The sequence below is a fragment of the Myotis yumanensis genome, unplaced genomic scaffold (assembly GCF_028538775.1).
Source record: "Myotis yumanensis isolate MYYU_CA2020_CCGP unplaced genomic scaffold, mMyoYum1.0.hap1 SCAF_2, whole genome shotgun sequence".
NCBI lineage: Eukaryota > Metazoa > Chordata > Mammalia > Chiroptera > Vespertilionidae > Myotis > Myotis yumanensis.
Genome location: NW_027223753.1, coordinates 89,157,869 through 89,409,461, shown reverse-complemented (window position 1 = coordinate 89,409,461; position 251,593 = coordinate 89,157,869). Strand labels below are relative to the sequence as shown.

The 251,593-nt window shown below is 42.7% G+C and overlaps 3 protein-coding genes, 1 long non-coding RNA gene, 1 other non-coding gene and 2 pseudogenes across 7 annotated transcripts; 5 read left to right on the top strand and 2 right to left on the bottom strand.

The window, feature by feature from the left end:
• Positions 1 to 16,324: 16,324 nt before the first annotated feature.
• Positions 16,325 to 95,270, bottom strand: CAGE1 (cancer antigen 1). The gene is made up of 12 exons (XM_070403444.1): positions 95,070 to 95,270; positions 93,849 to 93,936; positions 91,992 to 92,509; positions 84,175 to 85,233; positions 81,643 to 81,780; positions 77,511 to 77,621; positions 64,613 to 64,717; positions 34,529 to 34,633; positions 28,719 to 28,789; positions 23,514 to 23,582; positions 19,947 to 19,986; positions 16,325 to 16,433 (listed from the first exon to the last, which is right to left on the bottom strand). Exons 1-12 carry the CDS (start codon positions 95,175 to 95,177, stop codon positions 16,392 to 16,394), a joined length of 2,454 nt encoding a protein of 817 aa, XP_070259545.1. The 5' UTR covers positions 95,178 to 95,270; the 3' UTR covers positions 16,325 to 16,391.
• A 2,283-nt stretch (positions 95,271 to 97,553) lies between these two features.
• On the top strand, positions 97,554 to 140,629 carry RIOK1 (RIO kinase 1). 3 transcript variants are annotated; one of them, XM_070405773.1, is made up of 17 exons: positions 97,554 to 97,841; positions 104,135 to 104,339; positions 120,006 to 120,096; positions 121,242 to 121,311; positions 122,367 to 122,409; positions 126,050 to 126,142; positions 126,906 to 127,018; positions 127,121 to 127,201; positions 128,094 to 128,180; positions 128,491 to 128,628; positions 128,874 to 128,977; positions 129,182 to 129,288; positions 132,415 to 132,480; positions 135,172 to 135,291; positions 136,238 to 136,291; positions 138,200 to 138,352; positions 139,832 to 140,629. In XM_070405773.1, the coding sequence occupies exons 1-17, from the start codon at positions 97,771 to 97,773 to the stop codon at positions 139,940 to 139,942; spliced, it is 1,707 nt and encodes a 568-aa protein (XP_070261874.1). In that variant the 5' UTR covers positions 97,554 to 97,770; the 3' UTR covers positions 139,943 to 140,629. The 3 variants fall into 3 exon arrangements, with proteins under 3 accessions (XP_070261874.1, XP_070261875.1, XP_070261876.1); XM_070405774.1 differs by lacking the exon at positions 97,554 to 97,841 and adding an exon at positions 103,873 to 103,987; XM_070405775.1 differs by lacking the exons at positions 97,554 to 97,841; positions 104,135 to 104,339 and adding an exon at positions 113,762 to 113,782.
• On the bottom strand, positions 133,018 to 134,136 carry LOC139004405 (L-threonine 3-dehydrogenase, mitochondrial-like). Its single transcript, XM_070407327.1, has one exon. The coding sequence runs from the start codon at positions 134,134 to 134,136 to the stop codon at positions 133,018 to 133,020; it is 1,119 nt and encodes a 372-aa protein (XP_070263428.1).
• On the top strand, positions 135,739 to 135,845 carry LOC139004498 (U6 spliceosomal RNA). Its single transcript, XR_011470380.1, has one exon. It is a non-coding gene; the product is annotated as a U6 spliceosomal RNA (small nuclear RNA).
• Positions 140,630 to 195,653: 55,024 nt separating the features above from the next.
• Positions 195,654 to 206,240, top strand: LOC139001952 (uncharacterized). Its single transcript, XR_011470116.1, has 3 exons — positions 195,654 to 195,744; positions 201,543 to 201,734; positions 206,007 to 206,240. It is a non-coding gene; the product is annotated as an uncharacterized lncRNA (long non-coding RNA).
• Positions 206,241 to 244,713: 38,473 nt separating this feature from the next.
• Positions 244,714 to 246,651, top strand: LOC139001951 (WW domain-binding protein 11 pseudogene; annotated as a pseudogene).
• A 1,726-nt stretch (positions 246,652 to 248,377) lies between these two features.
• On the top strand, positions 248,378 to 250,931 carry LOC139002479 (pre-mRNA-splicing factor SYF1 pseudogene; annotated as a pseudogene).
• Positions 250,932 to 251,593: the final 662 nt, after the last annotated feature.

The window sequence follows — 251,593 nt, the reverse complement described above, 5'->3', positions numbered from 1 at the left end:
CGGAAGGAAGTCAGTCCTGCAGGGGTTGTCTTGGCAGCGGCTGCGCCCTCCCCCAAGCTGTTTCCTGTAAGGGCAGGGTTTGAGGCAGGAACCAGCCCTGGGAGCGTGGAGGCATATCTTTATAAAGTCTGCTGCCCCAGCATAGCCAAGGGTGAACCTGAGTGGGGGCAGCTGAAAGGCTTAGAAAAGACAGACAAGAGAATGAAAGCCGGGTCTCAGTGGGATGCTGCTTCTCTGAGAGACAGCAACCACGCCCACAGTCACGCCTTTATTTTATAGCAGATGCTACGAGGCAAAGTAAGGGCATGACCAAGATGTTTACAACATTCTCCTGGGTTTCAATCCTACTCAACTACATGCACCTGAACTCTATCAAGCCTACATCACTCAGGCACGTGGGGCCACGTGTTCGGACCATAGGTTAAAGCTGTTGGCTATAATTGTGCTGGGAGGGCCCTGCCCTCCAAGCTGGGACTTGCATGTGGCAATGAGAGGACTGTGCCCTCTAATCAGGCCAAGGCTTGAACCTGTCCGAAACACTGTAGTGGCTCCCCACAATAAAGTTTTAATTCTGTTTTTTTGTTACTAATGTTGTGGCCACACCCCATAACAAAGAAACAATTTCCAGAGGATGGGGCCCAGGAATCAGGATTTTAAAAAGATTCCCAGATGATTCTAATGTGCAGCCAAGGTTGATAACTACTGCTATAGATAATATTAAACATATACCTCCACATGCAATTCTTTGTCCAAAAAATGAGCATGTTCAAAAATTAAGAGAAGAAAATTTGGATATACTCGATGGAGATTTTCACACATATTTGAGTGATGATTCCATTGATTCCACAGATGATGCTGAAAAGGAAAATTTTCCCATCGAATTTCTTAATAGTATTACTCCTTCGGGAATGCCATGTCATAAATTAAAATTGAAAGTGGGTGCAATCATCATGCTATTGAGAAATCTCAATAGTAAATGGGGTCTTTGTAATGGTACCAGATTTATTATCAAAAGATTACAACCTATTATTATCGAAGCTGAAGTATTAACAGGACCTGCAGAGGGAGAGGCTGTTGAATCCAAGAATTAATTTGTCCCCATCTGACACTGGCCTCCCATTTAAATTGATTCAACGACGGTTTCCCGTGATGCCAGCATTTGTGATGACTATTGATAAATCACAAGGACAAACTCTAGACAAAGTAGGCATATTCCTACCTGAACCCATTTTTGCACATGGTCAGTTATATGTTGCTTTCTCTCAAGTTTGAAGAGCATGTGATGTTACAGTTAAAGTTCTAAGTACTTGATCACAAAGGAAATTAGTCAAGCACTCTGAAAGTGTTTTCACTCTTAATGTGGTGTACAGGGAGATATTAGAATAAGTTTAATCACTTTATCAGTCATTGTTTGCATCACTGTTGTTTTTATATCATGTTTTTGTTGTTTTCATATCATGTTTTTGTCATTTTTATATCATGCCTCTGTGTTGCTATATCCTTTTGTTACTGTTTATTTATTAATAAATTTATATATTATTTTCATATACATTTTACTAATTTCCTTTCGTCTCTCACACTTCTATTATAGAGAAAGGGCAAATAGCAATATTAAAATATCTCTGCTAATTAATTCCCTTTTTAAAAAAATATATTTTATTGATTTTTTACAGAGAGGAAGGGAGAGGGATAGAGAGTTAGAAACATCGATGAGAGAGAACTATCTATCAGCTGCCTTCTGCACACTCCCCACTGGGGATGTGCCCGCAACCAAGGTACATGCCCTTGACCGGAATCGAACCTGGGACCCTTGAGTCTGCATGCTGATGCTCTATCCACTGAGCCAAACTGGTTAGAGCAATTAATTTTCTTTTAATGTGCACAAATTTGTGCACTGGGCTACTAGGATATAATAAAAGCCTAGGTGGCATCATGCCTTCACGTGACGCCCTTGTGCGACATCATCACAAGATGGCCACCACAAGATGGCCACCACAAGATGGCTGGCAGGGGAGAACTGTTGTGGGCTATCAGGCCATCAGGGGAGGGCAGTTGGGGACAAACAGGCCAGCAGGGGAGGGCAGTTGTGGGCAAACAGGTCAGCAGGGGAGGGCAGTGTGGGGTGATCGGGCCAGCAGGGGAGGGCACTTGGGAGCGACCAGGCCTGCAGGGGAGGGCAGTTGGGGGAGATCAGGCTAGCAGGGGAACAGTTAGGGGGCAATCAGGCTGGCAGGCAGGCAGGCGAGTGGTTAGGAGCCAGCAGTCCTGGATCGTGAGAGGGATGTTTGACTGCCAGTTTAAGCCAGAACTGACAGTAGTACATTCCCCGAGGGGTTCCAGATTGGAGAGGGTGCAGGCTGGATCGAGGGACACCTGCCCCTCTGCACAAATTTTGTGCACCGGGCCTCTAGTAGAGATATAAGGAACATGAGCTGTCTGAATGTAGTGTGAAAAGCAAAAATAGGTTTTGGAATAGTTTAAATACAGTTTCTCCCCCCACACACACTTAAAAAAACATAAAAAATATACAGTGGTACATCTTTTTTTCCCTCTCTGCCCATAACCTCACCCACAGTGATAGTTCTTACATTGTTAGGTGGCATTCCAGAGTTATAAATCACCTCGGACAGTGCCTGGAATAGAGAAAGCATTTGGCAAATGTCTGATGGGAGCAGCAACGGCTGCACACTACCCTTCCATTTCCTTTTCATCTGGTTTGGACTTTGGGTTGCCGCCAATGAGTTGGTATTTCATGCAATTAAACAATCTGAATACCAGGTACTGTTGGACTAGACCAGTGTGACATGTTATATAGATGATGAAACAAATTAGCTAACCCTTATTGTGTGCTTGCTATTGACAATTACTGCCCCTTAGAACTGTGCTTTCATGTATCATCTAATTTAATCTCTAAAATCCCTGTGAGGAGATATTGTTTACTGAGCTGAGCAGAAAAACCAAGACACAGAAGATTAGTAATTTAACCAAGGCTTAAAGGCTAGTCCATGGCAGACAGCATGTCTGATTCCCGCCTCCACGCATGCCCCACTGGCCTGGAACATCTTCTCTTCTACTCCTGCATTGGCTGTGCTCAAGGGTCAAGGCCTATGTTTGTCTGCTAACATCACAACCTGACAGGTCTGGGCAAAGCCAACTCTGCGCCACTCCACTCTGCCAGGCCACCACCGATGCTGCTGCCACCCAGGCACCCAGCAGAAGTGGAGGAACTTGCTAAGGAGGCACCCTCCCACCTTGCTGCTGCCTTCACTACTGTGCACAGCTACCAAAACTGTCACTCTGTGCCAACGCCCCAGGACTGCTGGCCTCACTCCAATGTGGCTGGCCCTTGCTGAGTGTACTCTACTGGCACAGAAAGAATCTTTCTCAACTTTGAGGCACTTTCTGTTTCAGACCTGTTCTGCGTTCCCGAGTCTGACAGGTTTTTTGACAAACACATCCTTCTGTTTAACTTGCTGCTCTTTCCCAGCACCAGAAAGAAACCAGTGTGGACTTAAAAAAAAAAAAAAAAAAAAGATGCAGATATTCTTAAGTCACTTCTCTCTGTCACTGGACCAAGCGTCTCTCACAGACTTTTTTCCTCCGAGGACTCATTTCCGGTGAAGATTCTCATTCTTCATGTTAGAGAGACTCCTAGCAGTTCTGTCCCTACAGTTCTTATGACATGCTCAGATATAAAACCTGAGGATAACCCATTTAAGGCTTACACTGGGACTTTCATTCCAATTATGTTATGAGATTGCCACTAATGGATTTTATTGGGGACTTGAATTTTACACAACCAGCTACTAAAGGTACAGCAGGGACAAATAAAAGTGTTCCGACTCTGGCTGTGACTGATGTGATGAGTCTAGGGAAAATAAAAACATACAAACAGAAAACAGAGACCTGTGTAATTGTCCAGTTGGCATAAAAAGTAGTAGTCTACGGATCAGGGAAATAAAATCCTCACCCCGATCTTAGTGCTCACGAATTCTGTATATTTGTGATCTACGTTCCCGCTGCAATCATCAGCTTTCCTGTGGTGCCCACCCAAGAGCTCTCTCTCCTTCAGTTGGTTCAAATCTTTAATTTATGGACTTAAGAGTTCCATCTACTGCCCTGGCCAGTGTGGCTTAGTTGGTTGGGCACCGTCCTGTGCACCAAAAGGTTGCTGGTTTGATTCCCTGTCAGGGCTCAAGACCCAGCCATGGGCTTGATCCACAGTAGTGGGCATGAATGAGGCAGTTGATTGATGTCTTGCTCTTGCATCGATGTTTCTCTCTCCCTTTCCCTTCCTCTCTCTAAAAATCAATACAAATTTTTTTTTTAAAAAAAAGAATTCCATCTACTAATTTATTTAGGTCCTCCCAAATATCCCCCTATGTTCTCTCTCTCTCTGTCACCTCTGCACCTATCATCTTGAAGGTAATTGTTTTCCAGGAATACACCACATTTGGGGTCATTCTCATGCATACAGCTCAGGCAAATCTGCAGTTGATTCTCCACCTTTGTTACTTTGCTCACTTAGAATTTGTTAAAGCAGAACTTTCTTTTCCTTTGATTACTTAAGATTTTCCTCATCATAATTATTAAATGTGCTTAATAGCACTGGTTTTTGTTCTGTTTTATTCCCTCAGATAACGGGGTAGCTAAAGAACTTCCTCATGTCCTTTAACCTTTGCTCAACTGTCACTTGTCAGTGAGGCTTACTCTCACCTCCCAATTTTAAAGTATAGTCCTCCTCCCGCCCCCTCCCTGTGCCCCCTGCGCTCTCTCCCTCCTCCCTCCATTCCCTTCATTCTAGTCTCCTTTTGTTTTCATAGTATTTGTTATCTTCTAACACAACATATAGTTTATTATGTCTCTTGTCAACATCTTGAGGTCAGGCATCTTTGTGCCTTTGAGTCAATGTCATAGAACAGTGCCTGACACCCAGGGGTAACTCAGAAAATATTTATTTAATTTGTTGTGTTGTAACAAGTGACATTTTTCCTCCACAGATTTGCAACCTAATTTCAATTGTGGACCAGATAAGAAAGGGAAATTGTCAAGTAAAAAAGTTGCACTTATTATATGAAAGCAAAGATTTATATGTTCTTTCACCTAGCAAGGGCTTAAAAAAAAAAAAAAAAAAGAACTAGGTTTGGCGTACTATACTATACCCCTGACAGAAAAATTTCTTTTGTGATCCTCATGAAAAGGGGGCAGGATGGGAAAAAGAAACAAAAAATAAGGAAGGCTTTCAAAGGAATTCTGGCTTTTCAACCCAACTATTCCCATCTGATCCTCTTTCTTCATAATTCATAGACCTCCCTCCAATTCTCCCCAATGCATCTTTCATTGAAAAGAACAGACAAAATTATAAGCACCTGATCACTCCCCATAAACTCTACCAGTTACCTCCATCTGTGGCCTGTCTTCCTTGCTGTTATAATAAAAAATGTTTATAGGCCTATCGAAGGCCATCTGTCATTTGTGGTTTGAATCCCATTTCCTGCTCAAAACATGTGATTTGGAAAGTAGTCCTCTATTCTCTACCTCTTAATAAATTTCTACTTCTCCAATTCACTGCTCCCATCAACATACAAATAAACTATAATATTGTCCATCTTAAAAAGCGAAATTCTCCTGTGGCCTCTGTTCCCGTTCAGCAACAGCCTCATTTCTCTGCTCTTGGACACAGTGCAGCTTCACTTCTCTGCCTATTCCAATTGGGCTTTTATTTTCACCCCTGAACTAAAACATCCCCATCTTGCTAACTCCAAAGTCATCATCTGAGCCTTCCCTCTCCAACCCTTCCCTTAACACTTGTTTCTCTAGGCACAATGACAGCCATACCTTCCTAGTTTCCTTTCACCCCCCTGGCCCCTCCTTGTCTCTTCCTGGCCCCGAAATATGGGCCTGTTAGAATACATATAGTAGTAAGGCTGGAAACTAACTAGTATACCTCTATGAGAGGGCCTGGAGGTCACTCTGTTACCAAAGTGATAAGGAATGCACCCGTGAGGGGGACTCCAGGCTCGCTGAGACCAGTGGTCAGCTATCCTCCATAGACTAGGGCCGAGGGTAAGAAATGCTGTTATGGAACAGGCTGAGAGCAATGGGGATGAGAGAAGGCCAGTGGTGCAACTTAACCATCAGAGACAAGGTGGGCACAATTGTCACCATGAGCTGCAAAGTCAGAATAGGGAAGAAGTGATGGGGATGGGCAGGAGGACTAACCTGTAGAAAGCTATGGGTGACGGGCTCTCAACTTATTGCTTATTTATATAACTAAGTAAATCAAGAAAGATCAGGAGGCTGAGGGCAGTCACTCCAATAAAAAGTCATGATCTGTTTCTCAGCTGGGCCTGAACCAGTTCTTGATCCAAGAACCCAGTAACTGAAGAGAAGCCAGCCTCTGTGATAAGGTGCCCTGGAACACCGCAGCAGATCTCATTCAGTAAACACCCCAGGAGCCACTGGACACTGACTCACAGTGATTATGCATCGAGGAAGGGAATACCCAGAGTTTTAGAAGATTGTTGGACAGAAGGTCTGAACTGACATTATATCCATGACCCCACATACCAACATGGCCCCTTCTAGAGTAGAGCATGTGGGAGCCAGGTCCATTAGCCAGGTCCTGAAGGTGGGCCCTTCAGGTTCTCAGACCTACCCACATCTGGTCCCTGAAAGTACAGATGGAATGCTGTTTGAAAGGACCCTCACACTCGTTCCTAGTAAGAGCTATTAAGAGTATGAATGGCCAAGTAAAAGCTTCTGAAATTGACACTACCACTCCTCTTCCCCAGCTGAAATAGTAAATTAAAAACACAACTACACCCCAGGGCAATGGTAGAGCCGTGTGTCACTCTCAAGGGGTGGTGGACTCTGTCAAGCTCTGGTTTAACTTGCCAGCTGGCCTCTATAAGAACGAGATGGCTCATGGCAGAGGACAGGGTGATTCCAAAGCTTTACCAAGTGGTCGCCTCAGTGCCTCCTCCTCAAATGCAGCAGCAGATCCCAGTTTGCCCTACAAACCACCCCCTGCATGTTCCCTGGAACAAGACTGACCAGAATCCTGGAGATATTTGGGGTGGAAGCAGTGATTGATTGTAAACAGGTTAGAGGAAATGTTGAGGGTGGAAGTGATGAAAATACTCTAGAACATGATATATCTAAAAAGAGGTAATATGCAAATTAGGCAGGGACACCATAACAGTCACGATCAGACAGGAGGAGGTAGTGCGTGCAGGTGAGGCCTGGAGCGGAGATGAACACAGAGGCAGGGGGGCTGGCCTGAACCGCAGCGCCATAGCTCGGGCAGCCCCCCCCCCCCCCCACCTTCCTGCCCCAAGCCAGAGCAGACACAGACAGGGACAGGGGGGCCGGCCTGAGCCACTGCGCTGCAGCCCAGAGAGGAGAGGGCAGGCAGAGAGTAAAACGTTGACAGCAAGTCCTTTCAGTATAATCGGGGCATTAGAGGCCCACAGAATGATCATTTCCTTTTCTATGAAACACATAACTCTGACACACTTTTTACAATTAAATAAGTTCCATATATTTTGACATTTTACAGCCCTGGAAAGTTACATATAATGATCAGCAAAGTGAGAAGATGAAGAGAATTTTTAGGCTTTTAAAGATGTAACTAATTTCTGTCTAGAAGACAAACCATTTGAAAAATGATGGTTTTATTGTCCTATAGGACATTAGCCAGATTATATCTAATTTAACGGTTTTACTTCAGGCTTTCATTTTTGGCAATCTCCTTTGAACAGCATTATCATCCTGCCAGTCCCTTCACTGAGTTAAACAGAACTTTTGCATCTGCTATTATGTACTTGAATAAGAATTATATATTTAACACATGCAAAAGTTTGTTTTGACACAATAAAACAGAAGATCATTTGATTCTTCCCTGGAACACAGAAAAGCACAAACTTGAATCATTGGTGTGGTTTAGGCTAATTTTCCAAGTATTGTTAATAAAATTCATGTAGGGATTTTCACAGAGCCAAGAATTCTCTCTTTCAGGTCTACATATTCAGCATCTCCAAGAAGGAAGCCTGTTATTCTGTGTTTTGTTTTTTTAATACTCACCAGAGGATATTTTTTTCACTGCCTTTTAGAGAGAGTGGACAGGAGGGAGAGGGAGAGGGAGAGGGAGAGGGAGAGGGAGAGGGAGAGGGAGAGGGCCCTCTCGCGGCCGAAGGCAGGCCCTCGCCAGCAGTCCCACCTCTGCACCTGAGCTGCAGAGGAAACACCTTTTCTGACTGCTCATTGGCTAAGCTCCCAGTACGCCACTCACAATGTTCTTGGTAACTTGCCTAATAAAAATCCAAGAAGGTGATCTAGGGTTTTTCCACCTCACTCCTGGAGGATAAAATGAAGGTCCACTGCTGGAGGGGCTAAGAAATGTCATATCCTGCCCTAGCTGGTTTGGCTCAGTGAATAGAGCCTCAGCCTGCCGACCACAGGGTCTGGGTTCAATTCTGGTCAAGGGCATGTACCTAGGTTGCAGGCTCCTCCCTGGCTGGGGCCCAGGTCAGGGCTCATGCAGGAGACAACCAATCGAAATGTCCCTCTGACATTGATGTTTCTCTCTGTCTTTCCCTCTCTCTTCCACACTCTCTAAAAATTAATGGAAAAATATCCTCAGGTGAGGGTAAAAAAGAAAGAAAGAAATGTCATATCTTATGAAAGGGACATCTTGAAAATTCCTAAAGAAAGTTGTCATTTTTTCGTAGTGAACAGACTGGAGTCCGTGTTAATGAAAACACCTTGGCAGCTGCAGTGGCCAGCAGTGGCAGCAGCAGGGGAGTGATGGGGGCGGCGCCTTCCCCTGATCAGCCAGGTTGCCTCCTGCAAAGAGAGGCCTACTGACGGCTTAGGCCCGTGTGGACTGGGCCTAAGCCGTCAGTAGGACATCCCCTGAGGGCTCCCAGACTGTGAGGGGGGCAGGGGGGGCTGAGGGACACCCCCCAGGGCATGAATTTTATGCACTGGGCCTCTAGTATGACTATAAATTTGCTGAAATCATTGACTTGTACACTTATAATAGGTGAATTTTATGGTATATAAGTCATCCTTTGATAAAGGGATGAGTATATAAAAAGATCTATCAATTATAGTAATTCCTCATGTGTTTAATGTACTGTAGTTTTTAAACCTATTTGTATGAGAATAGAAAATATACATATTGGTCTCTGCCCCAGTTCCTGGCGCAGAGCTCCTGAAATCCTTGGAAATTGCTAAGTGGTGAGAGCACTAGGAGCAACGCTTGTTCTACTGAGGTGACTCTGGGTGGGCTCCTGGATGGGGGCAGCTCATCAGAAAGATCGAACCATGATTAGAAACTTGGACTTTTCAGCCCCACACTCCATTCTCCAGAAAGGGGAGAGGAACTGGAAATGGAGTTAATAATCAACCAGGCCTATGTGATAAAGCCTCCATAAAACCTCAATGGTATGGGATCCGGAGAGCTGCTAGATTGATAAACACATCCAAGTACTGGGACGGTGCTGCACCCCAACACCATGGAGACAGAAGCTCCTGTGCCCAGGACCCTCCCAGACCTCACCCTGTGTATCTCCTCATTTGGTTGCTCCTCTGTTTTCTTTTTTTTTATTTTTTTTTTATTTTTCGCTTAAAGTATTACAAAGGGTATTACATAAGTGTCCTTTTTTCCCCCCCGCCCTTGACAAGCCTCCTCTGTTTTCTTTACTAAACTGGTGAACATAAGTGTTTCCCTGAGTCCTGGGAACCACTGTAGCAAAATGATCAAACCTGAAGAGGGGGTTGTTGGGAACCTCTGATTTATAGTCCATCAGTCAGAAGCACAGTGACAGCCTAGGCTTGGGATCGGTGCTTGAAGTGTGGCGAGGACAGTCTTGTGGCACTGAGCTTGATCTGTGGGATCTGACACTCCTTCGGGTTGATAGTGTTAGAAGTCAGTTACATTGTAGGACAGCCAGCTGATGTGACAGAATTGCTTGGTGGGGGAAGACACCCCCCACCCCCGCAATGAAAGTGATGTCAAGTGTTGTGAACCTGGTAAGAGAGTGACATTGAAGGAGAAACTGCAGGGAAATAAGAGAGTTTTGCCTAAACACCATTCTTCTAGCACCAAAGCTCTCTGATTAGGGATGTTCAAATTCTCTAGTCCAAACTGAAGCACAGGAAAGCATCAGTGGAGTAATTTCACCATTTCAATGATGAGATCTTGAAGATTCTCTTTTCAGAACATCTTTTGACCTTGGCCTCGTTTACTATAAGAATCCTCAACTGTATTTTCAGCATGTCATGCTAAAGTAAAAAAAAAAAAAAAATGTTTTTCATGCAAGCTTGGCCTTGCTAAATACAGGAAGATCTTCATCCAGTTTCACAACTTACCCCTGAAAGAGATACAATCATGAATTCATATTAATTCCCAGAGTGCTTTGTATATTTCAGACTGGATCTGCTAGATTTGACTATATATGCCACTGACTCACACTGAGTTGTGTCTTTATAGGCAAATGTTATAATCTATTAAAGAGAGGCATAAAAATATTTACATTGACAGTAACACAGTCCTATAATTGCTCTTAAAATAGTATTTCTATGAACTCAGCTAGTATGAAGGAGCCAGGCCTTGAACTTAAATCTCATGATGCCATGTTGAGTGCTATTTGCTGTAATATACTATCTCCCAAGTGCTATACTTTAGGGAAGAGTGTGCTAAGAACCATTAGAAAGTCAGAGATATAATAGAGGAGATAGGTGTTACTTTCAGATAAAAATGAAGGTGACATTTAAATTAGGCCTTAAAGGATACAAATGTTTTAAATTGAGGAACTGGGTGGTGGAACTGGAGAAGGGAGGAAGTTTAGTTAAGTTAGGACAGAGAAGGGCATGCTCAGAAAAGGAAACAGTATGGGCCAAGGCATACAAGTAGCCTGGGGCCAGAGCATGTATGGCAGGACTACAAAATGAGAACTTGAAACCCTATCCATAAAATATAATTAATATAATATATATTCTGTGAACTGTTATACAGCTTTTAAAATGAGAGTGGCCTATTGAGACTGCCACTGTGAAAACATGTTTGTCAGAAATGCTGTGAGTTGAGCTAGCCACTTGATGAAGATAATATGTGAAAGTGCTTTGTAAACTGAAAAGAGCAATCTTTCAGAAGGTATAATGGGGAGTGAAGAGAGAGGACCCATAACAGCTTTAGAGGAGAAGAGGGTTCAGTAAGAATTTAGGCTGGGTAAGAATTCAGTTAAGAGTCATAAACTGAAGGTGTAAGAGAGTAAAAATTATTGATGGACCAGGTCCTCCAGAATATGCTTTGGGTCAGAATTGAGGGAACAAGGGACGAAAGGGAAGGAAAGAAAGTGAATAAAAATACAGAACTTGTGAGGCGGGGAGGACATTGTAACTCCTTGTAGTATCCTGTGGAGAAAACCAAAGCTTTGCTCTGTGAAGGCAGAAGTTGAGGCTACTTCAAACCTTTGCCTCTCCCCTCAAGCCTCCTACAGCTGGAAGAGAGTGAGCTCCCTCCACTTACATCCCAGCTCCCAGCTGCCCAACGTGCCTGTCCTGATCTTTCTTCAGCCTCAGGGGACGATGTGTCCCCGCTCCTATGCTGAGCCTAGTCCCTCTTTCCTCCTCTGAGAACTTGATTCATCAATTTTGCCTAATTTCTCCTTTATCTTCAATCCCTTCCCAGACCATTGGATCCTTCTCAACATATGTTTAAGTACTTACGAAATATCTCCACAACGTTTCACAGCAGCCTTACATGCCACCTACCTTTCTTTGTAGCATATCTTCCTCTGTCCTTCTTGTATTCTCTCCTTCAGTTAAGATGCCCACCACCCAGCTAGAGCCCTGCTAGGCTTCCCAGACTCCTCTCTCTCCACTCCCAGAGCTACCCAATTCCCAAATCATTTTCATTTTACCTTTGAAATCACTATCATTTTCATTTTACCTTTGAAATCACTTTGTATCCATACCTTTCTCATTATTTCCACTGACACTATTTTAGCTCCTGGACTCAGTTTTTCTTGCCTGGAGCACTACAGCAGCATCTTAACTGGTACTTCTGATTCTAGCATCACCCACCATCAACCTACCCTTCATATCATTATTAGGGTGATCTTTCAAAAATGTATGTCTGATCATATCACTCCTGTGCTTAAAATCCTTCAGAGAAAAAGAAGAAAAAAATAAATAAGTAAAAATAAAAATAAATAAAATAAAATAAAATCTTTCAGAGCTTCTCATAATGATGAAGTCGAAATTTCTTAGTATGTATATAACATGATCATCTTATCTCCTGTCCTAGAAAGAACATGGGTGTTAGATAGTACTTGTGGTCCAGGGATTGTAACAGGGTGTCTCAGGCCTCTGTGCTCTGAGTGTGCTCTTTCTTTCCTCTTCTATCTAAGGAATATCCAGGCAGCTATATTGATCTGGCTCAAGTGACACTCTTTCTGTAAAATCTTCCCTGAGGTTTTCTCACACAGTCCAGGTCCATTTCATCTATGCTTTTAGAGCACCTGCGGTGGTTACACCGACACCATTCTAGAACAGAGTTGATTTATCTATCTTTCCCGACAGATTATGTAGTCCTTGGTGATCTTTGCTTGATTTTTCTTTGTACCCTTGGCATCTAACACAGAGGCTGTCACATAGTTTATTGACAGTCACTAAATGTTTACTGAATTTGACTCTGCATCCTTGAACCATGCACCAAAGGAGGCACATTCATGTTGAGACAACCTGTAGGTAAAAGATCATAAATGTGTAATAGACACATGGCAAATGTAGTACTTAGGCACACAGTCCTGTATGTAGATAACCTGTGTTAATCTTTTCATTCCAACTGCTTCATCACATTGGTGTGCAGGTTCCAGGTGCTGCATTAGCCATCTTTATCTTTTTTTAAAAGAAATTACACAGTTTTATAATTTTCTCCATTGCTACTTCATTTACTAAAAATAATTTCACAATACAGTAAACCCTCGATTTAACAGACTTTGGGTTTAACAGACAAAATTTCCACATGTCATATATGAAAATTAATACCCTATTAATCTGAAAATTTTTTTTTAGATTTTCTTTTTTTTTATTCTTTTTAAAAAAATATTATAATAAGTATTACAAAGGGTATTACATATGTGTCCTTCCCCCATCCCCCGCCCTTGACAATCCCCTGCCCTCCCTTACCCCCCAGTGTCTTATGTCCATTAGTTATGCTTATATGCATGCATACAAGTCCTTCGGTTGATCTCTTACTCCCCTCCCTTCTGCCCCCCAACCCTCTCTGGCCTTCCCACTGCAGTTTGACAATCAGTTTGAGGCAGCTGTGCCTCTGTATCTATTATTGTTCAAAAGTTTGTAATGGTCTTTATTATCCATGAATGAGTGAGATCATGTGGTATTTTTCCTTCATTGAATGGCTTATTTCACTTAGCATAATGCTCTCCACTTCCATCCATGCTGTTGCAAATGGTAAGAGTTCCTTCTTTTTTACAGCAGCATAGTATTCCATCGTGTAGATGTACCACAGTTTTCTAATCCATTCATATACTGATGGGCACTTAGGCTGTTTCCAGATCTTAGCTATGGTGAATTGTGCTGCTATGAACATATGGGTGCACATATCCTTTCTGATTGGTGTTTCTGGTTTCTTGGGATATATTCCTAGAAGTGGGATCACAGGGTCAAATGGGAGTTCCATTTCCAGCTTTTTGAGGAACCTCCATACTGTCTTCCATAGTGGCTGCACCAGTCTGCATTCCCACCAGCAGTGCACGAGCGTTCCTTTTTCTCCACATCCTCTCCAGCACTTGTCGTTTGTTGATTTGTTGATGATAGCCATTCTGACAGGTGTGAGATGGTACCTCATTGTTGTTTTGATTTGCATCTCTCGGATGATTAGTGACTTTGAGCATGTTTTCATATGTCTCTTGGCTTTCTGAATGTCCTCTTTTGAAAGGTGTCTATTTAGATCCTTTGCCCATTTTTTGATTGGATTGTTTATCTTCTTTTTGTTAAGTTGTATGAGTTCCCTATAAATTTTGGAGATTAGGCCCTTATCAGATATGACGTTGGTAAATATGTTTTCCCATGCAGTGGGTTTGCTTGTTGTTTTGTTGATGGTTTCTTTTGCTGTGCAGAAGCTTTTTATTTTGATGTAGTCCCATTTGTTCATTTTCTCTTTAGTTTCAACTGCCCTAGGAGCTGTATCAGTGAAGAAATTGCTTTGGCATATGTCTGAGATTTTGTTGCCTTTGGATTCTTCTAGAATTTTTATGGTTTCCTGTCTTACATTTAAGTCCTTTATCCATTTTGAGTTTATTCTTGTGTATGGTGTAAGTTGGTGGTCTAGTTTCATTTTCTTGCATATATCTGTCCAATTTTCCCAACACCATTTATTGAAGAGACTATCTTGGCTCCATTGTATGTTCTTGCTTCCTTTGTCAAATATTAATTGAGCATATTGGGTTGGGCTAATTTCTGGACCCTCTATTCTATTCCACTGATCTATATGTCTGTTCTTGTGCCAGTACCAGGCAGTTTTGAGAACAGTGGCTTTGTAATACAGCTTGATATCTGGCATTGAGATCCCACCTACTTTGTTCTTTCTCAGGATCGCCGCAGCTATTCGGGGTCTTTTTTTATTCCAGATGAATTTTTGGAGAGTTCGTTCTAGATCTTTGAAGTAGGCCATTGGTATTTTAATGGGAAGTGCGTTGAATTTATAGATTGCTTTGGGTAGTATGGACATTTTGATGATGTTGATTCTACCAATCCAAGAACATGGTATGTTCTTCCATCTCTTTATGTCTTCCTCTATCTCTTTTTTCAACATCCTGTAGTTTTCTGAGTAGAGGTCTTTTACCTCTTTAGTTAAGTTTATTCCTAGGTATATTAATTTTTTTGGTGCGATGGTAAATGGGATTGTTTTTATAATCTCTCTTTCTGCAAGTTCACTATTGGTGTATAGAAATGCCTCAGATTTCTTGGGGCACATGCAGAACAAGAATAAAGAGGCGTCTGATAAACCATCTTAGAGAGACTATGCCTTTGAAATATCAAGATTCTACCAAGGGGTCTGCCAGCCGGTCTGTGTTGGCCGTTCCAGATCTAGCCGTCTTCATCTTAACATTTGTCCTTCTATAATATTTTAATTTTCCCTAGAGGCTACCATAAAACATGATGATGATGATGATGATGATATCATTGTGAAACTTGAGTCACTTCCAAAGCTGTCCATGTTTGATTTTCTGAAACTAAACAGTCATGCTTGTGAACTCTCTGTGCATTTCTGATGTTTTGTCTTAAATTTGATGGCAACTTTTTGAATTTGAAAAATTAACAAATTTTATATTTCAAAATTCATATAAGACCTGTCCTAAAGAATCCCCCCCCCCCCCCAAATAACAATAATAACAACTTTTCTTTATTCAGCACCTCCTACAGGGCCAGATATATATTTTCCTCTTGTGCTTACCTGGTTAATTGAAGTGCAAAACTAATTTCAGTGAGATAAAATAATTTCTTCCCTTTTCACTCAAGTTGATTTTTACAGAGAGAGGAAGGAAGAGGGAGAGAGAGAAACATCAATGTGAGAGCAGAACATCGATTGGCTGCCTCTGCACGCACCTTACTAGGCATGGAGCTCGAAACCTAGGCATGTGCCCTGACCAGGAATCAAATCAGCAATCTTTTGATGCATGGGATGACGTCCAACCAACTGAGCCACACCAGCCAGGGCTCAAGATATATTTTTGATTCAACAGTTATACTTCCATCCTAGCTCTGGGATTTACCTAAAGAACAAAGTATATTCTATGTTCACTTATCTTTCTGATACATATCACAAAATCTGCTATCTTTGGTTCCTTTGTTTAAATTCAAAACTAATTCCTCAAAACAATGTTAAGGAGGAAATCATAGCATTAGGTCTCAAAAGATAAGTCCTCTCTTTTCATCTATGGTTTAATTCCAAAGAATTTCAAATAAGTGTCCTTTTAACTTTAATTGGCAGTAGGAAGAGCCTGGTGCCTGGAAAGAAAAAGGATGTCCTTCAGGAGGGAAAAAGTTGAAATAAGATACATGACTACTTTTATGTGTCACTGAAGACCTGATAACATTGGAGTGATATTCTGTGAAAATGAAAATAGATATTTGGAAAATCAGCCATTGTATTAATATGTTTTTATTAAAGTAGAATATATTTGATTGTTTACAGGACGAAATTAGAAAATAATCACATTTTTTGGAAGGTAAAATTTCACCATTTATACAATTTTAATGTATCATTTGTATGGATTGATCGGGGTACTATGCTTAGTAGTGACTGCTCCTGGAGTGGTTGACAAAAATGATTAATGTTTACTCTTCAGTCCTGTTTAATCTAAATCATTTCCAGTTCCTTCTGAAATATCTGACATCTAAAAATGAAAGGGAAAAAATGTTAAGTTTTCAGGAAAGATAGGAATTCAGTGACAGAACAAAAAGAGATTCTTGATTACATATGGAATTCTTATTCCATAAATAGCTCGTTCCTGATTACATATGAAAAGTGGTACAAGGAAAGACTATGGGATAGATGGACGTAACAAATAATACCAATACTATATTTTAATCATATTTTGTTTGTTTCAACCTTTCTCCATTTAAGGGACATGATAAGGAACAAAGCTGGTTGCGTTTCATCTTCCTTGGTTTGGTTGCCAGCTGGCAGAATGAAGGAAAAGGAATAGAAGTAAGAATCTAAATACTCCATGAAGTGACTCACCAGCACAATATAACCAAGAGTTGGTAGTATTAAGGTGTCTTTGTAACTATTGCAATAGTTGGGTCTCAATGGGGCACAAAGAGTGAAGACCTTTGTCCTCTCCCTCACAGAGCTATGTCACAAATAGGCCATGGTATTTATGAATACACTAGATCCTGGTGCAGGGATTCGTGCACATTTGAAAGTAAATTAATTAGAAGGTGGCCAGCGGGGGAGGACTGGCACAGCCTGGAGCCAACCTCTCATGGTCTTTCTCCAGCCAGCCACACCTGGGGTGGCACTGGGGCTCCAAGGGCATTTGTGGAGTGAGCTGGGTCCCTCTGGCAAGTGGAGTCCCTCATCCTGGCCTGCGGGGATCAGGCTGAAACCGGCAGTCCGACAACCCCCGAGGGGTCCTGGAATGTGAGAGGGCACTCTGCAAAGTTGCAGTCGCTAGGCAGCTCCTGCATTGAGCATCTGCCCCCTGGTGATCATTGCACATTATAGCTACCAGCCAGGCAGCTGGTTGGTGGGTAGCTTAGCCTTTTATATATGTAGATGTCCACTGCCTGGGGCAGGACAGGGGCAGCAGCAGCTGCTGTATTTTCTATTAGTAATTACTCCAGAAAGGGTACTTTTTTTTTTTTTTTAAATATATTTTATTGATTTTTTACAGAGAGGAAGGGAGAGAGATAGAGAGTTAGAAACATCGATGAGAGAGAAACATCGATCAGCTGCCTCCTGCACATCTCCTACTGGGGATGTGCCCGCAACCCAGGTACATGCCCTTGACCGGAATCGAACCTGGGACCCCTCAGTCCGCAGGCCGACGCTCTATCCACTGAGCCAAACCGGTTTTGGCCAGAAAGGGTACTTTTGGTCCTAGGTCTACAAGCAAGTCTAATATTCACTCCCATTTAGTACCTATTATGGCATTGGTGCTTGGGGATACCAAAATAAATATGAGACAATCCCTGCACTAAAAGAGTTCTAGTCAATTCAAAGAACATGCAAGAAGAGAACTAGTGAAATGTTATAAGTGCTATTGCATCAAAGGGTACGGTGTGGAAACATGGGAGGAAGTATCAGGTTGACAGGGCAGAGGATGGAGCTTGAGCTGGTAGTGGGAAATGAAGTAAGGAGGAGGAAAGGAGTCATTGGGAAGATTCCAGGTAGGGGGAACTGCATGGGCAATCACAAGAAAGCATAAAAATAACATAGCACATTTAGAAAATTTCAAATGATTATATAGGGTTGGTGTGTATGGTGACAAGGAGCAGTGACTGAGCAAATTGGATAGCAGGGGTGGGCAAACTTTTTGACTCGAGGGCCACAATGGGTTCGTAAACTGGACCGGAGGGCCGGAACAAAAGCATGGATGGAGTGTTTGTGTGAACTAATATAAATTCAAAGTAAACATCATTACATAAAAGGGTACGGTCTTTTTTTTTTTTTTTTTAGTTTTATTCATTTCAAATGGGCCAGATCTGGCCTGAGGGCCGTAGTTTGCCCACGGCTGGGTTAGACCATAGAGGACCTTATGTGCCAAGCTAAAGAGACTGGATTTGATCCTGAATGCAACTACTGGAGAGCTACTGGAGAGCTTATGTAGGGGAAAAGCATAATCATTTTATTTACTCTGTGGAAGACAGGAGGAGAGCAAAACTGGAGGCAGAAACACAATTAGAAGATGACTGTGGGAGGGCAGAAAAGAAATGATGAGGGCTTGACATGAAGCAGTAGCTGTGGGATGAAGTTAAGAGGACCAATACAAAGAAAGGTCCACAGAGAGGGGCTTCTAATTATAGGACAAACTATGATTAGAGGCCAAAGAGGCCCTCATCTGAGGATAGAGTGGAAAGCTAAGGTGAACATTACTGAAAGGTAACTTCAGGAACTGATGCTTAATCTTGTGTGATTATCAAATTACATGGAAATATAACATCTTATCTAATAAAATAGAAACATGCAAATTGACCGTACCTCTGCTACACTCACAAGCCACACCCACATGCCAATCAGAGTGACTATATGCAAATTAACCCAACCAAGATGGCGGCCCAGCAGCCATGGAGCTGGAGCAAGCAGGAGGCTTGGTTGCTCCGGCGATGGAGGAAGCCAAGCTTTCTGCCTGCCCTGGCCAGCTGTTGCCTCTGCTTAAAGCAACAAAGTTTCAATTATAGAAGATAAATAAATCCCAGATACCTGGTTCCAGCCAGCCTCCACTGGGAACTGGGGTGGCTGGGGGCTGTGGCCAGCCTGCAAACAGCCATCAGCCCCTCACCCAGGATGGCCACACCCATGGGGTGAGGGTCCCTGCTGGGGGGCTTGACCAGCCTGCAAACAGCCATCAGTCACTCATCCAGGCTGGCCACACCCTCATGGGGTGAGGGTCCTCACTGGGGGCTTGGCCAGCCTGCAGACAGCCATCAGCCCCTCACCCAGGATGGCCAGGCACCCCAGCAGGAACCCTCACCCTGAAGGGGGTGTGGCCAGCCTGCAAACAGCCATCAGCCCCTCACCCAGGCTGGCCAGGCACTCCAGTGGGGACCCCCACTCTGAAGGGGTTGTGGCCAGTCTGAAAACAGCCCTCAGCTCCTCACCAGGCTGGCCAGGCACCCCAGCGGGATCCCCACCCTGATCTGGGACACCCTTCAGGGAAAACCAGCCGGCCCCCATCCAAGCACCAGGCCTCTATCCTATATAATAAAAGAGTAATATGCAAATTGACCTTAACAGCAGAACGACTGGGAATGACTGGTTACTATGACACACACTGACCACCAGGTGGCAGATGCTCAATGCAGGAGCTGTCCCCTGGTGGTCAGTGCTCTCCCACAGGGGGAGCTCTGCTCAGCCACAAGCCAGGCTGACAGCTGTCAGTACAGTGATGGTGTTGGGAGCCTCTCCTGCCTCCTCAGCAGCGCTAAGGATGTCCGACTGAAGCTTAGGCCTGCTCCCTGCTGGCAAGTGGACATCCCCCGAGGGCTCCCGGGCTGCCAGAGGGATGTCTGCCTGCCATCTTAGGCCCAATCCCCTGGGGAGCAGGCCTAAGCCAGCAGGTGGTCATCCCCTGAGGGGTCCCAGACTGCGAGAGGGCACAGGCCGGTTGAGGGACCCCCCCGAGTGCACACATTTTTGTGCACCAGGCCTCTAGTTCTTTATAATGATCATCAATATGACCTACCTCAGGCATGGATTTTAGATGATTTTCTAATCTTCTTGGTCTGTAGGAAATAGAAAGAGAATAATGAGAGAGAGAGAGAGAGAGAAATGGTGTGGAGAACTAAAAATAATGAACCAAGTATGCTGTTATTTAACATATTTTTTCCCTCACTCAAGGAGAAACTGTCATTTAGGATAGAATTATAAGACCCTAAAAGATTAAGTTAAAGATTTTTCAGTATGTAATATATGGATCATTCTCAATGTAATTAAGTAAATATGTTGAGTCACAATCTCATTACATTTTAACACTCCCATAGATTTGCTTAGGATAAAATTTTGGCTATGATTTGAAAACCTAAGAAATTTCCTTGAAAGTGATTAAGAACTAGAAGCAAAAATAAGAGGTATGAGACTATTAAAGTGCCCATTTTTTCCCCCTGTTTCCCACTGTTTCCTCTACTGAAGACAATTGGCAAAAGCAGCATCATAATTTTGAGATGACGCAGTAGTGCAAAACATGTTCCCGTGCTGAGTTCAGTGAGGCCAATTGGCCAGTGAAAGGCTTCATGAACAGTGGTGGCTGAAGGCTGGTGTAAGTCTTAAGTTTTCTAAGAAAGAGCCTTGAGAGCTCTTCCCTCACCTCCTTGCTTCAAGGCCAAGCTAAGTCTATACATATGGGCCTCAAATTTGTTGTAAAAATAGGCCACATGTTATTTATACAGTAAGCAAATACATGAACTAGTGAAAAGTGTAAAAATTTATATGCAAATTTTCTTATTTTAAAATAATTCTGGAAAAACATATTTCACAATTTCTCTCAGCAACTCAGAAGAGATATATGCAGCTTAAATTAGCAATTACTGAACAGCTGTAATATACCAGGCATCAGATATTATCTTTCATATTAAGAAAAAATAAATTGTTGTTAATCTATCAGTTGGCAAATATAATACAAATCTCCTAAGGAGTTTTAATTTTTTAAAAAAATATATTTTTTTGATTTTTTACAGAGAGGAAGGGAGAGGGATAGAGCGTTAGAAACATCCATGAGAGAGAAACATCCATCAGCTGCCTCCTGCACACCCCCTAATGGGGATGTGCCCACAACCAAGGTACATCGCCTTGACCGGAACTGAACCTGGGACTCTTCAGTCCACAGGCCAACGCTCTATCCACTGAGCCAAACTGGTCAGGGCAGGAGTTTTGACTTTTAAAACATAGTTGTATTTGCAAACGGTAAGCTGAGCAAACATGACATATAATCAAAATGCACATTTAATGTCTGCCTCCTCCTCCTGCTTTAGACTTTTGCCACTCAGGGAAGGAGCTTTTCCTTTGCCATTGGCTGACTACACAGCAGGCCCAAAGAGTTTTTACTCACTTTAAGGCAGTGGTTCTCAACCTTCCTTATGCCGCGGCCCTTAAAATACAGTTCCTCATGTTGTGGTGACCCTCAATTTCATTGTTACAAATTGAACATAATTAAAGCATAGTGATTAATCACAAAAACAATATGTAATTATATATGTGTTTTCCAATGGCCTTAGGTGACCCCTGTGAAAGGGTCGTTCGACCCCCAAAGGGGTTGCGACCCACAGGTTTAGAACCGCTGCTTTAAGGTAACAGTCAATCCTCACTGTGAGGCAAAAACACAGTCTCAATTCAGTAGGCATATTATCCAGTCTTAAATAGTAATCAATCCTTTAACCTTCTTTCAAAAGTAGGACTTCTCCACCTCTCTCAGCTACGGCTTCAGTTGGTGGACCCCATCTACCCTTGGAGGCCAATTTCTGCTCTCTTTGCTCACAACTTCCTCCATTTTCAGCAGAAGAGATGGGATGTAGGCTGTAGGACATTCTTACTTGGCTGAGTGATTACACAATCTCTGGGCTTGGCAAATGGCTAAAGCTGATTCTCTCTCTTCAAAGCTTGCCTTTGCTAAGGATCTCTGTCTTACAGTTAGGGGCAGAAATAGAATAGTGGGGACTAGCTATAGTTCTAAGAAATATTAAACATACTCTGTTAACTGTGACTGTTCTATTCTGATTAGAGAAAGCACATCTGACCTGGCTGAGAATTGTATGCTCCAGGACATGGGAGTTAACCTGGGAATGTGATCCATTCACTTTTTCCTAGAGCTGCCGATCATCATGGAAAGATTAACAACCTTGTTGCTGAAACAGTCTGGTCCTGAAGGTGCCTGCTCTTTGTGACCCTCAACCCACATTGCCTGTAACCTGTAACCATTGTACCTTGCCTACTTCCCCATGCCTGTAATTCCTCCTTTCCCATGTAATCTTTGTTCTTCTACCCAATATAAGCAGCTGGTTTATGGGGGTAAGGGGAAGAGCAGATTTTCGTGGATGACCTGCTGCTCTCCCATACTGCTGGCATTTTTGGAATAAACGCTCATACATGATTCAACCCTGTCTCTGCTTAATTGGCTCAAGTAGTGACAATTAAGTAGCCCTGACCCATTCGTTATCTGGTTTCACTGAAAGTCCCTTGACCCAGGCTTATGCATCTCTCATCTGGTGGTCAGTTGATATTTCTTCATCACCCAAAGAATTGTGTGTTCCCTTTCAGCTTCTTGCTGCTGATACCCCTCCAGACAGCCTTGAGCAGAGCCCACAACAACTCAACTCTCACTTGCATGGTTCTTAAGAAACTATTGCATACATCCTTTGGGCTCATCACAATCTCAGGGAGACTAGGCCACCCCCAACACAGCCCCTCTGTCCTTGCACTGCCACAGCTGCTTTATTTAGCTTTCTCAGGCATGAGTGAGTCACTGATCCTGGTTCCCAACTCTTAGGAAAAGCATTTCTTTCCAAGCTCTTTAGGTGATCTCCTGAAACCCCTTCACAAGCCTTTAGGGAAAAGAGGTACAATTACTTAGAGGTAGTGGGAGCTCACAATCTGACAGAGTCAAAGGAATCTCTTCTCTCATCTTCTTCACCCTCCACACTTTTTGTATATGTTGGATCTGGCCAAGGAATATGAATCATGAAACAAATTCTCTGAAATTTCCTACAGAATCCTTGCACATGGGGAAAACTCATTCTCATTTTGGGAACTAGTAAATGTTTTATTAGTACCTCAGGAATTAGGCCAGGAAGAGTCTGATTTTAAAATCCTACTATGATCTTAACCCCATTAGGTTTGCAAATATACCTTGTAGCATCAAATACTGGAAGATTATAAGAGTTAACATTAGTGTAAGAAAATCTGGTCATGAAATCCGTTCTGCTATACATTTATAGCAGGGTAAGCTGTTTTATTAGATAAAATATTAACTCATAATCTTTATAGTACCTTCCTTAGAAGTGATCTGAAATTCCATGAGGGCAGGGAACCTGGCTTTCTAATTCAGATCCTACAAAAAACATTTATCAGGCAACTGTTTTATGCCAGGCAAAAAAAACTAACCCCCCAAATAAGCACTTTCATAGACTATATTTTTAATCTTTTTTAAAAAGATTTTTTAAAAGCTTTAAAAATTTTATTACTTATTATTATACATATATATTTTATTATACATACATCTTAAAGTGAAAGACATTATTTATAAAAAGAAAAAAATTACCTTGGTTTTCTGGCTATATTTTTGGGCCTTGTAATTAGACCTTCCAAATGTTTATTTCTCTCTTCTAAACTGGAAAAAGAAACAATTAAAATTTGACTAAAATTGATTTTTCTAAACTAATATTTTGTAGATTCATTGGAGGGTTTGAGTATATAAATTCAAATGTGATCTAGCTGTCTCCACATCCATCCATCTCACTATATGGGTAATTGGGATTCTTTCCTAGCAACTCACATTATTTAATCAGTTTTTCTCTTTATAGGTACCAGTGGTGATGAAGGAGAGCAGACAGCAGTAAACCTATAAAGTGACATTCAGATATTCTTCTCTTTACAGGGTGGGTCAAGAATCAATTATTCTGTATGAGTAAACCCAACATGATCCTCGCGGCAACATGTTAACAAAACCCCTGAGCTGTGAACTGCTTTGACATGGGGAAATGTGTAAGAGTGTTACAGGAAGAATCACAGCATTCAAGTGGCCTACAAGACATTTACTTGTGTTCTGTTTTTATGGCTTTTACCAAAGGAGGTAAGTAGTGGGTTCCCTTGTGCCCCTAGGAGGGAAAATTCAATTAAGATAGTCTCTCCCAAACTCACATTCCCATCCAGGGAGGGTGTATTAGTTCCCTATGACTGCTGTAAGAACAGACTTGGTGGCTTCAAACAACACACATATGTTCTCCCACCATCTGGAGGTCAGAAATCGGAAGTCAGTTTTACTGGGCTGAAATCAAGGTGTCTGCATGGAAATGTCCCTCCGGAGGCTCTAGAGTTGGATTCTTTGCCTTGCTTTTTCCATTTCTGGAGGCTGTCCTCATTTCTGATCTCATGGCCCTTCATTGCATCTCCTTTTCTCCCCTTGCTTCCATGGCCACATTGCTTTTTTCTATCATCAAATTTATTTCTGCCTCCCTCTTGTAAGAACAATTGTGATTGCATTTAGAGCCTGAGTGGACAATCCAGGATAATCTCTCCATATCAAGATCCTTAACTTAGCCCTAGCCAGTTTGACTCATGGGATAGAGCATGCGGATTGAAGGGTCCTGGGTTTGATTCTGGTCAAAGGCATATGCCCGGGTTGTGGGCTCAATTCCCAGTAGGGGGTATGCAGGAGGCAGCCTATCAATAATTCTCTCTCATCATTGATGTTTCTATCTCTCTCTCCCTCTCCCTTCCTCTCTAAAATCAATTTTTTTAAAAAGTCAACCTTAAAAAAATCTTGAATTTAATCAATTTGCAAAGTCTCTTTTGTCATGTAATGGAACAGTAGCAGGTGCCAGATATTAGGATTTGGATATCTTTTGGGGCTATTATTCAGCCTGCCATAGAGGGTAAACAGACCCTGGGGAACAGAAAATTCTATTGCAAGGGTTATAACCTCAAATGCTTATGAGAAAGTCAGGCAAGTATGTGACTAAAGCCAGATAAATGTGGATTAGGACAAATCAGGGATCAGATCTTGCCAAAGGTTGCCATATGGGAATGTTGCAGCAATGATGTCAGGTCTTATTTTTAAATATATTTTTATTTAGCTGTTTCTAAAATCCAAGGCAGATTGTGAAGATGGTGGTGTAGGTAAACGCTGGCACTTGCTGCCTCCCACAACCACATCAAAATTATAACTAAAATACAGAACAACCATCATTCAGAACCACCTGAAATCTGGTTGAATAGAAGTCCTACAACTAGAGCAGAAAGTGCATTGAGACTGGTAGAAGGAGCAGAGGTACAGAATGGGCTGGTCTAACACCCTTGTTTGGCATTTCTTTAGCTGGGAGGGATATCTCTAAGGCCTCCCATAAGAAGCAGGGGTTCCCAGTCCACACCAGACCTCCAGCCCAGGGTTCAGAACTGGGAAGAGAAGTCTCCAAAACTTCGGGTTGTAAACACCAGCAGGGATTTTGGCTGAGTGAGTGACATGGGAGGCTGCTGGAGTCTCAGGTATTCTTTTTAAAGGCCCACATGTGAACTTACATGGTCCTACTTTCTCAGAGTTCCAGTGCCGTGCAGTGGCTTTGGGGGAATTCAGGGACATATGGGGAGGAACTAGACTGTCTGGCATCAGGGAAGGAACTCAGGGGCAGCTTTCTCCTAGACAGGGGTGCTTGCAAGGGTCATTGTTCCTATGCTGGGACCTCCCCTGTCACAGGGCTGACTGGCAGCCATATCTGACTTTCCATCAGCATGGTCCACACTGTTCACTCGGCCCTGAGACCCCACTTCATCCAATTTGCAGCCTCACTCAAGCTGTTTTCAGCCTCTTTTCCATATGAATGGCCTGTCCTGGCTCAGACTGCAGACTTTGCTAAAATCTCTTAAACAAGTAGCAGCTGGAGGCAACATACCCCAAACCTATCAAAAAAAGGCCCAAGACCCAGCACTAGCACCAGTATGCCTTTCTTCACAGATGGGCCTCACCTGGGTACTTCCTAGCCCAATACAAATAGCAATCATCTGCAGATCTAGCTGTAGCTCCTGTTCAGTGGCCCCAGGCAGTGGCTGACTTTGCACCTCCTGGGAGGTCCCAGAGTTAGTAAACCTGGTGGACAACTTCAGACCATACCAGATTATAACTCTACACATCCACAAGTGACACACTCAAGGGGCAGACTCAGTGAACACCAAAGCCCTGCTCCATAGGAGTGTCTCCTGCACAGCAGCTCTTCCATTGTAAACACAACTGCTCTGCACAGTCAATTGGCCTGGAGATCAATTCCTCCCAGTGACACCAACAGCAATCAAGGCTCAACAAGACTGTGCACAAAGCCTACACAGGGACGCACCGAAAGTGCCCAGCTCAGGTGACTGGGGAGGCTGAGCCACTAGGCCCTACAGGATACCTATTACACAATGCCACTCTACCAATTCCAGGAGCCATGAAAGCTCTATCTAACACATAGAAACAAACATAGGGAAGCAGTCAAAATGCAGAGACAAAGAAACATGTTACAAATGAAAGAAATGGAAGTAAGCAAGCTACTGGATACAGAGTTCAAATATATGCTTATAAGGTTACTTGGGATATTAATGAGAGCTTCAAGAGGCTTCATGAGAGCTTCAAGGGACTTAGTAAGACTTTCAAGGATCTGAGTGAGAATGTCAAAGACATAATAAAAGAGCAGTCAGAAATTAAGCATACACTAAGTGAAATAAAGATTTACAGGGATTCATCAGTAGAGTAGAGGCTTCTGAGACTCAAGCAATGATTTGGAATATGAGGAAGCAAAAAATACCCAGTCAGAAGAGCAAAAAGAAAAAATAATCCAAAAATATGAAGATAGTGTAAGGAACCTCTGGGACAACTTCAAGCACACCAACATTCATATTATGGGGGTACCAGAAAAAGAAGAAAGAGAGCAAGATAATTAAAAACCTATTTGAAGAAATAATGAGAGAAAACTTCCCTAACTTGGTGAAAGAAATAGACTTACAAGTCCAGGAAGCACAGAGAATCACAAACAAGAGGGACCCAAAGAGCCCCACAATGAAAATGCCAAGTGTTAACGACAAAGAGAGAATCTTAAAAGGAGCAAGAGGAAAGCAGTTAGTTATAAGGAAGCACCCATATGACTGTCAGCTGATTTCTCAACAGAAACTTTGCAGGCCAGAGGGAGTGGCAAGAAATATTCAAAGTGATGAATAACAAGGACCTACAACCAAGATTACTCTACCTATAAAATCTATCATTTATAATTGAAGGTCAGATAAAGAGCTTCACAGACAAGAAAAAGCTAACGGAGTTCATCACCACCAAACCAGTACTATATGAAATGTTGAAAAGCATTCTAGAAGAAGAAGAAGAAGAAGAAGAAGAAGAAGAAGAAGAAGAAGAAAATGGCAATCAATACATACCTATCAACAATTGAATCTAAAAATAAAAATAAATGAACAAAATAAACTGATGAATAAAATAGAATCAGAGTCATGGAAACATAGAACAGACTGATGAATCTCAGAGGGAAGCGGGGGGGAGGGGGCGGGAAGAGATTAACCAAAGATTTTATATATATATAAATATATATAAATATATATATATATATTTATATATAGGTAATATATATATGGGTAATTTATATATGGGTAATATATATATATATTACCCATAGGTAATATATATATATATATATATATATATATATATATGGACACAGACAATAGGGTGGTGAAGAGTGGGGAGGGGGGGCACAGGGGCAAGTTAGAAGGGGTCAATGGGCAGAAAAAGGGGACATATATATTACTTTCAACAATAAGGATTTAATTTTTTTTTTAAAAAAAACACATCAATGTGAGAGAGACACATCGACTGGTTGCCTCCTGCATGTGCCTGGACTGGGGCTAGGAATCGAACCTACAACCCTTCAGTTCGTGGGTGACACTCTAACCATTGAGCAAAACCAGCCAGGGCACGGGGATGCTTAAGCTCTAGAGATAACCAGCACAGTATAGATGAAATCAAAGGAAGGATTGAGGAAAAACATATGAGAAATGAGGGTAATAAGTAAGTGGAAAAACTTTGCAGAATTTAAAAACAACAATTCAGGCCTGGCCAGCATGGCTCAGTGGTTGAGCGTCGACCTATGAATCAGGAGGTCCAGGTTTGATTCCCAGTCAGGGCACATGCCTGGGTTGCAGGCTTGATCCCCAGTGTGGGGCATGCAGGAGGCAGCCAATCAATGATTCTCTCTCATCATTGATGTTTCTACCTCTCTCTCCTTCTCCCTTCCTCTCTGAAATCAATAAAAATATATTATAAAAAACATACACCACCAATTCAGGGTGTTTTAAGCTAAATCTCCTTATAATGAGAAAGTTTATTTGGTATGTGGTATATGTATGTATGTCTCATTTGGTGTACATTCAAAAATTTTTTGTGAATAAATCCTAAGATTTCATGGTTATTTTATTTGAATGCCATCACAATATCCTCCAAAAATTTTGGATGTTTCTCACTAATTTCTTCACCCACCCCTCTTCACTCCCTTCCCCCAAATCAAAGTGAACTCTGGAAGGAAGATGAAAATCTGGTGATTCAAGTAGTCCACACATTCAAAGATTAAATTATTTAAAAGTGATCTTAATTTATAAAATTATACATTTTTCTTCTCTCTAAGAGTCTAAGGAAAAATAAATTTAGCAAGCCAGAGAGCAAAATAAAATATCAGTAAATGTTTACAAAATTAAAAGTTAAGCTTTTTCAACTTACTGTGCAATCTGGAAGTGGGATATCTTGAGCCGTTGGTCAGCACATTCAATGATTTCTTCATATGATGTAACCTTGAAAAAATAAGCTAAACAAATTATTCTTTGATAAATTCTAGAATTTTTATTTAATTTTTAAAAAAATCTCTACAAGTTGAAGTTCAATTATATGACTCCCGGCAATGAACGTTTTACAATAAGCAAAACATCTTCCTTATATTTTGAAAACAGAAATAGAAATGGAATTATAATATGTCTATTCATCATGCAGAAAGTGAAGTGTCAAAAAATGGACAACTGTAATGAGTCAACTATGATCTAGCTATCTTCCAGACAACTGGTGTATTATCAATCAAGGGATATAGTCCATTTGGTTAAAATTAACACAGTTTTTAAAAGAGATTTTATTTACAGTATATTAAGATATAACTCACATAGCACACAATTGACCCACTCAATGGCTTTTCATGTATTCACAGATGTATACATTCATCACCGCAATCAATTAGAAAACATCCTCATTACCCCACAAAGAAAACCACATATCCCTTAGCTGCCACTCTCCACTCTCTCCATATCCCTAGCCCTGAGCAACCACTGATCTACTTTCTGTCATAGATTTTCCTATTTTGGATTTTTCATATAAATGGAATGAGATAATATGTGACTGGCTTCTTTCACTTTGCATGGTGTTTCAAAAGATCATCTATGTTGTAGGTCATATCAGTATTTCATTTCCTTTTATTGACAAACTAGTAGCCCAGTGCACGAAATTTGTGCACATTGAAAGGGAATTAGAGGAACGTAATTTGGACTCACTATCTAATATCAATAATATGTGAGCGTGAGGCAATCTGCGTTTCCGAAATTCAATGATATGAATTTTAGCTATTACTTTACCAAATAAATGGAATTTGCAGATATCATTTAAAAGAGCATTCAGCTTAATATTAAAAACGCTGGCTACCAAGTCAGGTCTGTTTTCAACATTTTGCCAGTGTTGTAAATTGTTTGCAATAACTGCCCATTTGGGGTTGCATGCCATGATTATGAATAAATCGGGCTTGCCATACTTTGTTACAATTGCCATAGCATCCTGATATCGCTGCTGTATATATTTGGGACTACCCTCGGAAGATGATGGAAGTATTATCATTTTACCATTGATAAAACGGCACATTGTCATTTTCGGATCTAGATTTGAGATAATCCATCAAATCACTATATTTTTCAATGCTCAACTTAGATTGGTTTGCTTTGATGAAATTTATCTGATTGGCCTCCATTTTTTAATATGAATCCACGATAAACTGTTGAGTTAATTTTCCTGCATTTAAAATAGGATTGAACATGTCCCACATAGAGAGATGAAATCTATAATACTGCATTTGTGTGACTCTTGTCCTTACATTTTGTCTAGTATTATTGTTGATTACAGTGTTGTCTCTGAGTCTTAATGCAATATCTGTTCCCCAGCCTTTTTCACCATGTGGAAAAAGAATAGGATATGTCATTGCATCTAATGTAGGAAACAGGATATTGATTTGTTTCATTTTAGTGGCATTTGGATTATTGGGATCTGGTTTACAATGAATGAGCAAGTCCCTTTCAAAAGGAGGTTCTCCATCTTTGTTTCTGAATATGACAGCAATCTTGATTACACGGGGAGAATTATATCTACTGGGATCACTGTTACGGTTGTATTTAATTGCCATTGTTACTTCTGTGGGAGCAATACCTTTTGCTGCTGCTTCAGATTGGGCTTCCTTTTCTACCTCATGTAGCATCTTGTACGATTTTGTTAATTCATTTATGTCATGCATAAGGTTGTTGATGTTGATCATGAGTCTTTCTGAGCAGCCCTGGTTTTCTGGCATTGCTAATCTTTTACTTGTAGCTTCGGCTGTATCCAAAATTTAGAGTTGAGCAAACTTCCGAGAAACACCATCTGAAGGATGTAAAGTTCCAGTACAGTGATAAACTTGTCCGTGTATTCTAAAACAGTACGGTCCATATCCTGATGGCGATGCAATATTTGCACCCATAGAAGCAAAAGCAAAAGAACTATTTATGGAACAAATATTTTCCATGAAATTTTTACTGTCAGAATCTTCATTTGTCATTAATCTTTTTAAATATGCTGGGTAATCTGGAAAATGTATATCATTTGGACAGACTTTCCCTTTGCTACAACATCGAGTAAATTTTCCATCGGATGGTTTTTCATCAGAGAAATCTAGTGATAGGCAAAATTCAAATCGAACAGTCATTCCACCACAACTATATTTGAGAATTGCATCCTCGTGTACTCCATTTTCGCTGAGAAGGCAGTTCCTACTGGTATTGGTAGTACTTGTTGATGACTGTTCTCTAGACATATTCTGTCATCGCCACCGCCTTCTTTCAACTTCAAAGGCACATTGGTCTTTAGACATTTTCTGTCGATAACACCGGTGTTTTTCTGCATCAGAGTGACGTTTTTCTAATAGCTGGTGTTCAGATACATCCTGTCGCAGGTGTCACCTTCTTTCAAGATCACACGCATGCTGCTCTGCAGACATTTTCTGTTGATAACACCGGCATCTTTTGGCTGCAGAGCTATGTTGTATCAACAGTTGTTCTTTAGACATAGTCCCACCTCTTTACTGTCACGGTCTGAGATGCAGGTGAATGAGAGTCCTGGCTATCAGGCTGCTGAGAGCTGTCTGACCAAAGGCTGATTCTGGCTGATTCTGTGGGGGTGGGACTTCCTCCTCCCTGCTATCAGGTTTCCACATCTGTGATGAGGAAGCTGGGGTGTCAGAGGGAGCCACACCCTCCAAGCTGCCCTGTCTCTCGTTCTGCTCTATGTCCAGCGGTCTCCTGCTCTGCCAAGTCTTCCAAACCTCCCGCTCTCTGCTGGCAAGGTCCCAGGAGCCCGCAGGCATGGCTAGGCACGGGCAGCCTCGCCTCCCGGACCAGCATAGGTCCTGAGAGCCTGCGGGTGTGGCTATGGCCTCACCTTCCAGGGCCAGCAAAGGTCCTGTGAGCTCGCAGCCATGAGTGCCATCACCTCCTGGGGTGCCTGACACTTACGTATGCAAATTAACCACCATCTTTGTTTGGTTAATTAACCATCATCAAGATGGTGGTTAATTTGCATAGTCACTCTGATCTGCTTGTGGGCGTGGCTTGTGGAGGGACGGCTAATTTTCATGTTTCTCTTTTATTATATAGGACTAGAGGCCCAGTGCACAAAAATTTGTGAACTTGGGGAGGGTCTCTCAGCCCGGCCTGTGTGATCTCGCAGTCTGGGACCCCTCGGGGGATGACCACCTGCTGGCTTAGGCCTGCTCCCCAGGAGATTGGGCCTAAGTTGGCAGTCAGACATCCCTCTGGCAGCCCAGGAGCCCTCAGGGGATTTCCACTTGCCAGGCGAAGCAGGCCTAAGCTGCAGTCGGACATCCTTAGCGCTGCTGAGGAGGCAGGAGAGACTCCCAACACCACTGCTGTGCTGGCAGCCATCAGCCTGGCTTGTGGCTGAGCAGAGCTCCCCCTGTGGGAGTGCACTGACCACCAGGGAGCAGCTCCTGCATTGAGCATCTGCCACCTGGTGGTCAGTGTGTGTCATAGTGACCAGTCATTCCCAGTCGTTCTGCTGTTGGGTCAATTTGCATATTACCCTTTCATTATATAGGAGTGCCTGGCCAGCCTGGGTGAGGGGCTGATGGCTGTTTGCAGGCTGGCCACAGCCCCTTCAGGGTGGGGGCCCTGCTGGGGTGCCTGACCAGTCTGGGTGAGGATCTGAGGGCCATTTTCAGGCTGGCTAAGCCCCTCAGTGGGGACCCTCACCCCATGAAGGTGTGGCCAGTCTGGGAGAGTGGCTGATGGCTGTTTGCAGGCTGGCCACAGCCCCTTCAGGGTGGGGGTCCCCGCTAGGGTGCCTGGCCAGCCTGGGTGAGGCACTGATGGCTGTTTGCAGGCTGGCCACAGCCCCTTCAGGGTGGGAGTCCCCGCTGGGGTGCCTGGCCAGCCTGGGTGAGGGGCTGATGGCTGTTTGCAGGCTGGTCACAGCCCCCAGCCACCTAAGCTCTTGGAAGAGACTGGCTGGAAGCAGGTATCTGGGATTTATTTGTCTTCTATAATTGAAACTTTGTTGCCATGAGCAGAGGCTACAGCTGGCTCATGGCAGGCAGGAAGCTTGGCTTCCTCCATCATCCGGGCAACCAAGCCTCCTGCTTACTCCAGCTCCGTGGCTGCCATCTTGGTTAGGTTAATTTGCATATAGTCACTCTGATTGGCTGGTGGGCATGGCTTAGGGCGTTGCAGAGGTACGGTCAATTAGCATCTTTGTCTTTTATTAGTGTAGATAATATTGCACCATATGGATATGCCACATTTTATTCATTCATCAGTTGATGGAAATTTGAATTATTTCCACTTTTGGCTATTATGAATAACTAGAGGTCCAGTGCATGAAATTTGTGCACTCTGGGGAGGGGGGAGCTGTTACCCAGCCTGGCCCGTGCCCTCTCACAGTGTGGGAGCCTTGTGATTAATCACCCCAAAAAGGTAGGCCCTTTTTGATTGCCCCAAATAGATAGGCTGGAACCAGGGGTCCCGATTCATGCTGCACGGACCCACAGGACCCCCAGGCCTGGCCACATGGCTCACCATTGGGCCCGCCACATGTCGAGGCCTAGGGGCCGTGCACACAGTGTCAAGTCCCCGCCCACTCGAATGGGCCTCATTGCACATGCAGCCGTGCCCGCCCACGTGTGCCCACTGCACACGCAGCCTCCTTATGATGGCGTGAGGGCCTCACGGCGTAAGGGTGTTATGACCACCAAGGCTATTATTATTACAGATGCTGCTATAAACATTTGTGTACAGTTTTTGTATGGACATATGTTTTCATTTATCTTGGGCATATACCTAAGAATAGAGTTGCTGGATCATATTGTACAATTTTTAAAATATAGAATTGTGTAAAGGAAAAGTCACTTTTTTTTACATTCAATATTATTTTATATTAGTTTCAGGTGGAAGGCACAGTAGTTAGATAATATATTTTACAAAGTATTCCTCTGATATTTCCAGTGCCCTCCTGGCACCATACATAATTATTACAATATTCCCTATGCTAACCTTTACATTCCCATGACTATTTTGTAACTGCCAATCTGTACTTCTCAATTCCTTCATATTTTCTACCCAGTTTCCCAACACCCATCCCCCTCTGGCAACTATTATTATGTTCTTTGTACCTATAAGTCTGTTGCTGTTTTATGTTTTCATTTATATTGTTCTTTAGTTTCCACATATAAGTAAAATCATATGGTATCTGTCTTTCTCTGGCTTACTTATTTCACTTATAATAATACCCTCTAGATTTATCCATGCTGTTGCAAATGGTAAAATGTTATTCTTTTTTATTGCTGAGTAATATTCCATTTTACATTTGTACCACAGCTTTTTTTTTATCCACTTTTCTATTGATGAGCACTTTTTTATCCACTCTTCTATTGATGAGCACATTACTTCCATATGTTAATGCAGTTTCTAAAAGTCAAACTAGAACACTGATTTGGGAAGATTTAAAATTTGCCCTCAAAATGAAATAGCAAAGAACTGAAGTTGCTGACAGCAGAAGGATACACACAATGTTCTTTTGCTAAGTTTCAGCTAAAAGGCTAATGGGGATGTTTTATAACGTCATTACAAAGTAAAAGGAAATAAATATAATTGTGTTGTATCCCTCAGACCCTTTCTAGCTCCAACATTCTATTATTTTAATATTTGGCATAGTTTTTAAAGGACTAAGAAAATTTGTACCTTATTTATTAAGTTGCCTAAATGTCTTTGATACTTGTCATTTTCTTCAATGAGTCTGGTGCAGTGGTCTTCTTTAAACTCTAGAAGATTTCCCAATTTTGCAATCTGTGGAGAAACATAAGTAAAAATATTAACCTGGAAACAACCATAAAAGCATGAATGCTAAAAACAAATGGGAACTGTGAGCTATACTTTACTCAAATATTCTCTCAAACTGAGTTGTACCATAGGTGAATCAAGACTTGGCTATAAACCAACACAGACAACAGTATGGTGGTTACTGGAAGGAGAGGAGGGTGCTGGGGAGGTAGGAAAGGATAAAGGGAGTCAAATATATGGTAACAGAAGGAGACTTGATTTTGGGTGGTGAACACACAATGCAATATACAGATGATGTATTATAGAATTGTACACTTGAAACCTATATAATTGTATTAACCAGTGTCACCCTAATTTAATAAAGTTAAAAAAAGAGATGCTATGAACCAGATTCTAGTTAGAATGCATTTAAAATAGACAAGCAGAAATGTTTCAGCTTTTCTCCAATTTAACACTACTTAACAGCTTTGCAAATAAGTAAACACCTGTTGGTGAATACTTATTAGCCCCAAATCTTTACTACCTTCTTTCCAGATGTAACTACTAGAAAGTAAAGCACTGATGATGTGCTTGATGATGCCTTTTCAGGTTTGATAAATATTCTCACTTGCTTAAAAAAAGTGACTGCTGATTTTTAAAAAAAGGTTGAGCTCAAATGTATGTCATATTCTGACCTATGATTCACTTTTTATTTGCAGAAAAACTGTTAAAAATTAAAAACTGTATTCTAAAACTGACATCTAAGATTAATTATAGGAAAGGGTGTTCACAAATTCCCTTAGCAGTTACCTTAATTTTCAAAGCTATTACAGAAGAAAAATGAGAGAAATGCTTTTATTAAGTAACAACATTAAGAATGGCCATAAAAAAAAAGAGAATGGCCATCAATCTTCTAATGTTTTAAATATGCTTACATGTCTGTAGTGAAATACTTAAGGAAGCAAAGGCAAAGCAAATATGCTACAGAAGTAGCAATTAACTTGTTTTTCTTTCTTTCTTATGTAAATGAAGCAACTGGATGATTTCAAATCAGTGGTGCTACTCATCTGACTGCTTGCCTTATTTCAGATGAGTACAGATGTCATTACCTCAGTTTAACAGATAAAACCAAGGTGAAGAGAATTTAAAAGATTTTTGAAAGGATATATCTAGAAGTGGAAAATATTTATCACCAATTAGCATAAGGCCTTTTCTATTCTGTGTCTTTGCATTGCATCTCCTCACTCCTAGAGGGTGGCGTTCCACTCTGAGCTTCACACAACTCATGATGCTTTACTGAAGCAACATAGAATTCCTCCTTGTCTGTTTTCTATTATAGACTTCCTGGCATATTTTTAATTTCTTTAATGGTTTTTCCAGATCAAAAGTAATAACCTTTATAAGACCTCAGATTAAAGAAAGAAGAGCAAAATTTCTTAAAGGATATTTATTTTTGAGATAAAGGGATAGCTCTGTAAAACAGTTTTTAGATGATAATGAAAGGGAATCTAAAATTTTGTTTCTGCTGGAGTGTAAAGTTCAACTGCTTTAAGAATATAACGGACATACAATAAACTTCACATTTTAAAGAGTACAATTTGATAAGTTGTTTAATATATATAATTGATTACAGAGAGGAAGGGAGAGGAAAAAAGATAGAAACATCAATGATGAGAGAGAATCATTGATCGGCTGCCTCCTGCATACCTCACATAGGATCGAACACACAATCCGGGCATGTGCCCTGACTGGGAATCGACTGTGACCCCCTCATTCACAGGTTGTGCTGGCCAGGCTAATTTGATAAGTTTTTACATATATATCTAACTATGAAACCATCACCACAATCAAGATAGTGAACTTATCCATCATTGCCCCTCCCACCAAAGTTTCCTCTTGCTTCTTGGTAATCCCTCCTTCCTGCCAGCCTGACACCCACACTCTATGCTAGCCCAGGCAAATGCTGATCTGCTGTCTGTCACCATTGATTAGATTGTATTTTCTAGAGTTTTATATAGTGGGACCAAACAGTATTTACTCTTGTCTGGGTCTTTCACTCAGCATAATTATTTTGAGATTCATCTAGATTGCTTGTGTATAAGTAGTTCATACTTTTTGAAAAAGATTAATGAGGACCAGCTGGCATGGCTCAGTGGTTGAGCATCGACCTATGAACCAGGAGGTCACAGTTTGATTCCTGGTCAGGGCACATGCCCAGGTTGCTGGCTCAATCCCTAGTGGGGGGCATGCAGGAGGCAGCTGATCGATGATTCTCTTGTCATTGATGTTTCTATCTCTCTCTCCCTTCCTCTCTGAAATTAATAAAAAAAATATTTAAAAAAAGTAATGAATATGTCATTGTATGTCTATCCATTCATCCGTTGTAGACATTTGCATTCCCTTCAGTTTTTGGCTATTACAAATAACACTGCTAGGAACTTGCATGTACAACTCTCTGTAAACATATGTTTTCATTTCTCTTGGGTAAATACCTAGGAGTAGAATGATGGCAGATGTATGTTTAACATTTTAAGAAACTGCCAAAATATTCTCCAAAGTGTTTGTACTAGTTTATACTCCCTCTAGCAGTGTATGAGAGTTGCAATTGCTTCACACCAATCCCAGGTATGATCAGTCTTTTTTTTTTTTTTTTAAGATCAGGAGGTGAAAGGTTCAGCATAACCATCCATAGGGTTGAAGCTAGAGAGGAGCTCTCACACCCACCTCCAGGGTCTGGATTCTGTTGAGACTGGTTATTACCCCAAACATTCCTTCCAGCTTTTCACTCAACTGGAGCACCTGCTTTCCGTCCCAAGTTAACATCTTCCTCTGTGCCTCATGGGTTCCACTGACTGATCAAACTGTGATATTTGTCATCCACTCTCCCAGCTACTTATTTCTCAACTATGACCCCTTCATAATCCTCCCCTCCCCCTGTCTGCCCAAATCCCAGGAATGTATTTTGTATCATCTTTTAAAAAAAATCTTTTGACTACCATCACTTATTTCTCCCTCTGCTCCCACAACCACCAACAACCTGTTCTTTGTATCTGAGCTTGGTTTTGTTGTTGTTGTTTTTTAGATTCCTCATATAAGAGAAATCATATGGCATTTATCTTTCTGTTTGACTCATTTCACTTAGCATAATGACCGTGTGGATCACATAGTATTTCTATTGTTAAATTTTGAGGAATCTTCATACTGTTTTCCATAGTGGCTGCACCAATTTACATTCCCATCAACAATGTAAAAGGATTCCCTTTGCTCTACAACCTTGACAACATTTGTTGTTTCCTGTCTTAAAAAAAAATTATCTTTATTGTTGAAAGTATTACAGATGTCTCCATTTCTCCCCATTGTCCTTATTATTATTATTACTTTGAGATCGTGCCCTCGCTGGTTTGGCTCAGTAGATAGAGCGTTGGCCTGTGGATTGAAGGGCCCTGGGTTCGATTCTGGTCAAGGGCACGTACCTTGGTTGCAGGCTCCTGGCCTTGGGCAGGGGCATGTGGGAGGCAACCAATTGATGTATCTCTCTCACATCGGTGTTTCTCTCTGTCTGTCTCTCTCCCTTCCACTCTCCCTAAAAATCAATGGAAGAAAATGTCCTTGGGTGAGGATTTAAAAATAAAATAAAGTAATAAAAAAATCATTATTGTTGAAATTATTACAGATGTTCCCCCCCCTCCACTGACCCATTCTAGCTGTCCTGTCTTTTTTTTTTAATATCTTATTGATATTTTTACAGAGAGGAAGGGAGAGGGAAAGAGAGTCAGAAACATCGATGAGAGAGAAACACCGATCAGCTCCCTCCTGCACACTCCTCACTGGGTATGTGCCCGCAACCAATGTACAAGCCCTTGACCGGAATCGAAACTGGGACCCTTGAATCCACAGGCTGATGCTCTATCCATTGAGCCAAACCAGTTAGGGCTGTCCTGTCTTTTTTATAACAGCCATTCTAACAGGTGTGAGGTGACATCTCATTGTGGTTTTGATTTGCATTTCCCTGAAGATTAACGATGTTAAATATTTTTTCATGTACTTGTTGGCCATCTATATGTCTTATTTGCAAAAATGTCTATTCAGATCTTCGGCCCATTTTTAATTGAATTTTTTTTGGCTTGGATTTGTATGAGTTCCTCATATATTTTAGATATTAACCCCTTATCAGAACATGATTTGCAAATATTTTCTCCCATTTAGTAGGTTGCCTTTTCATTTTGTTTGATGGTTTCCTTTGCTGTGTAGCAGCTTTTTAGTTTGATGCAGTCCACTTGTTTATATTTTGCTTTTGTTGCTTTTACTTTTGGTGTCGGATTTAAAAAATCATCACCAAGACCTATGTCAAGGAATTTATTGCCTATGTTTTCTCCTAGGATTTTTATTGTTTCAGTTACTATTTTCAAGAATTTAGTTCATTTTGCCCTAGCTGGTTTGGCGCAGTGGATAGAATGTAGGCCTGTGGATTGAAGGGTCCCAGGTTCGATTCTAGTCAAGGGCACATGCCCAGGTTGTGGGCTTTTTTTCTTTTAAAATATATTTTTATTTATTTCAGAGAGATGGAGGGAAAGGGAACTTTGATTCCTGACTGGAATAGAACCATGACCTCCTGGTTCATAGGTCGACACTCAACCACTTGAGCCACCATGGCCAGGCTTTATTGATTTTTAGAGAGAGAGGAAGGGAGAGGGATAGATAGAAACACTGACGAGAGAGAAACATCATTGATTGCTTGCCTCCTGCACATCCCCTGCTGGGGATCAAGCCCACAACCCTGGTATGTGCTTTGACCAGGAATTGAACCTGCAAATTCTTGGTGCATGGGTCAATGCTCAACCACTGAGCCACACAAGCCAGGCTCTTCACATATCTATATAAAAGCCTAAGCGACCATCGCAACTGAAACAACCGAATGGATGACTGAACAGGCTGTGTGGGGCGACCAGGCTGGAGGAGGTTAGTGAGGGGCGACCAAAGACCGAGCAGCAGGCTGCGTGGGGCGACCAGGCCAGCAAGGGGGCAGTTGGGGGCAACCAGGCCCATAGTGGGGGCAGTTGGGGGAGATCAGGCAGTCAGGAAGAGGCAGTTAGGGGTGATCAGGCTAGGAGGGGAGCAATTAGGGATGACTGGGCCGGCAGGAGGGGCAGATCAGGCCAGCAGGCAGAGGCAGTTAGGGGTAATCAGGCTGGCAGGGGCGGCAGTTAGGGGCAATCAGGCAGGCAGGCAGGTGAGCGGTTAGGAGCCAGCGGTCTAGGATTGTGAGAGGGATGTCCCACTGCTGGTTTAGGCCCAATCCCCAGGGCCTAAACTCCTACTGTATGGTCCCGGCAGTGGGACATCCCCTGAGGGGTCCTGGATTGGAGAAGGTGCAGGCTGGGCTGAGGGGACCCTCTCCCCCTGCCCCCTCCCCCCGCCCCCTGCCTGTGCACGAATTTCATGCACTGGGCCTCTAGTCCTTTATCAGTCCGTGACTTGCAAATATTTTCTCCCAGTTTGTGGCTCATCTTTTCATTAAGAATTCAATATTTTAAAGTTTAAACAAATATTTCAAAAGAGAAAAGTTTGGAAGACAGTCTATTAAAGTTAAATTAATGAAAAAGTATAAAATATTTTCATGAAAGCATACCAAAAGTACTTTTAATATGTAAAGTAATATTTATGGCCAAACCGGTTTGGCTCAGTGGATAGAGCATCGGCCTGCAGACTGAAAGGTCCCAGGTTCGAGTCCAGTCAAGGGCATGTACCTTGGTTGCGGGCACATCCCCAGTAGGAGGTGTGCAGGAGGCAGCTGGTCGATGTTTCTCTCTCATCCATGTTTCTAACTCTCTATCCCTCACCCTTCCTCTCAATAAAAAATCAATAAAATATATTTTTAAAAAAATTTATGTAATTATTTAAATGTTGGGGTAGTGGCAACATTGTTTTTACTATGAGATAACCTTGTACATGGCTATTTGACTAATAATGAAAGCTGTCATTTACTGTGGTGTCTTATCCTTGATGTCTCAGAAATACTATAAGGCTTCAGAGTTTGATGCTAGGAAACCCAAACCCACTCAAAATCTCCACCAAAGAAAGCAGATTTGAATAAAGGAAGAAAAAGGAAAGGTTAGTAAAGTGACTTTCTATGCATTTGAGTTATTACAGCAGGAGATAAAGACCACTGTGAGTCAAACAGATGATAGCTTAGGTGAGGAGCAACTCTCCAAAGCTTTGTTCTGCCCTAGACACTCCCATCCACCAGACGGATCACAGAGGTGAGACTTTTCCAATTGGCTCTACTCTACCTGGCCCTGGATTTCTAAATTCACAAATATTGTGCCTGGTGACCCCCCACCCCACCCCAACCTCCTGCAGGAAACAACCAATCAATGATTCTCTCTCATCACTGATATTTCTACCTCTCTCTCCCTCTACCTTCCTCTCCGAAATCAATTAAAAATTTTTTAATTAAATCTTTATTGTTCAGATTACATTTGTTCCTCTTTGTTTTTCCCCCCATAACTCCCCTCCTCCCAGTTCCCGGCTCACCCTCCGCCCTCACTCCCCACCCACTGTCCTCATCCATAGGTGCACGATTTTTGTCCCAGTCTCTTCCCGCATCTCTCATTCCCCTTTCCCCCCCAAGAATAGTCAGTCCATTCCCTTTCTATGTCCCTGATTCATTATAATCACCAGTTCATTCTGTACATCAGATTATTTATTCACTTGATTCTTGGATTCACTTGTTGATAGATGCATGTTTGTTGTTCATAATTTGTATCTTTACCTTTTTCTTCTTCCTCTTCTTAAAGGATACCTTTCAGCATTTCGTATAATACTGGTTTGGTGGTGATGAACTCCTTTAGCTTTTCCTTATCTGTAAAGCTCTTTATCTGACTTTCAATTCTGAATGATAGCTTTGCTGGATAAAGTCATCTTGGTTGTAGGTTCTTGGTATTCATCACTTTGAATATTTCTTGCCATTCCCTTCTGGCCTGCAAAGTTTCTGTTGAGAAATCAGCTGACAGCCGTATGGGTATTCCCTTGTAGGTAACTGAGTCTCTTACTCTTGCTGCTTTTAAGATTCTCTCTTTGTCTTTTGCTCTTGGCATTTTAATTATGATGTATCTTGGTGTGGTCCTCTTTGGATTCCTTTTGTTTGGGGTTCTCTGTGCTTCCTGGACCTGTAAGTCTATTTCTTTCACCAAGTGGGGGAAGTTTTCTGTCATTATTTCTTCAAATAGGTTTTCAATATCTTGCTCTCTCTCATCTTCTGGCACCCCTATAATTCTGATGTTTGTACGCTTGAAGCTGTCCCAGAGGCTCCTTACACTATCTTCGTATTTTCGGATTCTTTTTTCATTTTGCTTTTCTGGTTGGGTGTTTTTTGCTTCTTCGCATTTCAAATCTTTGACTTGATTCTTGCGCTCCTCTGGTCTGCTGTTGGGTGTCTGTATAATATTCTTTATTTCAGTCAGTGTATGCTTAATTTCTAGTTGGTTCTTTATCACATCGAGGGTCTCATTAGATTTCTTGAGGCTCTTATCAAGTTTATCAGCAGTTTCTAGAAAATTATTGAAAGACCTTAAAAGTGCGTTTTTTAGCTCTATATCCTCCATTTCTGTCATGTTCCTTTGTCTCTGCATTTTTTATGCTTTCTTGGTGCACCCCCTTGTGGTCTTTGTGCGCAGTCTTGTTGTAGTTAAGCCTTGACTGTTGTCAGCAATACTGGGGGTGAATTGACCTCCAGGCTAACTGGATATGAGAGTCAGCTGTGTCTGCAGTGGGAGAGCTTCTGTGCTGGATCTCTAGGGCGGTGCTAATCCAGCCTTTGCTTGAGGCTAACCGGCAAATGCCTCTGTGCAGGGCTTGGGCGGGGCGGGTCCCAGGGGATCTACAGGGCGGGTGGTGGGAGCAGTTATGGCTGCTCTCAGTCCCGTTCCCAGAGGCTCTGCTTCTCAGAACCCCAGCAACTGCTGCAAACCTCGGAGAGAAAGCTGCCCTCACGTTCCAACTGATGCCAGACAATCCCGCCTCTCCCGTTTGAGTCTGAGTCCCTAGAGATTCGCCCAGATCTGGAGCTCAGAGTCTGAGACTCCCTCCTGATTGAAAACGACAACCGCGCCCTCAGCCACCAGCCCGCTATGCGCGTGCACCTCCGCACCTTTGTATTTTCCACACTGTGCCTCCTCTGAGCCTCGGTATGCTGTTCTCTTTCCTTCTAGTTGAAGAGTCTCTCCTCAGCCAGCCTTCCTGTGGTTCTGGGTGATGTCCGTTCCGTCTTTTAGTTGTATTTTTGAAGTGGTTGTTTGTGGCAGCAATCTCCGGTGTTTACCTATGCTGCCATCTTGGTCTCTCAATTAAAATTTTTTTTTAAAAAAAGACAAGAACAACAAAAAAACACAACACAAATTTATTTATTTATTTTTTAATCTATAAAGTCTTTATTGATTAAGGTATTACAAATGTGTCCTCATCCCCCCATTAACCCCCATCCTCCTCCCCGCTCATGCTCTCATCCCCCTGTTGTCTGTGTCCATTGGTTTGGCTTATATGTATCCATACAGGTCCTTTGGTTGATCTTTTCCCCTTACCCCCACACTCCCCTACTTTCCCTCCGGGAATTGACAGTCTGATCACTGTTTCTCCATCTCTGGATCTGTCCCTGTTCATCATTCTATGATGTTCTCTATATTCCACAAATGAGTGAGATCATGTGGTATTTATCTTTCTCTGACTGGCTTATTTCACTTAGCATAATGCTCTCCAGTTCCATCCATGCTGTTGCAAATGGCAAGAGTTCCTTCTTTTTTTTACCGCAGCATAGTATTCCATTGTGTAGATGTACCACAGTTTTTTAATCCACTCATCTGCTGATGGGCACTTAGGCTGTTTCCAAATCTTAGCTATGGTGAATTGTGCTGTTATGAACCTAGGGTTGCATATATCCTTTCTTTCTTTCTTCCTTTCTTTTTTTAAATATGTTTTTATTGATTTTAGAGAGGAAGGGAGAGGGAAAGAGATAGAAACATCAATGATGAGAGAGAACCATTGATTGGCTGCCTCCTGCACGCCCCCTACTGGGGATCGAGCCCGCAACCCAGGCATGCGCCCTTGGCCGTAATCAAACCTGGGACCCTTCAGTCCACAGGCCGACGCTCTATCCATTGAGCCAAACCAGCTAGGGCTATCCTTTCTGATTGGTGTTTCTGGCTTCTTGGGATATATTCCTAGAAGTGGGATCACTGAGTCAAATGGGAGTTCCATTTTTAGTTGTTTGAGGAAACTCCATACTGTTCTCCACAGTGGCTGTGCCAGTCTGCATTCCCACCAGCAGTGCAAAAGGGTTCCTTTTTTTCCACATCCTCTCCAACACTTGTTTGTTGATTTGTTGATGATAGCCATTCTGACAGGTGTGAGATGGTACCTCATTGTTGTTTTGATTTGCATCTCTCGGATGATTAGTGACTTTGAGCATGTTTTCATATGTCTCTTGGCTTTCTGAATGTCCTCTTTTGAAAGGTGTCTATTTAGATCCTTTGCCCATTTTTTGATTGGATTGTTTATCTTCCTTTTGTTAAGTTGTATGAGTTCCCTGTAAATGTTGTAGATTAAACCCTTATCGGTGATATCATTGGCAAGTATGTTCTCCCATGCAGTGGGCTTTCTTGTTGTTTTGTTGATGGTTTCCTTTGCTGTGCAAAAGCTTTTTATTTTGATGTAGTCCCATTTGTTTATTTTCTCTCTAGTTTCCATTGCCCTAGGAGCAGTATCATAGAAGAAATTCCTTCAGCATATGTTTGCGATTTCGCTGCCTGTGGATTCCACTAGTATTTTTATGGTTTCCCATCTTACGTTTAAGTCTTTTATTCATTTTGAGTTTATTTTCGTGTATGGTGTGAGTTGGTGGTCTAGTTTCATCTTTTTGCATGTATCTGTCCAATTTTCCCAACACCATTCATTGAAGAGACTGTCTTGACTCCATTGTATGCTCTTGCCTTCTTTGTCGAATATTAATTGGGCATAGTGGTTTGGATCGATTTTTGGGTTCTCTATTCTATTCCATTGATCTATATGTCTGTTCTTGTGCCAGTACCAAGCTGTTTTAAGAACAGTGGCTTTGTAATACAGCTTGATATCTGGTATTGAGATCCCACCTACTTTGTTCTTCTTTCTCAGGATTGCTGCAGCTATTCGGGGTCTGTGTTTATTACAGATGAATTTTTGGAGAGTTTGGTCTAGGTCTGTGAAATATGCCTTTGCTATTTTAATGGGGAGTGTGTTGAATTTATAGATTGCTTTGGGTAGTATGGACATTTTGATGATGTTGATTCTACCAATCCATGAACACAGTATGTTCTTCCATCTGTTTATATCTTCCTCTATCTCTTTTTTCAGTGTCCTGTAGTTTTTTGCATATAAGTCTTTTACCTCCTTAGTTAAGTTTATTCCTAGGTATCTTAATTTTTTTGGTGTGATGGTAAATGGGATTGCTTTTTTAGTCTCACTTTCTGTACGTTCACTATTGGTGTAAAGAAATGCCTTAGATTTCTTGGCATTAATTTTGTATCCTGCTACATTGCCGAATTCATTTATTAAGTCTTGTAATTTTTTTATGGAGTCTTTAGGGTTTTCTATGTACAGTATCATGTCATCTGCAAATAAGGACAGTATTACTTCTTCTTTTCCAATTTGGATGCCTTTTATTTCTTCTTCTTGTCTGATCACAATGGCTAGTACTTCCAGTACTATGTTGAACAGGAGTGGTGAGAGGGGGCATCCCTGTCTTGTTCCTGTTCTTAGGGGAAAAGGTTTTAGTTTTTGCCCATTGAGAATGATGTTGGCTGTGGGTTTGTCATATATGGCTTTTATTATGTTGAGGTATGATCCTTCTATTCCTACCTTGCTGAGAGTTTTTATCAAGAAAGGGTGTTGGATTTTGTCAAATGCTTTTTCTGCATCAATTGATATGACTATGTGATTTGTATCTCTCAAGGTGTTTATCATGTGATGTATCACGTTTATTGATTTGCGAATATTGTACCATCCTTGCATCCCCGGGATAAATCCTACTTGGTCATGGTGTATGATCTTTCTGATGTATTGCTGGATCCAATTTGCTAGAATTTTGTTGAGTATTTTGGCATCTATGTTCATGAGGGATATTGGCCTATAGTTCCCTTTCATTGTGTTGTCTCTATCTGGTTTTGGTATTAGGGTGATGCTGGCTTCATAGAATGAGCTGGGAAGTGTTCCTTCCTCTTGAATTTTTTGGAATAGTCTGAGGAGGATAGGTTTTAGTTCTTCCTTGAATGTTTGGTAAAACTCCACTGTTTGCTGGGAGCTTTTTGATGACTGCTTCAATTTCTTCCATAGTTATTGGCTTATTGAGATTTTTAGAATCTTCCAGATTGAGTTTTGGAAGATTGTATTTTTCTAGGAATATGTCCATTTCCTCCAGGTTGTCTAGTTTGTTGGAGTAGAGTTGTTCATAGTATTTTTTAACAATTATTTGAATTTCGGGGGGGGGGGTGTCTTTTGTTATTTCGCCTCTTTCACTTCTGATTTTATTTGAGTCCTCTCTCTTTGCTTCTTGGTGAGCCTGGCTAGAGGCTCATCAATCTTGTTTATCCTTTCAAAGAACCAGCTCTTGGTTTCAATGATCTTTTGTATTGTTTTTTTTGGTTTCTATGTCATTTATTTCTGCTCTGATCTTTATTATCTCCTTCCTTCTGCTCACTCTGGGCTTTTCTTGTTGCTCTCTTTCTAATTCTTTGAGTTGTAGAGTTAGATGATTTACTATAATTTTTTCTTGTTTTTTTTTGAGGTAGGCCTGTAGAGCGATAAACTTCCCTCTCAGGACTGCTTTCATTGTGTCCCATAGATTTTGGATTGTTGTGCTTTTATTGTCATTAGCTTCCAAGGTGATTTTAATTTCTTCTTTGATCTCATTCGTAACCCAATCATTATTTAGTAGCATGCTATTCAGCTTCCAAGTGTTTGAGTTCTTTTTATTGTTTTTATTGTAGTTTATTTCTAATATTATGCTATTGTGGTCTGAGAAGATGCTTGGTATGATTTCAATCTTCTTGAATTTGGGGAGACTTTGCTTGTGACCCAATATGTGGTCTTGAAAATGTCCCATGTGCACTTGAGAAGAACGTATATCCCGAGGCTTTGGGGTGAAACGTTCTGAAGATGTCAATTAAGTCCATCTGATCTAGTTAGTCATTTAGGATTGCTGTTTCTTTGCTGATTTTTTGTCTAGAGGATTTATCCAATGATGTCAGTGGTGTGTTTAAGTCCCCTGCTATGATTGTACTGTTGTCAATCTCTCCCTTGATATCTTCCAGGAAGTTTTTTATGTATTTGGGTGCTCCTGCATTGGGTGCATATATGTTTATCAGGGTTATATCCTCTTGTTGTATCGATCCCTTTAGTATTATGAAATGGCCTTCCTTATCTCTTGTTATGGCCTTCACTTTGAGGTCTATTTTGTCTGATATAAGTATTGCCACCCCAGCTTTTTTTCATTTCCATTTGCCTGAAAGATATTTTTTCATCCCTTCACTTTCAGTCTGTGTGAGTCCCTTGTTCTGAGATGGGTCTCTTATAGACAGCATATATATTGGTCATGTCTTTTTATCCATTTGATGTCTTTTGATTGGAGCATTTAGTCCGTTTATGTTTAAAGTTATTACTGAAAGGTACTTGCTTGTAGTCATTTCTATTTTTGTGCCTGTGTTCTTTCTTACCTTTTTATTTCTTCTTTTTACAGCATTCCCTTTAGCATTTCTTTCATTGCTGGCTTGGTAGTGATGAACTCCCTTAGCCCTTTTTTGTCTGCGAAGCTCCTGATTTCCCCTTCAATTTTGATTGATAGTCTTGCTGGATAGAGTATTCTTGGATTCAGTTCTTTGCTTTGCAACACTTTGTATACCTCCTTCTATTCCCTTCTAGCTTGATGTGTTTTGTTGAGAAATCATTTGATAATCTGATGGGGGATCCTTTGTAGGTAACTCCCTGTCTCTCTCTTGCAGCCTTTAAGATTCTCTCTTTGTCGTGTACATTTGCCATAGTTATTATGACATGTCTTGATGTGGGTCTTTTGGGGTTCATCTTGCTTGGGCTCTCTGTACTTGTGTAACTTTTTTCTTCCCCATATCTGGGAAGTTTTCTGTCATTATTTCTTCAAATAGATTTTTTAATCCTTGCTGCTCTTCTTGTCTTTCTGGCAGCCCTATTATGCATATGATACTTCGTTTCATGTTGTCCCAAAGCTCCCTTAGGCTCTCCTCCTCCTTTTTAATGTTTTTCTCCAGTTGCTGTTCAGATTGAGCTTGTTTCTCTACTTTATCTTCTAACTCACTAATTTGGTCCTCTGCTTCTTCTAGTCTACTGTTGAAACCTTCCATGGTGTTTTTGATTGTAGCTATATCACTTTTCATTTCTTCCTGATTCTTGCATAGGTTGTTGATTTTACCATCCATCTGGTGAATGAATTGTATAACCATTATTCTGATTTTTTTTCTGTCATGTTGCATGCTTCAATTTCATTAATTTCCTTTCTTGGTGACTCCTCATTTTCTTTCCTCTGGGGATTGTGTCGTCTCCCCATTCTGACTATCTCCAGATGGTTCAAAAGTTGAGTTGAGTGTTGTGTGGGCCTGGGCCATGTGCAGTGGAAGCTTTGCACCACCCTAGTGTCACTGAAGAGCTCTGACACTAAGATGTGTGGTTGTGGTGGGTTGTTGGGAACCAGGCTCACTCAGAGTCAGCATTACCAGTGCTCAATGTGGCCTCGTGTACGCACTTAGAATCAGGGACCCTGCCTGCACCGTGCTGAAACAGAGACCCCCCTGGAGTGTGTTGAAAATCAGAGCCCCCTAGCGTGTGCCAGGAGTCAGAGTTCCCCAAGAATCCAGTATCAGAGTCTCTGTTGTTTCGCGCAGCCTCGCATTGAGAATCAGGGTCCCTGTGTGCACATGCACCAAGAATTGGAGTCACTGGCTCTTAGTGTGAATGCACAGGGAATCAGGGATCCTAGGCGTAGGTGATAAGAAACACAGTCAGGTCTCTGGTGCTGGGTGCTGCCTCCTGCCAGGAGAATCATGGTCCCGGAGCCCTTGCTGCGGGGAACAAGCCCCCAGTGTTTGCGCACTTCCAGGCAAGACTCCTGCAGCCTGTGCTGGGGGGAGCAAGTTCCCAGTGTTCATGCACTTTCAGGCTAAGACTCCTGTAGCAGCACTGAGGCCCGGGTGAGGGGTGGGTCTATCAGTTACTATGGCGCTGCCCACGAGCCTGCAGGGAGGGGGATGGGCTCTGTTACTCACAGAGATCTGCCGCTTTGATGTCTGGATTCTTGGTGTCCGTGGGTTTGTAGCTGTGGTTGCAGGACTCTGTCCCCAGTGGCTGCAGGGTCCTGGTTTGTGTCTGAGACCAGACTGGGTGGTGCCGAGGCCAGGATCTTAGTCTCAAGCAGCTCTGTTTCTCAAGATGGAGTGGTCTATATGCCTGCGCTGGCCACCCAGGAGTGTCCGCGCTGGGAGCGGGGCTCCGCCGTCTAAGATTGCCCGGTTTAGCAGCCCCTTAGAAGACCTGCAGAATCTACCTGTCCCTAGCTCATACACACACACCACACCACACAGGTCCACACACTCCTCTATCACTCCCTCGCGCTCTCACACTCTCTCCCTCCCTACGTTCCTGCTGGTCGCTATCTTCCCTGCATATACAATACAAATTTATTATCTTCCATTTCTGTAGGTTAGAAGTCTGATGGGGTCTCACTCGGCTAAAGTTGAAGTGTCAGCAGGGCTGTGTTCCTTTCTGAAGGCTTTAGGGGAGGCTGTCCAGCTTCTAAAGGCTGGCCATATTCCTTGGCTTGTGATCCCCTTCTCTCATCTTCGAAGCCAGCAATGTTGCATCTCTGACATTCAGTGGCCGCACATCCCTCTGACATGGCTGGATGCATGTGACTACATTGGACTGTTCTGAATAATCCAGGATATTCTAGCTCCACATTTAGAGGCCTTTGATTTAAACAGATTTGCAAAGTCCTTTTGTCATGTTCTGGAACCAGGGTGTGGACATCCCTAGGAGGCCACTGTTGTGCCTACAACTCACCTCTAAGAGGACCACCAAGGCCTCTATCACTTGAGGCGCAAGTGGCTTGGCCACACAGTTAAAATATTTGGCTTTATCTTCTTGGATTCCTAAGAAGCTTTTGCTTGCATTAACACTTTTTCCTCAAATAGGTTTTCTTACACTCTGTCAGTGTCAACTTGCAGAAGTGTGTCAAAGTAGAAATAACATTCACTATGTGTGGATGGATCAGTCATCAGTATGAACAGCCTCGGGGATTGGGATAACTAAAGGCTGACTGGTTGATTTCCCAATTATTTATACTAAGGTTTTGAGATTGAATACATACAATAAAATATAAATAGCCCTAGCCTGTTTGGCTCAGTAGATAGAGCGTCCTCTGACTGAAGGGTCCCAGTTTCAATTCTGATCAAGGCAGGTACTAGTAGCTGGGTTGCAGGCTTGATCCCCAGCCCTGATCAGGATGTGCAGTAGGCAACCAATTCATGTTTCTCTCTCTCTGCCTCTTCCCTTCCCTTCCACTTTCTCTAAAAACCAATGGGAAAAATATCCTCAGGTAAGGATTAACCAAAGATAAATAAATAAAATATAAATAAAATAAAAAACAAACAAGTAAACCAGAATTCACAGAACAGTGAAGAACGACATGCAGCAATAAAGACAGTTAAACCTACAGTGTCTTCCTGGTAGCTAAAGCAAAACTAAAATGTGGTCAGTTACAAGATTTTTCATTATTCATGCAATGAAAATACAACTGTTTCTAAAGAAAAGCTTTTCCTGGTAGGCCTGAAGTCTCAAAGGAAGTTCTCATCCAAGCAGCACTAAATGAAACAACAATTTCTGTAGTAAATTGAGAAAGATGTTTCCTAGGATTGTTGAGGACATAACACCAAAGCACAACTCAGGAAAAGCAATTGTGTGAGGGCCAAGGCAGCATGTTCCCAGCAGCAGCTTTCCAGGAATAAACACGATCCAGACTGTGACAATTAAGTAGTGAAATGAGCATATGGCCAACACAAAAATAAATTTATGATCAATACACACACAAAAAGAAATACAACAGGATAATAAAACCAGTGTTTCTTCTGTGAAAGGGCATATATATATTTGGTCAAGATGTAAAATGTCTTTTTATTGTGGGTTACTACTAGAAGGATGAAGGGACTGCACAGATAACCCTTCAGAGATGCAAGAGTTCTTAAACAAGTTCTTGCTAAAAGTTGGTCAGCAGATAGATTGATGTTATATCCTCCGACAAGGATCTATAGTGTAAATATTGTTTCTTGCACTGGCCTTAGAATAGGATTTAGAGAAATCAAAACCAAGAAGGTGAGGAATAGGGTTAGAGTATGCTTAAGAGAATGCTGAAGAGAACAAAAAACAGATGGTAAGATTGGCATCTTCCTGTGGAAACAGGCTCTCCCTGGCTGAACAGCCTCCCACCTCTCTGACCTGAATTCTAGTGAACCCAGACTCTTCCTCAGGAGGCTAGTCAGTGGTCCAGAGGCCCAGAAACTGTGCCCAAACCCAGGAATGGATGAGTATCTTTCATAGTTCAGAGGGAACATGCATTGGGTTGTGATTTGTGAGAACATTTTTCCTAGAGTTAGTAATTTTCTGCTTTGCAAAATATTTGTTGTTTTCTCATTTTAATGAATATAGCAGATAAATATGCTACCTTTTGAGCATTTTCTTTACAAGTTAACAAACATAACTTTATTAAAATAACAAATTAATAAATTTATTAATAAAATAATAAATTAGGTAAAGGTTTTATGTAATATATAGAGTGCTATAGTGAAGTGGTATGTTTGGGGATAGTATTTCAGTTTTTAATCTTTAGTCTATAATAATGGCTAAAGGATATCTTTTATAATACTGGGTAAAGAATGTATCATTTTTATAAAAAGGCTTCTATTTTACAAAGATGGGATCAAGGAGGAACTTTCGGGATCATTACAATAAGCTCAACTTGAACCCTGCATATCACACTGGTCACTGGATTCTTGATTCCTCTCAACAAATCCCTGGCTTTGATGAAACTTATTAAGAGCTTCTAGGACTAGGAGACGTTTTGCACTTGACAACTAAACACCCAAAATGCTAGAGCCAGCCAGAAGGCAAAGGTGGGTCACTCCTTGTCTCAGGAGGTGAGTGAAGCAGACAGCAGACTCAGAATTGTGAATAAGGACCAAGGATAAGGGTTCAGGACAGAGCATCAGAGGAGGTTTAAGCCATCAAATTTAACTCTAGCAGAACAAGTCTTGCTGGCCTAGAGCTCCTTAGAGAATGCAGAGTGAGCCTTCTGGAGCACACTGTGCATTTCAAAAACAAAGAACAATAACAAATACCTTTTTATTTTGGAAAGTTCAAAACACATACAAAAGTTGAGAGAGTAGTGTAATGAACCTCCCATCATTTCAACAATTATCAACATTTTTCCATTATTTTTTCATCTGTCGCCCCCCCACACAAACACACACTCTGCTACCTTTTTATTTTCCTGGATTATTTTAAAGTAGGTTTGCAAACCTAGTCATCATATTAATTCACTAATAACTACTTTTCAATATGTATTGCTAACAGATAAGAGCTTTTAAAAACACGATACCATTGTCACATCTATTAAAATGAATAATTTTAAAATATTATTTAATACCCAGACTGTGTTCAATTTTCTACTATTACCTCACAAATATCTTTTTATTTTTGTCTTCAAATTAGGAATTTTATTTATTTCTTTCCTTTATTTTCAAGAAAAATGATTTTAAATATAATATTGAGTGCAATATACATTGATGTTCTAAGAAAAATGATTTTAAATGTTATATGCAGTAAACATTAATATTTCAAGAAAACAATTTTAAATATAATATCACCTGCAATAAAAATTAATATTTCAAAAATTTTTTAAATATAATAATATCACAAAACAGTACTAACATAGTATATCACAAAAAGTTGTAGGAAATATTAAAAATCTGCAAATAACAGGATTACTTCTATTATATTCTAAAATATTTTGTTTTCTCTGGCTCTTTTTGGTTCATCAGTTTATGTTGTTCATGTGATACTTATCTTTCTCTGACTGGCTTATTTTGCTTAGCACAATGCTCTCCAGATCCATCCATGCTGTTACAAATGGCAAGAATTCCTTCTTTTTTTACAGCAGCGTAGTATTCCATTGAATAGATGTACCATATTTTTTAAATCTACTCATCTGCTGATGGGCACTTAGGCTGTTTCCAAATCTTAGCTATTGTAAATTGTGCTGCCATGAACATAGGGGTACATATATCCTTTCTGACTGATGTTTCGGATTTCTTGGGATATATTCTTAGAAGTGGGATTACTGGGTCAAATGGGAGTTCCATTTTAATTTTTTGAGGAAACTCCATACTGTTTCCCACAGTGGTGGCATCAGTCTGCATTCCCACCAGCAGTGCAAGAGGGTTCCTTTTCCTCCACATCCTCTCCAGCACTTGTCCTTTGTTGATTTGTTGATGATAGCTATTTTGACAGGTGTGAGATAGTACCTCATGGTGGTTTTGATTTACATCTTGTGGATGATTAGTGACTTTGAGCATGTTTTCATATGTCTCTCGGCCTTCTGTAGGTCCTCTTTCGAAAAGTGTCTTTTGAGGTCCTTTGCCCATTTTTTTGATTGGATTGTTTATCTTCTGTTTGTTAAGTTCTATGAGTTCCCTGTAAGTTTTGGTGATTAAACTCTTATCATAGATAACATTGGCAAATATGTTTTCCCATGCAGTGGGCTTTTTCGTTGTTTTGTTGATGTTTCTTTTGCTGTGCAGAAGCTTTTTATTTTGATGTAGTCCCATTTGTTTATTTTCTCCTTAGTTTCCATTGCCTTAGGAGCAGTATTGGCAAAGATATTGCTACAACATATGTCTGCTATTTTGCTGCCTATGGATTCTTCTAAGATTTTTATGGTTTCCTGTCATATATTTAGGTCCTTTATCCATTTTTAGTTTATTTTTGTGTATGGTGTTTTTGCACATATCTGTCCAATTTTCCCAACACCATTTGTTGATGGAACTATCTTGACTCCATTGTATGCTCTTGCCTCCTTTGTCAAATATTAATTGAGCATACTGGCTTGGGTTGACTTCTGGGCTCTCTGTTCTGTTACATTGGTCTATATGTCTGTTCTTGTGCCAGTGCCAGGAAGTTTTAAGAACAGTGGCTTTGTAATATAGCTTGATATCTGGTATTGTGATCCCTCCAACTTTGTTCTTCTTTCTCAGGATTGCTGCAGCTATTTGGGGTCTTTTTGTATTCCAAATGAATTTTTGAAGAGTTTGTTCTATCTATGAAATATTCCGTTGGTATCTTAATTTGTATTGCATTGAATCTATAGATTGCTTTGAGTAGTATGAACATTTTAATGATGTTGATTCTACCAATCCATGAACACGGTATATTCTTCCATTTGTTTATGTCTTCCTCTATCTCTTTTTTCAACATCCTATAATTTTCTGAGTACAGGTCTTTTACTTCCTTAGTTAAGTATATTCCTAGGTATCTTAATTTTTTTGTTGCAATGGTAAATGGGATTTTTGTTTTTAGTTTCTCTTTCTGTAAGTTCATTATTAGTGTATAAAAAAGCCATAGATTTCTGGGGGTTAATTTTGTATCCTACTACATTGCTGAATTCATTTATTTAATCTAGTAATTTTTTGATGGAGTCTTTGGGGTTTTCTATGTACAATACCATGTCATCTGCGAATAATGACAGTTTTACTTCTTCTTTACCAATTTGGATGCCTTTTATTTCTTCTTGTCTGACCACTATGGCTAGCACTTCCAGTACTATGTTGAATAGGAGTGGTGAAAGTGGGTATCCCTGTCTTGTTCCTGTTTTAAGGGGAAATGGTTTTAGTTTTGCCCACTGAGTATGATGTTGGCTGTAGGTTTGTCATATATGGCCTTTATCATGTTGAGATATGCTCCCTCTTGTCCCACTTTGCTGAGCGTTTTTATCAAAAATGGATGGTGGATTTTGTCGAATGATTTTTCTGCATCTATCAATGTGATCATGTGATTTTTGTCTTTCAATTTATTTATGTGATGTATCACGTTTATTGATTTGCGAATATTGTACCATCCTTGCATCCCATGAATAAATCCCACTTGATCATGGTGTATGATCTTTTTAATATATTGCTGATGTGGTTTGCTAATATTTTATTGAGGATTTTAGTATCTATGTTCATAGATATTTTAGTATCTATGTTTACAGGGATATTGGCCTGTAATTCTCTTTCTTTGTAGTGTCTTTATCTGGTTTTGGGATTAGGATAATGCTGGCCTCATAAAAAGAGTTTGGAAGTGTTCCTTCCTCTTGAATTATCTGAAATAGTTTGAGGACTAGAGGTGTTTTTTTTCTTTGAATGTTTGGTAAAACCCCTCTGTGAAGCTGTCCAAACCTGGGCTTCTGTTTGGTGGGAGTATTTTTATTACTGCTTCTATTTCATCAGTAGTTATTGGCCTATTCAGGTTTTTTAATTCTTCCTGATTCAGTTTTGGGAGATTGTATTTTTCTAGAAATTTGTCTATTTCATCCACATTGTCCAGCTTGTTGGCATATAGTTGTTCACAGTATCTCCTTACAATCCTTTGTATTTCTGTGGTTTCAGTGATTACTCCTCCATTTTCGTTTCTGATTTTATTTATTTTGGTCCTCTCTGTTTCCTGATGAATCTGGCTAATGGTTTATCAATTTTGTTTATCCTTTCAAAGAACCAGCTCTTGGTTTTATTGATTTTTTTTAAAAATATATATTTTATTGACTTTTTACAGAGAAGAAGGGGGAAGGATAGAGAGCTAGAAACATCGATGAGAGAGAAACATTGATCAGCTGCCTCCTGCATACCCGCTACTGGGGATGTGCCCGCAACCAAGGTACATGCCCTTGACTGGAATCGAACCTGGGACCCTTCAGTCCGCAGGCCACCGCTCTATCCACTGAGCCAAACTGGTTAGGGCTCATTGATTTTTTGTCCTTTTTTTTATGTCTCTATGTTATTTATTTCTGCTCTAATCTTTATTATTTCCTTCATTCTACTTACTCTGGGCTTTTTTTGTTGTTCTCTTTCTAGTTCTTTAAGTTGTAGGGTTAAATAGTTTATTGCTGATTTTTCTTTTTCTTTTTTTTAGGTATGCATGTAGTGCTATGAACTTCCCACTCAGGACTGCTTTTGCTGCATCCCAGAAAATTTGGGTTGTTGTGTGTTCATTTTCATTTGTTTCAGGAAATTTTTAAATTTCTTTCTTGATCTCATTGGTAACCTATTCATTGTTTAATAAGATGCTATTTAGCCTCCATGTGTTTAAATGTTTCTAGGTGTTTTTATTGTAAGTTGACTTCTAATTTCATTCCACTGTCATCTGAGAAGATGCTTGATATAATTTCAATCTTCTTGAACTTATAGAGACTTGTTTTGTGTCTTAATATGTGGTCTATCTTTATGAATGATCCATGTGAACTTGAGAAGAATGTATATTCTGCTGTGTTGGGGTGAAATGTTCTATAAATGTCAATTAAATACATCTGATCCAGTGTGTCCTTTAGAGTCTCTGTTTCCTTGCTAAGTTTTTGTCTCAAAGATCTATCCAGTGCAGTCAAAAGGGTATTAAAGTCCCCTACTATGACTGTACTAGTATTGTCGATCTCTCCATTAAAGTCCTCTAGAAGTTTTTTTTTTATATATATTTAGGTGTTCCTATGTAGGGTGCATATATGTTTACCAGAGTTATATCCTCTTGTTAGACTGATCCCTTTAGTATTATGTAATGACCTTTGTTGTCTCTTGTGATAGCCTTCATTTTATTTATTTATTTATATATATTTTTAAGATTTTTCCTTTAATATATATTTTATTGATTTTTTACAGAGAGGAAGGGAGAGGGATAGAGAGTTAGAAACATCAATGAGAGAGAAACATCAATTAGCTGCCTCCTGCACACTCCCTACTGGGTATGTGCCCGCAACCAAAGTACATGCCCTTGACCGGAATCGAACGTAGGACCCTTGAGTCCACAAGCCAACGCTCTATCCACTAAGCCAAACCGGTCAGGGCAATAGCCTTCATTTTAAAGTCTATTTTGTCGAATATGAGTATTGCTACTCAGCTTTTTTTTTTTCATTTGCATGGAAAATTTTTTTCCATCCTTCCACTCTCATCCTGTGTGTGTCTTTTATTTTGAGGTGGGTCTCTTGTAGACAGCATATAGTTGGGTCATGTTTTTGCATCCATTCTACTACTCTACGCCTTTTTAAAAAAAGTACATTTTACTGATTTTTTACAGAGAGGAAGGGAGAGGGATAGAGAGTTAGAAACATCGATGAGAGAGAAACATCGATGAGAGAGAAACATCGAACAGCCGCCTCCTGCACACCCCCTACTGGGGATGTGCCCGCAACCAAGGTACATGCCCTTGAGTGGAATCGCACCTGGGACTTTTCAGTCCACAGGCCGATGCTCTATCCACTGAGCCGAACCAGTCAGAGCTACTCTACGCCTTTTGATTGGAGCATTTAGTCTATTTACATTTAGGTTTATTACTGAGAGGTACTTATTTATTGCTATTATATTTTTGTATGGCTAGGTTTCTCCCTTTGTTTCTTCTCATTACAGCAATCCCTGTAGCATTTCTTCTAAAGCTGGCTTGGTGGTGATGTACTCCTTTAGCCTTTTTCTGTCTGGGAAGCTCTATTTGATTATCTATTTTGAATGATAGTCTTGCTGGATATTTTAACCTTGGTTTCAGATCCTTGCTTTCCATTACCTTGAGAACTTTATGCCATTCCTTCTGGCATGTAGAGTTTCTGATGAGAAATCAGGTGTCAGTCTTATGGAAACTCCTTTGTAGGTAACAGTTTTCTTTTCCCTTGCTTCCTTTAAGATTCTTTGTCTTTAATTTTTGGCATTTTAATTATGATGTGTCAGGGTGTGGGCCTGTTTGGGTTCTTCTTGTTTGGGGTTCTCTGTGCCTCCTGAACTTGAGTGACTTTTCCTTTACCAGGTTAAGGAAGTTTTCTGCCATTATTTCTTCAAATAAATTCTCTATGCCTTTCTCCCTTTCTGCCTCTTCTGGCACACTTGCTATTCTAATATTGTTACATTTCATGTTGTCCCACAGCTCCCTCAAGCTGTCCTCCTATTTTTTAATTGTTTTTTATTTTTGGTTTTTTGATTGAGTGATATTTTCAACTCTGTCTTCTAATTCACTGATTTGATTCTCAGCTTCCCCTAATCTGCTGTGTATTCCTTCCAATGTGGTCTTTACTTGTGTTATGTCATTCTTTATCTCAGACTGTTCTTTTTTCATAGTTACTATATCTTTTTACATGCTGTTGAGCATCTTTACCCTCAATCCCTGAACTCTGTTTCAGATCAGTTTCTCATCTCTGCTTCATTTATCTCTTCTTATGGAGAATTCTCTCGTTCTTTCATTTAGGGGTTCTTTGTCTCCTCATTTTGGCTTTCTATTTGGGTTTGTGACTATGTATTAGATAGATCCTCTGCACCAGCGGTTCTCAACCTGTGGGTCGAGACCCCTTTGGTGGTCGAACGACCCTTTCACAGGGGTTGCCTAAGGCCATCCTGCATATCAGATATTTACATTATGATTCATAACAGTAGCAACATTACAGTTATGAAGTAGCAACGAAAATAATTTTATGGTTGGGTCACAACATGAGGAACTGTATTTAATGGACCAGAAGGTTGAGAACCACTGCTCTATACCTTTCAATGTCTAGTGCAGGACAATATTTCTGACTAATTAGATCAGGCAAAGACTCAAAGCCTCTAGAGCAGTGATGGCGAACCTATGACACAAGTGTCAGAGGTGACATGCGAACTCATTTTTTTGGGTTGATTTTTCTTTGTTAAATGGCATTTAAATATATAAAATAAATATCAAAAATATAAGTCTTTGTTTTACTATGGTTGCAAATATCAACAAATTTCTGTATGTGACATGGCACCAGAGTTAAGTTAGGGTTTTTCACCCTAGAGACTCCATCAAAAAACTACTAGACTTAATACATGAATTTGGCAATGTAGCAGGATACAAAATTAACCCCAAGAAATCTGAGGCATTTCTATACACCAATAGTGAACTTTCAGAAAGAGAGATTATAAAAACAATCCCATTTACCATCCCACCAAAAAAATTAATATACTTAGGAATAAACTTAACTAAAGAGGTAAAAGACCTCTACTCAGAAAACTACAGGACATTGAAAAAAGAGATAGAGGAAGACATAAAGAGATGGAAGAACATACCATGTTCTTGGATTGGTAGAGTCAACATCATTAAAATGTCCATACTACCCAAAGCAATCTATAAATTCAATGCACTTCCCATTAAAATACCAACAGTATATCTCACAGACCTAGAACGAACTCTCCAAAAATTCATCTGGAATAAAAAAAGACCCTGAATAGCTGCAGTGATCCTGAGAAAGAACAAAGTAGGTGGGATCTCAATGCCAGATATCAAGCTGTATTACAAAACCACTGTTCTCAAAACTGCCTGGTACTGGCACAAGAACAGACATATAGATCAGTGGAATAGAATAGAGAGTCCAGAAATTAGCCCAACCCAATATGCTCAATTAATATTTGACAAAGGAAGCAAGAACATACAATGGAGCCAAGATAGTCTCTTCAATAAATGGTGTTGGGAAAATTGGACAGATATATGCAAGAAAATGAAACTAGACCACCAACTTACACCATACACAAAAATAAACTCAAAATGGATAAAGGACTTAAATGTACGACAGGAAACCATAAAAATTCTAGAAGAATCCAAAGTCAACAAAATCTCAGACATATGCCAAAGCAATTTCTTCACTGATACAGCTCCTAGGGCAGTTGAAACTAAAGAGAAAATGAACAAATGGGACTACATCAAAATAAAAAGCTTCTGCACAGCAAAAGAAACCATCAACAAAACAACAAGCAAACCCACTGCATGGGAAAACATATTTACCAACGTCATATCTGATAAGGGCCTAATCTCCAAAATTTATAGGGAACTCATACAACTTAACAAAAAGAAGATAAACAATCCAATCAAAAAATGGGCAAAGGATCTAAATAGACACCTTTCAAAAGAGGACATTCAGAAAGCCAAGAGACATATGAAAACATGCTCAAAGTCACTAATCATCCGAGAGATGCAAATCAAAACAACAATGAGGTACCATCTCACACCTGTCAGAATGGCTATCATCAACAAATCAACAAACGACAAGTGCTGGAGAGGATGTGGAGAAAAAGGAACGCTCGTGCACTGCTGGTGGGAATGCAGACTGGTGCAGCCACTATGGAAGACAGTATGGAGTTTCCTCAAAAAGCTGGAAATGGAACTCCCATTTGACCCTGTGATCCCACTTCTAGGAATATATCCCAAGAAACCAGAAACACCAATCAGAAAGGATATGTGCACCCATATGTTCATAGCAGCACAATTCACCATAGCTAAGATCTGGAAACAGCCTAAGTGCCCATCAGTATATGAATGGATTAGAAAACTGTGGTACATCTACACGATGGAATACTATGCTGCTGTAAAAAAGAAGGAACTCTTACAATTTACAACAGCATGGATGGAAGTGGAGAGCATTATGCTAAGTGAAACAAGCCAGTCAATAAAGGAAAAATACCACATGATCTCACTCATTCATGGATAATAAAGACCATTACAAACTTTTGAACAATAATAGATACAGAGGCACAGCTGCCTCAAACTGATTGTCAAACTGCAGTGGGAAGACCAGGGAGGGTTGGGGGGCAGGAGGGAGGGGGGTAAGAGATCAACTGAAGGACTTGTATGCATGCATATAAGCATAACTAATGGACATAAGACACTGGGGGGTAAGGGAGGGCAGGGGATTGTCAAGGGCGGGGGGGGCGGGGTGGGGAAGGACACATATGTAATACCCTTTGTAATACTTTTAGCAAAAAAAAAAAAGTTAGGGTTTTTCAAAATGCTGACACGCCGAGCTCAAAAGGTTCACCATCACTGCTCTAGAGCAATGGTTCTCAACCTTCCTAATGCCGCGACCCTTTAATACAGTTCCTCATTTTGTAGTGACCCCCAATTTCATTGTTACAAATTGAACATAATTAAAGCATAGTGAGTAATCACAAAAACAATATGTAATTATATATGTGTTTTCCGATGGTCTTAGGCGACCCCTGTGAAAGGGTCGTTCAACCCCAAAAGGGGTCGCGACCCACAGTTTTGAGAACTGCTGCTCTAGAGACTGCCTCTGCCTACAGACTGATAAGATTCCAACTTGAATTGCTCACCCCCCTTCCCCCGCCAGGGCAATTGTTCTCAGGCGTGGCAAGAGTTTTTTCAACAGGGTTGGCAGTTGCTACTGCCTGGAGGCTACTTATTTTTAATCTCTTAAGTGGCCTCAGGGCAAGGTGTTTTCCAATAGCATGTGTCAACTGTCTTCCCCCCAGGCAAGGTAGATGTCTATGTGGGAAAGATGTCCTCCACTGTGTGAGGGAATGACTCAGCTCAGGAAACTTGGGGTGTCTGCCTTCTGAGTTCTAGCCCCCAAATCCCCAGTCATGGCTTCTGCCCTCACAGCTCCAGTCTACTTCACAGTCCCACTGCTGGCACAAGGTAGGTGGCTCCACAGGTAATTTTGTGCATTGGCCCTTTAAGAGGGTTCCTGAGTTTTCAGCTAATACTTTTTGGCAGATAGCACCCCACTGCTTTTCACAGCCAGATGTTATGTGGGTACCCTTCTCAGTTTTGATGCTTTCTGCTGGGGGCCCAGCTTGGGTATTAGATGCCAGAGTTCTCAGTGGCAACTCCCCCCGCCCCCCAACTGTGATCTCTCTCCAGAACTTCAGTTGCTGTCTGTGGGCACCCAGCCAGCTCTTTTGTGCCTCTGTCCCTCCTACCAGTCTCTATGTGGTCTCCACTTTTAGTCCTCAGGTGTCAGGGTTCTCTCCTGTGAGTTTTCTGTTGATTATCCAGTAAGTTTTTCTGTATTTTAGTTATAATACCAGTTTATTCCTGGGAGCATCCACTTACTCTGCTGCCATTTTTAATTTTCTCCAAATTAGGGATTTTAGAGCCTCGCTATTCAAACAACCGGCAGCTTGTTAGAAAACCACTGGTCTAGAGAAAAAGAGGTTTTCTATAGTAGGAAGGGCATTAGATATGCAGTGAACATTGAGTACGGGTCCAGTGCTGCTTCCTAATGATCTGGATGACCAAGTATAAGCCATGCAGCCTTCCTGGGTAGGCAGGCTCTGGAGACAGACCACAAATATCTGTTTTTAATATATATTTTTATTGATTTCATAGAGGACAGGAAAGGGAGAGAGATAGAAACATCAATGATGAGAGAGAAACACTGATTGGCTGCCTCCTGCATGCCCCCTACTGGGGATCAAGTCTGCAACCCTGGCATGTGCCCTTGACTAGAATCGAACCCAGGACCCATCAGTTTGCAGGCCGACACTCTATCTACTGAGCCAAACTGGCTAGGGCTCACAAATATCTTTTTATAGTGGGTTTGTTCAAATCAGGATATACACAGGTCTCACATGCTACATTTGGTTGATTCGTCTCTAATCTCCTTTAGTCTATAATAGCTATTCCTCCCCCTCTCTTTCCTCATGCCAATTGTTTACTGGTTAGAATTTTTCACATTCAGGGTCTGTTTTCATGGTGTCATTTAATGTTTCTTTATCCACTGTTGACTGGTAGCTAAGTCTAGCAACTGGCTTTCAGATCCAGTGCTTTGGTGAGACTACTTCAGAGATGCTGTGTGCATCCTCCTGCATCAGGTTAGGAGGCCCAGGTTTGCTTGTCTCACCTCTAGTGGGGTTGAAATTGATCAGCAGGCTCAGGTGTTTGTCTGTTTGACCCATTCATTAAATGCTCCCTGTCAGTCTTAAACTTAAGGTTTTTGCAGCCATTATAACAGCCTAGATTCCTTATTTTACTCAGGGATGCAAAACATAATTTTATAAATGCATCTTTTCTTCTGTTTTCAATGAAGAACTCTCTCCCTCATTGATTATTTATGAGATAGTTTGTACAAGAAAGACTGGGGCACATTTTAAAAGTGACACAGTATGTCTGACTCTCCCATTTGTGCCCTTTTTCTCATTCCAGCTTCCCAGTGCTGGAAAGATGAAGGTCCACTCTCATCTCATTTATGTCGGAAGCACAGAACTGCTAATGAATGACAGAATTTACTGAGTGCTCTCCACTTATATCCCTATGCTCAAATTTTACTAGTCTTCAAGGGCCAATTCCATCCCCTTCACAAAGTCTTCCATGATTCTCTGACGTGGCCATCATCTGTTTCTCCTCTGAATTCCAGTCATCTCACAAACAACATCCTCTTAGATGTGAGTCACTGTATCTCTTTTCAAGAAACTTTTCCTTTACTCTTTGTAAATAATTATTTATGTATTTTATTTTCTTGCCTAGATTCCTTCGAAGCAGGGGCTACGTTGGACTTAGCTTTCTATCTCCACAGTGACTAGCATTTAACCTTTTGTGGAAAGTCAATAATTACTCATTTAATGAAAAAAAATTAATTAATTAGAAAAGAAGAAAATTTTAAGCCTTCACAGCAATGGATGTTTTCTTCTTTTAAAGGTGAGTGGAGCTCTCTTGGGTCCTCTCTTCCAAGATGACCAAGAAAAGAAGGAACAACGGTCATGCCAAAAAGGGCCACAGCCATGTGCAGCCTTTTCACTGCACCAACTTTGCTTAAATGTGTGCCCGAGGACAAGGCCATTAGGAAGTTCAGCATTCCAGACACAGTCGGGGCCTCAGCCACAGCCTTTAGGGCCATTTCCAAAGCCAGTGTCCTCACACCTAAGCTTTTCCTAAGCTGTATGTGAAAATCCACCGCTGTGTGGGCTGTGCCATTCACAGCAAGGTGGTCAGGAATCCTTCTCCTGAAGCCCGGAAGGACTGAACACCCCCACCCCAATTTAGACCTTTGGATGCTGCCCCATGACCTCTACCTAAGCCCATGTAAGGGGCTAAAGCCTAAGGACCGAAGACATATTCTCTGGAAAAAAATAAAAAAATGTTAAAAAGATGAATGGGTATGTTATAAATTTAGTATATATGCTTATTTTTAATAATTTAGAAATATGATAAACTTCTTAAATTAATTGCTATTAAAAATAAATTATGTTGATGAACCGCCTTTTCATCATAGTGGGATACACTGGGATTGTAACTCTATAACTATCTAGCTACCAAGATCTTATTTTCATTTTCTTCTAACATATTTTCCTGTTTTATCTGCCTTTATTTTTTACAACTTTATTGAGATATAATTGACATATAACATTGTGTAAGTTTAAGGTATATAGTTCCTTTTGATATACTTATATACTGCAAAATGTTTAACACCATTCCATTAGCTAACACCTCCATTAAGTTACATAATTACTATTTCTTTTCAGTGATGCCTTTATCTTTAGATGCCATCTAAAGTAAACTATGAGTGCTGTTTCCCTAAGTACCCCTTAATCATGGTTGTTGTAAACAGCTATTGGTATAAGGATGGTGGTAGCATATGCAACAATATAAATAAGTTTCATTCACTATAAAAAATTGTACATATCTTTTGATTTTACATTTTGAAAGAAATTAATTTGATTAGTCTTAACAGAAATCAGATGGGACATTATGTAAAATTTCAAAACCTGAAAATGGAAAATTCAATTCTATACTTTCTGGGTAAATAATACTGCCACAATGCCAGTGTGTGACCATTTTAATAAGCAAATTTTTTGTAGGCTGACAATTTCTTAAACTTGTTAATAAAATGGTATTATGTATAAGAATGATAGCAAAGCAACAAAAAGTTTTTCTTACCAAGATATTAAGCTCTTCATTTAGACTGTGGTACTTATCCAGTTTGGCTCCCAATAAGGTAGGATCTCTGACATTCTTGGTTTCATTTGAATCAAAGTCTGTAACCTGAGATTAAATATTTGTGCTCACTTCCAATACTTTCACAATCCTTTGAGTATTTGAAAATAAATACTTTATTAGTGAAACAAAGAGATTTTCAGGGGCTAGAATAAAAGAAGCATTTACAGCTAGAAGGAGTTAAACAAATTTACCAAGAGAATATACAAATGTGAAATTATATTTTTATATGGTAAAGACAGTACATAGTAAATGTTAAACTCACGTCAATAACCTGATCTTGAAATGCTTTTTCATTAGCAATTAACTCTCTAAAAGTTGCAATTCTTTCTTTATGTTTCTGTAGCTAAGAAAAAAAGCATTTTGTATTTCAGAGAATGAGAAGAAATAAAACTATATTCTATAACATCTATATATATAAAAGGCTAAGCGACCAGCCAACTGGATGACTGGCCGACTGGCTGATAGAAAAGACATGCACTGACCACCAGGGGACAGATGCTCAATGCAGGAGCTGCTGAGCAACAGCAACTTTGCAGAGTGCCCTCTCGCACTCTGGGACCCCCTTAAGGGATGTCGGAGAGCCAGTTTTGGCCTGATCTCCGCAGACCAGGCCGAGGGACCCCCACCTGCTGGAGGGAACCCACTCACTCTGCAGATGCCCTTCGAGCCGAGGCACCACCCCAGGTGCAGCCGGCTGGGGGGGGGACCATAGGAGGCTGGATCCAGGGCGTGTCCGGCCCATCTCGCCCAATCCCACCCCACCTTCTAATTAATTTCCTTTCAATGTGCACAAATCTGTGCACTGGGCCTCAAGTCTATACCAATAAAAATGTAATATGCTAATTAGACCAGGAGACCTTCTGGAGACCTCTCGGACATCCTTACGGACAAAGCTGGGGGCTTGGCCAGCCTGTAAACCAGCCCCTGCAAATGGCCCTCAGCCCCTTGCCCAGGCTGGCCACACCCCCAGCAGGAACCCTCAGCCCGATGGGGGCGTGGCCAGCCTGCAAACGAACCTCAGCCTCTCACCCAGGCTGACTATGCCCCCCAGTGAGAACCCTCACTCTGATGGGGGTGTAGCCAGCCTGAAAACAGTGCTCAGCCCCTTGCCCAGGCAGGCCACACCCCCCAGCAGGGACCCTCACCCTGATGGGGGCATGGCCAACTTGCAAACGGCTATCAGCCTCTCGCCTAGGCTGGCCACACCCCATAGTGGGGACCCCCAACCTGATGGGGGCATGGCCAGCCTGCATACCGCCCCAACCCCTCATCAAGGCTGGCACTGCCCCCGGTGGGGACTCCCATCCTGGTGGGGGCGTGGCCAGCCTGCAAACCGCCACAGGTCTCTCACCCAGGCCAGCCCCACCCCCCAAGGGGACCCCCACCCTGATCCAGGACCCCTTTCAGGGCAGACCAGCTGGCCCCCATCCATGCACCAGGCCTCTATCTATACTAATAAAAGGGTAAAATGCTAATTAGACTGGGAGACCTTCTGGGAGACCTTCCGGATGTCCTCTGGACAAAACCATGGTGGTGGGGCTGAGGCAGAAGCAGTTAGGGGCAATCAGGCCAGGAGTGAAGGGCAGTTGGGGGTGATCAGGCCGGCGGGGGGGGGGGGGGCAGTTAGGGGCAAGCAGATTGGCGGGGGGGGGCGGGGGGGGAGCTGGGGGAAATCAGGCTGGCAGGGTGGGGGCAGTTGGGGGAAATCAGGCTGGCAGGGTGGGGGCAGTTGGGGGCGAGCAGGCCAGCAGGGGGACAGTTGGGGGCAACCAGGCCGGCAGGGGGGTAATTGGGGGTGAGCAGGCTGGTGGTGGGGACAGTTGGGGGCGAGCAGGCCAGCAGGCAGAATAGTTAGGGATGAACAGGCAGGCAGGCAGGTGAGCGGTTAGGAACCAGAGGTCCCAGATTGTGAGAGGGTGCAGGCCGGGCTGAGGGACTACCCCTGTGCACAAATTTCATGCACCAGGCCACTAGTCCTATATAATAAAACTCTAATATGCAAATCGACTGAATGACAGAATGACCAGTGGAATGACTGGTTGCTATGATGTTCACTGACCACCAGGGGGCAGATGCTCAATGCAGGAGCAGCCCCCTAGTGGTCAGTGCGCTCCCACAGAGGGAGCACGCTGCTTAGCCAGAAGCTGGGCTCATGGCTGGTGAGTGCAGCAGTGGTGGTAAGGAGCAGTGTGCAGGCGGGTGGTAAGGAGCGAGGGGTCCCAGACTGCGATAGGGATGTCAGTCTGGAGAGGGATGTCTGGGACCCCTCAGGGGATCAGGCCTAAGCCGGCAGGCAGACATCCCTTGAGAGGTTCTGGACTGTGAGAGAGCACAGGCGAGGCTGAGGGACCCCTCTCCAGTGCATGAATTTCATGCACCAGGCCTCTAGTTTATAATAAAATCATAAAACCATGTACAGTCTAATCCCTGGTCTCGAAAAGATAGTTTTTACAGCTCTTGTTCAGAAAGGAGTTCACACAGCAGGCCTGAGGCTGCTGTCTTTAGAAGGGCCTGCTAGCCAGGCTGCCCCTGACTGTACCTAGGAACTTGGATTTTGGGAGGGTTTCCATCATTCCCTGATATGAATGGCTCATTGTGCCTAACAAAGAATGTGGTTTATGCTGAATAAGTCTTTCCATCTGAAGGGTCTGTAATTTTGGTAAGTTCTAGGCAGAAGTGCCTATGGGAAGAGCCTCCAGTAAAAACACTGGGCATTCAAGTCTCAAATGAGCTTTCCTTGTAGACAAGATTTCACATGTGTTGTCACACCTCACTGCTGGGGGAATGAAGCACATCCTGTGAGGCTCCATGTGGAAAGGACTCATGAAAGCCATCTGGTTTCTTCTGGACTTTGCCCTATGTGCCTTTGTACTTTGCTGATTTTGCTCTGTATCCTCTCACTGTACTGAAACCTGTGAGTATACTGTATGCTGAGGCCCTTGAGTCCTAGTGAATCACCAAACCTAAAGATGGGTTTGGGATCTCCAGGGAGCTTAACCTAATATTCCATTGTTTTTTACAGTTAGGCTATTAAAATTCTTCTTTAAAGAAAAAAAATGACCAATTTTTTCTAGATGCAATTTATAATAATTTCTTATTTGCTTTTTTGTTCCTTCAGTATAACAACAATGAATCTTAATATTTAAACTTCTCCAAATATAAGTGAAGTAAAATGTGCTACACAGAATACTTTTTTATGAACAATTTCCAATATTTAAAAAAAAAAAATAGAGCCCTAGCTGGTTTGTCTCAGTGGATAGAGCGTTGGCCCGCAGACTGAAGGGTCCCATGTTCGATTCCGGTCAAGGGCACATGCCTGGGTTGTGGGCTTGATCCCCAGTGGGGGCCATGCAGGAGGCAGCCAATCAATGATTCTCTCTCATCATTGATGTTTCTATCTCTCTTCCTCTCCCTTCCTATCTAAAATCAATAAAAAATATATTTTAAAAAAATAGAGAAAATCTTTAACGAACCATTATGTAGCTATCATCCAGCTGCAACTACTTGTAACTAATGGCCAATCTTGTATCATTAATATTCCCAACCACTTCCTTCCCTCTCCATCCCCCTTCACTGAATCAAATCACAGACATCATATAATCTCACCTGCCAATATTTCAGGAATTTTACAGAAATTTACCAAAAGAACATAAATATATGAAATTGTATTTTGTACCATCCTGCTCCTACCCTCAACTGGGCTTATTTTTGAAGGCTGCTCTAAGAAGTGAAAGCCAGCCCTAACCAGTTTGGCTCAATGGATAGAGCGTCAGCCTGCGGACTGAAAGGTCCCAGGTTCGATTCCGGTCAAGGGCATGTACACTGGTTGTGGGCACATCCCCAGTAGGGGGTGTGCAGGAGGCAGCTGATCGATGTTTCTCTCTCATCGATGTTTCTAACTCTCTATCCCTCTCCCTTCCTCTCTCTGCAAAAAATCAATAAAATATATTAAAAAAAAAGAAGTGGAGGCCAACCCAACCAGTGTGGCTCAGTGGTTGAGTGTCAACCTAGGAACCAGGAACTCACAGGTAGGAACCAAGAAGTCAAAGGTCAGGGCACATGCCCAGGTTTCTGGCTCAATCCCCAGTGGGGGGGTGTGCAGGAGGCAGCTGATTAGTGATTCTCTCTCATCATTGGTGTTTCTACCTCCCTCTCCCTCTGCCTTCCTCTCTGAAATCAATAAAAATATATTTAAAAAAGTGGAGGCCAGTAATTTCTGTGCATGTTTGTTTATTTCTTGATTCTTTTCTCTACATGTTAGTTAGCAATCCAGGAGACTGAGTCCCCAGAATACCTTCAACAAATTCTCTATCCGCTTCAGTTCAGAGAAGTAATTTCCTAATAGGACAGGACTAAATTTATTATGATGACCCAAGATCCAAGATTTGAATGTGTTTTTATTCGTTGAGCCAGACAGATCTGTCACTTTTGAATTCCTCTCAGATTAAAAACTGCACAAGTTAAAATTTTGTTATCACATTCTCTATATAACTTACTCTCTTAATTTTATTTTTCAACTAGTAGCCCGGTGCACAAAATTCATGCACATTAAAAGGGAATTAATTGCCCTAACCAGTTTGGCTCAGTGGATAGAGCACTGGCCTGCGGATTCAAGGGTCCCAGGTTCGATTCTGGTCAAGGGCATGTACCTTGGTTGCGGGCACATCTCCAGTGGGGAGTGTGCAGGAGGCAGCTGATTGATGTTTCTCTCTCATTGATGTTTCTAACTCTCTATCCCTCTCTGTAAAAAATCAATAAAATATATTTTTTTTTTAAAAAAGGGAATTAATAAGCAGAGATATTTTAATATTGCTATTTGCCCTTTCTCTATAATAGAAGTGTGAGAGATGAAAGGAAACTAGTAAAATGTATTTGAAAATCATATATAAATTTATTAATAAATAAACAGTAACAAAAGGATATAACAACAGAGGCGTGATATAAAAATGACAAAAACAATGTATGAAAACAAAAACATGATACAAAAACAACAAAAACATGATATAAAAACAACAGTGATGCAAACAATGACTGATAAAGTGATTAAACTTATTTTTATTTTATTTTTTTCATTTAAAAAAATTTTTTTTTATTTTTATTTGTATTTTTTAAATTAAATCTTTATTGTTCAGATTATTACATTTGCTCCTCTTTTCCCCCCCTATAACTCCCCTCCTCTCGGTTCCCGCCCCACCCTCCGCCCTCACTCCCCACCCACTGTCCTCATCCATAGGTGTACGATTATTGTCCAGTTTCTTCCCGCATCTCCCACACCCCTTTCCCCCCCAAGAATAGTCAGTCCATTCCCTTTCTATGTCCCTGATTCTATTGTAATCACTAGTTCATTCTGTACATCATATTATTTACTCACTTGATTCTTAGATTCACTTGTTGATAGATGCATGTTTGTTGTTCATAATTTGTATCTTTACCTTTTTCTTCTTCTTCCTCTTCTTAAAGGATACCTTTCAGCATTTCATATAATACTGGTTTGGTGGTGATGAACTCCTTTAGCTTTTCCTTATCTGTGAAGCTCTTTATCTGACTTTCAATTCTGAATGATAGCTTTGCTGGATAAAGTCATCTTGCTTGTAGGTTCTTGGTATTCATCACTTTGAATATTTCTTGCCATTCCCTTCTGGCCTGCGAAGTTTCTGTTGAGAAATCAGCTGACAGCCGTATGGGTATTCCCTTGTAGGTAACTGAGTCTCTTTCTCTTGCTGCTTTTAAGATTCTCTCTTTGTCTTTTGCTCTTGGCATTTTAATGATGATGTATCTTGGTGTGGTCCTCTTTGGATTCCTTTTGTTTGGGGTTCTCTGTGCTTCCTGGACCTGTAAGTCTATTTCTTTCACCAGGTGGGGGAAGTTTTCTGTCATTATTTCTTCAAATAGGTTTTCAATATCTTGCTCTCTCTCATCTTCTGGCACCCCTATAATTCTGATGTTTGTACGCTTGAAGCTGTCCCAGAGGCTCCTTACACTATCTTCGTATTTTCGGATTCTTTTTTCATTTTGCTTTTCTGGTTGGGTGTTTTTTGCTTCTTCGCATTTCAAATCTTTGACTTGATTCTTGCGCTCCTCTGGTCTGCTGTTGGGTGTCTGTATAATATTCTTTATTTCAGTCAGTGTATGCTTAATTTCTAGTTGGTTCTTTATCACATCGAGGGTCTCATTAGATTTCTTGAGGCTCTTATCAAGTTTATCAGCAGTTTCTAGAAAATTATTGAAAGACCTTAAAAGTGCGTTTTTTAGCTCTATATCCTCCATTTCTGTCATGTTCCTTTGTCTCTGCATTTTTTATGCTTACTTGGTGCACCCCCTTGTGGTCTTTGTGTGCAGTCTTGTTGTAGTTAAGTCTTGACTGTTGTCAGCAATACTGGGGGTGAATTGACCTCCAGGCTAACTGGATATGAGAGTCAGCTGTGTCTGCAGTGGGAGAGCTTCTGTGCTGGATCTCTAGGGCGGTGCTAATCTAGCCTTTGCTTGAGGCTAACCGGCAAATGCCTCTGTGCAGGGCTTGGGCAGGGTGGGTCCCAGGGGATCTACAGGGCGGGTGGAGCGAGCAGTTATGGCTGCTCTCAGTTCCGTCCCCAGCGGCTCTGCAACCGCTGCAAACCTTGGAGAGAAAGCTGCCTTCCCACTTCTCCCGTTTGAGTCTGGGTCCCTAGAGACTCGCCGGGATCTGGAGCTCAGAGTCTGAAACTCCCTCCTGATTGAAAACAACAACCGCAACCTCCACCGCCGGCCTGCTCCACATGCACTCCGCACCTTAGTATTTCACTTCAGCACTGCGCCTCCTCTGAGTCTCGGTATGGTTTCCTCTTTCCTCCTAGTTGTAGAACTTCCACTCAGCCAGCCTTCCTGTGGTTCTGGATGATGTCTGTTCCGTTTTTTAGTTGTATTTTTGAAGTGGTTGTTCGAGGCAGCAAACTCCGGTGTTAACCTATGCCGCCATCTTGATTCCTCGGTTAAACTTATTCTAATATCTCCCTGTACACCACATTAAGAGTGAAAACACTTTCAGAGTGCTTGACTAATTTCCCTTGTGATGAAGCACTTAGCACTTTAACTGTAACATCACATACTCTTCAAACTTGAGAGAAAGCAACATATAACTGACCACGTGCAAAAATGGGTTTAGGTAGGAATATGCCTACTCTGTCTAGAGTTTGTCCTTGTGATTTATCAATAGTCATCACAAATGCTGGCATCACGGGAAACCGTCGTTGAATCAATTTAAATGGGAGGCCAGTGTCAGATGGGGACAAATTAATTCTTGGAATCAACAGCCTCTCCCTCTGCAGATCCTGTTAATACTTCAGCTTCGATAATAATAGGTTGTAATCTTTTGATAATAAATCTGGTACCATTACAAAGACCCCATTTACTATTGAGATTTCTCAATAGCATGATGATTGCACCCACTTTCAATTTTAATTTATGACATGGCATTCCCGAAGGAGTAATACTATTAAGAAATTCGATGGGAAAATTTTCCTTTTCAGCATCATCTGTGGAATCAATGGAATCATCACTCAAATATGTGTGAAAATCTCCATTGAGCATGTCCAAATTTTCTTCTCTTAATTTTTGAACATGCTCATTTTTTGGACAAAGAATTGCACGTTTAATATATGTTTAATATTATCTATACCAGTGGTTCTCAACCTTGGCTGCACATTAGAATCATCTGGGAATCTTTTTAAAATCCTGATTCCTGGGCCCCATCCTCTGGAAATTGTTTCTTTGTTATGGGGTGGGGCCACAACATTAGTAACAAAAAAACAGAATTAAAACTTTATTGTGGGGAGCCACTACAGTGTTTTGGACAGGTTCAAGCTTTGGACTGATTAGAGGGCACAGTCCTCTCATTGCCACATGCCAGTCCCAGCTTGGAGGGCAGGGCCCTCCCAGCACAATTATAGCCACCAGCTGTAGTTGTAAGCTTGAACCTATGGTTTGAACATGTGGCCCCACGTGCCTGAGTGATGTAGGCTTGATAGAGTTCAGGTGCATGTAGTTGAATAGGATTGAAATCCAGGAGAATGTTGTTAACATCTTGGTCAAGCCCTTACTTTGCCTTGTAGCATCTGCTATAAAATAAAGGCATGGCTGTGGGCATGGTTGCTCTCTCTCAGAGAAGCAGTGTCCCACCGAGACCTGGCTTTCATTTTCTTGTCTGTCTTTTCTAAGCCTTTCAGCCGCCCCACTCAGGTTCACCCCTGGCTGTGCTGGCGTGCAGCACACTTTAGAAAGATCTGCCTCCAAGCTCCCAGGGTGGGTTCCTGCCTCAAACCCCGCCCTTACAGGAAACAGTTCTGGGAAACAGCTTGGGGGAGGGCATAGCCGCTCCCAGACAACCCTTGCAGGACTGACTTCCTTCCGCTTAGTTGTGGCAGTTCTTCTGGATGTGATGAACACTACCCATGGTTTTTATATAAGTAGACTAGAGGCCCGGTGCACAAAAATTTGTGCACTCAGGGGTCCCTCATCCCAGCCTGTGCCCTCTCGCAGTCTGGGACCCCTCGGGGGATGTCCACCTGCTGGCTTAGGTCTGCTCCCTGGGGGATTGTGCCTAAGCTGGCAGTGATACATCCCTTGGGGGATGTACACTTGCCAGAGGGCCGAATCTGCAGTTGAACATCCATAGAGCTGCTGAGGAGGCAGGAGAGGCTCCCACCATCGCCGCTGTGATGCCGTCAGCCTGGCTTGTGGCTGAGCAGAGCTCCCCCTGTGGGAGTGCACTGACTACCAGGGGGCAGCTCCTGCATTGAGCATCTACCCCCTGGTGGTCAGTGTGTGTCATAGTGACCAGTCATTCCCAGTCGTTCTGCTGTTAGGGTCAATTTGCACATTACCGCCCTAACGGATTTGGCTCAGTGGATAGAGCGTCGGCCTGCGGACTGAAGGGTCCCAGGTTCGATTCTTGTCAAGGGCATGTACTCTGGTTGCGTACACATCCCCAGTAGGGGGTGTGCAGGAGGCAGCTGATCGAAGTTTCGCTCTCATCGATGTTTCTAACTCTGTATCCCTCTCCCTTCCTCTCTGTAAAAAATCAATAAAATATATTTGGAAAAAAAATTGCATGTGCACATTACCCCTTTTTTATATAGGATAGAAGCCTGGTGCACGGGTGGGAGCCAGCTGGTTCGCCCTGAAGTGTGTCCCAGATCAGGGTGGGCAGGGGACCCCCAGCTCCCTACGATCGCCCACGCTGCCCCTGCTCACGATCGCTGGCTCTGCCCATGGTCAGGCCTAACACCTCTGGCCAAGGCATTAGGCCTGGGCAAGGGACCCCCAGCACCCCACCATTGCCAACTCGGCCCCTGATCCCTGTGATTGACGGCTCCGCCCTAATGCCTCTCACCCAGGCATTAGGCCTGGGCAGGGGACCCACAGCTCTCCAAGGGACCTCCTGCTCCACCCCTTCCCAGGCCTAACGCCTGTGGCCAAGGCATTAGGCCTGGGCAGGGGACCCCAAGCTCCCACCATCAGCGACTCTGCCCCTGCTCCCCATGATCGCTGGCACTGTCCCTGCCCAGGCCTAATGCCTCTGGCTGAGGCGTTAGGCCTGGGCAGGGAACCCGCCCAGCTACAGCTGCCCTGTGATCGCTGGCACCGCCCCTGCCCAGCCTAACGCCTCTGGCTAAGGCATTAGGCCCGGGCAGGGGCGACCCACAGCTGCAGCCGCCCCTGTCCGGGACTATTGCCTCTGGCCGAGGCATTAGGCCTGGGCAGGGGACCCCCCCCAGCTGCAGCCACCCCGCGCTACAGCCGCCCTGCGATCGCGCAGCTCCCATCGCTGGCTCCACCCCTACTTCCCACTATCACTGGCCAGTGCCTGATCATGGCTGGGGGGCAGGGCAAAGGCGCCTTTGCCCTGCCCCCTGGCTCTTAGCTCCCCTCTGGGTTTCCAATCACTGTCAGTGGCAGGGAGCTTCTTCCGTGCTTTCCTTTCGCCTCCCTGCATTTTGCCTACATATGCAAATCAACCACCATCTTTGTTGGCGGTTAACCACCATCTTTGCTGCTGATTAATTTGCATATCTCGCTAATTAGCCAATGGGAAGGGTAGTGGTCATACGCTAATTACCATGTTTCTCTTTTATTAGATTAGACTAGAGGCCCGGTGCACAAAAATGTGTGCACTCGGGGGGGGGGGGGCGTCCCTCAGCCCAGCCTGTGCCCTCTCGCAGTCTGGGACCCCTCAGGAGATAACAACCTGCTGGCTTAGGCCTGCTCCTGGGTGGCAGAGGGCAGGCCCAATCCCTAGGTGCAGCCCCTGGTCGGGCTCAGAGCAGAGCTGATTGGGGAGTTGGGGCGCCACCCCGTCATGCACAGAGCAGGGCGAATTGGGAGGTTGCGATGCCACCCTCAGTCACGCTCAGGGTGGGGCCGATTGGGGGGTTGGGGCACCGCCCCCTGTCACACTCAAGGCAGGGTCGATGGGGAGGTTGCTGCGCCAACCCCTGTCACGCACAGAGCAGGGACCATCAGGGAGGTTGGGGCTCCGTACCCTGTCATGCACAGAGCAGGGACCATCAGGGGATTGGGGAGCTCCCCCATGTCATGCACAGAGCAGGGCCGATCAGGGGGTTGAGGAGCTCCCCCCTGTCACGCACAGAGCAGGGCCCATCAGGGGGTTGGAGAGCTCCCCCCTGTCATGCAGAGTAGGGCTGATAGGGGAGTTAGGGCACCGCCCCCTGTCACACACAGAGCAGAGCCGATCAGGGGGTTGGGGCGCAGCCACTGTCACATTCAGGGCAGGGCCGATGGGGAGGTTATGGCTCTACCCTGTCACACACAGAGCAGGGCCCGAGGGGAGGGGGATTGGGGCGCCACTCTCTATCACCCACAGAGCAGGGCTGATCAGGGGGTTGGGGCGCAGCCACTGTCACACTCAGGGCAGGGCCAATGGGGAGGTTATGGCTCTACCCTGTCACACAGAGCAGGGCCTGTGGGGGTTGGGGGGTGGGATGCCGCACCCTGTCACACACAGAGCAGGGCCGATCAGGGGGTTGGGACGCTGCACCGTCACACACAGAGCCGCAGGGCGATCAGGGGGTTGGGGAGCTCCCCCCTATCAGGCACAGAGCAGGGCTGATCAGGGGGTTGGGGCATCTTCCCCTGTCACAAACAGAGCAGGGCGGATAGGGAGGTTGTGGCCCCGCCCCCTGTCACACACAGAGCTGCAGGGCGATCAGGGGTTTTGGGCGCTGCCCCTTGTCACGCTGATCTGGTGCCAGGAGACCTGGCGGCTCCACTGATCCTGGTGCTGGGAGGCATATTACCCTTTTACTATATAGGATAGAGGCCTGGGGGCCGGCTGGTTTGCCCTGAAGGGTGTCCTGGATTAGGGTGGGGTCCCCACTGGGGTGCCTGGCCAGCCTGGATGAGGGGATGTTGGCTGTTTGCAGCTGGTCACATACCCTTCAGGGTGGGGGTCCCCACTGGGGTGCCTGGCCAGTATGGGTGAGGGGCTGAGGGCTGCTTTCAGGCTAGCGGTTGTTGACTGAAGCTCCCAACTGCTCCTTTTTTTTCTCTTTTTTTTATTTTATTCTGGGCCAGCTTTAGCTCTGGCTCTAGCTCTGAGGCTTCTGCTGCTGAAAACAGGTATCTGGTTTGTTTGCGTTCTATAATCGAAACAATGTATAACTCCAGCTCTGAGATCCCAGTTGGCTGAAAGCTGGTTTCTGGGGTTTTGTTTAGCTTCTATATTTGTTAGAATGTTTCAAACTGCCAGCTCAGAGGCCGGCAAGTCAGGCAGGGAACGTTGGAGTCCTCCTTCACTGAAGCAAGCAAGCCTCATGTTCGCTTCCAGCTGCCTGGCTGCCGGCCACCATCTTGGCTGACAGTTAATTTGCATAAGGATATGTTGATTAGCCAACGGGAAGGGTAGCGGTCGTACGCTAATTACCATGTTTCTCTTTTATTAGTGTAGATGTTAGTAGCACTACACCAAGAAAAGAATAATTGAAGAAGTTTCAGGAACTTCTTCCTTTACCCTTATCCCACATGAGAAATAAAATTATTGGTTTCAGTTTATACATTATTTCGAGTGATAAAGTTTGAAATCACTACAGAAATTTCAAAATACACTATTTTCCAGGACTTAGTAATGCCATGTAAAAGAGGAAATAATCATACCACTTTTTTTGGCAGATGAATGAGACTGTCTAATAGAGACTTATATCATAAAACAAGTTATATATCAAACAATATAGCTCCTTAGTAAGGGCCATAGTAAAGCTAATCTTGTCCACAAAAACATTCATAAAACATATCCAAATTTTTAGAAATTCATTTCTATTTTATGCTACGTTTTACTTTGACTGTTTTTTCACTAAAAATGGTATAATTTTTATTATTTTTTAAATCCTCACACAAGGATATATTTTTATTGATTTTAGAGAGAGAGAGAGAGAGAGAGATGAGAGAGGAACATTGATCAACTGTCTCCTGCATATACACAGACCTGGGATCAAACCCACAACTAGAATATGTGCTGTGACCAAGAATTGAACTTGTAACCTTTTTGGTGTAGGGGACAATGTTCCAACCAACTGAGTCACCTGGTCAGGGCTATTATTAGTATTATTTTAAATTTTATTGACTGATTTTAGAGAGAGGAGGGAGGGAGAGGGAGAGAGTGAAGTAGAGAAAGATAGGAAAAGAGAATGATTTGTTGCTTCACTATTGATACATTCATTGGTTGATCTTGTATGTGCCCTGACTGGGTATCAAACCTGCAACCTTGGTGTATTGGAACAACACTCTAACCAATTGAGCTACCTAGCCAGGGTGATATAATTTTTAGAATAAAGAATATATACAGTACCTCTTCATCTAAATTTTTCTTTTTAAGATGAAAGTTCTTCAATTTTTGCAGCATTGTATCACTAACTTTCTCACTCTCTTTGAAATGTTCAGCATCAGTATTGCTGATATCCTAAAGACAACAGTTTGAGAAGCTAGATTAATATTTTTTTTCAGTAAAGCTAGAAGAAGGAAGGAAAAAACACAATGAAACAAATCTCCCTCCCCAAATAAGTGACCAAACCAAAGGAGGTAAAATGATATTGAACTTGATTTTTTTAACTCAATTCTTTAATTACTCATAAGATATTCAATAAAGAGTTAGTGTAGAAAGAGTTCATATAGATTTACACTCATACATAGATTGCTATTAGGACAGATTTATATAATCATTGGGATATTAATATTCATCTTCTTCTACACTAATAAAAGATAAACATGGTAATTAGCGTACAACCCTACCCTTCCCATTGGCTAATCAGAATGTCCTTATGCAAATTAACTGTCAGCCAAGATGGCGGCCGGCAGCCATGCACTGAAGCGAACAGGGAGGCTTGTTTGCTCCAGTGACTGCAGACTCCAACGTTCCCCGCCTGACTTGCCGGCCTCTCAGCTGCAACTCTAAGCAACTATGTTGCAAATATAGAAGCTAAACAAAACCCCAGAAACCTGCTTTATTCAGCCGGGCTTCAGCCAGCCGGACCGCAACATTGTAACAAATACAGAAGGTAAAGGCCAGAAACCTGATTTCAGCAGCGAGGCCTCAGAGCTAAAGCTGGCCCAGAATAAAAAAGAAAAAGAAAAAAAGGGGCGGTTGGGAGCTTCAGTCACCCACCAGCCTGAAAACGGCCCTCAGCCCCTTAGCCAGACTGGCCAGGCACCCCATTGGGGACCCCCACCCTGAAGGGTGTGTGACCAGATGCAAACAGACATCAGCCCCTCACCCAGACTGGCCAGGCACCCCAATAGGGACCCCCACCCTGATCCAGGACACCCTTCAGGGCAAACCAGCCGGCCCCCACCCGTGCACCAGGCCTCTATCCTATATAGTAAAGGGGTAATATGCCTCCCAGCACTGGGATCAGAGGAGCCGCTAGGCCTCCCGGCACCAGGATCAGTGTGACAGGGGGCAGCGCCCAAACCCCCTGATCGCCCTGCGGCTCTGTGTGTGACAGGTGGCGGGGCCACAACCTCCCTATCTGCCCTGCTCTGTTCGTGACAGGGGAAGGCGCCCCAACCCCCTGATCAGCCCTGCTCTGTGCCTGATAGGGGGGTGCTCCCCAACCCCCTGATCGCCCTGCGGCTCTGTGTTTGACAGGGTATGGCGCCCCAAACCCCTCCCCCCCCCCCCCGACGGGCCCTGCTCTGTGTGTGACAGGGTAGAGCCATACCCTCTTCATTGGCCCTGTCCTGATTGTGACAGTGGCGGTGCCCCAACCCCCTGATCGGCCCTGCTCTGTGGGTGATAGACGGTGGTGCCCCAACCCCCCTCCACGGGCCTTGCTCTGTGTGTGACAGGGTAGAGCCATAATCTCCCCATTGGCCCTGCCCTGAGTGTGACAGGGTGCAGTGCCCCAACCCCCTGATCGGCCCTGCTCTGTGCGTGACAGGGGGGAGCTCCCCAACCCCCTGATTGACCCTGCTCTGTGAGTGACAGGGTACAGAGCCCCAACCCCCCTGATGGGCCCTGCTCTGTGAGTGACAGGGGGCAGCGCCCCAACCCTCTGATCGGCCCTGCTCTGTGTGTGTGACAGGGGGTGGCACTGCAACCTCCCCATTGACCCTGCCTTGAGTGTGACAGGGGGCGGTGCCCCAACCCCCCAATCGGTCCCACCCTGAGCGTGACTGAGGGTGGCATCGCAACCTCCAGATCCGCCCTGCTCTGTGCATGACAGGGGGCGGCGCCCCAACTCTCCAATCGGCCCTGCTCTGAGCCCGACCAGGGGCTGCACCTAGGGATTGGGCCTGCCCTCTGCCACCCAGGAGCGGGCCTAAGCCAGCAGGTTGTTATCTCCCAAGGGGTCCCAGACTGAGAGAGGGCATAGGCCAGGCTGGGGGACCCCCCTCCCCCCGCGAGTGCACAAATTTTTGTGCAAAAGGCCTCTAGCTTATAATAATTATACATGCTCATGCATTCATACATATAACCCTCTTAGCCTAGTGAGTTTACAAACCCAAATTTTAGACAAATTTTTGTAACTAAAACCAAAATAATCAGATATCCTCAACAATACTGAACCTCTCCATATTTCCACAGTACCCAGAATGAAGGCACTTGTACCAAAATAACCTAAGGGTCACAAGTGCATGCCTGTGTTCTGCCTGAGTTCTGTCACTTTATCACATGTGAGAGTTTAGACAAGAAACTCAACTATTCTAAACCTTTGTTTGTTTTTCATGTTTTAAAAAAGCCTGATAATACAAAGAATGGTGTAAGAGATAAGCCATGAAAAGCAGGAACAGTACAAGGACAGGTTGGGAAGTCTGCAAATATTTTTTGAGTGTATTAGGAGCTTAACCTGTATTAGGTAAAGGACATACAGCATACCACGTCTCTAATCTTGAAGGGGTATGTCCTATTGGGGTGGGAGATACTGAATAAGCAAATAGTATTTGTATAGCATGGAATGAATCTACTAAAAAGATCTATACTTCATTATTGAGAGGTCTGGTAGAGACGCAGCAGCTAGCAAATTAAGACTGAGAAAGAACAGCAGCCATCAGCGAGATGGGAGAAAACTAAGCAAATACAGTGAGTAAGCAAATGTTTGAAGGGCAAGGTGGGGAGAAAAGGTTTACAGCCAAGGAGAGTCTGTACCACAGTCAAATTCCAATATTTAAAAACAAAACTTTAGATAGATATACTGGTAGTTTGTGGGCCACTACTTTTTGATCTCTAGATAAAATGCTTAGCTTAGTATCTACCCTTAAATAAATGCTAATGTTTAACAATTTAGCTGAAACAAAATAGAAATAAAGCTTGTGTTGGATCAGGAGCATCACAAACCTATGTCATCAAACTTTGGCTCAGATGAATGCACTTAAGATCAAAGAAATCTATAATAATAAAAGCATAATATGCTAATTAGACCAGACAGCCAACTGACCTTCCAGACGTCATTCCAGACATCCTTCTTGACAAAGTCGCGGTGGGGCGGGGGCCGAGGCAGAGGTGGGTAGGGGCGGTCAGGCAGGCAGGCGAGTGGTTAGGGGTGATGAGGCAGGGAGGCAGAGTAGTTAGGGGTGCTCAGGCAGGCAGGCAAGCAGTTAGGGGTGATGAGGCAGGCAGGCAAGCAGTTAGGGGCAATCAGGCAGGCAGGTGAGTAGTTATGGGTGATGAAACAGGCAGGCAGAGTGGTTAGGGGTGATCAGGCAGGCAAGTGAGCGGTTAGAAGCCAGTGGTCCCAGATTGTGAGAGGGATGTCTGAGAGAGTCCCGGATTGCAAGGGTGCAGGCCGGGCTGAGGGACACTCCCCTCCAGCCCTGTGCACGAATTTCGTGCACCGGCCCTCTATTACACAATAATAGAAGGTAAGTGGAAGAAAGAGAGCTAGCTAATTTGAGAAACTATCAAGTGTCACGTCCTTTAATATGTTCTCTCATTAAATGTAGTGCCTGTAAGCTCCCAGGGCAGCAGCAAGTATCATTTCCCCCATTTACCACGAGGAAACTAAGGCTGAGAAAGGTAAAGTTACTTGGCCAAGTCACACAGCCAGCAAGTGGTGAAGCCAGAATTCGAACTCACCTTACACTAACTTCATTTTTCAATCTACTAATGGACACAGTTCCACACTGCCCTCCCCCTGCTCCAAAGCTATATTTTTAGATTGGGTAAATAGCTCATTAATGTGAACAATCACTAATCCCTAGGAGCAGGCTGACCCAGAGTATAAGACTACTGTTCTGAAAGAGCTTTCCTGAAACATGAGAAGTTCTAATGTTACTATACTATAGGCTTGTGGAAATTAGATGTTGACAAAAGATAAACAGAAAGAAGCAGTAGGAGGAAGGAAAAGCTGATTGGTTGGTTAAAGGTCTCTTTCTGTTGTCATTAATTTCTTTCATAACTTAATTCTGTCACTTCACATTGCCTCTTTTGTCTAACCTTGGTATTTTCCTCCCTACCCAATAAAAAATATGCATTAAAAAATTACCTGGCATGTGAGAAGTCTTGCCATCAGAGCCAGAAGATAGTGAATTTTGAAAGGCGGCTGAGAAGTCGTTTTCACATCTGGGGGATTTGGGCTCTCTTCTTTACAAGGTGAGCAATTAGACTGCATCATCTTCGCATCCTATGTGTGCACAATTCAGATTTGTCACAATAAAGACAAAGAACCTGGATTACTTTAAAAGTAAAATGCTGAATAAAACACCACTCCTAAAACCTCTAAATGGCAGTTCTCAAACATTTTTATTTTCAGGACCCCTTAAATAGTCTTAAAAATTACTAAGGATCTCAAAAACATTTTGTTTATGTAAGTTATATCTATCAATATTTACCATATTAGAAATTAAAGGCGAGACATTTAAAAATATTTCTTTTAAATAACAATAAATCTATTGTGTCAATATAAATAACAATTTCTTTTTAATTACCACATTTTCTAAAACAAAAATTAGTGAAAAGATTGGGTCTGGCCCTACACGGTTTGGCTCAGTGGATAGAGCATCCGCCTGCAGACTGAAGGGTCCTAGGTTTGATTACGGTCAAGGGCATGTACCTTGGTTGCAGGCATATCCCCAGTAGGGGAGTGTGCAGGAGGCAGCTGATTGATGTTTCTCTCTCATCGATGTTTCTAACTCTCTATCCCTCTCCCTTCCTCTCTGTAAAAAATCAATAAAAATATATTTAAAAAAACGATTGGGTCTGTTGCATTTTTTTTGAATACTTTTAATGCTGGCTTAGTAGAAGGCAGCTGAATTCTTATATTTGCGTCACACATTGTGTCAGCCATGGAAACAATTACATCACATGTCATTTAGTTTCTGGAAATCTCCACAGTATACTTATGAAGGAATGAGAGTGAACAAGGCAATCACATCTTTGAAATAGTACTATGAAAATATTTTTGACCTCACAGATACACCCAGACTACACTTTGAGAAAATGGACATAGAATTAATAAAAAGAAATTGATCAGTCAAGATAAAACAAAAAAGTTTACTGTTTTTAAAAAGAAAGCTCAAGGGGAAAAAATCATATGCTGTGATACACTTCTGTACAGTTACACTAATTCATTCAGAGTTTACCAATTTAAAATTTGTCATGATTTGATTAGCAGCTAAACTTAAGGTCATTTTTGCTTAGGTTAGTGGTTCTCAAAGTGTGATCCCTGGACCAGCAGCATCAGTAAGACCTAAGATCTCATTATAAATGCACACTCTCAGGCCCCACCACACACCCACTGAATTAGAAACTTTGGAGTGGGCCCCAACAATCTGCATTTTCACAGCTGATGTTGATGAATGTTAAAGTTTAAGAACCACTGGCTTAGATGATTCTTACTTCTTTCTGAAGAAAAGATCATAGAGAAAATTTTTTAAACAGAGAAAATGTCTTCCTAAGAATCATTTAAAATATAGAATTATTTACTTGCAAACACTATGTAATGTCCACTCAGGACATCTTCAAGGCAACATATCAGCTCAGTTTAAGTTATTATAACAAAAATAAAAATATACATTTTTCTCATTCAGATCAGCCTTCTTTCCAAGTAGTCAGAGTTAATAAGATCGTATTATAAATATTTTAAGGTAGCCCTACGAAACTGAAATAGTTGCTATGTCTTATGAAATTATCACTTCCAGGACATGCTTCCAGGTTCCTGACTGTCAAAAAAGCCATTCGAATAGCAAAGAATACCAAAGTACAGCCCCTCCAAAAAATATTGATGTGAGGCTCCCATGCTGTTTTTAACTGATGCTAACTGAACTTACTTTGGTGATCATTTTGCAATGTATACAAATATTGAATCATTATGTTGTACACCTGAACTAATGTTATGTATCAATTATATCTCACTAAAATGTTTATAATTCTACAAAATTAATATGACAAAATATAGGTTTGTTTTAGCATGTAAACTAAATATGCAATTATACTATTTACTTTTATTGTTGAATAGGCAGACATGGTATGAAAAGATTGAGATCCCCATTAGAAAAATCCTTTCTCAAAGAATTTTTCAGCCAGAACCTGTTTGGCTCAGTGGATAGAGCGTCGGCCTGAAGACTGAAAGGTCCCAGGTTCGATTCCGGTCAAGGGCATGTACCTGGGTTGCGGGCACATCCCCAGTAGGAGGTGTGCAGGAGGCAGCTGATCGATGTTTCTCTCTCATCGATGTTTCTAACTCTCTATCTCTCTCCCTTCCTCTCTGTAAAAAAATCAATAAAATATATTTTTTAAAAAAAGAATTTTTCAGATGATTGGTCAGAGGTACCCACAAAAATTCCCACATTCATTTTCATATTTACCAAAATTATAACAAGAGGCCAGAAATGGCTGCTCTTTAATGCGAGTACCCAAGAACCAAAGAAACTTTTCCAAATCTGGTGCATTTTCCATTCTCTCTTTTTTGGTTAGTAATTCTGCAAAAAACAATTTTGTGTCATGCCTTAATATGCATCACCAGACTATTACAAACTCCTGAAATTCTGCCTTAGAGATTTTGAATTTGTGACAATACCTTTGTGATATCTGACTTCATTAATGCCTCCAAGTGCTCCTTTAACTGAGCTATCTCAAATTTAGGGAAACAATTTTGCTCCTCACTCCTGGCAACCTGCTGCTGAAGTTTTGCATTTTCACTTTTTACTTCGTTGATTTGCTGCTGAAGTTTTGTATTCTTAGCCCTTTCACTTTCAGATATGAATTGCACATTTTTAAATTGAGCTACCAGTTTCTCAAGTCTACATTTCAGTTTCTGTCTTTCTTCCATGTTTTCCTTTTCATGTTTCTGAAATTCTTCCTGTAAAGACAGGAACTCTTGTTCTTGGGACTCTTTTTCCCTTTTCAATAAGTCCAAAGCAGAAGTGGTGGCGTTTTCCAACTCTCCTTTGAGTTGCTGCAGCCTCTCCACCTCTTCTTCTTTCTTGCTTAAGGCTTTGTTCACCTCTGTGTACTGACTAACAATTTTGTTTTTTTCTTGCGTTTCAGTTATATACCTTTCCTGTAGACAAACATAATTTTCCTTGGTCCTCTTAAGCTCTACTTGTAAAGTTTCTTTTTCTTTCCTAGATTCCTGAAGATGTCTTTGGGTGTTAATTAAAATGTCATGCAAATTCTGCAAAGTCTTATCAGTTTCATTCTTCTCTAGCATTACTCTGTATTTGTCTTCAATTAATGCCTCGATATTCTCCTTTAGCTTATTTATGATGCCAACGCACGCTTGCTGCTTGTTAGTCTTCACCTGTAGTTCTTCAACTTTCTTCTCTAAATACACGTTAGTACATTGCAAATTTTGGATCAGAGTTTGCTGCTTTTTGTTAGTATGTTTTAATTTCTGTAAAACTTCATTTAAAGCCATATCCTCTTCCAGAGGTTGTAAGCACTCCAAGTCTTGCTCTGTGTCATGTGTTTTGCAGTCCTCCCAAGATGCTCCACAACTCCAAGACATGCCAGCAGGAGAACGAGTAGACATAATCCCTGGACTTTCCATGTTCTCCACTGTGACTTCCTTTTGGTGACTGACTGCCATCTCAGGAGTGTCCCCAGAATTCTGTATCCCCTTTGAAGAAACTGCAACCTGTAAATTATAGGAAATAAGTGTGAAAGTGTAGGATTACCTTGAACTTTGAAGTCAGAGCTGACCTTGAATTGTAGATCCCAAGTTTGGTTTCCTCAGCTATAAAATAACAACTACAATATCTACTTCCACTAATAATACCTACTTAACAAAATACTTAAGTATTAATTGTTAAGTGTATGTATAGCACCTAACAGCACAGCAGAGCACAAACAATAGGTATATGATAAAAATATGTATCACATTTACTTTTGTAAAAGAAAAATTAAACTTTGATACTCTCACCATTTTCTCTGATGCAAACTTTTCTGGACACATATAACATACTTTCCTTGACTTCACATGAATTAAAACAAATTTATCAATTACCCTATAGTTTGTGAGGCCTCTTTTAAATACTTTTAAAATTCCTCATTAAACATTGCCCCATTGTGATATATGACTCTTGTGAACACCAGAATGCCAGGTGAACATCTTGTGATTTATTTCTGCCTATAATACAGGTGTTTTTCTAGGCGGGGGGGGGGGGGGGGGGGGGGGGTGTGGTGTTAAAAAAGGATAGTAAGTTGTAGTAAAATAACACTGAAATGAATATGACATAAATACCCAGTAAAAGATATCTGCAGGAGTGGGATGCATAACTTTCTAGAATTTAGATCTTGGTCCTCTGTATTTTTATTTAATTTTTAGAGAGAGAGTAGGGGGGAGAGGAGAGAGGGAGGGAGGGAGGGAGGGAGGGAGAGAGAGAGAGAGAGAGACAGACAGACAGACAGACAGACATCCATGTGAGTGAGACATTGATCAGCTGCCTCCTGCAATGCCCTCTACCAGGGATCAAGCTTGCAAATTTTGGTGCACGGGATGACACCCAACCAACTGAGCCACACTGGCCGGGTGGACCTCTGTATTTTAATGTTTCTTCATTGTTCTGGGATAAAGATAACTATCCTTTCTGAAGTCTACAAGGTTCTAATATAGGAGCTCTGCTACCTCTCCATTCTCATCTACTATGTCCCTCTTACTCCCTCCAACCCAACAATCCTGGGCTTCCTTCAGGACCTAATAGGAACAATGCTCCCTGCAGCCACAGTTTTTTTCACGTTAATTCTACATGAAATGCTCTCCCTCACCTGATTACCTAATTAATTCCTACTCATCTTTCAGAGCTCAGCTCAATTCCCACTACATCAGGGAAGCCTTCTCCAAACTCCCTGACCAGGGCAGTAAGATAGCCATCTTACTTTTATTTGCAGGACCAATCATTGCTTCAAGTCTATGTGTACTTTTATATAATATTACATATATTTTATAAACGCTTTATATGTAACTTTTATTCATGATACTTACCATAGCTGAAAATTTACATTTATTTGTGTGATTATTTGATTAATGTCTGTCTCCTCTACTAGGATGTTATTAGATGCCTGAAAGTATTTATTGACTGCATGAGTAAATGCCTAATGCAATGGAAATAGGAAAGAACAATCTTGGGAAGTCCTAAGTAAACAGATTTTTAAAGTGTTATTTTCTAGAAACAAACATGGGGAAATAAAGTCCTCTTTTAAATGCTGCTTCCAAATAAATAAATAAGTAAACTGGTCATACTTGCAAATTAAACATTAAACATAGCTTTTCTCAGCAAACTCACAATGAAAAAAATAATGTTATTCTTTTATTATTTCTACTTGCCCACACCAATTCTTAATTTTTTGTTTGTTCAGAGCATTTTGAATTTATACTATTAGCATCTTCATTGCTCTTAGGATACTACATGCATGGTCAAGATTAATACATCAAAAGATAAGTTAATGCTTTCACTTTTGTAAAAAAATAATGTTTGCTTATCCATAGGAATCTCACATGATAGAAAAATTTTAAGCTTTCCTTGTCAAATAATTAAATATTTCTTGCTCTTTGCAACTTTTTTCTTAATGTAAACTAAGTTCTAGCCAATTTAATTCACCAAATATGAAAGCTTATTATTGTCAAGGCACCATATAGATGCTAAGATGCATAAAAGAAGTAGAACAGAACCTTGATCCTCATAGAGACTATCATTTGGTAGAGCTAAGTTCCAAGTAAGGACTTAACTTTATTAGAAAAATTTGCTTTGACTTGTTCAAGATCTAGGAAGGCATTTTCCCCAGAGAAGTAATGTCCTTTATGCTGATTACCACTTGGAAAAGTCTCAGATAATATACCTTTTTAAAAAAATTGATTTCAGAGAAGAAGGGAGATGGAGAGAGAGATAGAAACATCAATGATGAGAGATAATCATTGATTGGCTGCCTCCTGCATGCCCCACACTGGGGATCGAGCCCACAACCCAGGCATGTGCCCTGACCAGGAATCGAACCCTGACCTCCTGGTTCATAGGTCGACGCTCAACCACTGAGCCACGCTGGCTGGGCTTAGATAATATACTTTAAAAACCAACAACATATCTTTTAATACTCTACAAGCTGTACTGACCATCAAAAATCTACCTCCTGAGACTTCTGTCAAAATGGTGGCATAGGTAAACATGGTGCTCACCTCCTCCCAAAACAACATCAAAATTACAACTAAACTACAGAACAACTATCATTCAGAACCCTCTTAAATTAAGCTGAATGCAAGTTTCACAACTATGAAATTAAAGAAGAAGCTATACGAGACTGGTAGGAAGGACAGAGTTGCAGAATAGGCTAGTCCCAACCCCATGTGTGATGGATAAAAATCAGGAGGAATACCTAGGCTATGAAGATTCTCCTAAGGAGCAAGGGGTCCCAGTCCCACACCAGGCCCCCCACCCCCACCCCAGCCCAGGGTTCTAGTCCCAGGAAGAGAAGTCCCCATAACTTCTGGATGTAAAAACCAGTGGAAATTGAGGCTGAGTGAGGGTCAGGCTGCTAGAGCCCTAGGCAGTTCCTTTGAAAGGGCCCCACACAGAGTTACTTGGACTCACTCCCTCTGAGCTCCAGCACAGGGACAGCAGTTTGAAAGGCACCAGAAACATATGAAAGGGACTGAATTGTTTGGCATCTAGGTGAGATCTGGAGGGGCAACTTCCTCCCAGATAGAAGTACTGGCAGAAGCCATTGTTCCTGCCCTAGCCGGCTGGATAGAGCGTCAGCCTGGGGACTAGATGGTCCCAGGTTCAATTCCAGTCAAGGGCATGTACCTTGGTTGCAGGCACATCCCCAGTAGGAGGTGTGCAGAAGGCAGCTGGTCGATGCTTCTCTCTCATTGATGTTTCTGGCTCTCTATCCCTCTCTCTTCCTCTCTGTAAAAAATCAATGAATATATTAAAAAAAAAAAAAAGCATACACAGCTGTCCTGTGAACCATGGTGTTGTTGTTGTTTATTTTAAAAAAAGAAAAATAAAGAAGTCATTGTTCCTTTGATGAGCCCCTTTTCCCCACAGAGCCAGCAGACAGGTGTCATATCTGAGACTCCATCAACTTGGCTCACACTGTTTGGCCCAACCTGCTGATTCTCTGAGACCTCGCCCCACCCAAGCTATTTCCAGTGGCTTTATCATAGGAATGGCCTGCCTTGGCTCATGCTTCAGATTTTCATAAAATCTCTCAAACAAGCAACATCTGGCCTCAGCAGGTCCCATACCTTTAGTTAAACAGCCCAAGCCCAGCACTAGTAGTAGCCAGCCTTGATTCACAGTATAGCCTCCCCTGGGCAACTCTAAGCCCAGCACAAGAAGTAGCCATCTGCAGATTGCTTTGTAGTTTATACCTAGTGGACCTGGGCAGAACACAGGTAGTGGCTGAACATAGCCTGCACCTTCCAGAAGGCCCCAGAGCCAGCACACCCAGTGGATGGCTTCAGACCACGTCGTAGCACCAGCATACAACAACCTCCATAGGTGAAGCACTCAGGGGTGGACTCAGTGGGTACCAGAGTCTTGCTGAAGTAAGTCATGCTCTATGTGGTAGGTCCCTGCAGTTGATCCTCCAAGGTGGATGGAGGTTGTTGGTCAGTGGTCATGGCCAATCCTTGGAGCAGATTGGTCTGGGTCAATCCCTCCCATTGATGTGTCAACAGCAATCAAAACTCAACTTAAAACATGAGGGTGTAAAGCTCATATGGGGCGGGGGTGGGGTGGTACACCTCAAGTGCCCAGCTGGGGTGATCAGGGAGGCTATGCCACTTGACCCTATAGGAGACCTACTGCATTAGGCCACTCTACCAAGCCTTGGAGACATAGTAGCTCTACCTAATACATAGAAACAAACACAGGGAGGTAACCAAAATGAGGAGACAAAGAAACATGGCCCAAATGAAACAACAGAATAAAACTCCAGAAAAAGAACTAAACAAAATGGAGATAAGCAATCTACTGGATGCAGAGTTCAAAACACTGGTTATAAGGATGCTCAAGGAACTTAAGAGAGGACCTCAACAACATAAAAAAGAACTGGTTAGAAATGAAGGCTATACTAACTGAAATAAAGAATAACTTACAGGGAATCAACAGTAAAATAGATGAAGCTGAGAATCAAATCAGTGACTTGGAATATAAGGAAGCAAAAAATACCCAATCAGAACAGAAAAATAAAGAAAATGGAATCCAAAAAATAAGGCTAGTGTAAGAATCCTCTGGAACAACTTCAAGTGTACCAATGTTCACATCATGGGAGTGCCGGAAGGAAAAGAAAGAGAGCAAGAAATTCAAAACTTATTTGGAAAAAGTAATGACAGTAAACTCCCTTAACTTGGTGAAGGATAGAGACATACAAGTCCAGGAAGTGCAGAGAGTCCCAAACAAGATGAACCCAAAAAGGTCCACACCAGGACACATTATAATTAAAATGCAAAAGATTAACATGTTAAGCCCCATGTCAGTCACCGGTGACTGACACTATTCTTTCTGTCCAGAAGACAAAACAGGCTGGGTGCTTAACATGTTAAAGACAAACAGAGAATCTTAAAAGCAGCAAAAGAAAAGCAGTTAGTTACCTACAAGGGAGCTCCCATATGACTGTCAGCTGATTTCTCAACAGAAACTTTGCAGGTCATAAGGGAGTGAAAGAACTATTCAAAGTAATGAAAAGCAAGGACCTACAACCAAGATTACTTTACTCTGCAAAGCTATCCTATATAATAAAACCCTAATATGCAAATCAACTAAACAGCGCTATGACCTGTGAAATGACCGGTCGCTATGACACGCACTGCCCCAACTGGGGCAGCTCCTGCCCCCTGAGAAGGAGACGACTGGTGGCGGCGATTGGGGGGCAGGGCTGACCAGTGGGCGGCGCCAGGTCGCCAGCCAAGGCAGGTGCTAGAGGGGCCCCCCCGAATGCCCTGCCCGCTGGTTGCCCTACAGATGGCCCTGATCTCCAGCCAGGCCTAGGGACCCTACCCTATATATTGGGAACAGTCTCTTATATTTAAACATTAAAACCTGGCAAGGCCACTCTAACACTGAAAAAACAAGATGCAGTGATGACATGCGCAGCGATGACATGCATGGACTCTGGCTTGCACATTTTGTGGTCAGCCCTGATTCTGACACTTATAACTATGTGACAAAGCCAATTACTTAACTTTTCTCTGCTTCAGTTTTTCCACCCATAAAAGGGGAGAAATGGTACTACTGCCTCAGAAGGATCATGTTATGTACTACTTTTTATAATCAGGGCAAAAAAATGAAACTGCCCATTCAACAGCAAGATGCCTTTCACCTGTATGAAAAGTATAGTCACTGGTGCATGCAGCATCCCAGATTGTGAGAGGGATGTCCTACTGCCAGTTTAGGCCCGAGGGGTCCCAGATTGTAAGAGGATGCAGGCCGGGCTGAGGGATCCCTCTTCCCCCTTGCATGAATTTCATGCATTGGGCCTCTAGTCTATATATATAAAAGCCTAATATGCAAAGTGTCCCCTTGGGAGTTCAACTGACTGGGAGTTCGATTGCTTACTATGATGTGTGCTGACCACCAGGGGGTGGTGTGGAACGAAGGAAGGCCCCAGCCAGCAGCCGGCAGCTAGCAGCCGCTAGGGACCCTACCTGTGCACAAATTTCGTGCAATGGGCTTCTAACAATTTATAATCGAAGATAAAGAGTTTCACAGACAAGAAAAAGCTAAAGGAGTTCATTACCATCAAACCAGTATTATATGAAATGAAGTCTTATTTAACACTTGGGTTGCGGGAAACGAGTTAAGTCGGCTCGCGTGAATTGCGCGTACTCGGCGGGAGCCATCTTAACTCGGTTCATATAGATTTGCGGTGGAGTGCGGGAAACGTGTAAATTCGGGCCGATTGTAACTGCGTATTACCAAATATTTGTTTCAAAGATACCTACCTGCGTATGTGAACCGTTTCATACCCATTTCAATCGAACCCATACTTCAAAAGATATAGGCATTTTAAACTAACTCTGATTTTGCGCGGGAAACCTAAATAATTGCCCGCGCCAGCTTATATTTTGGCGGGAAATTCACCCGACACCAGATTATAAGAAGAAAAAATCTGAACAATAAAATGGCAATAAAAAATAGTCATGGGGGTGTGAAGTACAGCATAGGAAATATAGTCAATAATATCCTAATAACTAGAAGTGGTGCTGGATAGGTGTGGGATGAATTGGGATAATCATATATTAAGTTATATAATGTCTGGTCACTGGAGTGTAGAGAAAGAAAGGAAGGAAGGAAGAAAAGAAGGAAGGAAGGAAGGAAGGAAGGAAGGAAGGAAGGAAGGAAGGAAATAAGAAAGAGGAAGGAACGAAGGAAGGAAAGAGAAAAATAATCTTACCTCCTTTGTTTCATAATCAGCTCTCAGATCATACAGGTTAAAGCTATTCTCTTGATAAAATGGTTTTTCAACATTGTTGTATAAATATTCCTTACACAAGAAGTTTTCAGGTTGACCAGAGTTGAGGGTAGATTCTTTGGCAGTATTTTCAGCTAGTGGCATTTCCATGAATTTCAGTGTCTCTCTACTGCAGTGGATTTCAGATGGGCTGAAATCCCATTCACATTCATGAGAAAGTTGGTCTTCATTTGTGGAAGTACTAGTTCCCACTGGATTTTCTTCTTTAAATGAATCTTCCTTAATATTGCTGTCTTTTGCATAATTATATACATGACTTTGCAATTCTGGCTTCTCTGTGTAAGGTAAGTTGCCTATCAGATTTTGAAATGTTAGCATTTTATCATTAAATGCTTTTGTCTGATGATATTTGAAAATGGGTTCACATTGTCTGAAGGAAGAAATGCTGGTGTCAATTGGCCGAGTTAGCATATGCTGTGAATAATTTCCACTGTTGATATCTCATTAGAAAGAGGTAAAAGAAAATAATAATTAGCTGACCATAAATTTATGTGTTAACAGTTATATTAACATTTATGAAATAAACTTTTCAAGTCTTTTAAGAAATATATTATAGAAAAAATATATCTTCAACTTTACTAGATATTGCACATTTATTTTCTAAAATGGTTATTTATACTTCTACCAGGACATAGAAATTCCTTCTCTACATCTCTCCAACATGTCATACTGATACATATGAAATGGCATTTTGTGGTCTTTTTAATGCACATCTTTTTAGGTATTAAAGGTCTTGTAGGTTTCTTTTTCTGTGATCTGCCTCTTAGATACTGTTAGGAATGAAATCATTTCCTTAAAATTCACATGTTGAAGGCTTAATCCCAGTATCTTAGAATGTCATATTATTTAGAGATAGGGCCTTTAAGGAGGTAATTAATGATAGAAGAGGTCATAAGGTGGGGCTCTACTACAATATGACTGGTGTCCTTATAAAAAGAGGAGATACCAGGGAGGCACAGAAGTAAAGGCCATGTGAGGACAAGAAGATGGCCAACTGAGAGGCCTCAGGAGAAACCTACTCTGCAGGAACTTGAGCTTGGACTTCCAGCCTCTATAACAGTGGTTCTCAACCTGTGGGTCGCGACCCCTTTGGCGGTCAAACAACCCTTTCACAGGGGTCGCCTAAGACCATCCTGCATATCAGATATTTACATTATGATTCATAACAGTAGCAACATTACAGTGATGAAGTAGCAATGAAAATGATTTTATGGTTGGGCCACAACATGAGGAACTGTATTTAAAGGGCCAGAAGGCTGAGAACCACTGCTCTAGAACTGTGAGAATATAAATTTGAATTGCTGAAGCCACCCAGTCTGTGGTATTTCATTATGGCAGCTCTACATATACATTGCCTGTTGTTGTTGTTTTTTGTTATTGTTTTTTAAATTGAGTTATATGTGTCTTTTTCTTAATGGAGTTCTTTATTGTAGATACTAATTCTCTGTCGATTGTATACATTACAGGTATCTTAGACTGTGGCTTGCTTTTTTACTTTGATTATAATTTGGACACACAAATTTTTAAAAATTTTTATATAGTCAAATGTATTATGGTTTGTATTTCTTGTGCTACTCTCTGAGCCTCATCTTTAAAATGAAGATAAAAACAGCCCTTATTTACAAAGAAGTAAAAGTCCTATTCTATAGGCTTGTTTATAAATGTGATAATGTATATAAAATGCTTTGCACAGTACTTAGCTCTTATTATTATCATCATCACAGGACACACAAAAAATCTTATTTTCTGTTTATATATTGCCAACAAAGAGCTACTCACCACCTAACACATCATCCAGTGTGCTATAAATTTCTTCAGAAAGTGTGATTTTAGACTCATTTTCCTTTTTTACATTCTTTATTTCATTCTGTATTAATAATAAAAAAGGCATTATGAATACTTCAAATACCATTGGTCTCTCCTAAAGGTATATGTACATTGCTATGTAGTTTTTGTTAGTATATCAAGTATGTGGATCTAAATGATGCTCTAAAAAAGTTCTTCTCTCTTATAAAGTTAGCTGGTTACAAATTTCTATTCAATATGCTTTTTATAGCATCGTTCCACTTATTGAATGTACCTGAAGTACAATAAAAACGAAATTATATAACTATCTGTTTTGTTTTTTTTTACTTGTTGCTAATTCAGATCATTCCTTCTAATTAGATTTTTAAAGTATCAGGAATAAAATACTTGAAAAATAAAATAGCAATATTCACATGTATTGATGTTATATTCATACAAACTTCTTGGTACTCCATTACTCATTGAATTTCAAAGATCACTTCTAATTCTTGTCTTACACAATATTACTGTTTTTAGCTAAACTAAGCCTTTAGTCTATAAATTTTCTATTAAAAAAAAGAGGGAGGACTTCCTTATATAAGTAATTAAAACATTCATTCTTTACAAGTCAGTGCACAGCAACTTATTCCAAATTAACACCATAATACTATGACCAAATTTTTTCCAAAATGAAAATAGACCAGATGTCAGGCTCCTTATGTTCTTGTTCTCTAACGTAGTTGTTGTGGCTATGTCTTCTGGTATACTCATGGGACTTCATGAAGAGACTAGAGAGGATCAGTTTTAACACTGTTTATAAAGTTCTACCTTTCTTGAAAACCAGTTCCACCATTCCTCTCTTCTATGCCTCCACTGGAGATTCCTTTATTGTTCTTTGTATATTTGTTGAGGCTATTTTTCCATTGATTTTTAGAAAGAGTGGAAGGGAAGGAGGAAGACAGAGAAAACGAAACATCAATGTGAGAGAGACAGTCTATTGGTTGCCTCCTGCATGAGCGGCCTGGGCTCGAGCCTGCAACCGTGGTAAATGCCTGGAATCGAACCCAGGATCCTTCTGTCCACAGGCTGATGCTCTACCCACTGAACCAAGCCAGCTAGGGCTGTTCCTCATATTTTTTTTTTAAATGTTCATACGGAACACAATGTGAATGCTAAATGCATCTGTATCTCCCAGACCTCATAAGCAATGCACACCTGAGACAAGTCTGAAGTCGTATTGCTGGTTTCCATATAGGAGGGAGAATTTGAGTGAGTGAAATCTTGAGAAAGACCGGTGAAATTCATGGCATCCACTTCTGACATGCTTTCTAATTTTTCATGAGAAACATCCACGTCAAAATATACAGGATCTGAAGGTGATCACCAAATTTTGTGATATTTCTTGTTCCTAACTGTTGAATGATGGAAGGCTTCTTTAAAAAAACACATAATTTTAAGGTCTTTTAGCACATGCAAACAAAAACTTCCCCCCTCCCTTTGCACAACAAGAAAGCAGTAAAGTTCACTGCCCTAAATTTTAAAATATCATTTGCTAAGTTATTGAAAAAATAAAGAATTTTAGTGCGAGTATACCATACCATGGTAACTTTGTATGGTAGTAAATAATTTGGACAAAAGAAAATTACCGAAGACTTGAGACCCAGAAGGTGAAGGGATCTCTAAGTTATTTAATCAAAAGATATTCACAAAATATTATCAGAGACCTATTAGGTTCCACCAAACACTGACCGCATTTCTATTTACTTAATAATTGCTATTTGAATATTTCTTTATCAGTCAAATCCAACATTGTAAATCAATGTTCCCTCAGGCACTTGGGGTTTGAAAACTTGGCACCCTTCTACCTCATTGTCTAAGTCCTGTCCATTTATTCTTTAAAAATGATTTTCATAACCCATGCTTTCTTTCCATCCCTTAATCATTACTCTGGTCCATATTCTTATAATTCCTCAAGTCTGTTAGGGGGTGGGGATGGAAAAGATGTCCAATCACACTGACTTCAAATTCTTCTGCTTGACTTTCTATGTCTTCCATAGCCTGAACCCACTTTACCTAGCCAATACTCCCCTGCTCCAGTAGGATCAAGTTCACTTTCCTGCAAATAGGTCATGCTCCTTACCACTTCAGTAGTCTGTCCTTGAAAGCGTTTCTCTCTCCTAAACTTTCCTATCTAACCACTTATCTATTTTTTAAATTCCTAAAATTTTTAGTCTAAGTCTCTCATAATTAAATACCTATTCGTTTTACTGCTTTAGTCTTAACCATTGTTTCAAGCGTGTTAGTGTTTATATTCAGATTACACATACTTCTAGAAGAGTCCATTTATGTTCTACAATACTCCCTACAGCAAATGGACCAGTGTTGTCCAGGATAAATATTAATTTAACCCAGCATTCCAATTATTTATTTCTATTAAACCTTCCCAATCTACAGTCACTAACATTTGCCTGGTTTACTTTGTTGAATTATCAAATTAATAAGTAATTTATTGAGGATTAGTGTTTTTCAAACTTACATCATCCTTTGGTTAAGGACAAAAAAGCCACTGAGCCTAGCAGGCTAGTCAGGATTGGTGAATGGCTCAACTTTATGCTCAATTTTTCCCTATTTCCAAACACATAAATATTGCCTAGGTTGTGGTGAAGGGAGTTTGAAAAATCGTTAATTTCCAAATGTAAAAACTGCAAGGGCCTTATCTCTTAAATTTGGGAACCTAGAACTTCCAATTACACGTTTACACCTTTGTTCATAGGGCACAATCTGCCAATTTGTTTTGTTAGGCTTTTTACCATCTTGCATTCCGATCTTACCGGATGTACGTTAAACTTTTAAAATATTTATTCAAATGTTTCCAGAGATATTCTAAAGCTGCTTTAAGACCGGCGTCAAAAGAGGTGTCACTGGATCTCGCGGGAAGAAAGTGAGGGGGTGGCCGCAGGGGCGTCTCCTCTCGGGTCCGAGCCCCGCCTCTCCAGTGCCCCAACCCCGCACCACCCGGCCCAGCCTCTTAGCGCCGCGGCCGAGGGGGCGGGATCCGCACGAAATAATTGAGAGAGTAATGCAAGAAAAAAAAAAAAAAATGAAAAGAGAGGTGTCAGTGGAGTTACTAGTCAAAACTCTAAGGTTTTGTTCTTAAATTCTTTTCAGCCGTTATGACAAACCAGCTTTCTACAAGCACTTCTCATTTTCACCTCAAAACAACGCGCCAAACTCTTTGAATCGCAAAAGCGTGCTCACTTCCAGGGTCCATGCAGTTTCTTATACCCACAATAAGGATCTCGTGCTTCCACCCCCCCCGCACCGGTTTTGCGGGAGGGAGAAGAACACTTTCCAATCTTTCCTACGAAATACCCCGTCGGGAGGCAAGCGCGACGAACCGTTCCAGTGTGACGTCCGCTCGCCCCCGCCGCGCCAGCCAATCCCGGCGGGGAACGGCGCACGCCGGGCTCCGGCCCCAGGGGGCCCGGCCTGGGGGACTCCGAAGTCTGTTACCGGAGTGGGGAAGTCATGCGGATGTAACCCCCCAGGCCGAACCTGTGGCTTGGCTGGCGCGCCTTTCTACAGAAAGACACACAGAAACGAAAGCCTCCAGGTGGGATGGCGGGCCCAACGAGGAAGGCGAACCGCTTGACACTTCCGTGTGACCTCCGTGCGCAGGCTCTCAGTGGGCCGCGGGACGGGACTTCCGGTAGAACATTTCCGGTGGGGGCGGGGCTTCCGTTCGAGCCGGGGGCGGCGGTACCGGCTCCGTAAATCCTAAATCCTTGTAGCACGTGGCGCGCTTTTGGCATCGGGACTACAGCGCGGTTTGCGAGGCGGACGACCTCGGAGAGGCCGTGAGGTTGGACCGTCTGTGTGGCTCCTCCGGTGGCATTGACGCCCCGCGCGTGCCGTCATGGACTACCGGCGGCTGCTGATGAGTCGGGTGGTTCCCGGGCAGTTCGACGACGCGGACTCCTCCGACAGGTAGAAGGCGGTGCAGTACACCGACTTTGTTGGGGTTTTGCTCTCTCTGCCGCCTCGGGGCCTTGAGGGAGTTAACGCTGGTGTAGAGGGACGCTGGTGGTGCATCACGCCGGGGCTCTCTTCCCAGCCTTTCGCGTCTTTCTCCATCCCAGCCCTGATTTCCGTCCCAGATTATGGCAGAGTTCACGAAAGCCGCTTGTCAGGGGAGTCCAGGGTTCCCGGGTTGGTTGGCATTGCTGAGAGGCCGAGTTGGGCATAGCGATTGGGAAACAGGTTTTTGCGCCTTACTGGTAACTTAATTCAGCGTTTAAAACCGGTTCTTACTTTATGTTGACAGTAAGGTGAGCACCTGCTATGTGCCAGGTTCTGTCCTCAGCGCTGGAGGTAGTGATGAACAAGGCAAACTGAGTCCCTGTCACTGAATTTTACCTTCTACTTGAGAGGTGGAGCAGACAATTAAGTACAAAGAGGTATTATTTAAAAACCAGATAATTATATATACTATGCAAACAATTTAAGCCAGTTTGTAGACTAAGTTATGATTTGGTCAAGGAGGGGTTAAGTCCAGATCTGACTTACAAGAATGAGTTAACCTCAGGAAAAGGGGAGACAACAGCAATTCAGGAAGAGGGGACAGCAAGTGCTAAGTCCCCAGGGTGGGATCCCTCCTGGCTGTGAAAGGAAGATCTATCTAGCCAGAGGTTCTCAACCCTTGGGTCGCGACCCCTTTGGCGGTGGAACGACCCTTTCACAGGGGTCGCCTAAAACCATCCTGCATATCAGATATTTACATTACGATTCATAACAGTAGCAACATTACAGTTATGAAGTAGCAACGAAAATAATTTTATGATTGGGTCACAACAATGAGGAACTGTATTTAAAGGGCCAAAAGGTTGAGAACCACTGATAGGCCATTGTGCTTAGAGCACAGCAGAGGTAGTTGAGCAGATTGGTAGGTAATGATATAGAAGTGAAAAGGGGCCAGATGATGGAGAGCAAGCATGTCAAACTCAAAGGCTAACATGGGCCAAATAAAAAAGGTTTAAGTTTATGTGGGCCACAAAAAAACAAAAGCTTCAATTTTCATAGAAACGTAGGTTTATTTCGATAGAGACATGCTGAATACAAAGGGCTGAGGTAAATGAGTAATCCTATTTAATAAAAGCCTAATATGCTAAGTGTTTGGTTGTCTAGGTGTCTGTTCAACCAATCAAAGCAAAATATGCTAATAATATGCTGAGGCTGCTCAACCGCTAGCTATGACATACACTGACCACGTGGGGGCAGACACTCAATGCAGGAGCTGCCCCCTGGTGGTCAGTGCGCTCCCACATGGGGAGCCCCACTCAGCCAGAAGCTGGCGAGCACAGTGGCGGTGGCAGGAGCCTCTCCCACTTCCACCCCGGGAGTCAGACATCACCCGAGGGCTCCCGGGCTGCAAGAGGGCACAGGCCAGGCTGAGAGACTCCCCCCCCCCCCCCCCCCCCCACCACAAGTGCATGAATTTTGTGCATTGGGCCTCTAGTTAACATAAAATAATACAACATTTTAATAAAAATTAACATTTTTTCTTTAACATTAACTTACCAGACACTGAATAACTGCACAAATTGATAAGCATAACACAAATAAACCTATTTTTCTTGTTCTCCAAAAGCGAAATATTTCCTGTTGTGCACACCAAATAATGATGGAACTTTTTGCCATGGCAATCGGCCACTAAAATATTTGCTGTTAGTATTAGTGGAGAGAAATGGTGCTCCTGCATGTAAGGTGGGTAAGGGAAATGAATACAACAAGATTATAGTAATCAGTCATTAATGAACATTGTACAGACAGTCCTCGGGTTACCTCGGACTCGATGTATCTCGTTTCGTGGTTACCTCGCCATTTCCCATTTATTTATAAAAAAAAAAAGTTCCGTCATTTTGACGTATGTACATACATGCTTTATGTTTTTTATTATTTATTTACCACAAGTAAAGGTAAGGAATTGTTATCTTTCTTTTAAATTTTTTTTTTACTGTTTCACTGCATTACTGCTGTGTATGTGCTCCATGTGAGTGACATAGGTGCTTATGTAGGTGGGTTCCGACTTACGGCGAAAGTCGAGTGACGTCGCGCTGTAGGAACAGATCTCCGACGTAACCTGAGGACCTACTGTAGTTCATTATTAATAATTATGTATAACAGGATATTGTAAAAAGTAAGTTACAAAATTTTAATTAACACGTTTCTTACTTACCATTATATTGGCTGGGCTGCAAAAATACTCGTTGTAGGCCACATGCAGCCCGCGGACCACGAGTTTGACATGCTTGATGTAGAGCCTTACAAGTGATGGTAAGGAGTTAAGATATTCTAGGGCTTAGAAAGCCATAGAGGGATGCTAGCAGGGGAATGATGTAATCTGATTTATGACTTAAAGGAATCACTTTGCTATGGAGATGATTTTGGAATGCAGAGTGGGAGCAGCACAAAAGTAATAAAAATAATTTAGTTCAGAGATTATGGACATTTAGAGATAAGGTCATAGAGATATTTTACAGATAGAAATGACAATTTGGTGGTAGATTGAATGTGGGATATGAAGCAAAAGTTATTAAGGATAACTTTCACATAAAACAAAATGAAACTTAGAATTTCAACAAAATGATTTTTACTTTATGTTTCTAGTAAGGCTTCATTGCATGTAAATTTTCTTAACTATAGATTTTTTTCAGTAAGTATATGTTGATCACTTTCTATGTGTCAGATAATAGTGTTAGTTGGTAGGGATACATTGGTGTAAACTACTCTGACACCGAGATTGCACTCTAGCAGGGAAAACATTAAAAAATTAGACAAATCGGCTGGTCCAGCCTGGCTCATTGGTTGAGCAGTGACCTATGAACCAGGAAGTCACGGTTGGATTCCAGGTCGGAGCACATGCCTGCGTTGTGGGCTTGATCCCCAATAGGAGGCAGCCGATCAATGATTCTCATCATTGATATTTCTATCTCTCTCCCTTCCTCTCTGAAATCAATAAAAATATGCATTTTAAAAAAATAGACAAAAGATTTGGATTAGAATTGGGTAAGTAGTACAAAGGAGAAACGGGTGAATAATACGGAAGATTTCCCTAAGCAAGTGATAGTAAACTAATGCTGTAAGGATAAGTAGGATTTAGCCAGAGAATTGAGAAAGACATTCCAGATTTATGTTTACACATAAGAATATAAAAGGCCCAAGGGAAGAAGTTAAGGGGAAATATCTATCACTGGATATTATAAAGGTAAACCAATGGATTCTGTCCACCACCTTCCCCTTTCCCCACCCTCAGTGACTTTGGCAATTTCTGGAGACATTTTTGTTTGTTACAACTGGGGATGGTGCTGAACTAGTAGCATCTGGTAGGTAGAGGCTGGAGATGCTGCCAACAGTCCTATGAGGCACAAAACAACTTCCCACAACAAAGAATTGTCTAGCCAAGGTTGAGAAGCCCCAGTACTATTGAAGGTATAACTTTAACGTGCCACTCTAGGTTATTAGCAAATGAAGGGTCAACTTATGGATTATGTTTATGAAATCCTAGTAAATAGTAGGTGTTTAATGACTATTTGTTCAATAAAGATTTGGAGCTCTGTAAACCCATCTAAACTATTAAAAGAGAAACATGCAAATTAACCTTCACTCTGCCACTCCACTATACCCACAAGCCACGCCCACCAAACAATCAGGAGCAAGTATGCAAATTAACCCAACTAAGATGGCGGAGGCCACAGAGCTGGAGCAAGCAGGAGGCTTGGATTGCCCCGGAGATGGAGAAAGTCAAGCTTCCCGCCTACCCTGGCTGGCCCTGGGCTCCGTTCAAGGCTACAAAGTTTCAATTATAGAAGATAAATAAATCCTAGATACCTGCTTCCAGCCCGCCCTGGCCTCCGCTCAGGGAGGAGCTGAACAACAAAAAAAAGAGAGGCTGGGAGCTTGGGTCGCTGGGGGACGTGGCCAGCCTGCAAACTGCCATCAGCCCCTCACCCAGCCTGGCCAGGCACCCCAGTGGGACCCCCCACCCCCCACCCTGAAGGGGCTGTGGGCAGCCTGAAAACAGTCCTCAGCCCCTCACCCAGGCTGGCCACACTCCCATGGGGTGAGGGTTCCTGCTGGGGGGCTTGGCCAGCATGCAGACAGACATTCAGCCCCTCACCCAGGCTGGCCAGGCACTCCAGTGGGGACCCCCACCCTGAAGGGGATGTGGCTAGCCTGAAAACAGCCCTCAGCCCCTCACTCAGGCTGGCCAGGCACCCCAGCGGGACCCCTGATCCGGGACACCCTTCAGGGCAAACCAGCCGTCCCCCACCCGTGCACCAGGCCTCTATCCTATATAATAAAAGGGTAGTATGCAAATTGACCCTAAGAGCAGAACGACTGGGAATGACCGGTCACTATGACACACACTGGCCACCAGGGGACAGTCGCTCAATGCAGGAGTCAGTACACTCCCACAGGGGGAGCTCCGCTCAGCCACAAGCCAGGCTGACGGCTGCCAGCACAGCAGTGGTGGTGGGAGCCTTTTCCACCTCCTCAGCAGTGCTAAGGATGTCTAACTGCAGCTTAGGCCTGCTCCCTGCTGCCAAGTGGACATCCCCCGAGGGCTCCTGGGCTGCCAGAGGGATGTCTGACTGCCAGCTTAGGCCTAATACCCCCGGGGAGCGGGCCTAAGCCAGTAGGTGGACATCCCCCGAGGGGTCCCAGATTGCGAAAGGGCACAGGCAGGGCTGAGGGACACCCCCAAATGCACAAATTTTTGTGCACCAGGCCTTTAGTCTATACTAGTAAAGGGTTAATATGCTAATGAGCGGGATGCTGTAACGGGTAACGACCACGTCATTAACATATAGCTGGGGCGTTGCTCCAGAGATGGGTGGAAGCGGGGAGGCACCTGGAGGAGGCAGGACCATCCCGTGCCAGGGAGGGCAGGGGTGAGAGCCCATAGCGCCCCCCTCACCAGCCCTTCACCACCCACTGCTTGCACTCTGAGTGTCCCACGGCCCACCTGCCAGGGGAAGGAGCACAGCGCAGCAGGCGGGAGGCTTCCACGCTCTCCTCATGAGGGGCGGATCCGCTGCGTTGCTCTGGAGATGGGCAGAAGCGGGACAGGGCGGAAGCTGGGACCAGCCCAGGCGACTGGAGGGACTGAGGTCGGGGCTTGAAGCAGCCAGGGAAGGCTAGAGGGTTTGGGGGCTGGGCCAGGTGCGTGGAGCTCTGCATGAACAGATTTGAGTGTCAAAGCAGGGCTGAAGGTGGGTGGGCAATCGTGCGCTTGGCTCCTAGTGATTAATAAATAACTCAGAATTGATAATCTGAATTTATTTAAACTCACATCTGACTTTTTAAGCTGGTGGTGTATATTATCAATTGTTTTATATGGTTTCTGTCCTCATTCTTTACATGAAAAGTCAAAACTGGTAGCACCTCTGTAAAATCTGACGTGCAGACATGTTTTGTTTGATAAGCACAGTGTTTTGATAAGTTGAACTTGCCAGTTAAGTGGGATATTTTACACAAAAATCCATATTCCTGGTTTCTCTTGAAAAACTAAGAAGATATGTAACTCTGGGTCTGAATTCTCACATGACAAAAACAAACCCTATTAGTTGTGCTTTCTTTACTCTGGGCATCAATCCCTTCTTCTGTGTAATTATATCAAGCCTACTTTCTTATTTGTGGTGCTTTTTTTTTTTTTACTCTCTTTTAAAGCAGCTCTGTAAGTAGTTTTCCTAGTCAGGTCTGGAGTATTGATTGGAGCCAGTTCTTTCAGCAGAGAAGTTAGCAATATAAATTCTGACTTAGGCAGAGGTAGATTTAACACCTGATGTACTTCTTTAGTAGGGCCTAGAGCAGCCGTGGGCAAACTACGGCCCGGATTCGGCCCATTTGAAATGAATAAAACTAAAAAAAAAAAAAAGACCGTACCCTTTTATGTAATGATGTTTACTTTGAATTTATATTAGTTCACACAAACATTCCATCCATGCTTTTGTTCCAGCCCTCCGGTACAGTTTAAGAACCCATTGTGGCCCTGGAGTCAAAAAGGTTGCCCACCCCTGGCCTAGAGAATATGCAAACAACTGGGACAGAACTCTGAAAAACAGAAGAACTTGGTACTAAAATTAAGTTCATTGGCAGATATATTGTAAGGGAACCTTTGGCTTTTATTGTTACAGATTTAGTCTATTATGTTGTGAATAAATACATATGTAAGTCTAATTAGAGTATGTTTAAATATGCTAAAATATTGTTATTTCTAGTGAAAACATTGACTTGAAGACAATCAAAGAGGGAGATGGCAATCTGTTTGAAGACTTTCAAAATAATGTGAATGAGAAGATGAATGATGAGATAGAAGATGAGGGAGAAGAGGAGGAAGATTATGATGATGATGATGATTGGGACTGGGATGATGGAGGAAAACTCACCAAGTGTTATATCTCGAATGGAGGGAGTAACCCACAGGTATTTTATAAATGATTCTATAAATCTTTGTTTGCTTATGTCTTCTTACTTATTTTTTTGAGTACTCTACTGTTTTTTAAAAATTGAATTTATTGGGGTGTCATTGGTTAATAAAATTATATAGGTTTCAGGTATATGATTCTACAGAACATCATCTGTATATTGTATTGTGTGTTCACCATCCCTAGTCATGTCTTCTTCCAATACAATTAATCCCCCTTTTATCCTCTTACTTCTCCCAACTCCCCTTTCCCTTTGGCAAGCACCATACTTTTAATTGTGTCTATGGGTTTTTTTCCTTTGCTTAATCCCTTCATCTTTTTCACCTAGCCTCCAAACCTCCCTTCCTTCTGACAGATGTCAGTCTGTTCTCTTATCTATGAGTCTGCATTTACTTTGTTTCTTAGTTTCTTATGTTTATTAGATTTCACATATAAATGAAATCATATGGTACTTGTCTTTCTCTGACTGCTTGTTTCACTTAGCATAATACTTTCCAGGTCCATCAGTGCTATCACAAAAGATAAGATTTTCTCCTTTTTTTAAGGCCAGGTTGTATTCCATTGTGTAAATGTACCACAGCTTCTTTATCCACTCATCTACTAATGGGCACTTGGGCTGCTTCCAAGTCTTGGCTTTTGTAAAAGTAGCACTGCAATGAACATATGGGTGCATATATTTTTTCAAATTAGTATTTCGGGTTTCTTTGGATATATTCCAAGAAGTGGAATTGCTAGGTCATAAGGCACTTCCATTTTTAATTTTTTGAGGAAACTCCATACTGTTTTCCACAGTGGCTGCACCAATCCTACCAACAAACAGTGTATGGGGGTTCCCTTTCCTCCACATCCTCACCAACACTTAATTGTTTGTTGATTTATTGATGTTAGCCATGCTGTCAAGTGTGAGGCAATCTTTCATTGTGGTTTTAATTTGCATTTCTCCAATGATTAGTGACATTGAGCATCTTTTCATATGTCTATTGGTCATTTGTATTTCCTCTTTGGAGAAGTGTCTATTCTTTTGGTCATTTTTTAATTGGATTGTTTGTTATTTTGGTGTTGAGTTTCTAAGTTCTTTATAAATTTTGGGTATCAAATATATCATTATCAAATGTATCATTAGCAAATATGTTCTCCGATTCAATGGCTTGTCTTTTCATTTTGTTGATGGTTTCCTTGTTGTGCAAAAACTTTTTAGTTTGAGGTCTCATTTGTTTATTTGTTCATTTGTTTCCCTTGCCCGAGGAGATATATCAGAAACAATATTGTTATGAGAAATGTCTGAGATATTACTACCTATGTTTCTTCTAATATTTTTATGATCTTGAGTCTTACATTTAAGTCTTTATTACATTTTGAATTTATTCTTGTGTGTGGTGTAAGATGGTCTAGTTTCATTTTTTTGCACATTATCTGTCCATTGTATGTTCTTGTTTTCTTTGTCAAATATTAATTGACCATAAAGGCATGGGTTTATTTCTGGGCTCTCTGTTCTGATTCATTGATTTATATGTCTGTTTTTATGGTAGTACCATACTGTTTTGATTACTATGGCCTTTTAGAATATTTTGATAACAGGTAGTATGATCCCTCCAACTTTGTTATTCTTTTTCAAGAATGCTGTGGCTATTTGGGGTCTTTTGTGGTTCCATATATTTTTGGAATATTCTAGTTCTGTGAAATATATGCCATTGGTATCTTGATAGAAATTGTGTTGAATCTGTAAACTGCTTTGGATAGCATGGACATTTTAATTATTTTAATTCTTCTTATCTATGATTATGGTATATGCTTACACATATTTGTATCTTCTTCAGTTTCTTTTGTCAGTGTCTTATAATTTTCTGAATACAGGTCTTTTACATTGTTGGTTAAATTTATTCCAAGGGATTTTTTTTATGCACTTCTAAATGGAATTGTTTTCTTAGTTTTCTTCTCTGATAGTTCATTATTGATGTATAAAAATATAACTGATTTCTGAATATTTTGTATCTTGCTACTTCACTGAATTTATTTATCATTTCCAGTAGTCTTTTGGTGAAATGTTTAGGGTTCTCTCTGTATAGTATCATGTCATATGCAAATGATGACAGTTTTACTTTTTCCTTTTCAATGTGGATGCCTTTTATTTTTTACTTCTTGTGTGGTTGCTCTCACTAGGACTTCCAGTACCATCTACACTAATAAAAGATAAACATGGTAATTAGCGTACGACCGCTACCCTTCCCATTGGCTAATCAGCATATCCTTATGCAAATTAACTGTCAGCCAAGATGGCGGCCAGCAGCCATGCACTGAAGCGAGCAGGGAGGCTTGCTTGCTCCAGTGACTGAGGACTCCAACATTCCCCACCTAACTTGCCGGCCTCTCAGCTGCAACTCTAAGCAACTATATACTATGTTGCAAATAAGAAGCTAAACAAAACCCCAGAAACCGGCTTTCATTCAGCCGGGATTCATCCAGCCAGACCGCAACATTGTATCGATGTTTTCAGCAGCGAGGCCTCAGAGCTAAAGCTGGCCCAGAATTAAAAAAAAACCAACAGAAAACAAGGAGCGGTTGGGAGCTTCAGTCACTTGCTTCAGGAAAACAGCCCTCAGCCCCTCTTCCAGGCTGGCCAGGCACCCCAGTGGGGACCCCCACCCTGATCCAGGACACCCTTCAGGGCAAACCAGCCAGCCCCCACCCATGCACCAGGCCTCTATTCTATATAGTAAAAGGGTAATATGCCTCCTGGCACCAGGATCAGCGGAGCAGCGAGGCTCCCGGCACCGGGATCAGCGTGACAGGGGGCAGCGCCCAAACCCCCTGATCGCCCTGTGGCTCTGTGAGTGACGGGGCGGGGCCACAACCTCCCTATCTGCCCTGCTCTGTTCATGACAGGGGAAGGTGCCCCAACCCCCTGATCAGCCCTGCTCTGTGCCTGATAGGGGAGAGCTCCCCAATCCCTTGATTGCCCTGCGGCTCTGTGTTTGACAGGGTGCAGCGCACCAACCCCCTGATCAGCCCTGCTCTGTGTGTGATAGGGTGCGGCGCCCCAACGGCCCCCACCACAGGCCCTGCTCTGTATGTGACAGGGTAGAGCCATAACCTCTCCATTGGCCCTGCCTCGAGTGTGACAGTGGCGGCGCCCCAACCCCCCTCCACGGGCCTTGCTCTGTGTTTGACAGGGTAGAGCCATACCCTCCCCATTGGCCCTGCCCTGAGTGTGACAGGGTGCAGTGCCCCAACCCCCTGATCCGCCCTGCTCTGTGTGTGACAGGGGGCGGTGCCCCAACTCCCCTATCGGCCCTACTCTGTGAGTGACAGAGGGGAGCTCCTCAACCCCCTGATGGGCCCTGCTCTGTGCGTGACAGGGGGGAGCTCCCCAACCCCCTGATCGGCCCTGCTCTGTGTGTGACAGGGTATGGAGCCCCAACCCCCCTGATGGGCCCTGCTCTGTGAGTGACAGGGAGCAGTGCCCCAAGCCCCTGATTGGCCCTGCTCTGTGTGTGACAGGGGGCGGCGCCCCAACTCCCCAATCAGCCCTGCTCTGAGCCCGACCAGGGGCTGCACTTAGGGATTGGGCCTGCCCTCTGCCACCCAGGAGCAGGCCTAAGCCAGCAGGTCGTTATCGTCCAAGGGGTCCCAGACTGTGAGAGGGCACAGGCCGGGCTGGGGGACCGCCCCCCCCCCGCCCCAGTGCACAAATTTTTGTGCACTGGGCCTCTAGTCTATATTTAAAAGCCTAAGTGACCTAACGACTGGTCGACCTGTTGCTATGACATGCACTGACCACCAGGGGACAGATGCTCAACACACAGGATCGGGCTCCTTCCTATCTGGATCGGGCCTGCAGGGATTGAGCTGAAACCGGCTATCCGACAACCCCTGAGGGGTTCCAGATTGTGAGAGGGCCAAGGCCAGGCCGAGGGACCCCACTGGTACACGAATCCATGCACTGGGCCTCTCATGTTGAATAAGAGTGGTAAAAGCGGACATTCCTGTCTTTTTCCTGGTGTTAACGGAAATGCTTGTAATTTTTACCCATGGAGTGTGATGTTGGCTATGGGTTTGTCATACATATATGGCCTCTATTAAGCTGAGGTAAATGCTCTCTATTCCCACTTTGCTGAGAGTTTTTATCGTATATGGGTGCTGGATTTATAAAATGCTTTTTCTGCATTTCTTGGTATGGTCATATGATTTTTATCTTTCATTTTGTTTATGTGCTGTATCACATTTATTGATTTGTGGATATTTTACCAACCTTGCATCCCTGGAATCCCTATCCATCTTGGTGGGTGATCTTTTTCATGTATTGTTGGATCTGGTTTGGTAATATTTTAGCATCTATATTCATCAGGAATATTGGCCTGTAATTTTCTTTCCTTGTAGTGTCTTTTGTGGTTTTAGAATTAGGATAATGCTAGCCTCATAAATTGAACTTGGGAGTCTTTCCTCCTCTTGAAGTTTTTGGAGTAATTTGAGAAGGATGGGTGTTAGTTCCTCTTTGAATGTTTGGTAAAAATTTTCCTGTGAAACCATCTGGTCGAGGACTTTTGTTTGTTGGGAGTTTTTTTTTTTTTTTATTACTGCTTTAATTTCATTATTTATTCAGATTTTCTGATTCTTCCTGATTCAGTTTTGGAAGATTTTATGTTTCTAGAAACTTATCATTTTCATGCAGATTGTCCAGTTTGTTGGCATATAGTTGTTCCTAGTATTTTCTTACAATCTTTTGTATTTCTGTGGTGACAGTTTTTACTTCTTTCCTATGTGATTTTATTTATTTGGGTCCTCTCTTTTTTTCTTGATGAGTGGTTAAAGGTTTGTCAATCTTGTTTATCTTTTCAGAGAACCAGCTCTTGATTTCATGGATTTTTTGTATTGTCTTTTTAGTGTCCATGTCATTTATTTCTTCTCTGATCTTTATAATTTCCTTCTATTTACTCTGGGCTTCTTTGTTGTTCTTTTTCTAGTTCTTTTAGGTGTAAAGTTAGATTGTTTACTTGAAATTTTTCATGCTTCTTGAGGTAGGCCTGTAATGCTGTGAACTTCCCTCTCAGTACTGCTTTCACTGTGTCCAATAGATTTTTGGTTGTTGTGTGTTCATTTTCATTTGTCTAAAGGCAACTTTTTATTTCTTCCTTGATCTCAATGTTAACCTATTCATTGTTTCTTTAGTAATATGTTATTTTTCTTCCATGTATTTGTGTGTTTTTCAGGTGTGTTTTTTTTAATTTGTTTATTTTGTTTTGATTGATTTCTAGTTTCATTATGGTCAGAGAAGATACTTGATATGATTTTTTTTTTTAAATATATTTTATTGATTTTTTACAGAGAAGAAGGGAGAGGGATAGAGAGTTAGAAACATTGATGAGAGAGATCGATCAGCTGCCTCCTGCACGCCCCCCACTGGGGATGTGCCCGCAACCAGGGTACATGCCCTTGACCGGAATCGAACCCGGGACCCTTCAGTCCGCAGGCCGACGCTCTATCCACTGAGCCAAACCGGTTCGGCTTGATATGATTTTAGTCTTAAATTTATTGAGACTTGTTTTGTGTCCTAATCTAGTGTGTCATTTAAAGCGGCTGTTTCTTTGAAATTTTCTGTCTGGAAGACTAATATCAGTGGAATGTTAAAATTTCCAACTATGGCTGTATTACTGTCACTCTCACTCTTTATGTCTCATCTCCCTTTCTGTCTGAGATTTTCTTTATATGTGTAGGTGCTCCTATATTGGGTACATAAATGTTTACAAGGGTTATATTCTCTTTTTGGATTGTTTCCTTTATCATTATGTAGTGTCCTCCTTTATCTCTTACTATATATAGGTTTTGGTTGGTTGTGTGTTCATTTTCATTTGAATCCAGGAAGTTTTTAATTTCTTGCTTGATCTCATTGGTAACCCATTCATCTATAATAATAAAAGTGTAATATGCTAATTAGACCAGATATCCTTCCAGACGACTTTCTGAATGAAGCTGGGGCTGAGAGGGAAGCCCAGTTCCCCGGTGCCAGAGGGAAGCTGGTGCCAGCGGCCGGAGGAAGGAAGGCCACCTCTTGCACAAATTTCGTGCATCAGGCCTCTAGTTGTTTAATAACATGCTATTTAGCCTCCATGTATGTGAGTGTTTTTGAGTTATTTTATTGTAGTTGATTTCTAACTTTATGCCATTGTGATCCGAGAAGATGCTTGGTATTATATCATTCTTCTTCAATTTGTATAAACTTGTTTTGTGTCCTAACATGTGGTCTGTCTTTGAGAATGTTTTATGTGCGCTTGAGAAAAATATATATTCTGTTGTTTTGGGGTGGAATGTTCTGTAAATATCAGTTAGATTCATCTGAACTAGTGTGTCATTTAAGGTCTCTGTTTCCTTGTTAATTTTTTGTGTGGAAGATCTATCCAGTGGTGTCAGTGGGGTATTAAAGTCCGCTACTATGACTGTATTGCTGTCAATCTCTCCCTTAATGTCCATCAAAAGTTTTTTTATGTACATGGTGTTCCTATATTGGGTGCATATATATTATATTATATTATATATATACTAGAGGCCCGTTGCACAAAGTTCATGCACTCAGCAGGGGAGGTGGTCCCTTAGCCCGGCTTGAGCCCTCCCGTAGCCTGGGAACCCTCAGAGGATATTTGACTGACAGTTTAGCATCAGTTGGACATCCTAAGCCGTCAGTCAGACATCCTTAGTGCTGTTGCAGAGGTGGGAGAGGTTCCTGCCACCGCTGCTGTGCTCGCCAGCCGTGAGCCTGGCTTCTGGCTGAGCAACGCTCTACCTGTGGGAGCTCACTGACCACCAGGGGGAAGCTCCTGCATTAAGCATCTGCCCCCTGGTGGTCAGTGCATGTCATAGAGACCATCGTTCCGCTGTTTGGTCATTTTGCATATTAGCCTTTTATTATATAGGATATTATATTGTTGAATCATTCTCTTGTATTATGAAGTGGCTTTCTTTGTCTCTTGTTATGGCCTTTGTTTTGAAATCTATTTTGTCTAATGTGAGTATTGCTACTCCAGCTTTCCATTTGCATGGAATATATTTTTGTATCCCTTCACTCTCAGTCTGTGTGTATCTTTTGTTCTGAGGTGGGTCTCTTGTAGACATAATATATATGGGTCATGTTTTCTTATCCATTCAGTTACCCTATGTCTTTTGACTAGAGCATTTTATCCATTAACTTTTAAGATTATTATTGACTAGTGGCCTGGTGCACAAATTTATGCACATTGAAAGGAAATAAATCAGAAGAAATATTTTAATATAGCTATTCACCCTTTCTCTATAATAGAGGTGTCAACCAAATTCATGATCAACAATGACAGATACAAACATATGCGTGCGATTGGTGCCAGCGAGAGCTTTATATGTATTGCTCATGCGTGAGTCAATTTAGCCTTTTATAGATAGAGAATAAACTTGTTTAATTAGACCTGCTTTCTGATTTAGCTAAACTTTTTCCAGCCCAGTGAAGCATCCCAACTTCTCTTTCAGGCAATTGTCAGCAACACAGCAGTAAATATCAACTCGAAGCAGATTATTGTAGATCACGCAGGGAGAACAAAGGGTAAAATATTTAACTGCAGCAGTGTTTGACTATATTCTGTGCAGTGAGAAAACTTAAAGTTATTTTCAAGGTCTACCATTTCTTACTTCTTTTCAGTCAGTTCAAGTTTCTAAGCTTTCTAAATCTCTGTTTTCCAGCTAATGGAAAGAAAATAGGATTCCACTGAATCTCCTATCTACCTACTCCAGGACTTCAGTGAGGATCAAATGAAATGAGGCACGTGAAAACACTTCACAGACATTTGGTTACAGTGTGAAATGTTTCTACCTGGCCATAAAGCAATTTGTGTTTCTGGGCTGAAGAAACTGCAAGGAGGCTAGTTGCTAGGGAGAGGAAGTTGGGCATTGCTATGTGACTTCATTACCTGAATGGTCGTACATTTAGCATATTAGCCATATATATATATATGTATACACATATATATATATATGTATACACATATATATGTACTAGAGGCCTGGTGCACGAAATTCGTGCACTCTGGGGGGGGGGGGGCTCCTCAGCCCAGCCTGTGCCCTCTAGCAGTCCAGGACCCCTCAGTGGATGTCCAACTGATGGCTTAGGCCCGCTCCCCGTGGGTGAGGCTCCTGCCACCACCGCTGCACTTGCCAGCAATGAGCCCGGCTCAGGTCTTCTGGTTGAGCGGCGTTCCCCCGTGGGAGCACACTGACCACCAGGGGCAGCTCCTGCGTTGAGCATCTGCCCCCTGGTGATCAGTGCATGTCGTAGCAATCGGTTGTTCCACTGCTTGGTCGATTTGCATATTAGCCTTTTATTATATAGGATTCCATATTACTTTAATGGCTCATTTCCCAATATATGACAGTCACTTTTTAAAGTATGTTTAGGCTGCCTGGCTGGTGTTTCTCAGTGGTTGAGCATCAACCTATGAACCAAGAAGTCACAGTTTGATTCCTGGTCAGGGCACATGCCCGAGTTGCAGGCTAGATCCCCAGTGTGGGGTATGCAGGAGGAAGCTGATCAATGATTCTCTCATCATTGATGTTTCTATCTTCCTCTCCCTCTCCCTTCCTCTCTAAAGTTAACAATAAAAATATATTAAAGTATGTTTAGGCTAAAAATTTAGTCTTTTGGTATTACCCAAACAATTTAAATATTTGTAGAAAACGTAAAAACCTACTTTTTCAATAGTTTATCAATATTACTACTGAGTTCACAAACTATGAGAATAACAAAAGACCTACTCTTTTACTTCCTCTTAAATTCCAATTATTGAATCATAAATGGTACACCATTTGAGATGATATTTTATGCAGAATATTTGGTGAATTATATTGAATTGTTAGTATGATTTCTTCAGAGTTTTTAATCAGGATAAATCCTCTTTCATTTTTCAGGGTTACTGAGCTGTAGAATTAGGTCTTGATGTCACTGTTTGTCTTCAGATGGTAATATGACATAATGGAGATTAGCATGGTCTCTGAAAGTTGAGGAACCCAAGCTCAAATAATAAGCGACTTGCAGTGCTAGAAAACACTTATATTTAACTCCACCTGTGCATGAAATGTAAATGCGGAGATCAAACTTGTTTACATATGTAACACCCAGTATAAGATGTAGAGTCTTTTTCAAGATTTTAGAAGTTTCTTTCATCCCCCCTTTCTGACTACTACCCTCAGAATTTCTTAATTTTCTGACCTTTATAATCATTGATAGTACCATCAGTTCATGAAATTCATATCAATGGATTTATGTGATGTATTCTCATTTGTGTCTCACTTCTTTGCTTAACATAACATCTATGAAAATAACCCTTATTGTTCTTCTTATCAGGATTTTATTCTTTTTTTTGTAGGTGTGTGGTATTCTGTTATTTGAATTTACTACCATTCTTCCATTTTCCTGTAGCCATATTTGTAAGTTGTTTCTAATTTTAAAATATTATGAATAAAGGTACACTAAACATCCTTTCACATATGATTTTGAGGACCTATATGCTCATGTCTTTTGGATATATAAAAGCAGTAATTTTAATGATGCTATAGGCATATGTTTAGTTTTAGTAGATACAGTTTTGCATCCTTTTATCCAAGTTACACAACCACCTGCAGTGAATGAGAGTTCCAGATCCTGCAGATACTTGCCAATAATTAATATTATAAACCTGTTTAATTTTAGCTATTCCATAAGTAATGGAGGAATAAATTTGAGTTTACCTGGAAAGATGATATTGAATATATTTCACATATATTTTGAGATTTGGATAATATTTATTAATTCTTGTTTACATTTGTGTTTTCTCTTGCCTTGATTTTCCTCATATTGCTGAAGGATATTTTAATTGGAAATAGGACTCTGTTGACAGTTCTTCTATTTTTTGAACTTTATGGTTTCTAATGGAAAACCTATTGTCATGAGAATTACTTTTTCCTTATAGATACAGTGTTTGTCATTCAGAACTTTCAAGATTTTTTTCTTTGTTTTTATTTTTTAGAAGTTTGACTATGATGTGGGTGTTGCTGTCTTTGGGTTTATCTCATTTTGTATTTCCTCACCTTAAAATTGAGGATTTCTGTCTTTTGACCAATTGGAAGAGTTTTCAGCCATTATTTCTTCAAGTACTCTTTCAGCTCCATCTCCTTTAATTTCTTCCTGGACTCCAAGTGTTACAGTTTTATTTATTTATTTTTGTTGTTGTTGTTATGACTCCACTGGTTCCTGTGGTTCTGATCTTTTTCTGTTGTTGTTTTCAAGCCCATGTTCTCCCTATTCTTATTGGATATTTTTATTGTTATATTTTCTAGTTCCCTGAGTGTTTCCTCTGTTCCATCCATTCTGCGTTGAGCCTATTCACTGAGTTATTTATTTGAATTATATTCTGTACTATAATTTTCATTTGGTTCTTCTTTATAGCTTCATTTTCTTTGCTGAGACTTTCTATTTACTTGCCATAACCTTCTTTTTTTCCCATTTAAGCGACTTACAGTGATTTAAGGATGTTCAAAATCACTCATGTAAAGATTGTTTTGATGGCTGCTCTAAACTTATTATCAAATAACTCTGTCATCTCTACTATCTCAGTGTTAGTATCTGTTATCTTTTTTATTCAGTTTTAGATCTTTCTGCTTTTTATGAATAATTTGATAATTGAAACCTAGAAATTTTGAGCATTATGAAACTCTGGATCTTTTTCAACCCTGTGTTATCTGGCTTTGCTTTGATACTGCTCTGGTAAGGGAAGGGTGAGATGCCACCTCATTATTTCAAGAAGAGAGTAGAAGTCCAGGTTCCCTACTTGGCCCAAGGTTTGTAGGTATGTGTGTTGGGGGAGGGGGAAGGGTATTCATTATTGTTATGAGATGGTAGGAGTTCTGACTCCCTGCTATTCTTCTGCCAATATCTTCCCATGTGAAGGGATAGGTCTGCCTTGTTTCTCTTTCTTACGGTTTCCGCTTACATGACCCAGGACTGACTCCCACCAGGCACAGCCGGACCCGGGACTGACTTCCTCTGTACTGGCTCCCACCCGGGACTGGCTCCCACCCTGCCCGGGACTGCCTCCCACCCTGCATAGCCCACCACAGCCAGGGCAGCCCAGCACTGACTTCCGGTCTGGTCGAGCCTTAGGTAGTAATGGTCTTACACCCTGGGTCTTTATTATATAGGATGTATGTATTTATTTATTTTTTAATTAAATCTTTATTGTTCAGATTATTACATTGGTTCCTCTTTTTTCCCACCAGAACTCCCCTCCACCCAGTTCCCACCCCACCCTCCGCCCTCACTCCCCACCCAGTGTCCTCATCCATAGGTGCACGATTATTGTCCAATCTCTTCCCGCACCCCCCGCACCCCTTTCCCCCCCAAGAATAGTCAGTCCATTCCCTTTCTATGTCCCTGATTCTATTATAATCACCAGTTCATACTGTTCATCAAATTATTTATTCACTTGATTTTTAGATTCACTTGTTGATAGATGTGTATTTGTTGTTCATAATTTGTATCTTTACCTTTTTCTTCTTCCTCTTCTTAAAGGATACCTTTCAGCATTTCATATAATACTGGTTTGGTGGTGATAAACTCCTTTAGCTTTTCCTTATCTGTGAAGCTCTTTATCTGACCTTCAATTCTGAATGATAGCTTTGCTGGATAAAGTAATCTTGGTTGTAGGTTCTTGGCATTCATTACTTTGAATATTTCTTGCCACTCCCTTCTGGCCTGCAAAGTTTCTGTTGAGAAATCAGCTGACAGTCGTATGGGTACTCCCTTGTAGGTAACTGACTTTCTTTCTCTTGCTGCTTTTAGGATACTCTTTGTCTTTTGCTCTTGGCATTTTAATTATGATGTGTCTTGGTGTGGTCCTCTTTGGATTCCTTTTGTTTGGGGTTCTCTGCGCTTCCTGGACCTGTAAGTCTATTTCTTTCACCAGGTAGGGGAAGTTTTCTGTCATTATTTCTTCAAATAGGTTTTCAATATCTTGCCCTCTCTCTTCTTCTGGTACCCCTATAATTCTGATGTTGGCACGCTTGAAGTTGTCCCAGAGGCTCCTTACACTATCTTCGTATTTTTGGATTCTTTTTTCATTTTGCTTTTCTGGTTGGGTGTTTTTTGCTTCTTCGTATTTCAAATCTTTGACTTGATTCTTGCGATCCTCTGGTCTGCTGTTGGGAGTCTGTATAATATTCTTTATTTCAGTCAGTGTATGCTTAATTTCTAGTTGGTCGTTTATCACAACATCGAGGATCTCACTAGATTTCTTGAGGATCTCACTACATTTATCGGCAGTCTCACCAGTCTTTTCGAGGGTCTTACTAAATTTATCGGCGGCTTCTAGACAGTTCTTGAGAGACCTTAAAAGTGTGGTTTTGAACTCTATATCCAGCAGTTTGCTTTCTTCCATTTCTGTCATTTGTGTCCTGTTTCTTTGTCTCGGCATTTTTTGTGCTTCGCTGTGTCAATAGAGTGGCTTTCTGTGCTAAGTGTCCCAATTACCTGAGGTAGACACTCTTGGTGCACCCCCTTGTGGGCTTCGTGCACAGTCTTGTTGTAGTTAAGCCTTGATTGTTGTATGTAAAGCTGGGAGGATTTGACCTCCAGGCCAATTGGCTGTGGGAATCAGCTGTGTCTACGGTGGGAGAACTGTGCTGAAGACACCCTTATGGGGCAAGACTTGCTTCAGTGGGGCTTTGGTGCTCACTGAGTCTGCTCCCTCAGTGTGTCCCTTATAGATCTGAGTAGTTGTAATTGGATGGTGCCACTCTGACCACTGGGTACACTGGCTCTTGGATCTAAGGAGGTGCTAATCTAGCCTTTGCCTAAGGCTACCCAGCAGAAGCCAGCTGTAAAGCAATGCGAGTTGCCCTGGGGTCTTGGGGCAGCTGCAGTTTGTTAAGTTATTTTCAGATTACAAAGGGCTGGGCCTTTCATATGCGAAAGCCTCCGTGCATGGCTTGGGCGGGGCGGGGTCCCAGGGGATCAACGGGGTGGGCCGAGCGAGCCAGCAGTATGGCTGCTCTCAGTCCTGTCTTCAGAGATTCTGGCAATCGCCGAGAGTGCCTCCGAGAGAAAGCTGCCCTCGAGTTCCCACCGATGCCAGACAGTCCCGTTTCTCCCGTGTGAGTCTGGGTCCCCAAAGACTCGCCCGGAACTGGAGCTCAGAGCCTGAGACTCCCTCCCGATTGAAAAAGACAATCGTGTCCTTAGCCGCCAGCCCTCTCCGCATGTACCTCCGCACCTTTGTATTTACTTCAGCACCGCACCTCCTCTGAGTCTTGGTATGCTTTTTCTCTTTCCTTCTAGTTGTAGAAATTCCACTCAGCCAGCCTTCCTGTGGTTCTGGATGATGTCCGTTATGTCTTTTAGTTGTATTTTTGAAGTGGTTGTGCGAGGCAGCAATCTCTGGTGTTTACCTATGCCGCCATCTTGGTTTCTCCTTATTTATTGCCATTTTAAATTTCTTAAAACAGTCCCTTTAACATGTCTTGCATTGGTGGTAATGTACTCCTTTAACGTTTTTTTGTTTGGAAAGCTTTTTATTTCACTTTTAATTTTAAATGATATCCTTGCTGGATACAGTAGTCTTGGATTTAGACTCTTGCTTTTCATTACTTTGAGTACTTCATGCCACTCCCTTCTGGCCTGAGTGTTTCTATTGAGAAGTCAGTTGACATTTTATTGGGAACCTCTGTCAGTAATTTTATGTCTCTTGCTGCATTTAAGACTCTGTTTTTGACTTTAACATTTTTTATTTTAATTACGATGTATCTAGGTGTGGTTCTCTTTGTGCTCCTCTTGATTGGGACTCTGTGCCTTCTGAACTTGTGGGACATTTTCCTTCACCAGGTTGGTGAAGTTTTCTGTCATTATTTCTTTAAACAGGTTCTCTTTTCCTTGCTGTCCCTCTTCCCCTTCTGGTAGTCCTGTAATGCATATGCTGTTACATTTCATGGTGTCCCAGCGTTCCCTTAATCTATCTCCCTTCTTTTTAATTCTTTTTTTCCCCATTTGCTGCTCTAATTGTGTATTTATTTCTACCTTTTCTTCCAAATCGCTGATTCAATCATCTGCTTCATCCTATCTACTTTTAATACCTTCCAGTGTGTTCTTGATGTCAGATACATCATTCTTCTGTCTGTTTGGTTCTTGTTCATGGCCTCTATTTCCTTTTTCATGCTGTTGTAATTTGCACTAAGTTCCGTAAGCATCTTTATTACCATTGCTTTGAACTCTATGTCTGATAGGTTGCTTGCCACTATTTCATGTAGTTCTTTTTCTGGAGAGTCCTTTTCTCTCATATGGGGGTTGCTTCTTTGTGTCCTCATTGTAGCTGTCTTTTTGTATTTGCTTCTATATATTAGATAGAACTATTGTGCCTCCCAGTCTTTGTGGGCTGGCCTAATAAAGAAAGTATCTTGAGGGGTCCAGTACTGCGGTCTCTTTGTTCACCTGAGCTGGATGCTCTAAGAGTGCCCCTTGTGTGTGTTATTTGGGTTCTCCTGTTTTAATTGGGACTTGATTATTGATGTCCTGTTTGTGGGAAGGATCTCCCCTCCAACTTGCCTCCAGTGAGGTTGGTGCTCACTGGGTTTTGCTCTGATGTTGTTGAATCTGGTCCCTTGGTGTGTCTATCCTGGGTCTCCTGGAAGCTGCTCTAGTGCAGGTGAATGTGAGTCACTGTCCCTTTCTGGCCCTGGGTAACCTAAGTGAGGTCCAAGAGGTTGAACCCTCTAGTAGTCCAGTGGTCAGGGACTCCTTATCCCAGAGGCTGGGTCTGCCTTGAGTCTCACGCCTTGATTGTCTCTGTTCTGACTTGTACCCCCTTCCCCCATGGATCTGGTCCCCCAGGTATCAGCTGCAGGTGCTGGGGATCGGCGGGGGTGTGTGTGCACAGTCCCCTTCTGGCGTGCGACTCCCTGTGAGGTCCTGGAGCCTGCTTGCAGGGAATTCACTGCTGGGGACTCACTATGTGGCCCTGGAGCTGCGGTAGGGTTGTTTATAGGTCCCTCTTGCATGCTACTCCCTGCGGGGTCCTGGAGCCTGTGGCAGACTCTGAAACTCACTGTGGGGTCCTGTAGCCCGTGGTGGGGATCCTTTGTGAGGTCCCATTGGCATGAGGCTTACTGCACGGATCTGGAGTGGTGTCCAAGGCTAGTCTAGGTAGTGGTGAGGCTGTGCTCCTGGCTGCTGCTGCTCCCCCCTTCAAGATGGTGTGGTTTCCATGCCAGAGCCGCGTCTGCCCAGGGAGTGCCTGTGGTAGTAGCAGGGGTCTCTTTGTCCAGAAGAACCTGATCCATGGCCCCTGAGACTCCTACAAGATCTGCCTCTTACACACACACACACAACACAAGTCTGTACACTCCCCTCTCCTTTGCTTACTCAGTCTCTCCCTAACTGCTGCCCTGCCAGCCACCATGTTGAATCTCCCGCAGACTCTGTTTCAGCCAGTAACTCTAACCATCTATTTCAAATGCCTTTTTAATAATTTTGAGCAAATTTGATTGATTCTTACTTTTTCTTAGGGTACTCCTGTAAGTATTGATGCTTTAATAGTTAACAATGAACCAAGGGGAAAACGTGGTGATGAACGTTAGATTTGTATTTATAACTAGTGCCTAAAATTCTGGAACTCATTTCTTCTAGGCAAATCGGCAGCCTTCCAACTATAACTCAGCCAAAATGTCTACTCCATCAGACAAGGTCTTACGGAAATATGAGAATAAAATTAATCTAGGTGAGTTTGTAAAATACATTTCTTCATTGGACTATGAGGAAATTCTTAAAAAAACACATGAAGTGTTATAAAGTTTTATTGGATCAAGAAATATTTGTGCCCTGGCCGGTGTGATTCAGTTGGTTGGCGCATTATCTCACACACCAAAAAGTTGTGATTCAATTTCTGGTCAGGGCTCATATCTAGATTGTGGGTTTGATCCCAAGTTGGGGCACCTGTGAGAGGCAAGCAGTTGATGTTTCTCACATTGATGTTTTTTTTTCTCTCTCGTCTTCTTCTTCTCCCTCCCTTCCTTCCTCTTCTTCCTCCAAATCAATTAAAAACATATCCTTGTGTGAGAATTTAAAAGAAAGAAAGAAAAAAAATGAGTATACTTGGTGTTACTGACTGAATAATGCTTAGAGAAAATAAGAACTTAGTAATTTAAAAATATTGCTTCAAGGGAAAGACTTTATTTTAGCTTATGCTTTTTTTAGTTCTTTTTCTAACCTGTTGTACAAATACAAAGTTACAAATATATTCAAGTTATTGTCTGTTTTGTATTAGATTTTTGTAGGATGCTGAAAATACTAGAATGTTGAATATAATTACATTGTGTTTACCAGAGACATTTTATGTAGGTATTAATCATTTAGTGAGCTGTTGAATGTAAGGAATCAGAATGTTTTGAGAAAAATACAAAGTTGTCTTTCTCTTGTAGACATCAACTTGTTATAAATCTAGCACACTGTTTCATATTCCTATCATTGTCTTTCATGGACCTGAAATTTGAAATGAGACTGAAGTTTTTAGAATTAAACTTGGAATCCAGGCAGTTACATTATTTATATTAGTTCTAAAAGATATTAAGTGTCTGAAATTCAGCATATGCGGATATAGTATTTTTGAGGGGTTTCTGTATCTGGATTTCTGTGCTCAAAATTTATAGCTGTAGTGATGAGTGTGACACTTGTTATCAAGGAAACACAATCTAGTGCTTATCTTTAAAAACATTAAAACCTTTTCATTACTAAAATATATTCTGTGTATAAGAAAATATTTAGAAAATAGAGAAGGAAGAGGGGAGAAGAATCCTATTCAAAAAGACTATTAATGTCTTTCTGTCTTACATGTTGTTCACATTGTGGATTTTTTTCTTTTTTCAGATAAGCTAAATGTTACTGACTCTGTCATAAATAAAGTCACTGAAAAGTCTAGACAAAAGGAAGCAGATATGTAAGTAATATTTTAACTATAAAACATGGCTGATAGGGACTAATTCTAGACAAATTAAGTGGTCTTGTGATCATAATTATTTTACAGAGGATAGTATTTTTGTTTTGGGGTGTATATTTAAACCTTTTTTTTTTTTTTTTTTTAGCTTAAATACCTTTGTTCACAAATGTGGTTTTAGGATAACAGTGTTTGAAATTTCTGTTTAAATGTTTAAACTGTTAAAAGGTTAAAATTTTAGCATAAAAATGCTCCCTTTTTAGAATTTATTTCAAATTATTCCCTTTCATGACATATTTTTTTTTAAATGGTATAACCGAAAACAGATTACATTTACACTTCTGTTCTCAAAACCAGTTGTTTAAGATCTGGCTAATTTCTATATGCTGTAAACTCTAAGACATTAACAATATATTATAGAAACAGACACTTAGATCATACAACTAGCAGTGTTAGAACTGAATTTAAAAAACAATTTTCTTATGGTTTATTGCTAGGCCCAAGTGATCCTAACTTTTTGAGAAACAACATAGTCATTTGTTATTTTATTCAAGGGTCTGAATCTTTGTGTTTGAAACTTTATTTAGATTTGTGTGCTAATTGAGTCACTTAGTGTGTGAACTGAAGCATTTTAATATGGAACTCAGTAAGTGTCTTGAAATGGTGTCTTGTGTCTGAAGAAAAGGACTCTAAAGAGAAAGCCTTATATGTTGACTTTAATTCTGTACTAAATATTTGAAGGACAGTATAGACTTCATCTCTTCCTTTTTACAGCATAGTTCACTTTACCGCACCTATCTTTTTTATTTAATGCTTCTAAATTATGGATATAAATTTGTTTTCTGCAAATATGCTCCTTTTACCCTAGGGAACAGAATTGCTTATTAAGGAGAAATGAAATACGTTTCACTGAGTGATGAAATTACAAGATCTTGAAATCTGTTATTAAAGAAACTACCTATTTAGGAATTTCATGGAATGATGTACATGTAGAAACTTTTTATTTGGCTTCTGTGACTAAATTTTGAATGTCACCTGTACTTTCTGTTTTTGGTTAGGTATCGCATCAAAGATAAGGCAGACAGAGCAACTGTAGAACAGGTACAATTTAAATGTGTTACAAGTTTTTATTTTAAAATAGCATTTTTCTTCTCTTTGAATTATAGTTTGCTTTTATCCTTTTTGCTTAATGCTAATATTAAAATGCTAATGCTAATGTCTAAAATTATTCCTGTATAAAATTACTCCTTTTTATAGTTTTGAGTTTAGAGCTCTACATTTTGCTTTATTGAACTATTAACCCTTTGCACTCCGCTGTCCCCTCTCAGGGGACATCGGAATTCTAGCATATCACTCGGATGTCCCTTCTCAGGGGACATTGCAGTTTATTAGTGATTACGGGGAATTGAGTTATTTCAACGCAACTTTTTGAGACATGCATGTTTCCCTGAAGTTTTATCTTGAAATGGCACAAGAAATTAAATCGAAATATCATAAAATTACTAAGATATATACAAGAAATGTCAGCGGGTTTTGTGTCGGATTAAACAATAAACTACATATTCCCGATGTGGGACAAAGAAAACGGGACTGCATTGTGTGTTCTAACAGGAAAACACCTGGTGGCAGGCGTCAAACCACTTATTACTGTCAAACATGCACTAATCAGCCTGCAATGCATATTGGGGAGTGTTACAAAACTTATCATACTGTACAAAATTATAAACAATAAAATATTTTTTTTTTGCAAATATACATTCCTCGATGTCACCCAATTCATATAAGTCCAATATCATTATAATACGTTACTTGGTTCCAAAATTTTTTTTTTTTTTTTTTTTAAATATATTTTATTGATTTTTTACAGAGAGGAAGGGAGAGAGATAGAGAGTTAGAAACATCGATGAGTGAGAAACATTGATCAGCTGCCTCCTGCACACCTCCCACTGGGGATGTGCCCGCAACCAAGGTACATGCCCTTGACCGGAATCGAACCCGGGACCCCTCAGTCCGCAGGCCGACGCTCTATCCACTGAGCCAAACCGGTCTCGGCAGGTTCCAAAATTATACTAAATAATACGAGGGTCTGTAAATGCACGTTTCCGCCGCAAAGTAGCGTCGAGTAGCTGGTAGCCAATGTCCAGAATGGTTCGGAGTGCAAAGGGTTAATAGACAAATTTGAGTCATGCCCCCCTCCGTGGCCCTGTGAAGCCACCATGTAATACTTTCATCTTCTAGGGGGAAGCAGAATTGATTTTAAGACCAAAAATCTTTTCTCTTGTCTTAAAGAAGGCCTGCAGGAATTTTGTGAACTTTCTCAGAAGATAGAACAGGTATCTGCCACAAGATAGGATGGATGGTAATACGTGTGAGAGAGAGATGGGTAATGCCTTAAATTTTCCAATTAGAAATCCCTTACTTGGTTTAGAAGTTAATGCTTGTTTGCTTCTTTTTATTCAATAATGGGAGAAAGTTGGCCCCTATTTTTCCCACATGTAGAGGGTTGTGATTGGATGTTAGCATTGACCCAGATTTTTTATGTGAACCAAGTCATAAAAAAGGTCAGAACATTGCTACTGCAGCCTACCACCCTCTCCCTGCCCACACCTATATGTACAAATACATTTTGGAGTAGTAACCCTTTTGACCCACAGATCCTTGGTTTAAGACATAGCACCCCTTCTACTATTTACCTCAATCCCCAAAGGAGTAACACCCTACCTGAGCTCTAGATCCATTTACTATATGCAATTGAAGAATTTTACATTTAGTCAGGAGCAGGTCTGAGATCTGTGTCTCCATTATTCTCTAATTTAGTTATTTTGTGTGATTTCTTTTTGTGATTGAAGACAAAGTGTGGACCCGCACAGACAGATGAGGCAACTTTAATTTTCAAAGAGCCTAAAATAACTCAGGCAGAAAATCCTTTATTTTTCTCTTTTGAAATTAATTTTGAATGAGAGTATGTATCTTGAGTCTCAAGCTGTCTTTATAAAACATGTATCTGTAAGTTTATTCTCTTATATTTCTCTTTACCTATTTTGTTGTTAAGCCATTTCGATATGCTGCTCCTTTCTACCCTCTAACTTGGATACAGATCTCTATCTGGATTCCTGTGTTCAACCAGCGTACACCCCTGCTATTTACCTGTACCGTAGAGAAGAAATGTTCACTCACTTTCCTTTTATTCTCTTTTCCCGTTGCTATGGATGTAGTTTGGGTTTTAGTTCTGCAATCTTTTAAGATTATTTTGTTTCTATTAACCTTAGGTTTCTGGTATGACCGCAGCCACCTCATTGAAAGATAGACTCTAGAGCAGGGGTGGGGAACCTTTTATCTGCCAAGGGCCATTTGGATATTTTTTACATCATTCACAGGCCACACAAAATTATCAGCTTAAAAATTAGCCTGCTCCGTTTGGCCAAACATATAAACAACTCACCTCTAATGCCTTGGCAGGGCCAGACCAAATGATTTCGTGGGCCTTTGATGTTCCCCTCCCCCTGCCCTAGAATATAGTTTGATTTGGCCATTTGACACTGTCTCACTTTATGCAGCTAGTGGGTCTGTCTGTGCCATGAGGAGCTCTTGGCGATCTCCCTTGAAATTGCATGTAAATATGTAGCTGCTTCAGTTTCAGAACTGGACAGGAGCAGGCTTTAGACCATTGCCTCCTGTTTGTTAAAGAAGACTTTGGGGTCTTCTTTTTTAACACATTGTTTGCGGGTAGTTTTTATCGCGCGCTAACAGGTGGCTCTACTACTTACAGTCAATGTAAAACGTATAAATACGTTTCCTGCATACAACGTGTTTTAAAATATTTTTATTGATTTTAGAGAAGAAGGGAGAGGGAGAGAGATAGAAGCAACAGTGATGAGAGAGAATCATTGATTGGCTGCCTCCTGCATGGCACCCACTGGGGATTGAGCCCACAACCCCAGCATATGTCCTGACTGGGAATCGAACCATGACCTCCTGGTTCATAGGTTGACGATCAAGTACTAAAGAATAAATACTTTAGACATGGCTCACAATTCTTTTTTTTTTTTCAACAAGTATTTTAAAATATAAAAACCATTCTTAGTTTGCAGGCTGTAGAGAAATAGGCTGCCACCTGAATTTCACTCATTAGCTGTAGGATGCTGACCCCTGGTTCAAATAGAGTGGCCACTGAGCACTTGGAATGTTGCAGGTTTGAATAAGACATGCCATAAACGGAAATACACACCAGATTTCTAAGACTTAGGGTTACAGAATGTTAAATCACTAAGTTTTAAAATATTGATTATATTTATAGTCCTATAAATCATGTTGAAATGATAGTGTTTTAGATGTATTGGATTAAAAACAGTGTATAAAACTAATTTTACCTGTTATCTTGGACATTTTTTAATGTGGTAAAACTAGAAAATGTAAAGTTTCTTATGTAGTTTGCTTTATGTTTCTATTAGCAAATGGTCTGGAGTCTATTTCTGCTTCGCTTGGACTTGGTAGCCTTTGATTTCTATGACCGAATGAACAAGTTTATTGTCTCTTTGGTTTATTGTCTCCATGGTTCCTGTGGCCTCCACCTCCCATTCTCTTTACTAAAAATTAGAGTGAATGAAAGTACCATAATAGCAACTCTCATTTAGCCAACCATGGTACAGTTAGGTTCTTCAGTTTATTAATTGTCAGATTCTTGAATGAGAAATAATTGGTACCATCTTTCTGAACTTCCGTTTTTGGCATTTCTTTTTAGGTGTTGGATCCCAGAACACGAATGATATTATTCAAGATGTTGACTAGAGGAATCATATCAGAGATAAATGGCTGCATTAGCACAGGAAAAGAAGTGAGCTTTTCTTTGGATGCCTGAATGTGTTCATGTTAGTTTTCTTATTTCAGATAAGAAATGAAATTAAGGCATTTTGTAAATAAAATGTTCCTTTAAAAAGAAAGTCAGTTTCTATATACAAGTCAAGGTAGTTTAATCTGTGTTTCTAAAAATGGCTTTATTAATATTTATCAAACGGTAGGAAATTATGCACATAATTTTGCCTTTTCATGCCATTACTCTAATGTATCGTGAGTCCAACTAGCTGTATTGAGCAGTACAGTTAGATGGTCAAGTTACTGCAGGCCTGAGTCCTAATCAAGTAGTACTAATGGGGCAAAGGGTTGTGGTCTAATTTCTGTACTCAGCTAATGTCTTTCTCATTTTTTTCTTTGTATATGGGTATGCAGAAAAACAAATGTGTTTTTAAATTAGCAACTCATAGATAGGAAGCAGTTCTTAGTAAAAATCAATTTATAAATCATGTGATGTGAGAATGTCTTCATGTATTTTCCACATGCTTGAGATATAAAAATGTTTCAAATCGCTTCTCACATGTATTTAAGTTAGATTTTACTATATATGTAATTGGAGATATATTTACTGTCTTTTGGTATGATGGTTTATGATTTAATTCATATATTCAAAGATGGTGTTCCTTATGCCTATTATTTCAGTTCATTTGACTTTTGAACATAGAATCAAATAGATTGAAAAAGTAAAATACTGTTTGTAGTTATTTAACACAAACTTAATTTTATTTGGTTTTGACTTAAAATAGGCTAATGTATACCATGCCAGCACAACAAATGGAGAGAGCAGAGCAATCAAAATTTATAAAACTTCTATTTTGGTGTTCAAAGATCGGGATAAGTATGTAAGTGGGGAATTCAGGTGAGCTCAGATTTTTTTCTTCAGTTAGCTTAATTTCTATATCCTAAAAAAATAAAAACTAGAACGGGATAATTTAAATAACAAATTGTTTTCTTGTTCAAGATTTCGTCATGGCTATTGTAAAGGAAACCCCAGAAAGATGGTGAAAACTTGGGCAGAAAAAGAAATGAGGAACTTGATCAGGTGAATGGGGGTGTCTGTGCTGTGCCCTGCACATTGACTGTGGTTCTTTCCCACCAGCAGATCCCAGTGGTTCTGTCTAAATCTAGGGACATGCTGGGGCTGTTCAGGTCCATAAGATCTACTGAGGGAAGTTAGACAAGTAAGAGCCACTGTATCTTGTCTGGGTCATGTAAAGAGCCTTAGAAACCATGTGAAAACTTTTAGAATTGATACTGAGGAAGATAAGGAGCTGTTACAGGATCTTAAGCAGGCAAGTGACTTAATTAGATTGTGAGAATGATGGGTCATTTTTAAATAGGTATTAGAGTTTTTGACAGTTTTGTTAGGCCCAAAACTCTTTATCAGTTTCCTTTTTTCAGCCCAATTTTGGACACATTTATATAGTCTCTGAGTTGATATCTTCTTATCTGCTGTACATAAGTGACATATGCTGGCTATTTTAGTATTAAGCAGGTATTAATGATTGTTTTGAAAACCCTTCTGAAATTTGGGTGTGCTCAGTTAGCTATTAGGTATGAGTCCAACTGTTTTTACTGATCATTGCTCAGGCTAATCAGCTTGAAAAATCATCGCAGACATACCTGCTATATTTCATCAACTCTTAAGACTCACATTTTTTTCACAGTTTAACATCTTTGGAATTGGATTGGGTGTTAGAGGCTATGGGATGTTGTTGTTGAATTGCCAGTGTTTTGTCATTCTTGATGGTGCATGATGGTGCCACTTAAAATCATTAGTGTCTTACAGTTTTTGAAATACAGTAATATAATTGGAAGACCCTGGTGCTGTTTCCTAACAGCAATATTAATCTTGTGTACTATAGTTGTTGTAGTTGTTTCAGATGCTGTATTTAGCCTTTTCATTTGTCCTTTTATCTGTTTTAATATCACAGGCTGAACACAGCAGGGATCCCATGCCCAGAACCTATCCTGCTACGAAGTCATGTTCTTGTCATGGGTTTCATTGGTAAAGATGACATGTGAGTATGTGGATGGCCTAATAATTACATGTTCAGAATTATATTTTTAATTGCTTTGAATTAGTTTAATCTTGGAATATTTTTTATGACTCTTTTCCATTGCATTAGTGCATTAATTTATAATACATTTTTGACGACTATTTTATACAGTACCTGTTTATTGACAAGTTTCTGGAAAGGAACATCTGCAGTGAGCCAGGTTGTTCAGTAATGAGTTGTAGAAGAGAAGTGCCTGTAATAAATGTAGTATAAAGCATGAAAACTTGGTCCCATCAGTTTATCTTCATTGTTTATTTTATTCTTATTAAAGGCCAGCACCCCTCTTGAAAAACATCCAGTTATCAGAATCCAAGGCTCGTGAGTTGTACCTGCAGGTCATTCAGTACATGAGGATAATGTATCAGGATGCCAGACTGGTCCATGCAGATCTCAGTGAATTTAACATGCTGTGAGTATGTTTTGTCCCTTAGGTGCCTCCCATAAGTAGTTTCGTGTCCTTTAAAAAAATAAAATTCCAATTCCAAAATGTCATACTAAATTCTAATGTTTTAAAGGTGGCTTCCACATGGTCACAGTATAGGATTTGTTTCCTGCCTTTGGTGACCTTAGTCATTGAATTGAGCCCTCACGTCACCATAGTGGAAGTGTGCACATCACTGGTGTTTCTCACATTCCTGCTTGTGTGGCCCGCAGGTACAGTGGTGGGGGTGTGTACATCATTGACGTTTCTCAGTCTGTGGAGCATGACCACCCACATGCCTTGGAGTTCTTGAGAAAAGATTGTGCCAATGTCAATGGTGAGTGGAAATTGCAGTTTTCTCCCAGCTTGTTTGTGTGTGTTGGTTCTATACTCTGTTACAGTGTTGATATAAAATTTTGGCACTGAATGGTTTGATGCAGTGATACTTAACGCCAGTAGCTGGCAGATGGTATGTTTTTATTTCTTTGTTTCTCTATAAAGTTGTTCTCTTGTAAAGCTGTTAACATTTTTCTTCTGACAGATTTCTTTTTGAAGCACAACGTTGCTGTGATGACTGTGCGGGAGCTCTTTGAATTTGTCACAGACCCATCAGTTACACAGGAGAACATGGATGCTTATCTCTCAAAGGTGAGATGGGTTAAGGGGGAAAATAGAAAATAGCAGTAGTAATTTGCATTTATGGCACTTCTGAGGACTTAAATTGCTCTGCATAATTTTTGTTCATTTGACAGTTTCCTGAGACCTTTTTCTTCTGATTTCATATATGGAGAATCAGAAGTATAGTAAAAAGCCAGTGGTAAAGCGAGGTTTCTTGACTTTAATCATTAGGCAAGATTACATCAATTGTCAAAGTTATGGAAATTTAGTAAGAAACCTGTTGTTAGCTTTTGGTCATTAATTCCTTTCCTTTGTTTCTCATAGGCCTTTCTGAATCACAAAAATTTTTAAATTGTGGTAAAATATACAAAGCATAAAATTGACCATTTTAACCATTTTTAAGTGTACAGTTCAGTGGCATTAAGTACATTCACATTGTTGTGCAACTACTATCCACCATCCATCCACAGAATTTTTTTGTCTTTTGAAGCAAAACTCAGTATTCATTAAACATTAACTCCCCATTTCTCTTCCCAGCTCATTCTGCTGTCTGTCTATGATGTTGACTACTCATATAAGTAGAATCATACACTATTTGTCTTTTTCTGGCTGATTTATTTCACTTAGCATAATGTCCTCAAAGTTCATTTGTGGTGTAGGATGTGTCAGAATTCTTTTCCCTTTGAAGACTGAGTAATAATTCCATTTATGTAAGTAGCACATTTTGTTTATCCATTCATCCACCTATGAACACGGGTTGCTTCCACCTTTTGGCTGTTGTGAATACTGCTGCTGTGAACATGGGTGTACAAATATCTCTTCAAGACCCTGTTTTCAATTCATTTACATGTATACCCAAAAGTGGAATTACTGGATCATATGGTAATTCTGCGTGTAATTTTTTGAGTAACAGTCATACTGTTTTTCTCAGTGATTGTACCATTTTACAGTTACATCAACAATGTGCCATTGTGCAAGGGTTCTGATTTTTTCACATCCTCACAAACACTTGTTATTGAGTAGCTCTCCTGATGAGTGTGTGGTGGTGTCACAAAGTTTTGATGTGAATTTCTCTAATGATGTTCAGCATCTTTTTATATACTTGTTCGCCATTTGTATATCTTCTTTGGAGACATGTCTAGTAAAGTCTTTTGTATGTTTTTTTAATCAGATTATTTTTTAGTTAAAAGAGTTCTTTATATTTTCTTCTGTCAGAAGAAAAACATTAACAACAGCTTTACAAGGGAACAACTTTATAGAGAAACAAAGAAATAAAAACATACCGTATGTGCCCTGACTGGGGATCAAACCTGCAACCTTTTTGTGCACTGGACGACATTCAACTGAGTTGCACTAGCCAGGGCTCAAATATTTTCAATCCAACAGTGGGTGGATCAAGAGAATACAGATACACAGATATGGAGGGCTAACTGTATTTTCATATTATCTATATGTATAAAGCCCTAATATGCAAATAGGCCAAATGGCCAAACAACCAGTTGCTGTGACATGCGCTGACCCCCAGGGGGCGCGTGTGGAACATAGCGGGTGTCGGCGGCAGTGCCCAGAACATGGCAGGCATCGGCTGCAGCGGGATGGTGGAGCAGGTGAACTGGGGGGGGTGGGGGGGGGAGGAAGGGGACGCCAGTTACTGTCATCAGGGCGAGCGTCTGGTGTTTACTGAAAATTCTTTGCTCCCACCCGGCGCTCACACTTCGCACCGGCCCTGCTTGCACCCATTGCTGGTGCCCAGCGCCGGCCCTGATCGCCCCTCAGGGCTTCTCCACTTCCCCCTGCTCCTGAGGGCCGATCAGGGCTGGCAGTCACCTGTCGCACCCACTGCCGGCGACTGCCCTGCTTGCACCCACTGCTGGCGCCAGCCCTGCTCATACCCGTAGCTGGCATGTGGTAGCAGCGGCAGGAGTGGGGCTGCTGGCAGACAGGGGACAGGGGGCCGCGGTGGAAGGAGCCAAGCGGGGGCACGGAGGATGGGCTAGGACCTGCCCTGATGCCCACCACAGCCTCGCGGCCCATAGTTCCTTTCAATGTGCACGAATTCGTGCACTGGGCCCCTAGTGTAACTATAATTGAAGTAGTCCCACTGTATCAGTTCATATATAAAGTTTTTTTAAAAATTTATTTTGTCACTCTCTACTTAGACTACAGACTCCTGAAGGACAGGGATTTTAGTCTTCTTTTTTTTTTTTTTTAGTATGTTTTTATTGATTTCAGAGAGAGAGGAAGGGAGAGGGAGAGGTAGAGAAACATCAATGATGAGAGAGAATCTTCTATTGGCTGACTTCTGTATGCCCCCTACCGGGGATTGAGCCCACAATCTGGGCATGTGCTCTGACTGGGAATTAAACTATGACCTCTTTGTTCATGGGTCAATGCTCAACCACTGAGCAACACTGGCCAGGCAGGAGTTTTATTTCTGTATTGCCAGTACCTAATCAGTACCTGGTAATTGTAAGTAATCACATATATTAATTGAATGAATAAGTATCACATCATTTTTATTCCTAAATCCTATAACACTGATTTCAGTGTCTGACCTTAAAACAAAAAGCCACCTAGAACCGCTATTCTTTCCTTTTTTCTGTATATTCTAAATAGATAGAGAACAAATTTCAGTTTTACAGTTTCACAAGCCAAAAGAATCCTGTAGAATCTTTGTCACATTTTCAGTGTCAGTCATTGTTCAGATTGCTTTCTGTGGTGGTTTATGCTGCAGTGGCATTGGCGCCACATCTCAAATTAGAGGACAATTCGCTTTCTCAGTGACTCCCTTCATTGGCTGCTCAAGAGCTAAGGAATGGTTCTTTCATTCTTTGGTTCTCTGTTTTCCTTTCGTAGGTATTTTTCCTAATTGTTTAAAAATTAGTAAAAGTAATATTACTTTTGAGGAAGGGGCTAGGGATTCCCTGAAGTTAGACAAGTTTGACTTATTCTGTTACTTTTGGGTTGATGGCAACCGTTTTGGTGAGGTCTAACACGGAGAGCTAAACTGACCACTAGAGGACACCAAGTCCTTTTTTTTAGAAATGTGAAGAGGTGCTACTGAGAAAGATTAAAACAGATTTATACTAAAATTGGGAAATGGATGTATCTTCTGTAGGTTGAATGTGAAGGAAAGTAATAATTTTTCTTTCCAAGGCCATGGAAATAGCATCCCAAAGGACCAAGGAGGAAAGGTCCAACCAAGATCATGTCGATGAAGAGGTAAGACTTATCATCTGTTCATAGCCTTAGGAAACACTTGTACTTTGAGGTCTTTTAAAAAATATTGTTAAGGCATGAACTTGATTTTAATAAATAAGCAGTTCATTACATAATTCCACTCAGCAGCCCATTAGCCCAATGTCCTAGGTGGAAAACATTTTATTTTATTTTATTTTATTTTTTATATTTAAATTGAATTTAATTAAACACAAAGTGTCACATACTTCCACCTTCCCAGAAATAGTCATTTCATCTTATTTAAGGAAATGGAAATTATTATGACTTAAGTATTCATTCTGTGATATGAGTGTTTGGACACGTTTAGGTACACAGCAAAGATTTAGAAGTTCAACCACCAGAGCAATATTTTGAAAATGCTAAAGCCAACTCAATTCTCCATCCAGCAATTCAATATGAACTTAGTTTAATTAGGCCTCAGCTCTGGATACACTAGGTCCTTGGTTTTATGACCTTGGGGTCATTATGGTCTTCCCTGGAAAGCTGTCCAGGATACACAAGCTCTTCCTTCCGAGTCCTTCATTTAGCTTTGGCAACTCTACTATGGGAACCAATGAAGCTCAACATTGTCATCACCAGCTGTGGAAGGTCAAAATAATGTTTCCATCCCCAGTCCTTACGGGCATTGCTGTCATCGAAGTTCATCGGCCAACTATCCGCTATGGCCTGTCGAACAGAATCCACGTTGTACGTGATCTGGAATTCTGGTATGTGCTTAAGAACCTCCTGGGCCAGCTCCTCGGGGCAGAAGCTCATGGCATTGATGTTGTAAGTCCGACTAGAGAGGGACTCTGTCGGGGCCTCCATGAATTCCAGGGTGGCCCTGAGGCAGTCATCAATGTACATCATCGGGAGCCTCGTGCTGGGTTTCAGGTTGCACTCAAATTTGCCATTCTTGATTGCATCGTGGAAAATCTGGACTGCGTAGTCAGTTGTTCCTCCTCCAGGTTCGGAGTCAGCCGAAATGATGCCAGGATATCTCAGGCATCGGAAATCTAACCCATACCGGTGATAGTAATATTCTCCCATGAGCTCGGCGTGGACCTTGGACACCCCGTAGATCGTCCTGGGTCTCTGAATGCAGAGATCAGGGGTTGGGTCCCGGGGAGAAGTAGGTCCGAAAGCTCCGATCGTGCTGGGCACAAACAATCGCAAATTGTGTTCCAAGGCAACATCCAGAACATTATGCACTCCTGTGATATTTACCGCTTTTGCCAAGGGTACGTTTGCTTCTCCGACAGCACTGAGCACAGCGCTATAGTGGATCAGCCAGGTGATACGGTGGTTTACCACTATCTCTCGAAGATGCTTGTAATCCAGAACGTCAGAATGAATAAATGGGCCACTATGGAACACCTGGTCGGAGGGTTTTTTTATGTCAGACAAAATCACATTGTCCTTCCCAAATTGTTTCCTTAACAACTTAGCAAGCCCCACTCCAAGCTGGCCAAGACCCCCTGTAATTAAGATCCGTGGCCGGTCTGTTTCAGATAGAGAAGCAGAGTGGCAGTTGGCATTTGCTGGAATTTGCCAAGGGGAGGTGGCCAGGACCCGGCCGGGCAGGGCAGCTGCCCTAGAGCCACAGGCGGGGCTCAGCATCTGGCCCATAACTCGCTGCAGCATCCTAAGGACCGGCATTTTCTCAAATACTCTCAAGACAGCCGTTGTGCTCCACGTGGAACAAGTGCATCCATTTCACCACATGGCGTACTTCGGACGAAGAAGCCCAGACTTGCGGAGAACAGCACGTGGCCAGGAGCCCAAGCGCAGCCAGCAGAAACCCTCGGTGGAAAACATTTTAAAGAACCTATTGAAGTATCTGATTCAAGAAGGAAAAGCTGATTTAGTTTGCAAATGTGGACTTTTATTTTATTTACTTATTTTTTAAATATATTTTTATTTCAGAGAGGAAGGAAGAGGGAGAGAAATATCAATGATAAGAGAGAATCATTGATCAGCTGCCTCCTGCACGCCCCCTACTGGGGATCAAGCCTGCAACCCTGGCATGTGCCCTTGACCGGAATTAAACCCGGAGCCCTTCAGTCCACAGGCCGGTGCTCTATCCACTGAGCCAAACGGGCTAGGGCGCAAATGTGGATTTATAAATAATTTAAATGTTGATTCCAGTAGTAATTAGAATTTAAATATTTATGTTTGTTAAAAAAGAAAATTATTTTAATCTTGGGGATCAATATATTTTTTGTGAAGATGATCCATAGTAGGCTTTATTTTATTTTATGTTTTAATTCTCACAGCTATTAGGGTGCTGGATGACTACAAGGTACTCTATGTTTATCAGCAGTTCTAAACCTTTTTTCACTGTAGCACAGAGTGGATAATGTTCCTGTGTCAGAACACAAGGCACAGCCAGGCAATTACATTCCTTTCTCTCCAACTCAGAAAAACTTTGTGGAATGCAAACGAGGAGAGAGAAGTATTATTCTAAGGGTAACCTTAAATCATATTCAGTCTTTTGTCATTGGTAACAAATTACTTTTGGCATAGCACACAGCACGTGCTATACCTGCCTGTGCAGGCGGCCTGGCTGAGAACTGGTGTTTTAGATGATGAGGATGAATTTTTTTTATGACTTGATGGGAGTAAGGATGCTGAGCAAATGTGAGAAGTATGTGAATGGCAGTTTCAATTTTATTTTCCCTCTGTGTTTGTTAGGTGTTTAAGCGAGCATATATTCCTAGGACTTTGAATGAAGTAAAAAATTATGAGAGGGATTTGGATATAATGATGAAATTGAAGGAAGAGGACATGGCCATGAATGCCCAACAAGACAATGTGAGTAGCTGGGTTTATATGTAGCAAACAAGTTTACAAAGAAAGCTACCTTCCCCAACCTGCAATCTCGAATGTTGGCTTCTGATCTAGTGAGATGGCTAATTGCATTAACACGTCCTTTGGGCACATTGGATGTAAAGGAAATACATTGGTGTTTATGAAAGAAAATGATACAGTTGAATGAGTCCAACAGACTGTAATTGCAGAAGGAAGATTTGTATAAAAGTCTAGGATATAAATGGTATTATACTGGATCCATTAAAATTCTGTATATATTTCAGGGTCTGGAAATTTTTTCTATTAAAGGGCCAGATAATAAATATTTTACGCTTTGCAGGCAAAGAAGCAAAATTGAGGCTACTATGTAGGTCATTATATAAAAAGAGAGAAAAATTTTCCTCCAAATTTTTATTGATGAAATAAAAAGCACTTTAATAATTGAATACAGTGCTCGCTTCAGCAGCACATATACTAAAATTGGAATGATACAGAGAAGATTAGCATGGCCCCTGTGCAAGGATGACACGCAAATTCATGAAGCGTTCCATATTTAAAAAAAAAAAAATTTGAATACAGCTTTCCATGATCCAAGGTCTACTAATGAAAGAAAAATGGAGTTACATTGGAAAGGAGAATACATTTCATTTCATTGAGATTCAAAGTTAGAGTGTGCCATCATCAAATTGATTTTGAATGTTCATTAGTAGAAACCATTAGTCTATCTGTTGGATTTGGGCTGTGGGCTCGAATTTGCTGATGCCTGTATGCTTGGTAGACAAGAATAACACCCATGCTATACACTTTCTCTTTACTATGAGATAAATTTTAGGCACCTTTTTATAATCCCACAATATATCATTTAGCCTACAGTGTTGCTTTTTAATATTGGAGTGTGTTATTTCATTGTCTGGTTTTATGTTAATTTTTTTTTCTTTGTGGTTGCAAGATTCTATACCAAACCGTCACAGGACTGAAGAAAGATTTGTCAGGCGTTCAGAAGGTAAAAAGAATATGTGTTGCTATTTATTTATGTGAAAATTCTGTTAAAGGGTATAACATTTAATGTAAAGTATTATTAGAATTAAATTAACAGTGATATAGTTATTCGTATATATACTTTCAAAGTCTACGAGCATTTTCAGAATGCCCTTTTTGTGTTCATTCTTTTTAACTATATGACTGAAATAGTGAAATTTATGGTTTATTTTTCATTCTGCCTCTTACTTGTCTTGTTGTTATAGCTGAGGCATTGATCCTTTTTGTATCCTGGTCTTCCTTTGTGAAGTGATTAATGATAGTCATGTGCTTGTTGATCTTTTTACAACTAGCTTATTAAAAGTATGTATGAAGAGCAATCTCAGGAGTTTAGCAGTCGGATAGTGCTGGATTCCTGCAGTGTTTTTTTCAGTCTTGTTTTGTTTTATATTTTAGAAAGACAGGGATTAATTCTACTTTAAGCAATTATAAAAGTAGTTCTTATTTCATTTAATGTCTTAATTAAAGCCTTAAGCATGAAAGATCACAGTTTGCTCTGAAAATTTACTTTGTCTTTTATGGGAGGAATTGACTTTAAAATGTTTCTTTTTTCCTTATAAAAAGAAAACCTCTTTTAAGAAAGTGCTTCCTGCTGCTTTAAAAGCTAAACTTCAGGGGGGGAAAAGAAAATTTCTTTTGTTTAAATGTCATATTCCCTCTTGATCAGATTAATAATAATTGTCCTTCAAATTTGATTCATAGGAAAACAGCTATAAAGTTATTCAAATAAGTATTTTTTACTTCTCTCTGTATTTCTGTCATTACCACATATATGATTGTGGCCCTGTCCTATATTATAAAGTGCTAATATGCAAATGGTCATCATGCCATAACGGCTCAGACACTCAACACTGGGGAGAGAGGAATGGGGACCAGCCAGGCACAAATGAGCTCACAAGAGAGGAATGGGGACCAGCCAGGCTGTGGCCTGGGAGAGGGACAAGCCACCTGCCCTGCGGTCCTGGGTGCCAGCGCCTGCAGCTGCGGCCCGGGAGAGGGACAAGCCGCCCACCCCGCGGTCCCAGGTGCCAGTGCCTGCGGCTGTGGCCCAGGCGAAGCGGCCCGCCCACGGTCCCCTGTGGCTGTGGCTGGCCCAGGTCCTGGGTGCCTGCGGCCGGCCAGAGGAGGGAATCCTGGGTCCTGGGTGCGAGGCAAGGCAGAGGTGATTAGGGGCAATCATTCCAGCAGGGGAGCAGTTAGGGGCAATTAGGCCAGTAGGGGAGCAGTTAGTGGCAATCAGGCAGGCAGGCAGAGGTGGTTAGGGGTGATCAGGCAGGCAGAGGTGGTTAGGGGCAGGCAGGCAGGCAGGCAGGCAAGCAAGCAAGCAAGCAAGCGAGTGGTTAGGAGCCAGTGGTCCCGGATTGCGAGAGGCAGCCAGACATCCCCTGAGAGGTCCTGGATTGGAGAGGGTACAGGCCAGGCTGAGGGATTTCCCCCTCCCCCTGTGCATGAATTTCGGGTACCAGGCCTCTAGTAAGATTATAAGAGAGCTGGAAAGTTCCTGTTGCCTACTGACATAACATCATAGTGCAACACATAGCTCACGTGTTTGTGGTCATGCTGGTGTAAACAAACCTGCACTAACAGTGTTATAACCCAGTACTCCTTTTCTGAAGTGAAACAGTTATGTTGTTTCTCTGGGTCATCCATTAAAGCCCCAGTTTGTACGTGGGGGTATGTTCTTGAGCCTTATTGGAATGGTACTTCCAGGCTTCCTCTCTCACTTTGATTCTGTTGTTTTGATGTTTTTAGTACAGGCTTTTGTTTTTCAAAGAATATCCGCAAAGTTAAAATCTGAATTCTAGCATTAACAGATCTGATAACAATAGATAACTGATTGGTTTAGAATAAATGGTTCTGTAATATTTTCAAGGTCCCTGCACTCCTAGAAAATCAGGTTAAGGAAAAGCATTGTTCTGATTCAGAAGATGGTGGAAGCTCTGAGTGTTCTGATGCAGGTTCTGAAGAGCAGGGAGACCATGCCTGCTCCAAGAAACCTACCACTGATCTTGAAGTTGATAAAAAGGTTAGTCAAGAATGAAAATTCCCTTGTTCTTTAACATGGCAGCATAGCCACTCATTACTCTTCACTCAAGTATTTAGATTATGGTGGCAGAAAACATTGTTGGTCAGTAAGTACCTCTAATTATATTTTCAGTTCCTAAGCATGAACTGATTTTGGTTGTAACATTATCTAGAGATTGGGCTTCTGTTGGGAGCTTGGGCACTGTCTAGGGCAGTGGTCGCCAACCTTTCAGACCTCATGGACCAGCATTGGTCCGCGGGCCACCGGTTGGCGACCGCTGCTCCAAAGGTTTCCTTAAACCAGCGGTTGCCAACCTTTCGGACCTCACGGACCAGCATTGGTCCACAGGCCACTGGTTGGCGACCACAGGTCTAAGGAAAGGACACACTGAATTCAGTACATTGAGTAGAAATTATTGTCATTAACTTGAAGTACAAATGATGCTGGAGTTGCCTCATGATGACATATTGAGGATCCATTTCAGGGGGGATTTACAGCCACAAGTTTCCAAACTTGGAAAGGCTGTTTCTACCAACCCTGGCCACAGACAGAAGAGACACTCATGGTTGAATAATGCATGACAACTGTGTAACTATTACTCTTCATTCTTAGCTTAATCCTGAAACTTTATAAAGTATGGATTTTAAGACTTCTGAGAGACATACCCAACTGGCTGTTAATACATTTTTCTCTCTCTGTCTACTGGAAATAAATATTTTGTCTCCTTCTAACTTTTATTTCTGTTAGCATATGAAAATTGCAAAGAAAAGTAGTTGCAAACATTTAATAACATCCTCATGGATATTTGTGTTTGGCAGTCTTCAAATTTCTATTAGGATACCTTTAAGACAATTTCATCTCAAATTCCACCACCAAACTATAATTATTTTTATTTTATTTATTTATTTAATCCTCACCTGAGGATATTTTTCCATTGATTTGTAGAGAGAGTGGAAAAGAGAGGGAACGACAAAGAAATATCGATGTGAGAGAAACACAACGATTGGTTGCCTTCTGCATGTGCCCTGACCAGGGCCTGGGCCGGGGAGGAGCCTGCAACTAGGGTATGTGCCCTTGACCAGAATTGAACCCATGTTTGGTCCACAGGCCAACGCTCTGTTCACTGAGCCAAACCAGCTAGGGCTCATTTTTATTTTCTAATGTTACTCTTCTTTTTATCCTTTTACATATATCTTTATAACTAATTGTATCATTGTGAATAGTATGAATGGAATTTGCTTATAAAAAGAAAACATTGACTTTTAAAAAAGTGCTTCCTGCTGCTTTAAAAACTGCTAACTTCAGGGAAAAAAATTAAAATTTCTTTTGTTTAAATAATATTTTCCCTCGTGATTGAATTAATAGTAAGTGATATTTGAAATTTGATTCGTAGGAAAACAGCTCTGAACTTATCCAAGTAAATATTTTTTTTCTTCTGTCTGTATTTCACAGATTTTTTTTTAAATTTTTGTTTTACAGGAAAGAAAAAAGATGGTCAAGGAAGCCCAGAGAGAGAAAAGAAAGAACAAAATTCCTAAACACGTGAAAAAAAGAAAGGAGAAGACAGCTAAGACAAAAAAGGGCAAATAGAATCGGAACTATATTATGTATAGTAATTTTCCATCCGTTATTTTTTAAAAAAATATTCTTATTGATTTCAGAGAGAAAGGGAGAGGCAGAGATAGAAACATTAATGATGAGAGAGACTCATTGATTGGCTGCCACCTCCATGCCCCTACTGGGGATTGAGCCCACAACCCAGGCATGTGCCCTTGAACGGAATCTAACCTGGGACTCTTCAGTTTGCAGGCCAACGCCCTATTCACTGAGCCAAACTGGCTAGGGCTCAGTTACTTTTCTTGCCTTATCTAAGTTGCATCTGGAAGGTGGATATTGATTTTAACCAAATGGTTATTATGGCAATGTCTATGAAGACTGATTCAAGTGTTCTCATGTAGTTTTGTAAAAAGCTCTAATCTCTGTTGTCCAGATCCAGTCACTGACTCTGGTATTGACAGAGAATTTATTTAAGCTATTTTAATGAAGAACTTTGTACAATTTTAGTTCTATATGTTTTTTCTCCTCTGGTATGTTTTTTGAAGCATCGTAAATATTTAAATGTAATGAATGTCTACAACCTTTACGTAAGTGTGAAGGCACTTTGGATAAACTTGGGCCGAGTTTTGCTTTGCTTGTACATGCCAAAGACCCATCTGAAGTCTGATGATTAAAATGCCAGGGTTTTCATAAAAGGAGTTTCACTTGTGGGAAAATTCACCTGGCTGTTGATGTAATCATTTACTACAACTTGGTTCTGTGTGCATTTATGATCATTTGTAAGGCACTCTTCATCTTTAATATCCTTTTCTGAGCTTAGGGTCTCTCAGTTTATAAGCTATTTCATGTTTGACCATTTGGCATGTTCATTCATTCATCAAATATTTGAGTATTTTAGGTGCTGAAAATACAGCACTAAAAAAACCCCACAAAACAAAACAGTCAAAAATTACTACCCTCAGGTAGTTTACATTTTAATAAGATAAAACATTAAACAGAATAAGTAAAAATAGTATATCAGCAGGTGACAAATTCTGTGGAGAGAAATATTGCAGAGAAGAGAGAATGCCTGGGAGAAGTAAGTTTGCCATTTTAAAATAAGCCACACTAAGTGGCTATATTTGAGCAAATACTTCAAAAGTATGAGTCATGTGCATATCAGGAAAGAAGGGTATTCCAGGCAAAGCAAACAGCGAATGCAAAGGCCCTGAGGCAGAAGTATGCCTGAAAAGTTCCAGAAACAAGAGGCTTCATATCCAAGGGAGAAAATACTAGATGAAATCAGATGGCATTAGGCTATTGGAGGGTTTAAGCAGAGGAATAATATGATCTGACTTCTGTTTTGAATGATCACTATCACTTTGGCCTCTAGAAAATTGATGAGGAAATAAGGATAGGGTATTTATTGTAATATCCCACAGAAGAGATGATGACTTGCTCTAAGACAGTAGCAGGGACACGGAGAGAGGTGCTTGGATTCTAGATAGAACACAAAAGCGGAGTGAACTAGATGTGCTAGGGAATAAATGAGGAGTATGGAGAAAGAATGCAGGATGATGTCAGGGATTATGACTAGCAACTGAGACTACTGGAATTGCTACTTACTATTTTGGGAAGGTATGTGCGTGGAGCAGGTTTGGGGTAAGAAAGGGAGTAGGAAGAGGGTGAGATTGCAACAAAACACAAATATTGAAAGAAGTGATCAAATATTTTTACCATATACTTTACATTAGAAATACCTGTTTTAACCCTTGCATCTGAAACAATTTCTATAAATAAACTTAGTTTCCATTAAACTGAAGCTTGCATCTGCTTGTTTGAGAGTTGATTGGGTTGGGTGTGGGGAGTGAGGAGTGAGGTAGTTCAACTGAGCTTTTAAAATTTTAAGTCAAATTTATTATGTTCATAATATCCTCCTTCCTAGACTTTAAAAAAGTTCAAAATGTGAAATAGAATTTCAATGAAATATTATACAGTTAACAAAAGAATGCAAAAGTGGATTTAGTAATTCTGTGTACTCTTGGGGATTTTTATTTCAAGATCTTCCAGGCCTTGTATTTGTTTGGTCTTATTCTGACAAGGTTTATTTGTTTGTTTGTTTTTTTCAATCACAGTTCACATTCAATGTATTAGTTTCAGGTGTACAACATAGTGGTTAGACGCTTATATAACTTAAGTGATTCCCCCAAAAGTCTAGTATCCACCTGACCCCATATGTAATTATTACAGTATTATTGGTATGCTTTACATCCCATGACTATTTTGTAACTCCAGTTTGTACTTCTTAATCCCTTCAGCTTTTTCAACTAGCCCCATAACTCCCATTTGGTAACTACCAGTTGTTTTCTGTATCTGTGAGTTTCTGTTTTTGTTCATTTATTCTGTTCTCAAACTCCGCATATAAGTGAAATCACATGAAACAAGTCTTTCTCTGACTTATTTCACTTAGCATAACACTTACCCTCTAGATTCATTCACATTGTTGCAAATGTAAGATTTCATTCTTTTTATAGGCGAGTAATATTCCACTGTATGTATGTACCACAACTTAGGTTGCTTCCATATCTTGGCTACATGAAATGTCCTTTTTCTCTTGTTAGAGCCTTTGTGGATTTTTTTGTTTTGTTTTTAATATATTTTTTATTGATTTCAGAAAGGAAGGAAGAGATAGAAACATCAATGTTGAGAAAGAATAATCAAACAGTTTCCTCCTGCACAACCCCTACTGGGGATCAAGCCTGGAACTTGGGCACGTGCCCTTGTCCAGGAATGAAACCTGGACCCTTCAGTTTGCAGGCTGATGCTCTATCCAGTGAGCCAAACCAGCTACGGCTAGCCTTTGTTTTAAAGTCTATTTTGTCTGAAGTATTGCTTATTCCAACTTTTTTTCATTTCCATTTTCATGAAATACCTTTTCATCCTTTTATTTTCAGTCTGTGTGTGTCTTTTGATTTGAAGTGGGTCTCTTATAGGCTGTATTTTCTTAGCCATTCAGCCATTCTATGTCTTTTGATTGGAACATTTAATTCATTTACATGTAAAGTGATTATTGAAAGATATATAGTTACTGCTATATTATTATTCATATTTATTTTTTTCTTTTCAAAGGAGCCCCTTTAACATTTCTTATAATACTGGTTTGGTGGGGATGAACTTACCTTTTTCTTGTCTGGGAAGCTCTTTATGTCTCTGATTCTAAATGACAGCCTTGCTGGGTAGAGTGATATAGGTTGTAGGTCCTTGCTTTTTATCACTGAACTAGAGGCCCGGTGCATGGATTAGTGCACCAGTGGGGTCCCTCAGCCTGGCTTGCGCCCTCTCTCAATCCGATACCCCTCAGGGGATGTCGGAGGCCTGGTGCACGGATTTGGCCTGATCCCCACAGGCCAGGGCGAGGGACCCCACCAGGCCTCTAGTTGCATATAAAATCTTTGGTTAATCTCTTCCCGTCCTCCCCTCTCCCCTCTGCCCTCTGAGATTCATCAGTTTCCATGCCTGTGCGCTTAGCGTCTGCCCCCTGGTGGTCAATGTCCGTCATAGCTACCAGTCGAATGGTCGGACACTTAGCCTTGAGGCTGAGTGCACAAAAATTTGTGCACTGGGGTGGGGGGGTCCCTCAGCCCGGCCTGCGCCATTCACGGTCCAGGACCCCTTGGGGGATGTCCACCTGTCGACTTAGGCCCACTCCCCGGGGGATCAGGCCTAAGCTTGCAGTCAGACATCCTTCTGGCAGCCAGGGAGCCCTTGGGGGATGTCCAACTAAAGGCTTAGGCCCCCAAGGGATCAGGTCTAAACCGTTAGTTGGACATTCTTAGTGCTGCCACGGAGGTGGGAGAGGCTCCTGCCACCACCACTGCGCTGGCCAGCATGAGCCAGCTTCTGGCTGAGTGGCACTCCCCATATGGTAGTGCACTGACCACCAGGGGGAAGCTCCTGCACTGAGTGTCTGCCCCCTGGTGGCCAGTGCGCATCATAGCAACCGATCATTCTGCCGTTCAGTCAATGTGCATATTCGCCTTTTACTATTATTATATAGGATGTCCCTATTTCCCCCCTTTTGCTCCCTCTCCCCAGCTCTTGCCCCCCACTTCTCTCTGGCCATCACCATACTGTTGTCTGTATCCATGGGTTGAGCATATATTTTCTTTGGCTAATCCCTTCTTCAGATTCACTTCTTTAAATTTTTATTTTCAGATAAGTGCTTATAACTGCACTATTATATATTTTCTATTATATCATTTAGAATTAAGATATTTTTTAATTGAACCCTTGTAAATTTTAGCACAATTTAATAAATTATGCTAGAAGCAATTAGGAGATTTTTCATGTAATGCAGACACATTTCAATTAATATTTTATTAATTTTTAATTTTTAATATTTTAATTTGAAATAATCTCATACATGTAAAAAAACTATACAATACTACAGCATATTATATGTACCCTTCACCCAGTTTCTTAGGTGTTAATAATTTAAACATAATCATTATACAACTAACAAAATTTGGACTATATTTTTCGTATAATCTCTTTAATGTTACTTAATCCATTTACTTTGTTTTTGTTCATCTTCACCCAAGGATATTTTTCCATTGAATTTTAGAGAGTGAAGGGAAAGGGAGAGACACATTGATTGGTTGCCTCCTGCACATGCTTTGATAGGGACTGGGGATCAAGCCAGCAACTGAGGTACATGCCCTTGACTGGAATTGAACCTGGGACCCTTCAGTCCACGGGCTAATGCTCTATCCACTGAGCAAAACAGGCTGCAGCTTAATTCATTTACTTTTAATCTATATGTGTCTTTATATTTAAAGTGGGTTTTGTTTTTGATTCACCCTGCCAGCTGCTGGGGGCTTCTGGGCGGGCGTGCCTTGTCACCCCGGGACCTGCCGATCTCGGGTCCCGGGGCAGCAAGGCATGGCCAGCTGCTGGAGGCTTCTGGGGCAGGTGTGCCTTCCCAGGCGGCCAGCCTGCCCTGGATGGCGGCGCGCTGGTGGTTGGCGCTGTCCCGGCCTGCCTGCAGTATGCAAATTAGCCGCCATCTTTGTTGGTGGTTAATTTGCATATCATGCTGATTAGCCAATGGGAGGTGTAGCGGAGGTACAGTCAATTACCATGTTTGTCCATTATTAGATTAGATATTTCATGCCAATAGCCTTCTAGCCTGCAAAGTTTCTGTTGAGAAATCCTCTGACAGTCCCTTGTAGATAAACTGCTTTTCTCTTGCTGATTTTAAGATTCACTCTTTGTCTTTAACCTTTGGCATTTAATATAGTATGGGTCTCTATGGGTTCATCTTGTTTGGGACTCTGTGCTTCCTGGACAGAGTCCTTCACAAGATTAGGGAAGTTTTCAGTCCTTAGTTCTTCAAATAGTTTTTCAATCTCTTGTTCTCTTCTCCTTCTGGTACCCCTATGTTGCAAATGTTACCCTTGATGTTATCCCAGAGACCCCTTTTTAAAAAAAAATTTGTTTTTGCTTTTTGCTGTTCTGATTGGGTGTTTTCCACGTTGCTTCCAGATTGCTTATTTGATGCCCTGCTTTAATCTGATGTTGATTCCATCTAGCATATTCTTCATTTCAGTTGTTCTTCATTTTTTTTATTTTATGGTTTCTCTCTCTTTGTGTAAATTTTCATTGACTTCATTTATTTTTTCCCCCAAGTTTACTGTACTCTATCTGGGATTGCTTGCCTTCATTTTACTTAGGTGTGTGTGTGTGTTTTCTGGAGATTTCTCTTGTTCTTTCATTTGGGACATGGTTTTTTTCTCTCCTAATTTTGATTGCCTCCCTTTGTTTCTACATATTAGGTAGTTCTGCTATCTCTCCCAGAGTTGGCTGGGTGGCCTTATATAGTAGGTGTCAGTAGTGCAGTTTCCCTGGTCACATGAGCTGGGAGCTCCAGGGATGTCCTTTGTGTGGGTTGTGTGTGCCCTCCTGTTATGAGCCTTGATTGCTGTTGGCACATCAGTAGGTGGGATTAACCCTCAGGCTGACTGGCCTTGACGACTGGTCACGATTACAGTGAATGAGCTATTGTGTGAGGGCTGACCCCATGGAGCAAGATTTGATATAGTGGGGCTCTTGTACCTGCTGAGTCCACCCTTTTGGAGTGCTGTTTGTGGAGCTAATTGGGTGGTGCTCTGGTGTGGTCAGAAGCCAGCCACTGGGTGTTTTGGTTCTAGGACCTCTTAGGAGGGGCTCTATTGCAGGCCTAGGTCAGCTACTGCCTGTGTGTGCCTGGCTCAGGGCCACCTGGTAGGAGCTACAAAGTGATCTGCAATTGGTAGCTGCCTGTGCTGGTATGGAGGCACCTGGGAAACGGTAATGCTGTGAACAGAGGCTGGATGCTCCTTTGGGGTTTGTGGACCTTTCAGAGATTTTAGGGAAGTCCACAGCTCAGGCTAAGGCCAGCCACTTATGAGTAACAGCTATTGAAAAAGGGTCAAGTTGGGTGTGCAAGTTGGGTGGGGCAGGTTCTCAGAGAATCACCAGGGTGGGGCCAGTTTGATGGGAACTCAAATTTGGTGCCCACCTGCACATGTAGGCTGGGTTGAGGGTGGGAGGCTCAGCAAAGGAACAATGGTACCTGCCAGCCTTTTAGTTCACAGAGAGCTGCTCCTCCAGCCCTTGCTCTGAAGCCAGATAATTCAGTTCCTCCTTGGTGATTTCCAGCTGCTGCCCAAGAGTTGGAGCTCAGAGTGAGTGACTCTGTCAGCGAGTAAGCCCATGTGTGGGGCCTTTAAGAGGACACCTGGCTCTACAGCAGCCCTCCATCTCACCTGGTCATGACAAAATCTCTACTGCTTTTCACTGCCAGCTGTTGTGGGGACTCCTTCCCAGCACTGGTGGTCCGAGATAACCCTCCCTATTTTTAACCACCATGTGGGTGTGGGACCAGCCCGTTTTGGGTCTCTATCTCGTCTACCAGTCATGACGTGACTTCTTTATATCCTTAGTTACAGTTCTGTTCAGCTAGTCTTCAGGTGGTTCTCAAGGGTGGTTGTTCTATAAGCTAGCTGTAATGTTGATATCATGGGAGAAGGTGAACATAGTGTTCAGCTAATACTACAAGCCTATTAAAATACTTGAGAGTGTGTGTGTGTGTGTGTGTGTGTGTGTGTGTGTATATGTATATAATATATTTTAATTAGGTGGTCAAGCTTCTCAGAGCTACCTTTTGGTGAGTCCAATTCAGTTCTAAGTTTGGAACCAGTTTCACTTGGGCAAAAATAATGTCTGCAGGATTTAGGACAATTTATTTGCATTTACATTGCTGCTGGGAGTAAGTGACTTGTAAAATGTCAAGATTTGAGACTTCAGAAGGATTCTAATTTGAGGAATATTTATCTCATAACTCTCCTACTGATGTGGCTGTTTCCCTGTTCGGATTCTGGCTGAGTAGTAATCACTGGTAGAAATCTTGCCACAGTTGTCCGAAACTCTCTTTCCCTTAATTCTATCCTCACCTGAAGGCTTGGAAGAAGAAACCTATTTTTTGGCAGACTTACAGGGCTACTTGAATTTTGAGTGCTGGACAGTTAGGTTTTAGTGTCCATGAATTATTGGTTGTATAGTTAATTTCCATTTGGAGAGATGAGGTGTGGGTCTCTTGGTCCAAAGGCTGGGACATATTTGTCAGTTGTAGATGTATCTGATCTTCTGTCATAGTTTATTGATTTTTTAATCCTTCAAATAATGGAGGTATTTCTAAAAGTACACTGAGAACCTGGATAATTTCTCTGAAGCACAAAATCATTTTTCTATGCTGCTCAAGTTCTTTTTTTTTTTTTATAAGCTTATTCTTTTTTTTTTTTTTTTTTTGATTTTTTACAGAGAGGAAGGGAGAGAGATAGAGAGTTAGAAACATCGATGAGAGAGAAACATCGATCAGCTGCCTCCTGCACATCTCCTACTGGGGATGTGCCCGTAACCCAGATACATGCCTTTGACCGGAATCAAACCTGGGACCTTTCAGTCCGCAAGCCGACACTCTATCCACTGAGCCAAACCCGTTTCGGCGCTGCTCAAGTTCTTATCCTTCCTCTGATAAGGCAGGTTAGGAGCAGAACTTTCACTGGCTCAGAAGCTCCAGCATCTGAGCTTGGCCTTGGCATGACGGGACAGGACTTGTGGTGGCTGTTGACCTAGGTCTGGTGAAAACTCATGGTTCTAGACTGGCATTGAGTTTTCTTCAGCTTTATAACTTGATGAAGATGGATACAAGAAGTTGAAAAATTTTATAGTTTGGTACTAAGTTGTTTGAGAAGATCTCCACTTTTCATGAGTATTCTTTTTCAATCAGTGCAAGCATTTTGCTGTTTCTTGGTTGTAGGCCTATCCTGTATTATGGCTGTGATTTCCCTAACCTTTTGACTCAGAAAATGAGTTGAAAAAGTTTTTTTAGAAGCTGGTAAAAATTCAGTGTAAGGATATCTCAAATATCATGGGCTCTGAATGATTCTTTTTATTTTCAAAAGCTTGGCAAGTTTTCTAATTTTTAATTGTCTATACACGTAGTAAATAAAGACCATGAACAATCAGAGATTTACTTTGACTTTTAGGATTTACCTTTGATGATGAAAGAGTTGCAAGGGTCAGCAGCTAGAGCAAATTCTACTCCACGTGTAGTTTTCTGTGAAGGTATTTTGTGACCACATCAAATGGATGGGTTTTCAACCACTAGTTACAGTAAAGCAAGAACTCCATGTTCTGCTTCTTGAATTGGGGTGGGTTTTCACATTCCACACATTTAGGTTGGAGCTTTTAACTTCTATATCTTTTGGATTTATGTGTGTTGGACATAAAGGCTTTTATAAATGTTCCAGAGGAAATTGTAAATAGATAACAAATCATTTCAGCCGGTTTCCAAAGCAAAAGATGCTTTTCTTGCATCTATCTTCTCCAGAGATCTTAGTCCTGGTTGATAATGTTGTGGAAACCTCTGAACTTGAATTTGGAGAATGGAGACTTGAATTTGTGGAATTCTTTTTAAAAAAAATACATTTTTTATTAATTTCAGAGAGGAAGAGAGAGGGAGAGAGAGATAGAAACATCAATGATGAGAGGGAATCATTGATTGGCTGCCTCCTGCACGCCCCCTACTGGGGATCAAGCTTGCAACCTGGGCATGCTCCCTTGACCAGAATTGAACCCGGGATCCTTCAGTCTGCAGGCCGACGCTCTATCCACTGAGCAAAACTGGCAAGGGTGAATTTGTGGAATTCTTGAGTTCAGTTTTCATCTCTCCTTCATCCACATTCTGCTTTGATTGTTGGCTGGCCAATATTATCAGAAGGTGCCCCCTGTACAGCTGCAGTAGCCACCTGGCCACAAAATCCTTTCTCTCATTTCTTTTCAGAATGGTATCAATGTCATCTAATGTGTGAGCACAGCTATCTCGAGATCTCTGAGGGGTTCCATGTCTCATATAAGTGCCACTTAATAGATTTGTTTAAAGAGTGATTTGTCATTTTTCGGTGAAATTTTAGCCTTTGCAAATTCTGTATATAGCTGTCATGAGGTCATAAATTTGCCAAAAAAGTGGTAGGTCTTTGAGGCCTAAGAATTGTTGGAGTCAGGATACCAGAGTCCATGAGCTAGAGAGACAGGTCAGAGAATGGAATGTTGTACATATAGAGGGTTGCCCTTGTTGGTAATGCCTAGAGTTCAGCCCTGGTGTGATTGGCTGCAGGAGGGTAGCAGACAAATACATTGAAGGCTAGAAGGTCAGGGAACTAGGCCAAAGTTTTAGAAAGGCCATCTGTGTTAGAACAGGCCTAGTCTTACAGTATAAGTGAGAGAGATGCTTAAATCTTCAGGGAGCATCAATGCCTGCAACATGGAGGGGAAGTGAGTGATATCTGATGACATGAGATTAAGGGGGTTGGCAGGGAAACAGTACCCTTGGGAGAACCAGGGTTTATATGGAGTAAGGGAAAGCCCCGAGAGGAGAAGTTGGGGATTCAAGGCTTTTTGTGTGTATCTGACCATGAGTTTTAAAGGGCACTGTTGAAGCACTTCAGGATTTAGAAAAATGGAAAGGGTCTGTTTGACATCAGGTACTGTTCCTGTTGTGGGTTGGATGCTTCAGGTTCTCAGAACCTGCTTCCATTAAGTAGGCAAATGCCTAACTGCTATGGAGATAATAATAGTGCCTGCCTCGTACAGCTATTGGGAAGGACATTGGGGAGCAGGGTAAGGGATGGATCAGGCGGACAATACCCGAACCTGCCACAACCTTTTGCAGCAAGGATTCAGAATCTGGAGAAGGGGCCATGCGCAAATGGATATACTAGATAAGAAATATAAATTTGGAAGGCATTGGGGGAACCAGGCAGAGGCCCTTCTCTAGTGGAATGGCTCTCCGAATCTCCGGACCCATAGCTTTTTATTTACTAGAATATACATTTGCCCTTTAGCAAAGCAAACAGACATCAATGGTAAGGTTTGGTAAACAATAAAGGCTTATCAGGTTAGGGGATTGCCTTCAGCCATTCAGCCAGCAGCAGATTAATACATTGCTGATTCTCAGCCCTTGCTGAATATCAAAGTCCATAGCCTTCTGGTCGACTTCTCTCATTTATATGTTAACTACTTGTTGGTCTTTGCCTCCAGCATGAACCCTTTGCTCAATCATTAAAAGTGGGACAGCCAGACACTTAGTGCTCCTGTTGTGATGTAAAAGAAAGTGCACAGAGCCACCTATAAAGTATCTTTCCTACCCCTCCACCAATAACATTGAACCTGAATCTATGTAGCTTCTAGATAGTTTCCTGTAAACAATAGTTTACAGGAAATACACAGTACACTGGAGCAGAATAAATGATGCTAGGAGGACTAAGTCAACCAAACCTGAAATATGGGAGCATCTATAATGAAGAAAACTATTATAAAAAGACATATATTCCAATGCTGCAGACTTCATTTAGATCCTGATGAGATCAGACCAGTTGTAAAAAGATGGGCTTTTTTTATAAGACAAAGAGAAAATTGAAAATGGTATTAGATGATAATAAGGAATTGTTACTTTTATTGTATATGGACAGCTTCAGACTACATGGAAGCACCACACCCAACCACCTCCATAAGCCACATACTCATGGGTGGTCTCAGCAGGTGCAAGAACCCTACATAAGTTAAGTCCTGCTTTGTGCGGTGGATCCCTGCACAGCTGATCATCCAAGGTGGTTGGAGGTCAGTGGTCAGTGGTCACAGCCAGTCCTTACAACTGATCAGCCTAGGTCAATTCCTCCCATTGATGTGCCAGCAGCAATCAAGACTCAACTACAACAGGAGGGTGTACAGCTCATACCGGGGAGGAGGGAGAAGGGAGAGTGCACCTTGAATGCCCAGCTGATCAAGGTTATCTATATATATATAGAACCCTAATATGCAAATAGACCTAATGGCGGAACAGCCAAACAACTGGTTGCTATGATGTGCGCTGACCACCAGGGGGCGCATGCGAAACGTGGTGGGCATTGGCTGCTGCAGAATGGTGGAACAGGTGAGTGGGGGCGCCAAACCAAGTCGGGGAGCTGGTCACTGTCATCAGGGAGAGCCTCTGGTGGTTACTGAAAATTCTTTGCTCCTGCACACCGCGGTCCCACCCGGTGCTTGCACCCGCTGCTGGCGCCCGGCACTGGCCCTGATCACTTGGCACTGTTAGTGGGTGCGAGCGGTGGCTGCTGGCCCGGATTGCCCCTCAGGGCTTCTCCACCTCCCCCTGCTCCTGAGGGGGTGATCTGGGCAGCAGCCACCACTTGCACCCCCTGACAGTGCCAGCCCTGATCTTACCCACTGCTGGCACCGGCCCCAAGCGCATAGGAGCAGTGGTGGCGGGAGTGGGGCTGCTGGCAGTCAGGGGATCTAGGGCCATGGCGGGAGTGCTGGGTGGCGGCACGGAGGATAGGCCAAGACCTGCCCCTGTGCCCACCGCAGCCTCGTGGCCCAAAGTTCCTTTCGAGGTGCACAAATTTGTGCACTGGGCCCCTAGTATATACATATATATTTTACATTTATGTGTTTGCAGAACTTATTGTAGTTTTCCTGGGAATTTACTTTTCTTGGAACAAAATTATTGGCACAACCCAGCCAGGTGTGACTCAGTGGTTAATCATCGACCCAGGAACCAAGAGGTCACCGGTTCGATGCCTGGTCAGGGCACATGCCGGGTTGTAGGCTTAATCCCCAGTAGGGGGCCTGCAGGAGGCAGCCAGTCAATGATTCTCTCTCATCATTGATATTTCTATCTCTCCCTTCCTCTCTGAAGTAAAGAAAGAAATATGTTGCTAAAGAGAGAAATAACAGGTGGACACAAGTCAGTGTTGGGAACTTTGCCCCACTAAATTCAATGGGACAAGAGATTTGAGAAGTTTTTTACTTTGGTTTGACATTTTATCTCCTTTCACATCAGTTAGAATTTATGTTGGGTTAGGGTTGGGGTAGGATGTGTCTGACCACCCTACTGAAAAGTTCTGTTTTCCTATCTACCATTTATTTCTCTGGCAAACTTTTCTTTTTATTTTTAAGTAGGCTTGTGTTTTGAGCCTTACCTGTTTTTCAGTGTTTTTCCAGCCTTATCAGCCTCATGCATTACATCATTCCATGTGCACCAATGATACCCATTAATTAATTTTTACTATGTTGTGTTTTTTAAAAATCTCACAGCTCTGTAATGAAAGTACTTTTTTATATATGATGTAGGGTTATGATAGGGAGTAACTGCAAGCATTTTTCCACTTGCATGAACCTGGCTTTGATTATTAATCCCCTCTCCTACCCTTTCCCAGGTAATTTAAATTGGTTATGTAGATTTTTCCCCATAAATTTGAACAGTTTTTAGGTCATTACTAGTTTGAAGTATGAATCTGGAAAAGAGGTCTTATTTACATTTTAGTGTGAGATAGAAAGCCACCTTATTACAATATTTTTGTTTCAAAATAATGTATACTAAATGAGGGTTTCTGATCTAATTTTATGTTTAGATACCTTTTTATATTTAAAAAATTAAAAGTAAAACTGTTTTTATTAGTGTGAATATATATATATATATATATATATATATATATATATATATATATATATTAAATGGATTTAAGGTGCCAGTTACCACACAAGTCAGATTTGCTTTACAGGAATCATAATCTCCAAAGGCAACTTCTTTCTTAGTGTCATTTTAATTTTGCAATAGGAATTCAAATCATTGTCCTTGCAATAATTTTTTATCCTCTAGAGGGAGTTGTGCTCTTGAATTCTAATTATTAACACGGGCTGTAAGTGCATGAATGTCGGCTGTTGATTGCCAGAACTTGAAGACTGCACAGGATTTGTAGGACTGACCAATTCTTCTCTTTACATTCCCCTTAAAAAAAAATTAAATAAATTATCTTGGTGATAAAGAACTCTGGAAGAAATAACTTCTCAATAATATTTTCCAGAAGCTGTAAGCTCATTTAATCAGTTGTTTGTTTTACTTTAAAATAATACACATACTTTAAGAAAAAAGCAACCACACAAAAATGTAGACTTTCAAAGGGTCTTAGCGGGCCTGACATCGGTTAACTTGCCAAGACTCACTTTATCTTTGCGGGCCACAGGCTCCTCATCTATAAAATGGAGATGTTGGAGTGATGAAGTCTCTGATGGTCCTAGACCTGCACTTCTCACTATGGCAGCCACAGCCACATGTGGCTACCGGGTCCTTGCAATGTGAGTAGTCTAGATTATAAGGGTAAAATACACACCCAGATTTGGAAGACTTAGCATGGAAAAAATATATTGATTACAAGTTGGAATGATAATATTTTGCATATATGTGTCAAAATATTTTAGAGTTAATTTCACCTATTTTTAACTTTTTGTGGGGTAGAAAATTTAAATGTGACTAACATATGTGGGATAGAGCAACATACAAACAAAGGAATGAGCAAGGTTTCCTCCCAAATCGTCTAACTTAATCTTCTACAAGATATATTTAAATTTTGTATCCAGGAATATTTGTTATTTCTGAAGGTAAAATGGCCATTCCAATTTGTTTAAATACAAATAATATATACTGGTACATTGAATGAAGGAAAATGGGGCTTCTTAAGAATAAATACTTGTAGGAGGAGGTTAGAGAGCAACCAAAGGACTTGTATGCATGCATATTAGCATAACCAATGGACACAGACACTGGGACAATGGGGGCTTGCCCGGGGTGGGAATGGCTGGGCAGGAGAGCAATTGGGGGAAAAGGAGACTTATGTAAAATTTTAGATGATAAAAAATAATAATAAAAAAATGGAAAAAAAAGGATAAATACTTGTTTTTTTCTAACATTTCAGGGTGGGACAAATGTAGGTTTACAGTTGTAAGTACACAAAACAGTTTATTCTTTTATTATTTATTAATTATTGTTTTATTTTTCATATGAACAACTGTAAACCTACTTTTTAAAAAATTTTTTTTATTGCTTAAAGTATTACAAAGAGTATTACATATGTCTCCTTTTTTTCCCCGCCCTTGACAATCCCCTGGTCTCCCCTACCCCCCCAGTGTCTTATGTCCATTGGTTATGCTTATATGCATGCATACAAGTCCTTCGGTTGATCTCTTCCCTGCCCCCCCATTCTGCCCCCAACCCTCCCCGGCCTTCCCGCTGTAGTTTGACAGTCTGTTCGAGGCAGCTCTGCCTCTGTATCTATTTTTGTTCATAAGTTTATAATGGTCTTTATTATCCATAAATGAGTGAGATCATGTGGTATTTTTCTTTCATTGACTGGCTTATTTCATTTAGCATAATGCTCTCCAGTTCCATCCATGCTGTTGCAAATGGTAAGAGTTCCTTCTTTTTTACAGCAGCATAGTATTCCATCGTGTAGATGTACCACAGTTTTCTAATCCAGTCATCTGCTGATGGGCACTTAGGCTGTTTCCAAATCTTAGCTATGGTGAATTGTGCTGCTATGAACATAGGGGTGCATATATCCTTTCTGATTGGTGTTTCTGGTTTCTTGGGATATATTCCTAGAAGTGGGATCACAGGGTCAAATGGGAGTTCCATTTTTAATTTTTTGAGGAAACTCCATACTGTCTTCCAGAGTGGCTGCACCAGTCTGCATTCCCATCAACAGTGCACGAGTGTTCCATTTTCTCCACATCCTCTCCAGCACTTGTCGGTTGTTGATTTGTTGATGATGGCCATTCTGACAGGTGTGAGATGGTACTTCATTGTTGTTTTGATTTGCATCTCTCGGATGATTAGTGACTTTGAGCATGTTTTCATATGTCTCTTGGCTTTCTGAATGTCCTCTTTTGGAAGGTGTCTATTTAGGTCCTTTGCCCATTATTTGATTGGATTGTTTATCTTCCTTTTGTTGAGTTGTATGAGTTCCCTATAAATGTTAGAGATTAAACCCTTATCAATGATAATATTGGAGAGGAATCGAAGATGGCGGCATAGGTAAACACCGGAGACTGCCGCCGTGGACAACCACTTCAAAAATACAACTAAAAGTCGGAGCGGACATCAACCAGAACCACGGGAAGGCTGGCTGAGGAGAGTCTCTTCAACTAGAAGCAAAAACAACAGCACTCCGACGCTCAGCGGAGGCGCAGTGTGGAAAATTTAAAGGTACGGTGGTGCGGTGGTGCGCGCGCAAAGCGGGCTGGCGGCTGAGGGCGCGATTGTCGTTTTCAATCAGGAGCGAGTCTCAGACTCTGGGCTACAGATCCGGGCGAGTCTCTAGGGACCCAGACTCAAACGGGAGAAGCGGGACTGTCTGGCTACGGCCCCTCCGAGGTTTACAGCGATTGCTGGGACAGAGAGGCAGAGCCCCTGGGGACAGACTGAGAGCGGCCATAGCTGCTCCTCCCCCCGCCCCCCCCCGCCCTGTTGAGCCCGCCCCGCCCAAACCCTGCGCACAGCCATTTGCCGATCGCCTCAGGCAAGGGCTGGACTAGCGCCTCCCCTGAGGACTGAAGTTTTCCCACAGCTGATTTCCACCGCCAGTTGGCCTGGTGGTCAAATCCCTCTAGTGTTAACTACAACAATTAAGGCTTGGCTAGAACAAGACTGCGCACAGAGACCACAAGGGGGTGCACCAAGAAAGCATAAAAGATGCGGAGACAAAAAAAATGACAGAAATGGAGGATATGGAGCTAAGAATCGCAATTTTGAGGGCTTGCCATAAATTTGTGCAGAGCCTCACGAAAACTAATGAGACTGTTATGCCCAGATTTCAGGATCCCCAAGAAACCACATCAGGGAGCCAGCCAGTCCGATGCAAAAGCATAAGAGTCTTTATTCGAGCTAGCTCGGCTCCCCCACCTTGCCGACGCAGCGACAGGAAGCAGAGAGAGATAACTCTGTGTGGAGACGGGTTATATAGGGGGAGTTGGAGGAAGGGGAGGAGAAAGGACTGTGCTCTGCCGATTGGCCAGGCACAAGTCTGTGTCTTGTTCCTGGGTGTGGCTAGCAGAGGCTTAGACTTCCGGGAAGAAGCTCCTTACCAAGCACGTGGCCAAGGTAAGATGGAGCACTTACCCTGGGGCAAGGTGGAGGGCGTAGCCCTTACCCTGGGGCAAGGTGGAGGGCCTAGCCCTTACCCTGGGGCAAGGTGGAGGGCCTAGCCCTCGCCCTTTCATTCCCCCCTTTGTCTTGGAACTTCCGGCTCAATCATGAGACGGACTGCTTTTCTATTCCACCATTGCTAGAGGCCCGTACTGGGCATATCTTAACAAATGGTCTGGTTGAAGGGGAAGAAACCATTTTAGCTTTAACAACTTCTATTGAAATAGGATTTTTCTTCTTAAAATTCCTCCATGGCTATCAAAAAGCCAAATCAAGATTAATTTATCTACTGTCCTGATGTTTGCATAAACACAACAAGAATGGTAACTGACTACCTTTGCTGGAATCTCATGGTTGAATCTTAATGTGCCCTGTAGGGCCAGGAAGCCGCGCCACCCAGCTGCCATCAGGCCCGCCTGCAGTATCTGCTGAGTTAGGTGAATCCCTCACCTGTAGCAACTCCACCTGAGCCCACGCTCTAGGCTTTAAGCCCATCTCAGTAGCCCTCCTACTTGTTGCGGCCCAGAGTGTGTGGGGGTTCTGCAGGAACGCAGAGGCATCCCTACTGCTCCCCTTCTACTCTTACCAACCGCCAATAATGGTAGGGCATGGGCCTGACGCTCCAGCGCCAGCCATCTTCAGGGCTTCCAAGCAGGATACCAGGCTTTCTTGTTGGCTTTTTTACTGGCTTCAAGTCTTTAGAGCTCAGACAGGGCTCTTTAAAACATGATACTCCAGTCAAAGTTTTCCATTAATAAAACCACTATTAGGAACCAGTCTTATTGAATCTATGCAAAGAAATGTATTGCCATGACTTATTTAGCATTGCCAATATTTCAGAGGAATTATGTAAGGAGAAAAACATACTGATCTGCTCTAAGATTTTCTGATTTTTCCTTGCCAATTCCTTTTCATGGAGTTATAACAAAACAGTAACTGTTGGCATTAAACTTTCTTTCTATGCATAACCATGCCTTAGACCTTCTATTCCAAACAGGCCTTTCCCAGTTTTCTACAGTTGAGGTTTGTACTACCCCTGACATGGGCATGGTTACGCAGGCCTGCAAGAAAATATACAGGCTGCCAACCATCAACTGTCTCTCAACAGAGACCAAAACCTGATGGGCACCCTTCCCTGCCCAGTTGGGCACCTGCCCTCTTGGCAGCCAGACACCCTCTACTCTTGGGGTTCACCCCACACAGTCCCCTTCCAGGACAGTCAACATACATTCAAACCTGCAAGAGAATCAAAGGTCAATATAACATATCAATACAATGAAACATAATATTGGCATCATGGCCGCTTCAGGCAGCCAAAGCCTACTAAAGTCTATTCTTGACCTTCCTATAAATTGTCCTTGTCTCTTTGGAGCCATGTCCATGAAGATGCAGGCATCATCTAAGTCTATTACACAGTATTGTGGGGGCTCCCGGCAGCAGGAGTGATCGCGAGCAATGTTACCAGCATCAGGCAGGTTGAGCATGCCGTAGCTTGAGCTTGAGCAGGTGGCGTTGATCTCGATCGACGCTCCATTTGGTGACGAAGTCTTCCCGGATCACGGATGGGTCCGCTGACCAGACGTGAGTGTGATGGACCCAGGTCGCTACGCTGTCTACCTTGAGAGCGGTGGGGGTCGTCAGCACCACAGTGTAGGGACCCTTCCAACGTGGTTCGAGGGTCTCCTGGCGGTGCCTTCTGTCGTAGACCCAATCTCCTGGTCTGTGCTGATGAGGAGTTGGGGTTGGGCTGGTCTCGTACAGATTCTAGGGCCCGTTGCCTTCCTTTCACAGGCAGGGGGAGGGCCCATGAAATCTCTGCCCTAAAGAACTGTGAGCCCCACCCTTAAATGTCCCAATCAGACTAGAAAATCCACAAATACCTTTTAAATCTACCCCAGAATTTCAAAATCCTAACCCAGCACAGAATATCACATAGCAAATCAAAGTTCTCAGCAAACAAACAGACAGAGATGTTTACTAGTTAGGCGGGCCGATTCCACCTCTGACAGAGAGCAAGCGCCCTTAGGGAAAGATCTCAGCGGCCGCTTAGGGTACTTTGCTATCGGTCAGAGCCCTCAGCCTCAAAGAAATCAAGCCTATGGTTGTTTTTTTTTTTTTTTTAGACACAAACAGAAATTTCACTAGCTAAACAATTTTCAATAAAGACAGATAACATTTCCCATTAAAAACTTTGAATCACCACAGGAGAAAACAAAACAAAACAGGAATAAACAAAAACACTTTTACACAGGCGCATGCCACATTTACAGCACAAAATACCAACAGATAAATTACAGTCCTTGGTCTCCAGAACACTGAGTTGATAAGTCAACTGGAGAACTCTGATCCTGGGACAGCTATGCTGTCCCTCCCAGGCAAAGGAAAAATGTGCCCTCTATGCCCAGTATGAAATTGGATTACTGCTATCAGTCCCTTTTAAGACTTTGACATAAGCTATTTAACTTTTGTTTACGGAGGGAACATATAACCTTTAATTGCCCTTAGTTTTAGGAAAGCAGGGTTTTCTAGATTTAAGAGATTAGATTAAATAAATCCGTGAGGCAAGCACACTTCCTGCCCCATAAAACTCCACCTTAAAGCTCCACCCTTGACTAAATCAGAGGGAGGGGCCTTTGCTGTTTCAAGATGGCGGCCCCCAGGGGAGCAGCAAGTCATGTGGCTGACATGGCGGCTGCCAAGTCATGCAGCCCAAAATGGTGGCTGTCTACACTTTTTTTTTTGCAAATCAGGATCAATAAGCAAAGGCATTTAGTTACCAGAATTACACAAATTTTCCCAATTCAATCCGAACCTTAAACTTTTAGCTGGAAAGTCAAAATATTCAGCATTTCTCAATCAGTCTAGAATCTAGCTAGCATCCGTATTTTTCTTTGGGTAAATGATCAGTCTTGGGCTCCATCCTGCACATCTGCAAAGAGACTCTAGCTCAAAACTCTATCCAAAATCGGACAGTGCGCGCATTAGTTTTAAGCCAGCTTTTCTCTCTACACATGCACAGAAATCCCAGACGCATTTACTTGGGGAGGGGGTGACCTGAAAACACAGATCCTCACTCAGATGCCCACCTGACCGAAGTCGTGGAGCCACACAAAGGAGGGGAGAGGGCAGGCCCCCTCCCTCCACACTCACACACTTTCACCAGACATTCACTCAGAGTTTAAACAATAACAACTTCCCAACTCCTGAGGGAGCTCTACAGCCTCCCCCAGTCTCCTTGAAATGATCAATCACAATACCCATAGGAGCAGTCTGAGTCCGTCCCATAACATCCGTCCAGTAAGTCCACAGAAAACAGAAAAACACAGACACAGACAAACAGAGGGCCCCAAAGAACAGCCTTCCAATTCCATGGAAGCAACAGACGATGGCATTACAGCAAACCGGCAGGAGCGACCCGCCTCGTCTCAAATCCGCGAGAGGAATACACATCTCTCATGAGGGGAATACACATCCCTCCAAATCCGCGAGAGGAATACACATCTCTCATGAGGGGAATACACATCCCTCGTGGGGAGCAGAACGTCTTCTAACTCTCCCCCGCCTGTGGTCGTTCACAGCGCGTCCGCCTGGACCCCTCAGGCACAGATTCCAGAAGTGAGCTCACACAGAACAGATACAGAACAAGTCCCTGAACAGAGGCAGTAGAAAACTGCCTAGGAATGCTTCTCTTCTACCTTTTTTAAAAGATAGGCCAGATTCGAACCCTTAGCCAGTCCGAGTTTTGATGGTGAGTACCATCTAGAAGCCATTCCTCCAGATACAGGAAAAGTCCCTTAGAGATAACATATATCACACAGAACAGAATACACAACACACAGACACTTACCGCGGCCAGTCAGACTCTACGGATTGGGGGGGTCCCTCAATGGTTTTGGGGATCCCGGACGAGCCCCCAAATGTTATGCCCAGATTTCAGGATCCCCAAGAAACCACATCAGGGAGCCAGCCAGTCCGATGCAAAAGCATAAGAGTCTTTATTCGAGCTAGCTCGGCTCCCCCACCTTGCCGACGCAGCGACAGGAAGCAGAGAGAGATAACTCTGTGTGGAGACGGGTTATATAGGGGGAGTTGGAGGAAGGGGAGGAGAAAGGACTGTGCTCTGCCGATTGGCCAGGCACAAGTCTGTGTCTTGTTCCTGGGTGTGGCTAGCAGAGGCTTAGACTTCCGGGAAGAAGCTCCTTGCCAAGCACGTGGCCAAGGTAAGATGGAGCACTTACCCTGGGGCAAGGTGGAGGGCGTAGCCCTTACCCTGGGGCAAGGTGGAGGGCCTAGCCCTTACCCTGGGGCAAGGTGGAGGGCCTAGCCCTCGCCCTTTCAGAGACCCTCGATGCTATGATAAAGAAATTAGAAAGTAAGCATACACGGACTGAAATAAAGAATATTATACCCAATAGCAGACCAGAGGAGCACAAGAATCAAACCAAAGATTCGACAAAAAACACCCAATTGGAAAAGCAAAATGAAAAAAGAATCCAAAAGTGTGAAGATAGTGTAAGGAGCCTCTGGGACAGCTTTAAGCAGACTAATATCAGAGTCATTGGAGTGCCAGAAGATGAGAGACAGCAAGATATTGAAAACCTATTTCAAGAAATAATGGCAGAAAACTTCCCCCACCTGGAGAAAGAAATGGACTTACAGGTCCAAGAAGCGCAGAGAACCCCAAACAAAAGGAATCCAAAGAGGACCACACCAAGACACATCATCATTAAAATGCCAAGAGCAAAAGACAAAGAGAAAATCTTAAAAGCAGCAAGAGAAAGAGGCTCAATTACCTACAAGGGAATACCCATACGACTGTCAGCTGATTTCTCAACAGAAACTTTGCAGGCCAGAAGGGAATGGCAAGAAATATTCAAAGTGCTGAATACCAAGAACCTACAACCAAGATTACTTTATCCAGCAAAGCTATCATTCAGAATTGAAGGTCAGATAAAGAGCTTCACAGATAAGGAAAAACTAAAGGAGTTCATCACCGCCAAACCAGTATTATATGAAATGCTGAAAGGTATCCTTTAAGAAGAGGAAGAAGAAGAAAAAGGTAAAGATACAAATTAGGAACAACAAATATGCATCTATCAACAAATGAATCTAAGAATCAAGTGAATAAATAACCTGATGTACAGAATGAACTGGTGACTATAATGAATCAGGGACATAGAAAGGGAATGGACTGACTATTCTTGGGGGAAAAGGGGTGTGGGAGATGCGGGAAGTGACTGGACAAAAATCATGCACCTATGGATGAACTCAGTGGGTAGGGAGTGAGGGTGGAGGGTGGGGTGGGAGCTGGAAGGAGGGGAGTTATGGGGGGAAAAAAGAGGAACAAATGTAATAATCTGAACAATAAAGATTAAAAAAAAAAATGATAATATTGGCAAATATGTTCTCCCATGCAGTGGGCTTTCTTGTTGTTTTGTTGATGGTTTCTTTTGCTGTGCAGAAGCTTTTTGTTTTGATGTAGTCCCATTTGTTTATTTTCTTTTTAGTTTCCAATGCTCTAGGAGCTATATCGGTGAAGAAATTGCTTCGGCATATGTCTGAGATTTTGTTGCCTTTGGATTCTTCTAGTATTTTTATGGTTTCCCGTCGTATATTTAAGTCCTTTATCCATTTTGAGTTTATTTTTGTGAATGGTATAAGTTGGTGGTGTAGTTTCATTTTCTTGCATGTATCTGTCCAATTTTCCCAACACCATTTATTGAAGAGACTATCTTGACTCCATTGTATGTTCTTGCCTGCTTTGTCAAATATTAATTGAGCATATTGGTTCGGGTCGATTTCTGGGCTCTCTATTTTATTCCATTGATCTATATGTCTGTTCTTGTGCCAGTACCAGGCAGTTTTGAGAACAGTGGCTTTGTAATACAGCTCGATATCTGGTATTGAGATCCCACCTACTTTGTTCTTTCTCAGGATCGCTGCAGCTATTCGGGTCTTTTTTTATTCCAGATGAATTTTTGGAGAGTTCGTTCTAGGTCTGTGAAATATGCCATTGGTATTTTAATGGGAAGTGCGTTGAATTTATAGATTGCTTTGGGTAGTATGGACATTTTAATGATGTTGATTCTACCAGTCCAAGAACATGGTATGTTCTTCCATCTGTTTATGTCTTCCTCTGTCTCTTTTTTCAACGTCCTGTAGTTTTCTGAGTAGAGGTCTTTTACCTCTTTAGTTAAGTTTATTCCTAGGTAGCTTAATTTTTTTGGTGCGATGGTAAATGGGATTGTTTTATTAGTCTCTCTTTCTGTAAGTTCACTATTGGTGTATAGTGTAAACCTACTTTTGCCACACTCTGTATTTTGTTATCTTGTTAGTTTGCTTCTCAAAATTTTCTACCAAAGATATTCTCATTGGATTGGAGCATGTGACCCGAAAATTTTCTACTGCCTTCTACTCCACCTGCAGGCATTACATGTCACATCTCTTGTTTTGGCTTTAAAAAATGTCCATGTGAATTCTGCATTCCACTTTATAATAAACTAGAGGCCCAGTGTTCCCTAGTGGCTGCTGGGTGCCAGGAGGGATCTCCCTCCCCCCCCCCCCCCCCGGCCACCAGCCAGCGCTAGGGCTTCCCTCTCTTCCCCCGGCCTCCCCTGGTTGAACTCCAGTCAAGGGGACAGTTTGCATACTATGCTTTTATTATATAGGATTCCTGTTCAAAACTTTTGGGGAGTTTTAAATTACCATCAAGTAATATTCATAGTCCAGGAGGCATGCTCTATGTTTATCTGATGTTTCCCTGTGGTATCTCAGGACATCATAATGGTATTTGAAAGTCTGTTCTAGTGAGCATAATGTGGCAGGATTTTTGCTTGCAAATTTTAGGATAATAGTATCCATAATATTGCAGTAAGGATTAAATGAGGTATATTTAGCACACAGTCAATGTTTATAAAAAATAAGTTCTGGTTATTACTTTCATTTGGTTCCTAACAGGTGGTATACCATGTAAAATGAAACATGGAACTAAAGGATTTTTTTTAGAAAAGGTTGACTGTACTAGGGGAGCATGCATTTAGTTATATTACAGGGGTCCTCAAACTTTTTAAACAGGGGGCCAGTTCACTGTCCCTCAGACCATTGGAGGGCCAGACTATAGTTTAAAAAAAAAACTATGAACAAATTCCTATGCACACTGCACATATCTTATTTTGAAGTAAAAAAAACAAAATGGGAACAAATACAATATTTGTATTTGAATGTGGCCTGTGGGCCATAGTTTGAGGACCCCTGAGTTATAACATTGTACCAAGACTGCTATGTAGAGGATACCTATATTATTTACATTTTTTGTTTATATTTATATAGGTGTTAGTAGGAGACCATATGCTATAATTGAAAAAAATCCCAGATTGAATTGCAAAGCCCTGAATTCTAGTCCAGGATCTGCTGGATTTTATTATCCTATATAATAAAAGGCTAATATGCAAATCAACCAAACGGCGGAATGACCAGTCACTATGATGCACACTGACCACCAGGGGGCAGACACAATACAGGAGCTGCCCCTGGTGGTCAGTGCGCTCCCACAGGGGGAGCGCCGTTCAGCCAGAAGCCCTGAGCTGGGCTCACAGCTGGTGAGTGCAGTGGTGGTAGCGGGAACCTCTCCCGCCTCCTGGATAGTGCTAAGGACCCCTCGGGGGATGTCCGACTGACAGCTTAGGCCCGCTCCTGCAGGGAGACTGCGAGAGGGTACAGGCCAGGCTGAGGGCACAGGCCGGGCACTGGGCCTCTAGTATATATATATGTAAAATTTATATTATTTTTATTTTATTTATAATTTATACACTGTATGAAAAAATTTTAAGTGATTTTTCAGCAAAGGCATATTTAATACTATCAATAAAAGAGCAAAGGCATTTGGAGGAAGCGATATATTACTCCAACCAAAACCTACAAGCTCATATACTTTTTGCCTGGCTGAATTTCCTGAATTTTGAGGTTAGGATCAGTGAGCTTGGGAAAGTCTGTGACATAGCCCTTGTCTCCTCATCTCCATGATTGGGAGGCTGGACTAGGTGATTGCTAAGATGTCTTCATTCCTAAGCACTGAACTTGCAAGTCAGACAACCTGGTTCATTTCCACCCAGTACCTGCCAGCTGGGGGAACTTGGGCAAACCGAACTTTCTGAACTTGTTACTTCATCTGAAATGAGGATGGTATGAAACTCAAATGTGATGACGGTGCAAGTTCAAACCTGACGCTTAGAAAGTTCTCAGTTTATGTTGGTTTCCTCTGAGACTCCTAGGAAATTCTAATGCAAGCTCACTGCAGTGTTTCTTTATTGCTCTATTACCCTCCTCCAAAATGAATACATTTTATTTTACAATCAATATCACCTGAAACTTAAATACCAAGAACTCCAGACCTAGAGGTCTTTAAGTCCATGGATAGCCCCTGTAGAAGTAGGAGGATCACCAAGAAAATGACCTTTACCACCAACACTCTGCTTCTGGAAAATGTTTTTTAAGAGCCCATGAAGGGGTTTATTTTAATTGGAGATAAATTCACACTAAATTGTAAATGGCTAATTTCTGCTGAGTGCATCTTAACAAGGCGGAGGGCAGTGGAATGCCCGAAGGGGTGTGGTGGGAAGAGAGAGAGGCGCAGAAAGGGGAGGGTGGAGAAGTCCCAAAGCCAAACTTCCTGACTTCACAGTTTTACATGGGGCTGGCCCTGCCCTAGCTTAGAACAGTGAGAGGACTGAGCCTTCTCATCCTGTTAGGAAAGCACTCCCTACTGGGGTGTGGATCTGAGCATGCTGCTTGTGGGCTAAGGTGGAGCTGGTCAGAGAGCTTGCACCTGAGTAGGAGAAGCTGGCCTTCCCCATTAGGTGAAGGGGTGTGTGCTCGTCCCAGATGGGCTGTGAGCTGAGGCTGGGAAATCGGCTGAGCATTTGACTCCAGTCCACCTTGGGTCCCCAGCGTTCCTCTGGGCATGAAAGTTGTAATTAGGATTCTCAAATAGAGTGTGGGCTGGTTTTGGTTTTGGATTTTTTGGGTTGTTTTAGCTTTGGGGCTGTTTTTTGTTGATTCTACTTTGTTTGTTGTAGATTCACGGCAGCCTCGTGGAGCATCTGGTGCCCAGCCCCGTGGGACTGAGAGCTGATAGCTCTTCCTTTTGGAAGGCCCAGCTCAGGTTAGGATTCCCCCTTCCCTCCTGCAGGGGTGTCGCTGCTTCTCTCCCAGTTTATGAACGAGGACACATTTCATGCCTGCTGCTTTTAGCCTGTGCCCATCAAGGAAGAAAGTGTCCTCACCAAAAAAAAGCAGTGAGCAGTGATGGGCATTAGCAGGAATCACTCACCCAGCATCTCTCTGAAATACCTTTGACCTTGGGGAGTCCTTGGATGGCACAGAGTGGGTAAATGCCCCTGCCTCTGAAGTCTGGGGATGGGGAGCAAAGAGCAGATTCTCTGGGGACAGCTCTCCAGAGTGAGGCAAAGTTTCCAAAGGTGTCACAAAGATGGAAATCTAACTCTGACTGGAACCGGCTTGCTGCAGACAAGGCAGTTCTGGGGAGAAAAAATCCTTCAAAGATCTTAACTGTGGGGAAACATTTTTGTAACAAAGAAATACAGGCCTCTACAAGAAGTTCTACTTTGGGTTTGAAATTTCAGCTGCTTGTATCTTCAAGTCCTAGGGAGGCCCCACCCAGCCTCATGGGCTCTCTCCGGTCCAACTACCTCCTGGGGCCCTCAGCCCTACTTGTTGGCGATGTGCCAGCCAGTATCAGCGTCCCAGCAAACATAGGCGCCTGCTTTCCCAAACCACGTCTGTTGAGGGGGAGAAGAATCAGAGTAGACATATTAGGGCTGCTTTGGATGCAGCTGTTGGAGGCTGGGTGTGGTTGGGGCTGGCTGTGCTGCCATCTGAGGCTGCAGTCATGTTGAAGCAGCGCATGCACATGTGGAAACCGAGGACGATGTGCAGGACGATGAAGAAACCGCCAGTGCATGGGAGCAGGGGTGGTGCAGGATCCATCGGGACCCATCCTTTTAGGAATGTACATGGCAGTGCCAGTGGACACTCACAGGAGCGCAAACCCAGCCTCACACAGGCCAGGTTGCCCTAGGTGGGTGGAAGTGCCTGAGGGTCAGGCAGTCTTGGATTTGAGGGTGTGGCCTTTGGGCTGCTCTTAGAGTATATGCTCCTCTTCTCCAGATCATCCCTTTAAAGCAGGCATGGAAGCTCTGGAGGTCCAGGCACTTGGAGGAGCCCCAGCTCAGGGCTGCCATAGATCTATGTCCTGGATGTGGAAATGGGGTCCACTTTTGATAGCTGTGAGGATCTTTCTTGAAGGGCCTTTAGATGCCATCTGTCACATACAGTTCCAAGAAGACCAGGAAAAGACACAGAGGTCAGCACGCTGCTCTTGTCCCGAGGGCAGCAGTCTGACTGGCAGCTTGGTTGTCCCTGCACAGAAGTGTCCAGGCCGCTCTGGGGCTGCTCCCTACCGCCACAGGCCACACAGCCGCCTGCAATCTGCTCTGGGTTCTGCGGTGTTGGGCTTTTAGAAGTTGAAAATATGAACAGCAGAATGAAATACCACCCAGCGCCTTCCTTGGGCTCTGATTGATGTATCTTTCATGTTGCATTTCTCAGAGAGGCTTTGACCACATGGAGTTGGGTCTGAGGTCGCAAAAGAGGTTTAAGAGCCGGGTGTAAATTTTTGCAATAAACACAGACTTGCAGACTTTAGATTCTTTCCCAATACCCATCCCCCACCAAGAAATAAAATAAATAAAAACCAACCCCCCTGCAAACAAACAGGAAATCTATTAAAATCAGTACTGACAATATAGTTCATTCATCTTTCTTATTCTGAAATTAATATTATTCTAAGCCTACCGATGGTATGTTATTGGGGATATACAAAGACTATACTTTAGCTCTTGCCCTTAATGTTACTATTTTCTGATGGAATCACATACACACACACGCCCATACACAAAACAATTAGGGGATAATGCACAACTTTTTAAGTGCTAAATGGTATGGCACAGGCAATGTATGCCATCAATGTGCAGAGCAGGGAGCATGGACTGGAGTGACCCAGTGAGCTGGAACCTAGACTGAGGGATGGGTAAGTTTGGGTTGGGGTGTAGGAGGGTGGAAAGTTGAGCTTATGGCAGAGAGCAATCCTAGAAGAGCTGTTCTTCTAGGAGTGGGTGGGCAAGATAGTCAATTAACACTCCGGTGTGGGGTGAATTTCCCGCCAAAATATAAGATGGCGCGGGCAATTATTTAGGTTTCCCGCGCAAAATCAGGGATTTTTATGATACCTATTACCCCAATGGGTATGAAACGGTTCGCATACGCAGGTAGGTATCTTTGTGAACGGCAAACAAACAAATATTTGGTAATACGCAGTTACAATCGGCCCGAGTTTACACGTTTCCCGCACTCCACCGCAAATCTATATGAACCGAGTTAAGACGGCTCCCGCGGAGTACGCGCAATTCACGCGAGCCGACTTAACTCGTTTCCCCCACTCCAAGTGTTAACATGCTTTTGGTTGCAAGTAACAATAAACCCTGACTCACAAGGCCTAAACAATAAGGACAAAAATCGTTATTTTTAAAATTGTATAACTGTTTTGGCATGGTTTTTAATTTTATAACCAATCAGAATGGACCCTGGCTGTGAGGATGGAGTAGAGTTTTGGAGGCCTCTGCTATGGTCAGCATCTACTCATTATGGAGGCATATGGGAAATTCTAGCAAATTTCAGGAGAGGAATGAGAGGGTGATTGAGTCACTGGGGTTCTGAACAGCAGCTATTAACAGAGCAGCACGGGAATATTTCAAGAGACTGGCAACCCATGTCGCTGCTCCAGGGTGTACCTGCTGAATGTGAGCCCTGAGCAAGAGGCAGGACCATTCTGGAAGGGTAACTCAGCAGTCCAAAGTCCTCTTCCAGGACCTGCTACTTTATAGTATTTCTCCTGCCATCATTAGTGCATCCATTCTCACAACAGTATCCAGAAATAGAAAAAAAGGCTTGTCTTTCTCCTGTTTCCCTTTTTATCAGCCAAGAATATGTCTCAGAAGTCTCCCTTCAGATCTCATGCGAACCGCACTGCACCGCAGCCACTGGCCCGGAAAAGGCAAGGGTGCACGTGTACTTGAACAAACTTTGGGTTCCCTCAGGGGGGAAAGCGGGAATGGCGTTGAGTAGGCAACCAACCGTGTGTGCCTGCCTAGTTACCTGCAGTAAGATGGGACTGTTTACAGCAGGCCTTCTCCAGGAGAAGCTTGGTTTCATCAGCAAAACCATTAGCACAATGGACATGACCATTGGTGAGCACTGTGTGCCTCCATACCATTTCCCATCCGGCTATTTCATTTGCATTCCCACCAACAGTCTTCGAGGATTCCAGACACTTTCCACGCATTATCTCGCCGAATCTTCAGGAGCCTCTGCAATGATGTAACTGAGCACCAAAGGGGTTCTATGCCCTGCAATGTTCACACAGGCAGTAATGACAGTGGTGTAATGGAAGTGACATTTGCATTACAGTGGTGGTGTGTGGAATAGATTGGGAGGCAGGTTGATGGCATGGATACTAGTTAGGGAAATGATGCTGCTTGGAGATGATAGGGGGCTGGACCACTGTGCAATGACCTTATGTGTGAAGAATTTTGCCAGCCTGTTTTTCTCATTTACTTTCTTCATTCTCAAGAATTCTGTGGAGATTTTTTACTGTGGTAAAAACAACATGTTATGAAATTTTCTATCTTAACCATCTTTAACTGTACAGTTCAGTAATATTAAGAATCTTTGCATTGTTGTGCAACAGATCTCTATGTTTTCATCTTGCAAAACTGAAACTCTACCCACTAAACACTAATTTTCCCTTCTTTGTCCAGCCCCTTTCATTTTTCTGTTGCTATGATTTTGACTACTTTAGATACTTTATATGGGTAAAATCATACAGTATTTACCCTTTTGTAACTGGCTTATTTTATTTAGCATAATGTCCTCAATGTGTATCCATGTTGTAGCATGTGACATGATTTCCTTTTAAAAGGCTGTCTAACACTTCATTGTAAGTATATGCCACATTTTCTTCACCCACTGCTTCTACCTTTTGGCTACTATGGATAGTAATCCTAAGAACATGGGTATACAAATATCTCTTTGAGATGCTGCTTTCAATTCTCTTGGATGTACACCCAGAAGTGAGATAGCTGGATCATATACTTTTATCAAAAAATACATATAATCTACACTAATAAAAGAGAAACATGCAAATTAACCATCACTTCATCACTCCACCACTCCGCTACACCCACCAGCCAATCAGAGCAACTATGCAAATTAACCCAACAAAGATGATGGTTAATTTGCATATGCAGGCGCAGAGCAAAGACTGAAGATGACTGAAGATGGTGGCGGCCACGGAGCTGGAGCGAGCAGGAGGCTTGGGTTGCTCCCAACGACAGAGGAAGCCAAGCTTCCCGCTGGCCCTGTACTCCACTCAAGGAGTGGCCGGGGGGCCTGGGTCGCCAGGAGCAACCCAGGCTTCCAGTCTGCCCTGGGCTCCGCTGGAGGAGCTGGGGGGAAAAAAAAGGAGGGGCTGGAAGTAGCCAGAGCGGAGAAGACAAGCCTCACTGCTGCAGCCGGACCAAAGGCCTGGGTCCCGGGTGCTGGAGGAAAACCAGTGCCGGCAGCTAGGGGAAGGAAGGCCTATTGCTTGAATCTTTGTGCAATGGGCCACTAGTTTTATATAATTATATGATATATAGTCATATAATTCTATTTTTCATTTTTTAGCAATCTCCATATTGTTTTTCTTTTTCTTTTTTTTTTTTTAAATATATTTTATTGATTTTTTTACAGAGAGGAAGGGAGAGAGATAGAAAGTTAGAAACATCGATGAGAGAGAAACGTCGATCAGCTGCCTCCTGCACATCTCCCACTGGGGATGTGCCCGCAGCCCCAGGTACATGCCCTTGACCGGAATCGAACCTGGGACCTTTCAGTCTGCAGGCCGATGCTCTATCCACTGAGCCAAACCGGTTTTGGCTCCATACTGTTTTTCATTCCTACTGACAATACAGAAGGATTCTAATTTCTCTGCATCTCACCAACACTTGATATTTTCTGTTCTTTTGATAGTAGCCATCCTAATTAGTATGAGGTGTTACCACATTGTGGTTTTGATTTGTGTTGAACACCTTTTTTATTTATTTATTTATTTATTTATTTATTTTAAATCTTTATTGTTCAGATTATTACATTTGTTCCTCTTTTTTCCCCCCATAACTCCCCTCCTTCCAGATCCCACCCCACCCTCCACCCTCACTCCCCACCCACTGAGTTCATCCATAGGTGCATGATTTTTGTCCAGTCACTTCCCACATCTCCCACACCCCTTTTCCCCCAAGAATAGTCAGTCCATTCCCTTTCTATGTCCCTGATTCATTATAGTCACCAGTTCATTCTGTACATCAGGTTATTTATTCACTTGATTCTTAGATTCATTTGTTGATAGATGCATATTTGTTGTTCCTAATTTGTATCTTTACCTTTTTCTTCTTCTTCCTCTTCTTAAAGGATACCTTTCAGCATTTCATATAATACTGGTTTGGCGGTGATGAACTCCTTTAGTTTTTCCTTATCTGTGAAGCTCTTTATCTGACCTTCAATTCTGAATGATAGCTTTGCTGGATAAAGTAATCTTGGTTGTAGGTTCTTGGTATTCAGCACTTTGAATATTTCTTGCCATTCCCTTCTGGCCTGCAAAGTTTCTGTTGAGAAATCAGCTGACAGTCGTATGGGTATTCCCTTGTAGGTAATTGAGCCTCTTTCTCTTGCTGCTTTTAAGATTTTCTCTTTGTCTTTTGCTCTTGGCATTTTAATGATGATGTATCTTGGTGTGGTCCTCTTTGGATTCCTTTTGTTTGGGGTTCTCTGCACTTCTTGGACCTGTAAGTCCATTTCTTTCTCCAGGTGGGGGAAGTTTTCTGCCATTATTTCTTGAAATAGGTTTTCAATATCTTGCTGTCTCTCATCTTCTGGCACTCCAATGACTCTGATATTAGTCTGCTTAAAGCTGTCCCAGAGGCTCCTTACACTATCTTCACACTTTTGGATTCTTTTTTCATTTTGCTTTTCCAATTGGGTGTTTTTTGTCGAATCTTTGGTTTGATTCTTGTGCTCCTCTGGTCTGCTATTGGGTATAATATTCTTTATTTCAGTCCGTGTATGCTTACTTTCTAATTTCTTTATCGTAGCATCGAGGGTCTCATTAGTTTTCGTGAGGCTCTGCACAAATTTATGGCAAGCCCTCAAAATTGCGATTCTTAGCTCCATATCCTCCATTTCTGTCATGTTTTTTTGTCTCCGCATCTTTTATGCTTTCTTGGTGCACCCCCTTGTGGTCTCTGTGCGCAGTCTTGTTCTAGCCAAGCCTTAATTGTTGTAGTTAACACTAGAGGGATTTGACCACCAGGCCAACTGGCGGTGGAAATCAGCTGTGGGAAAACTTCAGTCCTCAGGGGAGGCGCTAGTCCAGCCCTTGCCTGAGGCGATCGGCAAATGGCTGTGCGCAGGGTTTGGGCGGGGCGGGCTCAACAGGGCGGGGGGGGGGGGGGGGGGGGAGGGAGCAGCTATGGCCGCTCTCAGTCTGTCCCCAGGGGCTCTGCCTCTCTGTCTCAGCAATCGCTGCAAACCTCGGAGGGGCCGTAGCCAGACAGTCCCGCTTCTCCCGTTTGAGTCTGGGTCCCTAGAGACTCGCCCGGATCTGTAGCCCAGAGTCTGAGACTCGCTCCTGATTGAAAACGACAATCGCGCCCTCAGCCGCCAGCCCGCTTTGCGCGCGCACCCTCACCACCGCACTGCCGTACCTTTAAATTTTCCACACTGCGCCTCCGCTGAGCGTCGGAATGCTGTTGTTTTTGCTTCTAGTTGAAGAGACTCTCCTCAGCCAGCTTTCCCGTGGTTCTGGTTGATGTCCGCTCCGACTTTTAGTTGTATTTTTGAAGTGGTTGTCCACGGCGGCAGTCTCCGGTGTTTACCTATGCCGCCATCTTCGATTCTCCTAAGTGATATTAATCTGAACACCTTTTTATATGTTAGACATTTGTATGTCTTCTTTGAAAAATTGTCTATTCAAGTCTGCCCATTTTTAAATCAGGTTATTTTATTTGGGGGTTTTTTGTTTGTTTTGAGTTGTAGAAGTTCCTTATATATTTTGAATATTAACCCCTTATCAGATACATTATTTGCAAATGTTTTCTTCTATTCTGTCAGTTGCCTTTTCACTTATTGTTTCTGTAGGTTAGATATTTTATACTCATTAATGCAATTGAATGAATTAATAACACTGCCCTGCCAGTGATGCTCAGTGGTTGAGTGCCCACCTATGAACCAGGAGGTTACTGTTCGATTCCTGGCGCTCAGGGCACATGCCTGAGCTGTGGGCTCAATCCCCAGTAGCGGGTGTGCAAGAGGCAGCTGATCAATGATTCTCTTTCATCATTGATGCTTCTATCTCTCTCTCCCTTTCCCTTCCTCTCTCTAATAAAATCAATAAAAAACATATTTTAATAATTGAATAAATAGTTCAAATGGCTCTCTTCTCAAATACATTGTGAGATATGTAAGAGCCTTTCTTGTGCTTGTATAACTAGCATAATGCAATGCCTTCCCATGAACGCTTTTGAGTGAGAGAATAGACTGAGCCTCAGCAGGTACATGGCTTTCTCAGAGTCCCACTACTGCCAAGATGCAGTGTCAGAATTCGAATTCAGGGCTCCCACATCAGTTTTCTTTCTACTGCACCAATGATTCTCAAATCGCTGTCAAACATCTTCCTGATCCAAAAGCCTGAGTCCCCGCTTTGAATTTCATGGGTGAATGATGCCTGATTCCAGCGATTTTCATTGTTGAATATGGTGAAGGCTGCTTATTAGTAACCTACTAAGGGAGTTAGTAAATATTACTAAAACATAATATTTCAAAAGCCCAACCCTCTAATCATGTGGTTGGTTCTCCTGACAACCAACCTCCATCCTTACATGCTTCCAAAAATCACCCTGTTCACTTAACAAAAGACACCCTTATCACTCTTAACACTTAGGGAATACCAAGGGTTTGGGAAGCTGTAAGCCAGAAAAGCCCAACTATGTATTTCTCATTATAAATCACACTACCACACCGTCTGAAACTATTCCTCTCCTGAGCTGGACAGCCGCCTGGACGCATGGGCTCTGGACTCAGTGCTCAGTTTAAACTTGACCAAATGCCTCCAGGTTTGCAGGCAACCCAGTTCAACCCAACAGGATTCTAGAATTGGAGAATTTTGTTGTTCTGGTTAGTATTCAGTTTCTGGATAAAATCGTTTCTGTGCTTTTGTCAAATGTGCCTTGTCTGTAACTCTTACCTAGACTAAAACATTGCTTACTTTTCTGTATGGTTATAACTAAATCCCAAACTCTCTGCTAATTGTCTAGATCCCTTCCCAAAATGTTCATTTTCATCAAGTATCCTATCAGTGTTAACTTCATGAAAGCTCTCTGAGCTGGTTGCCTTGTGCAGGTGTATGGCTGTCATCCTGGGATCTCCCTGCACCACATTTTGGGGTTCACTTCACCTCCTATGTTGGGTTACCAGTTCCCTGACTCATTTTCATCTCTGTATTTTGCTCTGGGAGATTTTCAATCCTTCCTTGAACTTTCCATTTCTGATAGTTTTAACTTCTAATAGCTCCTCTTTTATTATCTGAATGCAACTTTTAGATATTTTCCCACTCCTCTTTCGTTGATACACTCTCTTTTCTCTGTATCTCTGTAACATAGTGGTATCTCTCTTTTCTTTTTTCCTTTCTTCCTCCCTCCCTCCTCTCTCCGTCTCTCCCTTCCCTTCCCTTCCCTTCCCTCCCCTTCCCCTTCCCCTTCCCCTTCCCCTTCCCCTTCCCCTTCCTCTTCCCCTTCCCCTTCTCCTTCCCCTTCCCCTTCCCCTTCCCCTTCCCCTTCCCTTCTTTCTTGACCCAGTTTTGGCCCTGGCTGGAGGTTGGACAATTCCCCTTCCTAATGCTAGAGAAGATCCTGGAAGTTATCTTCTCCCTGCAGTGGCCCATTTCCTCCAAGTTGCCTTTTCCCTTTTTAGTTTTGTTCCCCTGCATGTTAGAGACTTTCCTCAAATCTCTGTTACCCCTTGCTGGCCTGCTCCTAATTAAGAATTACTACTAAGCCCCCTAATTGGAACCTCTGAGAACACGAATAGGCACAAGAAAAGCATTTCCAAGCATGCAAGGAGGATGTGGTGTTGTGACAAGATTTATTGGGCTAGAAATAGAAGGCTGCCCCCAGGTTCCCTGTGTCTCATCTCCATCTGTCCCACTGTGGGAAAAGTCCAGCCTTGTCTTCATCAGGCCCAGGACAGAGCCAGTGTCCAGAAGTTCATTGCCATTGGTTCAGTCCATACCAGAGCTTAGTCCAGTTTAGCTTCTATCCCTGTTTGGGCTAGCCTAGTCTCTGTTCCTGGCTGTGCTCTGGCTGGTGGTGCGTTACTGTAACCAGGCTCGCTTGGAGTCCATGTGGCTGCTGGCTGCTGGCTGCTAGGCCTGCATAGCTGCTCCAGAAAGAGAGGCTCAAGCACATGGACGCAGTAACAAATGTATGAGAGCGGGAGAGGAAGAGGGAGGAGGAGGAGGAGGGGGAGAGGAAAAAGCGGCAGGGGTGGGGGTGTAGGGGTGTGGAGAGTTGGGGGGTGGGGGGGAGAGGGAAGAAGAGAGAGAAAGAGAGGTTGCCTTTGTTAGACTGATAATATTACTTCGGGCTTGGGAAGGACCAGCCGCCTTTTTTGAACAAACTAATCAACTTCCCAATCTTTCCTGGGTTTCTGATGGGTCCTCCCCCTAACCAATCCATTTCCAAGATCTTCTAGGGTTCTGTGTCCCTTATCCACTCCAATTCTTTTCTCAGGCTAGGCCCCGCCCCTTATGGGCGCTATCTTAGTTCCTACTGCACCTGTGCTTACCTTTCCCTGGCCATCTTGGCTCCTACTGGGCATTCCCAGCAGAGGAATTTCTTCTGCTGTTCTGTCGTCTTTCCCTGGTAATCTTTGCTAATGACCAGCAACGTCCTTCCTGCCTGGCTTCCGCTTGGACTTAGACTCTAATTTAGCTCCGGAGGGCTGAGGGTAGCAGTCCCCTGGGGAGTGTGTGGAGCAGGCTTGATGCTGATTCCCTTCACTCCCTTTCTTTATTAATATCTAGCTACTTATGCTCACACTTCCCCCTTAGTACACTACTGCTTGGTGGTTTTAGCTGAGGATGCTGGGGGAAAAGGCTGTAGTGATGATGTGGAGATTTTTAGGTTTCAGGCAGAAAATGGATTCTGGAGCTTTAGTTATTTTTAAACTTTAGAAATTGTAAAAATGGTAGCTCTTCATTTTATTCCATCTGCATAAAATTTCATATGTGTGTTAAAAAACAAAATTCTACCAAGTAAATTTGAAGATCTAATTGGCTTTATTGACTGATTCCAGAATCTGGCACAATCCCACCTAGTAAATAGAGAGGTCCTCTGAGGATTTGTGCAAAGTAGAGGTTCTTATAGGAAAATGGGTGGGACAAGAAAGCTATTAGCAAAAGAAAAGAAGGGCCATTTCAGGCAAGGTTGCCTGTCCTGCAAAAGGGTCCTATCCAGTAGATTACCTCACTAGCGTAGATCTGGAAATTCAAGTTTAAAATTCCACTCCTGGGAGGGGCTGAAACTGCAATTAAGTCTGGGTTTGCTATCCTGGGGGCAAGTGACCCCACCTTGAGCCTGTTGTTTCTTTCTCTTTAGCATGTGGAAATCATGCGTTTCCTCATATTCATCTTTATCCAGACTTGCATTTAATACACATTTATTAAGAACCAACTATGTGCCAGTCCTGTGCTGGGAGTTGAGGAATACAAAGCTATTTAAGACTTCCCTTAGGGAGTTAGCCTATAGTCTAGCTGGAGGGAGGAACAACTTAAAAAAAAAAAAGGAATATAGGTACAATATTGTATAGATATTATGATAGAGTAGATTTTTTTCTTTTTCTGTATTTTAAAAAAATTATAGTTACCACACAATATTATATTAGTTTGAGGTGTACAGTATAGTGATTAGACATTTTCATAACTTACAAAGTGATCCCTCCTCATCAGCGCAGTACCCACCTGACAGCATATGTAGTTATTACAATATTATTGACTATATTCCCTCATACTGCACTGTAAATCTCCATGATTATTTCATAACTGCCAGTTGGTACTTCTCTTAATCCCTTCACCCAGTCCTAGTTGGGTTGTTGTTTTTATTATTGTTTTTACTACAAGGAGGAGGCCCAGAGGAGGGTGGAATTGATGTTGCCAGGGGGCATAAGGAAGCCTTCAGTTGGAGAGGACATCTGGACAGCAGAATAGCAGGGCAAAGAATGTGCAGGAAATGAAATCATTGAAAATGGCTGAAGAGTGTTAGGGCCAAAGTACTTCTCAGGAATTTGAAGTTGATTCTTTTGGTAAGAGATTTTTAAAATCATGTCCAAGGCAGATCCTGACTCAGCCCCTCTTGGGTCCTCTGAATCTCTAGTTTTTAAAAGCTCCCAGGTCTATAACAAGGTTTAGAAAACACTGCTTCAGGCATTAGGAGTCCAGTGACAGAATTTAAATAGTGAGAGAACATAATCAGATAGGCATTTTAGAAATATCCCTTTTGGCCAGAACCTGGAAGTTGGACTGAGAGAGATTGGAGACAGAGAAGCCATTTTGTAGGCTAATGAGAGAGACAGTGGGGCTGAGCTAAGACGTGTAGTCAGAATGGGGAGGTGGCACCGGGACTGACCGGCAGACTCTGAGCAAAGGATAAATAGATTACTCTGTTATGTTAATCAGGAACTTGATTATTTTAAATAAATAAATTACTTAATACTGTTTAATAATAATAACATATAATAATATAATATATTTTACTACTTTCTTAGAGTTTAAATGTTAAGATTTGCTTTCTCTCCTCATGAAGGAAATTTTATACTTAAGGTATAGGGGAAGCTCTGTCAAATAAGGAAGTGATAATTATATTCTATTTATATATGCATATTAAATAAACTCTAATATGCTTTCATTTATAACTAATTGTTATAAGTTATAATATTGTGAAATATTGTGTTTTACAGAAAGGAAAAAATTTTATATCATTTACATTACTCTATAAAGTATCTGAATTTATAGAAATACTAGCAGGAAAAATCAGAAGAAACAACAATTTTATCATAGAGCTGAATAAATAGAAAATAATTACTTAGTTTTTGTAACTTTTGTTGAAAGTATTCTAATTCTTAAACTGTTTTTCAGATACAAGGAAGCATTTAAAAAATTTTTTAAAAATATATTTTATTGATTTCTTACAGAGAGGAAGGGAGAGGGATAGAGTTAGAAACATTGATGGTAGAGAAACATCGATCAGCTGCCTCCTGCACACCCCCCTACTGGGGATGTGCCCACAACCAAGGTTCATGCCCTTGACCAGAATCGAACCTGGGACCCTTCAGTTTGCAGGCCCACGCTCTATCCACTGAGCCAAACTGGTTAGGACAAGGAAGCATTTTTAAAACAATTTGGTAAATTATATATTTCTCTCCCTACCTGTCCCTCCAAAATTTAGCAATCTATAATAATAAAAGCATAATATGCAAATCGACCGAACGGCCGAATAGCGGAATGACCATTCAAATGTCCTTCCCGACGACCTTCCAGACAAAGCCGGGGCTGCAAGGGCCGAGGCAGCTGGGGCTGCGAAGGCCTACTCTTGCACAAATTTTGTGCATGGGGCCTCTAGTTCTTAATAAATAGCAATACGTTTTTTAAAAAAATATATTTTATTGATTTTTTACAGAGAGGAAGGGAGAGAGATAGAGAGTTAGAAACATCTATGAGAGAGAAACATCGACCAGCTGCCTCCTGCACATCTCCCACTGGGGATGTGCCCGCAACCCAGGTACACGCCCCTGACCGGAATCGAACCTGGGACCTCTCAGTCCACAAGCCGACACTCCATCCACTGAGCCAAACCGGTTTCGGCAGCAATACATTTCTTTACATAAATTCAATAAGACCTATTTTCAATTATAGCTATATTAACTAAGATAAAAACTAACAATAGGCCTACTTATAGCAGCCATGCCTTTGCCACTTTTGCAGGACTTGGTCCATCCAGCACTCCACGGGAATCCCTTACAATCCACAGGGGCAGGCTTTAGGAACCAAAACAGCCTCGATTGCCTGCCTCCTTAGGATTTTATTGTAACAACAGCAGTCCGACATCCCCCAAGGGGTCCCGGATTGTGAGAGGGCACAGGCCAGGCCAAGGGACCCCATTGGTGCACAAATCCATGCACCGGGCCTCTAGTCCTATCTAATAATAGACAAACATGGTAATTAAGCATACCTCCACTACACTTTCCATTGGCTAATCAGCAGGCTATGCAAATTAACTGCCAACAAAGATGGCGGCCAGCAGCCACACAGCTGAAGCGAACATGAGGCTTGCTTGCTCCAGTGATGGAGGAAACCAAGGTTCCCCGCCTGCTGCGGCCCAGCTCTGAGCTCCGGATGCAACAATGTTGCAATTATAGAAGCTAAACAAACCCCAGGTACCTGCTTTCAACCAGCCATGGCCTCAGAGCTGGAGCCGGCTCTCGAAGGTAAATAAATCCCAGGATAAAAAAAAAAGAAAAAAAAGCTTCAGTCGCCCACCAGCCTGAAAATGGGCCTCAGCCCCTCACCCAGACTGGCCAGGCATGCCGGTGGGAACCCCCACCCTGAAGGGGGTGTGACCAACTGCAAACAGCCATCAGCCCGTCATCCAGGCTGGCCAGGCACCCCAGTGGGGACCCCCACCCTGAAGGGGGTGTGACCAGCTGCAAACAGCCATCAGCCCCTCACCCAGGCTGGCCAGGCACCCAAGCGGGACCCCCACCCTGATCCAGGACACCCTTCAGAGCAAACCAGCCGGCCCCTTCCCGTGCACCATGCCTCTATCCTATATAGTAAAAGGGTAATATGCAAACTGACCCTAACAGCAGAAAGACTGGGAATGACTGGTCACTATGACACACACTGACCACCAGGGGGCAGATACTCAATGCAGGAGCTGCCCTCTGGTAGTCAGTGAGCTCTCACAGGGGGGAGCTCTGCTCAGCCATAAGCCAGGCTGACGGCTGTCAGTACAGCAGTGGTGGTGGGAGCCTCTCCTGCCTCCTCAGCAGCACTAAGGATGTCTGACTGCAGCTTAGGTCTGCTCCTCGCTGGCAAGTGGACATCCCCCGAGGGCTCCTGGGCTGCCAGAGGGATGTCTGATTGCCAGCTCAGGCCCAATCCCCCAGGGAGCAGGCCTAAGCCAGCAGGTGGTCATCCCCCGAGGGGTCCCAGACTGTGAGAGGGCACAGGCTGGGCAAAGGACCCCCTCCCCCGAGTGCACAAATTTTTGTGCACCGGGCCTCTAGTATATATATAGAAAACCTTTGCTTCTTAGGCAAATACAGGAAAAACTTTTTGCCCCTTTACTTTAGAAATAGGCTTATTTTTCCAATGGAAAATATACTCACATTCTTAAAAAGTATAACAGAGATAACATGATTTTGACAACTCTTAGAGAAAGGATGGGTGTGTAAATGGGGAGATAGCAGGTCCTGGGGTTTGTTCCCAGGACTGCAGTCACTTCTGGGCCTCTAAGCTTTAGTGTAAAAGTATCATTTTTTTTTCTTTACAAAGAAAGTGCTTCCCCACCCTGCTGCTGCTACTTCCACAGTCTATTCAAGGGTACTTCTGTAGCTCCAGCCCTCTAGGATAAATACTTGGAGAGTTTAAATAATTATCTTCCATATTATTTTCTTTTTGAGTAGACTAATAATATGAAATCTTGTACCGGTGTATAAGAAGAGATCTTAAAAACAGAAACAAAAAAACAAACAAACCCTACAGTAAATAAATCAGTACTCACAAAAGGGTGGACTGGGACATTAGCCTTAGAATCTTATTACACTAACCTAGCACAGCAAAGAACATCAATCAGTAACCAAGTTACATTATGGACAGATAAGAATTTCTACTAAGAGCTTCTAACGGCTGATGTCTTGAGAGGGAGAGCAGGAAGATACCCAAGATTAAGAGTTCTTGGCAGCTGCTGGGAAGTTCCTGCATCCCTGCCAGGTGTTCAGCCTGCTACAAATAGCTGGGGCCCCTAGCAAAGTGAAAGATGGCCCATCTTTAAACAAATTAAACCAAACAACAAAGACACAAAACAACAATCAACAGAGACACTCTACGTACAATATTTATAGGCGTGTATAACTTATAGACAACCAGAGTCCTTTCCATGGATCTCTCAGGAGATGTCTTATAGTGCCTGGGACTTACAGCTAGAATGCAGCCCAGAGGAATCCCAGGTGGGGTGGCCAGTGAACACCCACAAACAGCCTGTTCACAGATCTCATCATATTCTGCTCTCCTTAATAGATATTGACTGGTGTCCAGAGTTGTTTTGGCTAAAATCTGCCAGTCCTAAGGAGTCATGTGATCATTTTCAGACAAGGCATTAAGGAGTCTTTTTGCACATGGACTGTTAGCCCCATTTTCTGTAACACTTTCCCTTATTTCTTTAAAGGTATTAAAGGAAAGAGGCTCATAAACTCTATTACCTTGTTGATCTTACATAACTGGGCAAGTCAAAAGCTCTCCTTCTAACATGGCTTGCCTGACACAGGACCCCATAACTGAGGATCTAGTTGATGAGCCTTCCCACACTGGAGGTGGAGGATCGGGAAATATTTCCTCCAGTGGTGGGGTTTTAGGTATTACAGGCTCTACAGGCTCTGCTTCAGGAGGAGAGGGTGGTGGTAAATCCGCCTGCTGCTCTGTAGGCTTTGGATCTTTAATATGAAGTGGGCAAAATGCAGCTCGAACAAGAGCCCACATAGTTAATGATGATAAGCACACTCATTTTCCCTGGGCCCAATTTCTCTTTAAATTCCTGCCCACTTGTTCCCAGAGATTAAGGTCTAGTGTTCCAGCATTAGGGAACCAAGAATTATAAATTATAACAGTTTTTAGTAAGCTTTTTGTTTTTCTCCTGTAACAGAGTCACCACCTGCTTCTAATAACTGTTTAAGCACTGTGCTATACTGCTGTTGTTCTGTGGATAACTGTTGTCCCATTATGAAACCTTAACTGAGAGAAAATTCCCTGAAACTAGAAATTCCAAGTGGGCTCCAATGACTTACTGTACAGTTACTTTCGTTTTCTTCCTCTTCGCTTTCAAGGGTTCCGCCACATTTCATTGCGTTCCTGGTTCCTGACATGGGGAACCACTTTCCAAGACTGATTAGCGGACCCTAAGCACACATTACTCTGACACACGTTTCTGTGAAAGAGAAGGCTAAGGGGCTGTTTGGCTTTAGGAACCAAAACAACCTCGATTGCCTGCCTCCTTAGGCTTTTATTGTAACAACAGCTTGAACTAAAATTAACTTCTAGATACAATCAGCAGGGTAAGTATCCTTGAGAAAGCACATGCTTCTACAAGGTCTGGTTTAAAGACTAAAGAGAGATTCCAGCAAAAAACACCCCCAGGGGCTCGGACTTGTTTGGAAAAGTCAAGGCAGTGGCTGCCGCCTTTGGCATGGTTCCCCTAAGAGGTCCCGACCTTTTGGAGAGTCCTCCTTACAGACTTTCCAACCAAGTCCCATGCTTCCCCACAAGGTGGAACTTAATAGCACACAGCGACTGGGTAGCTGTAGAGCAGGGAAGGGGGTCCACAGTGACTCAGGTTTCTGGCTCCCAAGGTAGATAGTGATTCAACCCACCAAGATGGGAAGTCAGGAGAGAATCATATTTGGGGAGAGAGAATGAGATACTTTGAGGCATAATGAGTTTTCCCTCTCAGCAGGCAAATGTATAAATGGATGTAAGATTTGGGGATTGCCACTTGGGCGTGGAGTGGGTATTTGACACCACAGGAATAAGTAAGGTGCCTGGACTGAGTGTGAAAGTAGAGAAGGGAAGAGAACATTGCTTTCAACCTTGAAGGCAGGTAGGACAGAGTGTGTAGGTGGGATAAGATGGAGGAGTTAGGAAAACTGGCAAGGAGGACATAGTATCCCTGAAACGGAGGGCAGCCTTAAAGAAGGGTGTGGTTAACCATGCTCATTTCTCCCTCTGGAAGGCCACCACCCACTGTGCACAAGGCATCCTGGGAGCAGGCAGCCGCACGCCCAGAGGGGAAGGCAAGGAGAGCAAAGTTGTGGATCTCGTCATTATTTTTAATCTCCTTGCAGATTTCGTCAGTGCTCAGCAGCATTTTCTGCCAGAGACAAAGCTGGGGGCTTGGGGCCTGGGTGTAGCTCCCGCAGCCTTAATTGCTGAGTGCGAAGCTCCTGCAGAGAGCCCAGCCTTTGGAGGAGCCCGGCCATCCACCATTCAGGAAGAGGCCGGCTCTGAGCTGCGCATCGCTTTGTACATTTCTTCTGATTTGGCAGCATACACCCAGGGAGCAGAAATCACTCTAGACATTGCAAAAACATTTAAAGAGGAAAAGTAAGTCTCTTCCCCTCCCCCTTTATTCCATGCTCTTCACTTTTTGTGTTGTGAGTTTAAGTGAGTTTAAAGGAGAGTTTAAAGGAGTTTTGAGGCCCCATTATAAGGTAAAAGATTTTTTATTTTGTAAGTTTTCTTTTTTTCATCCAGCAAGATTTAGTGTTCTTCAACTGAAGATCTCAAGTCTCCTTAGGGACACAGATGAATCTATTCCGTACTCCCTGTGAACTAGGGAAGAGCAACTAGCTCTTTACTGAAGCTACTTCGTGGACAGCTGGTTTTGGATAGATAGCCAGGTGCTATGAGTACATTCATGCACTTATTCATTCAGCAGATATTTATTGGCTGCCTCCTCTGTACAAAATAGTGTGCGTGAAACTATGCCCTGCCCACAGGGAATAGCCAGGTGGGGAGACAAGATATAACTTGCGCACAGATTTAAAAACACTGTAAAGAACAAGGGCCGATGCCATTGCGTGCTAAATGAGATGCAGAAGGCACAAGTTTCTGGTGTCAGGAACCATCACTTAGGTCTGTCTGATCCAGGGAGGCTGGTGGAAGACATGGGCCTCCAAGTGAGATGCAATCGAGTGGCTAGAAGCACTTACCCTCTGCCACCTGCTAGTTCTCAGCCCCCCCTTCTAGAATGGAGAACTGTGCCTACCTAACAGTTGTTGAAAGCATGCAGTGAGCGTGGCTCATGTCATCCTTTCCCAGTTCCCTTAACCCCACGTGTTTACTCTCCCCCAAAACCCTGCTTTGCAGCCCGATACCCCTTCTCACATTGTGTGCCTGATGCCTTATCTGCCACCCTCACTTGTCCCCGTGTCACTTCAAAGTCCCACCTCTTGGCACATAGTGGGGATTTTGTAAATATTTGTTGAATGGGAACCTTACTGACACAGAGTGGACAGTGTGGTCTGAGCTGAAGCTGGAATGTGCTTGAGTGTTCAGAGGAGAGTGAGTCAACCTATTTGGTTGGAGTACAGGGTGTGTGTGGGAGAACAACAAAAGACAGACGGGGCCCAATTGTAGCACCAGGCTAAGAATCGGGACTTTGTCCTGCTGGTTAGAACAGGGATCTGACTGACAGGGACATGTGGGAGGAGCATCAACCTGTGTCACTCTGTAGGATGATGGGGCAGGGCAAGGGGAGAGGAGGAGAGAGCAATTAGCTCTGTTGCAATCGTTGGGGTGAGACTTGATGATGCTGGCTATTCCCAGAGTGGGAACATAAAGGCAAAGATAGAGTTAAAAAAAAATGGGTCTATAATTCCATTTAAGAGCACTTTAGCCACTGATAGGGCAGTGACATTTATAATTCAAAAATCCAAACACATTTCATTCACTGATATGAAACTCTGATCTTTCACTTCTAAGGATGCCTCTTGAAAATAAGGCCTGTTCTCCACACTTGGAGGGAGTTCCCTCTGGAGCCTGGCTGGATGGAGTTGGCAGCGGGAGAATCTGAGCTCTTATCTTTCGTGTTTACTCTGACTTTCGGGAAAATCCAGGCAAAAGGTTTCTCTGGGGGGATTGTGTGACTGTGTGACTTTCCTCCTGCTTCTCCACATCTTACCTGGAGCCGAACACTGCCCTCCTGATGCTGCTGATCCTAACCTCTGTTCAGAGTGGGTCTGGGGCTCAGTAAACCTGGGCTTGAAAAATACCACAGCTTCAGACTTCTGGGAGAAGGCAGGCAGGACGGGTTTCAACAAAGCCCTTGGCCCGCAGGCAAAGAGCTAATGGCAAAAAATGACTATTCAAAGAAAGCTCGGGTGTGTCAGCTTTTAAATGTTTTCCAGGATGAATTAATTTGGCAATGATGATTATACATGTTGGCAAACGGGGAATAAAAACACACAGTAAAGAAGCCAGGGGTGCAGAGGGAGGAGGGAACAAGGGGGAATGCAGAGGGTGAGGGTCACTGAGTGTACATCAGACAGAGAAGAGAGGAAAAGGCGAGAAGAAACAAGGAAGGTGGGTGAGAAGTGCATGGGATGGAAAAGGAAAATTTGACTTAAATGAAAATTTGACTTTTTCATAGTTGGCCCAGAATGTGTTTTAAATGTTTTCGAAAATCTGTACAGATAATATCTATTCTGTGGCAGTACATGCTGCCCAATTCTTGTTGTATTAGGAAATCTTGAAATCGATGTATATCAAAATTTTGCATTTCTTTTTTTAAAACTCTTTATTATTGAAAGTATTACATATGTCTCCGCCCCCCTCCCGTTGTCCTCTCCCAGCCTGTCCCGGACCCCCAACTCCAGCCTTCATCCCCCTCCCCCAATTGTCTGTGTCCTTGGTTATGCCTGCATGCATACAAGTTCTTTGGTTGATCTCTTCCTCCCAAGTCTCCCCTCTGCCCACCCTCCCCTACCTTCCCTCTGAGGTTTGAGGGTCTGTTTAATGCTTCTATGTCTCTGGATCTGTTTTTGTTCATCGGTTTCTGTTGTTCATTATATTCCACAAATGAGTGGGATCATGTGGTATTTATCCTTCTCTGACTGGCTTATTTCACTTAGCATAATGCTCTCCAGTTCCATCCATGCTGTTGCAAATGGTAAAAGTTCCTTCTTTTTTACAGCAGCATAGTATTCCATTGTGTAGATGTACCACAGTTTTCTAATCCACTCATCTGCTGATGGGCACTTAGGCTGTTTCCAGATCTTAGATATTGTAAATTGTGCTTCGATGAACATAGGGATGCATATGTTCTTTCTGATTGGTGTTTCTAGTTTCTTAGGATTACTGGATCAAAGTTTTTATTTCTTTTTTTTTAAAAATATATTTTTATTGATTTTAGAGAAGAAGGGAGAGGGGGAAGGAGAAAGAGATGAAACATCAATGATGAGAGAGAATCATTGATTGGCTGCCTCTTGCACGCCCTACACTGGGGATTGAGCCTGCAACCCGGGCACATGCCCTGACCAGGAACCAAACCATGACCTCTTGGGTCATAGGTTGACTCCCCACCACCGAGCCATGCCGGACAGGCTTTTTTTTTTAATTTCTTTTTTTCATTTATCGAATTTATCCAGGTGATATTGGTTAGTAAAATTATATAGGTTTCAGTTGTACAATTCTATACTGCATCATCTGTATACTGTATTGTGTATTCACCAATCTAAGTTAAACCTCCTTCCAAATTTCACGTTTCTGCAGCATTAAGAATAGCCAAAGAGTGGAAACAACCCAACTGTATGTCAACTGACAAGATGGGTATATCCATGCCATGAAAGATTTTTTTAGCCATAAAAAGAAACGAAGTTCTGACACATGATACAACATGGATGACCCTTGAGAATATTATGCCAAGTGAAAGAAGCCAGTTGCAAAAAATCACATTGTATGACATATCTAACGTTGGCAAATTCATAGAGATAAAAAAATGAATGGTTACCAGGAACTAGTGGGAAGTGACTACTAAGATCCATGGGGGTTCCCTTTGAGTGATGAAATATTCTAGAATTAGACAATGGTGATGATTATACAACTTTCTGTACAGACTAAAAACCACCGAATTATACACTTTAAAATGATGAATTTTGACATCTGATTTATATCTCAATTTTAAAAATATGAAAAGAGCCAAAACTGGTTTGGCTCGGTGGATAGAACGTCGGCCTGCGGACTGAAGGGTCCCATGTTTGATTCTGGTCAAGGGCATGTACCTTGGTTGTGGGCATATCCCCAGTGGGAGATGTGCAGGAGGCGGCTGATCGATGTTTCTCTCTCATCGATGTTTCTGACTCTCTGTCTCTCTCCCTTCCTCTCTGTAAAAAATCAATAAAATATATTTTTAAAAAATTTAAAAAATATGAAAAGAATCTTGCATTTCCATGATTTCACTTCTTAACTTCGAGCATACTGATTTTGTTTTGTTTTGTATCTAAACTTTCCCTTTATCCCTGTCCCCAGGATTAACATTTTAGTCACATGTTTCAAAATTCAAAAGCTATAAACAGATATAAAGTAAAAGTCTTTCTCTCACACCCTTGTATCTCCCACTACCCAGTTCCCTTCTCCAAAAGTAAGCAATATTACCAGTTGTTTGTGTGACTTCCACAGATTTTGTGTATACAAACAAGTATATGTAAATATTCTTGCCCCTCCCCCTTTTAAACAAATGGAGACATTCACACAGCCCTGAGCCTTGCTTATTTCACTAGACAAAATACCTGGTTGAAATCTTTCCCACACCAGTACATAAAGACCTCTGCCATTCTTCTATCTTGGGCATAATATCACATGTCATTTAACTAGGCCACTATTGATGGACATTTGGATCTTCCCAATCCTTTGAAATTTTAATGAATTATTTACTTCATATGTGCTGTGAAATGTCAGGGCCCCAGACAGGTCAACCCAAAATGTCCCACAGTGGCATGTTGATTACTTTGAATTACAGTTACTTGACCAGTGGGTGGTGTCTCCTTGGATGCAGGAAATAAATCTCTCAGGTAAAAGGAGTCCTCCGGCACTTGGAAGACACCCCTTATCACAGAGTTAAACAACTCACAGCCATAGAGTCTGTTTAATCAAATCTTACTGCCTCTTTTCTTATTTACTACATTGTTTAAACTCCTCATTAATTGATACCCAAACCTTACTTAGATTCCTTTCTAAAGAGCACTAATTTTTTTTTTGCCGAAACCGGTTTGGCTCAGTGAATAGAGCGTCGGCCTGCGGACTCAAGGGTCCCGGGTTCGATTCTGGTCAAGGGCATGTGCCTGGGTTGCGGGCACATCCCCAGTGGGAGATGTGCAGGAGGCAGCTGGTCGATGTTTCTCTCTCATCGATGTTTCTAACTTTCTATCTCTCTCCCTTCCTCTCTGTAAAAAATCAATAAAATATATAAAAAAAAAAAAAAAAAAAGAGCACTAATTTTTTTTTCTGTCAAATTTTCACAAATGTATTGGTGCTTTAAAAAAAATTGATTTATTTTAGAGAGAGTCGAAGGAAGAGGGATAGAGAGATAGAAACACTGATGAGAGAGAAACATCGATTGACTGCCTCTGCGTGCCCCCTACTGGGGATCAAGCCTGAAATCTGGGTATGAGACCAGACCAGGAATGGAACCTTTTGCTTCATGGGTAGATGCTCAACCACAGAGCCACATCAGCTGGGTGGTTATTTTTTTTTAAATTGCTTAAATAGTATAAAAAGATGATTGGTTCGATAATCTCTTTGAGCCTCATTTTATTTTATGTATTTATTTTTTTAATGTATTTTTATTGATTTCAAAGAGAAAGGGAGAGGGAAAGAGAGATAGAAACATCAACGATGAGAGAGAATCACTGATTAGCTGCCTCCTGCACGCCCCCCACTGAGGATTGAGCCTGCAACCTGAGCATGTGCCCCTAATCGAATCTGGGACCCTTTAATACACAAGCTGATGTTTAGCTTCATTTTATGATCTGAGCATCAGATTGTGATTCTCCCATGCACACGTATTAAATTGGTTTTTCTATTATTAATCTAGTCTTGTGTTTAATTATTTTACTAGGGGCCCAGTGCATGAATTTGTGCACCTTGAAAGGAACTGTGGGCTACAAGGCTGTGGTGGGCACAGGGGCAAGTCTAGGCTTATCCTCCACACCCCTGACTGGCCCCTCCTGCTGCTGCCCCTGGTCCTCTGTCAGCCGGCAGCCCCACTCCCACCACAGCTGCTCCCATGCTCTGACGGCTCTGGCCCTGCTCGTACCTGCTGACAGTGTGGAGCAATTGGGGCCTGCACCAGCAGAGGGTGCAAGGGGCGCCAGCGCTGTCATTGGGTGTGAGTAGTGGCTGCTGCCCCAATCACCCCTCAGGAGCTGGGGGAGGTGGAGAGGCCCTCAGGGGTGAACAGGGCTGGCAGCCACTGCTCACACCCATTGACAACACCGAGCGATTAGGACTGGCGCCAGGAGCCAGCAGTGGGTGTGAGCAGTGGCTCTGGCACCAGCGGTGGGTGCAAGCGGGGCTGGTGCCGGCAGAAGGTGCGAGCGCCAAGCAGGACCATGGCACACAGGAGCAAAGAATTTTCAGTAACCACTAGAGGCTTGCCCCAATAACAGCAACTGACGCCCCACCTTGGTCTGGCATCCCGGCCCACCTGCTCCACCATCCCACCACAGCCGACACCTGCCATGTTCCATGCTCTGCTGCCTGCTGCTGATGCCTGCCATGTTCTGCGTGCGCCTCCTGGTGGTCAGCACACATCATAGCGACTGGTTGTTTGGTTGTTCTGCTATTCAGTCTATTTGCATATTAGGGTTTTATATATATAGATTATTAGTCCAGCTGTAAGAACTGAAGAGGCATGTGTGTGTGAGGGGGGTGGGGGTTTGTCCCTCCCCAACACATACATATATGAAGTGCATTTGTAATTTTGGTAGATAGTTTCAAATATCCCTTCATGGATTTGGGCATTGGTTTACACTTCTACCAGCAACATATGAATATATTCATTTCCAGATACTTGTCAACACATTGTTAACATTTTGATTTTGCCAAACTACATGGTGAAAAAGTTATGTCAGTGGTTTTTGCTTGGCTTTTTCTTATGAGAGAGGTTGACAAATTTTCCATATGCTGTGTTTGCCCAGTATTTTATTGAGTTTGGTCTGTTTCTTATTAATTTTTTGGAGTCTGATATTTGTCTGTGATATGAGTTGTAAATACTTTTTTCCTCAGTTTGTATTTTATTGCTTCACTTTGATAGGTGTTCTCATGAAGATTTCTTTTTAATGAGGTTGAATTGATTGCTCTTTTCTTCCACGGTTTCTGGGAGTCATGCTTACAAATGATTTCAAGATAATAAAATGTTCTTCTTATTCTTTATTCTAGTTACTAGATAGTACTTTCATGTTTTTTTTTAATTCAAATCTTTAATCCATGAGAGTTTAATTTTGTTGACATAGCAATCCAACTTTCCAAATACCAATCTGCTGAATATTGCATCTTTTCTCCAAAGATTTGAAATGTCACCTTTGTCATATATTTAAATTCTTGTGATTTTATCTTTTTGTGGGTTTTATGTTTTGGTTTATTATTGATTCATGCAGAAACATCATACTTTTAAAATTCTTATAACTTTACAATATGTTTTAATATTTGTTGGGCTAGTCTGCTCTCATTGCTCTTCATTTCCATATTTTAAAAAAGTTCTTGCTTTTTTATTTCCCATATGAACCAGGATCTAATTACTGTGGGTTTGTGGCCCCAGAACATTGGGTTATCTGGGTGCCTCCTTGGAACATTTTATTAAGTTTTTGATTTAAAAGCTCTATCCTGCAATACCTTCTGCTATGCTCTCCAGTTTATTCAAAGCAAGGTCTATGAAGACTACCACCAGTGATTTATTTCAGATTCCTTCATGACCTTGAAATTGACCCCTAAGGAGCTCATCAAACCTGGCATAAGTCATAACTCTGCCCAACCTGGTGCTTTGGGGTCCCGATTTCACTGATGGGGGCCCTCCCACTCTCAGCACCTCCTCCTTTCCTTCCCTATTGTCTCTGTACAAGAGAGCAGTCAGTCTCTGTGGTGCCCACAGGTTCACTGATAACCTCTCTTTAAAAGGTGGGGTTTAGTTCCCCTCTTCTTGAATTTGGACTGGACCTAATACTTTGCCTCTATTGAGGAGACTGAAGTGTGGTATGTGGCTTCTAAAACCAGGTCACAAAAGCTGGGGTGAATTCCTCTTCTCTCTCTTGGACTCCTTGCTCTGCATGAGTCAGCTGCCATACTGTGAGGACACTCAGGTGGCTGTATGAAGAGGTCCATGTGCTGAAAACATGAGGCCTTGTGCAATAGCCATATTACTGAGCTATCTTGTTAGTGGGTCCTCCAGCCCTGGCTGACATCTTAACTACGACCTCATCAGAAAGGCTGAGCCAGAACCACCTACCCAAGCTGTCCCCAACTTCCCGATGCACAGAAACTGTGTGAGATAATTAGTGTCCATTGTTGTTTCGAGCTGTTGAGTCTGGGGTGATTTGTAGTCTCTACTGGTAGAAATTACAGTTAAGATGAAGCTCAGTTGCCTGTAGCTCTCATGCCTGTGGCATCACCCATGTTGGGTGCAAATGTGTCTGAAGTACCACAGAACCTCAAATTTTAAAGCTCTGAAGTGATACCTCATTGACTAGCTTGGAATGCTGGTATTTTCCCAAATGTCCCCCTTTCCCCATTTATTCCCTGTAGGGATCAGTGTATAGCTTAGGAGCCAGTTTTGTTCATCCACATAATGGAGCTGCTACCAGCAGCTCTGCAGCCTGTCAGGGGTGCTGGCTTGCTGCCCATGTGCTACACTGACCAATGCTGTTGGCAAGAGAAATAGCCATATCCCTTCAGCCTGTTCAAACCCACTCTTTGGATTCTTTCTTCCTCACCCTCAGGTGAAATTTAGGGCAGATTCCATAACTTGTCTGGTCACTCTCAGGTGACAAAAAGTCTCCAGTCACTTCAAGTCTTGCAATTCAGTTTTGTTTTAGTAATTCAAATGTCCAGTATTGTGTAAGAGTCAAAACACAAAATCCTTGCAGCCCATTTAAAACAAAAGCCTCCTCTCTCCCATAGTTTTGCTCTGACTTAGGCTGGCTGCCCCAGTAGAAAAGAGAGCGGAGGAGACATGGACACTACCAACAAGGACAGGGAGACTCAACCTCTCTTCCTACAACTTGCTAACCATCGGCTCTGACCTCTCCAGGAGCGAAGCAAGGTGTGGAGGAGCTAATAGGCTGGGAAGGTGAGGGTGGGGAACAAGAGTGTTCCTGGAGTAGTTCTACCTTGAGCTGCCATTGAAGCTCCCTGGGCTTGGCAGATGCTCACAGCTGATTCTGTCTCATGAAGCACTTTCATGAGATTTTTAGTGGTGCCCAATCTCTAAAAACTCTGTAAAAAGGTTCCCTGAGAGTCTCTCCCCTACACTTTCTTTAGCTCAGGTGAATGCATTTCTGCCAGCTGGCCCTGACAGCATCTGTCAGCTGACCTTTCCTTGCCCCTTTAGTAAACCTCTTGGGCAGATTCATGGCCACTTCAGGCCAGCTCTCCCTAGACAGGCTCTGCTCTCGTCCATGGGAACAGCTACAGACTCTGGAAGTGCAGGCTGTTGCCTTGATGGGTTCTGAGACACGAGTCTTCGTCCATTTGTCTCTTGTGTCTTGTAAACTTGAGGGGACACAGTTCAAGCTCTCCAACTGGCCCTCTTATTGGTCCTCCCATTGGCCTAGAAGCAAGGGGAGATGTCCCCCCCCCCCCAACCCCACCCTGCATCTTGGGGAAGGAGTGGGAAACGCCAAGCACTTCAAGAATTATTCCAAAGAACAATATACAGATGCTGAATTGTACAATTGTTTATCTGAAACCTGCATATTTTTATTAACCAAATGCCAGCCCAATAAAGTCAATTAAAAATTATTTCAAAGAAATCTCTTCAATCTCTAACTCCCTTTTGGAGTTTTCAACCTCTTGTATAGAATTGAGAGTGGTGGTCAGCTACGGAGCACAGATATGGTCTTTGACTGCTTCCTTATGATAGGTCACTCTTGTTATTATTATGAAACAAATAATGACAACCACTGCTGTCATTTACCGAAGGGGATTGTTCTCAGTGTATCAGCTCACCATTCCTCATTGCAGCTCTATGAGAGGTGTGCCATACTGTCATCTCCTTTAGTTCTGAAGCCTGAGCACCTTATACAGTGAGTGAGTGACAGAGCTCAGATCCGAACCCAGATGCTGGCTCCAGAGCTGACCAGCTTTGCCAGGACTCCCCTGGACCCTGGCCCTATCTCCTCGTCCTTGTTTGTAGTTTATTAACAAGTCCATTGAGGTTTATTTACAGCAGGCTTCTCTTAGATTTCAAAGGAAAGAGACTTTTAGCTATGGCAGAATCCCTACCCCATGCCAAGAACTGGACTCACGCTTATTTCCTTTAATACTTCCCACCCTGGGAAGTAGCCCTTATTGTGTCATGTATAGATTGAGGAATCTTAGAGGGCAGTAATTTGCCACAGGTTCCATTGCTAATAAGTTTCAGTTTGGATCCAAACCCAGGCCTGACTTCAGAGCCTTCGCATTCTTTCCTTACCACTGCTTGTCCACTGCCCGTGGGCAGGCTTGAACTCAGAAGCGTTAGCAGGATGGAGGGTGCACAGTGACTTCTGGGGCCGCATAGACAGATATCCTGTCATTTCCCTTCTCTTCCCCTCCTGTCTTCTCAGATTCTCAGTAGTGTGTTCTAGCCTCTTGCACGCAAACATCCTTCCCAGAGCAGCAGCATCCAGATCTCCAGGGAGGGCACTCCAGGCGCCACCCACCTACACAATCAGAATCTGCCTGTCTTCATGATCCCCCGAAGTTCATATTTACATCAAAGTTTGAGAACCACAGTCTAGTCACAACTCCAAACCTTTCTACCCAGGAACTGCTAATGCAGTGCCTACAAATAGAGTTATTTTGTAGTTTGTATCTTCTCTTTGTGTGTGTGTGTGGGGGGGGTGGGGGGGTGGGGAGGGGGTGGTGGTGGTGGGAGAAGGTGGTGTCTCATTCAACTTAGAGTATGTACCTAATTTCCAGGAGATCCTATTTCAGTAGAGGAAGTGGGGCTGGGCAGCGGTTGTCAAACCAATAACCTGATCAACTCTACCATGGGCACCACTCTTCCAGTTTAAGAATTAAAACAGCTTTTATTTAATGAATTAGTACTAGACTTACATGATACATTAATGGATCACCTGTTGGCTTCTCTAGCTCGACCAGTTTAAATCTGAACTGCTCAGCTTGCCCCCAAATATATTCCTCTTCTTGCATTTTATCTTCCTGTTGGAACTATCTCTGCCCTCCCCCATCCCGGGCATTGTTTTGGCTTGGCCTTCCTCCAGGATCTCTCACATCAGCTGCTTGTCACAGGACCATGGCCTTTCTCTATGCTGCCTTCCACTGCCGGCTCACCTGGACAATGGTGTTGGCCCCCAGACTTCCTTCCCAGCCTCTGTGCGTTCTCTAGCACATACCACCAGACCACTGGCATTCCCTGCCTTTTGTATTGTGGGGGAGAAAAATTAGTTTTCCTTTTAACTTTCTATGTTCTTCTGGCTGGTCTAATAACCAAATTGACATGAGGCAGATTAACAGGAGAAAATAAACAAACTTATTTGGTATGCACATATGGGGATTCCATAAGAAAATGGGGCCCTGCGGACAAATCAGGCAGTTGAGGCTTGCCTGCCATTCTGGACTAAGGAGAGGGAGGCAGGGTCTGGGACTTTAAAGGGAAAGTAGGCCATTCACAGGTAGATGAGAAAGCAGCACCCATGTCCAAATTACTCTCTAGCATAATACCCTGTTTATAATCTCTAGAGCCTGTAACTACTTCATTTATTCACATTTTCCTATTTATTGTCTGCTCCCCAACCACCCCGTAAGCACCATGCTGATGTGGGTCTTGTTTGTCTGCATCCAAGCAGTGGTTGGCACATAGTAGGTGGTATAAAAAGGGTAAAATGAGTAATGATCAGTTTGTTTACATGAGGAATATAGGCAGCTCTGGGGAGGAGGCAGTGACCCAGACGCTGGTCACCTGAGACCTCACTGACCTGGGAGAAGGACAAAAGATCCCTGGAGCAAGCAGGGAATAAAACTCAGGCAATCAGACAATCTGGGCGGGGCAGGCAGTCCAGGCATAGGACACAGCAAGGCCCTGGACCGAGGATTGAGTTCAGGCACAAGATCCTGCTTATTAGAAGAACCAATGAAAGTAGACAGGACTCAGCCAAGAGGAAACAGACTTGAGGCTGGTTGCTAGACTGGGGTTGGACTCAAGGAGTGCTAATGGGGAGAATCATGAGAGGACCCAGGGCATAAAGCTGGAGTGGAACCAGGCTTAGTGTTTGCCCTAATTTGGGCAGGTTGGCCTAGAGCAGTGATGGCGAACCTATGACACGCGTGTCAGAGGTGACACGCAAACTCATTTTTTTGGTTGATTTTTCTTTGTTAAATGGCATTTAAATATATAAAATAAATATCAAAAATATAAGTCTTTGTTTTACTGTTGTTGCAAATATCAAAAAATTTCTATATGTGACACGGCACCAGAGTTAAGTTAGGGTTTTTCAAAATGCTGACACGTCGAGCTCAAAAGGTTCGCCATCACTGGCCTAGAGCCCGAGTTGGAGGTGAACAGCCTCAGCATTCTGATTACAGGGCAGTGGGAACCAGAAGCAAGGCAGGCCATTATAGCTAGCATGGCAGATTTTGAAACGATGCTTCATGGAACATAAAAAACACAGACCATAAGGGAAAGGGCAAAAAAGTGAACGTTAAAACAATTTAATTTAATTTTTTTTATTGTCAAAAGACAGCATAAATAAGGAGGGACTCAAACAGATACTTGCACACCCATGTTCTTAGCAGCATTATTCACAATGGCCAAAACACTTTCAAAGTAGAAACAACCCAAGTGTCCAACAATGGATAAGTGGATAAACAATGGCTATAATATTATTCAGCCTTGAAAAGGAATGAGCTGGGGGGAGGGGCAGTGGGGAGTTGTATTTTTCTTGTTTATTTTTTATTTTTTTCTTTTAAAGGGAGAAGGAGTGAGAGCTAGAAACATCAATGATGAAAGAGAATCATTGACTGCTGCCTCCTGCAAGCCCCACACCGGAAATCGAGCCTGCAACCCAGGTATGTGCCCTGACCAGGAATTGAACTGTGACCTCCTGGTTCATAGGACGACCCTCAACCACTGAGCAACCCCAGCCAGGTGGGAGTTGTTGTTAATGATAAAAATTTTGGCAAGGTGAAAAGAGTTCTACAGATGGATGGTGGTGATGGTAGCACAACAGTGTGAGTCTACTTAGTTCCACTCAAGTATAAGTGTTAAAAAATAAATAAATAAAAGTGGATAAAATTTAAATTTTATGTTATATATTATACCACAATTAAAATAAAAGGAAGAACCTTCTTACACATGCTACTACAATGTGAATGAAACTTGAAGACATTGTGCTAAGTGAAACAAACTAGTCACAAAAAGACAAATAGTGTATGATTCCACTTAAATTGAGTACCTAGAATAGTCAAGTTCATAGAGACAGAGATAGAATGGTGGATGCCAGGGGCTGAGGGGTGTGGGGGATGGAGAGTTAGTATGTAATGGGTACAGCTTCAGTTTGGGAAGATGAAAAAGTTCTGGAAATGGATAATACTGATAATTGCATAACATTGTGAATATATTAATGTCTTTGAATTGTATACTAAAAATCATTGAAATGGTAAATTTTATGTAGTATGCATATTTTACCAAAATAAAATTTAAAAAGACAGCCTAAACAGAGAAAAGACAAGGTACAAACTAGGAGAAGATATATAAGTTTTTTCTAACTATATACATTTCTTTACCCTGCCTGGAAACATGAGGTGTCTAGATCAGAGAAAAACCAAGTATTTGCTCACATATTGGTCTTACTGCCAATTCCCAATAGGCAACAGAGCTAGGGCCAGATGTACCCTGCAGGTACAGGGCTTGTGACACAGGTAAGAGCTCTAAAACTGGATCTCAGAGCATGCAAAGATGCTGCCGCACACTGGCCCGCCCCCTCTGGAGGGGGAGGGAGAGACCTTTGCTCTCCAATGGAAAGGAATCCACTCTGGGGAGAGGAGAGCAAGGTCTCTAGGCTTTTATAACCATTTGGAATGTAAACAAAGGGCTCTGGGCCTGGGGAGAAAGAAGGCATTCTTTATCTTTGTAGCATGTCGCTGTCTGTTGCTCTGAAAGGCCTGGATGGGGCAGGAACACAGAAATCCAGGGATGATTGCCTTCCAGCAACATCGGCAACTTATACAACCAAAGAAGGATTCAGATGCATTTAACTAATTACTACAAATAAACAAGAGACGACAAGCAAGCCCATTTAAAAAAATGGATAAAAGAATGTAAATTGACAATTTTGAGAAGAGGAATACCAAGTGACCAATAGCTTATGAAACCTTTATGAGACGTACTAGTAATTAGGGACATTCAAATTAAAATGGGCACCAGTCACATACTGAAATATTTCCCAATATTAAAGACATGAAATGAATTGTTATATAGTCAGGCTGTAGGAATTCGTGAAGAGAATGAAAGTATGATGTCACTTGCATGAAATGTCCAGAATAGATACGCAAGTCTATAGGGACAGAAAGTAGATCAATGCTTGCCTAGGGCTGGGGATAGGGAAGAGGAAGGGACTAGAGTGATAGCTAAGAGGAGCTGAATTTCTTTCTGAGGTAATGAAAATATTCTACAGTTGATTGTGGTGATGGAGGCACAATTCTGAATGTACTAAAAGCCATTGAATAGTACACTTTATTTTTTTATTTATTTTTTAAATATATTTTATTGATTTTTTTTACAGAGAGGAAGGGAGAGGGACAGAGAGTTAGAAACATCCATGAGAGAGAAACATCAATCAGCTGCCTCCTGCACGCCCCCTACTGGGGATGTGCCCGCAACCAAGGTACATGCTCTTGACCGGAATCGAACCTGGGACCTTTCAGTCCACAGGCCGATGCTCTATCCGCTAAGCCACACCAGTTAGGGTGAATAGTACACTTTAAATGGCTGAATTGTATGGTGTAGGGATTATATCTCAATAAGGCTGTTTTTAAAAGGCAATGGGGATATCATTTTCTTCCTATAAGAAAGTTAAAAGTCTGACTATTCTATATGTTGGCAAAGATGTGGAGAGATAGGAGTCTCCCACAACTGGTGAAAGCGTAAGCTGGTCGCCTTAGAAAGAGTAAATTAGCACCATCCAGGAAAGATATGCCTACTGTGTCCCAACAATTCCACTCCTAGGTAAAGAATTTAGGCCATGAGGATGGACAAAGAGACTTTACAAGTATGTTCATGGCAATCTATACTAATAGCCTAGGTGGTCATCATGCCCTCGTTCCCTGATGCCCTTATGCTGTCACAATCCCACAATCCATCACCAGGAGGCTGCGTGCGCATTGGGCATGTGCAGGTGGATGGGGACTTGACACTGCGTGCCTGTCGAGGAGGCGGCGGAGGAGGCAGGGCCTGGCAGGTTGCTGAACGGTGAGGCCTGGGGGTTCTGCAGCCCCGCATGGCGCAGAGGCGGGAACCTCAGCTCTGGCCTACCTCTTTGGGGCAATCCATCAAGGAGCCCCGGATGGGTGGGTGGGGCCTATATTTTGGGGTGATCAATTGTGGGGCTCCCGCACTGTGAGAGGGCATAGGCCAGGCTGGGGGGCTCCCCAACCCCCGACTGCACAAATTTTGTGCACCGGGCTTCTAGTCTTATTTATAAGAGTGAAAATTTTACATGACTTCAATGCCCATGAACAAGAGAATGGATAATAAACTCTTTTAAATCCATGCAATAGAATACTATACAGCAAGATAAAATGAATGAACTACATGGACACATCTCACAAAGAGAATGCTCGGTGAAAAAAATCAAGTTTCAAGTAGATGCATACAGTGGGAGATAAAGCCATGCAAAACAATAACATATTTTTATTATCACATAACGTATGAAGAATTAGTGTAAAACACACATGTGAATGGCAAATAGCAAAGTCATGATGGTTAGCTCTGGAAAGAGGAAGAGAAAGAAAATTGAGGAGGTGTACACAGGGAACATCAACTACACCTATATATTGGTTTCTTTCAGAAAAATTTAATGTTGAGAGTTGATTAAGCTAGATATATACATAGTTGCAATATTATCTGCATTTCTCAGTACATTTGAAATATTTGCCAATATTAAAGAAAAAGGTAAAGTTTCATGTTGTTAGGATGTAGGAATTTGTGCAGGGAATGAAAATCTGTTTATAGAAGTCAGCTGCCTCCACCACCCCTGCTGGGAGCGTACTGGGTGGACTGTCAGCGCTGTCTGCGCCCTTCTCCCTACACAGTGGGGTGGAAGTGAGGTGAGGGTTGGGTGGTGGTGGGCAGCAGATGTTACCAGTTCCACTCTTTGTCCCTACCTTTGATATGTGGGCTAGAGGAACACCGGCAAATCTTTTGCCATGGTGACTGTCCCTTGTTTGAGGCCACCTGAAAAGGACTTAGGCTTTGTGATACACCTTTTTATTTAGAAACTAGAGGTCCAGTGCATGAAATTTGTGCACAGGTGGGAGCCATCTTGCCCAGTCCCAATCGGGGCCAATTGGAGGAGGGACTGTGGGAGGGTTCTAGGGTGTGTCCGGCCCCATCTCGCCCAGTCCCAATTGGCCAGACCCCAGAGCAAGCTAACCTACCGGTTGGAGCATCTGCCCCCTGGTGGTCAGTGCACATCATAGCGACTGGTCGGTCTACTGCTTGGTCACTTAGCATATTAGGCTTTTATATATATACTAGAGGCCCGGTGCACAAAATTCATGCACAGGTTCAGTCCCTAGGCCTGGCCTGTGATCAGGGCCATCTTTCCCAGCTGCCTGCAGCTGCTTCACCCACTGCCGCCATCCAACCCCAGTTCCCAATTCACCACTGGGTGATTGGTGCTTCATAGCCGGGGGAAGGCACCAAGAGGTCAGTTGTTCCCGCTCACTCACTGGCCCTGGCCCCGCACCAGGTGGCCAGCAGGCAATTGGAGCCTGTCAGCCTGGGAAAGGGACCAAGAGGTGGTCAGTGCACCTCATAGTGACTGGTCCAATGGTCATTCTGCTGTTAAGGTCAGTTTGCATATTACCTTTTTATTATATAGGATAGAGGACTGGTGCACGGGTGGAGGCTGGCTGGCCTGTCCTGAAGGGGGTCCAGGATCAGAATGGGGGAAAACCGCTGTGGGGCAGGACCACCAGGGCAGGGGCTGTGGGGTTTGCAGGCTGGCCCCACCCCCGATCAGGGTGGGGGTCCCTGCTGGAATGGGGTGGCCTGGGCGAGGGGCCGCCGGGGGTTTGCAGGCTGGCAATGCCCCCTGATTGGGGTGGGGGTCCCCACTGGGAGCAGGGTGTCCTGGGTGAGGGGCCAGGCCGGCCAACCCCCGGCTTTGTCAGGAAGGACCTCTGGAAGATGTCTAGTCTAATTAGCATATTACCCTTTTATTAGTATAGATAGATTGTGCTCCAGAGCCTCAACCGCCTCTTATAGGGTGACAGGCTGGAAGATTTAAACAATGAGACTGCTTGGATGACTCTGGCATTCCATGGGTGTTGAGAAGCCACTGCTGGTTATCAGTGTTGCCATGACAATGGTGGGGACCATGAATTACATGCTGGGGGCGAAAGGTCGTGTCAGACTGATAAATGTATGTAGTAAAACCTCTTCTGTGCCTGGACTATGTACTTGACATGCATTGGATGGTTGGTTTGAAAGTAGTTTCTCTTTTTACCCCAAGTGACCTCCTGTTAAGTTTACTCACTTTTTAGTCTAATGTGCTGGAATGTTGCTTAGCAAACAATTATACCTGGTACTACTCCTTAAAGGAGCACGTCTATTAACTATGTGAAGTGCCATCAGAGATAGTACCATGTCCCAGTTTGCACAGTCTTTAAACAAAACAACCACAACTTTTGTGCCTCCTTCCAGTGCTGTTATGCTAACATGAGCACGGTTTGCAAATTAGACTCTAAAGAGAATGATTAAACTCAGAATAAGTAAGCACCAGAGAGCTGCGCTAAGAGAAGGAATGGGCAGGCTCCAACTGCTACTTGTCTACAGGAGCCTTTCTCTGTCCGGCCACTTGCCACTCTGAGTGTGGGCATTGGGCCCCCATCAGCAGCTGAGAGTGTATTAGAAATTCAGAGTCTCAGGCCCCACCCAGACATATTGGATCAGCTCCTGCATTTTAATAAGACCCCCCGGTGATTTTTCTGCACATGAAAATTTGGGAAGCACTCAGTCTTATGGTCCAAGACTGACAAGAAATAGAGCTTTCAGAAAAAGAGAGACTCTGGGGGAGTTCTGGAGGAGAAGAGTTTTAAAAGCCACAAGATTTCTAAAAAATGCTCTGGGCTGTCCCAAAGTACCAAGTTGCTATTTGTGGATTATATTTTGTGCAAAGTTGTTATTTCCTTTCCCCATCCATTGAAAATATGAAAGTAGCAGGGGGAAAAAAGGGTGGGAGGAGTTTAAAAATAACATGGAAGTCCGAGAGTTTTCATTGGACCATTTTCTTGTGTGATATTCAGCTCCACTGTGACCCCCATTGTGCCTTAATCTCTCCAACTTTGAACTCGTTTCCTGCATATCCCAGGCCTGCATGAGACTTCATAGTCAATGCTTTTAAGGACTTTGAGGTGCTCAGATGAAAGACGCGGCCCAGGCAGAGGTGTTATTGGCGCCATGCAGTAAGGGCCAAGCGGGCTCCTGATTCAGCAGCCTTCCTGACTCGGGGCACAGTGTGCCCACTTTCATCTAAGTCCCCGGCTTCTCTGGAGGAAAGGACAGGGAGGAACTGTGGGTGGGATGAGGGAGATAAAGCAGCTTGTGTGTGATGAGTCACAGGGAGCCTCATTTGTTGTTGCAGGTCCATTCATTACTCACTGGCTGGCACTCCCACTGATGGCTGAGGGAGCCCAAGTTTCTCCCTGCACTTTGGTGATGTGCCGGGGACTGGGATCCTTGTACCTGTCTGCTGTGATAGGGATAATTACAGAATGACAGTATTAAACAGCAGGTTGGTCGTCACACACATGTCAACACATAGTGATGAATGAAGGTGAGTAAATGGTTCCGACTCTCAAATATCTGTAAATGAGCGCCTCTCACAGAATCTCCTTGAAGAAAAGATTGCAAATGGGTAGCTCCCGCAGCAAAACATATCTCAAGTGTGCCTGGCTTTACTAGTAAGTAATTCAATATGCATGAACTTGAGTTTCCGGAACAGATTAGTTAGGGGGAAGAGGTGTGACTCCTCACATCACACAAGAACTTTTTGCTTCAAAGGGACTCATCTATGGGCTCTATTTTTTTTTTTTTTTTTTTTTACTATGAAGAATACAATAACATAAAACCATCTTAACCATTTTAAGTGTGCAGTTCAGTGGCATTAAGTACATTCACATTGGTGTGCAACTATCACCACCATCCATCTCCAGAATTTTTTCATCTTTTCAAACTGAAGCTCTGTTTCCATTAAACACTAACTCCCCATTCCTTCCTCCTCCAGCCTCATTGCAAGCACCATTTCTACTTTGTGTCTGTATGAATTTGACTTTCTAAGTACCACATATGAGTGGAATCATTCAGTATTTGTCTTTTTGTGGCTGGCTTATTTCACTTAACATAATGTCCTCATGTTTCATCCATGTTGTAATATGTGTCAGCATTTCCTTCCTTTTTAAGGTGAAATAATATTATACTCAAATTTTTTGAGAACCTATCTACTATGTGCTAGCACTGTGCAGGTAATACAAAGACAAACAAGGTAAACCTGTGTCTGCCTCCCAGTACTTACACTCACTTGACAGTCCAGGCAAGTACAAAGGCAGTCACAATTACTATGCAAGTGCTAAGATGATACAGAGCATTCTTGGAGCTTATATATCAGGAGCATGTTCCAAGAGCTTCAAAGCTTCAGAAAGACTTTCTGAAAATCTCCCTAAAAATGATGTCTAACCTAAGACTTGAAGAAGGAGCAGAAGATGGCCAGGTGACAGAAAGGGTAGAGAGACTTCCAGGTACATGGAATAGTAGATGTAACTACCTAGAGGTTAGAGATATCAGAGCTTTCTGAATAAATGAAAAGCAGTTAGGTATGACTGGACCATAGGAATTAATGAGACCATTGCAATTAACCTAGCTATTAATAACAGAAAAGGAGTAAAAGGAGAAGCCAGTCATTATAGGCATGTCATTTGGACAGCTCACCAGGAAGCTACAACTTTATACTCCCTAGTGATCCAACAAAGGGAAGATTGACACATGCCCAGTAAAGTTGGGGGGACTAGTGAAGGTCCTTGCTGTCCATCACACCTGGGGGCAGATGGTTGGCCAGAATGGGTGTGACCACCATGAAGATGTGGGATACTTAATTTCCTGAATAAAGAACTTCTCTCTGTTGATTCCTTTCACCTTGGCTCATGGCTCACACTTGGCTTCCTGGCATTCTCCCATGTGGCCCACGGCTATGTGGACCCCCACACATAATGGACTAATGGATTGTAACTAGCCCGATGCTGAACGACCCAGCTGCAACATGGAACAGGGACTCTGGACTCTGACTCTGCTTCCAGCTTTACTGAAACCCCAGCTACACTCCTTCTATGACTGGACTAAGGGAAATTCGACTTTAGAAACACAGGGATGTAATTCCATGGAAATAAAGCTTTTGACCATATCTCACCCTCCCATGGGGGCCTCAAGAAATGCTTATTCTAGCAGTACCCTTAAGAACTCCACTTCTACTGATAACACTATGAAGGGACGAGGGCCTCTGAAGGAGGGTGGTTCCCCTTATTATTAGAGAAATGGGAAGTTACAGAGAGAGCTTCCCATTCAGATGGACATCTTGGAAAGATCACAGTCTGGAGAACAATTGGCTAAATAGTAAAAAGGTAGAATCAACAGGACTTGGTGAACCATTAGATCTAGGGTTGTAGAAGAGCATGGAATCTCCTAAATTTCTGACTTGGGTTCCATAAAACAATAAAAGAACGGGAGGTTTGGGTGGGAAGATATAAGTTCCATTTGGACATGCTGATTTTGAGAGACATTTAAGTGCAATTATTCAGTAAGCAGTTGATAATCCCCTCACAGATGGCATGCAGGATCTATAGATGCTGCAGAAATCATGGGAATGGGTGAGACCAGAGAGATGAGTCTCAGGGTAAAGACATACGAGAGCTGAGGAGTAAACCCAGGGAATTCTAACATTTACAGCTCAGGCAGAGAAGGACTCTGAAGAAGAGGCTGTAAGGGGAAGCCAGGGTGTGAGCAGAACCAGACGCAGGAATCATGTACTACAAAGTCGGAGTCTCAAGGAGGGTGAGGTCAAGTGTGTCAACTGTTTTAAGGAGGTTAGGTAAAACAATGATTAACAATTATCCTAGAGCTTGGCAAGAATGGTTTCAGAGGAGAGATGGAGGTGGAGCAGACCGCAGTAGTTGGAACGGTGGGAGGTGAGAAGAGGCTGTGAGTCAATGAAGGAGGAGGCCAGTGTGTCCTTGGTGGTAGAGCAAAGTCTACGTCAACCAGGGGAGATTAGTGGAAGCAGCAGTCATGAAAGCAGATTAAGTCCATGGCTGCAGGAGGACAGGCTAGTAGTCAAGAAGGTGAGAGCCAATGTGGGAACAGAGATGTTGAAATGATTAAAGACTAGTGATTCTGGCTGATAAAGGATGCAGAGCCACTGACCACATTTATTACTGTTGCTATTTTTAACTTCAAGCTTTGAGTGTATTCCCCCAGACAGGGAGCAAGAGTTAGATAAATGTTATTTAAACATTCATTGGACATTTTTGAGCACTTATTATGGGCCATGTGCTGGTGTTGCAAATATGTTCCTGCACTCTAGTATCCCATGTCTTTGGAAATACCTGCATTTTAAAAAGGCAAAGTAAAACTCTATTTTCCAAAGCATCAAAAACAACAAAGGATGTACGTTTTAATAAAGTTTTACTTGATTTTGTTATATTGGTGCATAGTTGCATGGAGTTTTGCCTTTACAGTTCACATTCCCAGTGCCTAAGGGGGGTCAGACAACACTGAAGGCAAATAGTCAAAACTTGAACCTAGAGTCCTGTATAAGTCAGGTCCCAGCCGAGGAACTTAGGGTCAGGGTGGATGGAGAAACAGACCACGAGGGAGGGAACAGAGGACCCAGGCTGGTGGCATTTTGGGACAAGCTCATGACCAAATGTAAGTGGTCTTATCCCATGTGGGTATAGATTAAGAATAGGAAATTGCTTTTGATGTATTTGCTATGAAACTTTTTTTGGGGGGGAGGGGGGGTGATTATACATAAAAACACTAAAGGAAAATACAACAAAAATGTTAACAGTGATTATCTCTTGGTGGAGGGATTATGGATGATTTGATTTTCTTCTTCATAACTTTTTATATTTTAAATGAATAGTATTAATTTTATGATCTGAAAACAGTGATATTTTTAAAACAAAAAGAAAATATCAAAAAGAATCAAGATGATAACATTGTTTCATTCAAAAATGGTGGAAAATAGAGTATTGGTAGGAGAAATACTCAGAAATAACACTGGAAACTCAGGGGTCACATGCCATGCTTAACTGTGTCCTGACCTCGTGCTGGTCCTAGGCATTTTCTTTAATCGATTTATCACAGAATTGAGGACTAGCAGCTCTGACCATGTGATTGTGTGCCAACCCCTGCTCATGTTTCCTCTAGAAGAGGGAAGTGACGTGCTGAGGCTCATACAGTTATTCTGTTATGTGATCATGCAATTTTGTCTTGAAATTCTTAGGTACAAAGTGGGGTATGAGGGTAAATAAATATTGAGAGTTATAATTCTTAATTGTAGCATTTTTATTCATGAAAAAAGGTTGTCTCTCCGAAGGACTTGTATGCATGCATATAAGCATAACCAATGGACATAAGACACTGGGGGGTAGGGGATTGTTAAGGGCGGGGGAAAAAAAGGAGACATATGTAATACTCTTTGTAATAGTTTAAGCAATAAAAAAAAAAGAAAGAAAAGGTTGTCTCTGATGAGAGTGTGACACATTCTAAAACAAAGGTCACCACTAACTGAAATAGAGTTTTTGAGTTTAATTCATTGATAGGAGGGAGGTTATTCTTTTAAAAAGACATGCATGACTATTCTTAAATTCAATTCTCATGAATATTTGTCAATAGGTAGGGAGAGATGGAAATAGAATTTTGAGTATATACCCTTGTTTTAAATACAATTTCTTTTTACTAGCCTCATGGGAAGGGGACCAGCTTTTCTTTGTACCAAATCTCTTTTTTAAAAAAGTGAAGTGTGGGTCCTACAAGTTGTTGCTTGTATTGGCAGGTGAATGAAAATGCTGCCACTGGTGGAGAAGAGAAGCTTGCTGCTTTCCACACCTATTCCTGAATAGCAAGAAAGAAGCCCTACCCAGAAGCTGGAGGGAATCCAGAAGATGTGGACAAACCCACAGCTTCTCCCTTGAGAGAGAGGTGTGTCCACTCATTTCTCAGGTCTACTGAAGCCTTGAGAAATTAATTGAGGGATTGCTTGCCTTGGAGGCCTTTCACCTAAGCAGGCTCAGCCCTGATCTGCAGCGTTCAGACTGTCAAATAGGCACACCTGAGCACCGTGGTATGTGACATACCAAAAACACAGCTGCTGACCTAGGACTCCGTACACCCTCTCAGCCCTTTAGGGCCCAAGCAACCCAATAGGGGACAGCTCTGGGTGGGCCTTCCTTTCCTTGTCAGGTCCTCAAAATACATTACACTGAATGGTCACAGCTGAATTTGAGAAATTACTGGCATAACTCTCAGTTTAATTCTATAGATGGAAAACAAATTATCCTTCTATGAAACAAAAATCTGAGTTCAAACCTATTTAGAATTTTTTAGTGCCCCTGGGGTCAACCTAAAAATGCCACTGCTTTTTCTTCCAATGCAGATGTCCATCAGGGTGTTGTAATGGGGTTTTCTTCCAACGGACCCAGTTTGACAAATCTGGTAACAGAGAGGAAAATATTGATAAAGTATTGGTAGGAAATATTGGTAAAATATTCTAGATATCTGGTGCATCTGTAGCCTCATTTGCCTAAGTGAAATAAAGCAAAGCTCTAGTTAATATGGATTTTGGGGGGTACATTTTTGGCAGTAGGATAGATGATTATTTAGCTCCTATATTTAGATCTATGAATAAGTTTTTGTGTGTAGTGTGTGGTAAAGGCTATAATTTTTTCCTTTGGCATCTTTGTTGAAAACCAATTGATTATAAATACCAGGGCTTATTTTTGGACGTTCTATGCTTATGTCAAAATAAGATTGTCTTAAGTACTATAGCTTTATAGTAAATTTTGAAATCAGATAGCATAAGTTTTCCAGCTTTGCTCTTTTAAAAATATTTTGACTTTTCTAGGTTTTTCTGTATTTCTAAATATGATTTTCATAGGGTTTGTTTGGAATCTCTAGATCAAATTGTGAGAATTGCCTTCTTAACAATACTGAGCCTTCTAATTGATGTGCATGGTATGTCTCTCCATTTATTCAGCTTTTCAGGTAAATATCTTATCAACATTTTGTGGGTTTTAGTTCATAGCACTTATACTTCATTTGTTAAATTTGTTCCCAAGTATTTTGTGTTTCTTCTTATGCTATTGTGAATGGAATTGCCTTTTAATTTCACCTTTTATTTTTTGTTGTTAATATATTGAAATACAGTTAATTTTGTATATTGGTTTGTGTCCTGTGGCATTGCTGATCGGCTTTATTTATTCTAGTAAGTTTTTGGAGACTCCTTAGAATTTTCTACATGTTGTCTGCGAATAAAGGCAGTTTTACTTCTTCCTTTCCAATCTGTATACCTTTTATTTATTTTTCTTGCAATATTTCACTAGCTAGAGACTGTAGGACAGTGGTGAGAACACTTCTCAGTCTGACAGGAAAAGTATTAATTCCCTCACTATTGTATTTACTTACTTTTATTTTTTAATTGTAGTGAATTATAACATTTTATAACACAAAATTTATCCACTTTAACTTTTTAAAAAATTCTCACTTAAAGACATGCTTATCGCTGAATACCAAGAACCTACAACCAAGATTACTTTATCCAGCAAAGCTATCATTCAGAATTGAAGGTCAGATAAAGAGCTTCACAGATAAGGAAAAGCTAAAGGAGTTCATCACCACTAAACCAGTATTATACGAAATGCTGAAAGGTATCCTTTAAGAAGAGGAAGAAGAAAAAGGTAAAGATACAAATTGTGAACAACAACATGCATCTATCAACAAGTGAATCTAAGAATCAAGTGAATAAATAATCTGATGTACAGAATGAACTGGTGATTATAATGAATCAGGGACATAGAAAGGGAATGGACTGACTATTCTTGGGTGGGAAAGGGGAATGGGAGATGCGGGAAGAGACTGGACAAAAATTGTGCACCTATGGATGAGGACAGTGGGTGGGGAGTGAGGGTGGAGGGTGGGGCGGGAACTGGGAGGAGAGGAGTTATGGGGGGGGGGGGGGGGAAGAGGAACAAATGTAATCTGAACAATAAAGATTTAAAAAATAAATAAAAACAAAAAGACATGCTTATGATTTTTAGAGAGAGGGTAAAAAGAGAGAGAGAGAGAGAGAGAGAGAGAGAGAGAGAAACATCAATGTGAGAGAAACATCAATGTGATAGAGAATATCTATTGGTTGTCTTCCATACATGCCACAACTAGGGATTAATCACACAACCTTTTGGCATATAGGATGACACTCCAACCTACTGAGCCACACTGGCCAGGATCACTTTAATCATTTTTAACTGTACAGTTCACTGGCATTAACTACATTCACATTGTTTGGTACCCATTACCACCATCCATCTCAAGAACTCTTTCCATCTTCCCAAACTGAAATTCTTTACCATAAACAACAACTCCCCATTCCTCTCCCCCATCCCCATCCCTGGTAACCACCATTTTGCTTTCTGCCCCTATGAATTAAACTATTCTAGGTTCTGCATATTAAGTGAAATCATATAGTATTTATTCGTCTGTGAATGGTTTATTTCACTTAGTATAATGTCTTTAAGATTCATCTATGTTGTAACATGTGTTGGAATTTTCTACCTTTTAAAGACTGAATAATATTCTATTGTATGAACAGTCTTTCACTAATAAGTAAAATGTTCTTTGAGTAAACTTCCTTTTCTTCTTAGTTTATTGAGAGATTGTATCATGAATGTAAATTTGATTTTGGAAATATTTTTTTGCAGCTATTGAGATGGCCATGTGGTTTTGTCCTTTTTTCTATTAATAGTGAATTATATTAGTTGAATTTTGGGCGTTAAGACACCCAAAACAACTGTGCATCCTGGGATAAATTCCACTTGGTTATGGTGTATAATCCTATGCTTTTTTTCTAAGAGATATGGATGTGGATATCCAGTTGTCCTAGCTGCTATTGATGGCGAAACTATGACACGTGTGTCAGAGGTGACACGTGAACTCATTTTTTTGGTTGATTTTTCTTTGTTAAATGGCATTTAAATATATAAAATAAATATCAAAAATATAAGTCTTTGTTTTACTGTTGTTGCAAATATCAAAAAATTTCTAGATGTGACACAGCACCAGAGTTAAGTTAGGGTTTTTCAAAATGCTGACACACCGAGCTCAAAAGGTTCGCCATCACTGTCCTAGCATCATTGTTGAAAAGCCTGTTCTTTTCCCATCAAATGATCTCAGCACCCTTGTTAAAGCAATTGACTGTAAGTGTAAGGGTTTATTTCTGGACTCTCAATTCTTTTTCTTTTTTTAGGTAGATGAGGGCTACTTTATTGAATGATTGATCCATGTGATTACCAAGGCCACTATGGTTTTAGAGAGAAAGGAAGGGAGAGGGATAGAGAGATGAAAACATTAATGATGGAGAAACATCGATAGGCTGCTTCCTGCCTACCCCCACTGGGGATTGAGCCCATAACTTGGACATGTGCCCTTACTGGGAATCAAACCATGATCTCCTGGTTCATAGGTTGACACTCAACCACTGAACCACACTAGCTGGGTGCCAATTCCTTGGCCTCTTATTCCTTGGACAGAGTATTAATGATTTCCTGCTTCTTGGCCTGGAGCCGCTCTTCACTTGTGGATGTGTTCTATGAGCATCCACTTGTTTTTGAACACATTACCCTTCACTTTCAGTTGCAGCGGTTCTCAACCTGTGGGTCGAGACCCCTTTGGCAGTTGAACGACCCTTTCACAGGGGTCGCCTAAGACCATCCTGCATATCAGATATTTACATTACAATTCATAACAGTAGCAACATTACAGTTATGAAGTAGCAACGGAAATAATTTTATGGTTGGGTCACAGCATGAGGAACTGTATTTAAAGGGCCAGAAGGTTGAGAACCACTGAGTTATAGGCTGTGGTACCTGTGGCAGTAAATTTTAGATTCATGGTATTTTCTGAGTATCTGGTGAAGAATCCTCATCCTCCACATCCAGTTACCTTTTCAGGCATTCGAGCATTGGCAGTACCCTTCTGCCCACGTGCCTGCCCTTACTGTGAGTCAAGGAGTTTTTCTGGCATCGAGCCCAGGAATGGACAGTCACAGGCCTCCGGATGATCAGCCCATCTTTGATCAGCTTCTGAATCTGCTGACGGGAGTTGGCCTTGATGATTTCATTGGTTCCATTGGGGTCTAACCAAACCTTTTTGCCACAGCAGTGAAAGGAAAGAACTCTGAACTCTCAATTCTGATCCCTTGATCTATATGTCTTCCTTATGCCACAATATACTGTCTTGATTACTGTAGCTTTACAGTAAATTTTTAAATCAGCAACTATAAGTTTTCCAACTTTGTTCTTTTTCAGTACTGTTTTGGCTAGTCAGTGTCTTGTAATTCCTGAAGTCCTTTCTTTTGGTTTGTTAATCCTCACCCGAGGATATTTTTGCCATTGATTTTTAGAGAGAGTGGAAGGGAGGGGGGAGGGGAGAGAGAGAGAGAGAGAGAGAGAGATTGAGATTGCTTCCTGCAGGTCCCCCCACAGGGGCCAGGGATTGAACCTGTAACCCAGGTACATGCTCTTGACCAGGCATGAAACCGAAGACCCTTCAGTGTGTGAGCTGATGCTCTAACTACTGAGCAACTGTGGCCAGGGCTCCAGGAATCTAATGAAGTCCTTTTTAACCTCACCTCACCTGGGAAGAATTGCCTTCACTCAGTTGTGATTTAGGGTCATGCACTATGCCAGTGGCACTTCAGGTTGGCAATACATAAGAATCACCTAAAGACCTTTTGAAGTACGGTGGATAATTGAGCTCCATCCCAAACCAGTTAAATCAGCACCCCAGGGCTGTGAGGTCTGAGTATTGGTAGAACTGTCCAGTTGAGCTCAGCTCAATTTGCTGATCCTCAGAATCATGAGCAAATAAAATGGTGTTTGTTTTAAGTTTTGGGGTGAGTTGTTACACAGCAATAGATAACAGATATGAAATGTGTATCCCAGCTTGAGAACCTATTAACCTTTACTAGAGAGTTTTACTTTACTTACTATTTTTGCAATAGGAATGAATGATTGGTAGAGTGTCTACTTGCTCACAAAGTAGGGAGATTAGAAGCTAATGTGAACTGTATATGAATTATATATTTTGGAACTAAGTGTTCAGAAAAGCTCAGCTTCCCCTTGATAGAGGGTTTTATAATCTGATAGAGCACTTGAATTAATCTGAAAAAAAATCATATTATTTTAAATCTTAGAACACGGATACTGTTCTTATGTGAATAGGGGGTTAAGTTTTTCTTAAGTTTCCTTCTCAAGGCCTGTGTGAAGCGATTGAGGAGGTGACTCAGCTGTGAATCCAGCAAGCAGAAGCGATAAGCATGGTCAGACCTACCCACCAGGAATCAAAATATCATCTCATCAACATTATCTCATCAAAGGACAACAGTGGACGCCTGCGGACCCTCAGGGCAGCACATAGCTGCATTCCATTCCCGGACTCACCCTAGCCCTTTCCCTTTTATAATCCTGTCCCCTGCACCTTGCTGTAAGGCAGGATTTGAATACTTGTAAGCCCCCTCTCTTCTTGGTTGGCTAGCCTTCTCAATAAACACCTTATATGATTCAATCCTGCCTTCGGTATTGGGCAGCCAGAGCCCAATTGGGGGTTCCTGGTAACTCCCTGAGGATGTTTCTTTTTCTCTCTAACAATTAGAGCTATATAACTGACTATGTTTTCCTTTTTAGTTTGGCTGCTAGTAAGCAAAAAGTAAAAATTGAGGCTTAATTATAGCAACTATATAATTTCTTATAGCCTGCATGCTTATGTTTTTTCTCCCTTTTCTGTTATTAACCTTTATTTTAACAACTAATGTTTGTTATATTTTATTCTTATTTGTATTTAGTCATGTTATTTTATGTATCTTTGAGCCAAATCTTTTTAAATCCCAAGCCTAATATAGTATGCAGAACTTTCTGTTCTCTATCAATATATGTTTGATTACTGAAATAAGGCATGATAACTGGCTGGGATGGGAGGGCAAGAAAAACTAGGCAAACTCGTTGAAAAGCTAGGTAAACAAGTTGAAAAACTTTATCAACTTGATCAGGGACGGGGATCCAGTGGGGCCCAGCTCCCATTTATCAATCATCTGCTGTGCTAGATACTTGCCTAGACCATTGTGTTCAAAACTGGGCTGGGTGAGGGTGGCTGCTAGAGTTCCCAGGAACATGGACTTCGTGATTATATTCACACCTGTAAAAAGGGTTGAACCAGCCTCCCTCACAGGAATGCTGAGATTAAATGAGATTATATACTTAGAGCACCTGCCACAGAGTCAAGCACATGGTGTGTTTATAAATATCTTCCGTCCTCATCCCCTTCCTCAATTGGATGCTGTGATAACTTGCTAAAATTATATTTACTTTACAAAAATAATATAATTTGTTGAATGTTCAAATGAACTTTGCCATGTCTTGATCAGAGGGACTTTCTCATCTCTCCTTAGTGGGGGGGTCAGGGGAGGAAATGGAGTGAGAGGCTGAGCTCCTCTCGTGGCTCATGATAAACACCCAACACCTGTGTGTGGAATCACCACTCCAAGGGCTTGGGTGGCAGGGACATTTTGATGCTGGAAGTCACTAAAAGAGAAAATAGACCCGAGGCAGGGGGAGCAGGTGTGGAATCAGAAATGCCAGCAGCAGCCATTCTTAGAGAATGGGGAACACCCCCACCCTGCCCTCTGCAGGGGGCTTGACTCTGTTGGCTAAAAAAAGGTAAGTTCTGCAGCCTGATGCTCTTCATTGTGCAGCATGTCCTACCTGCTGCAGCCCTTGCTCTGCCTCCACGCCTTCTCAGTCTGGACCCAGGTCACCCGCATTTGAAAAGCAGGGCCCTGGCGTTACTCAGCCCATTGGAAATTGCCCTCATAGCATCCACTTCTGAACTGTCCTTGTTCTGCCTGACTTGCCTGTGATAAACTGACACTTTTTAAAAGCTGGCGATGGGAGTGAGTGGAAGATTCTTCTTTTGATGCTATTCTGAAGAATGTTGTTGAGCTTTAAGATTCTTGGTTCGCCCAGCCAACGTGGCTCCATGGTTGAGCACCAACCTATGAACTAGGAGGTCCTGGCTCCATTCCCAGTCAAGACAAATGCCTGGATTTCGGGCTCAATCCCCAGTGCCAGGGTGTGTGTGTGTGTATGTGTGTGTGTGTGCGCGCGCACGCGCGTGCACGCTCAGGAGACAGCTGATCAATTATTCCCTCTCATCATTGATGTTTCTATCTCTCTCCCCCTTTCCTTTCCTCTCTGAAATCAACAGAAATATATTTTAAAGAAAAATTCTTGGATCAATTGTTCCTTAGGACTGCTCCTTCCACCTCAATCACATTTTACAATCCAATAACCCCATTTATGTTGTGTATTTTAAGATGAAGATGAATGACCTGTGCAGTGGCTTCCTTTATTGAGGAGGATAAAAACAGAACTCTCAGGCCTTCCTCTACCTTCAGTCCTACATTTTCAGTCTCATCTCCCCTTAATTCACCTGCCCCCCAACTCACTGCAATACAAATCTACAAGGAGCTGTCACAAACCCACCACTTTCTTGTGCTGTTGTACATTCTGTTCACTCTTCCTGGAATGTCCTCCTAACTTTGGCATGTCATTCAGATGCCTATTCATTCTTTAATATTCACTTTTTATTTTTGCCATGAAGACTATCACTACCCTCCAACCTTTACTCACTCCTTTTTTTTGTGCCTTTATCAGACTTTTATTTTAATGATTTACTTATATGCTGGTCTCTGTGACTTATACTGTGAGTTCCTTGAAAATAAAATCTCTAGATTTTGTATTTCTAACACTATAACCGTCCTTGTACATGTAGGTATGATAAACGTTTTTGCAATTTTATGTTAGAAGGAAAAAATTCATGAGGGGAATTTCTGAATTTATTGTACCCCAACAGATTAACAATTTACTGGTAGGGTTATTCCCAGCTTAGTTATTGGGTAGAATGAAAATTACACCCTTTTGGGAACACTCCCAGAAAAGCTAGTAAATTTTCTCAAAATCTTTGTTTATCTATAGGATGGCATTATGCCATAAAATAAATAATTATACATGTGAAGTATATAATATTCTATGTAATTAAGGATGTGATGCTAATTGAATCTATTTCCCTGCAGAGCTGTCTCTTAACTATTAGTGTTTAAGGCCAGCTGTGTGGTGTACTTGCACAGTACAATTGAAGCAGACAAAGCAACCAAAATAAAAGAAAAGCAAGCAAACTAGCCATCATATCAAATCTACCCAAATGTCACCAATACAGAAGTGCATGTCGTTATTAAAGGCTCTTTTTGAATTTTTGACCAGTATAATGTATTCATCACACTTTTTTAATTTGTGCTTTTCCAGAAGCCTACTTCATTCAGGAGGTGTGTATATTTGAGAACATGTTTTATTTGCAGGCAGATCAGTCTTTAATTCAATAGTAGATGTCCTTGAAAATCAATTTCTGATTCACTCAAAGGTTTAAAATTATCCTAATGAAATTGCAGAGATTTTCAAAGAGACTTGAAGTAAATAAGGACCATATGTACTCTCTTAACCCTGTCCTTGTCTGAAACGTCAGCTTCATTAGTATTCATGAATGTAATTTTTTTCTCCTCACAATCATCTTCTCAAGCATGTTTCTCCATCTCATGGGGAAATGAGGTTCTGTATTTTACAAACACATTTTGAGCATCTACCATGTGCCAAACACGAGGGAGCACATCAATCTCAATGCTCATGCCATTTTAGAGATGGGTGGGCCACCACTGCACTCTGGACCCAGTGTCCGGCAGCGCTACCCTGGTCCACCTGGTGACCCCTGAACACTCCAGGATGAAGACTTAAAGTCAAATCCCTGTGCGGAGGGAGCATGACTCCATGCAGCTTTCTCTTAAGATTACAGAATTTGTGATAATGTAGAATAGGAAGTAGACATATTTTGTCTTAAAAAGTAAATTAACAGGGTTATTTTAGTCACAGTGCCTTTTGTTTTCTTCAGAAGAGAGGCTGGAAGATTAAACATCTCCTAGCTAAGCAAGCTTTCAGCACCTGTCAGCTGAGATCATTTTTTACTATTATTCCCACATTTGATATGGGACTTAAACTTCATTATGGCAGAGGAAGTCTGTGCCACCAGAATTACAAAACTTGGACATAGAAAGTGACTTGGCACCTTGGGGTCTCCTAATTCCAGGGCTCAGTCTTGCTTCTGCCAAATTTGCTGGAGCAAATCTTTCTTGCTTATGATTTTTGTTTTGTATTTAGGCATATATTGGTGTCTAGCACAAAACGTCTTTGGAATAAAAAGCTGGCCAACATCACCCACTCTCCAAATAACTTCCCATCCCATACAGTGCCATATCCACATTGCACTTCATTTTTTCTCCTCACACCTGCCAATTCTCATTTTATTAAAAACATTTTATTATGGTAAAATATATATAATGGAAAATTCATCATTTTAACTACTTTAAGTGTGTAATTCAGTGACATTAAGCACATTCACAATGTTGTACAAGGATCTCACTATTAATTTGCAAACCTTTTTCACTACCCCAAATAGAAACTCTGTAAGCATTAAGCAATAACTCCCCATCCCACTCTTCCCCCAAGCCCTGGTGACCTGTACTACATTTTCTGTGTTTATGAATTTACCTATTATAGATGTTTCATATACGTAGAATCCCACAATATTTGACTTATTTGGTCTGGCTTATTTCATTTAGCATAATGTTTTTAAGGTTTAAGCATGTTGTATCAGAACTTCATTCTTTTTTATGACTGAATAATATCCTATTGGACATATTTACCACATTTTTTAATCCATTCACCTTTTGATGGACACTTGGATTGTTTTCATCTTTTGGCTATCTATAATAATAAAAGCATAATATGCTAATTAGATAAGATGTCCTTCCAGACGACCTTCTGGACAATGCCCAGGCTGCAAGGGAAGCCCAGGTCCTGGGTGCCTGCCAGCAGCCGGAGGGAAGCTTGGGTCCCAGGTGCCAGAGGGAAGCTGGTGCCAGCAGCTGGGGGAAGGAAGGCCTACTCTTGCACGAATTTTGTGCCTTGGGCCTCTAGTTGTAAATAATGCTGCATTAAACATTGATAGACAAGTATCCATTTGGACATTTGTTTTCAATTCTTTTGCATATATGCCTAGGAGAGGAATTGATACATCATTTGGTAATTTCACATTTAGCTTTATATATATACTAGAGGCCCGGTGCACAAAAATTTGTGCACTGGCGGGGGGGGGGGGGGTGTCCCTCAGCCCCACTTGTGCCCTCTCACAGCCTGAGACCCCTCAGGCGATAACGACATGCTGGCTTAGGCCTGCTCCCGGGTGGCAGAGGGTAGGCCCAATCCCTAGGTGCAGCCCCTGGTCGGGCTCAGAGCAGGGCCGATTGGGGGGTTGGGGCGCCGCCCCCTGTCACACTCAAGGCAGGGTCGATGGGGAGGTTGCTGCGCCACCCCCTGTCACACACAGAGCAGGGCCGATCAGGGGGTTGGGGCGCTGCCCCCTGTCATGCACAGAGCAGGGCCCATCAGGGGGGTTGGGGCTCCGTACCCTGTCACACACAGAGCAGGGCCGATCAGGGGATTGGGGCACTGCCCCCTGTCACCCACAGAGCAGGGCTGACCAGGGTGTTGGGGAGCTCCCCCCTGTCACACTCAGGGCAGGGCCGATGGGGGGTTGCGGCTCCACCCCGTCACACACAGAGCAGGGCCCATGGGGGGGTTGTGGCCCCTCCCCCTGTCACACACAGAGCCGCAGGGCGATCAGGGGGTTTGGGCTCTGTCCCCAGTCACGCTGCTCCAGGGGCCAGGAGGCTTCACAGCTCCGCTGATCCCAGTGCTGGGAGGCCTTGTGGCTCCGCTGATCCTGGTGCTGGGAGGCCTTGCAGCTCCGCTGATCCCGGGTTCGGGAGGCCTCACGACTCCGCTGATCCCAGGGCGTGAGGCCTCGCGGCTTCACTGATCCTGGTGCTGGGAGGCATATTACCCTTTTACTATATAGGATAGAGGCCTGGTGCATGGGTGGGGGCCAGCTGGTTTGCCCTGAAGGGTGTCCTGGATCAGGGTGGGCGTCCCACTTGGGTGCCTGGCCATCCCGGATGAGGGTACGATGGCTGTTTGCAGCTGGTCACACCCCCTTCAGGGTGGGGGTCCCCACTGGGGTGCCTGGCCAGTCTGGGTGAGGGGCTGAGGGTCGTTTTCAGGCTGGCAGGCGAATGAAGCTCCAAACCTCTCCCTTTTTTCTTTTCTTTTTTTATTCTTGGATTTATTTACCTTCTATGGCTGTCACTGGAACTGAGAGCTGGCTTTCTCTCTGAGGCTCGGCTCCAGCTCTGAGACCTCGGCTGCTGAAAGCAGGTATCTGGTTTGTTTGGGTTCTATAATCGAAACACTGTTTCAACTCCAGCTCTGAGATCCCGGCTGACTGAAAGCAGGTTTCTGGGTTTTATTTGCTTCTATATTTGTAACAATGTTTCTTAAACTGAAAGCTCAGAGGTCGGCAGCAGCAGGCGGGGAACGTTGGCTTCCTCCATCACTGAAGCAAGCAAGCCTCCTGTTCGCTTCAAGCTGCCTGGCTGCCGGCCGCCATCTTGGTTGGCAGTTAATTTGCATATCTCACTGATTAGCCAATGGGAAGGGTAGCGGAAATATGGCTAATTACTATGTTTCTCTATTATTACATAGGATACACACACACACACACACACACACACACACACACATACACTAGAGGCCTGGTGCACGAAATTCATGCATGGGTAGGGTCCCTAGGCCTGGCCAGCAATCAGGGCTGCCGGCTGGGGCCTTCCTTCATTCTGCACCGCCCCCTGGTGGTCAATGCACATCATAGCGAGCAATCAAACTCCCAGTTGAACTCCTGAGGGGACATTTTGCATATTAACCTTTTATATATATAGATATACATACATTGGTTTCAGAAAGAAAGGGAGAGGAAGAGAGAGATAGAAACATCAATTATGAGAGAGAACCATTGATTGGCTGCCTCCTGCACACCCTCTACTGGGGCTTGAACCTGCAACCTGGGTATTTGCACTGACCAGGAGACAAACCATGACCTCCTGGTTCATGGGTCAATGCTCAACCCCTGAGCCACATTGGCCAAGCTCCATGTTTAGGTTTTTGAGAAAACATCAAACTCTTTTCCACAGTGGTTACATCATTTTACATTCTCACCAGGGTTCTAATTTCTCCACATTTTCACCACCACTTGTTATTTATTTTTTAAAATAATGGCCATCCTAGTAAGTGTGAAGTAGTATTTTATTGTGGTTTTGATTTGGATTTCCCTAATGACTAATAATTTTGTATATATTTTTATGTGCTTTGCAGAAATTTGTACATCTTCTTTGGAGAAATGTCTATTTAAGTCCTTTGCTAATTTCTTTTTTTAAAAATATGGTTTTATTGATTTTAAAGAGAGAGGAAGGGAGAGGGAGAGGGAGAGAGAGAGAGAGAGAGAGAGAGATATCAATGTGAGAGAGAAACATCAATCCCTTGCCTCCCATACGCATCCCAGCTAGGGACCAAATCTGCAACCTGGGCATGTGCCCTCACCGGGAATGAAATGAACTTTCAGTGCATAGGACATGCTCAACCAGCTGAGCCACATTGGTCAGGGCCTTTGCCCACTTCTTAAATTTGGTTGTTTGTCTTGTTGTTAAGTGTTAGTAATTCTTTATATATTTTGATATTAAGACTTTATAATATATTAGATCTGTAAATATTTTCTTCCAATTGGTAGGTTGTCTTCACTTTATTTTTTATTTTTTATTGATTCAGAAAGGAGGAGAGAGGGATAGAGAGATAGAAAAGTCAACAATAAGAGAATCATTGATCGGCTGCTTCCTGCACGCCCTACACTGGGGATCAAGCCCACAACCTGGGCATGTGCCCTGATCGGGAATTGAACTGTGACCTCCTGGTTCATTGGTTGATGCTCAATCACTGAGCCATGCCAGCAGGGTGTCTTCACTGTCTTGATAATGCCTTTTCATGTACAAAAGTTTTTAACTTTGAAATCTGATTTATCTATTTTTTTCTTTTGTTGCTCATGCTTTTAGTGTCATATATAAGACTCCATTGCCAAATCTGAAGTCATAGAGATTTGCTCCTGTGTTTTAAGAATTTTATGGTTTTAGATTTTATGTTTAGGTCATTGATCCATTTCAGTTAATTTTTGTATATGGTATATGATATACAAATGTGAAAATCCAGTTTTCCCAACATCATTTTTTGAAAAGACTGCTCTTTCCCTCATTGAATGGACTTGGCACCATTGAAAATCATGTGACCAATGGTACATAAGTTTATCTCTAGACTCAATTATATTCCATTAGCCTATATGTATATCCTTATGCCAGTACCACACTGTTTTGATTACTGTAGCTTTGTGGTAAGTTTTCAAATTGTGAAGTGTGAGACCTGCAACTTCAAGATTTCTCCTCTCAAGATTCTTTTGGCTATTTATAGTCCCCGGTAATTCCAGCTTTTATCTTTCTCCCCCCACCCTTCAAAAAACAACAACAACCTGCCAAACCTCCTTTGTCAAGCAACTACCTTCCTCCCCAAAGCCATCCTGGCGCCAGCTCCCCTCAGGCCCTCTGCATGATCCTTATCACAAATGTTGGCCCCACCTGCCTCCCAGGGCAGATTAATTATCTCTTTGGTTGCACACTGCCAAGAGCCTGGTCTGCTCAATGATTTTATCAACATTATGCATATGAGGTTAAGTCAGTTTTGAGTTCCCATCCATTGAGCACCTTTGAAGGTCTAAGAGCACCTTCTGACTTTGGGTTAGTGCTTTTTTGAGCTGCATTAAGTAAGAAAGCAGTTGGGATTTAGAGGCTGTTCCAATGGGCTGAGTCAAATATATTTATATTCTACCTCTGCTCTTTTTGCCCACTAACCCCATTTCCTGGGCTAAGGGGAAATCCTATATGGACTTTTGGGGCCTTGGCTATTGTCCTAGCATTAATTTGTTGAGCATCTAATATGCACTGGGTTTGGCAGTGTAACAAATACATAAGAAGTTGCACATTTATAAAAGAGTTTAGAGTCTCATGGAGGAGTTTGCACGGCATATGGATATTTTAAACATCTCAAATATGGACATGATACGTTATTTCGTATCATGATGCATCTTACATGTATAATTAGGATTCAGCCAAGGGAGAGGACCACATGAGCTGTAGCCACTGAGGGCTGTATGAACAAAGGTAGTACCTAAAGAGAACCTTGAAAAGCCAAGTAAGATATCCAGAGGTAGGGAAGAGGAGAGAGGCCATCCTAGTAGGTACAAGTGGTGTGATGAGGAGAAATAACAACAAAATCCATGGAATAAAGAGTAAGTTTAATGCTTCTCTGAACCAATAAAAATCTGTTTTAGTGTAACCCACTCATATTGGAGAAGAGAGAGGATCCAGCTGCAGAGCCAAAGTGGGGCCAAACTGAGTGGCTTTGTATCAAAAGGAATTGTCTGGAATCACTGGTGTCCCAGTACCTATGAGCTTGTCTTACAGAGCTTTGTAATGACTACCTTTGCAGTTTTTAGGGGCCTCATTGTTCTCAAGGTGAAGGTGCAATGTGGCCCTCAAGACACATCAGCTGGGTATGGATGCTTGAACAATCCCCAGGCACACCCACCTGTCTCCAGCTTTTATTCTGTGGCCACCACCCTGGTCAAGGCCCTTGTTACCACACACCTAGAATGATGAAATAGCCTCTCATCTGACCTCCCTGTCCCCAGGTTCACCTCTGCTCCAAACCACAGGGCAAGCCAATGACATCTAATGTGCTTGCAACATCATGGTGATCCTTTGCTTAAGGGTATCTTAAAGCTTGGATTGAAACCTCTCTCTCTAGTGCTCAAGGTTCTCCATGATCTTTCTCACTTTAAGGTCTCACAAACTTCACACTGTACCTACAAACAAAGCAATTACATTGCTTCATTCATTCAGTTTTCCTGACCATCTACTACACTTCAGGCATAGGCACTATGATAGGCTCAATTGTGTCCCTTCAAAATTCATATGTTGGCCCTGGCTGGGTGGCTCAGTTGGTTGGAGTGTCATCCTGTACATTAAAAGGTTGCAGGTTTCATAAGGGCACATACCTAGGTTGTGGGTTCAATCTCCTATCAGGGCAGGTATAGGAGGCAACCGATTGATGTTTCTCTCTCTCAACATATCCTCAGGTGAGGATTTAAAAAAATTCATATGTTGAAGTCCTAACCCTCAGTACTTCACAATGTGACTATATTTGGAGGTAGGGTTTTTAAAGAGGAGATTGTTGCCCTTGCTGATTTTGCTCGGTGGTTAGAGCATCGGCCTGCAGACTGAAGGGTCCCAGGTTCGATTCTGGCCAGGGGCACATGCTCAGGTTGCGGGTTCCATCCCCAGTGTGACGTGTGCAGGAGGTGGCTGATCAGTGATTCTCTCTCATTGTTGATGTTTCTATCTCTCTCCATCTCCCTTCATGCCTGACATCAATACAAACATATTTTAAAAAATAAAGAGGAGATTGTTAAAATGATATCTGTAGGGCAGACTCTAACTCAATACTACTGGTGTTCCTATAAGAAGAGGAGATTAAGACACAGACATACACAGAGGGAAGACCATGTGAGAACACAGGGAGAAGACAAGCATCTATAAGCTAAGGAGAGAGGCCTCAAAAAAACCCTACCCTGCTGAGACTTTGAGCTTAGATTTCCAGTCTCCAGAACTGTGAGAAAATAAATTTCTGTTGTTTGAGTCACCTAGTCTGAAATACTTTGTTATGGCAGCCATAGCAAACTAATACAGGCACCTTCAATAGTGGCCTCCTTCCTCTCACACACCACAATGACAGCCCCTGCTTCCCTCATATGTCCATTCCTTTAGCCTGCTCTTCACTAGCCTGACCCACTAATAAAGCATAACTCAGCTCTTCATGTCTCCTTTGACCACTCCAGCCATTAAGGCTCTCTCTCCAAATATGATAATACATCTATTTCAACTTATCCTCTAATCCTCTTTTATGCATTATAATCATCCCCGCCCCCAGATCATAAAACATAATAAGTTTTAGATTCCAAAATGGCAGTGGAGCAAGTGGAAGCTATACAGACACTCTCCCAGGACCAAACTGGAATTACAACTAAAATACAGAAAAATCATCTTGAATAATTAACTGCAGACTAGCTGGAGAGAACCCTGATAACCAAGGATAGAAAGTGGAGGCTGCATAGAGACTGGTAAGAAGTGTGGAGACATGAAAGGCTGGCCAGGCTCCCACAGATAGCAGCTGGAATCCTAGAAGAATATCTTAGCTGTGGGAGGTTCCCACTGAGACCTCTGGAGTCTAAACCCCAAGCTGCCCCTCAGCTCCAGTCCAGAGCATCAGAACTGAGAAAGAAGCCCACAGAACCTCCAGCTGTGAAAAGCCGCAGGGTTGCTGTCTGCCAGGGAGAGATGACTGGAATGCAAGCACCCTCTTAAAGGGTCAACACACATAATTTCGTGAGCAGCCACTCACCTTAGGCTCTAGCAGAGGGAGGGCAGAGTGGACCAGAGTTCTGTGAGCAGAATCCAGGGTTGAGGGCTCTGGGGTTAGAGCTCAGATGGCAGCCACCCTGGTTTCCTATACTGAGTCATTCCCTCATACAGCAGAGGACAACCTTTTCCAGCAGACCTCTACCATCTTGTCAGGTTTAGCCTGGGTGGTGGTTGGTGGGGGGCAATTGTCCCCCCCCCCCCAATAGGAAAACATCTTGCCCAACCCTGTGGTGGATAGCCTGAGGCTAATCAAGACTGAATAACAATCAGACTGCAGGCAGAGGCAGATCTCTGGAGGCTTTGAATCTTTTTCTGGTCTCCTTCTAGGCTAGGAAAAGCAGACCTTAGTGTACATTTTGGTCCTTTCCAAAATCACTCAGTCCCCCCAGAGGGAGCTGCAAGTGGTGAATTGCTGGTAGCTCCAAACAGTGTACTCAGGACCAGTCACAAACAGCATCTGACATTGTCCTGCACTAGAGACTGGCAGTCATAGAAGATCTACCTAATACATATACACAAACCCAAACAGGCAACTAAAATGGGGAGACAAAAAAAAAAATAAGACCCAAATGAAAGAACAAGATAATTCTCCAGAAGAAGAGCTAAATAAAATGGGGAGAAGAAATTTATCAGATATAGAATTTAGAATAATGATGGCAAGGATGCTCAACAGCATGAGAAAAGACATACTAACTATGAAAAAAGACCAGACGGAAATGAAGAATGACATAGCCAAATAAAGAATACATTGGGCCCTAACTGGTTTGGCTCAGTGGATAGAGTGTTGTCCTGCAACTGAAAGGTCCAAGGTTCAATTAGAGTCAAGGGCATGTACCTTGGTTGTGGGCACATTCCCAGTAGGGGGTGTCTAAGAGGAAGCTGATCGATGTTTCTCTCCCATTGATGTTTCTAACTGTCTATCCTTCTCCCTTCCTCTCTGTAAAAATCAATAAATCACTTAAAAAAAAAGAACACATTGGAAGGAATACACAGAAAATTAGGAAAGCCAGGGATTAGATCAGTGAATTAGAAGACAGGGTAGGAAAAAAAATCACCCAATTAGAGAACCAAAAAGAAAAAACAATTTAAAAACAGGAGGACAGCTTAAGGGAGCTGTGGGACAACATGAAACATAGCAATATTCACATCATAGGAGTGCCAGAAGGTGCAGAAAGTGAGCAAGAGATAGAAAACCTATTTGAAGAAATAATGGCAGAAAACTTCCATAAGTTCAGGAGGAGAGAAAATCCCAAACAAAAATCCCAAACATGCCCACACCCAGATACATCATAATTAAAATGCCAAAAATTAAAGATAAAGAGAGAATCTTAAATTGTGAGAGAAAAGCAATTTGTTACCTATAAAAGAGCTGTCAGCTGATTTTTCTTCAGAAACTCTACAGGCCAGAAGGGAATGGTATGAAGGATTCAAGGTAATGAAAAGCAAGGATCTGAAACCAAGATTACTATTTCCAGCAAGGCTATCATTGAAAATAGATGATTAAATAAAGAGCTTCTCAGACAAAAAAAAGTCTAAAGGAGTTTATCACCACCAAACCAGCACTTTAAGAAATGCTAAAAAGACTGTTTAATGAGAAGAAGAAATATATAGGGAGAAACATAGACAAAAAGAATTAAAATGGTAATAAATAAGTACCTGTCAATAATAACCTTAAATGTAAATGGATTAAATGCTCCAATCAAAAGACATAGGGTAGCTGAATGGATACAAAAACATGACCCAACTATAGACCCATGAACATGACCCAACATTACCCAGAACAAAAGACTCACACAGGATGAGAGTGAAGGGATGGAAAAAAATTTCCAGGCAAATGGATTAAAAAATAAGCTGGGGTAACAATCCTATATCTGACAAAATAGACTTCAAAATGAAAGCCATCACAAGAGAAAAACAAAGACCACTACATAATACTAAAGAGATTGATCCAACAAGAGGCTATAACCCTGGTAAACATATATGCACTCAATATAGGAGCACCTAAATAAATAAAATCTTCTCAAGGACTTTAAGGGAGAGATCAACAGCAATACAATCATAAAAGGGAACTTTAACACCCCACTGACTTCACTGTACAGATCTTCCAGACAAAAATTTAACAAGGAAACAGTGACTCTAAGAAACACACAGGATTAGATGGATTTAATTGACATTTATAGAACATTTTACCCCAAAGCTGCAGACTAGACATTCTTCTCAAATGCACATGGGTCATTCTCAAAGATAGACCACGTGTTAGGACACAAAACAAGTCTCTACAAATTCAAGAAGACTAAAATCATATCAAGCATCTTCTCAGATCATAATGGAATGAAATTAGAAATAAACTACAGTAAAAACACTCAAAAACATTCAAGCATATGGAGGCTAACTAGCATGTTATTAAACAATAAATAGGTTACCAATGAGATCAAGAAAGAAATCATAAACTACCTGGAAACAAATGAAAATGAACACTCAACAACCCCAAATCTCTGGGATGCAGCAAAAGCAGTCCTGAGAGGGAAGTTCATAGCATTACAGGCCTACTTAAAAAAAAAAAAATTAACAATAAATTATTTAACCCTACAACATAAGAATTAGAAAGAGAATAAGAAAAGCCCAGAGTAAGTAGAAGGAAGAAAATAATAAAGATCAGAGATGAAATAAGTGACATAGAGACTAATATCTATCTATCTATCTATCTATATATAAAAGATCAATGAAACCAAGAGCTGGTTCTTTGAAAAGATAAACAAGATTGATGAACCTTTAGCTAGACTCATCAAGAAACAAAGAGAGAGGACCCAAATAAATAAAATCAGAAATAAAAGCAGTGAAGTAACAACTGACACCACAGAAACACAAAGGATTGTAAGAAAATACTATGAACAACTATATACCAACAAGCTGAACAATGTGGATAAAGTGGAAAAATTCCTAGAAAAATACAATCTTCTAAAACTGATGCAGGAAGAATCAGAAAACCTGAATAGCCCAATAACAACCGATGAAACTAAAGCAGTAATCAAAAAACTCCAGCAAACAAAAGCCCTGGTCTGGACAGCTTCACAGGGAAGATTTACCGAACATTCAAAGAAGAACTAACACTATTCCAAAAAATCCAAGAGGAGGAACACTTCCAATCCCTTTTTATGAGGCCAGCATTATCCTAATTCCAAAAACAGATAAAGACACTACAAAAAAGCAAATTACAGGCCCATACCCCTGATGAACATAGATGCTAAAATCCTCAACAAAATATTAGCAAATCGGATCCAGCAATATCTTAAAAAGATCATACACAATGACCATGTGGGAATTATTCCAGGGATGCAAGGCTGGTACAATATTCAAAAATCAATAAATGTGATATCTATACGTAATAAAAGGCTAATATGCAAATTGTCCCTATGGGCAGGAGTTCGACTAATCAGGAGTTAGACATGTGCTGACCACCAGGTGGCGGTTCAAAACATAGCAGGAGGCGCTGCCGGGCCTGATGGGCCCTGATGAGAGTGGGACTGTGGTGGGATGGTGGAGCAGGTGAGTGGGCAGTGCCAGGCCAAGGCGGGTGTGAAGGGAGGCCCCAGCCAGTGGTGGCAGGAAGCCAGGGGAAGAGAGGTCCCAGCAGGCAGCTGGAAGCCGCTAGGGACCGTACTCTTGCACAGATTTCATGCACTGGGACAAAAATCACATGATCATAATAATAGATGCAGAAAAAGTATTTGACAAAATCCAAAAACCATTTTTTATAAAAACTCTCAGCAAAGTAGGAATAGAGGGATCATACCTCAACATAATAAAGGCTTTATATAACAAACCGACAGCCAAGATCATACTCAATGAGTAAAAACTAAAACTATTTTCCCTAAGAACAGCAATAAGACAGGGATGTCCACTTTCACTATTCTTATTCAATGTATTACTGAAAGTCCTAGTTGCAGTGTTGAGACAAGAAGAAAACATAAAAGGCATCCAAATCAGAAAGGAGGAAGTAAAACTTTAATTTTTCATAGATAACATGATATTGTACATAGAAAACCCTAAAGACTCCACCAAAAAACTACTAGAGTTAATAAATGAATTTGGCAATGTAGCAGGATATAAAACTAACATCCAGAAATTGATGGCATTTTTATACATCAATAATGAGCTCACAGAAAGAGAAACTAAAAAAATAATCTCACCCTAACCGGTTTGGCTCAGTGGATAGAGCGTCGGTCTGCGGACTGAAGGGTCCCAGGTTCAATTCTGGTCAAGGGCATGTACCTTGGTTGCACGCACATCCCCAGTAGGGGGTGTGCAGGAGGCAGCTGATCGATGTTTCTCTCTCATCGGTGTTTCTAACTCTCTATCCCTCTCCCTTCCTCTCTGTAAAAAATCAATAAAATATATTTAAAAAAATAATCTCCTTTATCATTGCAACAAAAAATTAAGATACTGAGGAATAAACTTAACCAAAAGACTTATACTTTGAAAAATACAGTGTGTTGAAAAAAGAAATAGAGGAAGATATAAACTAGTGGAAGAATATGCTTTGTTCATGGATTATTAGAATTTAACATCATTAAAGTGTCTATACTACCCAAAGCAATCTACAGATTCATTGCAATCTCTATTAAAATACCAACAGCATATTTCACAGATCTAGAACAAAAACTCCAAAAATTTATATGGGATCGAAAAAGACCCCGAATAGCCCCAGCAATCTTGAGAAAGAACAAAGTTGGGGGAATCACAATACCATATATCAAATTATACTACAAAGCCACCATAATCAAAACAGTCTGGTACTGACACAAGAACAGGCATATAGATCAATGGAACAGAACAAAGAACCCAGAAATCGACCCAACCCATTATGCTAAATTAATATTTGACAAAGGAGGCAAGAACATACAATGGAGTCAGGACAGTGTCTTTAATAAATGGTGTAGGGAGAATTGGACAGATACATGCAAAAAAATGAAACTAGACCACCAACTTACACCATACACAAGAATAAACTAAAAATACATAAAAGACTTAAATGTAAGTCGTGAAACCATAAAAATCCTAGAAGAAACCATTGGCACCAAAATCTCAGACATCACTCATAGCAATATGTTTGCTAATACATCTCCAAGAGCAAGGGAAACTAAAGAGAAAATAAACAAATGGGACTACATCAAAATAAAAAGCTTCTGCACAGCAAAAGAAACCATCAACAAAGTGAAAAGGAAGCCCATTGTATGGGAGAACATATTTGGCCATGAAAAATCTGACAAAACCTTAATATCCAAAATATATAAGGAACTCATACAACTTAACATAAGGAAGACAAACAATCCAATTAAAATATGGGCAAAGGACCTAAATAAACCACTCTACAAAGTGGATATACAGATGCCCAAGAGACATATAAAAAAAATGTTCCAAGTCACTGATCATCAGAGAGATGCAAATCAAAATGACAATGAGGTGTCACCTCACACCTGTCAGAATGGCTACTATCAACAAATCAACAAATGACAAGTGTTGGTAAGGATGTGGAGAAAAGGGAACCCTAGGACACTACTGGTGGGAATGCAGACTGGTGCAAGTCATTATGAAATACAGTATAGAGTTTCCTTACAAAATTAAATTTGGAACTGCCATTTGACCCAGTTATCCCACTTCAAGGAATATATCCTAAGAAACCTAAAGCACCAATCAGAAAGAATGTATGCACCCCTATGTTCATAGCAGTGCAATTTATAACAGGTCAGATCTGGAAATAGCCCAAGAGCCTATCAGTAGATGAGTGGATAAAAAAGTTATGTTATCTTTACACCACGGAATACTACACAGCAGTAAACAGACAGATCTCTTATCCTTTGAGACAACATGGAGGTACCCGGATAGTATTATGCTAAACGAAATAAGCCAGAGAAGGCAAATATTACATAATCTCACTCATATGTGGAATCTAATGAACAAATAAACTGATGAACAAAATAGACCCAGAGACATAGAAGCATGGAACAGACTGTTGAATCTCAGAGGGAAGGCAGAGAGTGGGTGGGTGGGAAGAGATGAACCAAAAAACTTATATGCATATATGCATAACCCATGGACACAGACAATAGTGGGGTGAAGGCCTGGGATGTGGGTAGGGTGGGGGCAGGCTTAAAGAGGTCAATGGGGGAAAAGGGGGAAATGTGTAATACTTTCAACATTAAAGATTTTTTTTTTAATTAAAATAAAAGAAAACATAAGGTTGATGTGACTTTCCCTCACCTCCTATGAAGAGAAAGAGACAGGTATTGAGGAGGGAAAGAACCATGAATGACTGATTCCTGTGGTTTTGCCTCGAGCAGCCAGGTGGATTGTGGTGCATAGTGACATGGGAAAGGCTGAGGAAGGAACAGATTTGGGTATGTATATGCATGTACACACATTATTTTCTTATAATATCATACTATACAATGATATCAAAACTTGTTTTGAAACCCCAGTTTTTAACTGTAGTGACTTTCTTTGTCTCTTTAATGGCCTTTGTTTGAAGTCTATTTTGTTTTATTTAGTTATTGTTACCCCAGCTTTTTTTTGTTTGTTTCCATTTGCATTGAATCTTTTTTTTTTCATCCTTTTACTTTCAGTCTGTATGTATTGTTCTGAGGTGGGTCTCTTGCAGCCACCATATATATGGGTCTTTATTTTTTACCCAGTTAGCTAACTGCCTTTCTCTTGCTGCTATTAAAATTCTCTTTGGCCCTGACTGGTTTGGCTGAAGGGTCCCAGGTTTGATTCCGGTCAAGAGCATGTACCTTGGTTGTGGGCACATCCCCAGTAGAGAGTGTGCAGGAGGCAGCTGAATCGATGTTTCTCTGTCTCATCGATGTTTCTAACTCTCTATCTCTCTCCCTTCCTCTCTGTAAAAAATCAATAACATATATTTTTTTAAATTCTCTTTGTCTTTAACTTTTGCCATTTTAATTATGATGTGTCTTGGTGCAGGCCTCTTTGGGTTCATCTTGTTTGGGAGTCTCTGCACTCCCTTTCCTTGTGTGACTTCTTCCTTCACCAGGTTAGTGAAGTTTTCAGCCATTATTTTTTCAGATAGGTTCTCTATCCCTTGTTCAGTCTCTTCTCCTTCTGGAACCCCTATGATGTAGATATTGTTATACTTGGTGCCCCAGAGGTCCATTTAGACTTTTCTCATTTTTTAAATTTCTCTTTTCTTTTTGATGCTTTGCTTTGATGCTTACTGTTTTCTTGACCTCTAAATCACTGATTAAATCCTCTGCTTCATCTAAGCTGCTGTTAATTTCTTCTAGTGTATTTTTCATTTCAGATACTGTATTCTTGTTTTATGACTGGTTAATTTTTATGATTTCTATGTCTTTTATTTTTTAACTAGAGGCCCGGTGCACAAAACTTTGTGCACTTGGGGGGAGAGGGGGTCCCTCAGCCCGGTCTGTGCCCTCTCGCAGTCTGGGACCCCTCGGGAGATAATGACCTGCTGACTTAGGCCTGCTCCTGGGTGGCAGAGGGCAGGCCCAATCCCTAGGTGCAGCCCCTGGTCTGGCTCAGAGCAGGGCCGATTGGGGAGTTGGGGTGCTGCCCCCTGTCATGCACAGAGCAGGGCGGATCGGGAGGTTGCAATGCTACCCCTAGTCACGCTCAGGGTAGGGCCGATTGGGGGGTTGGGGCACCGCCCCCTGTCAAACTCAAGGCAGGGTCAATAGGGAGGTTGCAGTGCCACCCCCTGTCACGCACAGAGCAGGGCCGATCAGGGGGTTGAGGAGATCCCCCCTGTCACGCACAGAGCAGGGACCATCAGGGGGTTGAGGAGCTCCCCCCTGTCACTCACAGAGCAGGGCCAATCAGGGGGTTGAGGAGCTCCCCCCTGTCACACACAGAGTAGGGCGGATCAGGGGGTTGGGGCGCCACCACTGTCACACTCAGGGCAGGGCCAATGGGGAGGTTATGGCTCTTACCCCATCACACACAGAGCAGGGCCGATCAAGGGGTTGGGGTGCCGCACCCTGTCACACACAGAGCCGCAGGGCGATCAGGGGGTTGGGGAGCTCCCCCCTATCAGGCACAGAGCAGGGCTGATCAGGAGGTTGGGGCGCCTTCCCCTGTCACGAACAGAGCAGGGCGGATAGGGAGGTTGTGGCCCCGCCCCCTGTCACACACAGAGCCGCAGGGTGATCAGGGGGTTTGGTCGCTGGCCCCTGTCACGCTGATCCCAGTGCCGGGAGGCCTCGCGGCTCCACTGATTCTGGTGCCTGGAGGCCTCGCTGCTCTGCTGATTCTGGTGCTGGGAGGCATATTACCCTTTTACTATATAGGATAGAGGCCTGGTGCACGGGTGGGGGCCAGCTGGTTTGCCCTGAAGGGTGTCCTGGATCAGGGTGGGAGTCCCCACTGGGGTGCCTGGCCAGCCTGGATGAGGGGATGATGGCTGTTTGCAGCTGGTCACACCCCCTTCAGGGTGGGGGTCCCCACTTGGGTGCCTGGCCAGTCTGGGTGAGGAGCTGAGGGCCGTTTTCAGGCTGGCGGGTGACTGAAGCTCCCAACTTGTCCTTTTTTTCTTTTTTTTTTAATTCTGGGCCAGCTTTAGCTCTGAGGCTTGGCTCCAGCTCTGAGGCCTCGGCTGCTGAAAGCAGGTATCTGGTTTGTTTGGGTTCTATAATTGTAACACTGTTGTGGTCCTGCTCACTCCAGCTCTGAGATCCTGGCTGGCTGGATGAAAGCAAAAATTTGCGTTTGTTCTATAATTGAAACAATGTTGCGGTCCTGCTGGCTGAAGCCCGGCTGGCTGAAAGCAGGTTTCTGGGTTTTTGTTTAGCTTCTATATTTGTAACAATGTTTCTTAAACTGCAAGCTCAGAGGCCAGCAAGGCAGGCGGGGAACATTGGCTTCCTCTGTCACTGAAGCAAGCAAGCCTTCTGTTCTCTTCAAGCTGCCTGGCTGCAGGCCGCCATCTTGGCTGGCAGTTAATTTGCATATCACCCTGATTAGCCAATGGGAAGGGTAGCAGAGGTATGGCTAATTACCATGTTTCTCTATTATTAGATATGATTATTTTTATTGATTTTTATTGAAGGGAGAGGGAGAAACATCAATGATAGAGAGAATTATTGCTTGGCTGCTTCCTGCATGACCCCTATTGGGAATTGAAACTGCAACCCAGGCATGTGCCCTGACTGGGAATTGATCCTGGTTCATAGGCCAATGCTCAATCACTGAGACACACCAGCCAGGCTCCATGTCCTTTTTAATGCTTACTATCTGTTTAAGTTCTCATTGATATTATTCTCTCTTCCCCTAAGGCCCTTAAGCACCCCTATAATCATTTTTAAACTCTGCATCTGGTATCTTGGTTGTTTCCATTTCATTTAATTATTTTTCTGTTGATTTCTTCTGTCTTCATTTAGGGCATATTTCTTTGTTTCCCTGTTTTGTCTCTGTGCATTAGGTAGATCTGCTAGGCTCCCAAATGTGTTATAATGGCTTTATGTTGTAGTTGTCCTATTGGGCTCAGTGGCACAATCTTCCAGATCACCTGAGCTCAGTGCTCTAGGAATGTTTCTTGTGGGTTATGTGCACCCTCCTGTTGTAGTTGAGTCTTGAATGCTGTTGGTCCTTTCATGGGTGGAGTTAACCCTTCAGGCTGGCTGACTATAAGGATAAACCTTAACCACCATGTTATAAGTGGCTGTGCAGGGCCTATTCCCCAGCCATGAGGCAAAGTTGTTCCCAGCAGGGCCTGGTGCCAGCCTGGATTCCTTGTTGGGTGTACCACTTGCATGGTAGTTGCATGGAGCTCTGGTGTGGTCTGCAGCCCACCACTGGTTGTGTAAGTTCTGGGTCCACTTGGGTGTGGTTCAAGTACAGGTCAATGTGAGATGGTGTGTGTAACCAGCCTTAGGCTACCTGTCTGGAGCTGCCACTATTTGTGGCTGCATCTACTGGGCATGGGTATGCATGGGAGGGGCCAATCTGTGTACAAGTGTTGGCTTTCTCCTTTGTAGAGCTGAGGGGCAGATCTATAAAAAGTCTGAGACTCACTGAGGTTCACTCCCACCTGTCAGCTCCTCTGCCTCCCCCTAAGGCTTTGTTTCAAAGCCTTCCAAAGAAAGGCTGTAGAGTGGGCCCAGCCCTTCCACAGGTTGCAAGCTTGGTAGGGTGGGTTGACCAAGTGTTGGGAGGGTGGAGCTAGTGGGCCTGCTACTTTAGGACCAATAAGGGGAAAGTGCCTAACCACATGGTCCCAAACTCTACAGCCAAAACCACTCAGTCTCTGCCAGAGTCTCCAACTCTAGCTCCCCCAGGGGAAGCATGCTATAGGTTGAGATTGGGTGCAGCCAGCTATCCATCTGCAGGAACAAGCTCAGGGCAGAGCCACTGGGGCTTGGGAGGACAGATCCAAAGTGTCTCCAGTTGGGGCTGCTGCCAGCCGGGCCAGCAAGAAGGGCCCAAGCACTTCGTCCCAGTCTTAGGGAATAGCCTTCAAGGGAAATAACACTTTAGTTGTCCCAGCTCGGAGCAGCACAGCCTTCCCCCTGTAGAACTGAGCTCAGCAGGCTGGGGCTACTGAGACTTGGGAGGGTAGATCCAGTCTCCCATTGGAGGTGGTGCTGGTGAGTTTGTAGGAGGAGGGTGGGCACTTCTTCCCCTTCCCAGGATAGTGTGAGCTGAGCTTGCAGGGGAGATAGAATGGCCCTCCTGTGATGTAGTCACAGAACCCAGCACCTGCCCAACTGATTCCCTGATAAAAGCCTCCCCTGTGACTCACTCCAAAAGTCCCAGTTCTGTATGGTACTTTGATCCCCCTGTGTGACTGAATTTAGCAGGGTGGGGCCACAGAATGGCAGGGCAATCCAAATAATTCAACAGGTGTGTATGGGGGGGTGGGTGGTGGTGCCGGCTGTGTGCTTGAAGTGGGGAAGAATGGTCCCCCTTTCAAAGCTACACATTTCAATCACTTGGTCTGTGCCAAGACCTTCTCCAGAAAAAGAGCCCCATAAATTTCCTTGCTGGGTGCAGCCAGCAGCCCCCTCTGCAGGACCCAAGCACAGCAGAGTGTTGTCACCAGTAGTTGGAAGACTGGGTAGTGCCATCCTCAGGCTGGTGCTGTAACAGTAGGAGTGCTCGACTCTGGGAGGGTGGTGTCTGGGTCTCTAGCAGCGCCTTTCTCTCCCAGGTGCACTGAATTCCCACTGATATCCACCACAGATGTTATGTGGATTCCTCTCCTGGTTTTTGTTGCTCTGGATTGGGCATCCCTGCTTGGGGCTGAGACTCCCTCCTGGTAGGAGGGAGTTTTGCAGCCAAGATATCCCTCCTGCCTCTCAACCTCTGCACGTAGGTGCAGGGGGACAGCACTTTCCGTGTCTCCGTCCTTTTTACCAGTCTCTATGTGGCTTCTTCTGTTAATATTTAGTCAGAATATTTCAGTTCAGATAGCATTCAGTTGGTTATTAAGGTTGATTGCTCTATAATTTAGCTGTAAATCCAGTTTGGGGCTGGGAGTAGGTGAATATTGCTTCCACCTACTCTGCAGACATCTTGGAATCCTGGATCTCAGTTGATTTGATTGGGTAGAGGCTGGAAGTGGGGAGACTACTTAGCAGGGTTTGCAACAGTTCAGGCGAAAGGGAATAGGTGCCTGGATCTGGAGGACACAGGTATTGGAAAGAAGAGGGTGGTGAAAAGATCAGTGAAGTCAATAGGCTTTACTAGATGTGAAGATAGGGAGGTTGCCCAAGATCATTTAGAAATTTTTGAGCTTGTGTTGAAAAAAATAAATGCTGTTTTGGAGTTGTTGACTTAAGGCAGCAATCACCTATTCAAGCAGTGCAGCCTAGAAGAAGATGGAAACCTTGTCTGGAGAAAGGTTAAAACTAGAGATAAAAGTTTGGGATCATCCTCATGGAGGTTATAATTGAAGACATGACAACAGATGACATTGTTGGGGGCAAAATAAAGAGAAAGGAAGGGAGCCTCACTTTGAGAAACAGCCTGCTTATTGGGGAGGAGAAGGAGGAGCATAAAAGGTGACTGGGAAGATGAAGGAGGAGAATGAGGGCAGTGGAGAGGTTCAGAAGTCTGGAGGGGAGGTGGCATAAGTGAAAAATACTGCAAAACCCAGAGCCTTGATGATATAGCATGTTGTTTAGTATTTTGGCCAAAGAGTAGATAGAGCCCTTGTCTCCCCCTGCCCCCCCACCCTTACTACTGTGAGAAATGCTCACCTGTCTGAATTCAAATAACAGACTTGGAGACAGAAGTATGGCAAAAATGAGACTTTTAATACAGCCTTGCCAGAGCGGTGTCCGGTGGAACAGGCACATATGGAGTAGCGATCACAGGCTATTTATCCTGAGGGTGCAAGAGGCCCTCTTCCGGTTCCTCATTGGCTGAGCATTATGGGGTTACCTGTTTCCTCATATGTCACCTAGGTCTCATTGTCTCCCATTGGGCCATTTTCCCTCCTCCCCACAGTCTGTTTGCCCTGGAGAAATTCAGTAACCATTTCCATTAAAAGTTAACTATGCTGAAGATGGATCACAGAGGCCTACTTCCTACACTACTGCTGTGATATGCTGGGACTTGAAAAAAAAAATGTTTTCCCCAGTACTAACAGAGGGCAAAAGAGAGCACAGTAAATATCAGGTTTGCAAGTATGTGGTTCTAATCTGGCACAACCAGGTTGCTCAGAGGGGCTCATCAGTTTCATCCCAAAGGGGAGCGGGGTTCTCCACATGCTGACCTCAAAGCTGGTATCTCCTTTGAGTCCCTATCTGGGGTCCCCCTTCCAAGGACTTGGCTATTTCCTCTTGTCTGGCTTCCTTCTGTGGGAACCCCTCACATAGGAACCCCTTCTTTTGTTCCTGGCATTTGAAGTCTGTACAAGAGGGCTGCTCATCCAGGGCCTGAGTTCTCCTTCCCTTTGCCCATCATGAGTGACCTCTTGTGCTGGTCACTGATACTAGGATCACTGTTCAGATAAGACCCCGACTGTACTCAGGGCCAAAGCATAATGATAGGTTAAAGAGATAACAACTGTGCAATTACAAAGGCTACAGTAATAAGGTGTGGGGTTGGGGTGTGTGAGGGCGGGAGTCTGTTCTCACAGAGTCAGATGTAGGAAACACTGTCAAGGCTGGGGACGCAGGGTGGAGAAAAAGCTTCTAGAACAGTGGTTCTCAACCTTCCTAGTGCTGCGACCCTTTAGTATAGTTCCTCATGTTGTGGTGACCCCCAGCCATAAAATTATTTTTGTTGCTACTTCATAACTGTAATTTTGCTACTGTTATGAATCGTAATGTAAATATCTGATATGCAGGATGTATTTTCATTGTTACAAATTGAACATAATTAAAGCATAGTGATTAATCACAAAACCAATATGTAATTATATATGTGTTTTCGGATGGTCTTAGGCGACCCCTGTGAAAGGGTTGTTCGACTCCCAAAGAGGTCTCGAACAACAGGTTGAGAACTGCTGCTCTAGAACATGGTGAGAAGCACTGGTGGCTTTTGGCAGAACACATTGGTATAAGGCTGGTGTCACCAGAGACTGTCAGGGGTGTGGAGAGGATGAGATCCACAGCCCGGCTGAAAACCTTTGACCCCTTCTCTCCTCCCTTGGAAGTATTATGATTCCTCCTTTCTCCTCATCCCACGCAGCATGGCTGCTTTCAGTCCCTGCTTAGTATTCCTGGTCTGGGTGATGCAACCAGACAGAAGCAGAGGCCTCGCTGTTCCGGGTTCGCTGCCCTCTGGGGAGTGGAGGCCCCGCCTCCTTTCTGAGCACCAGCTCGGGAGGCCCGTTTGGAATGTGTAACGCGGTCCAGTCTCCATCTCTTCCATCTGTCCTTTCCTTGCCTGCAGCTCTGGCTTGTGGCTGGCCATGCTTCCCTGCTGTTGTCATCCTGCAGAAGTCCTAAACCAGAGCTCTGAGTTCAGTTTGCAAGGACAGGTAAATCGGACTGGAATAAAGGAGCAAACATCGAAGTCCATTTGCTTTTGTTTTGGATCTCTGTTTTTCCCAAGGGGTAAACAGCCTAAGAGTCGTAGCCTGAAAATCCATCATTTACAACACATTATGAGACTTGCTCTATTGTCTTTTGTGATAACCATCTACCAAACATGCCACTTTTTTTTTTTTCCCCCCAAGGACAGCCAAGCCTCTTACTTCCGAGGACAGCACAAACACATGACTGTGTCCAAGTCTCCCCATCGCACTTCACATAAATAAGTATGACAAGAAGAGTGCTCACTACTCACCTGGGGATATTTTCTTGTTGTTGCTGTTAATCCTCACTGGAAGATATTTTTTTCTATTGATTTTTTTTTAAAATATATTTTTATTGATTTTTTACAGAGAGGAAGGGAGAGAGATAGAGAGTTAGAAACATCGATGAGAGAGAAACATCGATCAGCTGCCTCCTGCACATCCCCCACTGGGGATGTGCCCGCAACCCAGGTACATGCCCTTGACCGGAATCGAACCCGGGACCTTTCAGTCCGCAGGCCTACGTTCTATCCACGGAGCCAAACCGGTTCCGCCTTTTTCTATTGATTTTAGAGAAAGTGGAAGGGATTGGGGGGGAGGAAAAGAGAGAACTGAGAGAGAGAAACATGGATGTGAGAGAGCCACGTGAACTGGTTCCCTCCCATCCGCATCCCAACCGGGTGGGGAACCTGCAACCCAGGTACATGCCCTTGACCCTTCAATTCGAAGGCCTATGCTCTAATCACTGAGCAAAGCCTGCCAGGCCAAGGGTATTTTTTCCATTGATTTTTACAGAGAGTGGAAGAGAGGGGAGGAGAGGGGGAGGGAGAAGAGAGAAACATTGATGTGAGAGAGACGCATCAATTGGTTGCCTCCCTCATGTTTGGATCAAACTTGCCCTTGACTGGGAATCAAACCCATGCCCCTTCAATGTGCGGGTCGGTGCTCTAACCACTGACCAACACCGGCCAGGGCTAAACAACAAGCTCTTAGTGGAGGAGGGAGAAAGGGAAGCTCTAATTTGTTGTGTTTGTCAATTTCTGTGTAAATATCCCACCAAATTCCCATTTCAAGCTACCAACTTGGAGTCAAGAGGCTCACAAATTTCCTAAAAATTTAACAATGGGCTCTGTTGACAGTACAAGCCAGTTTCAGTACAACTCTGGTTGAGATCAATACTACACATTATTTTAATCCGGACATTCTTTAATATTATGTATCTAAAATCCCTTATAGCCATAAAATACTACAATTCTCTGATGCTGACAGTGATTTTTTGAAATTGTCAGGATACACCCAAACCTAATGAATAGCACTCAGTGCAGAACTTCATCAGCATCCTGATTAAAGTTGGCTTTGGTCCAGACTCAGAGCGCTCATCCCTCCTAAGCAAGCAGCTCTGGTCCGGAGGCCTTTGAACTAGAAGCTGCTCTGAAACCATCCCTACTTAAGAGTTGGGAACTTGGGTCTTGGAACTCCAGGATTCATTCTCGTGCTGTTCCTGCCGTCACTGGTGCAGTCAGGTGGGTGATGATTCATCGCCATATTATTTCAGCCACTGTTTCCCAGGGTGCGTGGAAGCCAGGAAGGCCTGAGAACATGAAGCAGACAGAGAAAAAACAGGGATGAGGCGAAAGGGACACGCCTAGGGCAGGGCCCTTGCTGAGTTGTAAGCAGGTGTGAGTCATTACTGTCTGCCTTGGCAGCCACACCTTTTGTCAAGTTCTGAATGCCAGGTGGAGAATTTGCCTATACCAAGCTCCCCTGATCAAGTCAGAACAGGTTTCCTGAAAGATCATTCCCATTAAAATTAATGGAATCAAAATAGGCTGATCTCCCTTGAAATGTGATTTACTTCTGCTTCTTAAATGCTCACAGAAAGCCCTAAAAATGTAGAAGAAAGAGAAGAGGAAGAAGCATACTTAGACATCCAGGAGGCTGGAGGTGGAGAGAGGGGAGGTGGTTTATATTATCCATTCCTGCCCTTTCAGCCAACCTCCTAACTATACTACAAAGAAACCAAGTTGAGTGCAGAGGAATCTTCCCATTATGTGTGAGCACCTGCGACTGCTAGTGAATCAAGAAGAAAAGATTTAGAAGGGGAAGACTTGGCACATAACTAAATTTCAAAACCTTAGGGATACAACTCATACCCATTAGATGGCTACTATCAACCTCACCCGCCCTCTCTCTCTCACACACACACCAAATATAAGTGTTGGAAGGATGTGGAAAAAGTGGAACCCTGTGCACTGCAGGTGGGAATGTGAAATGGGACAGCCGCTGTGGGAAACAGTGTGGCAAGTCCTCAAAAATTAAAGATGAAATTACCATATGATCCAGCACTGCTGCGTATATACTGAAAAGAATTGAAAGCAGGATTTCAAAGAGATACTTATATTCCCATGTTTATAACATTATTATTCACAATAGCTAAAGGTGGAAACACCCCAAGTGTTCACCGATGATTAGATAAACAAAGAATGATAAGGCGTAAAATTGGATCTTATTTGGCCTTCAAAAGGAAATCTTGCCATGTGCTGTAACACGGATGAACCTTAAAGACATTATACGCTTAGTCAAAGAAGCCAGTCACAAAAACAAACACTGTGTGATTCCACTTATGTGAAGGACCCAGAGTAATCAAATTCACTGAGACAAAAAGGAGATGGTGGTTGCCAGGGGCTGGGGCTGGGGAGTTATGTTTAATGAATACAGAGGTTCAGTTTGGGAAGATGAAAAATGTTCTCGAGATGGATGGTGGCGATGGCCGCACAACAATGTGAATGTGCGCAATGCCACAGAACTGTATGTTTAACAGTAGTTAAGATGGCACATTTTATGTTATGTGTACTTTACTGTAACTTTTAAAATTATACACACACACACACACACACACACACACACACCGTGGGAACAAACTGTCTGGGTGTGAATCCCTGTTTCACAGCTTGTTAGGAATACGAGCTAAGTCCAATTATTCGACCAACTTCATCCTTGGCTGTCTGTAAAGGGGAGAGGATAATGATGCACTCACACTTCTTAGGGCTGTTCTAAGGTTTAAATACAATTCAAGGACAGCCCTTGGCACTGTTTGGCTCATGCTCAGTGCTCGCTAATGGTAGCTATTGCTGTTGTTGAGTCCTCAGCATTATGGTTGAAGATCAGCTGGAAGCTGGACATGGGCAGCCTGGTTTTACTTGTTGTTTTTAATTTAATCAAAAACATGAAGCAATAATTTTTCTCCACACATATTCACATCCATAAAATACATGCACCATTAAGACACACATGCACATGGAGTAAAGAAAGACAAGCTACTATCTCTACTCAGCATATTTATTTCATGTAGTCTAAACTTGTTTTTTTTCTGCTGATAAACCAGTCTTGCTTTGCCCTTAGGCAAGGTGCACATAAGGCAGCAATGTTTGATGTTTATTAACACCATCAAAGGTTAGCCACTTGTTTTCTATGAGGAACGGCTGGAATAATGTCGGAGGTATTATGGTGTTGTTCACATAACTTCAGAGGCAGCCCACGGGAATCAACCATGTCTGTGGTGAAGGCAGCACCAATGGCAGAGCACGCCCCTGTCTCCAGCCCCTGGCATCACACTCACAGACCCTCCTAGGCCCTCTCTGTGCCCCTGCCGCAGCATCCGCATGCTGCTTTCTGGAAAGTTCGTCGGATGAAGGCTCAAGAACGCAAGACAAGGGGAAAAGCAATTAAACAATAGTAGGGAGATCTACTATGTGGACTTGAAATCTTTGAGACAATATTTAAGGTGAAACAGCAAAATACGAAGGTGTAGTCTTCCAATTCCAAAGACTGTTTTTAGAACAGAGGTTCTCAATTGGTGGGGACTGTGCCCCACTGCTCCCCTTCAGGGGCCAGGCAGCAATGCCTGAGGATGTTTTTAGTTGTCACAACTCACTGGGTGGGGGGCCGTGTACTACCAGCACCCAGTGGCCAGCGGCTGGGATGCTGTTAAACATCCTGCAACGCACAGAACAGCCTCCACAACAAAGGATTTCCTGGCCCAAAAGTCAGTAGTGCCGAGGTTGAGAAACCTGCTCTAGAACAACCAGAAGGGATTAAAATAAATCATTTCCCAGCTGAGAGGAGGACGAAAGAGGAGACATATCAAAATGCAATGGTCATAGAGGAGGCCCAAAGGAAAAAAAATGCCTTTGGTATACTATTTGGCATTAACTTTCTTACCTTTATATCCTCTCTCTCTCTCTCTCTCTCTCTCTCTCTCTCTCTCTCTCTCCTACATCTATTACATTTATTATTTATCTTCTTTTTGCAAAGAGATACTAAAATTTAACTGGATTTGGTTAGGAGACGGACATTTCCTTAAAAACTATCGAGGCTTCTCTACTTAGACAGACTGTATTTGTCAGAACTTGTTTTTTATCTTGCTCAACATTCAGGAAGAATTTGTTCAAACATGAAATCCTTTAAACTTCACCATGGATTACACCTGGGAAAGTGCTTTATGAGCCACAGATTAAAGTGGGGAAAAGCTTGGAAAAGATGCACAAAAGCATCTGGGAGGACTATGCCAGGATCCTAAACCACAGCACCATGTTCCCGAAACACCGTCCACCACAGAACAGCCAGCAGAATGGCTACAGCGGGTCCTGTGCCCGGCAGCCTGGGTTCAGTCCTGTCTTCCGGAGACAAGCTATGGACCTGGGATGACTGGACTCTTCTTTGTGCTGCTATTTTCTCGTCCAAAAAAACAGGAGTAAAAACAGAATGTACCTCATGGGGCTGTTAGGTGGATGAACTGAGATAATTAATACAGGTGAAGCAGCAGCCCTCTAGGAATGCTAGCTGTTACAGTGGGATGGAAAAGTGCGCCACTGGTATATTTACAAAGGTTAAAGAGCAGAATATATTTTCTTTTAAATATAATCAGCTTTTGATGTCTCTGTGACTCAAAATAATCCTTAGGTTGTTTCAAAACTGGAGAAAAAGTCCTTAATTTTCTTTTCTTCTACTCTGGAAACCACAAGCCATAATTATAGTAGCACCAAAGAATGCTTACAAAATTTGAAAATGGGGTTATTGAAGAAAGAGAATGTAAATTATTTACTGTGAAAGGAAGTTTAAGAACAGGTTTTGCACTTATGCCAATTCTACATGTTCAATAAATGCTTTTTGACAAATGAGACTACCAGGTACTTTTGGGAAGATGAGAAGCATTACCATCTAATAGAAAGGCTCAGTAGGAAAGAGGAGAGAAATAACTATACACTGAGTGGCCAGATTATTTTTACCACCTGACGTTTGTAGGCAAATTAGCTATAATTTCGCGCTGAAGTTGCTAGAGGGCCAGACCATTATTAATAGGGAAGCAGGTTGTTTACCATGACAGTAGAAGTGATTTTTTTTCTGAAGATATGGGTAAACAACATGATTTAACAACCTTTGAATGTAGGATATATAATATTATGAGTGGCCAGATTATTATGACCACCTGACATTCGTAGGCAAATTAGCCGTACACTGCATCGTATGGGATATGTAAGTCGAAGGCCTGTCTGAACACCTTTGCTGTCTGTAGTTACCAAGATAAAATGTCTCCAATTCACAAAGGAACACAAGGATTGGACAGTCGAGCATTGGAAAAAAGTCATGTGGTCTGATGAATCACGTTTCCAGTTGTATCATGCAGATAACAGAGTGAGAATTTGGCAGAAACAGCATGAAAGCATGCACCCCACATGCATGAGTACAACCCTTCAAGCTGGTGGGGGCAGTGTTATGGTTTGGGGCATGTTTTCCTGGCATGATTTGGGCCCTTTAATTCTTTTGGAACGTCTGAATAGCACAACATACCTAAGTATTGTTCCTGATCAGGTTCATCCTATCATGTTGATGGCGAATCCCAATGGAGATGGCTTCTTCCAACAAGACAATGCACCATGCCATGGTGCTCATATTGTGCAGGAGTGGTTTCAAGAACATGAGGGAGACTTTACCTTGCTTAGGTGGCCCCCACAATCACCAGATCTCAATCCAATTGAGCATTTGTGGGACAAAGTTAAAAGAGCCATCAGGAAGCTGGTTCCACAACCATCAAATCTCACAGAACTGGACAGTGCTATTCATCAGGCATGGTGTCAGATTCGTCACATCAGCTTTCAACATCTCGTGAAGTCAATGCCAAGAAGAATCGCTGCAGTATTGAAGGCAAATAGTGGCCCAAGGACGTACTGATGGGGTGGTCATAATAATCTGGCCACTCAGCATATATATTTATATCTCCCACGTTCAAAGGCTGTTAAATCACGTTGTTTACCCATATCTTCAGAAAAAAATCACTTCTGCTGTCATGGTAAACAACCTGCTTCCCTATTTATAATGGTCTGGCCCTCTAGCAACTTCAGCGCGAAATTATAGCTAATTTGCCTACAAACGTCAGGTGGTCATAATAATTTGGCCACTCAGTGTATAGTGAGGCGATGGGTTTACAAAACCTTACAGGATTTTTGGAGAGCACCAGCAAGGACACTCACAGTGACTCCCCACGCCCCCTCTCCCCGCCCCCCCCCCCTCCGCATATTGGGGGCACTTTTAAGAATTCTAATTCCCAGCACCACCCAGATCAATTCAATCAGGATCTTGGGGGCTGGAGCCCAGGCATCTATATTTTAGAATCCCACAGGATTCAATATGCAGCCAGTATTGAGAGGCAATGCTAGACCAATACTTCTCAAACTTGAAAGTCATAATGACCTTGTGGAGTGTTCCAGTGGAGGAGACTAAGAGAAAGATTTTTATTTCAGGGAAGTTCTGAATGAAGAATATTTATGTGAAGAACAGAAAAGGCTGGAAAATTCAGGGAAGAGACAGAAGACATGGCCAGGAGCACCAGGGTTTTTAAAAGGAGTCTGAGGGTGTTGGTGAAGAATTGGAGGTTTCAGAGGAAAGAGACTCTCCTTGTTGAAGGTTAGAGAACCTCACTGCTGGGTTTGCGGTTTCATTAGGGAGTCCCTACTGGTCCATTCCACTCACTGGGCTTAGGAGGTAAACCAAGTGCACAAGCTCAACACTAGAATTTCTCTAAAAGGCTCAAGCACATGACATTTGCATCTTCTGACTTTCAAACCACATGCTATTTGCATCTGATTTATAAATGCTGAGGCCAACTTTGTCAAGTGTCAGTATCTAGGGATGTTAGATCATGAATCTTTCTAAGCATTTTCTCCTCATGACTCTATGAAGTTCACATTATCAATCAATGGTGGCAAACCAATATAAAGAGTGATTAATTCATCCCTATATTGTCAGGGTTGGCAACAAATGGGTAGACTCCCTGGTTATTGGAAACTTAATCTTCATCGCTTACCTGTCTGATACCAGCCTTGTTAGCCTGGCCAGCACATCACCAGGATTGCAAAATCTCCGACTGCTTGTGAAAACACAAACAGAGCTGCTGAGTTTTCAAACAGCAGGACAAACCTGCCCTCCCTCAGCATGCCAACAGGTTCAGAAGTGCCTTTGACAATCATTCCCCAAGCTTGAGACAACTACATTTTTAAAAATGGGTTGTGTTCTTTTTTTAGTTACTAAAAAGTAATTCCTGCAGACATTCCCCAAGTGAGAATACAAGAAGTCAGAAGTCTGCAATTGGAAGAGGGCCTGCACCGACCGACCTACCATACAGCTGATAATTAAAAAAATATGGGCTTGTGGCGGGGCCCGAGGTTTCAAGATGGAGGTTGCTGTATAGCTGACCAGGACCCGCGGTGAAGGCCCCTATGAAGAGAAAGAGGCCGAGAATCCTCCCCTCCTGGCGTCTCACAGTCCCAGAGCCCAGCAGAAGCGTTTGGACATTCTTACGTTGATCCTGGTAGCTTTGGTGTTTTTTTGTTTGTTTGTTTGTTTGTTTTTTTAATAAACAAGTGAACCATACAGATTGTCAACATGGGACAAAGATCCACATCATCCACCAAGAGTGGAAAATTTATGAACCCCACAGACGAAGTCCGAAAAGAAGCCCGGAAGAGAGAATTAAAGAAGAACAAAAAACAGCGCATGATGGTACGAGCTGCAGTTTTGAAGATGAAGGATCCCAAACAAATTATCCGGGACATGGAGATATTGGATGAAATGGAGTTTAACCCAGTGCAACAGCCACGATTAAATGAGAAGGTGCTGAAAGACAAGCATAAAAAGCTGCGTGAAACCTTTGAATGTATTCTACGACTCTATGACAAAGAGAATCCAGAAATTTACAAAGAATTGAGAAAGCTAGAAGTAGAATCTGAACAGAAAAGGGCTCAACTTAGCCAATATTTTGATACTGTGAAGAATGCTCAGCATGTGGAAGTGGATAGTATCCCTTTGCCAGATATGCCTCATGCTCCTTCCAACAACTTGATCCAGGACATTCCACTTCCTGGTGCCCAGCCACTCTCCATCCTTAAGAAGACCTCAGCCTACGGACCTCCGACTAGGGCACTTTCTATTCTTCCTCTTCTTTGGCATGGTGTTCCACGTTTGCCCCCTGGTAGAAAACCTCCGGGTCCACCCCCTGGTCCACCTCCTCCTCAAGTCTTGCAAATGTATGGCCGTAAAGTGGGCTTTGCCCTGGATCTTCCCCCTCACGGACGAGATGAAGACATGTTATGTAGTCCTGAACTTGCTCAATGGGGCCATGATGATGATGTTTCCAGCACCAGTGAAGATGATGGCTATCCTGAGGACATGGTCAAGATAAGCATGATGACAGCGACACTGACAGATCAGACGGAGAAAGTGACGGAGATGAATTTGTGCACTGTGATGATAATGAAAGAAATAACAATGAAGAAAAAAAGTCAGGTCTGAGTGTACGATTTGCAGATATGCCTGGGAAATCCAGGAAGAAGAAGAAGAACATTAAGGAGCTAACTCCTCTTCAAGCCATGATGCTTCCAATGGCAGGTCAGGAAATCCCTGAGAAGGGACGAGAAGTAGAGGAATTTTCAGAGGACAATGATGATGGTGATTCTGATGATTCTGAAGCAGAAAAGCAGTCACAAAAGCAGCATAAAGAGGAATCTCTTTCTGATGGCACATCTGCTTCTTTACAGCAGCAAGCTCCCCCCTCCCCCCAGTCTGTTCCCCCTTCTCAGATACAAGCACCTCCCATGCCAGGACCACCTCCTCTTGGACCACCTCCTGCTCCACCTTTACGGCCACCTGGACCACCTACAGGCCTTCCTCCTGGACCACCTCCAGGAGCTCCTCCATTCCTGAGACCACCTGGAATGCCAGGACTCCGAGGGCCTTTACCCTGACTTTTACCTCCAGGACCACCACCAGGCCGACCCCCTGGCCCTCCTCCAGGTCTGCCTCCTGGCCCTCCTCCTCAGGGACCCCCCACCAAGGTTACCTCCCCCTGCACCTCCAGGTATCCCTCCACCTTTCCTGGCATGATGCACCCACCTTTGGTGGCTCCACTCGGACCTGCCCCACCTGGGCTTTCCCCACTGGCTTCCTTGCCAAACCCAGGAGTGTTAAGTGCTCCACCCAACTTGATCCAGCGACCCAAGGCGGATGACACCAGTGCAGCCACCATTGAGAAGAAAGCCACAGCAACCATCAGTGCCAAGCCACAAATCACGAATCCCAAGGCAGAGATTATTCGATTCGTGCCCACCACACTGAGGGTCCGTCGGGAGAATAAAGGGGCTACTGCTGCTCCCCAGAGAAAGTCAGAGGATGATTCTGCTGTGCCTCTTGCAAAAGCAGCCCCCAAATCTGGTCCAACTGTTCCTGTCTCAGTACAAACTAAGGATGATGTATATGAAGCTTTTATGAAAGAAATGGAAGGGCTGCTGTGACAACTTTTGATGCCCGAACACACTTCTGTTCATATCACTAGTTCATGGGAAAAGAGGCTCTTAGGAAACTTAGGCAAAAGAGCTACTTTTATTGTCAGGGTATTTTCTAATTTCAGTTGAAGGAATATCTTAAAGTTTAGCCTTGTTTGGAATTCACTGCATACAAGAGAGGGTATTTCACTCAGGCTAGGTTGGTTACTGAAGCAGTTCTGCTGCAAACGTCCATTCCCTTTCATACCACCACTTTCGTCCCATTTCTTCCCCTCCAATCCTTTGGAAGTTGTGATCTGGGGCATATTTGTTTTTGATTCTCTTGTGTGCTGTGGGCTCTGGAGTAGAGATTTGGGGGCCGGGGGGGGGGGGGGGGGGGGGTGGCGAGGAGGGAGGAAGCAGTTTCTTTGGCTCCATCTTGCCTTTTGTGTTTTAATATTTTCTTGTAAACATTTTGTAATATTGTAGTGAAATGGATCACAACGTCATTTCTTAATACAAAGCAAGACATGTGGGAGCACTCTGATGTAGGGAACTGCAGTGTAGAAAGTAAGTGCCAGGAGAACCAAGATGGAAGCATAGGTAAACACCAAAAATCGCTGCCTCGCACAACTACTTCAAAAATACAACTAAAAGACAAAACGGACATCATCCAGAACCACAGGAAGGCTGGCTGAGTGGAAATTCTACAACTAGAAGGAAAGAGAAAAGCACACTGAGACTCAGAGGAGGTGCGGAAGGGAAGTGCAGAGGTATAGAGGCGCACATGGCAAGGGCTGGCAACTGAGGACGCTGTTGTCTTATTCAATTGGTGCCGGAAGCCGGTCCATCCTTGCTGCTTGACACAGTGGCTGCAGGGAAGAAACATCTGCACAGCATATGTTTCAAGGGACCTGGCGTATATGGCATACTGTTCTTAATATGTTTGCTCACCTTCTTGGCGCTATGTGTTTTAACCAAGGTCACCTCTCCGAGAAAGGTTGTTTCCCCAGGTAGGGATTTTTCCCTGAAGTTAGGGAGGGAATAAAAACCCTTAACTAAATGCCAGGCAGGTAGTTAATCACTTTAACTACGAACAATCACCCTTAAGCTACATAATCTTTACTCCTTGGAATGGAGATAAGAAACGCCCTAACCTTTGGAATAGAAGTTGACAGGATTAAAATCAACTGGTATAAATACAGATGTCACAAGACAGTAAAAGACAGAACTTGGCTGGAGATCCTGGCTAGAGATCCTGGCTAGGCTGCTGATCAACTGAACGCTGTCTCCGTGTCATTCCTTCTTCGCCGACTCCGTCCACACCTTTGGGGACCCCTGGATCTGTTGGGGTTGGACCCCAACAAATCAGGAGGGAGTCTCAAGCTCCCAACATCTCTGAACTCCAGTTCAGGGCAAGTCTCTGGGGACCCAGACTCATACAGGGAGAAACTGAACTGACTGGCAGAGAGTGGAACTCAAGGGCGGCTTTCTCTCAGAGGTGCTTGTAGCGATTATCGGGACACTGAGATGTGGGGCCTCTTAGGGTAGAACTGAGTGTCAGCCATAGTTGTTTGCCCCACCTTGTTAATCCCCAGAGACCCCACCCCACCCAAGCTGTGGCAGAGGCTTTTGCATATGAAAGGCCTGGCCCTTTGCAATCTGAAAACTACCTAACAAACTGCAGCTGGGTCAGAGAGAAACAGAACTTCCAAAAGAAAGCCCAAGATTACAACGCGACTGTTGGCTGTAGCTGGAGCACTGGCAAAATGGTGGTCATGGTGCGACTTTTGGAGCAGGAGTGGCTGGACCTTGTCTTTGATGAAGAAGACCTCCCCTATGAGGAGGAAATTATGCGGAACCAGTTTTCTGTCAAATGCTGGCTCTGCTACATTGAGTTCAAGCAGGGGGCCCCGAAGCCCAGGCTCAATCAGTTGTACGAGCGAGCGCTGAAGCTGCTGCCCTGCAGTTACAAACTCTAGTACCGCTACCTGAAAGCACGCAGGGCACAGGTGAAGCATCGCTGTGTGACTGATCCTGCCTATGAAGATGTCAACAACTGCCACGAGAGGGCCTTTGTTTTCATGCACACGATGCCACGTCTATGGCTAGATTATTGTCAGTTCTTGGTGGACCAGGGCCGTATCACTCACACACGCCTCACTTTCAACCGTGCCCTCCGGGCACTGCCTATCACACAGCACTCTCGTATTTGGCCTTTGTACTTGCGCTTCCTGCACTCACACCCACTACCTGAGACAGCCGTGCGGGGCTACCGGCGCTTCCTCAAGCTGAGCCCTGAGAGCGCAGAGGAATACATCGAGTACCTCAAGTCAAGTGACCGGCTGGACGAGGCTGCACAGTGCCTGGCCACCGTGGTGAATGATGAGCGCTTCGTCTCCAAGCCTGGCAAGTCCAACTACCAGCTGTGGCACGAGCTCTGTGACCTCATCTCCCAGAACCCGGACAAGGTGCAGTCGCTCAATGTGGACGCCATCATCCGAGGGGGCCTTACCCGCTTCACAGACCAGCTGGGCAAGCTCTGGTGTTCACTGGCTGACTACTACATCCGCAGTGGCCATTTTGAGAAGGCTCGGGACGTGTTCGAGGAGGCCATCCGGACCGTGATGACCGTGCGGGACTTCACCCAGGTGTTTGACAGCTATGCCCAGTTCGAGGAGAGCATGATTGCAGTGAAGATGGAGACCACCTCGGAGCTGGGGCGGGAAGAAGAGGATGACTTGGACTTGGAACTGCGCCTGGCCCGCTTTGAGCAGCTGATCAGTCGGCAGCCCCTGCTCCTCAACAGCATCTTGCTGTGTCAGAACCCGCACCGTGTCTATGAGTGGCACAAGCGTGTGGCCCTGCACCAGGGCCGCCCCCGGGAGATCATCAACACGTACACGGAGGCTGTGCAGACAGCGGACCCCTTCAAGGCTACGGGCAAACCCCATACGCTGTGGGTTGCATTTGCCAAGTTTTATGAGGACAACGGGCAGCTGGATGATGCCTGCATCATCCTGGAGAAGGCCACCAAGGTGAGCTTCAAGCAAGTGGATGACCTGGCAAATGTGTGGTGCGAGCGTAGTGAGCTGGAGCTCCGGCATGAGAATTACGACCAGGCCTTGCGGCTGCTGAGGAAGGCAACAGCACTGCCCGCCCGCCGGGTAGAGTATTTTGACGGCTCGGAGCCTGTGCAGAACCGTGTGTACAAATCATTAAAGGTGTGGTCCATGCTTGCCGACTTGGAGGAAAGCCTTGGCACCTTTCAGTCTACCAAGGCTGTGTACGACCGTATTCTGGACCTGCGCATCGCTACCCCCCAGATCGTCATCAACTATGCCATGTTCCTGGAGGAGCACAAGTACTTCGAGGAGAGCTTCAAGGCGTACGAGCGTGGCATCTCGCTCTTCAAGTGGCCCAATGTGTCTGACATCTGGAGCACTTATCTGACCAAATTCATTGCCTGCTATGGGGGTCGCAAGCTGGAGCGGGCTCGGGATCTCTTTGAGCAGGCGCTGGATGGTTGCCCCCCAAAATATGCAAAGACCCTGTACCTGCTGTATGCACATCTGGAGGAGGAGTGGGGCCTGGCCCGGCACGCAATGGCCGTGTACGAGCGTGCCACCCAGGCCGTGGAGCCTGCCCAGCAGTACGAGATGTTCAACATCTACCTCAAGCGGGCAGCAGAGATCTGTGGAGTCACCCACACCCGTAGCATCTACCAGAAGGCCATTGAGGTGCTGTCAGACGATGTGCCTACGGTTTGCGGACATGGAGTGCAAGCTTGGAGAGATTGACCGCGCCCGGGCCATCTACAGCTTCTGCTCCCTGATCTGTGACACTCGGACAACTGAGGCCTTCTGGCAAACATGGAAGGACTTCGAGGTACGGCATGGCAACGAAGACACCATCCAGGAGATGCTGCGTATCCGCAGAAGTGTGCAGGCCACTTATAACACACAGGTCAACTTCATGGCCTCCCAGATGCTCAAGGTGTCGGGCAGTGCTACAGGCACTGTGTCCGACCTTGCCCCTGGCCAGAGTGGCATGGATGACATGAAGCTACTAGAGCAGCGGGCAGAGCAGCTGGCAGCTGAGGCCGAGCACTACCAGCCCCAACGGGCCCAGAGCAAGATCCTGTTCGTGAGGAGCGATGCGTCCCGGGAGGAACTGGCTGAGTTAGCGCAACAGGCCAATCCGGAGGAGATGGAGCTGGGGGAGGATGAGAACGAGGAGGAGATGGACCTGGAGCCCAGTGAGGTGCGGCTGGGGCAGCAGAGTGTGCCGGCTGCTGTGTTTGGGAGCCTGAAGGAAGGCTGATGGCGCACTGCCCACCCCCACCCCCCCTCACAATGAAGCCTGTTTGTATGAAAAAAAAAAAAAAAAAAAGAAAGCCCAAGGCCCCACAGCAGCTTACATTGCTTCACAGCTGGGCCTCATCTGAGCACCTCCAAACCCCATGTAAAATGCGGGTGACTTGACCCCAAGCACCCGGACACCTCACTGGGTTGTCAACCAGCGGCTACTGAGTGACAAGTGGGCGGGGAGCATGCACAGCGCGGAGCCGCGATATCTCCTCATGCTCCTCAGAACTGGCGCGCACTCCAGAAGGTACAGTTATTTCTGGAATTTTCCATTTAATATTTTGGGACTCTGTGGCCCCGTGGGTAACAAACCGCAGGGGAGGAAACCACGGATGAGGGAGGACTAGTCTGTTTCCCTAGAGAGGCCTTGGTTTTCCCCAAATGTACCAAGGGGCCTCAGGCCGCTGTCCAAGGACCCTTCCGGCGCTCATCTTTTTAACTATTAGAAAAAAAAAAGACTTGAAGAGGAAGTTTCCAGGGCCCGTTCCCAAGAACAGCTAGCAATGGCCAACGCAGTTGAAACCAGCTCGTTTAACTAGCTCAGGCGCCTTCTGAAGTCGAGTTTTGGAAAAGCCATTATTTTTACAACATAAACGATGACTCACATACCCGTAGGCC

Excerpts from the sequence above, each read along its gene's own strand:
- RIOK1 (XM_070405773.1), top strand. The coding sequence starts at position 97,771 with ATGGACTACCGGCGGCTGCTGATGAGTCGGGTGGTTCCCGGGCAGTTC. Across the intron at positions 104,340-120,005 it reads ATGGAGGGAGTAACCCACAG|GCAAATCGGCAGCCTTCCAA; the intron begins GTATTTTATAAA and ends CATTTCTTCTAG. Across the intron at positions 138,353-139,831 it reads ATCTTGAAGTTGATAAAAAG|GAAAGAAAAAAGATGGTCAA; the intron begins GTTAGTCAAGAA and ends TTTGTTTTACAG.
- LOC139004405 (XM_070407327.1), bottom strand. The coding sequence starts at position 134,136 with ATGCCGGTCCTTAGGATGCTGCAGCGAGTTATGGGCCAGATGCTGAGC.
- CAGE1 (XM_070403444.1), bottom strand. The coding sequence starts at position 95,177 with ATGTCAGAAGTGGATGCCATGAATTTCACCGGTCTTTCTCAAGATTTC. Across the intron at positions 92,510-93,848 it reads ACTGGATGATGTGTTAGGTG|ATATCAACAGTGGAAATTAT; the intron begins GTGAGTAGCTCT and ends CTTTCTAATGAG. Across the intron at positions 64,718-77,510 it reads AGAAAAATTTAGATGAAGAG|GTTACAGACTTTGATTCAAA; the intron begins GTACTGTATATA and ends ATTTAATCTCAG.